The 238,271-nt window shown below is 30.8% G+C and overlaps 1 long non-coding RNA gene across 1 annotated transcript; it reads right to left on the reverse strand.

Annotated features, from left to right (window-relative positions):
• Nucleotides 1-84,805: 84,805 nt before the first annotated feature.
• Nucleotides 84,806-237,941, reverse strand: LOC148272272 (uncharacterized). Its single transcript, XR_015824886.1, has 3 exons — nt 237,854-237,941; nt 225,853-225,893; nt 84,806-84,826 (listed from the first exon to the last, which is right to left on the reverse strand). It is a non-coding gene; the product is annotated as an uncharacterized LOC148272272 (long non-coding RNA).
• Nucleotides 237,942-238,271: the final 330 nt, after the last annotated feature.

Consider the following 238,271-nt stretch of genomic DNA (forward strand, 5'->3'; position numbering starts at 1 on the left):
TTGTAAGAAAGAATATATAAAAGGAGTGTTCAATAAATACAGCATTTTAAGACTGGAACAGGTTTTCTGGGTTGTTGAGCAATGTGTTAATCAATAGCATTTTAATATAATTCCAGTGATAATCATCTGAGCTTATTAAACTACGAAACAACTTCCGTAATCTGGCGGTGAAAATACGAAAAATTTAATTACAAGATATCTGATAAGTACATAATTACCATCCCCTTAGTTTTCTGATATTTTTTTAATAAAATGCCTTGAGGTTTAAAGGTATCTACCTATTGTATAAAAAAAAGAATATAAAAAATATGTGTGTCATTCGGTACCAAAATTAATCAAATCAAGGCAACCTTTTATACAAAATAAAGTTTTGCATCGATGTGACCGTATTTCATACCTAACGACACATTTAAGAAGTGAGTAAATAAACTATTGTAGGTTGTAGGTAAAATATTCGTATGTGATTTGACAAATTAATATAAAAGTCATTATTTGATAATTTTGTAAACCTTATCACATGTTGTGAAATTAGACAGAAAACTTTGTACTTTGTACGGATCGAGGCTTGTGGCGTCATAAGACCCTAATATGGAAACTGTTTCACGAAATGTGGGTTATTAGAAGTTGAGAGGGTGTTGGTGCCAACGAAATGGTAAACTTAGAGAAATAACTGCCCGGGGCTATTCGGAAAACATAACGTAGAAGGAGGTATAAGTATACTGTGGGAAGAAACGGGTGTTGAATATGCAAAAAGGCACGAATTTAAGGCCTTTTTTACTGCCAGGTATACAAAAAGAATTCGAGAAAATCGCAAAATAAGCGCAACACTAACAACTAACGGGCTTCGGAATAACTTTAGATCTCTAGCCAATTTGTCTTCAGATATCGAATATGGAATGTACTGTGTTATCTCGCTGCAAAACTGGCACAAGGCGAAATTATTTTTAATTTTAGTTTTACGTAAACTTGTTAAGATTTACACATTGGGTTTCGTTTCCTGGTAAGATAAAAACGTTTTTTTTTATTTGAAACATGTTTTAGATTGCGATTCTGGTAATTAAAGTAAGACTAAGCAATTCACTTTTATTTTTATAGAAAATGATTGAGTTACAATTAGGACTTCCAGTGTCAACACAAATTTGAAACTCGAGACTGAGACGAGACTCTTGTACCTCTCTGACGATGATATCATGTGTGACTGCGGCGCAACCCAGGATGACAGCCACCTACTGACATGCCCGCTGATGGGAAAAGGCTGCGCTATTGGAGGCTTTACTGTGGCAAAAAAAACAAGGCGATATCTGTCACCGCATATTGGAGTGGCAGGGTTTGATCAAATACTAAGTTTAGCGATCGTGATTTTACTGTAGTCAACTTTTCTGCCTAGAACCAAGTGTATTCAAACATACACCATCATCTACAGTCCAAGCCGGATTTGATTCCAACTAAAATCACACTTTTTCAATTATAATACTCTCAATTGGAATCACGTAAAACCTGCAATATTATACGGTGCAGAGTAATGGTATACATCCGAAAGGCAACAATAACAACAGCTGCATACAACTGAAAAAAAAATGTAGGGCTGGGCAGGTGATGTAACACGCACAGACAGTATATCAGAGGGTCGTTCAAAGTGGCGCCGATAGCTGAAAAGCTGAATAAAAGCAGACTGAGATGGTATGGTGACGTTATGCGTAGAAATGAAGACTATTCAGTAAGTAGTGCATTCAATATCTCAACTAAACCAGGAAGAGGCAGATGTTCCCGTCATGACAGCCCATAACAGAAGGTCCTGGCGCTTTTGTACAAAGAGGACCTATCCTGGATGAAACAGGATAGAGGGCCAGGGAGAAAAACATTCAAGAAAAATGATAAAAATACTCTGCGGTTGGTGTACAAATGCTGTAGGTACTCTAGGTGCAAAAAACGTTTGAGAGATAAAAGTTTAAAAAGTCTTAAAAAATCCGTATGTCATTTTTCAACGTGGGACAGTCTAGTTACAGTTATTACGTTATTATATTTTTAACAGAATAAATGAGAATAATTTGTAGTTTTAATTTTGTACTTAGCGCATTTTTTTACGTTGGAAACTCTTCGTCACGGACTACTTTGTAGAAAATAGCAAAATAAAACTAACACAGTAAACAATAAAGTGTTGCGGGAGAAACGAGCGATTTAACAGCGGGGCAGGACGGATTTATGGACACGCTGTTTTGTATGAAGAGACATTGTTCATCATAAAAGGAGGAACAATAGACAACCTCCGAGCAGCCGTCAATGCGAGCATTAAAGGGACAAATTGGTCAATGTTGCGTAATTATCTGTTTATTGGCGGACATTGTGTGACTGTAGTGCTTGTTGCTAGTATTATTCGTGAAGCTTCCACCACTTTATCCCTTTGATGGTACAAAGAACATTCTACAAAGAGCTTTTATCTGAATTCATACCAAACATTACAATTATAAGCATGACATTGATAAGTACCAACTGCGCTCTTAGGAGAATTCTTCAATTGCAAAAAAAAGAAGATGATTCCACAGTCAAGCCGCAAGGAAAAAAAGGAGGAATTGTAGGTGGGGATAAAGAGAGCGCTTAAAAAAAAAGAATAAAGAGGTAACAGAAGTTTCATTCAATTATGCGCATTCACAATAAACCAATTAGTGTATTGTAATAATAAAAAATAAAATGTTGTTAAGAGATGCTGAAAATTAAAACAATCCAAAAAAAATCAAATTAAAAAAAAATATATATTTACCTTCTCAAACCACTTCAAGTCAACGAGCAGAGCAAAGTTCAGGTGTAGAAATCTGTTGTCTTCGCAGGATCTTGCTGGGTGGAGGGCGGGGGCTATAACAGAAGGGGGGCGGGCTCTTCCAGGCCACGTGCGACGCCCAGGATTTGACTCTTGACCGTCATCCAGGTAGACCCTACCGTCATCAGAACTGAACCTGGCGCTAGTGCCACCGGAGAGAAATCCATTATCATCGTCAGTTCCTGAACTATTCCTAAAGTGAGTGGTTCTAGGAATGTCAGATCTGGTTGAGGTGGGGTGTGTATTGATGATTCGGATTGGAATGTGCGTATTGGAGATTCTGAGATTGTCAGATCTGCTGGAGCTGGTGTTTGTAGAGACGATTCGGATATTTTGGCTGTGCGTATTGGTACCTTTGTTTTGGCTATTGGTCGGTTTGACGTTTTCGTAGATGCTGATTGATTCGGGGCCATACTTGGAGCCTTCAGCGAAGGCAACTCTCGACGGACTCCGCTTAGTTTCTTGTCTGAGTGAAGATCTAGAGCCAGGTCTAGAACTATCAGACTTTAGTCCAGATTGTAGTCTCGGTGTGAAACCCACGTCAGTTAGCGGGAATTGTGCCGGGGAGCTGCGACTGCCGCCAGCTTGAGGTTCATAGTACGAAGATCCAGTTCTGGAGCCATTGTTGGTACCGCCAGCCCCCGCCCTTGTTGCTTCTATCCTTGCCGACAGTTTTCTTGCTTTACACCCGCTTCAACAAACATTTACGTTCGCTGGCAGTTTATTTAAAATAATTTATTGAAAAAATCTTTGGAAGATCGACGATTATACTAATTATCTTACACGAGTTTTACGAGACTTAATTTGTTAGCTGAACACTCTCTTTAATTAAATTTACAAGCAAAAAAGGACAATAAATAAGTTGGGTAAAACGCTAAGCACATTAATTAATTCAAATGTCACATTTCAGGTACAAATAAATGTTTCATTTCCAACACAAAGGTTTACACTGAAGACACTTTTCATCCCATATTTATGTGTCCGCAAAATATTTGGGTCAGAGCGTACTGGGATAATACTTTTCGTTTTTTCTTCACGAACATTTCGATTAATCCGTATGTTTTTCTTGATAGAATAAGACTATATTTTCATTTTCCTGAGGGAGAAAAAAGGGAAATGTCATATGAATAAATGGGTAACAAGACTTTCTAGCGTTATGAGGCCTGTATAAATCACCTTGATTTTTTTTGCGGTTTCCTTTATGATTATTTTAATAAAGTTGCGGAATAATAGACGTGTAAAATGAAATAAGCTTTTGCACACGAGTGCAAACATTTATAACGTAGGCAGGATTTTTTTTTAAGACGGGAAGTAAAAAAGTCGTAGATAATTTTTAGGTAACAATTTACGCAAATTCGAAAGCTGAATCTTCGCGGAAATAACAATATTGCATTATCAAAAGTCTACACGAAGTTACAAAATAACATTATTAATTTAAGCGTCGCAGTTTGTAGACGAAAAGAAATTGATACGTTTGAAGAATGATACAACATTTTTGCGTGCACGAAATTAATAATTTAGCAAAGTTGAAAGCTCTGTTTATTTAATACACATATATCTTTGTAAGTGACTGGTGGCGAAACCTTCTGTGAAGCGATGTAAGAGGATTTATGTTTACATTTATTAAGGAAAGAAAACATCCATTTTACCGCCAAACCGACTCATATTAAATAAATGAAATATACCATAATACAAGATAATCCGCAAATCCATAAGTAATGTTTTAATTCAAGCACGCGTTCTCTGGACTTGTGTTATATATGAGTCGTGAATTTATTACGTACATGTAGTAAATTTTTATTAACGCTTCTTATTTTATAATAAAAGGTAAAGATGCCAAAACTAAACACGATCATATTAAAATTGAAGGTTGAACTTAAAAAAAAAAGTTGGGTTGAATGACAATAATAAGATGTTATTAAAATAAAATTGATTACATATGCATGTTTAACTAAGCACCACTTTGGCCCAGCGCTATCACTACTCTACCACAGTAAAAATATTGAATAAACTACCTTCACTTATAAGGGAAATACAACCAATATAGGGGGGTTTTCAAGAGCCGTGTCGATGTGGCTCTGGGACAAGGTACAACGCCCTTAAAAGTAATATTATTTCATTATTAATTTCTTTTTTACTTTTGATATATATGTTTATTGTACTCGTGGGAGATATGGGCAGTGGTGATAGCGAGGTGGTCCATTGTCGGTATGTGTGTAAAACAACTAATTTAAAAAATGTATTCCACCTAAAAGTCTCGTAAAGAAAAGTTGTAATTAATTTAATCTTAATGACTCCCGAGGGGGTGAAATCCAGTCTTTTGTCTGCGAGCATTTGGACAAACTCAAATATTGTAATGAAACCAACTGGTCCTAGAAGAAGTTTAAAAATGGGAAAAATTGTTTTCAGGCGTTGCCTAGTATGTGAAATAATTCAGTCAAATGAATATCTTCTCAACAATAAAGGTTTCAGCTCTTTGACTTCACTAAAATCAACAAATGGTTGAATTTAAGAAATATGGATGTTCAAACATAGGCAAAATGGTGAATGTTACACAATGTGTGGCTGGTTTAAGTGGCCACTTAAACCAGCCAATGACAAGTCATAAGCCCTGTAAATGCCTAGACTTCCATATTCCCTACTTTATGGTATTCTCCATCCCTGTTGTAATTTGTTAATCGTTAAGAAAAGACTTAGTGGGTAACCAAAATTGTATTTAATAAAATATTATAATGGATAAACGCAGTTCTAAAGTAAAAAAGATTATCAGAAAATGTGAAAGGAATAGTAAAATTACTATGCTATGTGCATAGTATATTGTTACAGACGCAAATTTGTATAAGTGTGGGCCGTCTGAGAACGGATTTAAAACCATCCACACCATAAACTGCATATAAACTACAAGCAAGGCATCAACTGCGAACCAAGTTTAGTACAGAAATGATAACAGACGAGACTTGTACCGAGGATTAAGGCTTTGTAATATTTGTCGGTTGGTTGGAGTTAGCGAGGATGTTGGGGTTAGAGAGATAAACTGGTTTTGTGATTCAACCTTAAATGTACCACGTGATCGGTATTTCGGCTACACTGAAACTCCTGAAGATCGGGTGCCTGAACATTGAAGATTGGGGAAATTGTGTGAAAGTAGGTACAGTATTTTAACAAGTGACCATACGATTGAAATATTTTTAATAATGAAATGTCAATATAAAATAAAATATGTACATAAATAATGATAAATGAAACTGAAATGAAAAATGTTTTTTTTTGCGGTCGAATTAAAACAGCTCCACATGTTGGGCAATGCGTTCACCTGTACGCTGGCAAATACGTATTGGCAAACGACAGTGGAGTGTATATGCGACTGGCATAGCTGTACACGGGATGTTAAATAGGCTGGCGAGCTACAGGAATATTGTCGGTTTTTCAACACAGATTTCAAAGAGTACCGGTTAAGCGAATTGTCGAAGCGCCAACAAGTTCGTCCATCTTGCAGTACGCTACAAACTAGCGTACCAGCAGAAATAAGAATCTGTACAAGTGAAGTGATGTTTCGGAAAAATCTTAAAACCCACTTTTTATCAAAATCATTTGAATAAATTCGTAGTTCGAGATAACAAAATAAATTGTTTTGAAAAGATTAAAATATTATTTTTTGTTTGTACAAATAGAATAACTTTGTAAAGCGCCCCTGAGGTATTTTATTACGAAAATGGCGTTATATAAGATATCTTTAATAATAATAATAATAAAAAAAATAATAATAAAAATAAAAATAATGATAATAATAATAATAATGATAATAAAAAAAATAATAAAAAATAAATAAATAATAATAATGATAATAATAATAATAATAATAATAATAATAATAATAATGATAATCAAATAATAATAATAATAAAAATAATAATAATAATAATATTAATAATAAAAATATTCATAATAATAAGAGTAGAGGGCGCACGCAATTGAGTGCAATTATTCACATATTTTTCATTTGTTTTTGACATGATAGTGGCCTGAGTATGAGCTACGAAGAAACTTTTTTATTTATAGAGTTATACTATTCAGAAAAGTGTAAATAAATTTCAGATATCATTTTTCTTTTTTTCTCGATCTTACATTTCTCGCAATTGAATGAGGAAGTTCAGTATTTTTGTTTATTATTATTTATTTGTTAATAAAATAAAACCTGAACCAATTTTTTTTAAAGTTTTGTATTTCTGAAATAATTCCGCGTGTGACGTCAGAGGTTCTACTCTGTCAGTTCTCCCGATTGGTTCGTTTACGGTAAGCAAACCGGATATCCTTCACAGCTCTTAAAAAAAAATAGGATTTGCTTAGTGTCCTTATTTATTTGCACAATACTGAATGTGTGCAAAGCAAGTTAATTTGGGAAAATACCTTTAGAAATGTGAAAGAAGAATTAATCAAAACTCGCCATGTTTTCAGAACGACGAATTTATTTAATTTTATAAACAATTTAATAAAAGTCTTGCCAAAAGGTTTATTTATACTTAACTGAAAAATATATGACGGCATAAAATGTAGCGATACTTTCACACTAATGGAAATAGCCTCAGTCAATAAATCACACATAAGTGCAGACGTAAAAACTGCTGTAAAACGTACATTTCCAGATATGTTTTATACAATAAAAATACTCAGTTCCTTTGTAAGGATAATGTAAAGAGAATCCTTTCAAAAATAATTCGCTGGTTCAAATTTTTGAAGGAGCTTAGAGAACAAAATAAGAAAATACTTTTAAAAAGTTATGGTGAATACGATATTTCAATTATATATTGCAGATAAAAATATTGTCATCAATATTTCATATATTTACGCTAGTGGTTGTGACGAGTATATCTAGACAGGTACTTCATCACATTTTTTTTGGGTGTGCACCCCGTTTGTCGATGAAATTTTGTTTCTCGATTTTCACAAACAATATGAGTTAATCTCATTTGGCTTTTTGTTACTAAATTATTAAGTTTATAAAGACTAAACTATTATACACCGCCATAAATAGATCTAGACTTGGATTTACTATTTACTTTACTTTGAGTTTTGTTTTATTTTTGTTTAAATATGTAAACATAATAATAAAAAATTGTAACAAATTTATGTTAGCAGATAGGTTCTTCATAACATACTGCTTTCGTTTTAATTCACATTGAAAAAAAAAATTTTTTTTATTTTTAATATTGATAACATGCTAGTTCTGTTTCGATTCAGATTGAAATAATACATTTTAGTACTTTTAACATTCATAAAACATACTGGTTTTGTTGCATTTCATGTTAAGATATTATATTTTTGTACTGTTGATATTCAAAAAAGCAATAAACTTTATATATTGTTCCTACATTGTAATGCCTCATTAGGAAGCAAATATTTATAAACATTTATATCTATTGTTCCTACCGTGTGTTATCTCAGTAAAGATACATGGACAATGTCCGTTAATAAATAAATAAAGAACATATTGTATTATAGATTTACAATTTTGATACATCGTTCCCATATTTTTTGTCTCAATCGGAGTTTATATTTATAGAATATTATAATAAACAAACGCTGATTAGAAAATGTGTTTTATTCAAGGATTCGTGTAGTGCATAGGGCACGTGGGATTGAGGTGATTTGTTTTGTTAAAAGGTTTTAATAGTCTCATGCTTTACTTGGCTCATCTGGTCGGTGGAAGGGAAAGTTCAGGTAGGTGCTTCGCCCCCCAGAACCTCTCCATCGCATAATGCACGGGGTACTGATTTTGTGTACCGACAGCAGCGCGACTCAATCATTATTGTTACACATTTTAAAAAAAAAATGTAGGTACATGCACTAAACTATCAATGACTTAAAAAGGAATTTACGTAGTGTTAACACAAGAAATAAAGAAATCGCCGCTGTCTGAATTATTATTCAAATACGTATATGTGTATATCATCAATGTCATACGTATTATTATATACCTTTTTTGCATTCCATTTTTAAGCATGTATAAATTTTTATTATTTATATTTTTTTATTATGATTGTTATTATTTATATTTTTGTATTATTATTTTGTATATTGTTTTGATTATTTTGTTTATTGTTTTAATATATTGAAGATGAATCCAAAATCTCATGGCAGGCAAAAATACACTCAAATGTATCAAATCATCATAATATCCTTATCAGAACCCATTGGTGCATAGGGCACCACATTGGAGCATAAACTACTGCTAAGTTCAATGATCTGTTACATGAAGGAAAGGTGATCAGTCTAACACTTCACGGGCCAATGCCCAGGGATAATTTAATATTGCAGAGTAAAACAACGTTTAAAACAAATATTTAACTTTTTACCAGCCGGAAATTGAGCCCGGAACCTCAGGCTTGGTAAGCGAACACGCTTATTAATACACATCTACTATAAGCTTTAGAGTAGTTATCGAATAAAGAACACTTATAGATTCTGAATGCCTAGATGTCCACATTCTATTTTATAAGGGTTCTATATTTCTGTTGAAATAAACCTAAAAAAAATGTGGTTGTTTATTAAAATATAAGGATGCATTTCATATATGTTACCTACTTATCAAGATATATACACATTATTATGTATTATAAGGTACAACAAGACGAGTAGTAAATAATAATTTGATTTTCACAAAATACAAAGCATTAAAACATGGTTAGCGGAACCAGTAGCTAGGTTTAGGTTGCGTCCTTACATGAAGGTTAGGGGTTTGAGGTTTGAATAACTAGGGGTCAAACAATAAAAAATCTACCACCCTTACAAGGGATAAAAACACATTGGTATAATCTGTTGCGTCCTAGCGTTTAACAAAACAGTAAATTGCTTTTACAAATAATATTATATGAATCTGGGTGTTGTTCTGAATTTACAATCTTAACTTATTGAAATATTAATTAGTTATCGGATGAAAACTAAAGCGCAAGGCTGATCTTACGAATATATAATTTGAATAATTTATATAGCGTCATTTTTGTAAAAATCACCGCAAGGGCGCTGTAAAATGAATATCCCAACACGTCTTGCAGCTACGGAATGCATAAACGGTTGGGGTTCTGGTTACCAGTTTTGATATTATGATCGACTTCAATATTAAATGGGAGCTAGATTACAGCACCTCTCGCAGCTACAGAGCGCATGGACGGTAAGAAATCTAGCCCCCTTTTACTACTACTACTACCATCTTGCCATTTCTCTGTAGGTGAAGGCAAAGAGAATGAAAAGAGACAGTGATTATCAGGCGATCTTTTCCGAACCTCAGGTTACCGCACAGTGACTCGAGGGAGTTTGGGGAGAATAGATGTAATGCAATTGCACTACTACTACCATCACGCCGTTTTCCCGTAAGGGTAGGCAGAGAGAATGGACCGCCACACACGTCTATCCTGCCATATATTCCTAGCTTCTTCCACATTCATACATCTTGTCATACATGCCCTTCGGTTCTGCCTGCTTTTGACATGACCGGACTTTGATTTATCTGATAATGCCAAGTCTTTCTTGGTCTTCCTCGTCTCACGTTCCCGATGAAAGAATTGAAGGAATATAGATGTTCAAATATAGGCAGAATGGTGAATGTTACACAGTGTGTAAAGTGGCCACTTAAACAAGCCATTGACAGGTCATAAGCCCTGTAGATGCCCGGACTTCTATATTACCTTCTCTTAAATATTCTTCATCTCTGTTGTAATATCTTAATATAAACAGCTCCCTAGGGAGTTGAATCCAGTCCTTGTCTACAAAAATTTGGACAAACTCAAAATATTGTTTATTTTTAAATATTCTAAATAATAATCGTAAATAAGATTCGCCGTATCTTTTACAAAATATTGGTTTCCGTTGTCCTCTTCGCTATACCAGATTAAATCCCCTTATATATGTACCCTGTAAAAACAATTATACCTCGAATTCATTCATTAGACGTACCTGTGGAAATTATAATGGACTCGGTATTGATGTACACATTTTTAACCGCACGTTGCATTTTAACAGAAAATTTCTTCATGGGGTCGATTATTTGGGATAGTTTCTGAATGTGCATCTTGAGTGGTTAATGCTATGTATATGTGCCGCATGTAATGTATATGTATGTTTTATATGTGCGTTCATGTGTGTGCGTGGATGGCTCGGAGTGTATACTATGTATTTTTATTTATTTTAATTTATTACCTCCATGGAAAACGCAAATGTTAACAATTATTATTTTCTCACTTGAAATTCATATTTATTTAATTTTTTTGTCACATTTAATGTTTATTTTTTTGCTTAATTTATGAAAACTTAATTGGTCTTTTTATGTTAAAAATTGTTGTTTTTAATACTTATTATGTATGACTGTATGTTTTCTGAATAAAATAAAAAAAATAAAAAAACAGCTTTTAGAAATGTTTCCAAATTTTTTTCTTTTATAAAAATGGCATATATTTATTTATAAAAAAAATCAAGTGACATATATTTTAATATATTTATATGTATTATAACTGCACAATAGCAGCATACCTAAAGATTTATAGTAACAAATAAAACAAATAAAATAAATAAATGATTTTACTTGAAATGCAAATGTAAAGTTTGAATAAAAAGAAAAAGGAAGATCGTTTATTGGGTACCGGTCTTTTTTCTTCTGATTTTCGGTGGGTACAGAATATGACGTGAAAATAACTTGTTGAGTTTCAGGAGTCGAGAAGTTAATGTGGTTCGTTTATTAAAGTTTTCATCACAAAGGTATCCTGTATAAAGTACATTTACTACGTTTTTTAAAAGTCATTATGTTCTTCAACGTGAATAATTAATTAATAATTCAGGTGACTCATTACTTATTCGCATTTCATAGTAACCTGTGTACAGCAAGCCTCACAAAAAAAAGATAAACACAGTAACAAACTACAACAGGTATGGAAAATCTTTAGAGAATGAAAGATATAAGTCTAGGCATTTACAGGGCTTACGACCTGCCGTTGGCTGGTTTGAATGGCCACTTTACACACTGTGTAACATTCACCATTTTGCATATTTCCTTCTCTTAAGTGTTCTCCATACACACCTGTTGTAGTTTGTTAATCTTAATGACCCCCTTGGGGGTGAAATCCAGTCTTTTGTAGGAATTTGAACAAACTTAAAATATTGTAGTTAAACACATGCTCATTTTCAGAATCAACATTGATTGTGGAAGTTATGTATGAAAACTTTAGGAATTTTTCATTGGGTCCTTTTGTATATTTTTGGAATTAAGAATGCTCGGCCATAGAGGCCAGCGTTTTGCGACGCGGCACAGGCGCGGTGAACGCAAATATATGGTAACAAGAGTAGTGTCCACAGCGACCGCGCGGGCGCGACGAGGCGCCGCACCGCAAAACGCTCGCCACTATGGCCACTCGCAGATACTTACTTAACATTTCCTTTTGAAATATTAGAATGCAGATGGTTGGAAAAAACATCATCGAATAAGATTCAAATTATCAAGTTGTATTCAAAATACACGAAATGAGATCATTTGTTTTAATGAAAAAATAGTTTGTTAACAATACATAGTTTAACTATTAGTTTGCCAGATTAATTTACTTACTGTATTAAAAGAGCATTTTTTTTTTTTTTAACATATTTATTACAGAAATTTACAATGAATTATTTATACAACTAATTAATTAAGGTGTAAAAGTAAACATATTTATTTATTTTTTTGCTGGTGGTTCATCTAAACTGCCTAACTGGGGATAGCTTTCCCGTTCTAAGGCAGTAAATAATGTATTTTATAATAATATTAAAAAGTAATTACAGTTTTATTATTATGTGTGCTTTTTCAGTCTTAAAAGTAAACAATAAATATACAATAAAAACATAAATAATACCAAAATCTCTATATCCTAAGTCCGAAGCCATTATTAGTAAAACAAGAAATCAGCTTACGTCCTTCTACATCGGACAACAATTTCTCTGACTACCGCCGACCAGTATGGATTAAAAATGGAGTCAACACCTTCCTTAGCCTGGCAATCCCACCACATTTAATAAAACGTTTATATTATATAACAATTAAAGTTAAAAGGTAAACAGTCAAATGAAAAATGAACGTAGTTATGCAGAAAGCAGCCAGTTTACAATTTTGAAAAAATGAGATATTGATGTTATCGGGTGCAGTAAGGTCAATTATATGTCCCGCTAAAAACAGCCAGACTGCTTTCATCCAAAAAATTGTTTTAATCACCTTCTGAAAATGGTGTCCATCACAGAAACGGCATTCCTCAATTTCCAGAAAACACCCAAAGCACTAGAAAATCTTAACGAATTTTGAAAATCATTAAAACTGGTCAAATAAATCATTCAATTCTTGTGCGTAATGTAAAAAAAAACTAATACATCCTTTGTCTATCATTTGTTAAAGTCAAAAACATTTCAACTGTTGTGGAGATTTGTTCATTCACTCTTTTCACAAAGGTGCTATTATCTCAGTTTTACTTTTCTATGGCTGGCTGTTTTCTGCGCATAACTACGTTCAAATGATATCGTAGTTTTTATGACATCAATTCCAAAAATGTTAGCTCTCCGTACTTGGATCTTTGAGTCTCGATTTTGAGTGAGGTTTGTTTTTTTTTATTAACCACAATACATTGCATATTTATATTTTACAAATCGATAAATTATTCTGGTCGTTAAAATTTTAAACGTGTATTATACGAGAAAGTACAAAAATGAGAAACAGTTGAATAAGGAAAAAATGGAGTTCCGAGAACGCGAAATATAGGACATCAAAGAAAGAAATGATGAGATACTTTCAAGGACTCACTTCAGACTTATTTAATAACCATCTCAAAAACTCTGATCAGAGTAAACCAGGTTGAGTATCAAAGGAATCGGGAACAAAAACAGCGAAAATGCTGGAATAAAGTATGCGGAATGCAAATAAGTCAGAAGCAGAACTGAATTTAAAAGAAATAATGTGAAGTTACGGTGGTCCAAAACGTAGGTTACCCTTAATTATTCCGCTCGGTAGGTGGAACAAACAAAAGCTCGGAGAGGGGCTGTAGGTGTATAGAAATGAACATAGACTTGTTTTGAATATTCAACGATTTAGCAGGAGTTATTGTGGGAGCGGGGCCATACCAAATTGCATACGAAGGAAATGTAAGGAAAATATGCATTTCACATGAAACAAGGATTGATGTTGTACAAGTTTTCGGTGAAATTAAGACGCGAGAAGATTAATGGGCGCGTTTAAAACACAAAGGGTTACCTCGGGAAATGCGTACCTTAAATTAACGCGCAAAAACATACGACGCAATGGATCAATAATACTTTTAAGGTGTTAAATAAATATAATCACGATTTATTCGTTCGATTGTTGCGAAATCCTGGATTTAATAAATATTAATAACCAACACGTAGAACTAGAAAAATACTAATATTTATTATTGGCACTCTTCTCAAACCAACCATTTTTGTCACTCACCTATACCGCGTATACACAGACTAGGAAATGAATGTACCTCTTATTTCGACATTTTTAACTCAAGTCTCTGTGAATTCCAATCATCACTTTATAAATATTTTATGATGTTCTATAGTAACGATTAACGATTAATTTGCAAAAGATACTTATGCTAATGATCTGGTGTTAACTCCTTTTATGTTCAATACATATTGGCTTTTTTTGTATCTTATGTATGCGGACATATATTACATACATTTATAAGTGTATAAATATATAATACTTTTCTTGTTATTATTATATTTTTTTATACCCATATTTTGATATTGTTTTTATTTTTGTATATCTAACTGAATTCAGTAAATTGTTCTATTAATATTGTAAAAGGCACTTTAAAAAAAAAATGCAACAATGTTTGAGTATGTCCAAATGCTTGCAGACTGGCTGGATTTCCTCCCTAGGGAGTTATTCATATTTAAATCTATTTTAACAGAGAGGGAAAACATTATTGAGAAGGGAATATGGAAGTCTAGGCATTGGCTGGTTTAAGTGGCCACTTTACACACTGTGTATAGATTTTAATAAAAATAAATATTACTAATATTTAAAGAGCTCACTTTGTGGTCAAATATTTTACTAAACGTTGTTGAATATTTGAATATAACAATTTACCGACTTTTCTACGTTTGCCGGTTTCAAGATGTACCCGACTCTCCGTTGTAATTTGTTAATCTTAATAACTTTGTAGGGGGTGAAAATCCAGTCTTTTGTCAACAAAAATTTAGACAAACTCAAAAGATTGTAATTTTGTTTTATTTTTGGTGTTCATTTTTAAATTGAAAAAAAAACGGACACATTTAACAGCTAATATTTTTAAAAATACGTTTTTTGAGAATTTTTATTCTGTATAAAATACCTGTTTTTACACGTTTCTTGAGTGGGCATTTTGATAGGCAAAAAGTTATTATCTGAGTAATTGAAAAAAAAAAAATAGAGTTATAAATTAGGTAGTTATGAAGTACATTATATATAATTTTTCTCCATGTAAGTAGTATTTTAAGGTTTTGTTTGCTTATTTACAGTTTTTTTTTAATAAAAAAAAAATCATACCTAAGAGACACTTCAAAACTAATTATATATTGTATAATATGAAGAAATAGCCGAATATTACAATTAGTAAATTACGAAGTACGTACTTGTATTTTAATTTAATTGTTTTATATAAACGCAAGACAGAAGTAACGTCAAAACGCCTAACAAAGACACATCGTTGCGCAGAAGACGTCTAATTACTTATCCAAGTTAAAATCCACCGCTTTTCTATCGCCTAAGTTGTCGCATCTATTTCTCCAAATGTAAAGGCATTAAAGCCATTTAAGGGAACTTGGCGAACTTTCCGTTGTTCACAGGTTAAGGGAGTCACTCGCGTGAAATTGAGGTAAATTGTAAGTCACTAGAATAAGATTTTGAGATCATTTGTTACCTCTAACCTTATTCCCACGCGAACGAAACGAAAAACTTTATAAACCCCGTTAAATACATTTGTAAAATTGTATTTAGTGAGGGAAATGTAAATAAACAATCGTGCTTTAAGAAATGATTTACATTTTTATTTATTTTATTTTTTAAGGTAATTAAAAAAATACAGTTTGGATAATAGATATTCGTCGATGCAATTCTAGATTCATAATACATATTATTATTTATTATATTATTTTTATTCCATGTCCGCTCCCTAATTGAAGCATATGGTGTCCACAAAGATCCTCCAAGAATCTTTGTCGGCTGCCAGCTTGTGTGCATCCTCCCAAGTCAGGTTCGCGTGCCGTAGTTCTGACGCGAACTGCCGACGAACAGTCAGCAGTGGACGTCCATGACGTCGAAAACCCGATGTCTTGTAAAGTAGACAAGCGTGGTAAAAGCTCTCAGGAGGCATCCGCAGCACATGGCCAAGCCAACCGTATCGCCTCCGCTTGATGACAGTTGTCACCGGAGATAGCTGCGTCCGTTCCCCTATTACTTCATAATACATTCAGAATATATTAAATTATAGAACTACACAGAAAATATAGATTTTCATTTGTTTGTTATTTTTATAGATATTTCTTGTACAAAATAAGTTGCACATTTAACTATTGTAATTTAGATTTATTCCAATAAAACATTGTTTAAACGGCAGTATTACATTGTTCTGGACAGGCACCCGAAGCGTAATACATTGCATTTTGTTTTCCAATGCAATGCCCTATGCACCATTGGGTGCGGAAAGGGAAATTATGATTTTATTGAAAAAAATATTGAATTGAATGCTAGTATTAAAATAACACCGCCATCGTTCCAAAGATTTTTAAAATCATTATAACGATCACTTTTCGGTAATTATGCAACAAAATATTGCGTGAACTTTTTCAAAGAATTTGAGAATTCCACTACACAACTTTGTTCTGGAAACAGTTTTAGCACATATATAACAAGTCTAATGAGCCGTTATCAAGATCTTTTGAGTAAATGTCAATTTATAAGTCCAAGAACGGAATTAATCGCCTGGTATTGGCAGGGGCATTATTTGCCTAAGTAAAAAATACATTGATTAGGGATTTTGAAACAAAATTGAGAGAATTTCTTTTTTCTACCGGACCCATTTTGTATTCATTAGACATTTTCATTAATTATTTTTTAAAACATTCGTAATTTTGTTGAGAGAGAATTAAAATTACTAATTGGGTATAGTCAAACTTGGCAGGGAAGCTTGTTTTGTTTTAAAATCAAATTATTTGAGATGCATTGAATGATTGTATCTTAGATAGATAGGGATTCGTTCGTATGACAAACGTAAATATTTTGATCAATGAATTAATATTCTCGAATCGTTTTATTTTATTCATTTTATTTTCCCTTTTTGCACTCAGAAGTGCATATGGTACTGCATTGGTAGTGGAACTGCAGTCTTTCTAGATTATTTTTTTACACGACAGGTAAGGTGATCACCTTTATTTAGGAAAAAATAAATATTGCAGTGAGGAACCACATTTAAAACATATGTTTTACGTCCAACCCGAAGGGAATGGAACTAGAGACCTTAAGCATGGATTTTTTTTTATTAATTATGTAGGATTTTGGTGGTTGAGGTTTGGAGTTCCTACCCCAGTTAGAGATTGACAGAAGACACGAGGTTGCTGTTTAATGCGTATTTATTACGTGGCGAATAAGATACAGCACTGGGTTGTGTAGCGCGAGCGTAGCGGCGATGATGGGTTGAAGAGACTGCACTTGAACTACATACTGGAATTGAGTGACACGCCCTGAGGTCTCTTTATAGGCGACGTTCCTTTGTAGTTCATTTCTTCATGGTAGAGACGATGTGAATGTACTACAGAACGATGATCCCGATTTCATTAAATATGATATTGGATTCTATAGAAAATGATAAACATTGCGTTCTTCGGTCATCACACTAATTCAGGTGAAACTTTTTAGCACGCGTGTGTCTTCGATTATTGACTATGAACCCCATAAGTTAATTAACTTACTCCTATGGCACTTTTATATGTAGGTACTATTAAAATACTAAAGAAATTATTTTAGAAGAAATCGACAAAAAAAATTAGTACAGTTTATTTTTTAATCGTAAAAAAGCCAAGTTTAATTTATCGATACCTGTGGAATGTTCGTTCCTCCGTTCTAAATTGACATCTAATATAATGCGTTGGCAACTTATTTTTTTAATTTAACAATAATTTTTAAAAAATTCAAAAGAGGTAGGTTTTAACGATTTTGTTTTTTTTCTAAACATAGGAAAAAAATAAAGTCTGAATGAATTATTTATAATCAAAATAACACTAAATTGTGTCAAAAAATGCAATTAATCTCTGTGTATGTAAGCGTAAGGCGGGTCCAAAGGCAATGTAGGACGAGAAAAATTGCGCTCCCCGAAATAACATCACCCAAAGTAACTTTTAAGTGAAAAAGGTCGGCAGGTTATAATGAAAAATGGGGATAAAAACTGTACAGCGCATAACCCAATCAATACAAGTAAGTCTACACGGTATGGAGATGCTATCAGGGAGGATTCGAAGCTTCTAGATTAATCTGGATAGCTCGTTAGAGGCCGGCCTTTTGGTTTGGACGTTTATAAATCGTACAAAGCATGACTCGGCAGATAAAGTCAAGGAGAAAACTCACCCTACGAATAAACAGATTCCGTAGCAGCCCTACGGAAGAAGGACGCTTTAAGATACAATTTGACTCTGACTTTCATTTAAGGGATTTTATTGAAGTTTCAGAAGTTTTTTACTAAAATGTCAAAATACATCCGCGTGAAAAACAATTTACTTAGAAAAAATATCAAGTCTTTTAAAAAATTAATTGATATCAAATAAAAACAATACATATGCAGGTTTTCACAATCTTTGAAACAAGTTTTCCTATATGTTCACTATGACATAGCGCGTTTAGTCTTATTAAACATAAAATGCGACAGTTTTTTTTAGAATCAAGATTTAAAAAATAAAAAACATTTTTGATATCAAAAATTCTTTCAAATGATCTCCGATTAATTAAAAATGTATTCCTTCCTTAACAAGGTCTATAACAAGGCCAAAAAAAATGGTTTTACATTAGTAATTCAACGCAAAACTTAATTATTGGCCAAAATTTAAGCTGGCATAAAAACTGGCAACGAAATACTCTGTACATTTCCTGCTTTAGTGTTCAACAATTAAATTTAAAAGCGAGAATTAAAATAAAGCCATAAACAATTTTTTTTTTCGTTAAACTGAATTTTAATGTTAGTTTGTACTATTGTTACAATTATTAATCAATAATTAATTTCCATAATTAAGATGTCTTTACTCTTAATTGCTTACAAAACAAATCTGTTCATAAGTGAAAGACATATTGCTAGCCAAAAGCAACGGCGAGATAAACCAGAAATGTCTAATTTTGAGATACATCATCATCATCGTCATTATTGATTAATTTGGTGTTTATTTTGTAGAACTCCATATTTAAACTTATAATTAGAAATCAAACACTGATTTGAGTCTACTGAACACTTTATTTTATTTTTACAAATATAAACATATAAAAATAAAACGAATGACATTCATTTGAAAATGCCCTAATAAGGCGAAACAATTGTCACGAAGTTTTTATTTTTATATGTTTATATTTGTAGAAATAAAATAAAGTGTTCAGTAGACTCAAATCAGTGTTTGATTTCTAATTATAAGTTTATCATCGTCATTCCCTTTCCGCACCTAATGGTGCATAGAGCACTGCATTGGTACACCAATGGCAGTGTATGTTGATAATTGTTTTCTTTACGTGAAGATAAGATGATCAGTCTTACTCTCCAGGTACCAGCCCAGGCAATATGAAATATTCTGGTGTGAAAACACCCTTTTAAATAAATATTTGATATCAATCATGTCGGGAATTGAACCTGAGACTTCTTAAATGGTAGCTGGCCATTACACCCCGAGGCCGATACACACAATTAAGATACACTCGCAGATATGTTAATAAATAAAAAAATAGTGTTTTAAAATAATAAAATATTTAAGTTAGATAGATTAGATTTTTAACTTATGTTAAAGTATAGTTTTCATAATCTACTTCAAATAATTCAATTCAGTCAGACCCTTTCCACATCTCAAAATAAGTTCTTCCGAGATATTTCACTGTTGCTTGAGGCTAGCGATATCTGTATTATTATATTTAATTTGACATTTTTAAAGACTAAAAATTTCACAAAAACCGTCTAATATAACAAGGCAAAACGATAAATATATAATCAATATAAAATCTAGACAGGTAATTACTTAAAGTAAACGTCGCAAAAATAAAAAGGGAAACTGTTGGGCGATAGATATATTATTTCTCGATGTAGCAATTTGAAAGATTGACAGATTTTATTAAAGAATAATCCATGACTCGTGTCACACGAGACAAAGGTGGAAGACAATCCCACAAAAGGTACTTCGAACATCACATTTATTCGATTCTCTACAAGATTGATGTAACAATTATACTCCAGAATCAAATAAATCGAAAACAAAACACGAACACATATTTTATTATCACGTGAGATTGAGGTGGAAATATGATATTTCTTTTGTTATGCACAGAAAATGCAGTCGGGTGCTTTAGTAAAAATATTTATATTTCCCCAGTGAGGACGCATTATTTTTATTATTAATCATTGTTCAAAATGTGATTTTTTTAAAAATTAACATAATAAGAACAGGTATTTTTGAAAGTTAAATAGGTACCTAGTAATGTTTACCAAGTTCAAATTTACTAACCACTTCATTATTTTTGTAAAGGAGGCAAAACTACATTTTAACACAAGTAAAAAAAAAAGATCATCATTTTTAACATAATACAACAGATATGAATACCATTTTAGAGAAGGGAATATAGAAGTCTAGGCATTCACATGGCTTATGACCTATCGTTGGCTAGTTTAAGTGGCCTCTTTGTACACTGTGTAACATTCACCATTCTGCTCATATTTTAACATCTATATTCCTTCGATTCTTCCATCTTTTGATGTTTGTGAAGTTAAAGAGCTAAAATCTTTATTGTTGCCATTTTACAAAAGTATTTGCAAACTTACCTCGCTTCCTCTACATTCATACATCTTCTCATGCACGCACGCCGATTATTCCTACTCTTGACATTTCCATCATCAAATATTTTTTTTTTTTTTTTTAATAAAAGAAATATTTGCGTTCTTATGATTTACCCAAATATTTAATTTTGGGGGCCATTTTCAACGAGTTGTAAATAACTCACTATTAGAAAATGGAATCAAGTTGGGGTAGAGTGGGATTCAAACCACAGACCTTTGGTCCGTGAGTCCGAGACACTAGCCACAGGACCACAACCCGATCAGGACCGGATTTGATGGACTTGATCATGCCATGTCTTTCTCGGTCTTCCTCGTTTTCTGCATTCATCAACATTCGCATCGCAGATCCTTTTAGCCGTTCTTTCGCTGTCCATTCGCTCTACATGTCCAAACCAACGCAGCTCCCCTTTCTTGATTCTGTCAATAATGCATATCTCAGACTTACACAGTTCACGGATCTCGACATTTGTGCACCTATCATACATCGTTTTACCACACATTTGCCTGAGGGATCGCATTGCGACAGCATTTGACCTACTTTCATAATTATTTTTCCAATTCCATACTTCGCTCCCATACATTAGAATTGGCTCAAGAACATAATTTACATAAAAATTTAAATTACAAGAATTTTAATAAGAAAAAAACTGACTCTTCCGTAAAATTGCCGCTAAATGTTATTTATTTTTTCTGAGTAATTTTTATAGCGTCATTTTTGTAAAATCACCTCAAGGGCGCTGTACAATAAACATCCAACGCGTCCTGCATCTACAGAGCGATTTGCCGGTTGGGATTTTAGCTCCCCGTTTCTGATATATGATTTTGAATTTTAATTGTACACAAGAGTTAGATTAAACATGTCTTGCAGCTACAAAGCGCATCGTTAGTAACAATATAGCCCCATTTACATTATATATTGCTTGCTAACTTTTTTCATTCCAGCATCGATATGCTTTCATAATATGCAATATATGAATGGAAAAATCAAATAAAGCATGTCAGGAAACACATTCCGAACTCTATGCTAACCCGTTAAGTGAACCTCTGTGAATGCACTATCAAATTCATCTGGTATTTTCTAAAATTCTAACAAGCTTATCTTTAAATACTGTTCACAAAAACGACGAAATCCTTACAAAAAAGTACATTAATTAGAATTCAAGAGAGGCTTTGAAATGCAGAGCTTTACGTAAACCTGAGTACAGATACGTTTAAAAGACAACTGAAGCATATTGCTAACCAGTTTCAGTAAAATTAAATATAATTACATGGAGCCGCGTAACATCTGACTCGTGATAATTGAAGCTCCGTGCGCCTGGCGAAGCAGTATCCGCAACCCACATAGCATGAATGCAATTTTTCAACTAACCACAGGCGCACATGACCGCCGCGCGAACGCGATAATACATTGTGTTAGTGATACGATTCATTACTGGAAAAATAATTGAAAACGGGGATAGAGGAATAAAGGATAATTGTGATATTGTTGCGAAATGTATACAATGTACGTTTTTATATTCAATAGTTATGTAAATAGTAAAATTACCGATTTTTTAACACAGCTAAATTTGATCAGGTTTCATTTCAAGCGGTTTCCGCTCTTTAACGGTCAGATATGAAAAACATGACTTCGTATCGTTCCAACAAAATAAATATTACTGATTATTAAATTGTTAATCATATACGGATAGTGAGGTACATATCTAAGGTGATTAAAAAAAAAAAAAGATTTAAAATCTGACGAAACACGCGAAAATGCCTTTTAAGTCATGCTTCGCGCGCCTGATACATACATTGAAAAAAAATACTTAATAATCCCCGATGAAATAAGTTAAATAATACTCTAGATGCATTGAAATTACATAATGTGTAAAGAAGTTATTAAAATTAGCCAATGAAAGATCATAAGCCATATAAATGCCAAGACTGACTCGTATCTTATAAAAAATGTTCTCCATCTTGATTGTAATCTTAAAAAGTTCCTAGGTGGTGAAACCTGTTCATTTCTATAGACATTTGAAAAAACTAAAAATAATGTTTGATAAACTGGTCCAAAAAAAGTATAAAAATTGAAAAACATTTTAAGGCGCTGCTTAGTATGTGGAACAATTCAGTTCGATAAAGCCGCATCAATTAAGGTTTTAGTTTTTTAGTACTTCACAAGAAAAGTCAGGTTGAAGGAATATGAGTGTTTAGTCATAAACAGAATGACAGCAAATGATAAGTCACAAGCCTTGTAAATGACTAGAAATTTCTACATTTTTGATGTATTATGTTAACGTCTCGAATTTTTCTAAATTTATGTAGATAGCTAACGAGTATATCAAGATAATTAAATATTTTAACAATAACAATTTTTACGAAGGCCTATTTTGTGGCCCCTCGCAACCGTGGCGTAATGGCTAAGACGCGTGTCTTACGCTTTGAGGGATCCGGGTCCGATTTGATGCGCAAAACACGAGCAGTTAGCAGTGGCGAGCCGTGATTTAATTTATAGGTAATCTACAAAAAATAATAATGAATTTGTAAGTACATATTATCGATACAATTATCGATAATATGAATCAAATCAACTCAAACAACAATTATTATTAACCACGCGATTTATGTAATTTTTATTCTGCACTATTTTAATGCAATACATGTACAAAAGATTATGAACAATTACCACAATGACAATCAGCAGTAACTGTCAACTCTGAGCACTGGCTGACTTCTTAAATGAATAATGCCAAAAACTATTCAAACATGTTCTATTTGATACATAATATTTCAACGGTATCCTACCAAAGAAAAACAGTCCATCGGAAATAATTTTCGAAGTACTAGTTTCCAAATAGAGATTCCTCATTAATTATTTTTAATCTACAAGCTTGTTTTAGTACTAAAAAAGCTGACTTGGGTTAAAGATGTAAAATAAAGTGTACTTTTTTGTATGAAACAATAAGTTGAGGTAATCGGCTAGTTTCATCGTTCACTGAGAACGGGCTGGGCGCACTTTATAGATATTTTTTTGCCGGAAGATATAAACGGTGGTGATGATTTATAATCAATAACAGTTCTTTTTTTAATTTTTGCATATAAATATTTACTATAAAACATTATTATCAAAGTTCAAAAATAATGGTAAGCTGTGCATAATCGCTTATTTGGAAGATTCGCCCTTGGCTGTTATAGAATGTACCCGGCGCGGCGTTGCAGATTGCACTTAATTAATTAATATCATGGAAACAGCGATGAACATTATCACACATTTTTTGTTATCTTAAACTAAACCTTAACACATAAGAGAAAAATTATAAAACATAATTTTAAATGAAATATTTTGTCCATCAGGATATTCAAATATAGCAAAATATTGGCTACCCTGTGACAAATAAATATTGGTTTGAGAAAAAAACATGAACCGTATTTTTCGGACCATAAGACGCTCTTTTTTATTCTGAAAATTCAACCTAAAATTAGGGTACGTCTTATAGTCCGATGCGTCTTCTCGTCCAAAATTTTTTTTTTTTCTAAAAAAATTTTTATACACTTTGGGGTGCATTTTATTGTGCGATGTATCTTATCGTCCGCAAAATAGGTAATCTTATTAGATCACTAAGCAAAAGACACATAATTTAAATAAGATGAAAAGAGACAGTGAATATCGGGCGATCATTTCCGAACCTCAGGTTACCGCACAGTGACTGGAGGGAGATTGGGGAGAATAGATGTACTGAAATTGCAGCTTTGTAAAAAACAGCTTTTATTAACGAACGGGAAAATATTTGTTTTCATAACTTCACTTTTAAAAACAGACGAGATTCTGAAAATCACTACTGGTACCATCTGTTGATTTTCGTGAAGTAATGGAGCTGAAACATTTTTCTATTTGTTTTTATCCCTTCCGTTTTCAAACTTGATTTACAAATTGAAATTCGATTGCGGCGACTGACCGATTGATAAAGTCACTAAAATTTCAGCGCTAAGTGAAGTAGACGATGCACTATTTCCGAGCAGGGATTGGCAATCTTTTTTAGAATCGGCCAGAATGTAATAAAATTGGCTTACTTTGCCTGCTCAAAAAGCAAATAAAAAACAGATAAGGCACATATTATTAACACTAGAGAATAATACAGGCATATTTGCAAAAAAAAACATATTTTTTTTAAATTAATGTATTTTTATTGATACAATTTACAATAAGACGAAAGGTGAAGATTGTAATATTTCAATGGAACATAAGACGAATTATAGGCGTTGAATGTTGATTTCGTAGACTGCATTTAGTCCCCAAGGGAATTATTCAGATCCACATATTACAACAGAGATGGGGAACATTAAAGAGAAGGGAATATGGAAGCCAAGGTATTTACAGAGCTTACGACTTGTCATTGGCTGGTTTAAATTGCCACTCTACACACTGTGCAACACTTATCAATTGGCCTATTTACAAACATCTATATTTATTCAATTGTTTTAACTGTTGATTTTTGTGAAGTCAGAGATCAAAGCGGATCATAAGCAATGTTAATGCCTGGGCTGCCATATTACCTTCTCTTAAATGTTGTTTGTGTGAAGAGAACCAGAAACCTGGACGATTGTTTGAGAATTAATAGTTACTATTGGATAAATAATAGAGGGGAATTTAGTGAAAAGTACTTTTTCTTGTGATTTGCTACTTTATGGCGTTTGCCTACTTACCAAACATGAGGTAGCAGGTTCGATTTGAAGTCAAAGTGACATATTTGTTTCAACATGTGGTTGTACTGCAATGTCTCGTGGTCCTTGGACAAGCATATGAAGCCTAATGTTGACCACCAGCCAGAAAATGTGTAAGGAAAAAATGATAAATTTATTGCCACAAATTGTGAGAAAAATTGACTTCATGAATATTACAATGATTGGAGTACCAATACAGTGTCCTGTGTACCTTTGAATATCCTGATTGGGAAGATGGTATTAAAAAAAATTAATAAAAACTTTTAAAAATTCTAACAATGAAGACAATGCAATAAATTTATAAGAAATCGATATTTTATCAATATCAATTCTACCTATAATTAAATATGATAGCAAATGTTATAGTTATCCGTTAATGTTGATATTACAAACGTTATTTATTTTGCAAATTTAGAATTCTAAACACAATCTCTATTCTAAATATATTGCAAGAGAGAAAAAACATTTTCGAGAAAAAAATATGTAAGGCTTTATGTCCTGTCATTGGGTGGTTTAAGTGGCCACATAACAAACTGTGTAGTTAAACAACTGCCACCTTAACCAGCCAATAACAGGTTATAAGTCCTGTAAATGCGTAAACTTATTCCCTTCTCAAAAATGTTTTTCCTCTCGGTTGCAATAGATTAAGAAATTCAGCTTGTCTACAAACATTTAGAAATACTCACAATATTGTTGACAGTCTCCTAAGGTCATGAGGCGGTATTAAAATAGACAGCGGGTCGGAGTTGGCCACGGGCCGTAGATTTAAGATCCCTTTTCTAGTGCAGAGACTCAATCCACGGTGCAGTATTCTGGAGCACAGAGTCGGTGCATATAAATGGATTGCTAATGGACCTTTACCGATTCAATTAGTCATGTCTATTGTGACTTGGGAGTATTTTGCGTTACAAAATGGCGAGTATTGGAGTTGATTTGACACATTTAACAATTTAATTGAAATTATTGACACTTGACAAAGACATTTTGAGCAAGTTATCGGTAAAATAGTGAATTAAATGTATTTTTCCAAATAAATAAAACAAACCTTCGAGAATTATACATTATTTGAAACTGAAAATCAGAAATAAGATGTTGTATTGATTTAATTTATATTAGATTTAATAGCTCAATTTATTTATAAATATTCAAGATAATATGTATTATTATTATTATTAAAAGAAAGGATGAAAGCCGAGTGAACGCGGTTGAAATGCGATCTCTTGTGTGGAAACGAATGTGTGGGAAATCAATGTATGACAGGGTTGGTTACGAATGATGAAATCAGGCAAGAGTAAATCTGAGTCAAGTATAATTGATAAGATTAAGAAAGGGTCTTTGAGATGGTTTGGTCACGTATAACGAATGGACGACGAAAGAATGGTGAAACAAGTATATATGGCGAAAATGAACGGCAACGTGAGACGAGAACGACCAAGGAAGACGTGGCATGATCAGATAAACAAAAATCTTAAGTCTGGTCATGTCAAAAGCAGACAGAACCGAAGGGCATGTATGACAAGATGTATGAATGTGGAAGAGGCTAGGATTGTATGCCAGGATAGACGTGTGTGGCGGTCCATTCTCTCTGCTTACCTCTACGGGGAAATGGCGTGATGGTAATAGTAGTAGTAGTAATTATTATTATTAAATTCAAGGAAGGGGGTCAGAATCTCGGAACTCTGATACGTGACAACCCGATTTAATTATTAATATTCGAGATTTATTTATTTTTCATTTTATTAATTTTTCACGCCCATAAGGCTTTTCCATACATAGAAGGTATATAAAACGTGAGTACATACACATCATAAATTTTAAAAATACAATATTTAGAAATAAAAGATAGAACAGTACTCAGGAAGTATAGTTGGTATGAAAAAAGATAAGTGTATAAGCCAACATGTAAAAAATATGTTCAAACAAATAAATAAACGGCAAAACAAAAAAAATTTAAAAAGTACTATTATTTCAAAATTCAAGGTAGGGAGCTGTAAGCTGATAAATACCCTTATCTTATCTTTCTAATATGCTTATTTTGAATGCATTAACTCTCCTTTCCCGGTGATGTGTGGCTAGTACACATTGCATCTAATACCCTTTGTATCCCTGTAAATACATATAACAATTACTGGGCTAAGATTTTCTGTACTCTTTTGTCATTTATTTACGTATCGGATAAAAAAAAAAAAAATAATAATAAACATTTATTAGCTACAGAAAAATAATTAAATAAGGAATTAGAGATAAATCACGTATACAATTAAAAGCTCACCAATATGTCGCATTGTCGCGGCGATTCAGTAAAAGAGACAAACACTCTATACGTCTAACTCTCTATGCTACTGGTATATTCATGAGCGAGAAAGACAATATCACGCTTGACGCAGGTTAGTCTGTACCACTGCCACCGTAGGCCAGTTGCTCTTGGAGCTCGGCCAAGGGTGTTCCGCTTGCTTACGCTGTGAACGTTGGCAAATAGTTTTTTCATGATTTAAGCAATTTTATTTGAAATATTATCACTTTTGACTTTAAATATAATTGATCCAAGCAACTATCTATAAATGTTTTATTTTTCAGATTTTAAATACCTCATTTTCGTATGTGTACTGACTAAACAGCAAAGGAACGCGCAGATTTTTTTGGCACAGTAAGGGAAGAGTTAACAGGCGGTTGTGACTATTTCTCGAGGCAGACCATTCCACGCTTCCACAGATTTGTGATAGATATATTTATTTACGAGGAAGTTTTTTATACCAGACTCGCAATGTATAAATTCTCAACTTTTGAGAGAATATTTTCTTGAATGTAGCCTAATGATGCAAGAGTTAGTCCGAAGCGCAATTGACACAAATTGCCACAATAGACGCGGTTTAACGCTTTAAAAGATGTTACTTCATGCTTTATTTCAACTTGACCTAAATTTACCGTGCTAAATTTGATAGGGAACTATTCTGTATGCTTATAAGAAAATAAAAAAGAAAATCTAAGCTGAAGGAAAAAAAAGTAAAGAAAGGACTAACAATGACAAAATACCTGTATCAATAGGCGTGTGGTTTTGAAGTTTATACACAACTAAACGATAATTTTGGTTAACGCGTGGGCTTTAGCTTAATTACTTCATATTGTACTAAATGAACAGTTTGATGGAAGTAGGATTTTTTTTATAGTCGCATATGAATGTTTTTGTATGATAAAAAATAATAAATGTAGAACATTTTTTTTGTCTTACCGAAATCCTCATTTTCACTGTGGGCAAGAACCAGAACCACCCATACGCTCTACTCGTTTAGTTGTCAGACACGTGTCTATAACAATGCCAACATTGGAACGTTGATTTTTTAAGTTTTTGCAAAAATGATGGAGTGAAATGCATCCTAAATAATAATAATGATAGCGTAAATAAAACATTGAAACCAAGTAAGGGCCGTTTTTTTAGTTTTGTTCCCCTTTTGTTTCGCTGTTCCGTAAGTTGACTGTTATTTTTTATTTTTATTATTTAGCCATAAAATAGAACAAACATAATAAATGAATGTTCAAATATTAACTAATATCTAATTATTATTAAAACATATACTAATTATAAACATTTCTAAACAATATACGTACACTTAAAAAAAAACTTCTTAAAAGCCAACTCGAATATTATTACTTTTTAAAATCTAACTTATCTGATTAACACATTTTTTTAAAACTTATATTTAAATCAAATAATATTTTTATGTTCTCTTATTTATAATGGTATTTTCTTATAATATAACTATTAACATTTTCCCTCACATGCAAGCATTGCGCATCAATGGTGGAAATAACGTTTTTTTAAACTAATATATATACATATATATATATATATATATATATATATATATATATATATATATATATATATATATATATATATATTTATCACAAGGTTTCATTACCCTGATCTACTCGAAAGACTTCCAATTCGTGTGCCATCTAGACCGACGAGACGTAATTGTCTGTTTTACGCAGACAACGCGTCGAGTAACTGTTTAAAAATTTGCCAGTTGATGAATAAATCCTTAGCATTTGGTGACTAAGTACATTGTATTTCTTAAATAAAAAAAGCTGAAATTAAATTTATATCTTTATATAATCACTTTGTAAAGCGCCCTCGAGGTATTAAATTACGAAAATAACGCCACATAAGTTATCCATAATAATAATAAAAGTAAAGTTTAGTAAAAGTCATTGAAATATTGAGAGGGGCATATCATTTATTTATAATTATTATTGTATTAATCTATTTAATTTCTGATTTTCTAAATTAGTTTTATTTAACACATTTTGAATTATTGTGAATTCAGTATAAACAAGTTTATTGGTGCGCGCATGGGTGTCCATACTTTATTGCACTTAATTAAAAATTGATAATTTTATTTTATTTTGTATTTTAAAATTTAAAAACCTGAAACGAACGCAGTTATTAGTATTCTTATTAAATTTTCATAACCAGCTGAGAGAACCAAGACAATTTTAGTTCTTGACGAAAATAATACTGTATCTTCTTTTGATTTAAACAAAGAGTGTTAAGAACCCAAAGAGTTATTACCGTTGAAAAAATGGGAACGGAAAATGTCTTATTTTTTTAGTTTACAAAATTAAAATTTACCCGCTAAAGAAAATACTATTCATTTTGGAAGCTTTTGAAGTTTAAAGTAGGAGCGAATAAGTAGTTATGAAAAAGTTTTTTTTTCCTGCTTTGCTTAATTTGTTAAGCTCTATGCCATGAAACTAATTTTTAGTCTTATGTGAGCTGGAAGGCATTCGTATTGTGATGAAGATGGAGGCTTAGCAGGTCATTCATTATAACGGAAGATTCTACTTGAATTTTTCTTTTCTCTGTTAAATGAAATGTAAATCTACGAATGTAGCAAGAACTGAAATGAACGCGATGAGTTGTGAATAGAATTAACCATTTTCTGTTGATTTTTAAGGGTTCTAACTCCAAATGAAAAGTTATAAAGCAGATATAAATTAAATAGTGTAATGGACACGTTAATAATATTTTTTAATGTTCACGTGATAAAAAAATGTTTAAAATTTTTAATACGAGTAATAATTTAACTACTTAAAGTAAAAAAGCAAGTAAAGAAAAATATATTTGATAAAAATGTCAATAGAAAACAAGTAGCGATAAAAAACACATATTAAAAGCTCTACATAATTATGATTTTTTAGAGCTTTAAATACGTTTTCTCCCTCAAGTGTCATAAAAAGAGTATGATATAAGGATTCAAAATTCTCGTAATAAAATTGTATACAGTGATTAATAATTTTATAAGTGATAATAATTTTATAACAATTCGATTGGGCTTAACACAGTTAACAAAAGGTACATTAAGATCATACTATAAAAGCCATATTTGTGTAAAAAATAAAACAAAAAAAAATGTTTGTAAACCAAATAAATATAAACATGAAAAAAAAGCCCTGTTTGAATTTGATGATATAAGTGTGTTCATTTGAAAATATATTAGTATTAAAATTATTTTAAGCGTTAAGCGCATTCCTGTTTTATGCGTAAATGAACGTAAGTTGATGTAGAATTTATGAAAGATAAAACAAAAATGATACCAAAAAAAGGATTATAGAATCGTTTGCAAGGATATAAAATGAAAAGGATATTTTCAACATACCTGTAACACGCTTTCGTAAGCACTAAAAGAGTAAAGTAATGCGAGAAGGATATTTCTTTATTTTTACAGGATAGAAAACCTTATCATCTAAAGCCCGTTTCCATTTCCGTGAAACGAAGGATTTCAAAGCAGGAGCAAGGATTTCCTGCCATTGGCTAGTTGCTAAAAAGTGTTGGAGGCTCTTTCAAACAGGAAATACAGACTGAATCATCGCATAGCGATACCGATTCTAGATGCGAAATGCAGATATTTTAAGATAAATGGACCTACCTGATTTAGGCAACAAAATGTTTTTTAAGGGATTTTTATAGAAAATGAAATCGAAACAAACAAATATAATTCCCTGTCGTAATTTTTCAGTGCTGGAAGCGAACAGCGTTTTTCTTTTTTAACTAAAGACATAATTTTTGGGATTTTTTTAAAGGTTATTTTTTATAAGAAGAAAATAAAATCAGCGGAACCTTAAAGTATTTGGATTTGTTTTTTAAATGTAGATTATTTTCGAAAACAATATTATTTATTTATTTATTTACAATTGCACTATTAACAATGCAGTGAATAACCTATGTTTTGAGTATGTCACTGGCTGGATTTCCTTCCTATTTAAATCTAAATTTGTTGCAACAGAAAGGAACGATACTTGAAACATTGCCGATGAAACTAACCGGCATAAGAAGTATAAATATTTATAAATTGTTTTCAGGCGCTGCCTAGTAAATTAAATGGTTCAGTCGGATGAATCTCATCCACATTATAAAAGTTCCATCTCTTTTTCTTCACAAAAGTCAACAATGAAAGCATTCACCCCATTTCCAAAACTGTGTGTAAAGACTTGTGTCTTTCTTCAATTTCGTATATCAATATCAATTTTTTTAAAACCAATTAAGCAAAAATTTAATATTCTTTTACAATCAAACCGCGAAAATAACAAAACAAAGAAACTTTGAAAGCTTTCATTGTACCCCTCACTGCAGTATTGTCAATTTGTGATCAATCAAATACACATGGTCAGCACAATCATCTTTTTCTAATTTCCCAGTATGACAGTGAAGGAATACATTGTTAGTTCCAAATTGAGACCGCGACCGTATGCTCCAGATCCCGCTTCAGAAAAGAAGAAGAACGTAGTAATACAAACAAATCAAACAACGACACAAAAACCCAAATACACATAGGAAACATTAGAATAATTTGTCCTATACAACATGCACTCAAGCAACAAAAGAAAAATAATACGTATCTATACCGAATCACAGAGGAACATCAAATTATCAAGACACCACTGGCAAAATCCTAACACAGATTCTAACATGATCCCTATCGAACTCAGTCAAAAAAACAAAAGTCAACAGATGGAAAAGTTGAGAAAATATGGATGTTTAAACATAGGCAGAATGGTAAATGTTACACAGTGTGTTGAGTGGACACTTAAATCAGCCAACGACAGGTCATAATCCCTGTAAATGCCTAGACTTCCATATTCCCTTCTCAAGAGTGTTTTCCTTCTCTGTTGCAACAAATTTAGAATAAACGTAGTGTATGATTTATACGTGAAAATAAGTGAAATATTTCAATATAAATCGTGGTTATTTGAAACAAATATTTGAAGACTGAATATAACGATAAAATTATGGTTTATAACTCTTTTTTAAGTTAAAAAAATTACTTAAATTACAATGTTTTACAATTTTGTAAAACATTGTAATTTAAGTAATTTTTTTAACTTAAAAAAAGAGCTTAATAAACATAACCTTTTATCGTAATATGAAACAATTGTTGTTTAAATTACTTTTATTAAGATAAATAAATCACTGATTTTAAAATACAGCTTGCCCACCACATACCGCACACCGCATACACGGAAAAGTTGCTAGTTGCCGAACGAGAGAAGCTGCCTGAAAGAGCTCTCTAGTAGCCTTAGCATCTTTGTGCTGAAGGAAGGTTATCCAGAAGTATTGATTTTTGAAGAAATTTGATATTAAAATACAGAGAAATAATATTTTAATCTTTAAATCTTTACAAACCTCATTAGCTTTGACCTCTGTAATATTTTCTATTCCATAGGCGATTAAACCCAGGATCTCGGGTGTAATTCAATACTCATGCACTTGCCAACCGGATACGTCGTAAAACGGATATAAAATATAGTAATGCGACAGTTAAACAAAGGCGATATTTGTTCCCATCAAAACTGACGCAAATCCCGAGTAAGCTGGATACAGAATTCGGATTTGGGACGTCAACTGCGAATCCGAGGCTTTGAATTTTCGTCATTCGAGAATTGAGAAAAGTATATTATATTACATTGTAGCGATCGCAGAACCAACCGCGGGAAAATTCCGTAAAAAAATTCAGTAAAACAATTTTAACAGCTGTATATTTTACAAAACATTTAATTTGAAAGTGAAAATTCTTGATGGAAGTTCATTCTAATTTATTATATAAATAAAAGACGAGTGATACTTTAATCCCAAATTTGGAATATCCAGTGAACGGCTTCATCGCTTTCGCGACATCTTCGAGACTGGTATTTTTATTAAGGAGCGTCCGATTGAGAGATTTTTAAGAGAGAAAGAAAAAGTAAAATAGGATATTATTTTTTATCCAAAATTAAAAAAAAATACACAATTAAAAAATATATTAATATTGTTAGACAGTAAGGTGGGGGATGTCAAAAATAATGAATTTGAAATTAGTTTTTAAATTTCTATAACTGTTTTAACATGTCTACGGTCATCAAACAAAAAAAACATATGAAATTTTTTAAGGAATATAGATATGGGCAGAATGTGTAAAGTGGCTGCTTAAACCAGCCAATGATAGGTCATGATGCCTAGACTTCTACATATATTACCTTCTCTAAAATGTTCTTCATCTCTATTGTTAATATATTAAAATATACTTGATTAAACTGGGCGCACATTTTCTTCAAAAGATAATTTTATTATATCATTTTTAATGAAGCATTTAATATATCGAAAAGAACAGAGAGTGAACTAAAATAATCTTTGAGTAGATATACAGTTTACGCATACTAAAAAGAAACACGGTGTAAATTGTATTTTTTTTATTTCGGTGACGTACGGATGTTTTCTAAAATATTTAGTTGTTATTAAGAGACCGAAAATGCCCAATAAAAAATGATTAATACTACGAAAAAAACTACAATAATACTACGAAAAATGATAAGCAAATAATCCAAATAAAGAAAAGTTATATTGACTACAGATAGCGGTCGATTTTGAGGTCGTTTAATACTTGACTTTTTTTAAAAAGTCGATTGTGGAGCTAAGTTAGTACTTTCATCCTTACGCTAAAGATCTAGGATAGTGTTCCCGCCAACACAAGACCGGATAAGCATTTGTACATGAGCGACACAAGCGCTAACGTTCGACTTCCGCTCGCATTAACGGGTTTGTCGGTGGAAGCGTATATTATATAGCTTTTTCCCGCCTTTCCGGCGTCCATTTGGCGCGGATTTGTTCCTTTTCGGTCCAACATCCGAGGACTGATCGAATGAATTGTCCAGTGGAAAGCGAAATAAAAGCGCATTTGTAGAAATTGGTCCCTATCTCCGTAAGGACGGATAAAGTTAGGTCAGAACTATCTAGGTCATAAAAGTTACTTTAAATGATTTCATTTGATCATTTAACTACGTGATAAATTAATTGGATATATGTAGAGATTTTTTTAAAAGCAACAGATTTTGTAAATACAACTATCAAAATCTGCGGTTTACTGAGAATATGTTATACAGCTCGTTGCTAAACTACATATGTAAAAAAAACTTATTTTCTTTTTTCTTTCTTCTTATTTTCTTTTTTTTTTTTATGTTTTAAACTATTCTTTTATTGTAATATTTAAACCTTATAAATTGTATACATGGACAATGTCCGTTAATAAATAAATAAATAAATAAATAAATAAATAAAAACCTATTTAAGATAAACCTTCAGAAATAACCTAAATTAAAATGCGCTTCAAATACTATTTCAAGAGGTACGCATTTAAAAAATATTTTTATTATATATACGGCCTAAGCCAATTACAACAGTTACATGAAGAAACATAAATACAACAAACTGAACAAAAATAACATGAAACTAAGTAGCAAAGACAAACAAGGGAAAAACAATAATTATATACAATATATTCATAAAAACGAAAGACATGAGACTTCGAGCTAAACCATGCCAATCCAACTTCATCCCACACTGTTTGGTTTCGAAAAGAACTTCAAAAAACCAGAAGATCTATCCCAAAGAATTCCAAGTCGTGTGATGAATTATCTAATCTACACATTCTGGACATTGGGGCATAAAAACAAAAATGGCTCTTAGAAGATTGAATAAATAGCAGATTTTGACTTTTGGTGACATGGTTGGGAACATGAAAAGAAATTGATTGCAACAGAGATGGGACATCACTTATAGCATTAAATATTTGAAAATGCATATAAGGTCCACCTTAGTTCTACGTCTCTCCAACGAACAGATTAAGAGATTACTGTATTTCAAAATAGGAATAATTACCACTTTGTAATCAGAGCAACCGTGCCACTTTTCTGAGAAAACGGTGTTGGACAGACTCGATAAGGTCAATATGAGTCTTGTAGAATGGAGCATATCTGAGTTATTTTGGTATTTTACAATGAATCCATTTGGGATTTTTAAAAAAAATGTAAGTTGCGATATTATAGACCTTGCTTAAAATGTACAAGGTTTATATTTCACAATGAGATTTTGTTTCCTGGCTATTTACATCTAAGAAGTTTTGGAAAAGAAGGGAATTCCGGCTGTGGACCTTAATAGGAATTTCTTTGAATTTACTAATTACCACAAAATAGAAGCTGGACAATTGTTAGACACCGGGATTAAAATATTAGAAAACTATATTTTGAAATGTTTTGAGAAAAATGGGAATGCCTTGACTTCCTTATGGCGGACTCTCGTAGAAGTCTAGTAGAAAACCAAAAAAATTTGAACTTACTTAAAATTAATTTAATTTTATAAATCAGAACTCAAAAAACCCTTTAACTCGATGAATAAACATATAAAAATTTGCTTTTTTTTTCAACTGTGAATGTGGCAGGTAAGGATGCTTTAATGTAACGATTTACGATTACAATTTTCATAAAATATAAACGTGATCTAGATGAATTTCGAGTAAACTTATGTTGCCTGGATCTTTCTGTTTAATTAAATGCTTTTCCTCAATTCGAGTGATTACTTTCCGTAATAAGTTTAAGTGGTATGAAATTAAAATGCTTTTGGATTGCTCCGGGCGATGTTCACGCCGGTCGCCATTTAATGATGGTATAGGGCTTGTACCTGAGCTGTGTACTGAACTCTACACAGATATACGAGGGTAGTAGGTCCTGTCATTTCACGCTTTACTGTTTACGTCATCATTCTAACGTCACCCGCGAGCAATGATCTTTAAATGCAATATTCAGACCAATTACAGTGGTGTACGGTGGTGCTACGGTGCCTTATAGACAGAGTAAATAACCTATATTGTATGTATGTTAAAGTATATTACATATTAAGGCGCTATGATTTTTCCGGATGCAGAATTTTGGTTATATTCCGGTTTTTATGTATTAAGGTTTTCGAACATCGAGGGCAAATGATTTTTATTGTACAAAAGTCTACACTTGTTTATTTATAAATGTGTAAAATCCACATTAAGTTTTGAGTTAAACGTCTATTGGTTTCGAGGTTACTTTTTTTTCATCGGGAGTTAAATTCCTGATGATAAAGTAGTAACCTCGAAACCGGTCGACATACAAATCATAAGTTAAAGTGGTTTTTACGAATGTATAAATAAATAACCTTTAAATGTTATACGAGTACCACAAAGTTTGTATTACCAAATGTTTTTGATATAAAAAAATAATATTCTATATTATAATGCGAAAATACATCTAACGAAAAAGAAAAAAATTATATTAAAGATAACATTTTCAAAATACGTTACGCGTTACACAGAAGAAAAACAGTATTACAACAAGTAAAAAATCATGCAAAAGGATGTTGGTAATACATAATATTTGTGTAAAATTGAATGTAAGTAATACTTCGACGCAATTTTTTTAAAAAGGTTGTTTATCAAAATATTACGACAGAGATGGAGAGCATTTAAGAGAAGGGAATATAGAGGTCTTGGTATAACCAGGGCTTATATCCTGTCAGTGGCATATGATTTCTATCCTTTGTAGATTTTTGTGAAGTTAAGGAACTGAAATCTTTATTGATGTAGGCAACGCCTGAAAACAATTTTTATACCAGTTGATTTGATGTTGTGTGTCAACAATTCTTTCAACCAACTTAATATAGAGGTTGTGTATCTATGTTTTGTGTATGTATGCGCTCTTTTTTATTATAATGGTAAATACCTCGAATAAACATCATTAAAGTCTAAGTTTATGAACGAATGTATGAAACAAAAAATATTAATATGGACCGACCAACTAAAGTTAAATAAAAAAAATACCGCTTTTCATAAATACGTATGTTTTTATAAAATATATCAACAACTAAAATGGTCATCTCACAAAAGCCTAACTATAACGCATTGCTATTTTTATATATCATTAAATTTGGCACAATTTTTAGGAACTAAAGATAATTTAGATTTTTTAGGAGCATCAAATATTTGGCATTTTTTTTACTTAATTTTTTTTTATGGGTTTTCCCCATAATTTGGTATTAAATAATCGCATTTTTTTTATTCAAGACAAAATAAAAAAAAATGAAGACACCTTAACGATTCGTAAAAGCACGTAATATGTTTCGCAAATGGGGCAAAGGTTGTTTCTAAGCTGGGAAAACGCGGGAAACTTGTAACGGAATTAAAAGTTAAATTACCACCCGCCAGGAGGCGCTAATGATAATTTGGCAATTTTAATTTGTAGAACACTGTACTTAAAAACGTAAGGCAAAATTAGCGTTTCGGCGAACCGTAGCAAGACCTAGAATTGCTTGCGAGAAAATAAACAAATTTGGTTTACCGATTTTAGACAATTTTTTTCGAAGAACGAAAAAATACACCACTATGGCTGTTGCCATTTCGGCGCTTATTGGATTATCGGGAACTACTTAAAACATTAAGTGTGTGTTCACAATTTGTTGCATAAGTAATTTATCCAACTAATTCACATTATTAATTTTTTATATAAATTAATAAGCATTTTTACACTTAAAACATTTAAGCGCTTAAATATATATATACATATTTACAGTTACTTTAATCCTACTAGGTCACTTTTTGTGGCTTGTTGGTGAGATTTATATTTATATAATATTACAAGTAAATCTCTAAAAATGTTGGGTTATTTTTTGTGAAAATCACCTCAAGGGCGCTGTACAATAAATAAATAAATATCCCAGCACGTTTTGCAGCCACAGAGCGCGTGGACGGTTAGGATTCTAGTTCCTCGTTTTCAGTTAAGATCAATTTAAATTATAACTGATAAGAGTTTGATAACAGCGTGTCTTGCAGCTACAGAGCGCATGGACGGTAGGAAATCTAGTCCCCATTTACACGTTTTAAAAATTGTCATCAAAGTAAAAGGTTTTAATGAAATAAAAAAAATAATAAAAAGGTGTAAGATTACAACACTTTGTGCACCTAACAAGTGCATGGACGGTTGAAATCTAGACCCCATTTACAAAATTTAGTTATTTTATAGTTAATAACATTTACATATGGAAGCTAGATTACCAATCGTCGTGCATTCAGTGGTGCATAAGGTACGGAGTTCCCCTTTTTGTATTAAGTCGTGGTATTTTATTTTGGATTTTTATAGCTCTAACATTGTGGTTCATTGTTAATGTTGATTTGTTTTTTGTTAATGTTTTTTGAATAGGAAAAACATCGCTGCTATTTAAAATAAGAATATGAGTGAAAAACAAGTGAGATGTCTTGCCGAAACTGGTCAGTTGTGAAAATAAAAAGTGGTTCATAAAACAAAGCTATTTTATTTATGCCTCTAAAAAAAGAAGCGTATCTTAACCATTTATTACATGACAGTACAGCTAGTACAGGCACAATGAAGTATTGAAATTTAAACAACTTTTCAAAACAGTACATCACGCCCACCTTGCCAGGAGTCGAACCCAGGACCTCAAGAATGGTAGGCAAACGCGTCAACCAGTATACAACAAGGCAGACTCATATCTACTCGATTGCCTTATTCAGGATTTTTATCTAAGAGCAGCCATCGAGTCGAAAATACTGCAGGGTTCTGGTTTTATTTTACACACATAACTGTATTCTTTATCTGTCGGGACACGGAGAAAAAATATTTAAATAAAATACAATATTTAAAAAAAATCTTGGGTTTGTAAATTGATAAATTGTGAATGTTTAGTACAAGTTCAGTCGCATTGGTGCCGGTAGGCGGCCCTAGGGACGGACGCCATTTGTCACCGCTTTTGGCGCGCAATTTACCACCATTTTGTTAACACGTCACAATATTTGCCCGCAAAGTGAAGGCGGGAAAATTTTGTACGAAATTAAAATTATCACCGACATTGACCGATGATTAAACATGTTATCGATAGATGTTTTGTGTTGCGTTGTTCAAAAATACAGGTAAATATAAAAACTAATTAAATATATCTGTATTCTTAGAAGACAAACCACGGAGGTCTACTTTTTGCCGTTTTCAGGGTAAAATGCAGAAGTTATCGCGATAAGCCATTTTATACTTGAATTAAACACCAAAGTCCACTTTTGTCGTAAAATTGTTAAAAAATTTTAAGTTCAAATAAAAATTTAAAGTCCACTTTGTTTTAATGCTAATGCCCTTCAGATGTGCTATTTTAATACGTAATAATATTAAACAATGCGATTATGTCCAAATGTATGCAGACAGGCTGGATTTCCTCCCTAGGGAGTTATTCAGATCTAAAAAGAAGAAGTATAAAAATTGGAAAATTGTTTTCAGGCATTGCCTAGTAGGTGAATTGGTTCAGCCGGATGAATCTCAGCCACATAACAAAGGTTTCAGCTTTTTAACTTCACTAAGTGAAGAGTTAAGACAATGTGGATGTTTAAACACAGGCAGAATGATTAATGTTACACAGAGTGTATAGTGGCTACCTAAATCAGTAAATGACAGGTCATAAGCCCTGTAAATGTCTAGACTTCAATATCCCCCCTCAAAAATGTTTTCCCTCTCTTGCAACTAATGTAGATCTGTACTATTATTAATTAAAAATTCAATATTTTACATTGAAAGTTTTTTATGAGTTGAAATTATAACGTTTAGTGTGACTCCTGTGATTTATCATTTTCGGTACAGATATAAACATAAATATGTTTCTACTATTTTTGAAATAACCTTAATTTAAAAAACTCGTAGGTTGTAAATGAACCAAATAAAACATTAAAAATATAATTATGCTCAATTTTAGGCCGGGGAGGAGCTTACAAGACAAAATTACGTCCACTTTTGATTGCCCAAAAACATCGCTGTAATTATAAAAAAAGCCTAGAACTTACCCTTCAAATTGAATTTTTTAAGAACTAGATATCTTTAACTAATGACATGTATTATTTATTTTTCTAATAATAGATGCTTTAGAAAAATAATAGAAATTGTACATCCCTAAAAGAAAAAAAAACACTAATTTACAAAATTCTCGAAACTCTATATTTCTATATAATTTACCTTTACACAGATGTTACACATCTGTGGATTCAAATAATTATTCATATGCTGGGAATAAAAACTTTGATAATCTTCGAAAAATCCTTCAATCTCAGTTTATCTTTAATTATATTTTAATTTGATGTACATATTAAGATGTACCGTTTTTAAAGTGAGTCCTATTTTTTGATTAAATGTGGCGTATATTAATGAAATTCTTGATAAAATTGTATTAAAAATCCTTTAGAATTTTCATGTTAATACCCCGGAATTAGTAAGGGTTTACTTACAAAGACGGTTGTCTCTTTGTACCGAGAGACAAGAATTTAAGTTTCAGCAATTTTTCTTCGCAAGAACAAAAAAATGATCAAACAGCCCTATCTGGAGCGTCCGTTGAATTCTTTCAGGATTCCCTTAAAATCTCGAGCGAATTCCTTCGCAAAGCTTGCCAAATTCCGTAAAAAACTCTTTAGCCATATTTGAATGCGTCCTTGGGCATATAATTATATTCATTGTAATTTCGGGGACTGGCTTTCGCGGGCAACACAATAGTATGAGACTCATTACCAGCGAGGAAGAAAGTACGACGGCTCGAAAAGAAATGTCAAATATTCGCGGTAATTGCGCGGGACTTAAAATGGCGGTTTCACGTTTGGCGGGAATTTTCTCGTGTAAGAACTAAGATGGCGACTGGAAAACAGTTTTCTATTAGGAGTTTTTTGGGGCGCCTTAAAAGCTGACATTAAGAACAAACAGAAGGATCGCGAATCGTTTAAATCGGTATTTAAACGATTTGTCATTATCAAATAATCGTTTTATTTAAATACTCATGAAATTAATTTTATTCAAGTTTGTGACATCTGAACTCAATAAATTTTATCTAGATGTTTAAACATTTTTCATTGTTTAAACTGCAGCAAACCATTGCGGCGTTTGCCGCAAGGCCAGGCAGAGAATATAACGCAATATCACTCTTTCTTTGCATACAGACATTGCTTTCTCTACATTCATACAAATTATAATGCACGCGCGTATCTTTAAGTATTTTTGGATTCGGTAATACCATGTCTTTTTTATTATTCTTTGTCTCATTTATAACATATTTATAAACGAAGATTTTTTCATTATTTTATTCAAATATAAAAGGGATGCTGGGTCTATAGCATCGTTTCGGGGGATGGCGATGACTTTTGTTAAAAAAGAAACATCTATATGGGTAGAGTGTCATCGAAAAGCGTGGTTAAGTCAATTTCATCGATTCTTTCAATTTATTTAGAAAAAAAACGCAAAGGACAGTTGGAAATTTGAGAATTAAGGTAAAAGTTTTACATCGCTATTGAAATGTTTACTAATTAGACATTTTCCATAGTTCATTTATTAAAAAGTTCAGGCGTTTAATATCGTAATATGGAATTAAAAGATAAATAACCAAAAACATAATTATTCAAACTGAGTATTTTATCAAATACGTTGATATTATTCAAAATGTACACGAAATTTGGTAGATACAAAAACTTATCGATTTAATCGCATAATTATAGATCCAATTTGAAATTTCAAACCGATTGATTACCTTTTGATTTGATGATTTAGAATGCAATAACAGTGCATTGTTTTAATTGAAATTTAATTGCGCACGGGATGCGTTTCGATAAAATGATCGTAGTACGGAGCTATTGAAGCAAGAATACAGTGAATAATTACATTACTACAATATACAATGTTTTGACTTAATAATGAGGAAATAAAACACAAGAATATATTTATTTTTAAATACATATTCTTGTTAATTGACGAGTTGAAATATTCATTCATTTCAGCGCATGAAAATACCATAACTTTATTTTTCATAAAACGACACGCCTAAAATCAAAAATTAAACTGTTCTGTTGTAAACAATCCTGAAACAAGCTTTTCGCTGTCTAAAAAGGATAATAATTTTACCCGTTACTTAAAAAATGAACGAAGCACAAAAATAAAAATATGGCAGGGTTTTTGCATTTTTAAAAAAATATTGAAATTAATAGAAAAAACAAATATTTGCATTTTCATGATACAACCAAAAATTAAAATTATTGTGACCATTTTCAAGGAGTTGGAAATAATTCACTATAAGCAAATGGGAATCAAGTTTAATTTATTTTTATTTTATTTTATTAGGTACTCGTAATTCAACAAAGATACATACTAGAAAACATACAATTTTAAGCATTCGTCGATACAATTTTACATGCATATATATCTTCAATTATAGAATTACACAAAAAAGATTTACATATTAAGATGTGACACATATTTTTGAATATTTTTTTATACAGGATACAATGCAATATAAAATAAGTTGTACGTGTGTGCTTATTAAATAAGATTTATTCTTGAGAGGTTATTCGCAAAAGCTGAGAGAGTATCATTAAAAATGACAATTTTATTGTTTCGGCAGTATATATTATATTCCCGACACATGCGGGCCATAGGTGTGTGGTATGTAGCATTATTTGAAAACAAGAGTTTTTAATAAAGATTTAGTTGTGGTAGACTGGGGTTCGAACCTCGAACCTCTGATCAGTAATTCACGACACTAGCCACAGGACCACAACCCAAGTTAAATTTGGCGATAATGTAGTAAAAAATAAAAAAAATATAAGAAGATCAGTATTTGCGGCACGGTACAACTATTTGCAAACTGATTAGTGACGTTAAGTGATATGTGCGTTTGCATGTTCTATCTTTGATCATGCAACGTTAGCTTCCCTCTTTAATTACAGTGATTACGGTGTTAAGCTCGCACAGATTGTTACTATTCTGTACGGTCCACTTGTAAATGGATACCGCATGGAGTAATGGCGGTTATAGTTCAGTGCTACCACAAAGTAGATACTATTGTCCGGCCAACAAGTCTACGCCTGCGCCGTGTCGATCAATCAGGACTCACCGTGGCGGTTACTGATTCGAATAACGCCATAATCTGATAATCAACGCATCCACCGCAAATTGCAACTGTGCAACGAGGTTAAATCAAGTTGTACCGTGTCGTGCCGCAACCGCTATGGAAACTAATTAAAGAGTTGTGCATCAAGCCGTCGGGGTTGTAAATATTTTCGGCAAACACCGAAAAATAGAAATAAGCAAATGAAAAATGTTCCATCCATTTAAAACGTAAAAATACTGTGTAGGAACGTTCTACAACAATTATTACATTAAGGCAAACAAAATGGCGCCGTTTCAAGGATTTGAGGTACATTAATTAAGATTTTTAAAATTAAATTTTTGCTTTCTTATAATTTACAAAAAAATCTAAAAGTCGTAAAGAACAATTGTAAAAAAAATATGGCCTGGAAACGAACATAGTATCATATTTTTAATTGAATCGGCATTCACTTCGTAACACTTCATTATGAATTATTATGAAAATAAAACTTTGTTATCAGTGTTACACAATTTTATTCTTTTACAAGAACACAACTATTCATATGCCACCTTACATAAGAAAAACAACACCTTAGATAAGAAAAAAAACCCTCTGCTCTAAGTTTCACTGATTAATCTGTTTTTTTTTTTTTAGATTCGATGACATTGTGAACAATATTTTGTGTTTATTATATTAGTTTTATATCATCCGTCGATGGGAGAAGTGCTCTCCCGAAACTATAGTTGTGTTCTTGTAAAATAATAAAATTGTGTAACACTGATAACAAAGTTTTATTTTCATAATAATTTATGAACATAGTATCATTTATCTGGAATTTTTAACAGCTTTTGAGACTAAATGAAACATAACTTTATTCATAAATATTTTTTCTTGGTGGTTTTGCAAAATAAAAACAAAATTATAATAAACAATTGATTTTTATGATTCGTTTTATTTATTTATCTATAGCAAAATCTGGGCAGGTTTACAAAAAAACACACGGATTTTCTTCTAACTGTGTGTATACTTTGTAAAAAAACCAATAATTTGTAAATTTTTGCTGCATTTAACGTTTTTTTGAAGATAACCAGTAAAAAATTATTCCGTATTTTTGTTATTATGAGTTACAGAGATGTTAAAGTGAGAAAATATTCCCATAAAAAATTTCGGGTGCTGAATGGTATTGTTTTATGGATGAAAAAGGGAAGACTGTCTTTCAGATTATTTTAATATAAAAATAAAGTTGTGATATAAATATTTTGAAACGAAACAATTTGTTTTTTGTTTTTTTAAGCGCATGTTGTAAAAAAATGCATATAAAACTTAGTCAACAGTAAAAATCTTTCATTTAAATTTAGCTATGTTCAATTCGTAGGTACATTTTGTTAAGGCAACAAATATTCCGTAATCTTTACTCCGCATTACTGAAAAAAAGGTTTGATCAAACTCTTGTCAATTGTATTGTGATACGAAGAAATTTAAAAACAAAATATTTTAGAAATGAATTTGGTACGTTGATGCCCATTCCTCTCTAGTCAACTAATCTAGAAAATAGCCTTGATGATTTTTAAAACAAAATACAATGTTTAAAAAATATTTACTGGATATAATAGACACACCGACAAATGGCGTTTATCTAAAATTCAATAGTCAAAATAATAATTTAAGTTATCAAGCAATAGATTTTCATAATTCAATAACGAAAATATATATAAAGTTGTAAACGAAATGAAATTCAGAAATTTTCCATGTTATTACAATTTTTTTAACTTTTTCATAGAAATTTAAACCTTAGAATAATGTTGCACCAACTGTAGCGTATTTTGATCATTTTCATAACGTTTTTTTATTATTTTTATTTCTTTCGTCAGCTTATATAACGAAGTATATAAACAAATATTAACTTTTACTTTACTAACCTATATATTGAAATCATTTTACAGTAAACATAACATTTCTTTTTAAATTCATTCAAACACTTTTCATTCTTTATACATTCAGGCATCTCTTCATACATTTTCAAACCTTTATATGTAATAGAATTTTGGGATTTAGTTTTTTTTTTATGGCATAAATGACATAAAAGAAGATGATTGGTCTTACGCTTCAAGTTCCAGTTCAGGCACTATAAAAAAATTAAAGAGTAAAAACACATTTCAAAAAAAGTATTTCGTGTCAACCATGTCGGAAATTGAACCCGAGACCTCTGGCATGGGAGACAAACGTGTTGATCATTTGACCACAAGGCGAACGTTATTCACTTTATAAAATATGTACAATATCGTGAGCATTTTATTTAACTGACCATTTTTAATTATGTAGAAGCATGTAAAAAAAGCATTGAATCAGGAGTAAAAAAAATATGTAGATCTATTTAAAAAATAATCAGCAAATTCGAGCAAACATGGAACCAAAATTTAGGAAGCAGTTAAATATAAAAAATAATTTATTCACACGCTTAATTAACTTTTGCCATGATGGAAACAATGAATCCACTAGAAATGAAAATAAAGTTCATAAAATTTTTAATTCGTTTGACGCCATTCTGAATTGCAGTGACCTCCCTCCCTCACGAGTGAGTCCCCCGAGAGTGGGGGTACTTTGCATACATCACCCCCCCCCCCCCGTGTGTTCCCTTGGATTAACGGCTTATGTAGTGATGCGAATCACCACAATTGGCCGCGGACACAAAGTAGCCCTACCGAAACAAGTTGCTTTAATATTTCAATATCACATTTTTATATAATCACCCTTACATAACCAATTTACATGAGCAAATCGGTTTTATTGTCATTTGTTTTTATTAATTATTTATAGAGAAACCTGTGAAGGTGTGTATCATGAAAAAAGCATTATATAAGATTTTAGGAAGGTTTCAAAATGTCTCTCAATTAAGTCTCTGTAGGGTTGTTAATTTCAGTCTGTGCGGTGGGTTTTTGTACATTTTCAGTCCGTTGTTTGCAATGTAATGTATTTATTTTAGACAAATGAAATTGAAACACCAAGTTATACCTTAACAAATCAACAAATGGGTCTTACTTATGAGATTTCCTTATACCGAGGAATAAATATACCCGGTGTAACAATTGATACTCGGTATAATAAAATGGTTACTTCTAAAAATATTTACGACCTATTAAACTATACAAAGTTTATTCCATATTTTTTATTGACCATGCCACAATGTCGGCATGGGTCAATAAAAAATATGGAATAAATTTGTATAGTTTAATAGGTCGTAAATATTTTTAGCAGTAACAAAACGAATCAAACTAGACAAATATCAAGCTTTACTTACGAAATCCAAGTCAATCAAAAACGATAAATGTTTTATTTTATTATTGTGGTATTTAAAATTTGGAATTTCTTCTAAAAGAACAAAGTGTAAACAAAATATATTTTCTGGGAGTCATGGACTTTTGAAACAAAATATTCATTGTAAATAATTAATGAAAGACGATTCATAGTTATTACACCACGCACAAATTGACGTAAGTCATAAAAAAAATACATATCAAAATGAAATGTGCCATTGATAAATGTTTAGAGGCAAATATATTTATTTAATAAATTTCAATCTATATATTTATGTTAAAATACTGCAAAATATAAAAAGGATCATTTTCAAAACAAATGCTAAATAAAAATAATCTAATTTAAATATGAATGAAATAGACATTTGATGATCATTTTTATACTCATAAACGATATTTCACATTAAAATCTCTAAAAAGACAGCATGTCTTCAAAATTGTACTAATTCAAAATAAATGCAATCCATTTTACTACGAAAAATGTGACAGATGACATATTGCAGGCTTATTCTAGCGGTATACAACGTTGGACGCGTATATAAACGTGGAATAGGTTTCTATGGTCGCTATTCTATCTCAATATCGGGTATTACTTTATGCGAGCTTTATAAGTAAGATTTTTGACTATACCATCTTTATTCTATCACTTTGCCAAAGCGTAATTTTATACTAGGATTATAAGTAAGGCCCAATATACACACAAAAATAATTTCAAAAACGAAACATTGTTATAAAATCCAGACAATTTCCAATGACACTTTAACTACCTATAAAGATGTTTGTTTTTAACACAAATCATCGCCATCTCACAAATCGATGCGATAGACCCAGCATCCCTAATATTTTTTGGTAACTTACTAAACATCTAAAGTCTTTTATGATGCAGATTTCTTTTTAATTGGCTGGATTCTTGTTTTGGGGAGTCTGAAACCTTCACCTCCCCTCGTAAAATAGCGATGAATTTCGTATTACGCTGAACATCACTTAACATGTATTCGGGCAATAATTAATTACATTGAGCCATTAGAAACTGTTCAAAAATTAATATTAAAAATAATGCTTTACAAAAATCGCACTTCTCACTCTTTCCAATTGTTCCAAAAAGCTAAACTTTTAGGCATCAGACAAATATATTGTTTTCCACGTTTAAAATATATATTTAAGAACCAAAATTTATTTACAGGTAATTCAAATAGATCAAGTCAAAGAAGGAATCGCGTGTTAGAAATACCACATTGTAAAACGAAGCTCGCACAGACACATGCATATTTTTTAGGACCAAAAATTTTTAATTCTTTTTTTACTGAAAACATCTTATTGATTCAAAACTTTCAAAATTTTCCTTCTTTTAAAAAACACGCACTATCCTCGATACAAACTAAAGATATGAACTCTTTTTTTCTATGATACATTTTTTTTCCTTTAATAATAAGGAATATTTTTATGTTTTTCTTTATTTATTTTTTTCTTTTTTAATTACTATAAAAAAATACCATATAATATTTTACAGAATATTTTATTTTCTCTTTCTTATGTTACAAATATTATAACTGTCTATTTATTATGTAAGCAAAAATTCATTAACATTTTCTTATATACCTACGAACAGGCCATGCCTATGTGGAATTTTTTCGTTTACTATTTTTAATGTTATAATATTAAAATGTAATTCATTGCTGTGTAATAATCCTTTATTTTTAAATACTCTGTTTTACCTCTTATGTATAATGTAAATAAAAACAAAAAAAATAAATAAATAAATAAAAATAAAAATAAAGTATTCAATATTACCATTTGCTTTACCGAAGGCATGTTCAGTACCGTCAATATGTGTTAAATTTTCGTATATCTGCCAAATCTCAATATTGTCCTCATTTCCCTATTCTGAGCTTTCTACGTGACATTACATTGATTATAAGTACTTAGAAAGAGAATACTAAAACAATAATTTAAATGTGGCAAAACAATACCCCTAAAAAATAAATGACTTGTATTTAAACCGATATTGTTTAGCAGTTGAGATTGTCCTATTTTTGTTTTTGCCGTCTGTATATGGTAATGGCGTGGAGTTTTCGTCTCGAGGTTGTGTATGACAGTTATTTCTGTTAGTGTGATGTCGTCATCGTTGATGTAGCCCAGTATTCCATTTCTTTCATCACTAACCGACCAATCCTTACCACCACATGAAATACTTTGGTGTAGCGTGGTACCAATTATTGTTTTTCTTTTTGTCTTTGAATGTTATTCCAAGCCATACGTGTTGTATACTTTTTGTGTAAAATCTAACTCATGAGAACATTGTTTGGACAGTGTCAGCTTGGAATGGAGCTTCAAAATATTGAATTCATTTAAACAAATTAAGTTAACTAAATGATGTCACAAAATAATATTGTAGAGAATATTTACTTGAAAACGCACCGTCAGGGAGGCTGACCTTTCTATTTTCCTATCAATCCGTTAACGCTTAAAGTCATATTGGGTTATCCTTAATCACTGGACTCTCAGTTTTTATGTATCTGGAAAGTATGTTTACTAGAGATGGAAAGATATTGAAAGGAGGACGAGTGCCGGGAATAGGGTTAACGGGGCTTTGAAATCTACTTAGGCAAACAAATGTTTGTCGCGGGAGGCAACACTTGCAGTCATTGGAGTTCTAGTGCCACCCCTGAGGTATGGGAGCGAAGTATGGAATTGGAAAAAAAAATATGAAAGAAGGTTGAATGCTGTCGAAACGCGATCTCTCAGGCGATTGTGTAGTAAAATGATGTATGATAAGTGCACAAATGTCTAGATCCGTTAACTATGTAATGCTAAGACAAGCATTATCGACAGAATTAAGAAAGGGGTGCTGCGTTGGTTTGGACGTGTAGAGCGAATGAACAGCGAAAGAACGGCTAAAAGGATTGACGATGCGAATGTTGATGAATGCAGAAAACGAGGAAGACCGAGAAAGACATGGCACGATCAAGTCCATCAAATACTTGAAGATGGACATGTCAAGAGTAGGAATAATCGGCGTGCGAGCATGAGAAGACGTATGAATGTAGAAGAAGCGAGGTATGTATGCAAAGACAGAGTGATGTGGTGTCTTCGGGGAAACGGCGTAATTGTTTGTTTATTGGTTTGTAGTAAATTAAATGAATATTTAATTTTCTTTAATATTGTTGATTCTCCTTTGTGCTGCTGCAGAAACCCAAATTAATCTTCTGAACACATCCTGTGGTCTTGTCCTTTACCCTCCCTCTAGATGAGTACAGAATGGGAGCTTCTCGTTTCTGTGCGTGGCCCTTTTATAGGTTCTGTCAGATATACAGCTGATCTGGTGGCTTACAAAAATAATTTCAAGGCTTTTAAAAATATGAGTAATCATTTCAGCGAATTGATCACGTCCAATCAATTTAAAACCATTTAGTGATGAGGTCACTTTCCACATTTACTTAATCATAAAAAATGCATACTTCTTGATATTCCTCTTCAAGCACAAAAACGTCAAGGCTACCAGATTACAGAGAGCTTCTATCGAATAGCTTTTCCTGTTCGGCAAGGAGCAATATTTCCTTAAATGTGGGCACTACCAAGGAGAATTAAGTCCTTAATTGTGGTGTGCGATATGCAGAGGGTTTTTCGATGAATTAACTGAGAAAGAAAGATCTTGAAGTAAAATCAAATCAAATAATGGTCCTTCAGAAAAGTGTAAGTGTATGGTTATTTAAATTGATGACAAGCATTACTGGCAAAAACATGCATCTTAATACGTATTAGTTTCATTCCATGATTAAATCATGTTGGAAACTTACTAGTATGTAAATTAAATGTTTGTATTATAATTGTTATGATATATGTTCGGTACATTGTTATGAGGCGTATTCTACCGGGCCCTGTTCAGTGTGTATTGTATATTGTAAACACATGACAACATTACGTAGTTGCATGTGGAATCCATGAATATTATTTCGTGGTTTTAGTACCTGTACAACTACCCACTTGGGACTAGCAATACGGGATCATACGAAAGTGATATTGAGCGGCGTCACATGATATTATTTATATGAAGTATCACGATATGTTAAGGTATTCAAGATCACCTAATTAGATGAAATTCCAGTATCGTGGTACTAAAGATACGCCGCCAGGAAGATACGACTAATAACGGATGTAGCTACAGCGAGAATAGTCTATTTTAGCTACTTCTGCACTATTATGTCTTATGGCATTTTAGTGTGGGGTCGGGCTGCCGATATTTTCGCAGTTTTTGTTTTGCAAAAGAGGTGAGAGGTATTTACAACTTAAATTTTCGCGAATCTTTAAGAAATATTTTTAAAAAAATCAAAAATGACTGTTAATAATCAGCATATTTATGATAATATTATATTTGTGCGTAAAATATATCTCTTTACAAAAAATAGCGACAATCATAATCATGATACAAGAAATAAAGGCACATTGGTGATTCCGAAATTGAAGCTAAGAAAGGTAAGCACATCGTTTGTGGGGCACTGCGCACTGCGTACGCTTCTACAGTAGAATACCCGACAATGTCCTAATTATGACGGACAATAAATTCAAAATTTTCATAAAAAGCGTACTTCAAAAAAAGGCCTATTATGGACTTAATTAGTACATGGAAGAAAGCAGTATATGAAACTGATAGTATTATTTTATTTGTGTTAGTTTATTTTATTATTTTTGGAATGTGTAGATATTTATTGAAAACTGATGTTCTCTTTGTGTTGTTTTGTTTGTTTATTGACTATTATTTCAAATTCGTGAATTAAAGTATCACTCGTCTTTTATTTATATAATAATTTATGTAACGTAAAAAAAAAAACACAAAATCTTGTAGGGCAGAAAGTTTTCTATCCAATGACATAATTTTTACCGGTTTGTTTTACTTTTGATGCTTATTTTTTAAATTGAAAAAACGGACCTAACTTAAGTTAACACTTAATGATTTTTATCAAATTTATTGAACATGGAGTTATGACAAGAATCACTTACAAAATACGTCGATAATATCCAATGCGTTTCAGAAAAATCCTTGGATACGGATTTAAAACGGTGAAATAATGTTTATACGTGTATGTTATTCTGCTGTCACATATATTTACTTCTTATCGATATAAAAGCAAATCTGCCAAGAAAACTATACAGCAAGGCGCATATTAGATGTTCAACGTGAAGGCATGTCGAGATGGGATTCAGCAACTGATCTTTATAAATTACATATGTCGAGTGGTGACATTCCCCATATTCCCGTCTCTCCCGATGGGAAGAATATGGTGCAAGGGCTCTCCCACACAATCTACAAAATAAAAAGTACTCCCAAGATTTCTTCGGCACGTGCGACTTTTTGCGAGCTTTTATTTTATGGCAAAAGAGTGTTGCGATTTCTCAAGTTTAAAATGAACGAAATTTTGATATCAAGGTAGGAAAAAGAATTATAGAGAGGTGTTCAAAACTTATTTAATACAGAGAGAAACATATATTGTTAATGCAGTACAAAGGTTTTTATTTTTAACAGATTGATTTTTCTACCGGAGTGATATGGAGGAGCCGGTAAGAAACACTAAAAATGTGTTACCTCAAAATACGTTTTCGATATTTATTTATTGTGGATAACTTATATAGCGCCATTTTCGTAATAAAATACCTCAAGGGCGCTTTACATGGTGATTCTATTGTTAAGTCAATTCAATTGAAGCTCCAAAATTTGTAATTTAATCAAAATAATTTATTTTGCTGTCACGTGCTACGGATTTATTCAAATGATTTAGAGAACAAGTGGGTTTTAAGTTTTTTCCGAAACATCACTTCACTTTCACAGCCTCGCACCTCTGCTGGGAGAGCATTCCATGCCATAGGGCCTGCGACCGCAAATGCGCGTTCACCAAATTTAGTGCGCTGTTTGCGTAGAGGTATAATAACTTTTCCTCTCGCCGTAGACGTAGCTGATCTAAGCGTGAGACGCCTGTCAGCTAGTTCATCTGGAATGCATAGTTCCCTTAGATATTCCAGAGCCGAGTTGTGCAGTGACTTATACATAAGCCAACAGAGTTTGTATTCGACCCTCTGTGGAAAACGTAGCCAGTGTAGCTCCCGAAGTAGTGGAGTGATATGACTGAACTTAGAGATTCCGAAAATAAGTCTCGCTGCGGCATTCAATACAGATTGTAGGCGAGTCATTTTGTTCATTGGTAGACCTGCATAGATACCATTACAATAATCGACTCTAGACACTACAAACGCATTTATTAATTGACGGGCGGCATCAACCGGCAAATTTTTGCGTATGCATTTAATTTGTCTCAGCTGGTAGAAGCATGAACTTGTCGTTCTACTAATTTGAGCGTCAAGAGATAGGTCAGAATTGAGTAAAACTCCCAGTAGTTTAACGGTGGGTAAAACGGTACTCCCTACATTGGGTAGAGCCGTATCCTGGATCAAATTCTGTCGTCTGGCTGAAGCCACCCACAGTTGTTTTCGATAGACCAGATAAAATTAAATATAATGTGGAAATATAAAGTTCGTGGTTTAAAACATGACAGAAGCTGTAAATATAAGAACATCCGCATTTTTTATACAAAACAGGATTCAATTCTCTAAACATTGTTAGTGAAAAATATTATTGAGAATTTTCAGAGAATATGATTTGATATCTGAACCTCCAGCGCTTTTGATTGTTTTTAATGTAAAATTAGTGGGACATTTTTTAAAATTTATATGTCATATGATGTTGTTAAATGAAAATAAAAATCGTTGAAAAAAAAACTGCATTCTACATCATACGAGCAGAAACTGGTATATTTATAGATATGTTTCTTGAAGTCGATGCATTTTCTTTTGCATTTGTAGAAAACTCTAGAAATAAGAATTCATTTCTGCAAAGAAGTTACAATTCAGATCCAAAATGCGGAATAATCGAATGAAACTCTCCAACGAAAAGTAAAGAAAATTTCAGTGATGAAATAAGAAAAGGAAAATCAAAATAAATCGCGTCCACCGCCAGGATTTTTCACAATCAAAAATACAACCCTTTTGGGAGGAAAGTTAAGAGTTTCTCAGATATGTGTCCTGGTAACTCCGTTATCCTTTTTTATTTTATTTCAACCAAAATGAAATCCTGGACGACGCTTTCACAATTTTGAGGTTAACACCAAGAGGATGTGCTTATCTTACCCGTAAAATACTAGATTTATTGATATCTTTTACAGTAACTATATATCTGTAAAAGGGTTTCATAAAATTGAATGGTCCATACATTCAAGAACTAGTGCGTTGTTATACAAAAAAAATCATAAAAGATCAGGCCATACCGCAAAAGATCTTACCATAAAATCAATTAATGAAAATGTTAACAGAACATTATTTACTTGATGCATATAACATATTAAATAGGTTTTTACGGTCACTGTTATCAATTTGTTTCTTTTTTGGGTGATACCGTGTGTGTTGGATTTGTTGCGACGTTTCGGCTACCATGAAAAAAGTGTGTTTAAGTACTAGTAATTTGTACCGTGTCGCAGTCGGCAGTAGGCACATTTTTATTCGTTTTTCTAGTATGTAGTGCTGGGAACCATGTTGAGTTTAATTTCAGCCCGTCATCTTTGTTTATGTTATTTGGGTGTCTGTGTATTTAAATTGCCTCTTTTATTATTCGTGCATTAATTAAAGGCAAATTTTTCGGTTAAGAAGCGAAAAAATGTTCGGTGTCTATAAAGTGTTGCGCTATTGCAGATTTGTCAGGATGCCCAATTTTACACGCTCTTTTGTGTGTCAATCATTTTCTTTGCTGTGCGCCCTGTTTGTCATATGCACACTTTATCACACCCTTGGCAACTTAATTTATAAACAGCTTCCGTTTTCAAGGGGGTTCTTATCTTTTGGGTTCAATAAATGGTTCTTTATTTTTCCCACAGTCTCAAACGTTGTTCCAATATTATGTTTTTGAACCGAAAATTTTGCATAAACCCAGTAATTACAGTGCACGAATAATATTAAAGGCAATTGAAATACACTGACACCCAAATAACATAAACAAAGACGACGGTCTGAAATTAAACTCAACATGGTTCCTAGCACTACATACTACAAAAATGAATGAAAATGTGCTTACTGATGAATGCGACACGGTGTAAAGTACTAGTACTTAAACACATACTTTTTTCCCTACAAAACACTCAGTTTACCCTGAAGATGGCTCCTGCAATGGTAGCCGAAATGTCGGAACAAATTCAACAGACACGGTATCACCCAAAAAAGAAACAAATCATATAACAGATTGTTGGCACAAAAATATTTATCATTTGAACACAATAAATTATAATAAAAAAATTAGTACAAAAAAACGTATTATTAACTTGAATGTTTGGGTTCTATAAATTAGGTGTGTGTTATATTATTCAAACCATTAGTATTTAGCATCTTCAGACCAAAAATGTCATATTGATTTGTGTTTTTGGGTCGCGTGCCAAAAATGATCAGGAATCTGTTTGGAAAACGATTATGGACATTGTGTAGTTATTACGGCGTCCCATGTCCCGAGGGTTTGGTGAATACTGCAGTATATGGACTACATTACAATACAATAGTCTACGTAATGTTCATATAACAATGGACCCCCGTACAAGATAAGAGACATACGTTAGCGGCCTCCGTGATGTAGTGGTCAAGACGCTTGACTCACACACGGAAGGTTCCGGGTTCGATTCCCGGTGAGAACACAAAAATTAACATGTGATTTTTCTCAAGCCTGGGTGCTCTGTGATGTAATTCACCACTGTAATTAGGCCTCCTGGCCTGTTGTGGTGCAAAAAAAAAAAATGTAAAAAAAAAATGTAAAATGTAAAATGTAACATATAGTTAGAAGGAAAAAAACAATGGAATAGATAAAGCTCGTGGTGCGTTCCTAAGAGCGTACGAAGCCCGATATTATTTTTTAATAGAATTAAGTTATAGCTTTATTTAAATTGTCTGCCTCGCAGTGGCGTGATGAGTGTGTTTTTCACACTCACACTCCTAATCTCGGGTTCAATTCTTGTAAGATTAAAAACAATGTTTTGGCATTAAAAGCGTAAGAATAATCATATATTTTTTGTAAATGCCCCTTGGGCGTATTGTAAAATTAAATAAATAAATAAATAAATAATGACGTTATTGGCTTGACGTTGGCTTTAAATATCAGGATAGCTAAATAATTAAGAAAATGCTTAAATTTATTAAGAAAATGCATAAAATTATACCAATTTTTCTTTGTTTCCCCACTATATATTTTTGTTTAAATATAAAATGCATTGCATAATCTTCTACATACATATTTCAGCCAACGTTTTTACAAGAAACGGTTGGTAAATTTATTGATAATTTTAAGTTGCTAGAATTTCACTCGTCCATGCACTTTGTAGCTGCAAGACGATTAGTAATCTAGCTTCGATAGATAAATGTTATCAACTAACTTATATCTTAATTTAGTAAATGGGGTGTAGAATTTTAACCGTCCATGCGCTCAGTAGCTGCAAGACTTGTTGTAATATAACTTCTATTTTTATAAATTGGTTTTTTATTTCATTTTTTAAAATATAACTAAAATTCCAAGCTTTATTGTCAAAAAAAAAAAAGAAAAAATATAAATAGGGGCTAGATTTCTTATTGTCCATGCGCTCTATAGCTGCAAGACGTGCTGTAATCTAACTTCTATGTATCATAATTGTAATATGATATAATTGGAGACGAGGAACTAGAATCCCAACCAGCTATGCGCTTGTAGCTGTAAGACGTGCTGGGATATTTATTTATTGTACAGCGCTCTTGAGGTGATTTGTAAAAATATGTTGCTCTATAAATTATCCAAAAGGTTGGATTTTCGGTTTACCAATTTTCAAAGGAATAAAACATTGAATCCTTAGTAAAAAAAGAAACATAAGTTTAAAATTATGAGGCGGCCTCCGTGGTGTAGTGGTCAAGACGCTTGACTCACAGACGGAAGGTTCCGGGTTCGATTCCCGATGAGAACACAAAAATTAAATGTGATTTTTCTCAAGCCTGGGTGTTCTGCGATGTAAATCACCACTGTAATTCGGCCTCCTGGCCTGTTGTGGTGTAAAAATAAAATAGAATAAAATAAAATAAAGTTGAATCCATATGAATTTTACAATTAGATTTATTCAAAATTAACAAGAATAATTTTAAACCACATATTTTAATGTAAACGTTAATAATCAATCTTAGTTACTATGATAACAATAGAAAATTTAAATAGTAAAAAAAAATATTTAAAAAAAAAAAGGTTAACTTACTTATATATATATATATATTTTTTATATATAAATATATTAATTATTATTAATTTTATTATATAAGATTTTTTTTTTAACATTTTTTATGTAAGTCTTATCAGAGTATATTTTGTCAAGTCTTAATTAAACATTTAGTAGTTGAAGATCCATATTCGATTCTTCCCTCAGGATGAAAATCGGGAAATTAATGCCTCGAGTTAAACCTAATAATTCTTTTCAACAAATGCTGTAAACTCTAGAGGATTATCGATCTACTCCAACATTTGTAGACTTAATCTTTGGGAAATCCTTTCATCTTTTATCTCTTCCGACATTATTGATGACAGAATCTTATTAAATTATTTTTGCGTTGTGTGACGTCACTGTAACGATGAATTTCAAAAAGCTTGCAAAAAAAGTAAATTGATTTCGAGACCAATCGACTGATTTTACGATTGGCGAGAGTTTTATGATGAGACGATTTTCTTTGAACACGGAATATAAAAAAAAAAAAATGCTTTTCAATCATTTTTCGACGATTTCCTAAATGGCCATGAAAAGTGATAGTTGAAAATATAATTACGATCACGAATCGTAAAATAAAATTTGATTAGAAATATTTAGTAAAAAACCTGTTTTTTTCTATATGAAGACATCAAAATATTTAAATAGCATACAAACAGTTTAAATAGCATATATAATTTTAAATAATAAAGCTATAAGACCAAATTACGAATGATTATTTTTCTATGAGGAATAGGCATTATGTACATTAACATCAATTTTTTTATTTACGATAATTTATTAAGCGCCATTTTTGTGTAAATCACCTCAAGGGCACTGTACAATAAGCATCCCAACACAACTTGCAGCTACTGTGCGCATAGGCGGTTAGGATTCTAGTTCCCTATTCTAATTATTCTAGATTAAATTTCAATAATTATATAAGTGCTAGATAACATCACGTATTGCAGCTACATAGAGCACGGACGTTTAGAAATCTAGCCCCCATTTACAATGCACAAAAAAATGAGTGAAAAGGGTTTTAAATTTATAAATAATCGTTTGCAAATATAATCTAGATTACATGTCCTTCAGCTATAAAAAGCATGGGCGGTTAAAAATCTAGACCCTGTTTACAATAAAAGCTTAATTTAGATATATTATGAAGGCTAGCATCACAAAAAGACTTGCAGCTACAAAACGCATCGGCGAGTGGAATTCCAGCAAGATAAAAATGATTTTTAGTAATTTCTTAATATGGATGATAAAATTGATTAGTTCACTATAAATGTAGCTATTTAAAAATACGCTGTAATTTTAGCTTTCAACTGTTCATAACTAGGATTGGAATTTCATATAAAAATGCTCGTAAAAGCGTTGGTTAAAGTTTTTAAATATTTTAGTGAAAAAAGAACTGTAGGTATTTTAAAATTGAAATTGATCCGATATCCGAACGGCTGGTCTACTCAACCGTTCATGAAATTTTAACCACTTCATAAAAAGGGAATAGTTGAAAACACTACCGATGTTTTAAGTGGTTTAAGTACATCGCATTTTTAAAGTCCATCATTAAAATGGTGCGCTTATTTGACTTCCACAGATAAAATTTAACCAGAAATTGAGAAATAGAAAATGTTTTTTACCACTCAAAATACTGGAAAATTCAAATGCATGTAGAGTATATATCTGAGGGTATTAAAAGCAAACTTAGAAATCTCCATTGAAGGAGTTGCTGAGATATTTGCGGAAAACTTTGAAAAAAGAATTGTGAGAATTCTAATTATACTTCACCAACTCAATGGAGAATGCTATGTTTGCGATGTCAAGTAAAAATATATTAATGAAAAAAATTATGTTGAATAAAATCTGTTTTTTCAAGATTTAGAGACGGTTTTGAATTACGCTATTATTTAGGTAGGTAAGTTTTTATGTTTGGTTTATTTTGGCACCTATAACTAATTTTCCGTTTTTGGTGAAGATTGCTAAGTTTACTTCTACATAATATCCTCATATTGTTAAATTTAATAATATTGACATTATTTTTAAGTGGTTCATTATGACGTGGTTTTTATTGAATATGAGTACTCAAAATACGGAGGATGTAAAAAGAGTATTTATTTAAAATGTGTGTATTGAAGTTGGCCACCATACTTTGCATTATGGATTTTTTAAAAACGTATTGATTTATTTCAATGTACAATGTAGTAAAACTGCCAACCACAATGTTCATGTATTATTATTTATTATTTATTTATAAATTTATTTCAAAAAATAATAAACATACTTAATAACAGGGAATTTATATAAAGCTAATAAATGTAAAATGAAAACGGAGTGTCTTCTGTTTATGATAGTCTCCATCTAACATGACACAGCCTGTTCTAAGATGGAAATTTTCTATCTTTAGAGCGTAAGTAGTCCTATACTAATAAAACAATAACATGAAAAAGAAAAACTAAAACTATGATCAGGTATTAACAAAAACCTGTTTAAAAAAAAAACAGTAAATTAAATTTAAAAAAACAACAAAGTGCTAAATGAAGCCGACAAAAACTTCAGTAAAAAAGGCAACTAAATCACTTATACACATGTTTAAAAATTAAAAATTGGTTATCCCAGCATGTAAAAGATCCACCTCCCTCGGTAGGCGGTTCAACAGACCAATGATCCTCCCCACAGGCATCCATCAATGGTAAATATGTTCTGGATTCAGGAATAACAAATGGTCTGCGTTGCCTAGCTCTTAAGCAGTTGCTAGGTACATTTATTTTTTTTGTTTTTAGGTACATATATTTTTTTGCGTTCCAATATGTTGGGAGTATAAACAAACACGTTCAAAAGTTTAAAGGCCATCATATGCAAGTCAATGCTCCTTTTGGCCGGCAAACTTGTGATATCAAGCAAGTCAAAAGGAACAATGATGGGTACTGCAATGGGTAGTATCCACACTCTCTCATATACAGGTAACTAAACTAAGAGACTTCTTATGTATTCTCTCCACCATTAGTAAATGGCTTCTTTAGTCAGCTACGCACTGAAGTTGAATACAAAAGTTTAATGATGGTAAATTATAACATCTTAAAATAGTAATTATATAAATAAATCAATAAAATTCAAGAAATATTTTTATTGACAGCTTTTTAGATTTAAGTTTGGTGAAAAATTTAGGGGGAATTTTTGGATGTCAGATTCTCTATTAAGGCGCAAAGTTTTTTCAGTTATTGAATTTACAACGTTAGCTAAGGAAGATATTTTAAAAAGATCTCCCTAGCGGATAAGCCGAAATTAAGGTGAATATTTAGAAAACACAAGAATTACAAAATTCGGTTGGCACAATGAAAATTGTTTAGACTTTCGTTAGTAAAACATGAGGAGACTGGCTGAGGCAAGTCTCACCTCTAAGCGAAGTTAGCGTTCAAAATCGAATGAATAATTCAGCTTAAGCCAAGATTAGATTAGCCTCTTATTCCTTATTCTGAACTCCTCACGCCTCCCCGCCCGGCAGGCGATAGTGATACTTATCAACATTTATCTCAGAAATTACATTATAATTTCTGTCTTTCTTAATACAACATTATAACAAACACGATATCGCAAATTAAATACAAAGCATTATTGGAAGATAAATAATTTCGATTTAATAAAATAAAATAAATAAAACAACTTTGTTTTTAACTACTAATTTTTATTTTTCACCGACCGGTTTCAAAGCAAACAAGCTTCTTTGTCAAGGTTTACGTAATTCAATAATTACGTTACGTAAACCTTGACAAAGAAGCTTGTTTGCTTTGAAACCGGTCGGTGAAAAATAAAAATTAGTGTTTAAAAACAAAGTTGTTTTATTTATTTTATTATAATGAATAACCACAAAGTTAGTGCTTCAAATATAAACTTTATATTTTAAATGTCGATTTGATTTATAAAATTTTGTCAAAATTATTGAAACCTTAAAAAAATTAAATACAAACTAGTTTATGACGCTCAAATCACTAGGACGAGTAAGATTTTGTTTAACAACGAATAAAATAACATCGTATTGGGTGTTAACATAAGTAGTCGTGTCCGTTTTATTCCAAATTTAAAAATGAGTACCAAAAGTAAAACAAAATGGTCAAGGTTATACGTCATTCAAAAAAAAAAATGCTCTGCATGATGATGTGTTTTTTTTTACTTTACATATATTATTGTATTCGATTACATGCCTTCAAAACGGAATTTCAAGTTGACAAAAGTGTGCATTTTTAACACCCCTTCTGTTCCCGAAATAAATCTGCCAAAGCTGCTCGCAACATTGACGCAGTGTACCATGAAATGGTATGAATAATGAATTAATTTGTCGTAAAATAAAGAAGGAGTATACATTATTTACAAATTTTTTGATGTTAACATAAGTTGTGTCCGTGGAACAAGTGGGCACAAAAAAAAAATTAATAAATTGGTCAATAATACATTCTCTTTAATTATTTTTCAATTAATGAGCCAATAGTTCAAAGCTTCTTCATTGTACTCTGCGCAAATATTGTGACCATCTTTGGCAGTTTTATTCCATCGATTGAACGCAAACAGAACGAGGTGTCGAAAACGCTCCATTTCATCCACTTGAAATTCCATTTTAAGGGCTTGGAATTTTATAAAATAATATATGTAACGTAAAAGCAAACACAACATCTTGTAGGGCAGATTTTTTTAAAAATGACATATAGCCATTACCATTTTGTCATACTTTTGGTGCTCATTTTTAAATTTGGAAAAAAAATTAAACAACTTATGTTCGACAACTAATACAATTTTGGATAGAATTTCTGATTCCTATGTTAAAACCATAGAATTAAGAATAGTCCAGAAACTGAATACGCACATAAAACAGAAGGCGACTAAACTACTAAATGAGTAGGTTTACGTTTTGACCCATTAGTTTCTTTGTAGACGTCGCTCAGCACGCAACTCCTGATTTGAATTCAACCTTGCCGTGTTGTGTCTTTTTAAAGTGTAGAAATACTGGTAGGATCTTAAAGAAACAGGAAAGTATCACATTTCATGTGTAATTAGCAAACGAATGTTTAAGTAGCAAATGTATTACTTAAAAATTGAATTATTTTTTATCTGTCAGATTGTCGAAGAAACAAAATGGAAATTTCGTTAGTGTTGCTAGGGTAGTAAATTTTTTTACCTTACTTTGCTCATCTAATAAGAGAAATAATGAAAATTGGACCTCGGATTAAAAAACTCGGTGGTGAGCATTTGACCGATTTTATATTTAAAACATAAAATATTATTTAACATGATTTAAAAATATCAGTTTTATGTTAAACAAAATTTGTTTTATATTTTAAGTTTAAAGTTAATTAATTCAATTACTCTTATTAAATTACCCATTTCTTATCTTTTGATTATATTATGATTCTACGCTCTTTTTGGACTATTCATAATTTTACAGTAAAAACTATGCGTTATAAACCAGAAAACGTGTATGAAAAAAACAAGGGATCAAAAATGTATTCCTATGCGCAAAATTTCCTAGTGCGGAATTTTCCAGTGAGAAGCTTTAATGAATAATATTTCAAGTTCGTCCAAATGCCTCTAGACAAAGACTAGACTTCACCCTTTAGGGAGTTATTAAGGTTAACATACTAAAAAATATATGAAATTCTAGGCATTTACAGGTCACTGGATGATTTAAGTAGCCAAAGAAAAATTTCGCTGTTTAAATGCCTAGATTTTCAAATTTTTTCGTCTCAAAATTGTTCTCCATCTCCCTTGTAATGTGTGAAACTATAAGAATAAAGCATTAAAATTATCATAACAAATAATTATCCAGTAATCAAATGGTTCGATATGTCTAGAAAACGTGATTTTTACAACCTCTTAAACACAAAGTTACGTACATCGCTTTCCACATTATTGACTGATTGAAAAACCCCCAATTGTTTTCACTGAGTTCCCATTAATGGAGTAACCGTGTTGTTCCCAGTTCGCCAAAGTGGGCCATAGGAGAGGGAAATTAGCAAAGTTAGGAGCGCAGGCCACGAGAAATTAGCCGAGTGTACTTACGCTTCACGTTATATCAATTTATTTTGTTCTGCGATATTTGGGAAATTTTATCCACCAATTTGACTAATTAAATTAAGTATTTAGTATCAGTAGTTTTTTCAAAGTGATATAGCAGTTGACTTGTGCCTAAAAATTTTAAGAAAATATACAGATAAGAATTTACTTTGAAGAAGTTAAAAATATTGGTTGAGCCGATAATTTGTTTCCATGTATTTTAGCTAGAAGAATCATATGTAAGTAGATACTGGCTAATTTTGGTTTTGTAAAGTTGCCACGCCTGACGGGACATTTTCGGTTTGGCTACACTGCTTTCCCTCCCGCTCTTATCTTCGCTTTTTTGACGAGTTATGTCCACCCGCATTTTGAATTGTTAAAAGCATTTTCGCTTTTCGCCGTTTAAGTAATAACTTCGCCTATAATCGTACAATGCCGCGAAAATTTCATCATCCATCGCCGTTTACCATCATCCACCGCTTCTAGACAAAATTGTGTGCCTGCAGTGTTCCTGGATCACCAATTTCCCTGATAGCGTAAGCTGATCGCCGATAAGGAAAAGGACTCAACAGCAGGTTAGTCAGTGTTAAAACATGTTGATTTTCTCTGGTCTGAGTACATTTCAAATAGATTTTAGGCTGCATCCACTAGCTCAAATTGACAGTTTGGAGAATTCATTTATTGTCCGCTATCATAAATTTATTTTTTAAAACGCAAAGTGAATTCTATTTGCACTGATTCACTATAATATAATTTCAAAAGTAGGTACTGTTTTAAATTTAGACTCTTATAAATACACACAAATAACTGAAATAATATTTTTATTAATTATAAAAACAAATTCTAAAATTCTTACTGATTACCTAAATATTTTCAGACCATTTCCAAAAAGTAGTAAAAAAACTGGTGCTGGAAAAATGGGAATCGAGTTGCAGTAAAGTAGGATTCGAACCCCGGAACTTTGATCCGAGAGTCCACAACACAACCACGGAACCACACAACTCAGTTTAAACACATTTGATTTTATAACTGGTGATGTTGTTTTGTAATTACGTTATCAATTTAATGCGTAATTTAGAAAAATTGAAGCTATTAAATTTGGAAGTGAGATCGTCAGACTTGGTATACTTATTGGCTCTGGGAGAGACTATCGTGGAATGATATTTCCAGGATACGTGGGTATGCCGATACTGTAAATACGTTGTTTTGCCAATCAATATACCTACACATCTTACATAATGGATCATTCCCGCAAAGAAAATTTTTAAGGGCAATTTTATGGTGATTTTTTTTGGAATATTTTTCATTTTTTAATTTAAGTATGAATGTCAGCATGTCCGTATAAGGTTTATAATAAATAGCAAGTTTATACTAAGTTTTCTTTGAATCTTATAAAACATTGGATCTAGTTGAAGGTTTTAATGTTGGAATAAAAACTTTAAAATTCAAAAGCTCGAGTATTCTTCGAAAATCTTTTGGTAGTCGTACAGCTCTGGAATAAAGAAATTCAGTAGTAAAGTAAAGTATTTATTTGATTAAATAATACAATGAGAGTACAAATAAAAGCCGAGAATGCAATTGGATGTCTAACTTTAACTCGAAGAAAAAACATTTAAAATAAATGTTCGTAAAAGTTAAACGATCAATATTTTAACAGAGACGGTGTAACTCATTGAAAACGGAATGTGAAAGTACAAAATAAATCCACATATTTTTAGATAAATCTTAGATAAAGATTATTAAAATAATCTTTATGTTGAGCAATATTTTATATATGGCAAGACGCAAGACAAATGTCTGCTTATATTGTTAAAACCCCCAAACGTTTACATCCAGAATTCAAGCGATCATTTTTAAGAACCCTCTTGAAATTATTTTAAATGCTAAAAGATGTATCTACCATTACAAGGTGAGTAAAAAAAAAAAAGTTTACAATTTTTAAATAAGTGTACCAGCCCAAAAAATCGAATGAAAATTTGGTTAATAAATTAAACCAAATTATCAATCACTTTAAATTAAAGCAATGTAAAAAAATTAATCAAATTGTTCTGTTTTCTATGACGCAATCTTTATTTTTCAAAAGAATCTGATGAACGCAAAATGATTAATGCAAGCACGAAACATTGACAAAAAAGAATAAAAAGAAAACATTTATCAAATTGGACGTGTTTTGTAGATGACAAATTATCACAAACAAAAACGTGTAATGCAATATACTCGTACAATGAACGGTATTATAATATTCATTAAATCAACTTCATTTGATGAAAAAACGGGGCATACATGTTAATCATCTTTACGGTTTATAACTGCAAGACGTGATTTTCCCATTTCATTCAAGAACAAAGCGCATTAAAAAACATTAATTCGAAAATTCTGCAATCATTTTCAAATTGAAATTGACCTGGTCAAATTTATTGTAGCCCATGATAACAACACCACACATAATTATTGTTATTAAAAAAACAGTATTTAGTTTTCCTGGGTACTACCTGTTAGTACTACAACATAATGCGATATTTTACATATAAATTTCAGCAGAAAATTATGCTTTTATTTCGTGTATTCCAATATTGTATGGTGTAGAGAATTAAATGAGTTGAATTGATATTTTTTATGGTAGTCATATCAATTTGTTATGTGCTAATTAAGAAATAGTTAAGAATAGAAATATAATTTGACTCCTGTTTAAACTTGATAGGTCAACTGTAATTTTTTTTAAATCCTAATAAATTTGGTTTGAAATGAATTCGAATATTATTGATGGTAACAGACGTATTATAGAATTATACCGATAGATAAGATTTATTACTGACTATTTGCGAGTAACAGAGCCAGTAGCATCATAAAATGTTTCGTTTAGGTTGAACCGACGTTACTTTCGTCAAAATGGAAAAAGTGAAGAGCATAATCTAACTTTTTTAATGCAACCTACATATTTATTGACGGCGGTTCTTGCAACCGACTAGTCGCAGATGAAAATATGAGTTAAAATAAAAAGTAAAACACTTCAACCACTTATTATTTATTTTGATACCAACCGGTTTCCGTGCAACAACGCGCTTCTTTATAAAGGTATAGTTTTCAAATTAATACAGTTATATTTGGGTGGCCATTGTTATTATTATAACATAGAACTGCATTCATTTGTGAATTATACCTTCATAAAAGACCGTATATTAGACCAGAAACCGGTAGGTAATACGAACAATAATTCAAATATAAATAAGTATTAACTTTAATAAAATAAATAAAACAACTTTGTTTTAAACCACTATTTTTTTTTTGTTTAAACTCACTAAACATAAATAATTATAAAAATGAAAACTTTGCTATAAGTGTTAAGCATTTTATTTCCTTAGAAGAACGTACAACCTAATTTTGCCTGATTGGTCATGTTTCTTTATCTGTTCTCTAGACTCCTATATAAACGCTAACACTTTAGATAAGTGGAATAACCACCCACCAATCCTGGTTTAGGTTCCATCTTAAGTTTTTTGTTTGTTTGTTTTTGTAAAGATTCTAAGCTTCCATGATTTAAAAGAGAACAATAATAATTTTGAGTATACCAACAACAAATTTTCTAAAAAGGTAGGATTTTAAAATAGAATAAGAACAATTCTCAGTTTAAATATAAGTAATCTAATTTTAAGGCAATTGTATCGCCGCATTTTAATTATTGTTATAGCGTTCTCTTTTTGAGTACTAATGATCAAAATAATGTATTGCAGAACGCTCAGAATAGGGGAATGAGGACAATATTAAGATGTGGCAGATATACGAAAATTCAGCATATGTTGACGGTACCGAACATGCTTTCGGTAAAGCAAAGAATTATTTTGAATACTTAAGTGTTAATATTTAAATAAAAAAATAAGTTATTGCCCGAATACATGTTTAGTGATGTTCAGCGTAATAACGAAATTCATCGCTATCCTACGAGAGGAGGTAAAGGTTTCAGACCCAAAACAAGAATCCAGGCATCGCAAAACAATCTGTATCAAAAAGGCTTAAGATGTTTAATGAATTGCCAAAATAAATTAGGGATGCTGGGTCTATCGTATTGCTTCGTGGGCTAGCGATGATTTTTGAAAAACAAACATCCATTTAGGTAGATAGAGTGTCATCGGAAAGCGTTTGAATTTTATAAAAATATTTGGTTTATGAAATTATTTTTGTTTATTAATTGTTTATTCGTTAAGGTATAACTTTGTGTTCAAATTTTATTTGTACAGCTATTTGAAATAAATACATTACATTAGTTTTATATCCCCCGTCGATGGGAGGAGTGCTCTCCCGAAACTATAGTTGTATTATTCTAAGATAATAAAAAGTCTAACACTAACAAAAAAGTTTATAAAAGTGAAACCGGTTGGTTAATAAATATATTTAGTGATTTTATACAAAATTAATACTTATTTATATTTTAACACGGAAAATCACAAAATTAGTGCTTCAAATATGATTTTTTTTATGAAAAATTACTGTTGCAAAAACTAATTGGTTTTACTGTAATTTAAATTATGTGTTGAATAATAACAAAGTTAGAGCTACAAAAAGTAAATTTATAAAATATAAGCATTTTTTTTTCGGCTTGCGTGTGGGTACTATAAATTCACCATATTTTTTCACCAAAACATACGAATTTTTTCAGGTCAGACTATTATTTTATATTCATAGATGAATAAATAAGCCTCAGATATAAATAAAAACACCCTTAACTCACAGAAAACACCACACAAGCCTCGAATTTCGCAATTCAGCTTAAAACTCTAAACCAGGACTCAAGAATTCATGTGAAAATTCAGCACTCACTTTCACACACCGTATAAAATATGAATTTTAACTTTTCCCATTTGGAGTGTAGTCGGAAATCTACTTGGCACCCTTTCGGCCAGTTCCGGACAGACACGTAAATTCGCGAAGCAGGCTGTCATACTATCGGAGCTTTTCATAAAATTGCAACCCCAGAGACATGATAAGGATTATAGAAAAGAGATAAGGCAGAATTTGAGACAAGCAATATGAGTTGTTACTGAGGGAAAAAAACGTGCACTGCATTTGGATTCAATTAAATGTCGATTTTAAATAGAACAAAAATGGAGATAAAATAACATCAAAGATACCTTTACAATACAGCATGAGATCAAAATAATTTAAAGTGTTTATTATCCATTTTTCTGCACAAACGTTTGTAATTTGTATTTAAAAAATACAGTTCTGAGTGTGACATAAAACCAGAATCCGGGACGAATAATTATGACTCGATGGCTGATCTCAGTTAAAAAACCCTAAATAATGAAATTATTGTGTAGTGGTTGACGCGATAGTCTACTATTATTGGGTACAGGGTTGGTTCCCGGCTGGGTGGACGTGCAATATTTATTTTTAAGGTGTTTTTGACTGTTATATTTCATTGTTCCTGAACTGGTTCTTGAAGTGTAACACTGATCACCTTACCTTCACATGACAAACGATCGAAATATGGTGCATTTTGTTTAACAATGCTGTGCCCTTGATGCGGAAGGAGAATGATGATGATGCTGATTAGCAAGTTTGAGTGGCCTTTGTAACCGGCATAACGGTAAATGTTTTATCAAATACATAAAAAATAAACAATAGAGAAAAATAATTTAAAAAAACATATGTGTAACTAACTAGTGACTAGATTCGTTATCATTTTTTGCCGTTAGTAGAGAGCGCTGTACGCTACACGATGGTAAGATCAAGTTAAGAAGACTTGTGTTGTAATAAATTGCTGGTTGTAATAGATATTTGATTTTATTGCTTGATCTGATAAGCGATCAGAGGCGGTATAAACCTGCACTTAAAGCAGATTAGCCATGTTTCGCTATTTATTATGTATCTAACCATCAGCATTTAAATTAATAGGTCCATAAACGACTTGAATATTGCAATAACAGTGTAATTTACCTACTTCGAAGATCCCCTTAATCATGATCGAGCAATAAAATTTGTCACTAATTGCGTGATTTGCATGCAAAATCAGTGAATAGAGAAGAAAAACACACTGTTAAATCAATCAATTAGGTTTCGAAGGTAAAATACTAAAATAGTAGATGAAAATAAAAGAGGAAAGGATATGTAAGAATACGCATTTGCAAATAAATCATTAATTTATTTCGGTTGTCTCTACATATACCATCAAATCTGCATTTTGCGAGATTTTACAGAAGAGCAAAAACAACGTTTGATATATTTTTTTAAAGGCTATCATATACTGTAGAATTGTCAAAAATGCGCCAATTGAAATACAAAAGATACAAGTTTGGCGATTTTACAGAATCTGATAGCTTCTTTAAACATTATCAAGCTTTGTTTTTGCTCTCCTGCAAATTTCGCAAAATGCAGTTTCGATAATATACGTGGGAATCGTCGATTTCCTGGTTCAAGTAACCAAACCTCAATACTTAAGTGCCAATTTTCACACCTTGGATAAGTAAAATACCTAATAACATTATTATTCCATGTCCGCACCCTAGTTGGAGCATATGGTGTCCACGAAGATCCTCCAGGCACCTCTGCCGGCTGCCAGCTCTTGCGCATCCTTCCAAGTCAGGTTTGCGTCTCGTAGTTCTGACATAAGCTGCCGACAAACAGTCAGCAGTGGACGTCGAGAACCTGATGCCTTGTAAAGTAGGTAAGTGTGGTTAAGGAAGGCTCTCAGGAGGCATCCACAGTACATGGCCAAGCCAACCGTATCCTACTAATATACCCATGATATGACTGATTTGTTTCTTGGGTGTAAACAAGTTGATAGGATGAGTTCTATCCAAAAACGGTAGTCGTATTGTTAGAGTAAAATAAAAGATAGTAACACTACAAATATATTTTACATTCCTTTACAATTTATTGATGAAACATTACTCTATTAATTTTAGTCATAAAGTTGAAAAACCCACCATGGAGGCGTTTTCTACTTAGAAGAAAATTACTAAAACTATCAATGACTTTGATTTAAAAACCTGAAATATCACCAAACAAACATTTTTCATAGAGTTTAAAACTGATTTCCGCTATTTTACTAAGTTATTGCACTTAAAAATGAAAGAACACCATAGATACTTTTTAAAAGTACTAAATATAATAAATTAAACTGTGTTTGTCACAAGAAGCAAAATTAGCAGTTCACAACGGAGTCCTGGTCTCGACCCGATGTTGTCACATAAAAATTATACATAAAATAAAATAACTAATCATACTAGATACTAGATACTCTACCCCGATGCTGCAAAAAAATAAAAAAATAAATACAACTTTCGATCAAAGAGGATTAGCCTACTACTCGGTTAAAGTGTGCAATCTACTCCCATTATTCATAAGCACAATTAGTAAGTTCTTACAATATAAAATTGCTATTAAGAAATGGATAGTGGAGGTGGGTTGCACACGTATCGATGAGTGGATCAAGCCAAATAGGTAAAACGTGTGTACTGTTTATGAAATTTGTCCTATTGGTCTTTATAAATTAGCTGTGATTTTTATGATTATTTAAGTTTTTTATTGTTTATCATGTTAATGATAATTAGGTTAATTGGATTTATTACGTTTTTTTTTATTGTTATTATTATGTTAACTTTCTTAAATAGCTAATTTAAGGCATGTTTCACATTTTGTAAAATGTTTCCCTCGGCACCAGTGAGGGAACATTATTCTGTATAAAAAAAATACAAACAATGTAAAAGTATAAATAAATAAAACAAATACAAAACTTATAATATTACTAAAAATGTAAATGTAATATATATTGTGAAAAACATATCTACTTTTGAATATTGGTCACACAGTTGCACATTTTAATATATAATACAACTATAGTTGACTATACAGTGTACATTTATTATGTGCCTACATACAAAACAGCACATAACCTGCTTCGGATTCAAGGCGAAAAATCAAAACATGATTTTTTTTTGGAAATTTCCTTTTTAAAGGAAGTTAAAGATATGTTATTGATATCAATACAATTTAATTTCTGATTACACATATTGCAAGTTCTATTTACGAATGAATTATGAAAAGATTTAGTGGAACATTAAGAAATTTCAAAAAAAGATTGAAAAAATCAAATTGATATAGAATAATTAAATTGAATACAATTGACATTTTCTGTTTCTCATTATGATATTTATGCTATTGTTTTACAATAAATATATCACACAAAACAAAGGAGTCAGAGCGGGATTCTCATAGAAACTTAATATTCAAATCAGTTTTTTTAAAAATGTTTGTTTTGAGCCGGGTTTGTATGACCATAAAAACAATAATAAATTTCTGAGTCTGACGCAAGTCGAAAAAACCGGAACCCATATAATTTTATCACCTAAATTAAAATTGATCGTAGTTTCTGGACGCGTTTATCACGGTAAAACCTTTATCAGAATTTAATACAATCCCTTCTAGTGGGGCGATGTGACCGCGTCATAAAATAATTCCATCATACATAGAGGTTGACACTATTTTAGAGTCTCCACTCACGGATTGAAAATCATTCATCTTGGTCCGTGTTCTGGTCCCTTTAGCTTTTCAGTAAGGGGAGTGAGTAGAGGGTTAAGGTACCATTGAATAAATATGTACACTTGAGGAAATTATACAACGATAATAGGAGAAGCCACATTTGATGAGTGCGTTTAACACTCAGCTGTTATGTCTGAAAGTTCATATTTTTAAAAAGATATTAAAAAATTTAGGTCAGATATACGTAAAAATTTTTAATATTATTTTTCAATGTGATATATAATGTATGCATATTTTTTTCCTGTGTCCGAAAAGGTCAGTGTGAAATACTGATTAAAAAAAAAAAATAACCTGCAATATTTCATTGTTCGTATACTGCCGTTAGACTGATCTGTAGCGTAATACTATTAAATCATCTAACCTTTATATAACAGATGCTGCATTTTATTTATTAATTAATATATACGGCACCCAGTGCGTTTTACCTTACAAAGATACATATTATATTTGAAAGAATATAAACGCTTCAATATAATGTGAAAAACATCAAAATCAAATTAAAAAGTATTATGTTACATAAATACCATTACACAGCAGTTTCGAATAAAGAACATATTTAGATATGAAAAAAAAAATTAAATAATGTGTTAAGACAAAATTTTGAAAGGAAAATAATTTTTATATATTTTTTTCTTTAAGAGGTACAAAATATTAACAAACAGACAAATCATCACTCCTTTTCTCTGTAAGAGTAGGCAGAGAGGATAGAACGCCATATCACTCTATCTATGCATACAGACCTCGCATCCTCTACATTCATACATCTTCTCATGCAAGCTCGACGATTATTCCTACTTTTGACATGTCCATCAGCAAGTTTTTGATGGACTTGATCGTGCCATGTCTTTCTCGGTCTTCCTCGTTTTCTGCATCAATCAACATTCGCATCGCAGATCCTTTTAGCCGTTCTTTCGCTGTCCATTCGCTCTACATGTACAAACCAACGCAGCAACCCTTTCGTGATTCCGTCGATAATGCATATCTCAGCCTTACACAGTTCACGGATCTCGACAAAATATAAGTATATCAAAAACAGTAAAATCATTATACCTCAAAAAAAAAAAAAAAGTTTTGTGTACGAATGCAGTGCCCTCTGCTGCATGATGCGGATACGAACATAATGATTATGACGATATGTAAAATTTAAATTCTCAAAAATATTATCCACGGTAAACTCTGATAAGAGCTGGTTTAAAAGATTTAGGATCACTTCCATCAGGATGTATTTTTTATTCAATTGAAGGGACAGGCGTCACATAAAAATATACGCCACATAGTGAGAAATGATTTATTATTTTCTACCGGACTCCTTGCCTTTTACATCACCAAAATGGTCCATATTTTTATAGCAGTAATGTTTTTTTATTATAGAATAAAAACAAAATAAAAATACACTAATATAACAGCGCAAATAGAAAGAAAACGAAGATAATTATGTATTTTTTTCTTAAAAGAACATACCGTAGGACATACCCTTAAAAAGTCCGTTTTGATTTTAATATGCAATTCAAAGTGCAAAATTATGCTCTTAGTTAGAGTGCAAAAGTCACAAAGGTATTGCGTAAATCGAAATAATTTGTCGTTCGTGAAAAACAGTGATATGACATTTAATAAAATCTCAACAAGCATAAATCATTAAAGGCAGAGGCAGATATTAATATTATTTTAAGTATGACAGTTTTCTTCCTGAAAACTTTTTGTTTGTGTAAAGATACGAGTAATTTGTATAATAAAATATAAATCAATAAACATGTTAAAAAATATTTCCTTCAATAAAATATGTTTTCATCCATAAAATTTAATAATAATATGTAATATTTCCTTCTTGCCACTAACTATTTGTGTTGCATTGTATAGATAAAACAAGCAAATGTCAGTGAACCACATTTTAGCCACCTTGCCACATTAAAAACCATACAGGCTGCGATTATGAACGGATTTCTTCATCGGTATATACTGAGACGGTATAAACTAATATCAATATTTATAAACGAAAGTGTGTATATTTGTATGAAAGTTCAAAATTTCTTCATCGGTAACCGGTAATTCAACATATTAAGATTGTTAACATTTTCTATTTTTCATACAGAAAACTTAATTTTACTTTGTAGATAAAATTAAAGATAAATTTTAACTTTCTATCACAATAAGTACCCAGATATTTTAAAATGTATCCGAGAGAATAAGTAACCAACGGAATTCATAAAAAAGATATGCAGAAATTGTGTTTGATACGCAAAATTTTCAAAACTCAAAAAAATAGATTTTTCTACTTCTCCAAACATTCCAATTGAGATTTCTCAAATTGGCGTTTTTTGTATTAGTGATTTTTGCTGAATGGCAACGATACATATTATCATCATCATACCCCTGTCGACCCTGTCCACACCTGATGGTACAAGGGCAACTGCATTATTACTATTGGACCATTGTTATTTTTAATCTTTATAAATGATATTGGTAAAGTCATAAAATTTTGTAATTTTCTCTTATTTGCTGACGACCTAAAAATTTTTTGTGAAATACTGACTTCTTCTGATTGTATTAAACTTCAGTGTGACATTCAAAATATAATTCAATGGAGCAAACAAAACAAATTGTTCTTCAATGTTTCCAAATGTTTTGTAATGGCATACACAAGAGCATCCAAAACAATATACTATCGTTATCTCATGGACGGAGTAAGACTTGAAAGGGTTTCAACGTCCAGAGATCTCGGGGTGTTGTTTGATGCTCAGTTATCTTTTAATCTTCATATAGTTAATCTATGTAATGACTCCCTTAAAATGCTTGGTTTTGTTCTTAGAAATGCCAAGATCTTTTCTAACACTCAGATTTTGAGGACATTGTATAATTCCTTGGTAAGAAGTCGTTTGGAGTTTAGTTCCATTATTTGGTCGCCACATGAGACTCGATACTCTTTGATGGTGGAGAGAGTGCAGAAAAAATTTCTGCGCTATCTGTACCTTAAAGAGTGTGGATATTATCCTTGGCTCTTCCCAACTGACTTTTTACTGGGAATGCTAGGCTATCAGTCATTATGGAGGAGGAGGGACGTTCATTTGGGTGTTCACTTTTTCCAGGTGATCGGTGGTCGCATACATAACTCAGAAATTCTGATGGATGTAGGTCTGTTCGTACCTGATAACTATCTTCGACAAAGACAGCATCGATTGTTTTACCTACCGCGATGCAGAACCAACCTGCCAATGGTTATGCCGGTTGGTAGGGCAATCTTGCTACTTAATCGCATCGCCTCGGATGTCGACATATTTCACGACAGTGGGCCTTCCCTTAGGAAAGCACTTTCTAACATTTAATTTTTCTTTTTACATTTTGTTATATTATTTTAATAACATAATTATCTACTGTAATTTGTGATTTATTATTGTATTTAGAATGAATTGGGTCTTTTTCTGTAATGTTCTAAATATCTGAATAAATAAATGAAATAAATAAATGAAATAAATTACATTAAGTGCGGCATACATCTATTATCTTTTAAATAAAGGTAAGGTGATTAGCATAACGCGTCAGTTGCCAGACCAAGAACATGAAAAATTTTAGTGTCGAACTTTTTTTTCTAATTTATAACGACCTTATCAAGAATCAAATCTGGGGCCCTTAGCATGGTTGACAAACGCGACAATCACTACACTTAGAGGTGGACATATCTCCACTAGATTGTCTTTTTCTGGATTTATTAAAATACTTGATATACAGAGACAGCTAACATACATATGCGTAAAGGAGGGCATATTGCCTTAAGGCAATTTCTTCCACCCTACTCAAAACGTTCAATTCGAGAAAATCAGTGGTATATGAACATATAACATGTACATACAAAAAATGACTAAATATCTACATTATACTATGAGAAGAAAAGAGTGTTAAGAGGAAAAGAATTAGGGAGGAGAAAGGAACAACTAAAATATTCAGGAAGTGACATTTCATACGTGAATTGAATGTAAATGAAGAAAGGGCGTCTCTGACATTAGTGCGTAAATTATTTCATAATTATGCAGCTACTACGGTGAAAGAGCAGGAAAAAAAAATAGAGCAGTGAAAGGAAAAAAAGCGATATATTTTAACCTAAGAGTAGCCATCGAGTCAGAAGTATTTGTCCAAGATTCTGGTTTTATTTCACACACATGACGGTATTTTTAATTCGCCTGGGCTCAGATAACATACACATTAAGTTCTCTTTAATAAAAGCAAAAACCACCCAGAAAACTCTAACAAGTAATGAACAAGTTACTTAAAAGCTTCTCTGTCGTATATTATAATATGTAGACTTTTCGTGAACCAGAAACATAAAATAACAAAGCAATGACGATGAAAGCTACAATGCTATTAAAAACATTAGTGGTGCTATTGATTGCATACTGCATAACGGACAAGAAATATGTCCAGTCAATAAGAATATAAAATATAAAAAATTGTACAAACCAGTAACGTTTTTCACAAATATAATGAGAAAACATGTTACACAGTAAAGAGAAAAAATAATATGATATTTAAGTTTTAAAATAAATTCTATTTTACAAATAAATTATAAAACACAAATTTATAAAAAAGAAAAAAAATAAGAATTTGAGATGAATAAGTCGCTCAGATACCAACATAATATTAAAATTCCTAAATTCCACACAAGTCGTGGTCAAAATAGATTTGTCTTAAAAGTTGCAAAAATTTATAATAATCTTCCCAATGAACTAAAAATAATATATCAATAAATAAATTTAAAGTAAATCTAAAGAAATTTTTTGAACACGTGTAAAAACTAGATTAAGTTTTAATTAGTATGAATGTACTATTGTTTTATGTTTTTTCTTTATATATCCTATGTTTTTATTGTTTTCTCATGTACTAGTATTTAATATTATATAAACTCTTATAATAAACAATAAACAACTACAACAGTGTAAGTCACTCTCCAAGCACAAGAGTTAGTCTCTTTTTGGGAGAGTTGCAGTGATAACATTTACTAGATGTGTAATAGTAGATATGTATGGGATTTAAAAAAACATGTGCCTTTTATGAAGTTTATTAATAAAAAAATAAGACAAGAAAAATAGACCACGTAAAAAAGTTAAGGGATGAGGAAATAGAGTGGAGAAGAGGGATTCTCATAATATAGTTAACCAATTGAAAAGTTCAATATGATAATAACATGCACATAATTAAAGGTACATAAACTTATAACACACTGACAAATGTTTCATTTTACAGTGCATCAAAAAGTTTTTTTTTTAAGTCACAAAATTTTGTATTCAAAATATCTAAATGGGGAAAAATAAAGTAAAATTTGGACCAGCTACGATCAAAAAACGAGTTTTGAACATATTTTATTTGGGAATGGATTTTTTATGAACGTTAAAGTTTCTGCCGTGTATTAAATATGGCATTAAAAGGCAAACAACGGAATGAACTTCATCTTAACCCCAAAAATATTGTATCTGGAAGTATTTCCTATAAATGACCCACAGGAAATTGGTTTTCCCGCGCAAACCTCAGCGATGGTATTTCCGGGAGACATATTTGAAAAATATGTATTAAAAATGGTTAACGCGTCGACAAACATTTATTTCCGATTTATAATACACGTTTAGTAAATGCGGAAAAATAAATAAATCTTGGATTTTCTCTGTTTCCAAGCGGATGCAAAATACAATTATGTGCGCGAAATAGAACCAGCACCCTAGACGAGTGTTTTCGACTCGATGGCTGCTCTTAGGATAATATTACGCGGAGATAAGTTTGCCTCGGTGTGTAGTGGTTGGTGCGTTCGCCCACCATTCCTGAGAACCTGGGTTTGATCCTGGCATTGTGGACCTGAAATATTGATGTTTTTGATACAATTAGAAGTTGGAAATTTTAATACGTAGGTAAAAAGTAAAATAAAGTAACAAAGCATTAACCTTTTAATACCCTGTCATCGCTCTAATTTTATTGCCTTCTCTTTCACAGTAGTAGCCGCTCGATTGTGGAATAATCTACCCACTAATGTTAGTGACGCCCCTTCTTTATTTAAGTCAAGATTGAAATGTCACCATCTAAATATTTAAATTGTTCCTATATCCTTCTTTTTTCCTTCCCATCCCCTCTCCTCTCTTTATACTATAGTTTTATTTTTTTATATTCGTAATATAATGTTAATTTTTTAAATATATTTTTATTTTGTTAATCTTTGTTTATAATTTTTGTATAAAATTGTAAGATTCAATATGTCCATGTATTTGTAATTTTCTCAAACTGAGTGGTTTGGGTAGGTAGAAAGAAATTGCCTTAAGGCAATATGCCCGCCCTTATATGTATATATGTATATAGTATATATATATATAAGGTGTTAAATAAATAAATTAAGAATATGAAATATTTTTAATACTCAACTTTTGCTACAGATCAAAGAGTTTTATCGTTGGTTAAGTAAACAGATGAAAAGTCTTTCAATAACATTAGGAGATTTGATTTCTTCGCAGAAATTGAGAAAAATTATTCATCAATCAATGCTGTAGCAAAAAGCTACAAATTTAAACGAAACAACATTGAATATAAATCACTTGGGAGCAAAAAGCGACAACAATCCCCGAACTCTGATAAATCAAATAAAACAAAACATAGCCGAGTTTGTATTAGGGATGTTCGATTTGAATCGATGTTTTAAACTGTCGATAAATCACCATGAATATCGATATTTGTTGACATAAATTACATTTTATGTTTCAAGTGTGGACATTGATATTTATAATCGAAAGCTTAAAGGAAACAAGAGTTTTATTGTAACTTTCATCGTATTCTATTATATTAAGAAACAAAACGTTATTTTCAAATAATTATTCAGATACCAAAACAAAAAAGGCTTTTATGTGCCGTGGGATGTTGAGTAGCACTTTGTAGAGTAATTAAATCACCGTCCAGTCGTCAATAAAACAGGGTCGAAGATAGTGAATTACTTTATTTGATTTACTTTCAGAAAACAACAATGACGTCTCCAACTACACTCGTTGGTTTACTGTTACATATAATTAATATTAGTTAAAATTATAATTCGTCAAAAACAATTTTTATTGATTAGATTGATAATGTCGTCCTTGTGGTAAATTTTTAGCGTATATGCCTACTATGCAGTCTCGGGTTTGATTTCCGGCATGGTTGAAATAAAATATTTATTTAGAAAAGTGATTTTGCATTAGAATATATCGTCGTACCAATGCCAAAGCCGCGAATCTGCATTTTTGCCAGCTTTGAGTTAAATATACCACGAAAGTTCATTTTATACGGAGCACACACCACCGAGATTTGACCACTTCTACTATTTCACCGATTTAACTGAATAATGCCATATACGCGAATATTTATTACTAGACATAAGCATTGAATGGGTTTTTATTCGTTTACCTAATTTACTACGCTAAAATTCTATAACACTTTGTTCTCTTTTAAATCCCTTTTTGCTAAAAAAAAAAACAAATTAAACTGTTATTTATGTTTAAAACATTAACTTTGTGGTCTAACATTTAAATTATTTCAATAAATATTAGTACATGAACACTTACCGACTGTTTATGTCTACTGGTTGCGAGAATAATAATATCCCCCTAATAGAAAAACCAAATACATGTTTAATTAAGCCCACATTTAGATTTAAAAACTAACTAATCGTATACCTTTCAGCCTACTAGTCGCTCCCTTTCCTCAATCCCATGGCCAAACATTCTGCAAAATATCGCTGAATATTACTAACCTAATTTTAGTGCATGTTCGGACTTGGTGGTGTTTGCAACCCCTTTAGCTCTGCATGCAATTTATGTATTTATTCGTTAATACTATGTATACTACGGTGATAGGAAAGGTGAAATTTTATTTTAATATTTGCATATTGGTGTAGTGAGTGTCCTTAGAAAGAGACGGATACGTCTCGAAACCGGTAGACATTAAAAGCTTGTTTAATGGTTATTTACTAAATGAATATTAAAACGATTTGAATAATAATTAATGTACTGGTTCAAAAGTTTTAATTGCAATAAAATAAAATATTCAAACAAAAAACATTCAAAACCCCATACGAAAACTCCACAAAAAATACGAATAATACATTTCCAACTTATCTTGCAGTACCAAAATCAACAATATGATATAAATATAGTCAAATGTTAAGTCACCATAATTATTATTTTTTTTGTTTATATTAAACTGTATGAAGCTAGTTTAGTAACAATATAAATAGATTTATGACACCAGTTCTTAACTTCAAACCTCAATATCGCAAAATGAAGTTTTTGCACATTCGCGACTTTGGCATTGACCTGACGATATCATAACACCTGGGCTGGCACCTCAAAAGTAAGACTAAACATCTCTCAATAAAATGATCAATATACGTTGCGGTCGGATTACCAAAGTAGTGCCCTATGCACCATTAGCTGCGGAGAGATAATGATCATGACGATAAAATTAATAATATTATTAATTTACTAAATCACGGACACATGTACTTGGATTAATGATAATATTTTCTGTGTCTAGGTGGATAAAAAATACAGTTCTATGTGTGAAATAGAACCCGAAACTTGAACGATTGTTTTCTAATCGATAGCTGCGCCGCTTTCGGGGGTGGTATTTTGAACGCAAAAGCGCGCGTAGAAAACGCATTTTAACGCGTATTTACGTACTGAAATCTCTTCGCGCGCAATCCCGTTCAGAATACCAGCCCAGATAAAATTTTGAATAAGGAAAACAAGAGATAAGTCCGTCTTGTTGCCACGGGGTTTGCGCATTAGCCTACCATTCTGTAGGTTTTGGGTTCGATTCCTTGCAGGGTAGACATGAAATATGGATTTTTATGGCCTTTTAAAACTGCGAGATTTCATTGCTCCTGAACTGGCCCCTGAAGCGTAGGACTGATCAAGTTCATCATTATTCCCTTTCGACACCTAATGGTGCATAGGGCACTGCATTGTAACACCAATAGCAGCGTATCTTGATAATTTTATTGTTACATGAAGGTAAGATGATCAGTCTTACGCTTCAGGTACCGTTCCAGGGACTTTGAAATATCTGGTGTAAGAACGCCCTTTCAAATAAATATTTCATATTAACCATGTCGGGAATCGAGCCCTAAACATCTTGCAACGTAGGCAAACGCGCTGACCATTACACTAAGAGGGCAACAAACAACTGATCACCTTACCTTTGAATAACAGATGATGAAAATACGCTGCATTTGATTTAGGAAAACAGTACCCTATGAACCACTAGGTGCAAAAAAAGAAAGATAATGGTGTGGTGGATATTTTTTTAAAATTTTAAAATTTTTTATTTTTTTAAAATTTATTTTTATTTTTATTTTTAAATACATATTATGATGTAATGCCTAGTAGGAGAAGACCCGTGCTAAGGAAGACTAACATATATGTTTACTTACACACGTGTGCACCCTGATAAACATTACACACATACGTACACGTACACGTACATACACACATACACATATGTATACGTACACATACCCACATAAATATTGATACATATATATACACACATATACATAAACACGTTTACATACATATACATATATATATTACATTTGTCTTCTTGCTGTGCTGTTCAAACACTTGTCTTACATGCGGGTGTTCCGTCTTCGATGTCGGATGAGGTCACAATATTTGAGACTTTTCTGGCTGTTAATTTTTTCAATTAACGGTAGACCCCATGACTCGTTAAGACGAGCAGTTTTTGTATAGTAAGATTTAAAGTGTATTGACTAAGGAGGAAGGTCGATAGTCTATAATTGAACATCTCTACTTCGTAGTAGGATAGAGCGGGGCACAAAAAGTGTTCGACAAACGGCCGTTATTTACGATTCAATTCTACAACTTTATTCAGGAGTAGGGCTCACTTTGTTCTTGCAAATGGCGACTTTATAGCGACGGTCGCATATCGACATTTCTCTGGTCAAAAGGAAATGAGGGAACCCTGACATTCGGGTCAGGAAGGTCGAACGTATGACAAAGCAGTATTGGGACCTGTTATGACCGACTGGGGGTTAGAAGCTGAATTTTAGTTCGGAAAAACAGAAATGTGTGAGGGTGAATAACTATTAATGCAAAGAAACCAAGGGGGTTATATGATTTTACGACTACATTGGAAAACTTTTCAAATTTATCATTATGAAAATAGTTTTAAATGAGACTATTTTATGAGTTTAGAAAATCAATATTGCAAAGTCAGTCTATGGTTGTATATTTTTGCAAAAGGTTAATTGTTTAAACGTCAGTAAGCTAAGTTTAATAAAAGAATATTTTGATATATTTATTATTTATTTATTAAAAAAAAATTTAAACGTTTAAGTCAATTAGCTATGCATGTCATTAACATATAAATGACTTAGGGAAAACCGTAATTTATACAATTCGAAATAAAAAAAATCGATATAAAATAAACATTAACATATGAAGCACTAAATTTGGTCAATTTTTTTTTTTTTAAGTGAAACTAATGCGGGCCCGGGGGACATAGCTGTCGATAGAACTACCAACCAGCGGCCCCTGTTATAGTTTGAATTAAATTTAAAAATTCTATAATTTACACCGATTTTTACAATATACATTTAAAGAAAACTTAAATTCATATAATTGTTATTATTTTATACTTAAATGATTTTAATTTAAACTCTTTCATTTCCATGATTATATAAAATCATGATTTACAACCCCTGCTTGCACTTGTATACAACGAATAAATTTGTTTAGTCTCCCACCAGTCTGACGATGTCGGTCACGACGAAACCCGGTCACAAGTAAAAATTTATAAATAAAAGTGGAATAAAAGTATATCCGTATTTTTATTATTATAAACTAATAAAGTTAATTTATAATTTTGTCTAATTCAGTATATTTGAAGATTCAAAATTTTTCCTTCTTTTAAAAAATACGCACTATCCTAGATTCAAACTAAAGATATTATTTTGTTGCTCTTTAATAATAAGGAATATATTTCTATTTTTTATTTCCTTTTTTTAATTAAAACAAAATAACCTTATAATCTTTTATAATCTTTTCTCTTTCTTATATAACACAAAATTATACCTGTCTATTTATTATAGGAGCAAAAAATTCATTAACATTTCTTGCATAACCACAAACAGGCCATGACTTTGTGGGATTTTTTGTTTATTATTTTTACTGTTAGTATGTATTTCATTGCTATGTAATTATTCTCTATTTTTAGAATACTCTGTTTTACCTCTTATGTATATTTCGTAAAAAACAAAAAAAAATATAATAATTAATCGAAAATGCCCCGGATGTCGTTACACAAAGCCTGAAAAAAAAAACATTTTGAGCCAATTATAGATTTAACTCGTTAAATCTACATCACTACTCTGGGACAGTCAAGTTGTCAAATTTATTCGAAATAATGCGCATCGTAAACTCGAATAATATTAAAATCTCGACGAATAAAACTATAATGGATTAAATACAAGTATTTCAAAGACAAAGATATCGGCGGAGGCAAGTTCCTCGGGGTTAGTTAAAGGATAAGGATATCCTGGACCCAAAATGTCCTGAACCAAGTTTCCTGTACGCAATTGATTCCTCAGTCCTTGAAAAGGAAATATAGGGCAGGGGAATCGGAAGATTGGTTCAGTAGAGTTATTATCTCGAGAACATTTATATCTTGTTTATGTAGATTGATGATGTTAACAGATACTCGATTCAAATTTAGTAAATAGAAATCGATCCTTTAAAGTCAATTATTATATAGACGACTTCATCGACCGAATCTTATAATATTATAATGCTATTCTGAATCGACTCTATGTTCTCGGGAATAACTATTCCGAAATTGCTGGTATTTTTCACTTAAAGTATAGCTTATATAAATTAACTCTATTCAATCATATCAAAGATGATGAACGGTAATTTACATTTTTTAGATTATAGAGCTTTCTATGTTTACTTTTGTATGGGTATTATTGTGTACCGTATTTACGCGTATACTTATTTTTTAAATTACTTTAATTGTCATTATTATTACTATTTTTTTTGAGACAAAAGAATTTTATTGTATTTAAATACTTGTATTTTGTAACTTTTAAAGAAAAATATATATAAATTATTTTCCTTTTCCAATTTGATTTGTACATATTGTTTAATTATTTTTTTATATGTAAATATGTTTTTTATACGAAAATGCTGTATTATATTTATAGTATTTATGTAAAATAATACTTTTTTATTTAATTTTTAAGTTTTTCACATTATATTGAAATGTTTATATTGTGTTTAATACGTATCTTTTTAAGGTAAAAGGCATATACCGTGTATATTAATAAATACATATATTTGACAAATGTCAGTAAAAGGAGAGACACATCAATTCACAAATTTTGAATCCACATATAATAGCTGTAGACATTAAAAAGGCGGAAAAGGGGTTATTAACTAATATTTACTAAAACATAAAATAAAAGTGATTAACGTAGTATGTAGCGTTTAGTAAAAGAAAAGTCTACCTAGGTAAATGTTACACAGTGTGTAAAGTGGCCACTTAAACCAGCCAATGACAGGTCATAAGCCATGTAAATGCCTAGACTCCCATATTCCCATCTCAAAAATGTTTTCCTGCTGTGTTGCAACAGATCAAAGTTAAATAATTAATGACAAATAAAGTTTAATTCTCATACCACGGATATTTTTCGGAGTATTGTTACTAATTACGGCGTTCTTCGCGTTAATATATTTTAAAATTATACGCACTTACTTAGTTTGCTTCATCGACATTCATACACTTCCTGTCACTCTTATGGCTCCAAATTTTACCTGAAAATAAAAGAAAACAACATTTAAGAAAGGTCAAACAGTTATAAATAATGTATTTATTGAGTTAGCATTTATATTTCAAAACTCCATAATGATCATCTTAATAATTGATATTTGAATAGAATAGAAACAAACGTCTATTTTTTTATTTAAAAAAAAAAAAGTCGACTCAAAATCAAAGTTTGATTAAAATATTGAGATTATAATGAATAAACTGGGAGATAGGTTGCTTTTTTCTTTAATACAAATTTTCGTTGCATAAAGTTATTTTTAAGTTTATACATATAAATTATAAACACATAAAAAAACAAGAATTAATATGGTTTATTTCCCTCTTCTGAAAAAATTACACCCTGACGCCGACGCTACGTTTCTTAGGGTTTTTTACCTTTTTCTTGGGAGAACGAAAAACTTTTTCCATACATTTGATTGTTAAAAAGGCTTCAAAATTCATTCATTTATTGTTTTCATCAAAGTTTACGATGAACTGTGATAGTGCAGTAAAAAAAAAAATAGTAAGGCTGTTTAAACTGAATACTATTTTGCTTCTAGTTTAGTATATGAGAAAAAAATACATTTTGACGGAAAATGTTAAAATATTAATGCATTCTAGAATAATTTCGCTAAACTCTGAAAAATGTACCGTTCTTTACATAGACAGGTAAAAACAACAATGTTTGATTATGTCCAAATGCTTGCAGACTAGCTGGATTTCCTCTTAAGGGAGTTGTTTATATTTACATTTATTTCAAGAGAGAGGGAAAACATTTTTAAGAAGGAAACAGTGTGTAAAGTGGCCACTTAAACCAGCCAATGACAGGTCATAAGCCCTGTAAATGCCTAGATTTCCATATTCCCTACTCAAAAATGTTTTTTTTCTCTATTGAAATAAATTTAAAGGTAAAAACAACCCTATGTATATTTATCTTTTGGGTGGTGTCCAATTCAAACCCGAAAAGCATCAAAAAGATCTCGGCATAATTGATTTAAAATTGGAAGCTCACGTTACATCAATTGCCAAGAAAGACAAGTCAATAATTTACTTTATTGAAAAGGCATTCAAAACTCCAGATATATTTCTTAAAATATACAAGACCTATGTAAGACCTTTATTTGAGTATGGATATTAAAGTATGGAGTCCCTACTTTACTTAAGGCACCGAACTACTGGAAAAAGTCCAAAAATATGCTACAAAAATCCCCAAATTACTCAAAAGGATGCCTTACCACGGCAGTTTAAAAGCACTAGGACTTACATCATTTATTTATTTATTTACATACATAAGTTTAATGTACATTATTTGAGACAATAAGTCCCAACTCAATGGGACCAAAAGTCCTGTGTTGAGATGGGACGAGCGATTATATGACACATACACATGAGTATATCACTACAAATATAGAATTAGAAACATAAAAAATAATTATAAAAAATATTTAAAAAAAAACATATATATGGGACATCAATATGGTAAACAGTAAACTCAAGCATTTGGAAAATCATCAAGGAGTTTCCTACTCAAATCCCTCCCACTAAGGAAAATCCAGTCCTTAACTCCTTTCTTAAAAATATTTTTTATCCTTGAGAGCTTAATACGTTCTTCCAAAATATTGAACACTCTCAGTGCGATAAATGAGAGATGTCTCTGAGCAAAAATCGTACGGGTTTTGGGTATGACATAATTCATGCTCTGGAAAAACCACGTACGGACATTTTGCTGAGACCTCTCCTTATTGTTTGATCAGAAGTGTGAAAGTGCTTCTTTTAGGTACATTTGTCTCATATCCAGCAGCTTCATATATTGGAACAGCTGTTCTGACGGGTATGTTGGAGGGTGCCGAAACATTATTCTCAATAATAATTTCTGTGAAATTATGAGCGGCTTGAAAATGGATGCCGCACAACCCCAGCCAGCTATTGCATAGTTTGCCGTGGATTGAAACAGAGCAGAGTACACACTTCTGAGAGTGTCAATATCCAGAATGTTCAGTGACTGGACCTGAGCCTCCCATTGCAAATTCATATCAATGATAAAACCAAGGTATTTTATGGAATCTACTCGTTGCAGAAGTTGGTATGTTTTATCACAGTAAATTCCTGGATTAGGCGTATTGCTTGGTAGTGAACTATTATTTATGCAAAATGTCAGATATTTAGTTTTATCGTCATTAAGTGTAAGAAGATTATCATCAAGCTATTGTTTGACAATGTTTGTACTAAAGTTTGCTTTCTGAAAGACAGAGTTCCAGTCATTGAAAGAACTACAGAAAATAGGGTACTTGATAGAAACTTATAATATACTCAATAATTACTATGACCGCCCCCTGCATGAGATGTATCAAATAAATCCTAAAACAAATAAAAGGGGTCATAACTGGAAGCTCTATCGTCCCCAATTCCATCTTAATCCTAAGAAAAACTTCCTTTTCAGCTGGGTAGTTTCAGACTGGAATAAATTGCTAAGCCTAGTTGTCCATTCCATTTCAGTCAACCAGTTCAAAAAACAGTTTGGATGCTTTTTTGAAGGAATAAAACCGCAGACAAAAAACAATACACGAAATATAGGCGCATCAGCAAAGGCTGCCTGCCTATAACGAATAATAGTAATAATAATTTATATTTAATTCATAAATTTCGTTGGTCGATTATTCAAACTTATGTAGTTCTTTAACAATTGTAATAGCTGTCTTTCTACATCGATAAGAAAAACTACCCTAATGCTATTTACGTAAAATAAACATCTTTGAATGGATCAAACCATATAACATGGAAACTAACCTAACCAAAGGAGACTATATATTAATTAAAAGATTGTATAAATAGTTTGTTGAATTACGTAAATTCATTATGTATATTGGCCATAACGATCTTAATTATAAGTAATTAGCTATGCTCACCGATTGATCGCCATTTTCACAGAAACGAGGTCTAAAGTACCAAGGTGATATCTCATTACTAATTATTATTTTGACAGACGGTTGTGTAACTCTAAGACGGTGTAGGTTAGATTATTAACAAATTGATGGACATGTATGATTGGCATATAATGGATATAATGTTCCAGGTGGTATGAGGATAGGACAATAGATTGTACATTCCCTGGAATGTGGTATCACGATGTAGCTGTGTAATCAAACATCATAGCAATCAATGCATAGGCGAACGGTACATCGTTCATTATAGATTATAGTATACAGGTAACTCTCCTACAATACGATAGAAAGGTTCCTATAAAATGCCGCGTTATGTAAAACCGTGTTATATGAGATTCAGAGACAGTAGAAGAAGGGTAGTTTGGTTCCAAAAAAAACCAAAACAGAGTTTTATTAAAAATTTAATAAAAAAATATCGTATCTATTTGTTGGACAGTTAACCCTTTTCAAACTTCTTAAATCTATATGAAATTGTTTTTTTTTCTTATCGCTGTCCGATATAACTAAACGCAAACGGTTTTCCAATTGAATGATAATATTATTTTATTTTATCATTTGCAATAAGTATGTGATTTTAGTTTGCTTGCTGCATTTTCGGATGTTTCGCTGTCGTTTTTTACTTCAGCTGACATCATTCTTTGGTGTAACTTATGGCAGCCTTGGCCATATGTATTAGGCACCCTTAATAAACAAAGAATATTTTGTGGGGGGATTTTAAACGGACAATTAGTTGTTTATTTCAACTAGGTTGTGGACCCTTGGTAGTATTGTGGACTTACGGACCAAAGGCCCGAGGTTCAAATCCCACTCTGCCACAACTTGATTTCCATTTTTCCAGCAAAAGTAATTACGACTTTTGGTGAATGGTCTTAAAATTATAGTATTTGAGTAAATAACAAGAAATCATGTATTTCTGAACTGTTTTTGATACCATATCTTGTTCACAATTCCTTTGTTTGAATAGCAAAGATACACTCTTTTTTTCATATTGCCCACCAATTTTTGGAAAAATTCAAACTCTATTTAGCTCATTCTTCAATTACGTATTTCTTCATTCCAGTTTTGATGTATTTTTTAGACCAACGCATTTTTTTAATATTGACAATAAATGATCTATTGGATTTAAATCAGTGCACGCCAATTGATAAGGTAAGGTACATTTTTTTAATCATTCAATAGTATAGCGTGGGGTGTTTTACTGTTGAAACAAAACACTCTTTTGGGACTTGTTGAAGGACTAATTGAAGGATCTAAAAAAATAATTTATTTGGATTGCGGCATACCTGAATAACGTCTGGTACTCATTATTTCGGATAATTGGAGCTTAACTGTAATAAAAACAATACGTGTACTTATATTACAGTAAAATAATCGATCAAAGAATAAGAAAAAATTACGAGACACAAAAACATCAGTGAATTTTAATTTTTATAAAATATAATGGTTATTTTGATTGAATCTCAGAAAAGCATGACAAAAAAAATTGAGGCCTCCATGTGGTAACCCTTAAAATATATCTTTAGATATGCGCTCTTTAGGGCAAATAATTTAATAAGGGTTTGTGTATAGCCAAATTCTCCTTTCAAAAAGACCACAACCGCATATCTCCACATATAGCATGTTTCCCAAGCCGCAGCTGGGATGTCAAAAGCTATTTAACTACCAAATTTATTTCAAGGATAACTTAGAGTTTAGAGCTTTGTAAAAGATAAAAAAAGCGATACGTTGTTTTGTCCCAAGGGCACGATGCATTAAAAATTTATAAAAAAGAATACCATTTTCTTGAAAGCTTTTTAGACTAAGCATATTATAATGAATGGGTATGTTTACTTTTTTTACAAACTTTATGTGTGAACATTTAAAAAATATATTTAAAAATAATACTAGTTAATATTTATGCAACTTTTTACGACATACTCAAAAATATAAGAAACGATGCTGGTAAAAAAAATATAAGATAATTTGATTCTTCAAATAATCATTATCATTTTTGAATTCATTAATATATTGAAAATATTATTAGTAAGAGAAGGTACCCAAAAGTACAAATGTTTTGGCAAAAAGATGATTTATCGTATTTATTATTTATGTAAATTACACATTAAGTATTATTTTGTAGAATTATTGTCATAAGAACTTGCTTTATGCTAGTAAGAATCGCGAATAGATAAAAATATTGTTAAATAAAAAAAGATGCCCATTAGAGGGTGAAAGCGCTTATTGGTCGAAATAAATAAGTGGAAGTGTACCAAGTATTTTATAAATGAATAACTTATATGTAAATATAAGTTATTACATTCTTAAAATGGAATTCCATCAAGAACTGTCAATAAATCATTTAAATGAAAAAAAAAAAGTAGACTTATTTTAATAAAGTTGCTGTGGTTGAATTTAAATAGTTTTTACAGCGTTCAAGCATACTGTGGTATGCTTTTGTAGACAGTTAAACTGAATGCATGTTTATAAGAATCTAAAGAAAAACAGACGAAAACGGAAATCGGAGGTTGTATACAATATATTTTAACGTTTTTATATATTTGTATGAAAAAACAAGCCAGTTTGACATTAAATACTTGACGATAATTGAGATGGTGTAAATTGTCCCCGAAATTGCATTGGAGACACACAAGACAATTTTTTTTTATTTTTTTTATTTTTTATTTTTATTTATTAATTACATTATACATACATTTGTTAAGGACAGAGACACAGTTTATAGCGGCACAATCAGGAACGACCCATGTCTGTGAACTTGCTCCGACTCGCTAGAAAATCCGTTTTGAGTCGGGGTACAATAAAATGACAGTAACTAAAAGTCCTGACTAACAATTATAATACCAGACAATAACAACACAACCACATTATAAAAGCAAATGAAGAATGCAGGACTGGCCAAAATACTATAAAGTTGACATAGGAGATACAATGACTAACCTGACTACTTGATAAATAATACTGGAGACAAATTTAAAATCAACATTAAGAAGCACGTAACACTAACCAAACAAGACAACATGATATGACCTATAGTATGTATTTATAACACGATCGGGTTTTAAAGAATTATAAATAGGTAAATAAAATAAAATAATCGTAATAGTTAAAATAAAAATCAGAGACGAAAAATATCATTAAGATGGTATTAGTCTAATATTAACAAAGCTTATGACATGTCATTGCCTGGTTTAATTGATCACAGCTGACTCTGCTATGTTTAAACAAAAAGAACGTTGACTTTAGTTGTTTTTTAAAAATATTTGGATGTTCTCAAAAGGTAAAAACGATGCGATTTCATAAAAATTTAGATCATATGAAATGAACAAAGCATTATATTAAAAGGTTTAACCCCTTTTCAATTGGACCTCCCTAAAAATATTCAACAATACATTAGTTATGAACTAACTACGTATGAAAATATGCGTACGTATTCCGAAAGAAAGGTTACCTTTGACTTAAAATATTCGCAAAAGCTCTCATGGACAAGTTGAGGTAAGAGTCTTATAAAATATATCTAACAAAAGGAATAAAAGATGAGCGCGTTCCTTATGAAACTATGATTCTACCTTTGGTGAACGACACGTGTTTTAGTACAATAAAATGGACAAGAGACGTGGGTCAGCTAGGATTAAACTTAAATCTTTATGGAAGCAATTTCAGATATGTACCTGCAATATTATTCTCGTAAGACATTTTTGGAGACTTCGGTAAGATTTGGGTACGACTGACTATTCTTTTTATTGGATTTTATGAAAAACCTTCACTTAAATGCGTAAAATACATGATAAAAATCATAAATTACGAATACGTCAAGCCGAATTTTTTTACACTATTCTTAAGCATCCTGCCAGTCCTGAAGATGCTTTCCTAGGTGAAAGCGCTCGTTGATAAAATTAAATAAAGTGAAACTAACTCAAGAAGTTTTATTGATAATTTTATTTTGAAGATGTATGCGGCATCGCAGTAACATAAAAGTGAAGTTAATTAGAAAACTGAGGTTTTTTTGTAGACATCGAATTAAATGCCTTTAAAGTGGTTATATAATGTTTGTCCTCTAGTCAAGCTTGGATTGCTTAATTTATTTCGGTCGATGAAGCGTTGAATACATTGATTAACTTCGGTCAAAGTTAAAGGGAGCTCGAGAGATTACCGCGGTAATCCGGTGCAACGTGCAACCAAATCTTTGTAATTAGACTCGGCTAAAGGTGCATTGTCTCAGCAAACGAGGGCAAGAAATCCCGATAAACAACTTCGTTCCGGCAGCAAGTAGAACCTGCGACCGGAAGAGCAACCCGGACCGGAAGTGGTAATAAATAATGAATGGGTGGTGGTCTTAACCAACTCACCGGAAACAGAGCGTCGACGGGATTTTGTAGGTACGCTATCTCCTGTACATTACCAGTGTAACATTATCTCGGATTAAGAAGTAAAATATGTATGAATGCATTATCTTAATACTAATTGGTGAGATTTAATACACATGTTAACATAAACAAGTCAATGCCGAGAAACTGCACGACACTCGTAAATTTGTGTGCTAATGCTATATCTATATATTACACAATATTTTTTATACACAAAAAATATTTCATATTAATTATTGTACATATGAATATTTCATATAAAAATATTTATTTTTATAATAATTTGATTTTGATGATTTACATTGTTAGTTTTATTTTGATGAATTTCAATTTGTATTTTATTTATTGTTTTTATTAGTTTCATAGACGGGAATTATTTTTTTACAATAATTAAATTTTTATAATTTATATTAATAATTTTATTTAAATGTGTATTTTTATTAATTTTTACATGTGTACAAAAGATGTATTTTATTTTGATGAATTTATTTTCAAAATAATCAAATTTTAATTTTAATAATTTATTTTGTTAAATTTGGTAATTAGTTAAGTTATTTTACAGTGTTTACATGTGCTCGTAATTGATGAAAAATAAGTAGTGCCTTTTTTGTTTGTAAACCAAATAAATAAATAAATTTACTTTGCGAAAAATCACGCCATAAATTTAATCTGCCGGTCGGTTTCAAAACAGGGCTGTTTCTATTTAAATGCTTTAAAATAAACTAACACGGAATATTTATTAACAAATTACAACAAGGATGGAGAATACCTTAAATAAGGGAATTTGGAAGTCTAGGCATTTGGACAATCTCAAATATCGGAATATTTATATTCTCACCAAATAACACGTAGAAGCCTAAAAATACATTATCTCTTAACGTGTGCTCAGTTTTTTTTTCTTCAGGCTTCTATTTCTTAGAATATACATTGAAATGAAACATACAAGTTAATTACAAAAAATAAATATTTAGTTATATTATTTAACATCTAAAATCACAAGTTTTCAGCTATTTTAATTTAATTTAATTAATTTAATTTTAAGCCCTTATCTTCTCAAACTTAAAATTAAAAAGGTTGAGAAATCCTTTGAAAATCTTTACTTCTGTCTTTTATTTCGGTAGACGAAAATCGCAAAAATCTGCCATTGAAGCCCTTTAGTTGTTTAAAAACAATAAAAATTTAATTCGCAGTCCTATTCAAACTCGAGAAAAACACCTCGCGTTTTACGGCGTCATTTGCAGGACTGGTGATAACAATAATGGGTTTTACATTTTAAATTGCTGTTTTGATATTCGACCTCTAAAGAGCGAAATACACCAAGTTCTGAAATGGTTTTATGGCAGGAGGGAGATGTCCTGATAAATACGTTACGGGGAATTCAAGCACGAACATTAGCAGATACGTTCTGGACCAAATCGATAAAAGATATGTCTGATTTACGCAACTTTACCCTTTCAGCCGGGCCATTCATTCAAATATATACGAAATGCAAGATTTATTTACTCACGTACCTACAGAAATAAAAAAGAGAAGAGTTAAAAAAAAATTAAGGTATGTCTTTGTTTTATATGACTGCCTTTTAGTTTGAAGGCAAACGCCGACAAGTTCAAGCGTGCGGGTGGGGCGTTTGGCTTGCCTTGCGGATGCCTGCGAGGGTTTTCTATGGTTTGGGACGGTGCGGTGTCAATATTTTATGCACATATCAAAGAAAGCCATAGATTAAATATATGTACTATATTTATTGCGTTTGAACCAATAAACTCTCAGACTTTTCAGCTAACGCGTGGACTTATCATGACAGCTGACTGCTTGTTTTAGTACAAATTTCTGTCATCCTTTTGAATGATATTTCAGACATGTTTTGAATATGTTTCACTAAAATATAACTAATTTAATTCAATACGCATAAACTGTAAGATTAACACATGTATTATTTGTATAATATCAGTTTGAAAGGCAGTGTTGAATAATTCCGCAAGTACTTTTTCGAGAAAAAAAAATATTTTACAGGAATTTATTTAGAGAATCCTCTAGATACAAAATAATAATTAAAAAGGCTTGGAAAGGCTAAAAAAAAATTGGAATAACATAAGATTATAATATCCCTTAAACACATATCTTCGAATCCTAATAAACATATTGTGTGAGTTCGATTTCGATATAAGTGATGACAAAATCGGCGGATATTTCGTTAAGTACAGATTTATTCTAACAAAAGGTAATACATATAATAAGGTTAAAAAAGGTGCATTTTATAAATTGTTAGTAAAGTTGCTCAAGTACAGTTGATTATCGACGTGATTGTAAACTCCTTAATCAACTTGACCGATCACGATGGATTATTTTTTGGGGGTTACTGCAATATAGCTTATGATAAATTGTGCACAAACAATATTACCACTTTATTAAATAAATTTATTGACTTTACTCACAGTGTTGAAGTATTTTCCACCTTCAGGTTGAAGTGTGGCAGCATTAAAAAAAAACATCGCAATCGATTTATTTTTATCGATTTTTCATTGGATTTTAATCGCTTAAACGATAAACAATCGTGCGGAGAGATTTTTAAGCAGATAATTCGTCACTGCAGTTTGTTTTTGTTCAACAGACCTAAACACAAATCTGCAGAAATAGAGCTAAAAAGTTTTTATTAGGAAATAGGCATAAATAATGACCACAACTTAAGACGAAATTTGTTAAAAAATCCTAAAACAATTTTTTTTAATAAAAAAAAAAAAATCTTTCTTAGAACTCTTGTACACTTAACTCAATTCCGTTAAAAATGGTCGGTTGGAGAAAAATGAACCAAAGCGGCGAATTACCGACAAGTGCGGCTATTGTGATTGAGCAACTGAGGTAGGTAGCTAGCAATCATGCGTGGTCTGCCAATATATAGATAGCTGAATTAATGTTTTCCTAAAAAATGACTACACAATCAAAAAAAATAATTTATCTTTACAATAATTATAAATAAATAAATAATATAAAATACGATTACGCAAAAATTTTGAACATAAATGAGTTTTTTACGATATTATCTTGGAAACACATATTTTAATAAAAAATATCATACTTTTTTGGTTTATAATTATTGGATACCTCTACCAGATGCAGTAGAGTATACAAAAAATAAACATTGTAAAAAAAAAAAAACTTATTTCAAAATAAAAGTTATTAAATAAAAATATTCGTACTAGAAATCTTAGACCCCCTATTTACAGTTAAAACAGTTGTTGACAGCAAATTTAATTTGCGTTTTTAAACAGGCACCAGATTATCAAACGTCTAGCAGCTACAGAGAACAGTTGACATAGCAATATTTACAGCTGGAATAATACAATATTTTGATATAAAAAAAAATTTTCAGAAGAGAGCTAGAATTCCCTGAGTCTTGAATTTCCTTTTCATCCCCCAATTGAAATGTTAGTTTGGTTTAAGTATATTTTGAGTGCCTTTTGAAAAACTAGATAAGAAAACAAAGAATGAATATCTGAAGGGTACATGATAGCAGATAGATAACACATATTTTTGAAGATTTTTATTGTTTTTATTATGTAACCTCCTTTTACGAAAAATTGTTTTTTCGTATAGTTAATATTTATTTATATTGTGTTTTGGCAAGTAAAAAAAATAATTTTTAACTGTCTTTGAGCAGGATTATTTACTTAAGTCATAAATTCAAAGCAACTTTAAATTAAAAGTTTAATATAAAAGGTGTATGTGTATATAACATGATTAATAAAAAAATAAAAGATTTTCTCAAAAGCTGGTGTTTTAAATATTGATTAAAAATAATGCTTTTAAGGTCATACATTAAGCCCCGCCGAGGTTCTAACACAACTCGAAGGGTTAAAAAAACACGCATTAGAGAAATTGCGTTTTATTGTTCGAATTTGCTGAACAATAAAACACAATTCGTTTTCCCTAGCCCCGTGGGTGCAGTATTACTATATCTGATACCTCGGGTATGCCATATAAGGACGGCCCATAAGCCGGTTGGAATTTCATTTGATTTAAAGACTGGAATTCTATTAAACAACCAGGATAGTGTAATTGAATCCAGCTTCCGTTTCGCCCGGATGCGAGAATATTCTCTCATAACAGAGTAAATTAAGATAGAGCGAGTCATATTTGCACTCAGGTTTATTACCAATAAAGAAGCTTGAGAACTAATACACAAAGGACATAATAAGAACGTAGTTATGCAGAAAGCAGCCAGTTCACAATTTTGGAAAAATGAGATATTGATGTTATCGGGTGCAGTAAGGTCGATTCTATGTTCTGCTAAAAACAGCCATACCGTTTTCATATAAAAAAACTGTATTAATCACCTCCGAAAAAAGGTGTCGATCACAAAAACGGCATTTCTCAATTTGCAGAAAACACCCACAAAACGAAAAAATCTCTTTATACTTTAAAAATCTTTTAAACTGGTCAAATACACAATAAAATTCTTATGTATCTTTTTTGGGTGATACCGTGTATGTTGGATTTGATCCGACGTTTCGGCTACCATTGCAGGAGCCATCTTCAGGGAAAACTGAAGATGGCTCCTGCAATGGTAGCCGAAACGTCGGATCAAATCCAACATACACGGTATCACCCAAAAAAGATACATAATATTGATAACAGTGACCGTGAAAACCTTCGCACCTATTTAATAAAATTCTTGTTTAAAATATATAAAAAAAACTTATGTATTCATTATTTATCGTTTGTTAAAGTCAAAAACATTCAAACTATTGTGTAGATTTTATAATTCACTCTTTTCACAAAATGGCTATTTTCTCAGTTTCACTTTTCTATGGCTGGCTGATATCTGTATAACTACGAGTACGTTCGTAACAAGGTGTCATGTAAGATATCCTCAGTCAAAATTATTAAATAGATTTTTAGATTACTGCCATAATTAGAAACAATTAGAAAATAAACAATGAGACGTGATTTTTGAGACGCTTGACTCACACACGGAAGGTTCCGGGTTCGATTCTTGGTGAGAACACAAAAATTAAAATGTGCGTTTTCTCAAGCCTGGGTGTTCTGTGATGTAATTCACCACTGTAATTAGGCCTCCTGGCCTGCTGTAGTGCATAAATAAATAAATTATAAAATCGGGTTGCGGTCCCGTGGCTAGTCACTCACGGATCAGAGGTCCGAGGTTCTAACTCCACTCTACCCCAAATTGATTTCCATTTACTATCGTTGAAAATGGGCACTAAAATTAAAATATTTGGGTAAATCATAAGAACGCTAATATTTCTTTAAAAAAATAATAATAATAAAAAGTAGTAAATTCTCGCTAGTTAAAAGAGAAAATCCAAGAAATATTGTTTTCTTATTCATGGTCCAAGTGTTGTTATGAATGTTTTAATACTTCCTTCCATGTCGATATTTTGAGTTTGTCCAAACTTTGTAGACAAAATACTGGATTTCACCGCCTAAGGAGTCTAGGCATTTACAGTTCTCCATCTCTGTTTTAATTTGTTGATCCCTCCACGTCTTATCTCATCTACTGACGAGCGTCTAAAATAGAGGTTTAGCGGGTTATTCCTATAAAAAATAAATGTATTGTTGTACAAATTAGTTTTTTTTTGTACCTAGTGTCTGAATAAAACAGAAAAAATAAATGTGTTTTTCCAATACAATCATAATTCGGTAAAATACATTTAAAAAAACTTGATTTCGGAGGATTTTAATTCTGCAATAAAATATAACTTTATAACATGTTATTTATGAAATGTTTCCAAGGTAACATATTAAAAAACGATTGTTTAGCTGGTATTTTTTTTTAAACATTAGAAAATGCATTAAAAAAATCGAGGAAAAACCATCGATTTTTGTATTTTAATGTCTTTTCTAATAGTTTTAATAAACCATATTTTATATTTTCATGAAAAATAAAAGTGCTTGGGAAAATATATATTTTTTGAAATGTTATAAAAAATGAGTTAGAAAATAAAGCATTTAAATTTGATTCAATAATTATATAAATAGTAATAAAATTAATGTAATTATTTATATTTTAATGGTAAATTTCACTCATAACAGTTATTCGTTGTAGTTTAAGGGATTTTATATTGTAAAACAGCGTTAATGAATTGAATACGTTGAAAAGTTTCAGTACGGGAGAAGCTGGGTTGTTCTGGGGTAACTGCATACATTTGACTTTTAGACCTTATTTCCTAATATAGAAGAGGTCACAGACATTCCGAAATAGAACAAGTGTGCCAGGATTTTGGAGTGACTAGGTTTAAAATCAATAGAGGCTAATCCTAATAATAAAAATAATTGTATTAGAAGTATATTGAACACGAAATGTTTATTTGAAAAGATGTCACGCTACAATATTTCATAGTCTTTTGACCAAAAGAGTAAGACTGATCATCTTATTATAATTATTGTAGTTGGATAATTTATATAGTGCCATTTTTGTGAAAATTACCTCAAGGGCGATGTACAGTAATCTAGCCCCCACTTACGTTAGGTTTTAATTTTGCAATGAAGTTTTTTGGTTGAATAATATACAATTGATAAAAACTATATAAAAACTACTTTTAAAAAATACTCATTAGATTATAACAAGTCTTGCAGCTACTGGGCTGAGTGCATGGACTGTGGACATTCTTGACCCGTTTACAAAATTTATGTATTTTATGGTTGTTAACATTTACATATTGAAGCAAGATTACCAATCGCCCTGCAGCTACAAAGCGCATGAATGAGTGGAATTTAAGCAACTTAAAATTATATCAATCAATGTACAAAAAATAAACACTGAGCAGAGTAGATATTTGTCAAGTGTTCACGCTAAAAAGCAAACAATAAAAAGCTAAATAAATAAAGCACTGTTTCAACATTATGGTTAATGAAACAAAGAAAGATATCCGAAGGGTAGCTTTTGTAGATTGTAGGTATCGCCGGACATGTGGCTAACAGGCTGCTCGCTATGTCCCGGAAGTGCCGTTATCTTAATGTAACAAAAAAAATATCAAAATTTGCAGCGATTGGTGTACCAATGCCGTGCCTTATGCAGCATTAGGTGCGGAAAGGGGAATAATATTAATAAAAAATTGAGCATCTATTATTTGAATGATTTTTTTCACGTGGGTTGACATAGACTTTTGACAAGAAACTTTTTATGAGGATATATACCAAGAAAAAAGAATTTATCATTCTATATAAAAATACTAGCGGACCCGACAGACGTTGTCCTGCCCGAACGTTGGCAAAAGACTTTTCATTGATAAGTAGGTACCTAGATACTTGTTAGTGATTAAATTCCAAAACTAAAAATTGTTAATATTCAAATATTAAATTCAAGTAGGTACTCGTACCTTGCTACTTGTTTATTAAAATAAATATTTTTTCAAATATGCCATTCTTTTTGCAAACGTCAAACTCCGTTCTTCTCACCAACAGAGGGGTGTACTTATGTAGAATTACGATTTTTAAAAATGTAATGAATTTAATATTATTTTAGTATAACACAAAAAACCAACATCTTTCCATTTTTTTGTAAATGCATTCTCCCCGAATGCAACCCTAGTAGATCGATAAAACATTTATGCTCCTTACAGCTCTTTTACATATTAGATTAAAGATTTTAATATCTACGAACACGCACAGCGCAAAGATCTATGTTTCTCTGAAAACCGCACGTAAATCGGTTAAGCCGTTTAAAAGGAGTTCAGTGACATCACACGTACAGAGGAATAATATATTAAGATAACGTTGTTGATATGTTTCGTCAATATTTCTAAAATACACCACGGAGAACATTTTTGCTAAGTGAATACGGAAATCTAGGCTTTACAGGACAGGGCTTATTGATTGGTTTAAGTGACCATATTACACACTTAGTTCAACAGATCAACAGATATGAGAATTGAAGAAATTCAGTCGTTCAAACACAGGCAAACTCGTAAACATTACACAGTGTATAAAGCAGCCAATCAAACCAGCCAATGATATGTCATAAGCTCTGTAAATGCTTAGACTTTGAAATTCTCTTTCTGCAATAAATTTTTATCTTATTAACTTGCTATGGAGTGAAATCCAGTCTCGTCTCCAAACATTTGGACATAGTCAAAATAAAGTTTGTTTAAACTAGCTATAACTTACATACAACCATCCATAAAAGTGTTTAAAAGAAAGATAATCAGTATCCATTTAAAGGTTTATTTCAATTTTACTGACTGTAAACAACAAATTGCTTTACCACTTTGAATTTATACAGAAGCGTACATAAATCCATGTACTAAAATAACGCTCATAACAATTCTGCAAATAACCGAAAACATAAACAGTAAAGCTCTCCCGGTGTATAAAGCTTAGCAGAGCTTTTGCAGGTCGAAAATATACGACCAAGTTCTGTTTTCCATCTATTTTTGAAAGAAAATTCTACGGAAGAGCTTTCAATATTAGATATTTCAATTTTTAACGCAAATATCAGCATCGAGTGTAAAATCTCGAGTTTTAAATAAGTGTATATTGATTTTGCAATATATAAAGATTTTTTTTGTAGCTACTTTTAAAAATTAGAGAAAAGAGCACTTAATCGACAAAAGGTATAAAATTTGATTGAAAAATGAATTACACTGCCAATATGATTTGTAGGATTCACAATAAAACACAGTTTTATGTTAGTAGACGTTGTTGTTAAACAGGTTATTCTATCAACGAAAATAATTTGTTTTTGAACAATGAAACAAATTCATTTCAATTTACTTATTTCAATATTTTTTATATTTTTTAATATTTTTTTAGATTTAAAAAAATTTATTTCACATCCGATTTATCGACATCTATCAGAAAATCGCTTCCCTTGCATACATTGTAGACCTTTTACCAAGAATTGCAAGTCCTCTTTGTTGTTAGCAAGAAACACGGCATCTAGTTACAAAAAAGGTAAAGTATTACGATTCTTACAATCAAATAATATTACAAATATAAGTATTACAATGGGCACATTGATTACAACTAAAAACATAATTTTGACATTTACAAAAAGAAAAAAATTGATGATAATTAAATAAAAACCTTTCATGGTTTAATGGTGCCGAGGGTAACTTATTGGCACACAAACCTTAGAGCATCTAGATCATTTTTGTTATATGGAGGTAAGAATTAGTCTAACAATTTAGGTGCCCCAGGGACTATGAAATATTCTAGTGTAAAAACACCCTTTTTATAAAATATTTCATATCAACCGTGTCGTGAATCGAACCCGAGACCTCTTGTATGGTAGGCAAACACACTTGTCATTTGACCACGAGGCGGACATTTATGAATATATCACAATAAAAAAAAGTGCATTACATTTCCGTACATCTATGTAGAACATAAGATTTTACGATTCAAATATAATTTTGAAGAAAAAATGAAATGATACTATAAGTTAATAGACCCTTTATCTAAGTTGTATACACTGTTTCTGGAGATTTTTTGCAAATCTGGAAAGAAAGAGAACATTGATTTTCTAACAAACTCAGGTTTTCAAATAGTTCGCGTATAAACAACTCGAGCGTTGTTTACTCGGAATGTGTTGAACTGAAATACGTTTGTTTGTTGACACGAACAGGAGTGCTCACGAATATTGGACGAAGAAAGAAGCAATGGAGAACGGAAACTATATGCTAGGCGACATATGCGTTGTCCATTTGTTTATATACACAACCCTTGGGTACCAAATTCCTCGCTGAGAATTTCATTTACTTTTCTGATCATGGTCTTCCACTTTGCTCTTCTTGAGAGAGAATACCGCCCATTCCTCGACAAAGCACATCATTTTCCAGCAATTTCTTTTCTCTTCAAGCTGCCAGACTTTGGAATAAGCTACCTCGTTTTGTTTAAAATCCACCTTCTAGAAACGCCTAAAACATTACTTTATATCCTTAGATTTATAACCTTCCGTCATTTTTTATGATAAACAATATTTTCGTAATGAACATAGTCGTAGAAAATAAATCAATTTTGTTTTTTTTTAAAATACTTTTTCATTTTAAACTTTCGACATTAAGTACTATATTTACATTTTTCTAACTCATATAAGGCTGTAAATATTCCGTTCCTATCTCCATCCTTCTTCGTTCAAGTTGTCTTTGTCCTACCGTCCTGTGAGCAAGTCACATTGTGAAAAGTGTTACTCTGACAAATCCTTATCATATCCTGCATCTGCATACTTCTGACAAAGTGAAACTAGTGTTACATAAACAAATTACGATTTTTTTAATAAAAACATTAAATTTGTTAAAACTTAACGACAGAAGAAAAATTATAGACCTTTAAAATTAATTCAAATTTGTAAATTCAATATGGGATTGCCCTGAACTATTATCTCTCATCAACTTCAGGGTGCCTGGAAGAATGACTAGACAGGTGCCACCGTTTTGTAGCAACAATTCACGGACAGTGTATACTTGTAATGCCGTATTAAATATACTTCATGAACTCGGCAATAGTTATTTCCACGTATCACAAATTTTTCTACGTATCTGATATATTAAGTGTAGGGTATTGATCCTATAGAACAAACCTTTTGAACTTTTTCAAAGATGGTGAATGGTAATTATATTTATTTATTTATGCATTTCATAACGTTCACAAATTTTTGTTCACTTTGCCCAGCTGTATGAATCAGTACTTATGATTTTCTTGTTGTATTACCGTAGAATGTTTTATTATTTAAACTTTCTACTGAATATGCTGTATAATTTTTAGGTTTCTTTTTTAGGTTAAATATAAATCTTGGGTATAAGAAAATTTATGTTTTTAAAAAAAAAAAAAAAAATCAAGCCAAATATGTAGTATTATAAATGTTTGTTAATAAAATAAAATAAATGAACAACCTAAAATATACATCTCATCAACATCTACACGATACCGATATCCGCTCAATAGTAAAAGTAAAGTACTTCATAAAAGAAACAAACGAAGAATTTAAAGAAGACTAAACGATTTGTACACAATAATTCATGCTGTTATCATTGTACAATGCTTGAAAGGTATTAAGTTGACCAAACATATTTATTATTTATTATATACATATTTATTAAATTTATTATTAAGCAGCCAGTGGGCCACATGGTGACGGTATCTACCTACTGTCTAAAAAGTTTCTCTTCGGACATCTATCTTCTTTTGTTACTCAAGAAGTTGAAACAGTGTTCTCTGTTGTTTTTTGGCATGAACACTTGACAAATTTACTACTATGCTCTATTTTTTGTAGATTTATTAATATCATTTTAACTTTGCTAGAATTCCACTCGTCCATGCGCTCTGTATCTGCACGATGATTGGTTATCTAGTTTTCATAAATCAACTTTAAAATACCTAAATTTTGTAAATGGGGTCTAGAATTCCAATCGTCTATACGCTTAGTAGCTGCAAGACGTGTTGTAATCTAACTCCTTTTTATTATTCATATTATTATTTTTTATATATCATTAATACACTAAATTTATTTGTCAATTTTTAAAATGTGCAAATTGGGGCTAAATTTCTAACTGTCTATGCGCTCTGTAGCTGCAAGACGTCCTGTAATCTAGCTCCTATCTGTTATAATTTTTGATCTTAACTGAAAACGAGGAACTAGAATCCCACCGTCCATGCGCTTTGTAGCTGCAAGACGTACTGGGATATTTATTAATTGTACAGCGCCCTTGAGGTGATTTTTACAAAAGTGGTGCTATATAAATTATCCAACTATATATATATATATATTACGTTTTATTTAGTACAAATTTTTTACCGACTCTTCCTTTGACCAGACTTTTTTCAAGTTTTCTGGAAATGTTACTTTTAGCACTTCCGACAAAGTACTTATTATAAGTACTTATTACTTATTACATTAATAAACCCTGTTATTTGCAATTGTATTTGAATAATATTGTTTCTGCCAGACTAACAGAGATTTTGTAATATTTTTTCCTGTGTCCGAGCAAAAATAAAAATGTAATTTTCCATGTGAAAAATCAGAGTTGTGGACGAGTGCATTCGACTCGATGACTAATATCTAGTAAAAGTCATGAAATAGGAAATCGAGTGGAGATTAGTCCACCTCATAATTCATAAGTAATAGCGTTTACTTACCATGTCAGAGATCTCAGGAGCGGTTTTCGGTTGGACCGAGATGATTTTTAATTTTAAAAGGTTTGTTTTTCGGAAAATATTTCAAAGTCCTACGACTGGATCTGAGGGGCGAGACAAATCATATTGTCTTTATGAATAAAATAACTAAAATACGCTGCAGTTGGAATACAAGTGAAAAGGACTTGGTCACCACTAGATAGGAAAAACAAAGACGATGATATTTATCAAAGTGATAAAAATAGAAATTTTTAATTTAAGAAAAAGGACAGGTAATTGGGATTTACATTATCCACTTCATACAGTTTCTTCTCTGTAGAGATTAATATTTTAAGTTACTAAACAGTTCCATTCTACAGAGGAAGGACTAATAAACCTTGTTAATAAAATTTGAAAAAATAAATGTAAGAGTAAATATATTATGTAGCCTTTTAAACGTATATACCTCCTGTTTTTTGTAATATTATTTATTTATTTTTATATAAACGACATGAAATCCCTTTACATTGAACATTAGTAAAAAATAAAATAAATGTATATATTCAAATACATAATAAAAATAATGAAATTACTTAATTTATGCTGAATCGACTTTTTTCTCTTTTCATTTCGTGTATTTATTTATACACAATACTATCTAATTGCAGGATTGCTTTAAATTAATGTTATTTGTGCACTTGTATTTAATAATTGTAAAATTTGCGTAAAAGCTCTATTGGCGCTAAGAATAAAATACAACGGGTTAGTTTATAAAACATCGAATATTTTCTAAAGCCTGTAGCCTATAATACATAAATTGGAGTTAACCAGAGCTAAATCTAGACAAATCGGACCCGGGACATTACACAAGGCAATGATGAAACGTCAGTTAATAGGCCGTGAACCAGCGAGGTCTATTTGTCTGTCACGTTGGGAAAACTGGAAGACTTTTCCAGAGGAAATGTACCGGAAACATGGCTCCTGCTTTTTCTTTAACCGCAAAAGAGATGAGATGAGAGCAGGATGTAAGAAATATATTCTCATACAGTAAAAATCATTTTTCGTTACAAAAAAACATGATAAATATATAAAAGATCTGAATTCTGTATTAAAATTGATAAAATAAACATATTTTTGGAAGTAAAGCGTAGGTATTAATTTTTTTTTTTACAATTAAGTTCAAGTTTGCTAGTGAAAACTCTCGGGGGAAGGGAAAATGTAATTTATTATGAAAATAAAAGAGTGGTACTAAAATCCACAAGAATATTTTATATTTTTTTAAAATATAACAACTGTGTTAAGGACAAAGGCTTCAAACCACAATTATGGCCAAAGTTGTTTTATTAGTTTCAATGTGTTTTTGACCAGTTACGTGGGTCTTATACACATTCCGGCCGAAATGATTGAACCAGTAAGTAGTTTGAGGTTTTAATACTACTAGCTGGAATACACCCACGTGATGGTTGAAAACATATTTAAAAATAATGAAACCACTCTTTCCATAATTGTGGTTTGAAGCATTTGTCCTGGACTGGATAATTCTAGAAAACTATAACACATAGTTAAAAAAATATAATACCTAACTTAACCATAAAACGTGTAAGGATTTTTAATAAATAAATTCAGTGCTAAGAAAATTGGATACAAAAATGTTTTCTTACATGGGGTAATAATTAGAGCATTTGATGGTACGACGAAATTTTTTGAAAATGCATGAAAAAACCAATAAAAATGAACTATGTCACAAGTTCTTGAGAATCAAGCAAACAATCACAGCGTTATTATGCGTTGTGATAGATTCTGGTTTCCGAGTAGCGATTTTTTTCAACGCTTTCAACTCGAATATTGACGCTAGGGGGAATATTGACGCTGTCTACTTTTTTCAACTCACCAACGACAACTTGTGACGTCACGAGCGGAGTGATATAAAAATGAAAAAATAGATAAAAAATAGCGATGATAATACAATAAATAATAACTTCAAAATATATTTTCTTTTTTTAGTTTGCTAGTACATTAAAAAAACACTGAATTTTATAATTATAAAATAACATCAAAGCATAGCATAGCAATGTTTAGTTTCATGTAATTATTCTTGAATAAATAGATATTTAATAAATTACACGAGGCACAAACTTTATTATTTACCAATTCAATTAGGTAATTAATTAAGATTGGAATTGGTTTTCAATTTCATTAATTGTAGATGACCTGACAAAAGAAAAATTATTTTGCATTAGAAAAGAGAATTATTTATTAAAACCAAAAAAAAAAAATGAGCTGGTGCCATAAATTATATACATTCTAAAAAATAACCAAAATACATTATTTTAACAAAACTTAATAACTTTCAAAGCATTCCGAGGGTTAGATTTTGTGCGTAAAGGGAAAATTATACGACTCTATTAACCCCAAATTACGAGGTTAACCCTTTCGTTACCGGAAGGCAACCGGAAATGGAAAAGCAACTTCCGCTAGTGAACGTACAGTGCGGCCTATAATGTAGATGTGATGAACGATGCTCGGTCAGTAAAGGATAGAACGACGTCGAAGCCAAGTCAACCAGAAATCGGTGCGTCAATTGGTCACACACGAGTGGAAAGATTTGGGGGTTGTGAAAAGTTTTGGAGGTGAATTGTGATAACGTTCACTTTCGTACTGGGGTCGTTGATGTGAAAACTTAGTTTTACATTTCAATATGTTAGCGTTAAAACATGTCAATCAATGAAAAATTTAGTGCTTGTCGAGTCATTAGACAATTTAACGTGTAAAATGATGAAATGTTTAAAGAGAATTTTAGTGAAAAGTGTGATTTTATATGAATGACTTAAAGGGATCGCCGCTTGTTACGAAAAAATGGCCCTAAAATCAGTCAATATTATTTTTTTATAAAATTCAACGTCATTATAACCTTTTTTACACTTAGTGCTGCATAGGCACTGCATTTATAAACTAAATTTAGTGTAGTTTAATCATATGTTACATGAAGGTAAGGTGATCAGTTTTACGCTCAGTTACCAGTCCAGGAGCTATATTATGTCTTAAGATTGATTCCAAAACACTTTATAAACAAATCTTTTATGTTGACCCTCCCAGGAATTCGACCCAGGACCTCAAGCATGACAGGGAAAAACCCCAACCACTACATCAACGCCAGGTATAACAAGAAAAATTTAAAATATTTTTTAAAAAAGTGGTATATAGTAAAAATGGTTAAAGTTAGTGCTGTAGTAATTAAACAATAAATATGATGGTCAAAAATAAGTAAACGTAAGAATTTATTTACATTTAATTTTAAAATGAACGCATTACATTTAATAAAATAAATAAAAGAACTTTGTTTTTAACCACTAATTTTTATTTTTCACCGACCGGTTTTAAAATATAAACTTTGCATTACATTTATTTCTCTTTGACCATTATACTTATGTCCTGCAGACGAATGTCCAGTTACTGTGGCCTGACAATTACTATAGCACCCAACCTATATACAATATTTTAATATTAGTCCAGAGCTTATTTCTTTCACTCTTTGATAAAGCTTTGTTTGTTATACATATGCTAATTCTGAATTGCTTGATATGTTGGAACGATTGCAAATGTTTTTATATGTTATTCCTTTAATCCTCGCAAATTCGACCACATAACTGAATATTGCACGCAACTAATCTGACTCAGTATCGGGCATAGAAGAAACATGCACATTTTATCACTACTCCACAACATTTGAAATAATCCCACTTCGCCTGTCAATTTGAGAAAGTTCTTCCTACCTCTATCACAGCAAAGGCATCTCTTCGCTATAGTAATCAGAGAACCTTTTCAATATCCATTCACCGCTTCAATTATTTTATCTCATCTTGCATAGTAATAGCTGCTCGATTATATAATAATCTACCCACTAATGTCAGAGACTTCTTATTTACATTTAAATCACGTATAAAATGTTACTTCCTAAATATTGGAACTTTTCCTTTCTCCTAACTCTTTCCTTCCTTCTTTACTCCCTTTTTTTTTTTTGATATTATAATGTAGATACCTTGACAATTTTTTTTTTTTTAAATATGTAAACTTATATATTTCAAAGTTTTGTTTTATAATTATAGAATAATAATATACCTACAAAAGTTCATAAACCCCTGATTTTCTCAAATTGAATGTTTGGGTAGATGGTAAAACATTACCTTAAGGCAATATCCCCATCCTTATGCATATTTTTTTTATTTATTAATAACAAATTAAAATACAATATGACAACTAAATACATTTTTTTACATTAATCAAATACATATATTTACATTAACGTTTCCCATTACGTAAAAGAAATAAACAATTCTTATGTACATAATGGGGAGTGAAGTCTTACAATAGATTATTTTATTTTAATCAATAATATTTTTAGAATAACATAAATAAATTACAAAAAATATATTAACGATGTTTTCAATCAGTGTTACATAAAGAAGAATTAAAGATATAATTTTTTACTTCTTTCTTAAATATATTGTATTCCTGACTGTACTTTTTATTATCTTTGTTCATTTCATTAAAGAAAAATATTCCTCTGTAAGTATAATGATGTTGTGCAGTAAATGTTTTTAATTTAGGAATTAAGATATTACCACCTGTTCAAAGTCGCGTACTTACGTTTTGAGACGTAGAAATACTATTATTTATTTTATCTTTATGTATTTGAAGCAAACAATTCTTTTTATATAGCAATTTTATATCTAAAAGCTTAATTTTTTTAAATAATTGAACGGTGGGAAAAGTAGACGGTTTTTTCAAAATGACTTTTATGATTATTTTTTGTTTTTTTCAACTGGTATAATATTTGTTTTAAAAGCACCACCCCATCCGATTATTCCGTACTGTAATATGGATTGGGCGAATGCAAAGTAAAATGATTTTAGTTTTTCGATGGTTAATATATTCCTTAATCTAATAAATACATATATAAGTTTTCTCATTCTATTTACAATATTATTTATTTTTAAAGTGAATATAAAGTGAATATAAAGTGTTTAAATAAATATAATTTACAAATGAATACAGGATAATCGCATGAGATAAATTATATTAAAACGTTAATACGAAACTCTCGAGTACAAAATTATGACGTTATTAATTGGATGAAAATATGGAAAAAATCTCGTAAATGCTGAATCCTGTAACAGTTGGCAGAAAATAATTCTTTCCGTAATTTTCCGCTGGATTGTTGACATAATGACGTCACGGTATATGCTAAGCATTGTGTTTCCCTTTTAATCCCAGAAAATGGATTAAAACCCGCAGCACGGAAACTCGCAAGCATTCTGTGGGAAACACGGTTGAATCGTTTCAAAACACGGGTGAATTTTTTTATTAACAAGGGCGAATCATTAGAAAAAAACATATTTTCATTAATATCCTGTGTCAGGGCAGAACTAACAATTTAGTTCTGTATGTGAAATTGAACCAGAACCCTGGACGAGTGATTTCGACTTATTGACTTGTGGCTCAGGTAAGATCTTGTAAAGTAGAGGATTGCTTAAATTTCTTGACTTCTAACGTTTTTTCTAGGTTTTTATAAAAATCCCCTTTACTTGCTAAATTACCTCCATTATCTATTTTTACCACTACGTATACTATTAAGAGGAAAGCTGGTCTTACTTTTCTCTATACAAACGTAGTCCCGTATTTTTTCCTGGATTATGGCACTAGATCCATGTTTGTTTTACAAACTATAGATATTTACCATTGGCGTGTCTCTGATGTTTGACTTTTTTGATAAATGACTTCTTATCCGAAAATTAATAAAAGCGCCCCTTTTTATCTTTCATCTTCAGATGCACGGTATACGAGTACAAATATGATAAATCATTTTGGAAAACGGAAAACGTACCAACACAGCAAATTTAATTTTTATATACTTTTTTAGATTTTTTTAAAAAAAACATCAAAGTTGGATCAGATTTAGGTGCGAAAAAAGGAAAAACCAAACGTCGATTTTACTTAGGCATAATCAGTCCGACGTGCAGTCGTCTATTTTGCAAAGTATCGGAGAGGAATTTGCGAAAGTGTGGCGTATAAACAACGTTCAAATACCTGTTTTTTAAATTTGTTGGACTCTTTATAATCTTTGTTTTATAAATATTCATTTCTACACCAATTCTTTTTGAAGCCTCATGTAGTTCCATAATCATTTCGATGCATTATAAACATTTGTAAAACATCTAGAATTGTCATTTCTATTTTGTTTTGTATTTACTTATCCTTAATTATTGTTCAAAACAGCAAAATCAAACCATATAGTTTGATCGTTTAACGCATAATATTTAAACACGGAGTTGTATCAAAAATACGTCTTTCAAAAAACAAAAAGATCAATAGCTCAGTAAAAACCTATTCTAAAATTATAAATATAATATGTATACGAGTATATTATGTATTTATATTTTGTAATTGCATTTTATAGCGGATAAACTAATTCGTTTCATGCATTAATGAAAATGGGTCGTTGCTCTGTTAATTTTGCTAACCGTTTTATGGTAAAATCTATTTAGTAATTTTGGAAGTGTAATTATTATTCCAGTTTATTGTTAGAACAGCGTTGGATTAGTTTCAAAGTCAAATTAAATGTGGGCGAGATGAATTGACGCTATTAATTAGAACAAAATTACTTTGGTCAATCGTCAGCGTGCGTAACGGGGAATCCAGTTTACAATATGAAGGGGCACAGGCGTTGAAGTTCATATCCGAAAAAAAACTGCAATTTTATTTAATTATAATTGCTTTATGTTAGTTAGGTACTAAAGTTTTATTTTGTGACCATTTCAAAATTTGTAACCTGCATTCTAATGTTGGTATTTTGAAATTAATATAACTTCATGCAACTTCGATTAATTTTAATATAGAATCACTCCGAAAAAGGCGTCTTACATGTGAACTAATTTTTCTTTTCAAAATTCTAAATAATATGGTTGATTCGCCGTACCTTAAAAAAAATATTGGTTTCCGTTGTCCTCTTCGCTATACTATATTAAATTCCCTTTTTTATACACCAACTTGTAAAAACAATTATACCACGAATTCATTCATTAGACGTACCTGTAGAAATTATAATGGACTCAGTATTGATGTGGACTTTTTTAACGGCACGTTGCATTTGTACAGAAAATTTCTTCATGGAGTTGATAATTTGAGATAGTTGCTGAATGTACATCTTGAGTGGTTTGTGCTATGTATATGTGCCGCATGTAATGTATATGTGTGTGTATGTTTTATATGTGCGTTCATGTGTGTGTGCGTGGATGACTCGGGGTGTGCATTCAGTATTTTGATTTATTACCAATGATAAACTCCATGGAAAACGGAAATGTTAACAATTATTATTTTCTCACTTGAGTTTCTTATTATTTTTTTTTTGTCACATTTAGTGTTTAAATCTTTTGCATGATTTATGAAAATCACTGTTTTTAATACTTTTTATGTATGCCTGTATGTTTTCCGAATAAAATAAAACAAAAAATATATATAAAATATAAAAAAAAAAAAAAATAAAATAAAAATAAAAGAAATATAATATTAAAAAATACCATTAATATCTCTAAAATTGCAAAATACAGTGAGTCTGTTTAAGCCGCGTATCTTTTCTTGTGTATTTCATGTAAAAGCCGGGATCGATAAATAAATAAATTAAATAGAGATATTTCAATTAATTCCGTTAACAATCCCGGACTAGTCTTTCAACGAACTGTGATACAGGTACACGACAAGTTACTGCGAGTCTTCTGTGACTTGAATATTAACGAATCTAAGACAAGGAAGCGTTTGCACATGGCTCGTTCGTGACACTAAGAGAAAAGGTTCACGAAGGCTCATTTTAAGAAAGACGTTGATGGAGCGCACAGGTTTGTATACGAATTAGCGACCATTTGTGACAACTGTCAGCGAAGCTGGCGCGTCGTCTTCCTAAATCGGGACCAGAATTGAAAAGCACGACTCATAATACATTATCGTAACGCCAGTTAGGTTATTCTATTCAAAAATGTAGTTGATATAACAATGTACATAAACCAAACGGAAACGATAATACATACGCGCTTTAAGAGAATACATACAATATAACAGTGGTATATAAATTGGCCATAATTACATATAGTAAGTAAATACATATGTTATTATCTCGCGATAAAAAAGGATGTAGCAACAATTAATATTAAAACATTACGCCGAATGTATTAAATAAATTAACATTACTTTTGTTCAATATACCAAGAAATTGCAAGAAAGACATTTTTCACAATTTTTTTCCATTTTATATCAATAGTCCCTTAGGAAAAAAAAAATTACTAACAATATTCTATTATACGAGTAAACGTTCACAAAAACAAGGAATACTTTTAAAAAAACCACTTAAATGACAAATATAATTCTGTGTAATTAAAGGTAAACGAGTATGCACGTAGAATTGTTTAGATGAATATCTACAAATTGTGTGCATTTTATATTTGTTAATTCACTTGATAAAATGATATAAATTTAAAGACAGTTCGATAATATCCAAGCAGTTTAACGTTAGCTAAGTGTTTTTGTTTTTAAAATTTAAAGCATTAACTTTGAAGGTGTATAGTGCTTTTTGCATGTTGGTTTGATTGGTGTCCTGACGAAGAGACGGGTATGTCTCGAAATCGAAGAAAATTCTGTAAGTGGTTTTATACAAATATTTAATAACATTTAGTGTGTATTTTTTGTCCAGAATTAATTTCTACATAAATAAATATTGGAAACTTTTTAGAGAATTTAGCAATGATTGTAAAATGAAAAAAAAATCACTATACCAAGGTACCAATAATGAAATCTATAAGTGCAAATTGGTTTTCAATTATTAAAAATACTGGAATATTTTAAAATTTATAAAAAAATATTTTGAATAAATAATTAAGTAACTGGAAAATCCGATTCTAATATAACTAATTGATAACAAGAAGCTTTTATTTCTCGAGAGAATATTTATCCATGCAATAAAATGTTTCTAACCTTATTCAGGATTATTTTTTCTTCTTTTCAAGGCAATATCCTTAATTACATCCTGTAGGAATATACCGGTTCCGGAAGGAAATAGAATTATTTCAGCATTCCCAATAAATTGTCTAGGGCTCATAAATAAAACAATAGAATCTCTGCAAGTTTTAACTGCACTCTGTGGTTTGGTTTTAATTTTAGTGTACTATAAACGGTGGCATATAAATTATTTGACTTTAATTGGCCTTTAGAAATTTGATTTGATTTAAGTGCTATGACTAAAAAGCGATGACATTCCAAAATCTATTTACTTTTCTTAATGGATAATGCTTGCCCGCCTTATAAAACTTGCTTATTTTTTTAATTTCCCAATATATTTAAGACTTATATGTAGTTACTGCAATCTGTACATATACTGATCTGTATGTGAAATAAAACCAGAACCCTGAACGAGTATTTTCAAATCGGTGGATACTCTCGGAGAAAAACCCTGCATAATGAAATCGAGTGGTGATAAGCCCAACTCGTAGTGAATTGGTTGGCGCAATCGCTTTCCTTGTTACAGGTCATGAGTTCGACTCCTGGAAGAGTGGACCTGACATACTGATTTAAATGTTTGTTAAAGTTGCAATATTTTATTGTACCTGAACTGAAGCCCGAAGTGAACAACTGATCACCTTACCACCATGTAGCATATACAGAAAAACGTCGTTTGGCGCCGGTTTGGTTTACGCCGATTTACAATTACGACGGTCGGTGCCGGTGTGGGATTCCCCGGTTCGGCCGATCCAGACAACAGTAGGCGCCGCGATTCTAATAGCAGACACACTTTTACACGTTGTTTTATTCTATTACCGTGTACGCGAGCAGCCTTTTGAGTGTGTGAAATTGTTTACGAGTTAGTTTTTAAGAAAAATAGAAAGGAATTATTATATTTTTTTATTTTACTATTATTAAAATTAAAAGATTATTCAAATATTTGTAGTTTATGCGATTATTCTGCAAGAAGGAAAGCTACAATCGAAGCAAATTAAATTAAATGCTTTTTTCAAAAAAGTGTGAGAATTTAATTTAGTACCGACGAACTGGTGAGTTAGTTTTTATTAAGAATAATTCATTATTTATTTTGTAAACGAATTTAAACAATATTTATTAAATATAATTTAAATAATTGATTTTAAATATATTTAGGATATGTATTGTATTAAATAAAGACGTAAGATTGTTCTTAGAATTTCGACACGGAACCTAATCATATATCTTCCATTATATTTGTGTTCATTTTACGCCCATATTTTTTACCCCGGTGTCTTTCGGAACGAAACCACGGCGTAAAACGACATTTACCTATAATTGAATTACGCTACATTTAAACCACCAATGCGGTGCCCGAAGAATTGAGGATAGTCCAGAAACCGCGTACGCGCATCAAACAGAAGGCGACTAAACTACTCATATATGAGTATGTTTACGTTTTGACCTATTAGTTTCTCAGTACGCAACTCCAGATTTGAATTCAACTATGCCGTATTGTGTCCTTTTAAAGTGAACAAATACTACTAGGATCTTAAATAAATAGGATGGGATCACATTTCACGTGTAATTAGCAAATGAATGTGTAAGTAGCATATGCATTACTTAAAAATTGAATTATTTTTCCATCTGTCAGATTGTCAAAGAAAACGAAATGGACATTTCGTTAGTTTTGCCAGGGTAGTAATTTTTTTTTACCCTACTTTGCTCATCTAATGAGAGAACTAATGAAAATTGGACCACGGATTAAACAACGCCATGGTAGACGTTTGACCGACATTATCTTTAAAACATCAAATATTATTTAACATGATATATAAATATCCGTTTTGAGTAAAATAAAATTTGTTTTATATGTTAAATTTAAAGCTCATTTATTCAAATATTCTTATTGAATGACCCTTTACTTATTTGCTCTGTTGTGTGAATCAATGTTTCCACGTGCACAATCAAATTTTAGAGAAATTCACAAATTGTTTTTTTTTTACTTTACATTTGTGTCATGATTTTATTTTTTCCTATGAGGCAACATTACGCGGCGACTTCACCAATGCGCGCGGCGAAAGTGGGGAAATTATTGGACACAGACCGATGTATTCATATATGATTCTACGCTCCTTCTGGACAATTTTTAATTCTACCCCGCGGTGCAGTGGTTATCGCAATATTTTTTTAATCTTCATCTTCAGCGTAATATTGATTATATTAACAATATAAAGCATTTTTAAATAAGCCAATAAAAAATACCACAGCAGCATTATGTAAAAAATGAGTAAATTTGTTTAGTTCCAAATGAAGAAAAACCAAATAAAAAAATATATATATACAGTTTAATTGTTCGAGTTGTCTACGTCTAAAAAAATATCGATAAATTTCTTGCATACGAAGTTTAGTAAAATGCTCTATTTTAAAAATCTATAATATAAGCTACGTAAACCATCGTATCTTGAAAGCACCAAAAATTGGTCGTAACGGAGACGATTATCGAGGGTAAGCAAACAAGACTATCTCGTACAAGACAGGCTGACGAAAAAGGAATTAACAGAGTCCTCTTAGACGCAGCGCTCATCTTGGCCCTGAATCAAAAGGAAAAGAGACATATCGTAAACCTGGTGCCCTGGGGACTACGACATTTAGCATTGTGCCAATACAATAGAGAACAAAGTGAAAACGTAGAGGTACCGTTTAAATCAACAATGATGACAATGAAATAACGTTAGAATTTGATTTTATTTTCGTAACTGTTTGTGCTGAATACCAAAAGAAATACTTCGCTGATCAAGAAAATTTATTATTTTAATAAGTTTTTTATTTTGAAGCTTTGTGTCACCGTGTGACTTATCTAGTAAGTGCATTTATCGTGAATAATACACACAAAATGGAGCTTCTGTTGAGACACTCGTAAATATCGTTAGGACAAAAAGAATACAGTTTGTCACGGTATAGATTAGTGATGAATGATCAGACAAATGCAATCGTAAGCTTCAGATATAAAATTATACACGTAGCACATGCGTCACAATAGAAAATAATGCATTATCAATATTATCGTATAAAAATCCACGCCGGCGGTGCATATGGCACTGCATTCGAAAAGTACATGCAGAATATCGCGATCACGTGTTACAGGAAGGTAAGGGGATCAGTTTTACGCTTAGGTGCCACTCCAGGGACAGTGAAAAATTGAAGTGCAAAAGCACCTTAAAACAAATATTTCATGTTAAGCCTTCTAGGATTCGAATCCACGACCCCGAACATGTAGGCGAAAACTCCAATTCACCACTTTACGAGGCGAATTTTTCTTTACTCGATTTTCTTTTCCAGGATTTTTACCTAATAGAAGCTATGTCGTAGAAAACACTCGTCCGAGGTTCTGGTTATATTTTACACACTAAACTGTGGTCTTTATTGACCTGCACACTGACAGTATATTGGTATAAGTCGTGTCTGTTTTTTTCCAAACTGAAAAATGAGCAAAAATGGTAAAAAATATTAAGGGTTACAGTCATTCGGAAAAAATATCTGCTCTTCGACATATTGTGTTTGCTTTTCCGTTAAATTTATTATTTTATTTAATTAAAAGTCTTCAAAGCGGAATGTCAAGTAGACGATTGTGAGCATTTTTTGACACCTGCTTCTGGTCGCGTTCAATGGAGAGAGTAATCTCCCAAAGCTGGTCGCGGTATTTGAGCAGTGTACGGTGAAGATGTTATAATTTATTGATTAATTTGTTGTAGAAGAATACATTATTGATTACTTTAATGTATATTTTTTTGTTGTGTTCTCCTGTTGGAAAAAACACAACTTATGTTACCACTGAATATATTTATTTATTTATTATGGTTCACAAACAATAAACAATACATACTACTTTGGTACAGTAATAACAATTTGTTATGTTTTAATATTGTTTATCAATTATACGCGAACACAACTGCGGAAAAAAAAGAAAATAAATATATATTTTTTAAATTGACTAGCATTATTAAACTATATGAATGCTATGAAAGCTATTACAATAAAACACACCTACCTATACAGGTTATTACAAATTATTTCACCTATTAACATAGGGGCTTATTTGATTTTATAAATTGCGTTACAGTTATCTTGTAATTATATTATGGATCGTTAAAGATATTAATAACATAATTACTTTTTGCATGTGTTTTTTTTTTAAATATTTTTTTATTTAGGAAACCAACAGTTCTGCATACATATTTATAGTAAACAAACATATATAGTGTGTAAACTCAGAACCCATTATAGATTTCAGATATAATAGATTATATAAATAGATTTAAGTTTATACATACACATGACAATAATATTTTTATGTATATATTTTTTAATAATCAAAGAAATCACTTTTTTATTTATTTTTAAGAACATCAAGTAATTGTAAGTTGGGCGGGATTAGGACAAGGATGCGTGAAGAGAGAATAAGGAGGGAAAGGGAGATGTACATATTTATTATTATAATGTCTACTATGTTACATAAAGCATTTTTAGTGTAAATTTTAAATCTAACAAAGTGATGTTTGGGTCGTCTATGTTTTTAAGTTTTATATTGCATACTGAAAAAGTCCTACGAAAAAAAGCATTTTTAACATACATCATTTTATCTTTGGGTACATGAAATAGGTGGTCCTGTCTACAAATCCTGGCTGGAACATGTGTTGTTATTAAAATCAGTAATTCTGCTCAGTAAACTATTCCTGTCATAATTTTGTGAAGCAGTAGTTGGTCCACACACATTCTACGGTATTGTAGAGAAGTGATTTCATGGTAGGTAGAGGCAGCGAGAGTTGATACATAAGAAATACCGGCTTTGTATTTTAGGTACTTTATACATTTGTTCTGAATATTTTCTATTCATGTATATAATCTACGTACATAGTACGTGATAATGCATGAAAGTGCGACGTATTATTATTGAAGGTTAGAAGATAAGACCGTAGACTACGATCTCAATCGCTGAGTAGGGACATTCAGAGGTACACACTCTAAACGAAAAATGGAGAAAAAAAAACATTAAAACTAATAAAACAATTTTGGAGTCAATTAAACAATTTTTGTTCTGAACACAGTGGAAATATGTATTGTCATTTATTACGTATAAGGATACAATTTAGGGATAAGAATTGAGAATTTTACGTCAATCTTTATTTTCAGACATTTTAATAACAGTAAGTAAGTCAGCTCAAATTCAATCAATCAAACAGCCTCCTTCGATGTTTGACAGAAAAATTTTCCGCGCGTTTGAAAAACAAAATAAAATAAAACCAATTCGGAATATCTCCAGCGCCACCCGCATCATAGGAACTATACAGTGACAGCATATTTTATGGGAAATCAATATGTTTACCGCGGACTTTGGCATTTGAATAAGCCGACATCTTGTTATTTAGAGCTCGCAGTCAATATTATTATGATAGGAACATCTGCGGTGCAAAGGTTTAGGGATCGATGGAAATACAGAGGAACGTGAGAAGATGAAGGCCAATAAAGAATATGTATATTTAGGAATACAGTTCAGCATTCTACCCAAAGAATACCGATTCTATTTCGTATACATTTTCTACTTCAATCTGTCAGAATTAAAACCAGTGACTTCAGCATATCTGAACCTCAAAGGATAATCCGCGGGAGTCACATTGAACGAAATATTTTATCCAACAATGTTTGAGTATGTCCAAATGCTTGCAGACTGGCTGCATTTCCTCCCTAGGGAGTTGTTCATATTTAAATTTATTTTAGAGGAGAGGGAAAACATTTTTGAGAAGGGAATATGGAAGTCTAGGCATTTACAGGGCTTATGACCTGTTATTGGCTCGTTTAAGTGGTCACTTTACACACTGTAACATTCACTATTCTGCCCATGTTTAAACATCCACATTTCCTCAACTCTTCCATCTGTTGCCTTTTGTGAAGTAAAATAGCAGAAACCTTTATCACGTGGGTGAGATTCATCTGGCTGAACCAAATCACTTAAACCAGCCAATGACAGGTCATAAGCCTTGTAAATACCTAGACTTCCAAATTCCCTTTTTAAAAATGTTTTCCCTCTTTGTTAAAATAAATTTAAATACTTGAATTTCATTTTCATTTTATTTATTTTAAAGAAACAAACAGTCGACAGCGATATAATAACATAAAAAAGATACGGTTTAAAGACAGACCAGCGAAGTTTCTAAATAAGAATCATAAATATTAAATTGTGGTACAACAAAAGGGCGTGTTTATGTGTATTTGTATGAGAGTAAGTATAGAGGTATTTATGTGTATTTGTGTGGGAGTAAGTGTTCAGGCGTGTGTAAGTGTGAGCATCATTAAATAGCAAGTGGGATCTTATCGCAGCCAAAAAGAATGAGTCTTAATTTATTTTTAAATAAATTAAGGGGCATGTTACTTATATCAAAAGAAGAAAAAAAAACATTTTATGTCTAGGAAATAAGAATTCGTGACTATGCGATTTCCAAAACATCTTCTTTTTAATACGAACAATGGGCATTTAAATGGGATAGTGAGATAATTTCAACATATAAAAAACTTTAAAATTACAGTAATGATTTTTAAAAATAATAATGGTATAAATTAAAACAGTGAATCTATATATATGATAATTTTTGCATTAAAAAAAAGTGGACTTTGGTGTTTTATTCGAGTATAAAATAGCTTATTGCAATAATTTCTGCATTTTTAAATTCAAACCAGCAAAAAGTGGACTCCCGTGTTTTAACATCTAAGTTACAGATATTTATGAACGAATAATATGTACGTAGACCCAAATAATTTCCAAAACATAAAACGTATATTAAGATATATATTTTTTTTTTCAGATGGATGAAGTTATTTTTATAACACGGTTTTTTTTAATGAGTAAAAAATAAATATTGTTTTTGTAATTGTTAAATGAATAATTACACAAACAGTTGTGAAATAAAAGTTTAAGCTACCTACCGAATACGTATTGAATTTTTGATTGTCTGAAAATGTTTTCAAAACATTATTTTCGTAATTTGACAGTATAGACATACTTGTATAAGTAAAAATTGGAATTAAATTCTTTTGCTTTGTGACCTACAGCGTGTAGAAAATAAATGGTGTCAGAAGAATTAAACAGGAAAAAAACGACATCAAATAATATTTCGGCACCTAATGGTGCATAGGGCACTGCATTAATACACCATTAATTTTTGTTACGTGAAGGTCAGATGATCAGTCTTAGGACTGTGAAATACTGTAGTTCAAAAACCACGATTTAAATCAATATCTCGTGTCAACCATGGTCGCGATAATGAACAATATCTTCGTCAATATATATTGAGACGGTATAAAGTAAAATCGACATTTATACTTAATTTTACTTTGTAGATAAAATTAACGATAAACTTTATCTTCCCATTGTAATACGGGCCCATGTCAGGAGTCGAACTCGAAACCTCTTGTATGGTAGGCAAACGCGCTGACAACATAACCAAGAGGCCGACTTGGTGGTTTTAGTCGAATTGAAATATATTTTTTAATCACTTGAGATGATGTATTTATTTATGTTTGTAACATCACCAATAGAAGAATACACAACGACAAATTAATACATTTTTATTATCATATTTAAAAAAAAACGTGGGTTACAGAAAAAGATAAATAATTTTTCAAAGAAATAAAGAAGGCTAGACATTGAGAGAGCTTATGACTAATTTTTTTGCATATAATTTACAAAGTTCAATAGTCGCAATGTTGGCAAAATGTACCAGGAGAAAATAACATCGAAAAAGTAAAAGTTATGATATCGTTGGCTTTGTTGCAAAGGAAGGCGGAAATTGAGGGAAACATTGAGTATGATTGATTTGGTAACAAATGTAGATATAGCGAAATGAAGGTAAATTCACGATTAGACATAAGTGTTTCTATTATAATATCATCAGGGAAATTTCTGGTACAAAAAAGGTTACATAAAGAGAGGTTTTATTATTGTACTTAAATGAAAAAAAAAAAAATTACAAATTTATTTTTAAAAAATTAAAAAAAAAATGTTTTAATATTACATTCTTTAATATGTTCTCCATCTGTGTTAAAATACATATATTCGGTTATTTTATATTTCAGTAGAAAGGAAAAAGTAGAACACGGTAGTTGAGGAGGAACTTCTTGCTATCGATATGAAGACAAAAGCTCGCCCATAAAAAGGCTTCTATTGTTAGCTTATTATTTATTTATTATGACAACTAACGGCAGTAGCCAATGTATACAAAGTTAAAGTTGAATTCAAAGTTATATTTCTGACTCCCAACGACCAATGTCATGAAAGAGCGAGGTCAACACCTTTCGCCACTTGAAAACACTCCCGTCTTTCCACGATTTAGGCAAAAAGTTATGGACCTTCTTGCCAGCGTAATAGTGTTGTCTCGATGCCAGAACAGTGTTGACCTCTTCATTTAGTATCAGATCCCTATTGGAGTATCTTTTATTATGGTTGTGGTTGACGCTTGGGTATTCTCGTATATACATGTTTTTTTTGTTGATGTTAGATTACTTAGATGTTACACGCTTTATATTAACTGCTGAGGCTCGGTATTACAAGAAGAGCTAAATACCCGTTATGTTATCTTGTTCACGCGAAATCCATGTCACCTTTTTACACTAAACGGTACACTTGGCTCTTTTAAATAGAAAAGCGTCATTGTTCAGGCAAGTTGATGCTCCTTCAGATCCTTGTATGGGAATACGAGTTTGACACCGTTAAGAACCAGTGTGATTGATGGATTGGTACTACCTGCTAACGGGAGCGATGTTGTGATGGGATCATTGAATAACGAACTATGGAAAAAGGTACAAGATAAACTGCGTGAAGGAATTTTTTCCAAAAATATTTTAATCCCAAGTAAAAATAATGAAAAATGAAATCAAGTGCAGATAAGTCTGTTTTATAGTGTAGATGTCGGAGTTCTCCAATATTCGAGGAGGCTTTGGGTTGATTCCAGGCAAAGAGAACGTAAAATATTGGTTTTAAGAGTGGATCTATAGTCCAATACTGCATTGTAAAAAAAACGTGCAATATTGCAATGTCGATTAAAAAATGTTGGCGATAAAAAAAACGCAATTTTATACTAATTAATACTCTCATAGAAAGGAACATTTCGCCTTACAAAATCGATATGAGTGTCTAGATCGATATATAGCGTAAAATACAAAAAAAAAATACGAGATACTGCCCTTCGAGTGATTTTAATAAATATTGATTTTAATACTACAGTATTTTTTAGAGAATAAAGTTTAATGGTTTAGATATTCTGTCCTTATTAGACTGAGCCCAGATGCAAGAAACTTTTGAATTGAAAAAAAACATAATTCATGTTATAAATGTACGTACTCTTACTAATGATTTTAAATGATATTAAAAATACACTAGAAGTTGGCTTCTGACAAAAAAATATTAAAATTTATCTTTATTTAACTGTGCACTGCCCACATGCAAGAAATTGATGGCTTTTAATTGGGATTTGATGAATTTTTGGTTTTTGGGTAATTCCAAGTTAAATATTTTTTATTCAATGTGGTGAATATGTCGAATGCAAGGCTGAGAACGAAGATTGAAGCGAGCTTTGGAGCGTCTTTATAAATGCGAAGCTTTGTGCGTTACGCGTGAAAAGCTCCCAAAACGCCATTGAAGCATATTTGACGCATACTTAATGCATGAAAGGTGTGAATATTCTTAACTTAGCAAATAAGCCAAATTTATTAGAAGAAATTTTAATCATAATAGAATACATAATGAAAGGGATGTTTAAACAGACGAAAAACATTAATATTGTTTTCCATTAATAAGTCAAATTGGTTTAAAACTCTTACACATTTCGGTTTTTTTTCCGAGATATATTTTTATAAAATTAGAGTTTAAATAAATTCTTAGATTGCAGCATACCAAATACTGAAAATTGTTTTTAAAATGTGTATTTTGAACCGTTTTGTAATAAAATATTATTTTACATAGTTTTAATAAAAACACTGTTCCCAATAATTTATATTGATTTTAAAAATGATTGTTGTATTTGTATATTTCATGTAAAATAATAATAAAAAACAATTCAGTATTTAGTATTTAAGTAACAAGGGTTTCTTGTGCTGCAAAAGAATATCTTGAAACCGACACACATTTCAGTTAATTTTGTAATTTTAATGGCTTTGTTCGTTTTATAACGTAATTTTAAAATTATTATTTAACTAATTTTTTTGGAGTTTTAAAATAGGACTGATGTTTAAAAATAAGTCGTGATGATATTTCGTTTATGAAAGATGAAGAATATTATCAACACTATTTTTAATTCCCAGGCAAAATCTATTCACATACGAGTACTCTCGTGTAAAGGAAAGTACTTAGGCATTTAGACATTTAGACATTTATACACAGAGCTCATGACCTGTCATTGACTGGTTTAAGTGGCCACTTTACACACAGTGTAACATATTAAAATTTAAATGCTTCTTCTTATACCAGTAAGTTTAATTAACAATGTTTTGAGCATGTCCAAATGTTTATTATAGACTGGCTGTTTTCCTCCAATTTGAAAAAATGTTTTCAGGCGTTGCCAAGTTGGTGAATTGATTGAGCCGGATGAATCTCACCCACATGATAAATATTTGAGCTTTTCAACTTAACATAACACAACAGATGTAGATGAGGAAATGTGGATGTTTAAACATAGGCAGACTGGTGAATATTACACAGTGTGTAAAGTGGCCACTTAAACCAGCCAATGACAGGTCATAAACCCTGTTAATGCCTGGACTTCCATATTCTCTTCTCAAAAATGTTTTTATCTCTTCTGCGACAAATTTAGTTCTTTAAACTTATTAACCAAAGACATACCTACCATATTTTACCAGATTCTAGATATCATTGAGTTGAATCAAGTGCTGTTTATAACTTACTATGCCAAATTAAGTGACATTACATTAGCTGTCTTTCCACTTGAACGTAAACATTGAAGAATTTAAAAATACATACGGCCAAAAAATACTTTCGGTAAACATATGTTTTTCTCTGCCAGAAATTGAGCTTAGCCATGCATAACCGGAAGGGATGTTAGGCACGGCATTGCACGATTTCCCCCTAAATTACTTCAGTATATGGTGCACGTAAGGGTAGTTAGGAACGAATCACGATATTATCAGCGTTGCATTAACGCCTGACCCTTTTGATTCGAATGTAATAAATCGAGAGGCTCATAATTTTAATTAAAATTATGAATCTAATGGCCTGAACTGCAAATCTGATACTAAGGTCAAATTTTGAGTAGGTTATATTTATTACACCAAATATGTGTTAGTTTAATATCTTCAACATAAAAAAATCACCAGAGATTTTTTAAAACATACGTAATTTTTTTATTTTTTATAATTTAAGTTCATTGGTGAAATATTGGAACATAAGTATTACATCATTAACATACGTACATTTTTATTTTTAAAATACGGTTTTTTTCATAAAGAATTGTTAAGGTGATCTTAACATATTTACACATAAACTTTTACCCGTGGTTTCGCTCGCGTGTTATTACCGAGAAATTAGTTCAAAAATTAGTTTAGTCACTTTCAACTAAAATATTTTTAACAAAAGAATGATATACTCGGATATATTTTTGCGGAGTAAAAAATAGCCAGTATAAATTGCCGGTCCTTCAACTATCGCTGTGCAAAAAAACGACAATCCATTAGTATATGGCGGCGTAGCATCGGTCTTCTATTTTAACATTGATTTATTTTTCTACTATGAATTTCCCGAGGGAGTGATATTTTTTTCGGGATAAAAAGTGACCCATAACAATTTTCAGCTCTTTTGTCGAAATCACGGTTATCGGTTGCTCTGTTGTGACGTGAAGAAACACAAAACAGACAATCATACTTTCGCATTTATAATATAAGTACACATTATTAAACAGTTATGGTGGAAATCACGGTTATCGGTTGCTCTGTTGTGACGTGAAGAAACACAAAACAGACAATCATACTTTCGCATTTATAATATAAGTACACATTATTAAACAGTTATGGTGGGTTTTGATATATTTTTTTTAATAAAAATTCGACGTACCTAAGCAGATAAGTAAAAAATTTATGTAAAAAAAATAAATTAAACATACCATTTTATTCTTCAACCAATATTCTCGATTAAACTAAAACAATCAAATGCTATTGTCAACGTTCCAAAAGTAACGCAAAGTAAACTACTCAACCACAACTTAGTTTTTATTTTCTAACACTGTTAGTAAAGAAGAATAAGTCCGTAAAACAAAATATTTATGTAAATTTAATAATTGAAATATTTTTCAATAAAAAAATATACTTGAAATATTGGCGCGTTTCCAACATATTCCAATAAACAAAACATACAACAAAACTACGAATTTAAATTTGAGAAACATACAAGACGATGACATAAAATCAACCAAAAATGTTGACATACACAAATAATATATGAAACAATAACAACACTACCACATTAAAAAAGCAAAGACAAGTGCAGGACGGTCAAAAATATGATACAATGGACTCAAACACTACTATGACTGACCTACTTGAAAAAATAAACTTGAGCAAATTTAAATCAACCTAAAAAAACACAGGATGGCTGATTTAATAAATAAAATAATTATCAACTGAAACAATATATATACAAGTAGTCATACATGCTCATTCCGTTGTACATAGGAAGTAAGCACTACTGACTTTGTAACAATAACCGATGAACCGGAGATTCAGTCTGTTTGTATAATAAACTCATATAAATGTCTATTTATTTCTTTTTTTGCAAAATTTTTGTGCCTAACAATGTGTGCCTATGTAAGATTTACAAACCTAAAATGCATATCTTTTTTGCAACTTTTCTTCTATACTTCACTCTTTTACTGTAAATGCTTTATTCTCTTTTTTGCAATACATTACTTTTACTGAGTTTAACCATAACAAATAACTATGTTTTATGTCATATCGGTGTACCTACCCAAAACTTGAAGGTGGGGGGGTCGGTAGTGTATCTTTATAATTGCTAGATGAAGTTTATCTTCAACTATACCGTAAGGTGAAGGTATGACGTATTTATCTTCCCATCATAATCGAGGCCCGGGTCGTGTTGCGCTTTGGTTGGTTTTAAACTCCAGACCGTCTTTTTTAATCTCAAATATCCACACTATGCATACCTTGCTAATTCTGCCGGTGTAAATAACCCACTAAATTAAAAATGTACGCTGCAAATAATGAATGTTAATAACAACTCGCCCACCTGTATGTTAGATTTTCGGGAGAATTCGGCTCTGTCTAAATGAGAAAAGTTTCATATAATTTTGAAAAGCGTCCAACAAAACACGTTCGGGTGAATATTTTATGGCCTTTGAATCCCGCGCAGTCACGCATACTCTCCACCATTTTGGGAAACTACGTTGGGAAATTGAGCCCAAATGTTTTGAAATGGTTACACTAAATGAAATATTATTTTAAACTCCAAATTAATGTATTATACACTTGTAATAACATACATACTGGTGGGATTAGAGTTTGATGTTAGTTTACGAGTAACGTTTTGGAAAAAAATCGACAGAGATATCGATTCGTCACCGTCTTTAAATGTGAAATCCTTGTCGATTTCGGCCATACTAAAAAAAAATATTTATTTATTTTCATGTTGAATCAGTATTTATGTAAAATAAAAACTTCAAAAAATAAAATTAATGTTGAATAAAAATGTTTTGTCCGGCCGGTAAAACAACTTTGTGACTTCAAATCGATTGTCGATCACTTTTTAGATTTAGAACATTTAATTTTTGGATTCCCTGAAATGTAAGCAAGCGTAAAAAAGCTGTCAGGAGGCATCCTAAGTATATTGCTCAGCCAGTTGTTTTGCCTCAGTTGGATGAAAGATATTACCGGAGGTTACTATGTCCGTTATTTATTGAAGTTTTTGAAATAAAAATTTTCAAACGAAATGTGTGATTTAAAGTAATCACAAAAAACGTTCTTTGGCGTCATTTTATTGAATTAAACCAGGAAAACAATAATACAATAACCGAACGTGGTACTGTGGTAGTGCTGCTGATTCACGTTTTAGAGGTCCAAGGTCAGAACCCCGCGATACCAAAACTTTATTATATTTTTTTATCATAATACGGCAAGTATAAATAGTCCCAAAATAAGAAACTTTAGCCATAGGGGAAATTGGATGCAATAAATGTTTTCTTGCGCGCGATAAAAGTTAGAGCATTAAATTGTACGACAAAGTTTCTTGAAAATGTACGAAAAAAAATAATTCAACATTTTTATAAAAACTAATTACTTTGAACAACGTCACTAGTTCATATGAATCAACTAATGACAAGAGAGCTGAGAAAGATATCCGGGTTACTTACTGTTGACGGACTGATCGGCAGAACTGACCAAGAATAAGCGGAAGAGAACCTCTGAGGTCACAATAATTTCAGATACACAAAACTTAAACAAATCATAGCGCTGATAAAGGGGTATATATATATTTTTAATGTTTAACTTAGTTAAATAGTCTAATAACAATTTATTTTTTAAAACAACGGAACTTTCTCATTGAGGCATTATGATAAATCGCAAAAATGAAAATATTTTTTTTCGTTATTTTTTTTTTAAATTTTACAAAACGCCCAGGGAGCAGTTACAAAAATTATACAAGTAAGTACAAACATAGTATTAATTTTAAAAATAAACAGAAAACACAATTTATTATATTTTTTTCACACATGTTTAAACCAAAAAAGCATACTGCGATGCAAAATAAAAAGTAAAAACTTTGGGTATTACAAAAGTGAAAAAAATTCATTAAAAAAAAATATAACAATAATAGGAAACAGTGGATACGTACATGAAATAGTAATAAAATATATATATATATATACATAGGGGAATGGTGTACAAAATGACATAGGAGGGTAAAATGACATAGTAATCATATCTCAGACACCAAACTCTTAATCATGTTTGAACCTGCACAAGAATGAGCACTGGTGCGACACATAAATACTAACCAATATTTAGGACGCTTATGGCGACCGCCCGAAGAGGACGTGTTGCGGGTTACTTTGTGAAATAAAATAATATTTTTGGTGCGCGGACACCGAAGGTATTATTATTTTATTTCTATTATTCTACAACACAAACTGAAAGGATATGTTGTGACGTTGTTAATCTTCATGAAAAACTATAGTTTTGTTAAAATTTACTAAGTGCAATGTGTTATTTTTTAAAGTTTTTAAAAACCCAAGTAGTGGGGCAAAACGACATATGTACCGGTAGGGTAAAATGACATACTATGTCATTTTTCCCAACTTAATATTTTTTTCTTTAGAATAATAATAAAGCTTCGCAATTATGTGCGTAAAACATGACATTTGAATACAACTCCAAATATATCAGAGGCTAAAGCTAAAGGTTCCAAAAAACATATCCTGGAAAAGTGTAAACAAGGTATATGTAAAAATTTGATTATTGATTCAGACACTGAAAGACCTTCTACTTACAGACGATGAAGATGACTGCTCATGCATTAATTGTAATGCGTTATATACGAAATCAAATCCAGGTGAAAAATGGTAAAAATGCATAAGGTGTGGAAACTGGGTTCATGCAGAATGTGCTGGTTTAAATAAAAAAAACAAGATTTTTGTTTGTGAAGTGTGCATTAAATATTTTAATTCTTTAATATTCATAAAAAAATCAATTCTGTTTTTAAAAATTGTTGAATAATCATCCCATCCATGTATATATCGTATGTCATTTTGTACATCCGGTGGGCAAAACGGTTTTTTGCAGTATGTTTTTAGTTTCGTATTTTTATTTGATGGATTTGTATTTTTTTCTACAACAGTGCTAAGATGTTAAAAAATAGTGTACATTTTGAACCAAAGAGATTTTTTACTAAACATGTTACCAATTTTTTTTTTTCATTTTACAAAAAAATCTATGTCATTTTGTACACCCTTCCCCAATATATTGAATTACTAAGAGTCTTTCAAGGCATGCACTCAGTTTTCGGCAGGTGAATTAATTCTTAAAGAGCGACAAAATTCAATTCTTTCTTTTTAGAAATAAACCACTAACGCAAAATTTGCAGAAAGGGGGGAGAAAAGATTATGTTTTTACTTTAGTTTTCCGTTTCTCTATATTTTAGCCCATACTCCGGAGAGCAGATAGTAGGTACGCCACTGACACGTCCTTCCGCTTGGTTACGGTTTTACAGCGAAGTTCCGCTCAGGGTAGAGCTAAATCCGCGCAGTGGCGGCACGCGAGTGGCGCTCCGGCCCAGAGTACGACAGGTTTTCTTTAACCATTTTAATGTCTTCTCGCGAACCATGCAACGCGACTGAGTGCTAAGTAACAAGACCGAAAATTTTAAAAGCACCAGCGGAACTTGAAAATAAAAATAAATGTACCATGCGCGAACACACGTACAAGCTATACGAATGTGTTTTTACAGAGTGGAACGGCTGAATCGAATAAGTGAAATGCAAACATTACGGTAATTAAAAAAATGAGAAATGAAACATTTATTTTTTCAACTTAAAAAAAAACAGGAATTAAAGCCGGGGCCACAGCATGGTAGGCAAACTTGCCAATCACCACACTACAAGGCAAACATCCCACTCAATTTCCTTTGTCAAGATTTTTATCTGACAGAAGTAGAGGTTTATTCTTACTTTTTCATTAGTATACCTATAATTTATCATACATTTTTCGAGACGTAAGTCCCAACTTCATGGGACCAAAGTTGAGATGGGATTTACCCGAATTATTTTTTATCATTATGAGGATTTATCAAAATGACTGAATTTTGGGATCATTTTACTATTTGTAAAATACTATGATAGAAAATATTTAGTAAGTTGTGGTATGGAAGGGTTCGAACTTCGGACCTCTAGTTCGTAAGTTCGTGATACTACCACAAGATCATAACAATGTAAAGGTTAAAATTATTAGCACATATAATCAAACGATTATTTTTTTGAAGCAATTATTTTTAAAATAAAACCGATATGACAAAATTAAGCGTTTAATCAAATTATTTTGCATAGTATTTTTTTGTATTTGGACTTTCAAAATTGTAAATTACAACTCGACAGAGATGTATTGTTTATTTACATATATTTACATACTTCGTACATATCTAGCAGAGGCTCAAAGGTAATTGAGAAGCTTATTTAAACAGTCGAGGGAAAATTTCACAGGTGGGACCTACCCTTTAAGAAATAGAAGCCTGATTTTTGAAAATCAAACAGATTAAAACTTAACCAAACTAAATTTAATCAGGTGAGTAACAATTTTTAAATATAGACTGTTCAAGTTTTTAAGTTGACGTTTTGTAATCATTTTGGCGAAATAATTATGTCCAATAAATTTAAACCCAGTCTTTAAATAATTCACTTCCCTCTTTTTTTCAATTAAATAAAGTTTTTTATTTAAAGTAACATTTATCAAAGTAACAATCATTTAAATTTTGGGGGGCATTTGCAACGAGTTTTAAATAACTCACTAAAAGAAAATAGAAACAAATTTATGGTAGAGAAGGATGCGAACCTGGGACCATTGATCTGTGAATCCGCAGTACTAGCCACAGGACTACAATCCGATTCTAGATACGAGTATACATAATGTACTTGTGGATTACCTCCTTTCTGGCCGATGCCAAGTTTACCAGATTACAGAAAGCTCCCTCAGGCAGCTTTTCTCGATCGGCAAAACGAGGAATTTTTCCTTACATGTGGGTACCGACAAAGAGGTTGTAGTCTTCAGATATTGTGTGCGGTGTATGGTGAACAAGTTGTTAAAGTGAACCAACTGACAAAAGGGTAAATAAAATATATGAAATGTCATGACTCTACGAGCTTCTTGCCTATTTTTACTAAACTGTATCGATTTTTCAATTAAGATAGATATTTTGCAAACAAGGAACCAGAAAGAAAAAAAAATTGCAATATACAAATTATTTTTATTATTATATTTTATACACAATAAATATATATCTAATTTATTTATTTTTCTACCTCAGTATGTTAAGTATTAAAATCCCAAAGTAATTATATAGAACGTTTATAAAACAACTGTGTAATATGTATAGATATATTGTTATTATATTATTTCATAATTTTGTAATGGAACACTGTATGTTAATTGTATTAATGTTTATGTTTATAAAAAGGCATTTGTGCCGTGTATACACTAATAAATAAATAAATAAAATAATATATGTATATAGAGTTGCTCGGAATTATTTACCCCGTTCTAAGCTAGTCAAAGAAAAAAAAAAACATTAATCAATATTATGCTCAGTTCTCTCTGTTAGTTTGATTTCACCTAAAGGCCAATAAATTTAAACATCTTTTGACATATGTAATACTTCGCCTGCTTTAATGAAATGAAAAATTATGTCAAGTACAATGTAATAAGTTATCGGTTGAATCAATGTTTAAATTAGTCACTCCCTTGCTACTAAATTATTATAGTGATGAAACTTTTCTATACTTGTTTATATAAATGTGTATATTGCTTATAATTTCTTTATTTTTCTTTATTCTTCCAGATATATTAAATTACACTTTGAACTTTTGAATAATTTCTACTAAACCTCCATAAACACGTTTTTATCAACTTAATTTTGTTGATGTTTGAATAATTGCGACCTATTTTTGTATATAAACTTTATTATGTATTATATAAGTAATTTATTATATAAATAAAACACGAGTGATACTTTAATCCACAAATTTGGAAAATTCAGTGACCGGTTTCATCGCTTTCGCGACATCTTCGAGACTGGTATCTTTATTAAAGAGTTAAATGTATTTATACAAAACAGAGGTAAGGATAGATAATTTAAAGTTATATGTAAGTAAATTAAATAAAGTTATTTTTATCTTAAAGATCATTATCAACAAAATACCTTTGGGTTAACTAATGAGTTGATATAATGCTATTTTAATGAGTTTAAGTTCTGTTTTGTATAAATTTTTAATTTCTGATTTGTATAAATACATTTAACTCTTTAATAAAGATACCAGTCTCGAAGATGTCGCGGAAGCGATGAAACCGGTCACTGGATATTCCAAATTTGTGGATTAAAGTATCACTCGTGTTTTATTTATATAATAAATAACATTGAACTTCCATCAAGAATTTTCACTTACAAACTTAAATGTTTTATTATATAAGTAAATTAAAAAAACATAAAAACAATAAATAAAGGTAAAAAAAATAATAAAACACATCACAAAAAACAAAGTAAAAAACGTAGTACAAGCATATTTAAAAAACCCAGTAAAATACGTAGTAAAAATAAAATACACAGTAAAAGACATAGTAAAAACATATTTAAAACCCAATAAAATCCGTAGTAAAAACAAAATACAAAGTCAAAAAATATATGTGCATAGCAAAAAACATATTGAAAAAAAAACATGTAAGATACCAAAAAAAAAGAAAAAAATAGTAAAATATGTAACAAAAATGAATATGAATTGTAAAAAACGTATTTAAAAAATGTACATAGTAAAAACAGAGAAAAAGTAAAAAGTATTACAGCATAAGCAATGATCTTGATCAGTCTTTAAAATGTCAGTTAGTTCACTTCGCCTGCAATGAACTCAGTTGATAGTTATAAATTTATCTACATAGATACGTAAGCGTATATAATCCACAATGCCTAGAATATGCGAGCAATACAACAAACAATTTACCGAGGCCGACATTTATCATAGGTACCAAAAACATAACTTTAAGTCACATGGAAATTTTAAGAAGATCCCATATTTCCGCAGAATGGTGAATGTTACACAATCTGTAATGTTTAACGTTTCCCAGACTAAGCGTGAAAAAAATCCGCGAGTTTCCGAACGGGGTACCAGGAATACCCCAGCTAAAATGCTATAAATCTAACAAAAAAAGAGTTATGGATTGATTGTGATGGTAGTGTTCATAAAAATGTCTCAAAATATTTCGAGTTTTTTACAAAATTAATACATATTTTCATTATGTACAAAAGGATGCTTTATGGCATCGCGTTCTTCTCACTGCTACACGTTGAATATCACCGATCTAAAGTCTAACAGCCCGTTAGCTGAGGGTTGGAAGGGGAAATACGTGTAAAATCTTACAGACAAAATCCGGATTATTGTGATTATTTCTAGAAATTAACGACCAAATAGTAAAAAATGACCAACATATAAAAGATTTATGCTGTAGAGCGATGAATTGTAATGTTTGCTGTTTGCACGGGGAAATAAAAAACACGTGTAAATTATTATTGAATAAATTGGGTACAAAAACATTTTAATATTTTGATACATTTTCAGCATAATAAGGTTTTACGATTATGCAAAAAATGGAATAAATATGATGAATAACAAAAAAAGTTTTTGAAAAAAACATGCTTCCCGGGGGACCCTAGATTTCCTCTTAGACCCGTAAGGGTTAAGTTAGCTGTGTTATGTGTGTTATGTGTGTGTTTTTATAAGTCAGAAACATTATTTCGATTTAATTTATTCAATAAATCAAGTAAAAAACGAGTCTCCGTATTTAAGTAGATGCCAGAGAATCAAATAAAAATGTCCCAAAAAAACCAAATATTTGAGGATTTACGAAGCTATTACGAATACCAAGTGCCTAGAGATTTGAGAGCACATTACGGTAATTAAGAAGCGTCTCATGGGACGCGAGAGCGGCCTTCTTTAGATGCGAATTCCAAGTCCGGAGATTTTTGTACAATTTTAATTAATTAAAACAGGATTCGCTAAGCTTTGATTGAAAATGGCCCATACTAATGCCGCTGTAAATTTTAAGTACATTTAAACCATTTTAACAGCGGAAAAAAATATTATGGTTTAAAAATAAAATCAGTAGGTTTTTTCGAATGAAAATGGCGCATTCTTTATTGCCTGAAATACTAATAATTGATTTAAAAAAAACAGGGAAAAGAATGTATTTATGAAAAGCTCAGTGTAGTCATAACGTACTATTCATATATCGGGAATTTAAATTATGAAAGATTGTCTTATTGTACAATCAAGACCTGAATATTTAACACAAGAAAAAAGGCGCTTCCATAACACTAGAAATAAAAATAAATTCAAAATTCCATTGGCGAAACAATATTTTTTACAAAGAGGGTCCATATTTATGGCAGCAAAAATTAATAATAAGCTTTCCAAACAAATTAAGGAAATGAATTGTAAAAAAAAATGGCAAAGGCGTTAAAAGTGTTTCTAATAAATAAATGTTTTTAAAGTATAGATGAACATTTAAAAGATGCAATTGAATAAATTAAAATTAAAATTAAAATAATGTTAGCGATCGACACCAAAACTCATATAATGTTTTTACTGTTTGTATTTTCTTAAGTTATTATTTATTCATTATTTTGTTTTTCAATTTCAAAATTTAATTTTTACTATTATTGTATTTTTTATTAGGTTTTGGTCAGACTGTGTAATTACTAGTGGCAATAAGTTTGCCACTTAACCGTGTATACCTTTTTTTTGTATTCATCATATTGTACCATTTTATTTTATTATGGATAGTAAAGATTTTTACTTCTTTTATTATTATACAGGTACTTCATACATATACAGGTACATCACAGAACATAACATATAATTAAAAACATTTATTTAATTTCGTATTTTTTAAAACTATTTTATCACAAACATAAATGCACTTTGAATAAAATGAATATTTGAAGCACTAACTTTGTGTTATTCCATGTAAAATAAAATAACTTAGCTCAAAGTCTCATATGTTAATCGTGTTTATGAATAGATTGAATACCATTATTTTACTGCCCCTGTTTGTCTTTGCGATATAGTTTTATGTTCTTTTTGTTCAGCTTAATATAAATATGTTTATTTATATAACTGTTGTAATTGGCTTAGGCCGTAAATATCATAAATAAATATGTACGTATAAAAAAAAACAATTAAAAATGCTAAGAGGGAAAAAAATGACAAGAGTTTACGTAATAAGTTACGCACTATACTTTATTTCATAAATGAGTATGTATTTGTATAGTTTCAGAATGAGTAAGTGAACAAAAATTTAAGAGCCTTATAATTATTTACATATATTTATATTAATCGAAAAACAAAAAAATTATGGGTGAACAGAATTAATTAAGTTTTCCCGGTAAACTTTTCGCAAACCGTTTTGTTTTATCCGTATTACAAGTTGTTCGCGAAATTCTTTTAAATGAGTTTTTAAAAAACTCGAGAGATGAAAAAATTAGGAAAATAATAAAAAACGCGAAAGGTTTTTAAAAGTTTCTAAGCAATATATTCATTAAGAATGAAAAAGCGAAGATTTAAGTACCAATTTTGTTGTTAGCTTCAACCCTTCCGTAAGGGCAACGAAAATTCTGAAAAGTTTTATACCATTAACATCCCCTTAAGTGGCTGAGGAGAAAGTTTTCCCATAAGCAAGCCATTGTTTTAACAGCTTTATGTTAATCTAAAATACAAACAGACGGTGTCTATGCTTCCCCATGGATAGCTTGATGGCATATTTACAGATAATATTTAACATTTAAACTGGAATGAAAAGGTCATAAGATTTCTGCACCATTATTTAAAAAAAAAGAAAATTAAGTATCACAATCGTAAAAACAGCTATATATATCGTGTTTATTTATGATGGTCAGACATGCATAAAAAATTTTGAACAATTTTGAAACAGAATATAAACAAAACTGATGGTTAGGTATTATTTTTAATTATTAACCTTTTTCATCATATTAGTAAACCAGAATACTAATCTATAATTTAATATAGATAAATATTCTGATCTATAATTGAATCTTATCTATAATTTAATACCTCTCTTTAAAAAAGGTTTGATCGTCAGTAAAAAAAAAATATAATTAAGATATTTCGTTTCTAGTGTTAAAACGATTATTTTATTTGGTTTAGTCATATAGAACAAATAAATGACAAAAGAACGAAAAAACAAATATAACTAGCAAGAGTGAATCGTAACTGGTAATGGTAAAAGTACTTAACCTAAGGGCATGTATGACAAGATTTATGGATGAGAAGAAACTAGGAATGCATGTCGAGATAGACGTGTGTTCTGATCCATACTCTCTGCCTACCCCTAGAGCAAAAATGGCGTGATGATAGTAATCGTAACGGAAACACCATTTTTGTAGGGAGAGCATTTCTCGCATCGACGCCGACGGGTGATACAAAACTTTTTGGTAGGAGCAAATGAGAGTAGTGTTCTCCCGGAACTAAAATTATGTTTTTTGAATAATAAAATAGAAGTTAAAATAAACACTTGTGCAATAATATTTACACACATGTCTACACTCATTCCATTATAACACCCACTCACCCACCCTCTCACACACTTACACTAGCATAGATTGTACGAGTATTTAATGAATTTCTGTGGATATCTGTCATTGGTTTTATTATCTGTGTATTTTATTTTTCATATTTTTTAAACATGTATTACTGTTGATATCCCTAATAAGTAAATAAATAAAAAAAGTTTTTATTTTATAACTAATATATATATTTACACGTATATTCAAGCTGTTTTTTAAACTGCGCTTTCAATTTTTAGTTTTTGCTTTTAAAAAAACAACCAAAAATTTAACTCATTATAATTTTATTTTAAAATAATATATTTTAAGTCCTTTTATAATTTATAAACACAGGCATACTGTAGCAAATATGTATATGGTGTTTTTCAAATACCAACCAAGTTAGCTAAAAAAATATTATGTACTTTTAACCCCACTTCTCACCTTTGACAGCTTATTTTATAGTCGGTCCCCAGGTGTGTCATATTTGTCTGTTTATAACAAATAATACTCAAATGAGTGATGGGAGATACTCAAATAAACTAGATTCGGTTAAAACTCATAGCGCGTTTATAAAAGGTTATTAAGACATGAATGTCGTATCAAAATACGTGTGATTAAGAAAACCAAGAAGTGTACATGGGAAGAAAATTAAGTAATGGTGCGTAAAAGATCGACTTAGTAAGGAAAAGCTCTCGTTTTGTTTGCTTAGTAAATGTGCGTGACGTATAGCTAAAGCAACTAAAGAAAGCTCTCATATTGATGTTAGAGAAAATACGAGTAGCGCGCTGTGACACGTGGTGGGCTTTTCACACGATTTAAGAGTTACAAGAATTTCACTTTTAAAGGTAAGGCTTTTGTGGAAGTTTGTAAAAATAATTATTGAGGAGTTACCAAGGGAGGGTGTTTCACCAAAATTAAACATCTTTTAAACAGCAGATGTATCTTACATATTTGTATAATATATACATATTATTGAGTACATAAAATTTTTTTACAAAAAAAAAATATATTTAAAACGCTTAATCGTACCTTCATCACCTTTTTTTATATATCTTGGGTGTACGTAAAGTAAAATATTTTTATTAGATTTTTTTGAACAGTTTTTTAAGTTATATTTTATTTTATTACTTCGTTGCTACAATTTTTTTTTCATGTCACTAAGTGTAAACGGTACGTAAGAAAAAAAACTGCATTAAAGTTGAACATCTGCATTTTTATGAGTATTTATGAATATTATTATCATCATTCCCCTTTCACATCTTATGGTGCAAAGGGCACTGCATTGGTAAAGAATCGCAGCTTAATTTGATAATTTTTGTTACATGAAGGTAAGATGTCAATATTACGCTTCAAGTGCCAGTCCAGGGAGTACGAAATATTCCAGTGCAGAAATACATTTTTAAATAAAAAGTTCAAGTCAACCATGTCGGGAATCGAACCCCAGACCTCTTTTATTTTTATTTTATTTAATTTTTTTATTTCTGCACCACAACAGGCCAGGAGGCCCAATTACAGTGGTACATTACATCACAGAACACCCAGGCTTGAGAAAAATCATATTTTAATTTTTGTGTTCTCACCGGGAATCGAACCCGGAACCTTCCGTCTGTGAGTCAAGCGTCTTGACCACTACACCACGGAGGCCGCCTTTTATGGTAGGCAAAAGCGCTAACCACTACACCACGAGGCCGGAATTTAATGTATATACAAGAAATAAATAATTAGCTCACTATTCGATAGATGAAACTACCGGCAGGGCTATGTCTTGTCTCTCTGAGAAAACACAAAATTTTTTTTTGTTTACATGTTAGTTTTCATGTTATTTCAAATATATTTTGTATATTTTATTCATAAAATACATTTTTTTATATCAATCTATAGATTGGATTTATTTTATAAACTTGTTAATTGTTTTAAACGATATGATACCTTCCAAGTCATGTAATTAAGAAAAATCATCATTTATCTTATCAACGCCCAAAGGAGCAAAGGGCATCGGATCGACGATTGCAGAGTGTATCTTGATTATTTGAACCATAAGGGCAAACTGTTCATCTTACGCTTTAGATCCAGTCCAGGTATCATGAAATACAAATTACTTAGTAAAAAACACATTTTCTAATGAACACTTGACAACGTTATCGGTTATAGAATTCGGAAATAGAAGCAAACGCGAATACTAAGAGAAATAACGAGAAAAAACAAAAACATAAAAACATCTTACAAATTTGTTTCCCTGGAGTTTTATATGAAGAAGTTAGTTATAATATTAATAACAAAATACAGTTGAAAATGAGTAACACGTAAATTGATGGATGACTAATCATGGCTGTACATTAATGAGCACGAATGCTAACTGCACTTGCGAAATACCACAGTGTTTGAAATCGCAAGACACGTCCATAAGTTCATCTAACGTGACAAATCTACCACAAAATCCACTAAAAATACCACGAAATGGCGCCTGAGAAAGATGGAACGGTCTAGAACGAATTGCAGCAAAAATCTCTGTTAGAATCACAGCGATCTGTTCAGCTAACGTTGAAAATCCCCGAAGATCTGTCTTGGAGTTAAACAAGTAAGTAAAGTTTGGCCTAGAATTCTATAGTTCTGTCGTTACTCGGGGCAGATTGATTAGGGATAAAATGCAACGTCACGAGAACCCATTGAATGGATTCATTGGATAGATTTACGGTGTAATCTACTAAGGATCTATTTTATTCTCGTGTATATATTAAAATAATTTAAAATATCAATTTTTTTCTCAAAAGCAGTCTAACTAATGAATGGATTAGTAAGTAAATCAAAAAATTGAGTAAAATGAATCAGGCATTGATTTAAAGGCTTTTAGTTTAATTGTCAAAATTTAACGATAAATAATATATAAATGCACAGAAATCAGTTTAATTTTAGGTAATTATCCAGTTTAAAATGCATTTTTCATCCTTGTCGAGACGTAATTTTGTGGTATATAACATTTTATTCTCAACACAGATTTTAATATTATAAAATCGAATCTTTTTTGTTTGGAGTATGTACAACAATTATAAACTAATTTATACATAAAATGTTTATTAACTAATACAAAGTATATTCAGATACTTAACCAACCCAGTGATGCATTAGGCACTGCGCTGAATGAAGAAGTTCAGAGCAAGGGAAATGGGATATGAAAAATGGTATTTAATTGTACGCGATGTTTCTCGACGTCACTAGTTCTCCAAAATCACCAATAACAGAGTATTGTGATACATTTCAGGTTACCAGAAATCCAAGCCACCAATCAGGGCCACTTACCGTGGAGAACTTATGACGTCACAGGCGGAATAATTTTAAAATCACAATATTAACAAATTACAACAGGGATGGAGAACATTTAAGAGAAGAGAATAAGGAAGTCTAAGCAATAACAGGGCTTATGACCCGTCATTGGCTGGTTTAAGAGAACATTCAACACACTCTGTAACTTTTACCATTCTGCTCACGTTTGAACATCCTCATTTCTTCTATTCTTACATCCGTTGATTTTAGTGAAGTTAAAGAGCCGAAACCTTTATTGTTGTGAAGAGATTCATCTGATTGAATTATTCTCCAAAATGTTTTCCATCCATGTTGTAATTTGCTAATCTTAATGACTACCTAAGGGGTGAAATCCAGTTTTTTGTCCACAAACATTTGAACAAACTCAAAAAATTGTGATAAAAACACAAAACTTTAAAAATTACAAAAATACATATTTTTTACTTTTAGCTGAGGGTTATTGTTTTTTTCCCCTTATTATTGCGTATATTATACACAAAGCTTTTCAATAAAGTAAGAAGTGCAAAACAATATGACACGTACTGTAAGTATTACAACAAAAATATGAAATTTTGGTTTTACCTAAATTTAATAGGTTCAATTAACTACCCTCGTGGTGTTAAGGGTAAAAAGCTTGTCTCATGCACGGAGGGTTCCGAGTTAAATTCCCGGTAAAATCACAAAAAAAATGTAATCTTCGGCTTTTATTTGGGCCGCCTGGCCTGATGTAGAGAAAAAATAATATTTTAATTAATCGATTTAAAAAAATGATATTTTAATGCCATAAATGATATTAAAATTATCCATGAGTATAATGAGGACGACCTCAGTATAACATTATTAATAATTAAATAAGCGACTCTTGATTTAATTTCTACTATAATAATTACGATCCACACTTCACATCCTTTATCTTTTACACTTCATCTCTCTTGTCTATGACTTCTATTCATAAACAATATTCTACCGATGAAGAATGAATACTTACAAGTAGGATGGAGATATCAGACGACATTCAAGTGTACTTGAATCGAGAAAGTATACTATGTAGGTAAGATACCTTCTCTAGACCATTCTGAAGTATAGTAGATGTTTGTTTTATTAAGTACTTACTAAGCCATATTAAAAGTCATTTTGAGTTCATAAAGAAATTGGCTTTGGTTGAGTAATGTTAAGGAAACCAATAAAATATAATGTAGCAATTTTCATCTATAAAAAAGGGAGCTTAATCAAATAAAAAATGAAATAAAATTGAACAAAGAATTCCTTGCATATGAAACTAAAGATATACAAATATAAGATTATCAACAAGGAAAAAAACCTCACAAAACCGGAGTTTTAAAACTACAAAGATTTTAATGAAAAGTTTGGTGTTTTTTTTATTAATTTGTTAATTAACTTTTATCAAAGTAAGCCAGAGAAAAAATATATTTTTATGTATCGTATTCTCATCGCTATGATTTTTTATAGTTATGTAATTTTAAAATTACTCCGCCCATGACGACACTAGTTATCATAGGTGAGTTGTCCTGACATTTAAAAGTAGAGTCCTATAGATGTATAGATTATACTTGTATAGTAAATGTAGGAAAAAATGGCTCCCCGGAAACCGGAAATCCATCACAAGACATGTTAAAGCTATCATTGATTAGTTGATTAAAAAGTACTCGTGACGTCATTCAAAGTAGTAGACTTTTATTGAAACCGTTTTTATCCAGTAAAATAAATAAATGGGAACAAATTATAAGGAATTTAAGGAAATACTCTGATTGGGATCCATAAAAAGGGAATGCTGTTTATAAACATTCAAAAACAAACTTTCTTTAAAGCGAAAAACAACATCCTTCCATTTTTTTAATGCATTCTCGTCGAATGCAACCCTGGTAGGTCGACGAAAAAAATATTTATGCTTCTAACTTCGATTGAAAATATTAATATCTAAGAACACGCGCTGCTCAAAGATCTACATTTTGCTGAAAACCACACGCAAATCGGTAAAACCGTTTAGAAAGAGTTCAGTGACATCACACGTACAGAAGAATTAAATGAATAAATATTTTTTTTGTCCTATATAGGAGTACTGTTTATTTTTACTAAGTTCTGACCATTTTTAGAGAAACCATGCTTTATTGTGAAATCAAAAAATTCTTATATTTATTTATATAATAAATCGAAGAATGACCTGACGTTAGTTTGTATTTCACCAAGCGTAGATAGAATAATTTTAATAAAATTATTGAAGAATTATGTTTTCCAGAAGTACTTTGAATAAATAATGTTAGTTTATAGAGAATGCGCATCTTGAACATATACCTTTTAATATTTCACCGTTTTTGCTTGTATATGTAATTTTTAATACTATTTAAATGTTATTTGTGTTTTTTTCTTTTTATATACTTTTTTTGGCTTGTATACATAATTTCAATTTTTTCAACGTTTTTGATAAAAAAAATTAACCTGTATTGGGTGTGCGCATATTTTGTTAATTAAAAAAAATGATTTTATTTTGTACTAGTTCAGTATGTATATATACATCCATGTAATTTTTAAACTTTTTCAATTTTCTTTCCCAGATTGCATAATGTAAACATTATTTTGAATTTATTTCCATGCCTAGTATTCTGTTTATTCTGTTATTTTCAAGTATTTTTCATACCCTTTTTAATTTGTAGTATATCATAATTTTAATTTTTCTGCTTTTGTTAAATAATATTATAGTTTAAAATTTAAAAACGTCTCTAAAAAAATTATTATCTGTATGTCCCTAAATGAGTTTTTTTTAAAAAAACTCCTTGGGAATATTGTATATAATTATGTATAATATGTTTTCAATATAATAAAAAAAAAAAAAAAAAAAAAATTATATTTTACTCTCGTTAGTAGGCGGTGACATGCGTAAATTGAGGAGAATAAATTACAAAAGCCTACCCAAATCACAAGTATAAAGTTACCAGTGAAGTAAATAACTATTCAACACAGACATATCAACTGTCAAAATTATGACAGCTAAAACAGCCTTCATTATTGTATTATTTGCCAAAACTCTTAAAGCGAACTATGCCAGAGTGAAGAGCATTAATAAATTGCGATTTTGGGAATTTTCGTATTTTTCTAATTTATTTGTTAATGTCCTAAAAAACAAAACACAATTACTTACGTTTTAAAATATATAAATATTAACTGTTCTTACAGTCGATGTGACGAGTGATATGTGAATGTTGTTTTATCTACTTTAAATAGTGTCATAATATAATATACTTGATATTCCCTCATACACTTTTGCTAATTGGGAATATTTAATGTAATGTGATGAAAATATATAAATAATTTTAATTATTTTTAAAAAGGTAAGATAATAAACAATATGTAAATAATAAATTTCAAGAGGGCGAGAGCGCAAATTTACGTTTATATACAACGCAAAGATGTTTAAGTGTATCACGCTAGGTCCGTTCATATTTTGGATGGAAGCAACGCTTCACTAAAAATTTGACCTTTAAACAATCAGCATAATTAAAAAATATATTTGATAAAATCAGCTATAATTTAACAAATATTTTTAATAACTATAGCAAATACTTTAGAATTAGTTTGATGTTTTAATCGTAGCGATCATAGATGAGTTTGATGTTCATCCATTAATAACTTCTAAAAAATTGCGTCAACCCCACACACAATTTCCCGGCTGCGCAGTTATGCACGAAATGGTGTGAAATACACTGCGCTCAGTCTTAATCTGGAATATGGAATTGCGAAAGTGTTTTAGTTTCTTTAAGACGGTTCCCGAGTAATAAATTAGTAGTAGTAAAAAGTCCGCACATGCGAAAATTGAGGTCTTTAGTATCTTCGGAACCAATTCTAACAAACTATTCCAGGTTTTTTTTCTCCAAATATTATGAGTGTTTTATAACAAATTTTACACTGAAATCGGTCGACAGGGCGGTATTATAATATTTAACTATGAAATACAACTCTCTGAAGCTGAAAATATGGCATAAAATTGCTGTTTACTTTATTTCAAAGTAATCATTATAATTGTAATTTTTGTGTTATAAGTAGCAATATAGTTTTATTTATTCATTTTAATTCATTTATTTAAAATAATACATACATAGCAAACTAAAATTGAAGACGTAAAAAGACAAAAAATACATAAAGAGACTCTTGTCAAAATAGTAGGAGAATCCTGCTCCGGAAAACCCCTTCGGATACATGGAATAGATCAACATCCAGAGCGATGTTGATCAGCATAGAGGTAGCCCTTTCAACAGGCATAATCATCGGCACGTTGGTCCAGTTTATCGAAATATGAAACAATCTATGCTGACGCTGTCTTAAGTAATTATCAGAAACATACAAACCAATGCTCTTCATAATCACCGGATTATCGAACATTCGGCGCAACAATCGATAAAAATACACATTGCTTCTAGTCTCGTAACTGTTGTAGCTAAGCATACCCTGGAGAAACTTGGTCGGGTAGAGCCAAGGATAATACCCGCACTCTCTCATGTAGAGATATCTCAGAAACTTTTTTGGATTTTCTCTATCATAAGATAGTACTTCAGTGCATGTGGCCCACAAATCATCGAGCCAATCTCAAGTTTACTTCGCACCAAGGAATTGTAAAGAGTTTATTCATTTATTTATTATTGTTTATTTATTTAGTACGCGCGTGCTTTCAAAAACCTTCGAAGTACGCAGAACAAATGCTAACATCTTCAATGCATTACCACTGGTTTTCTTTTTGTATTTATTAAATGTCAGGGTGCTCACAAATCTAACGCCCAGATTCTTAACAATCAATGTTCGTTTTTGCATGTATCTAGTACCAAGTGACTGCTTCTCTAACCAAAAACTTCACTGCAAGCTCTTGATGAGTATGTCGTCGGTATTCTGATAAAATCCTCTAAATACATAATTGCCGGCTCGGACCAACTCCTAACTTGTAATTGCATTTTTTAAAAGTTTTCTCAAATTTCGTCATTTAGAGGGTTTTATCTGTAAGCCGACGATGTGTGTGTACATGTAAGGGTGAGTAAGGGTAAGTATATATGTAAAAATAGTGTGTAGTGTATATAAATGGACTTACTGAATAGTGATAATCAATGGTCGCCTTAATTTTAATAAAACGTAAGCCATTAAACAATAACTTTACTAGAGGCAATAAAAACTTCATAATTCAGTAATTGTGTATGGAACTTTAGTGGATTTTTGTTTACAAAATATTTTGTTTTTAAGCTGTTTATGATGATTTTGAAGTGTTTTATTCAAACAAATATAAATTTCTTTATTTATGACCACCAACTGACTTATGCTCTATTTCAAGGAATATATCTACATATTCTTTGAAAAACACGCTATTCGAAAAATGCGTTTTAATATCAAGTTTTTTTTTTATTTTTTTTATTAATAATAAAAGGTACACGTTTTTTTAAAAATTCTATACATATATATTTTAACAGATCTAGTAAATGTTATCACTGTAACTCTCCAAAAAAAGAAACGAACTCTTGTGCTTAGAGAGTGACTTACACTGTTGTAGTTGTTTATTTATAAGAGTTTATATAATTTTAAATACGAGTACATAAGAAAAAAAATAAAGGATAGACAAAGAAAAATCATAAAACAATAATACATTCATACTAATTAAAATTTAATGCAGTTTTTACACGTGTTCAAAAACTTTCATTAGATTTACTTTGAATTTATTTATTGATATATTATTTTTAATAGTTTTTAGTTCATTAAGAAGATTATTATAATTTTTTACACCTTTGAAGACAAAGCTATTTCGACCATGACTTGTGGGAAATTTAGGAATTTTAATATTATGTTGGTATCTGAAAAACTGAGTGTCTATTGTATGAACCTTAAATATTTTATATAGACTTGCCGTATTGAATGTTGAGGGTTTCTTAAGAATTGCTTTAATAATTAATCTTTGTACTATTTTCAGAGGGTCTAATATATTGGCATATGCACCACCCCATCCAACAATACCATATTGTAACAAAGATTGTACAATTGAGTAAAAAGCTATTTTTAAATGATTGATTTTTAAAATATTCCTTAATCTAATAAATATGTATTGACATTTTCTAATTCGTTTAACTAGTTTACTAATATGGTCTTTCCATAATAAGTTTAAGAGATATTTAATTTTATCTGTTGTATCAAGTACTGAACATGTAAGATTTCGGATATCTGTTTTTGGTTTGATTTTATGTTTTCATTTAAACATGTATATGAGCTGTATTACTGTTGATATCCCAAATAGATAATAAAAAAAATATTTTCTGTCAACAGTTTTTTCGTTCAAATAACAGAAATAAATGCTGTTTTATACAGAAAAAATATTTAACTTTATCTCAAATACAGAAAAAAAACTTGTTGTGTTAAAATTAAGACGACGATATCTTGCTTCTTCAGCGATATAAATAATACGAAAAATATAAATAATCACCATCATGGTTTATTTAATAACGCTGACTACAAACCTCTAGATGAGCAAATATAATTACGTCGTCATAAGTAAGTTTTATTAACAATGAAATTTATTTATTTATTACCTATTTACGCCCAGAGAGTTTTCATATATAGGACAAAGGTTTATATCAAATAAATAACACAAGCAAATTTCTCTAATATAGTCCGAAATAAAATCAATAATAAATATTTTATTTTTGCTTAAAACGCATGTTTCATTTATTCTTCCCTTTTGTTTATTACTTCACACTTAAGAATATAATGAACTGTATAAAATGGTGTACACTACTATAAGGTTATAGAAATTAGTGTTAAGAAGAAATTGCATCATAGCAAACAGCTCGCTCGCGTACAAGAAACGTGTTTGCATAAAGAGATAAATAAAAAAAACTCACCTTAATTGATTTTGTTAAAAAATTATAATCTTCCTCGGCTCGCATAAGAAGTAATTTCTTTTCTAACTTTTTTGGCAAAATAATATTCGGGTTGCCAAATAAACACAATGAATTGTCCGACATTTTAAATTAAACTGACTACATGAAAGAAGAGGCGGTAATAATTAATAATCTAATTATAGTGTTTGAAATAACGAAATCGTGATGTTCATTAAAAATTTTAATCAAGAGGCCATGATAAGAAAAAAACGTGAGATATGTCAGGGAACTAAATTGGAGCAGTTTGTAAAATTATCAACAGTAAAAAAATATAATTGATAGAAAAGCTGTTTTAAACAACAAACGATTACGAAAATATTTGTTGAAAATAGTGAACGCAAGCGGATTTTGTATGACGCGTATTGTTTATGTTACGATTGTTTATTTCAAAGATTATAGAATGAAATTAACCAATTATAATGTATTTGGTACTCGGTACCAAACTATTTTTTTGTCAATCAATATCTTATTTATATCTAAATAGAACATGATGGTACCCACATAATATTTACTTTTCACCTGACGTGTACAAATAATACAACTCAATTGAACGTCAGTATATAAATTATAGAGTGAACATGTAAGGGTCAGAGATTTAATAACTGTGAGTAAACAATTAAGTTTTGAAACTCAAATAGCCAGTCAAAATATTAGTGTCACAATAGTAAACTGTTTTCGTTGTTTTGACATTTGACGTCTCAGTCTTATTGGTTAACATAGAAAAAATAAAACTACCCATAAACAGGCAATACTACATAACCATAAACAAACAGTCAATTAAGTAGAAAAACCATGAAGAAACTACAATCATACAATTATTTTATTTTTACCTGTGAAATATAATGGATTGTGTTAATTGCAGTAACCGTATTCACCAAGATGATGGGATCCAATGTTGTGTATGTCAAAAAAAAAATTCAGTTCAACTGTGGCAATATGAAAGAAGATAATTTTCGAAATATTTCTAGTTTAAATCGTAACAAATGGAAGTGCGCTCAATGTAAAGCTGTTGAACCACTAATAAATCACCTAAAACTTTAACAAATTGTGCGACACAGGGTATGCTAGACTATTCAATAGAATCACTGAACGAGTCTCCTATAGTAAATATATTTTTAACAATACACAATATGATTGTTTCAAATAAAGGTGAGCTCATAAATATTTTTTTTTTAAAAACTCTGAATATTTCTGGTTCTTGAAAAATTTGATAATGATTTATATAAAACATACAGTGAGATAAATGACAAGTTGGTCACAAAAGAAAAAAAAAGCAGGAACTTAAGATTAAATTGGCACGTTTTGAAGAAAATAACAACACGCACAAGATGAGGAAGAATTCGAAAACAGAAAAAATAGAGAAAAAAACATCATAATACATAGTCTGGTGGAGAATCATGAGGAAAAGGCTAAAAGAATAAATACTGATATGTTGATGTTGGAAATTTTTTTTCAGAAAATTGATAACTCCATAAACAAATCGTCATTTAGATGTATAAGAATTGGAAATAATGATGAAAAAACCAAAGCCCATTAAAGTTATATTTAATAATAACAAAACAAGCACGCAATCGGCTTATGAAGAAGCGTTCCTTTACAGAAAATCCAAAGAAGCTAGTGATTTTACAGTTATGCAACAAAATCTTTTGAAGCAATTGCGGAGTGAGGTGTTTGATAGAAATACGAGAGAAAAAAATGCGAAGTTTAAATATATCATGGGAACTCCTAAAATTATGCCGAACAAATGGCCAAAAAACTAAAATGCTTTTATGATAATATAATAATATTTATTTAAATTTTAAAATACCGATACTGATCTTATACTTCAAACGGTAACATGGTTGGATAGTATAATAGCTTCAAATGAGTTAGGTTTAACCAACTCTCCAATATATAAATCTGACAGAAACCAAAGTATCAGTATAAAATCAAGGAGAGTTGAATGGTGATATGTATGAATATCACATCTCGTGCAAACCCTTCATTACTGTGTAGTATTAACACGACAAAACAATTTAATCTCAGGTAAAACCGTAATTAGGTAACTTTTGGCCTTATTCATAGCTTTTTAAATGATGCTGTTGACAATCATTATCATTATTTTAAGAAAGCAGCATTCTTATTCTGTCACAATTTTATTTCGTTAGTTCTTTCATTCATCATATATCTATCTCACTCCAATGCGATGAAATTTATTTATTTATTTAAATCTTAAAATAGGGCACACATATCATACATATTGTTATGTGTGTTCTAATAATAACATTGCAAATATATTTAATTTATAAATTGTTTATCACATATGTCTTGACCATTATTTTAAATTTTGATATGTTTTTTTCTTCATAAATATTTTTTTCCATTTCGTAATACTTTTTAATTGCTTTAAATAAAATTGAATTTTGTGACTTTGCCTTTTTCCTAAATGGAAGTCTAATTTTGTTCTTTTCTCTAGTATTGTGATTGTGTTCATGCTGGTTCCGATCAATTTTTTTCCAAAATTCAGTTTTTTTATTAGAGTTTATAATTTTATGAACAAATATCATTGTATTGTAAAATATTCTTTGTTTATTTGTATTTCGCTTTCGTTTCTTCTCATACGATAGGAATGAATTAGCGAAACAATTTTTTTACAGAAATTGGGCATAGAATATTGAACTTTCATATTGACTAGAAAGAAAAAAGAAGACAATATTGAACAAGAAAACTTGATTCATAAAAATAAGAACTATTTTATAAACCAATATTTTTTTTCCGTACTGAACTTTTTTTTCAATTACCATCTGGTTTTAAAGATAGAAATAAAGGAAAAAAAATAACTCCTTAAAATCATACACATAAAGTTAAAATTACACACACATCCATCCGATCTCCATTTTAATTATTTTTTATAATCAAAATTTGCACCATAACTACAGTTCCCCTATTTAAATGTAAACATGCATAGGATATTAATCAATTTGCATGAGCGATTAAAGAAAAAAAGTAAGATAGGAAATATGAAATATGAATTTAGATTTTTATTGAACGAAACAAATAATGCATATTGGTTTGAAAAGTGTTTAAAAAAACATGGAATCGATCCCGGCCACGCATATGAGATAGTTTATACCTATTGCAAACCAATGCACTAGGGAAAAGTTTATAATATAATTTTTGGTGTAAAATAAACACAACAAAATAGAAAACTAAATCACAATAGTTTTTAGGATAATAGTAAATAAATAGTTTCCAAAATAACTTAATTATGTAAACTATATCATTAATGACGATTTCGTGTGATTATTGGATGAAAGAGAATAAAACTAATGAATAAACCTGATTCTTAAACAGAAACTTTGATTAAAATTCAGTCCTCGGAAAAATCATCAGCCTTTAAATAAAGGTCCATTGAATTCGGTCCCAGCGGAACGAGTTACGGATGTGATTCGTTATAGAAGCCGTTAGCTGGCCGTTATAGCGAATTAGCGACAAAGTTCCAAGCATCGTAAAAACGGTAGATTGAAAAAAATACCAAGAGCCGAATGGATACGCAACTAATGAAAGCCTTAACAACGAAACTTTCGTGAGCGAGATATAATAATCTCCGATTCTGTTGCTTTCAAATTATTTTTCGTTTGGAGGCTTTTATTATTTACTAGCTTAAGGATTTTTGTTGATAAATTCTTTTAAAAGCTTTTTTTGCACTTTGACAAAATCACCAGGCTTTTTTATACGAGTGAATCGCCATTTGTATTTATGTTTAGCCCTTATACATAGAGTTTATACATTTATCCACATCGGAAAATAAACAAACTGCATAGCATAATAATGACATGAGGAAGTTTAGTGGTTTTTTTTTTTTTTTTTCATTTGTTACCAGATTATCAAACTCAGCCAAACTTTAAAAAAAAAAACGTATTGCATTATCAGCGCTATGTTTTTTAAAGTTCGAAATTTCTGAAACCACTTCGCGTGTGACTTCTCAAGTTCTCTTCCGCTTCTTCTCGGTCAGTTCTGCCATTGGTCCGTTGACTTACCGTAAACCGGAAACCTTTTACGACTCAATTATCATTGATTGATTTATATGAACTAATGACGTCGTTCAAAGTTGTTCGTTTTTATTAAAATATTTTTTATTATTTTTTCCCTACAAATGTTAAAACAAATGTAAAATTCAATAATCTTTGTCAAACAAATTGAAGCTCTAATTTTTATCGCGCATAAGAAAACATTTTTTTGTATTCCTATCGTTCATTTTTATACACACTTGTACACGTTCCTCATTGTAAAAGTGTGTATAAAGAATAATTGTAGGGATAATAAATAAATCATTTGAATGCAGGTAGGACTTCAATAATAGTGCAAAAAACAAATACATGAAAACACTTAAACCGAATTATTATTTATTCTTTTAATTGGCTATTTAAATGGCTACTTGATTTGGGTCCCTAGAACTGTCTTGAGATGGTCTCCCCACCAAAGCAGTAAACTTGTTAAAATGTAATTATTTTTGCATTTCGTGTTTTGTACAGTGTCACACAGTGTCTCTATGAATATAAGTCATGTACTCGTATATTTGGCATTTCTGCGGATGTTGGGCCACCGGGAGCTGACAGTAGCTTGTTACTTGACCTAATGTCTGCGCAGTAGTTAAATGTTTGACCTGTACTAATAATATAATGTTGTTTTCTTTTTCTTTCTTTTTTTTTCTCTCTTACTTTTATATATGTATATACATCTGTGTGGATTCGAACGTGAATATATAATATTTTATACGTATTTTATTTATATATTTTTTAGACACTATAAGTATGATATATTAAATCATGTAAATTAATGCCTCGACACGGGTTGTGCCCAGTGAGGTAATAATATTGAAAAAAAAAAATATGTAAAAAAAAATAAAAAAATTTGAATATATAAACAAAATCCAAGTTTTACACATGATTTGATAAATGATCAAGATACGCTGAAAGTTTATATACATGTGTTGCGAGTGATAAATACGAGTATGTTAAAATATGTAATAAAGAAATATAACATATTTTAACAATGTAACATAATTTTAACAATTTAATATAATAAAAAAAGTAAGTTATAAAGAAATGAAAAATTACATCCATAATTCTTCTTTATGTAACACTAATTGAAAACATCTTTAATATCTTTTTTGTAATTTATTTATGTTATTCTAAAAATATTATTGATTAACATAAAATAATCTATTGTAAGACGTCACTCCCCATTATGTACACAAGAATTGTTTATTTCTTTTACGTAATGGGAAACGTTAATGTAAATATATATATATTTGATTAATGTAAAAAATTGTATTTAGTTGTAATATTGTATTTTAATTTGTTAAATAAAAATAAATAAAATAATAAAAAAAGATGTTATATTTGATAGTAAGGTTTTGTATTATTATTTGAACTACGTGGTTAGAAAAGAGCTTACACTCTAATGGACTTAGATTCATTAATTTTGTTTAATACACTTACGTTGCAACAAGGACTCCCAAACATTAAACGATAATGTGAGGGTAAAACTCACAACGACAATTTTATAATGTCTTTGAAAGTATTTCTATAAAGTCTCAGGGAAACTAAAGAGTCTCTAAATGCAGAAAATTATCCGTACAAAAATATTCATGTTTAGATTAAAAATGTGAAATTTTAGTTTGTGAAACACACTTACTTTTATAACTTAATAAATATGCAACACAATAAATCAATAAGAAACCAATACCAATTTTTTTTAATAAAACCAATTAATTAAAATGATATAAAATAGAAGATAGCTAATTTTATTTCATTTTTATTTTTTATTTTATTTATTTATTTATTTTATAATTTTTATTTTTTGTTTTTTACAATATCCCACAAAGGCACGGTCTGTTCGTGGGTATACAAGAAAATGTTAATGAATTTTTGCTCCTATAATAAATAATGGACAGTTATAATATTTTTGTGTAATATAAGAAAGAAAAAATAAAATTTTATGCAAAAATTTTTATGGTATTTTTTTTATAGTAATTAAAAAGGGAAATAAAAAATATTTAAAAAAAAACACAAAAATATTCCTTATTATTAAAGAGCAACATAATAAATCATAGAAAAAAAAATCATATCTTTAGTTTGAATCTAGGAAAGTGCATGTTTTTTAAAAAAAGGAAAATTTTGAAAGTTTGGAATAAATTAGATTCATTAAAAAAAGAATTTAAAAATTTTGGGCCGATAAAATATGCATGTCTCTGTGCGAGCCTCGTTTTACAATGTGGTATTTCTAACACACGATTCCTTCTTTGACTTGATCTATTTGAATTACTTGTAATTAAATTTTGGTTCTAAAATATACATTTAAAACATTGAAAAAAACATATTTGTCTTAGATCTAAAAGTTTAGCTTCTTGGAACAATTGGAAAGAGGGATAAGTGCGATTTTTGTAAAGCATTATTTTTAATACAAATTTTTGAACAGTTAAATATTCTTTTACATTCTTATAATATTGATTTATTTATTATTATCGTCCATGATATGAGATATCGTTCACATTTACAGAATGAAACAAACTTTTTGCATATGGCGTTTGTCGTTAACATTTCGGTAGTCAATATTTCAATCTCCAACCGGAAGCATAACGTTTCACAATAAACCGGAAATGCATTTTAACCGCGAGTGAAATGGCTGACAGGAAGGGAAAACTATTAATTGATTTTGATACCAAAAACTGAAACGGTTTTTCAGTTGTGCTGAAAACGGCGGTCAATTTACATTCTATCACACAATTACGAGTGTTAGTTTTGAGTCGATTGAAGTCTATTATTGCAATTTTAAACACAGAATCAATTTACAACTTTATGTATTTTGATTACCCAAATATATTGTATCATTATTATTTTCATTATTAATTTATTTTCGCACCTAATGCTGCAAAGGGCACTGCATTGGTAAACTTATCACAGCGTATTTAAAAAAAATTGTAACATGAAGGTAAGATGATCAGTCTTACGCTTCAGGTACCAGTCCAGGAAATATGAAATATTCTAGTGTGAAAACACCCTTTCAAATAAATATTTTATATCAACCGTGTCGGGAATCGAACCCGAGACCTCTTGCATGCTAGGCAAACGCGCTTACCATTGCACCACGAGGCAACATATTGTATTGTTGTACAATAATTTATTAGAAAAAAAAAATGGACCCAGTTTTAATTTTTTTTATATACAATAATTATTTATTTTTTGGAAATAAAATGGAAACCTGGTTTACAGACCGCAGTTCCGAACAAAAGGCAAGAAAAATGGAACAGTGTTAACATATGGATTTCAGGTAAATAATTTACTCAATTAGTCTGTGTCCAGGCGGATGAAGACTACAGTCATGCTTGTGAAATTGATCGTTTTTGATTATAAACCTCTAGATACCGTGTTATTGCTTAAAATATTTTAAAACATTGCATATCGTTTTTTGTACCGATGTTTTTTACTTCCCATTGCTTTAAATAAAATGGTTCGAAATTTCTTACGAAAAAGTATCTTGTTTTTCATTCGTTTTGTGATTTTTTAAGGCAGTTTAAAATCAATAAATAATTTTGTCTTAATGGGCTACTCTGTAAAAGATCTAAAAATAAAAAGGTAATCGGGTTTGATTTCTAGCATGATGGACGTAAAATATTTGTTTTCAAGGCGGTTTATACATTGCAATATTTCAATGTCCCTGAACTGGCACCTTTGGCGTAAGTACCTTGCTTGTTTTTATGAGTTCGACGATTTTCGTTTGTTAAAAAAATGGATCAAAGAATTTGTATCAAATTTTGTGTAAAAAATTAATTAAAGTATAACAAAATGCGTGAATGTTAACAAAAGCCTATGGCGAGTCTGTTATGAATACAACAAGAGTTTACGAGTTGTAGAAGCGTTTCCAAGATGGCCGTGAAGACGTTGAAGATGACGAACGGCCCGGATGCCCCAGCACATCAACAACCGATGCAAACGTGGAAAAGTTAATGAAATGGTTATGAAGATGATGTTGACATATTGAATGGCTCATGCCATGAAATTTTTACGAATGTTTTGTGTGGCAGCAAAATTTGTTCAAAAAAATTTGAATTTTGAACAAAAACAGCGGCGAATGGAAGTTGCTCAGTCGTAACTAAATAAAACCAACGACGCCGACGACGCAGAATTACTGAAACGTGTTATAACAGGTGACAAAACATGGGTTTACGGATATGACGTCAGAACTAAGGCTCAATCGTTCCAGTGGAGGCATTCTGGATCACCAAGAAGAAAGTCGCCGAGCACGCCGAGCACGCCAAACACGTCTAACCTTAGGGGCTGCCACAGACAAAGTAAACAATGAATATAGCTAAAAATTTCAGCATACTTCAAGGGCATGTATACCAAAATAATAATAAAAAATTACAATCAGACTCTCCAAACCCGTAAAATTTATTTATTATTCGTATCGGATCCCTATTGGAGTATCTTGTATTATGGATGTGGTTGACGCTTGGGTAAATGTCTCTATTTATGTGTGTAACCACTACCGTTCTCAATATATACTGTTGAATAATATTCATCATTATAACTTATCAGAATTATATATAAAAAAGGTTTCATTAAATTTTAATTATTTAGGTTAACCCTTATAACTGAATGTTGATATTACGTTTATAATATTGTAAGCTAAGGGTCAATATTGCCACTCCGCAAGCGAGTAACCACAGGTGCTAGTTAGTAAACGACACCTGCTGACTAAAACTCCAGTTAAGCAAGGTTGGCGACAACTGCTGCCTTAATCCATGAAGGTTACATAATAAAGATGATAAACAGTGCTAACATTTACACCGATATGAGAACATGACCTTATTAATAAGCTAAAATGCACAACCTTTGGCTCTCGAAACATTTGTTTATTTTTACCATTTTTGCCTGTGAAATATTTATTAAACAAATTTGTATTTTACAAACTGACATTAATTTTTAAAAAAAGCACTTTGGCGAGCTTATTACTAAAAGAAATATATTTTTACCAACCGATAAAACAGACTGGTTGAAATTCATACTTTAATTTAAAAGAATTATAAAAACAGTTAATTCGAAAATAACAGATGAGTTTAAGTGAGCAGGTAAAGCTTGCATAATTAAACCTAAAAATACTTATTTTAGCCACAATTTATAATTAGCAATGTCGGATCATAAAATATTGAGTTTAAAAGAAGACAGAAGAAGACTGCAGGAAAGAAAAGAAATAAATTTAAAAAAATAAAGGGATGTATAATAATCTTCCAAGTGTTTTTTTTTTAATGACCAGCGAAGGTATATTTTTTTAAAAGAAGAGGTAGCGCATTCCAAAGTCTGATACGTTGAACAGAGAAGGAGTTGGTGAATGTAGGATGTCAAGGAATAGAAAGTTTCCCCTCCCGAGAAGAGAGAAGTGATATGCCATGATTAGAAAAGTAAATTAAATTCTCGACTAGATATTTTAGTGCACAAGGTTTGTGAAAAACGTTTGAAATAAGAGAGATCGAATGTTTTTGCGCTGATTACGATTTGTTTTTAAAAAAACATACATTAACATTTATTTCGAAAACCTGGTTTCGCACCTCTGGCTCAGTATAAAACGTTGTATGTATTCTATTTCCAGTCTCGATTCTAATGTAAACACATACTTAACAAAAGGTGTAAGTACACAATGGAACGTGCCATATCGCTTCAGGAATCCAGGTAGCGAAATTAGCACAAATTCACGAAATACCCATAGCAGGGGTCGCGGACGTATCACGCGAATAATGATGCATGTTTAAGTAATTTATTTTTGATACGATAATGACAAATTTATCAGGATGTTTTAAATTCGGTGAAATAAAACTCAGCTCAATCAATTTATAAAGCGGTAAAAAAATATTTTTGTGTGGATATGTTTTTATTTATCGAGTCGTCGTTGGCCCAGCAATATCGGTTAAGTGAACTTTCCTTTTTAAAGTATTTTAAATTTATTTTTAAGAGTTGTTATACGACTTTATTTAAACAAAATAAACTTAGATTAAATAAAAAGTAAAATACCGTTATCAAAAGATTCCTTAATAAATAAAAATAAAAATACACTTTAAATAAGGATCTCAAATTACCACCCGTGTAAGAAAAAAAAACACTTGATTTATTGGGTCCACGTGTAGTATTTAGTGAACATGATAGAAATAAAATAAAAAGGAACCAATTCATTAGTTACGTAAACCTTGACAAAGAACCTCGTTTGCTTTGAAACCGGCCTGTGAAAAATAAAAATTAGTGGTTAAAAACAAAGTTGTTTTATTTATTTTATTATAATGAATAACCACAAAGTAAGTGCTTCAAATATAAACTTTATAAAAAATACACTGTTTTATTAATCTCTTGAACAACTTAAAATGCTACTTACAGATATTGCTGGCGCAACGATGAAGTATTTCATTGATATGGAAATATACATGATTTGGTTATAGTGTGTCCCGTGCCGAGGAACTGATTTTTAATTTTTTTATATATATTTTTTTAAATGTTATAAATATACTATAAACACAGAACTAATATTTTTGGCACAGTACATTTCGCTGTTGCCAAAAGACGAATTATTATTGTTACATCTTATACTAACTGGATGACCACAATTTCATTAATATAAAAATCTTTTTGTTTTTCGCTTATAATTGGAATATTTTGTTGTATCCCGCGTACTTTTTGGAGTGTTAAAAATATTAGGAACAAGGTATCTGTGCGACCGTTGGCCATACGCTTTTGTTTTTGGTACCGATTGTAAGTCGTTAGTTGTCGCTCGAGATATACCTTTATTGTTATTTTATTCTTATTTTTGTACCAGTAGCATAGAAATACTTTTTCGTAAATTTGGGAAACATTCATGACGGCCGCCATTTGAAATACGTTTTCTGAATTCGTAATAATTGGTACTTTTCAAGGATAGTTTTAAAGACATGTTTTTAAGCACATCATAAAGCTATACAACACATTTTTTTTAAGAAGTCATTTTATTTTTTATTTATTAAAATTGTCATCTTGGTATTGAAAAAAAGATTCGAGGCACAATGTCATAGTTTTTGAGAAATATGACTTTAAAAAACTGATAATTTCATCGTAGTACCGAGATTTATTCGGCGAGGTAATGAAACCTTTGATGTTACTACATTAACCCGACCGACGTCGATCGATGTCATTGATTCATTGATTATACCTTTCCTCATTAAATCGAACACCTGATTATGAATATTTACAGATGAAACTCAACGCTTTGAATTGCATGTCGTACAAATAATGAATATGTATCGTATCAAGCGCTTAGCATTGGCCCAAATAAGTAAAATTAGTGATGTACTGAATTCATAATTCTTTGAAAACAAGATAATTTTGAATCGAACAATTAATGCAAAGTTAGCCGAAAAACCGTATCATGAATGACGATATTTTTCTGTTGCGAAATAAAAGAGATTCTTTCATATTTTGGAAAAATATTGATTGCTTTTCCTAATGGAGAATTTCGGGCTGCTCTGGTGATGCATGTGTTGTTGTTCAATAACGTATTATGTGGAGTGCGACGAAGGGGAGTATTAAAACTTAATTCATGTATTATTTGCTTAAAATATGTTTTTCCACATGACACATGAATCGTAAGACTTACCTTTATATAACAGATGATCTGCACAGATGATCTGAACATGCTGCATTGGTTTTATTAATACAGTGCCTCATGAACCATAAAAGGCGAACGAGAGTATGGATGGTGATGATGATTAAATAAAGTATGTTTTAAAGAGGAAAAGTTTATTCAAATGACTGGCGAACACAATCGAATGTCTAAAATGAATAAATAATTTATTATATTTCTTGATGAACTTTTAGTCACATAGGGCATATTTCTTGTACTTAAAATCGTTTTCATTTATATAAATTACCACCGTGTCAAATACCATTAAATGGGATTAATTTTCGCGGAGGATTTTCGATTCAATATTTTCGATGTACAAAAAAAGACAAAGAATCAAATTGTATGATTGATTGACCCATCTCAAAGCTTGATTACATTACAACTGCGTAAAAAAATGGCGAATATAATTTCAAAATACATTAGTTGATTAATTTATAATTGGTGAATTGTGAAATTTTATCTTCTTAAATAGGTACCTACTCTGGTAATATTTTCATCGTTTATTAATTGATTTAAATTTGAATGCACAAATTGATGTTTGAATTGACAGACGTCATAAACTTAATTTTGCATGAGAATGAAGGATTATTGATTAGTGAACTAGTTAAGCGTATTCAAAAATGTATAAACATATTTATTAGATTAAGGAATATTAAAAAAAAAAAAAAACAAAAATAGCTTATAACTCTATTATTCAATCTTTGTTACAACATGGTATATTTGGATGGCAATATATTAAACCCTCTTTAAGTAATACAAAGATTCATTGTTTAAATTATTTTAAAGAAACCCTTAACATTCATTACGGAAATTCTATATAAATTATTTAAATTTCAAACAGTAAACACTATTTATAAAATAAATTGCATTATAAAAATTTATAAAGAAGAAAAAATAATAGAACTTGAGATGAACAAGTCACTCAGATACAAAAATAATATTAAAATCCCTAAATTCCACATAAGGCATAGTCAAAATAGCTTTGTATTCAAAGGTGTCAAAAATTACAATAATCTCCCCAATGAACTAAAAACTATTAAAACTAATATATCAATAAATAAATTCAAAGTAAATCTAAAGAAATAAAATATTAGGTGTGACGCGTTTTGCCTAATTGTGACATTCTCCAGTAAATTTCACTCTTAACTAAAGGTTTACAAACCTTGTAGATGCCAAGACGACTAGACATTCATATTTTCTTCTTGATATTTTAATTCCGTTTCATTTGAGATATCTATTTTAAATAAAATAGGTGTTACTCGTTTGGAGTAGTTATCTCGTTCCCGGTAAGGCGGGGTAAATTGGTGCAGCGCGAAATGTGAAAATCACGGGACTAAGTTCGTTATGTGGGGTGGCCGGGTGACTTGAGTCAATATTGGCGAGAGGGGTAACTAGGACGGTCTACCCGAAACCAGTCTAACAAGACCATGAGGTAGATAGTAGATACCTGTAATACCGACTGCGAATGCTCGCCATAAGATTATACGAAGCCGGCTCTGGGGCTAACCGAACTTTATAATTGGGAAGATAAACGTTTTTTAATTGAATTTCTAATTAATAACATCGTCGGTAATCGCGATAGCATTCTGGATATTATTCAGATAGAAAATTACATAAAAACATACTGTAGTCAGGGCATTTGTCTACCGACATAGTTCGATTGTCGATAACATTTAAATGTGTTTTTATACTGAATGGTACTGGTGTGCAAGACTTCATTCTTTAAGGAATGAAACAAAAAAACGACGATGGAAATTTTTTAAGGATTTATTTGTTTTTTTCATTTTTTTTTTCACATTATAAACAATGATTAAAAATGACGTGACCTCACTGGGTGGGTTACTCGTGCCGAGGACAAAAAATTTATTTTATTTATTTAAATGTGAGATTATACAAAGACGACTTAATATACACAGAGAATTAACAAAATGTTCAGACAGTTTTAAACACTACTTTTTTATGTTAATATTACATTTATGTATCTCTTTATTATTGACATTATGATTATGAAATATCTAAATGTTATAGAACTGTAATCCGTTTTTAAAGTGTTTTAAATTTTGATCCGCATATCTTTGTCTAAAAATGTTCAATCATTTGCAAACACATTTATTTTTCATGTCTACAGCCATGAAATACTCAATAAATAAATACCCTGTAGATGCCTCCCGATAGGCTTAACCACACTTTCCTACTTTACTAGGCTTTGGGGCCCCGATTACAATGGGAAGTCAACAGAGTTATCTTCGACTCTATAAGGAAAAATCGGTATTTGTGTACGAAAATGAGTATATTTGCATGAACATTTGAAGTATCTGCGTCGGTAACCTATAATTAAACATGTTTTTAAAAAAATGTACGCATATTTGCTTTTTATACTAAAAACCTTATTTTACTTCGTGGCTAAAATTGAAGATAAATGTTAACTTCCCATTGTAATCGGGGCCCAGGTTCTTTCGGTTCTGGATGTGCACGACTTGCCGATCGTCGCGTTGGTAGTTAACGTCTCAGTAACGTTGAGGTTTACATGAACTTAAACGATAATCCATCACTTAATATCATCATTCTAAGGATTAACTAAAAACAACTAAAGTAAATGTTACATAATCGTTATCTTACCCGCATCAACGGTTCATATGCATTAGCACTCCGATCGCAGCGAGCCAGTGATAATTTGTGAAACGAATGAAGGTAAGATTTATTAGATAAGAAGACATTATTAGATATGTACACACCAGATACTAGATTATACGCCCTGTAAATGCGAAGACTTTCATATTCCCTTCCCTAAAATGATCTCTGTCTCCGTTGTAACGTGTTTATCTTAATAACTTCCTAGGCAGTTAAATCTAGTTCACCTCTGCAAAAATTTGGACAAATTAATATTTTTGACTATACAATAAGTTACCAGAAGGACTAAAAGAAACCGTTAATTGAAAATCGTATTTGAAATCAATTAAATAAAAATATATTCTTGATAAAATTTATTTCTTTATTTTCCCATATACACGGCGCGTAGTGCCTTTTACTTTACAAAAATACATATTGTGTAGAAATAAACACTTCAAATAAAATAAAAATAAAAAAACGAGGAAAAAATGCATAAAAAGTTTACATGTACATATTATATCGCAATGGTTTCATTCAATGAACACGCTTACATATTGTGTAAAATATAAAAAGTCATTATAAGGAATAAAAAAAAAACATTAAAAGGAATATAATATTTTGTGTTTTTATTTAATATTTTTTTAGTGTTATATTTTCTCAATTTTTAAAATTGTTTAATTTTTTATTTATTTTATTATTTTGTTTTGCATTTTATGTTTTATTTTTATGTTATTTTGTAAACTTGCCAAACACAACAGCTAGAGTCTTTTTTGGCAAGTTCAACCTTAAGTGTTCCATTTTTCTACTGAATGTATTGTTTATTTATGCTAAAATAAAGGTTTAAAAAATATATATATATATAAAAATTAAAAAGCACAAAAAATGTTTTTTAATTACTTTTTTTTTTTAATGGACAGGTAGGTATATCTTAAATCATAATTACACTGAAAAAAAATACAAAATTACAAAATCTAAGTTTAAGAGAAAAAAATTTATATTTATTATTATTTTTTGCTTTCAATGACATTATGAACAGAATAAATAAGGCTAAAAAAACATATCTGTTTTATTACATTATTGTAATTCCAGTTATAAACAGGCGAATAATATAATAATAATTGTACTTAAGCTTCGTAAGAAATTCTAGCAGTTTTGATGTGTGAATAACTGTTGATTCGTAACTTACTTCTCTAGAAACACCTTTCTCAGTAATAAAGCGAATATAAGCTAACAGTAAACGTGAGTAGTGATGTATTTTTCTGAATAGTTTAAATACGGGCGAGGTAGTTTTAAAGAACTTTAGAGTTGTCTCAGAGTATAAAATTGTTTCGTCAAAGCGAGCCGCTTTAATTAATAGGTTAGTCAAACACATTAATATTTCCATACATTTACTAAGTGATACTGTTCGTAGTACTATAAACGAAAAACAGTTGGATTTGTCCCAAAGGCCTACCGTAAACTTGCTTTATAAACAAGAACGGGTATTAAACTTGTCAGCAAACAAGCTGAATGGACAGTTAGAACAAATATTTGATTTGACACGTTGATTGTGACATAACATGGCTGTCATGTAAGAATTTAATGTATCAAACGGTTTTATGTCACCTGGCAAAAAACATACAAATATGTCGTACTAATCCTCGCTTCAGGAGCATGTTACAATACGTGAGTGATTTCATAAAGAAACGAGTTACATTAAAAGTCACATGAAAAAGTAATTAAGTACAATCAAATTATTTGAGACTATCTGCAAATTAATGTAGTGGTTTACGACGTTAACCAAAACGATATTTAAACACGTTAAAGCAAAAAAGGATGAAAATGTCTATGTACAGGAGAATAAATCTAGTGTCATAAAAATTTGAAAATTCCTTAAAAAATAAAATTGTCAATTCCTTAAAGATGCTAAATCATAATTAAGCATCTTTCGAGAAATTAATTTTCATCGATATTCTTTTGATATATAATTATTGAAAAAGTTGGCGAATCAAAATAAATTGTGCATATTTTTATAACATCGACTGAATTTTGATTTTGAAAGTTTTTTTTTGCGAAACGAAAAATAAATCTCAATAGTTACCCAGAGCGGAATCTGGCCGGCATTCTTATATAGCCAAAAAATTAAAACGATTTCATATCTACCACACGCCTTACATGTCGAGATTATGTATGAACATTCTTATTTTTTATACTTGCGAAATTTAACATAACAGACATTGATTTATTTAGCTATGCCAATGTAATACTATCATTGTTAATATTTTTTGTAACATAATATAAATTATAAATGTACGTATGAATTATAGATTATTTACTATTGACACATTTGTCAAATAAAACATATAAAACATGTGTTGCGTAATAAACCCAAATAAAAATCTATTTGATCACCGGGTATTAATACGGAATAATTTATTTGACATACAGATACAAAATTATTAAAATTTATGCAGACATTTATCTATATACCTATGTACTCGTATATATGATAATAAAGATTTGTATGATAATTTCAAACACTGCATATTGAGGCTATACTGACAGAATGCATTAACTCAACAGTCTTCATATATTTCAAATATTTTTAAATATAGGTACAAGATGTTGATTTAAAATTTTATGCTCTACCTAAAGTTAAGATACTCTTTCAAAGCTTAAAAAAAAAATGTGGGAGAAATAATGCGTTGAAAGAATAAAAAAGCTTTAAATGTGATTATCTCGGAACTAGTTTTAATGACTTAATGCATTCTGTCAGTAAAGCCTCGATATATTCAGCATGCATTTTTGAGTAGTATACGAGTACGTAATGACATACATATTTAAAAAGACACGTTACAAGCGCATAGTAGATGGCATAAATATTTGCATGAATGTACATCGCAATTTGTTTTTTTTTTTCAAATGATGTATTTTTCAAGTTATTTGAATAATTCGAGGGTTTAAATATAAGGTCATTGTATATTTATAGAATTATTACGTGTGTTAAGATAAACAAACGAGTGTAAAATGTCATATTATAAAGCGAAAAATGTTTTTGATGTTTAAAATGTTGATTATTCTGTTTAATCCCTAAAGGAACACCCCCTCACTACCAGGAGTCAAACTAGAGGATGGGTCATGGGGTCTACCACAATCTTTGAACTCGCGCAAAGAAATTCAGGTTTTTGGAACCCAAAATATTCAATGTCCAAACATTGTACAACCATGACCCGGGTTTCATTTAATCCATTTTGCTAACCCCAAGCAACAGAAAACTTCGAAGAGCATATTCTGAGATAATCGGACATTGAGGTGAGTGAAGGGACTGACTGAATTGAATTGAATTATTTGAAGTAGATTAGTAATACATACAGTTCACATAGGTTAACTGTCTAACTTCGACACTTTATTATTTGGAAACATTAATTAATTCAATTTACTAACATATCGCTATGTGTATCTCAAAATCGGAAAATTTGGGTTAATCTCGCTGTTGCTTCGGGCTAACGATTTGTAAAAAAAGGTCAGCGTGTTTGGGCAGAGAAAAGTTAGAATAATACCTTAAACGTATTATAAAAATAACAGACGAATTACACTTAAATCCATTAATGTATAATTTGGGTATTAAAAAATTGCTTGTCTTTTATTTCTACAATAAATTACAATGAACTTCGACCAAAAATTTTCAATAACAAACTTGAATATTGATAAATAATAGCGTGAGTCATTTTACATGCATAATAAATACACTTGTCAATAAATAGACAGTCATGTTTTATTATAATTTTGCAGTGCATATCTGCCTTAAAACAGGTTTTACATACATTGTTGAACACAATCTTTAACCACAAAAATGCAAGAGATCATAGAAATTGCTATGTTAATAAACCATCATTATTATTATTTAAAATATTTTAGATGGAGTTGGTACAGGAATAACGTGTGTATTTTTTATACGTCAAAATCTACAGTTCTATTCCTTGAAAAAGAAAATGAATTAAAAACAATTGAAGGACTGATTATTAAAATAACTGAATTGGGTTGCGGTCCCGTGGCTAGTGTCTCGGACTCACGGCTCAAAGGTCCGTGGTTCGAATCCCACTCTACCGCAACTTGATTCCTATTTTCTAATGGTGGTAATTTTCTAACTCGTTGAAAATGGCCCTCAAAATGAAATATTTGGGTAAATCATAATAATGGTAATATTTATTTTATTTGAAAAAAAAACACTTTGGTCGAATTTTTATTGTTTCCATTTTTATGACTGAATAATAGCAACAAATTATTTAAATTTAATAAATGTTTTGTTTTTATTTCTAAAATAAACTCACAAAAAATTGGACAAAGGTGTCTTTTGATTCAATTTGAGATATCCAAAACGGGTTATGAGAATCGGACGTTTGCATTAAGGAAAATACATGTCAAAGAAAATCTACTCTTAGGTCAGCATTTGATCCAGGCAGAGGAAAACTTGTCGAAATCCGGCGCTCTCCAAACACTAGATACGGAGATCGTGCTTTTGCCGTTGCCGGCCTCTCTGCCTGAAACCAATTGCCTTCAAACTTACAAATCATCGACAGTCCCAGTCAGTTCAGATTCCAACTAAAATCTCACCTTTTTAGTTGATCATACCCTCAATTTCAAATAAGGAAATATAATATGTCACTTTAGTTTAGTTAGAATTTAAGTTTAAGAATACAATTTTAAAGCGTCCTTAAGGTGGTTTTTACAAAAATGGCGATGTATAAATCAGCCAAATATTATTAAAAGGGCTAAAAGGCTTCTTTTCAAGCAACAGAGAATTATTACGCTGATGCTAGTTCGTTAAACGTATACCGTAAACAACTAAATAAACATAACACAATAAAAACAAAAAAAACATCATCAACAGGCTTAATGTAATATCTTTACTTTTTGCTTCTTTTTGTTAGAACTTTGATAAATTATTTTATGATCTGCTAGCCCCAAAATATCATCTTACCCTCCGTAGAGATAACCAAGCATTTCTATTTTTGCGGTTGACTACCGACTGAGTCAACATTGAATTGCGAATTTAAAGTCAATAACACAAAAATTGCATCACAATTAAATACACGTAAAGAATATTTATCGTTGGTAGATTATATTTGTAAACGTATATATAGACAATGAAAAAACACGTATATAATAGGGATTTTATAGAAATATTGCATTTTTTTCTGATCAACTTATAGAGCTCAGCGTGACGAATAACACGTAGTAAACATTTGAATTTGTTGCCACAGAGAGGCAAAACATTTTTGAGAAGGGAATATGGAATTCTAGACATTTACATGGCTTATGACCTGTAATTGGCTGGTTTGAGTGGATACTTCACAAATTGTGTATTTAGTCAGACGAAAATAATGAGTGCAGGTCCGATTTTATTAAGTTGCATTTTCATCATTTTAATGACGAAATGCGGAATCTGTTGTTTTTCAGTAAAAACAAATCAAGTAAACTGTTAATTTGCACAAAATTTGAAAATTAATATTTATAAAGCAAAGATTATAAGTCCAACAGGGAGAGACATTTTCATTAACAATAATAACATCGAAGTGAATGATGAATACATATATCTAAGACACAAAGTCAAACTTGGTAAAGATAACCAGACAGCGAAATTACCAAGAAGAATAGAACTAAATTGGGCTGCTTTCGTCAAACTAAAATACATTTTTGAAAACAAAGAAGTTCCTATATTATGCCTTAAAAGACAAGTCTATGAATCGTGCATATTGCTGGTGATGACACACGGATTAAAAACCATGTCTGTAACACAGAAAAGTAGCCAGAAATTAAAATGTGCGCAACGATCCATGGAAAGACAGCTGCTCGGTGTATGTCTAAGAGACAGAATAAGAAATGAAGAACTAAGACGCCGAACCAGAGTCGTGGATATCATGGATCGTACAGCAAAATTAAAATGGCAGTGGACAGGACACTTGGCGAGGCGAAATGATTGCAGGTGGACATCCAGAATAATAAAGTGGAGACCATGGGCAAACAAAGTGAGTGTTGGAAGGCCACAGAAAAGATGGGTCGATGGCATTGCCTCCATGGCCGGTAAAACATGGTAAATGAAAGCGGGTGAAATGAAGAAATGGGAGACGTTTGGTAGAAGCCTTTATCCAGCATTGGAGAGAAAAAGGCTGAAAAAGAAGAATACACAAAATTAATTATTATTTATATCATCATCATAAATATTAATTACTAAACTAAATACAGCGCATTTCAAGTATCTGTTACGTGAAGGCAAGGTGATGATGTGATCAGTCATATCAATCAATGTATCATTCCAGGGACAATGAAATATTGCATTTTCAACAACCTTTAAGATAAATATTTCATGTCCACCCTGTCAAGAATCGAACCCAGAACCTCAGAAATAGTAGGCAAAGACGCCAACCACTAAACTACGAGGCGGAATAATTCCCACTCGATTAAGTTTTGCCGGATTTTTTCCTGAGAGTAGCCATTGAGTCGAAAACACTCGTCCAGGATTCGGGATCTATTTCACGGACAGAACTGTATTCTTTATCATCTGGACATAGGAATAATTTTAATACAAAGTGTTCATAAAGCTTTTTAGTGTAGTTTGGCAAATATTTTATTGATTTATCTCCGACCTCGACATTTGTGCACCCACCTATCATACATCGTTTTACAACACATTTTCCTAAGATATCATATTTCGACCGGATTCAACCTACTTTCATAATTGTTTTTCTAATTTCATACACCGCTATATTGTAATCAATTCATTTATTATGCTATTATTACGCGTCTAAGCAACTTAGATAAAATATGTGTGGCCAAATGTCGATGACAGATCATCACCAAGGGAAAACTTTAAAGTAAAGAGAGGTAAATTGACGACAGATATGTCCCAAAGGGATTATGAAAATGACCGATATTGTAAAGTTAACCAATATAACAAAACCGCAGAGATTATAATAGTGTAGTCAACACAAAGAAACCGCACAGAATAGTCAAAATGGTTTTTTACAGTTCTTTGCTTTGTTTGACGATTAAACAAATCTTTATAATTTGTATTTAACGATCATCAAAGTAACACGGCAAGTGGTCTCTTATGGCAGTACTTACCTAGACAAAGTAACAAAAGAAGATGAATAAATAACGCCGTATCACTCATGCCCTCAAAATGAATTTCCTAATATGCATTAAAAAATATTCATATAATGTAAAATAATATGTTTACTAAGGATGAACACTGTAGTTAACATTTAATTGATTTGTAGAAATAATAAAAATGTATTGCGTAACATAAGTTGTGTCTGTTTGTCACATTAAAAAATGACCACCAAAAGTAATACAAAACGGTTAAGGTTATACGTCAGTAGAAAGAAAACTTTCTGCTTTCACTTTAATCATAAATGCGATTTTCTAAAATCTATTGAATGACAGTTAATATTATATTAGTATTACCAAACACCCAGTAAAAATAAATGAAGGGGAAGAAATTATAAGGAATGTAAGGAAATAATCTGATTGAAATCCATTATAAGCTTATATATTTTTTTTAATTAAAAAAAACTTTTTCAAAGGCAAAAAACAGCATGTTTTTTTGGTGTGTGCGTTCTCATCGAATGCAACCCTGGTACATCGACCGATGAAAAAAAAAAATGTTTCTAAGATTCGATTAAATTTTTTTAAAATTACAACGAGCTTGCGCAGCGCAAAGATCTACATTTCGGTGAAAACCGCACGTAAATCGGTTAAACCGTTTAGGAGGAGTTCAGTGACATGACACGTAAAGAAAAAATATATATTTAAATATGAATTAAATCATTTTGTTTGATTTATGAATTTTTACACCACTGTTATTTAGTATAAATATACAAATTTTTACAGACCCTCGCTTCCATTTTTTACTTGTGACGTTACTTTCACTTCCTAAAAATTGTTCAACGAGACATGTAGATTGTTTCAGACGGGCGTTCATTATAAACGATCTCATTTCCGAAAGGTGACGTCATAGTTCATGTATTTAGATAAATACACAGTTTGCCAAACAATTAACTGTTATTTTCCATATCAAAATGCAATTCCAAATAGCACTATGCACCGCAATTTTTACACAATTATTCAAAGCCAAAACTTGGTGACAAAATTTCAAGTTAACACGGATTTATAAAAATACATATTCTTCAGTTAATTTATTGATTCATCCTTTCACTTAAATGCATACCTAGGAATACTTGACAATGTACACGTCTCTTTGTGGCCCGCCGCTTGACTGAGTCCTACTATCTATATAAGCTCCTTAAGAGATTAAGCTGAGTAATCTTCAGCAAAAGGGGATGTTTATATTTACTAACAAGGGTTGACAACCAGTTTGTGGAGCGGCACAACTTTCAAACAGATATATATTTTTTTGCCAAGTTAACCCTACTTACAAGTCACCCCGACGCACGCTGCGGCGTATCTGACCGACTTAACATCGCTTAAGTTAGAAATCTTGATTATTAACCAACACACAAACTATCATGCCGTTTCCCCGTAAAGGTAAGCAGGGAGAATATAACGTTACGATACTACGCATTTACCTACAGACCTTGCTTCCTTTACTTTTATATATTTTCTTTTATTAAATTGTTTTTTTTACTAAACCGTACGGATTATTGCACTCAATTTACAGCAATAAAACGGGCCGTAGGTACTCAGGTCGAGAATTGCAAGCGTAAATTGAAACTTTTCTAACAAAACACATTTCTCTTATCTTATTTTTTAAAATTTATTTTAGGTATTTTTTGTCGGCTTCTCGGTGTAACGGTCAGTGCGTTTGGCTACCATGCAAGATGTCCCGAGTTCGATTCCCGACATGGTTGATATGAAATATTTATTTCAAAGGGTGTTTTTACAGTAGAATATTTCACAATCCTTGGACTGATACCTGAAGCGTAAGACTGACCATCTTACCTTCATGTAACAAAAAAAAATAGACACGCTGCAATTGGTGTACCAATGCAATGCCCTATGCACCATTAGGTGCGGAAAGGAAATAATGATGATTATGATTTTTTATTATGATATTTTTAGTTTGTTCAAATATTTGTAGACAAAAGACTGGATTTTACCCTCTAGGGAGGCACTAAAATCAACAGATGGAATAATTGAAGAAATGTGGATGTTTAAACATAGGCAAAATGGTGAATGTTACAGTGTGCCACTTAAACCAGCTAATGACAGGTCATAAGCCTTGTAAATTCCTGAACTTATATATTTCCTTTTCTAAAATGTTCTCCATCTCTGTTGTAATTTGTTAATAATTTTTTATAATACACATAAACAGTTTGATAAGAAAATACACGGAATTCATATTTATTTTTTAAAATCTTTAGTTATTCTTCAATATCAATATTGTCCCATTCGAAGTTATTACCATCGAATATGATCCCAAAGTAATAGTTAACTAGAGAAGCCCTTTAACTCTATTGCATGGAACAAGAGCGTTCCAAATTCTTGGTTTGGTATTTAGTTTAACGACAAACGTGTAACGAACGGTTTCGGTTTACGCTTGCGATTCTCGACCTAAGTACCTACAGCCCGTTGCATTGCTGTAAACTGAATGTAATAATTCGTAAGGGTTGTAGTTAAACAAATATTTTATTTGGACCTCAACATTTGAAGCCGACAAAAAATTTCTAAAATAAATAAAAAATACCTTTCTCCTACCTACTTTTTTTTAAACATGGTGTGATTTGACCAGCTGAAAGTCAATTTTTTTGGTCCACTGCTAAAAGAGCTTACCTCTCTGAACAAAACCATTTACTGACAAGCCACAAGACCTGTTGATGAATATATTCCTTCAGAGTTTTTTTATTCATAAATTTCATAAAAAGTGCAAGTTTTTGTAAAATTCTAAACAAAACTACTTTTACACATCTAGTAAATTTTATCACTGTAAATCACCAAAAAAAGAGACTAACTCTTGTGCTTGGAGAGTGACTTACACTGTTTTAGTTGTTTATTTATAAGAGTTTATTTAATTTTAATACCATCTTGTTAAAATATAATTTATATTAATCAACCATCTTGTTGAAATATAATTTTCATATGCCTAACTGCATAAAATGCACATTTACAGCTGCATTTGAATTACAAATAATAATTACGCAAAATTGTCACATCGCAAAAGTTTCGTCATATTTTTAATAATCCTATAGGCTAATTGATATTCAAAAACTGTCGTCTAGGTCTGAACTTAATGGGAGTTACGTGTTTCCAGTTCCATTTGATTTCATGAACACGAAGCTGAGTGGCGTAGGGTATTACTAAATTGTGGTCATTGAATAGTAATAATTTAAAATGATGTATTACCTAATCCACACTTATATTATAAATGCGAACGTGTAATTGTTTGGAGCGACCGATTGACGTAATTTTTTTGCAAAGAGATAGCCAGAGAGATGAAAATGGAAATAAGCTACATTTCATCCCGAAAAAAAATATCGCTCCCTCGGGAAAAATATTAGCGTAAAAATAAATTGTTCTTTCACGTCGCAAAGAAGCGACTAATTGACTTGATTTTTTGCATATGGATAGCCGAAAAGCTAATAAGTGTAAAAATATACTTTTCATCCCGAAAAAAACATCTCACTCCCTCGGGAAAAATCTTAATGGAAAAATCCTTTTTTTTAAAGGAAAATAAATATTTGCGTTCTTATGATTTATCCAGATATTTCATTATCAAAAATATTTTCATATTACAAAAAAAAAAAGATCTTTAAACTCGTATTAAATACCGATAAATTAGATGTATTATAAATTTGATACGCGGTTCGATGAAATAATAATAATGAAGTAATCGTTATGTTCGCTGTGATGGCATCATTAGGGTAATAAGTTGCCTGAAGGGACAGATTAGATTGTCAAATAAATTAGATCTCGAATCAAAGGTAAATCGTTACGGTTAGATCAGCCGGCTGAGAGTTAAAACCTAGCCCTGAAGAGGAAAGAGATAATAGTTTTTGTAGTATAAAATTGATTTAATAACTAATTTAATCGAATCCGCTTTTGGTATCGTAGAATTGTTAAGAAATCATGCTTAAAAGGTCTTTTTTCCTATTTTCTATTAGTCGATTTATTGTAAGAACGCTGATATTTCATTCGTTTAATAGATAGGTCATGTGAAGGCATTCACAGTATAAGTATGACACCCACTACACATTTATTTATTTATTAATATACACGGCACGCAGTGCCTTTTACCTTAAAAAGATACATATTTAAAATAATATAAACATTTCAATATAATGTGAAAAACTTAAAAATTAAATTGAAAAGTATTGTTTTACATAAATGCTGTATATAACACAGCAGTTTTGTATAAAGAAAATATTTAGATATAAAAAAAAAATAAAAAAAATGTGAGTGGATAAAATTTGAAAATGAAAAATAATTTTTGAATATTTTTCTTTAAAAAGTACAACATATAAGTATATTAAAAACAATTAATTCTTTTGTCACAATTTATTTTAATTTTTTAAATAGTAATAATAATGACAATTAAAGTAATTTTAAAAATAAGTATGCACGTAAATATGGTACACAATAGTACCCATACAAAAGTAAACATAGAAAGCACTATAATCTAACAAATGTAAATTACCATTTATATTATTGTAATGAAATATGTCAGTTTTTAATATGTCTAATGCTAAGTAAAATCGTATAACTTCTTGATGTCTACAAAGAGTACTAGGCTTGCTATAGCTCTCTTACTTTTCAAAATAATTAAGTAATATTTTGCAAAACAGGCCATAATTATTCGATTATTTTAATGAATTTTGGAAAATAGATTGTTAAAAAGTAAGTATAGACATATTAAATTTTTGTTTTTAAATAATTGTACGTTAAAATCTCTCGTATTTTGCTTAGTAAAACAAGACGTTACAGCACCACTTGAAGAGAGGTTTTTAGCGCAGGTTTTCAAGAGTTAACTCTAATATATCATTTGTTTAACGTGAATCTCGATTTTATTTATGATGATTACACAGGAAATAAATCAAGTGAAACTTTGATTTCCCACATTCAAAAAACTATGATTTAAGATGTAAAGAAGTGTTTAATAACGAAGTTAAAACATAACTTTTGTTGGTTTTGTATAAATGTAGGTCTAATAAACATTTCATATTCAAACTCTTGATTCGTATAAAAACGGGTAATTATCATTTAGCTCCGCAAATACTGTGGGAGGTTTGATTATAACAAATGTGTCTATAATTACTGAATAAATAAATTATAAGGAAAGCAAATACAGCAAGCTACTACATCAATCTTTCTGATTGGATAATAAAGCGGATCTGAAAGAATGCTCGCAATGGCGCAATTAAAATTTGTTTGATTAAATATTTCCAGCGTTCATTAAGAATCAGAGCGGGCGGATCGGTTCGGATGTGAAAAACTTTTGGTGAAACAATGTTTTCGTGCTCATGAAGCTGCCCAGCAAAACACAGGATCGGGAAAGGACGTTGGAAAACTTTTGCATTATGCTTAATCACTAAAGCCATTAAGGGAATGGATATTGTATAGTATAGAACGGAATACGAGATTGTAGAGACAGAAGAGACTGGCTACAGAATTATAAAGGCATAAGATAGCTCTCTAATTGCTTCGAAGATTGGTTCGGAAGCCTCGAAAAGAAATATAGGTAAAATAGGTTTACGGATGCCCTAATATATAGGCATTAATTATATAAAATACGATGAATTTACTTAATCAAAACAATCAAAATAATTTGTTTGAATGTGCAATATCTATAGTCATGATCTAGGCAGACATGGCAAGCGTGTCATCTCAAGTCAGGAGTGATAACACCGCTTGCTTCCTGGATGCTCGCCACATCGACAGTACTGTTTACTGAGATTTTGTTAACTCCTCTGAGGATCCTTGGCAGAGGGGAAAAGAATACGACGCTGGTTCTAAAATTTCCCACCGCAAAGACAGCGTTGGTACGCAAGTTACGGTCAGGTACAATTAGGTTAATCTGAGTAAGGATATCATGGGCATCTATGTAGTTAGATATTTTTTTGTGTGAGAATATTATACCAGGTAAAACCCTTCTGAACTCTAAGCTGAAATTGAGAAAGTGTTCTAGACAATTATAATAGTTAGATATAAAAGTAATTAATCCATTTCTGAATTTTACGTTGAACTGATCCAGTCTGCGTTTTATGAATATTATTATTTGGAGACCATATTAAATAATTAAACTCAAAAAAGCTAAAAACAAATGCTTTATGTAGTGTAATTGAAATTTTGGGGATTACAATGGCTTAGAAATTTTCAAAATAAATCCACGGATTTTGGATGCTCTCTTGGAGACAAAAATGGGTTTTTTAATGGAAGTTGCTAAATTGTTTCCTCGCTTATTATGCACAAGACCTATATTTACTGCAAAATATATGTTCCTTCTAACTACTCTAACCATAGTGTGAGGATCTGGCAAGATAATCGGCTGTGGCCATGATAAGGAACGTCTCCGCATTATTTGCTTTATGAAGAGGAAACTAAAGAAAACTTATTCAGGAGAAGCCGGAGTATTGACAGACATCAACAGGCCTTCCGTTTAACTTAGACAATGTTGGGCATTTCGGGTCCTTCTTTTGTTTATTTCAAACTGAAAGAGAGCTGCGCTTTGTAACAAATTTATAAAAAGAACATTGAGTTCGTATTAATTAATACAATAGATAAAAAAAATGCAAAAGTCCACACGACAATGATTTATTAAAATTGTTGTCAGGGGTCAGTATAATAATAAACAAATAGCAATTAACGGGAATATTAATTATTTAACTAATTCATAATTTGTCAATTAACTTGCTGTGTACTATAGCGCTAGTACATGCATTCTTATCTGCATTTTAATGAGAAGAATCCAAAACAGACATCGGTCAAACAATTATTAGACAAAAATAATAAAGGTGATTAGTAATTTCTTATATATTGTGATTTATTAGAGAATGATAATCAGATAATTAAAAAGGTACGTGTTTTATACAATTTTCGAATAAATTATACAATAGTATAAATATTTCGCATTTTATACATAATTTCTCAGGTTCTTGACATCCTCATCATACAAAAATATCCCAGGTTTAAAAACAGAATAATGTTTTTTTTTAAATATATCAGTTATGGCTTATCACCTTGTTAATTGTTTTAATCTAGGAAAAGACTGAGGCTCTTTATGATTATTTAAATTATATTTAAAAATCTGTTTAATATGGTGATCGGTGACTAATATTATAGTATTTTTTGGAAATATCAAACACAGATAGTTTGTTTTGGTCCAAAATATGTTTTCACAATCACTTACCATAAAAATACTGGTGTGCGAAGCCCAAAATGAGAGTCAAACAATGTGAACTTACCTGAAACAAATAAAAAACAATAATTAAATGATGTACGGAGAATTACGAATATCTATATTATTTCTGTACTTAAAAAAAGACATATTGTTTTTATTTCAAGTTGGTTGCTTATTTGTACCAAGGAGATTTTATTGTATTTTCAGTAATTGTCGACATAAAAACTACATACATCTTTATAATATAAAAGGCAATATTCGTATGTCGGTCATTGATAGACCAAATAACTACTGGACCGATTTACTTCATACAAACGTATTCTCATATTTTATCACTCGATTATGGCGCTAGAGCGGTTATTTATTTATTTATCTATTTTAGATGAACATAAAAGGCCAGAAATGCAGTTGTCTTTGTCGCACAGTATTGTGAAGGCATCTGCAAGACAGTGACAGAAAAACCATTTTCAGAACCCTGTTACGCATATCCTCACAATTAACGTAATCCAAAACACAAAAATTACAATGTATATGAATATATTTAATTTGAAATAAATACAATAATTGATATCAAACTTTTGATTCCAATATTTGTCTATGAACATTTGGACAAACTCAAATATTGTAATGAAACCAACTGGTCCAAGACGAAGTTTAAAAATTGAAAAATTGTTTTCAGGCGTTGCCGAGTATGTGAAATAATTCAGTCAGATGAATCTCTTCACAACAATAAAGGTTTCAGCTCTTTAACTTCACTAAAAGCAACAGATGGAAGAATTGAAGAAATATGGATGTTCAAACATAGGCAAAATGGTGAATGTAACACAGTGTGTAAAGTGGCCACTTAAACCAGCCAATGACACGTCATAAGCCATGTAAATGCCTTGACTTCCATATTCCCTTATTTAAGGTATTCTCCATCCCTGTTGTAATTTGTTAAACTTTTGATTGTATTTATTTAATCTATATACGAGTATATAGTATACTCAAATATAGCAACAGCAAAGCACTGTCGGGTTTAGTTCGCACTATTATAAAAACAGACTGAGCCTTGCCGACTATAATAAACAAATTATTTTATGAGGTTGAGTAACGGATATGGCCAAAGAACTCTTAAACATATTATTCCGAAAATTTTCAATGGAATATGTACTAACACACCTCAAACGAAAGCTTTGATATAATATTAAATATATTTAAAATACCAAATGCAATAATAACTTGTATTGGCATAACTTTTCCTTTCATAGAAATTTTTTAATTTAACTGTTTATTTTTAAAGCCAACTTTTATATAATTTTTAAACAATTTCACATAATTGAAAAAGTACATAGGTATTACACAAAATATCCTTTCGTTTTTTTTTTTTATATTTACATTGATTTCTAATCGGGGTTTAGAGGATGTTCTTTTTTTATTTATTTTTGTATTATTTTTTAATCTCATTAATTTTAGATGAGTGGTTTAAAGACTCACGGATTGAAGGTCCAAGATTCAAATCCCACTCTATTACAGCTCGATTCACATTTTTACAGCCCAAGTTATTAACGACTTTTTTTAAATGGTCCGAAATATATGACAAAGCTGCAGTAGGAATAATTGCCGTGTCTTAAAAATTACTCATGAATCTTTTGTAGGAAAATGGTAAATAGTAGACTAATATAAAACAAAACTCAAAATAAACAATAATGATAGCTCAGGTACTACAAACGGAAGTAGGTACGAGTAAAATACGAACATTAAGATGTTTATATAGATAGTACTGAACGCTTGAATTCAGAAACCGCACATAAAATTAAGAGGAGAGTCATTTTACTACGGACGCTATAGTTGAATTCGAGTACTTTTTACCTAAAGGGATTCTCAATAGCGAATCCATGCGAAAGCTGAGGATGGTTTTACTGGGAAGATTTTAATACTGCATATTTGGAAATAAGAACTTGAAAAAATAGGTTGAAAATGGAAATTGATAGATATTTCGACATATCTACTGACGTATTTAATACGCCCCCGAATTTATTGAAAAATAAATTACGACTCATTCTGGGTGCGATATACTCCCATTTTCTTTTTAATGATACACATGCTTACATCTCATACACATTAACACAAACATACCCTCTTACAGACATATATAAATATATATACGCATGAACACGTTTAAGAATATATTGTAATTTAATATGTTTGATTATTATTTAGAAACTTCACTGATCTGTCTTTCAACCTTACCATGATTATGTAATTGAATTATATTAGACTGTACGTATCTATAAAATAAATAAATATCGTAACTCGGATGTTGTGGACTTTAAACTATATTATGACTCCGGTAATGTTTAAAAAAACAATATTTTTAATGAATTACTAATGATCTCAAAGATAAAAAAGGAGATATTAAAAAGCGACAAAATCGAGAGAGGAATACTAACCATACATAACTACCATGAATACTTACTAGTTTTTTTGACATATTTTATTATAGAGAGTCATTATTCAAGTAAATACACATATTTTAATACAATGCAAGTATTGTTTTACTTAATAAAACGAAATATATTAAACATTGTCGAGTCTTTTTTTTTAAATCAAAAATTTTATTTCAAAAACGGAAAAAATTCTAATGTATGAAGTCTATGTAAAATCTTAAATATATTATACGCAACTATTATGGAAAGCAGGATATCAAAATGACATAAACAGACTACAAAGACAACAAAATAAAATATTAAAGTTAGTATATGACCTTCCCTATTTAACTGCAACTAGAGAACTTTTAAAAAAAACTAAGCAATTAAATATAACTGAACTCTTTCAACTAGAATCATTAAAATTTATCCATAAATTAGCCACTAATGTAATTGTAGACGAAGAACTAAAACTAGTAAAAAATTGTTGTCAACATGGACATAATACGAGAATATCAGACAAATACCATATACAACTTTCTAAAACAAGACAAGGACAATCAAGACTAATGAACCAGGGACTGAAATTATACAATAAACTACCAGACAAAACTAAACAAAAGACTCAGACAAACTTTTCAAAAGATGTAAAAAATATTATTTTGAACAACAGAGTATAAATGAAAAATGTATATATTATTTTATGTAAAATGAATGTAATAATCCGTAAGGGTTTATAAATAAATTTTCAAATAAAAAAAATATTCATTCCGATGAACTATTGATTAATAGTTTGACATGGAGTGCTCAGACATTAGTGTTTATTAAATTCAAATAAGGGAGTACAGATCTATAAATGCATAAAAAATACATATTATAAATATGTTATACTTTTGATGCTTCGAAATGAAAAATAGCATTAAAACTGCAATTAAAACAAAATAAAATAAATTTAAATTATCAAAAGCCGTAAAAAATCAAAAATCAATAAAATTAATAAAAATATATATTATGGTCATAATGCTTTTAAGAAAAATAAAGTACGTAATCAAAAATTCAATTAAAACATGCTAAACAAGACCATAAAATAAATCAAAAGTCAAAATTTAAAACACTGAAAATATTAAAATTCAAAGTATTAATATTGAAAGATGAAAATAAATTAGAAAGAAAAATAAAAATGACACTTTTTAAATTTTTGGTTATACACAAATAATGAATCAATATAGAAATCGTCTGTCTTGTAACAACTTTCGTAATGAATGAAAAAACAATTTTTTATTTCTATTAAGACTAATGTTTTAAAGTCATGTGATAGCAAATGAAATATTTAAGGAATAATGTGAGAAATATTTGCTGTCCATATTTATTAATTCAAAAGCTCAAACGTTTTTACATATACGAGTGACCACGAGTATACCTTTGTGTTAGAATGCGGACTGCCCCCTTAAGAGTTGCATACAAATTTGAAGGTTTATTGACTCTAGACACTGGTAGAAGTGGGAAGAAGACACGGATGAATGGATATAATATGTGGCGGTAATCGGTCAACACCCACGAAAAAAGATATTTATTATCCCTCCGGGCGAAATGGCTGCACTTAACTTCGTGAAGTTGGTGTGAAACTCAGATAGTCATAATAAAGAATAACACACTGAGAGAAGTAACATACGTCCCTACCTACGCCCTTTACTGGGTCAACCTAACGGCTCTTTGTCGAGGCGACGATATTTTTATCGACGCTAGGATGATAAAATTTTAAGTTCCACACATGTTAGAAAAAATACCGCTTTAATTTACCAATGAAAAACTGTACGTTAGCATTTTTTTTTTATAATTAAAATTACGCACAAGAATTTGTTACCCACTAAATCTAAAGACTTTTCGGTGGGACACATTTTTATTTTTTTATGACAGGTTTATATTACATTTCTTTTATTTAAATTTTACAAATTCATTTATAAACAGGCACTATAAAGTATCTAGAAGATATTTCTTCAGTTGATTTTTTTTCATTTGAAGATCTTTCATGTTAATGATGGTTTGTGGGAGATCATTGAACAATCTTGGAACAACGCAATTTAATGTTCGCTCTCCGAAGTAATTTGTAATTCGGGGAACAAACAGGAAGCCCTTAGTTTCAAATCTAGTGTTGTGAGTATAGGAAACTCTTTTTTTATATTCCGGATCAACAAAGTGATCTACAATCAATTTGTAGTCACAAAGTTGTTTTACCGGCAGGACATTACAGAATTGAAAATATACAGCTTCGCCCATGTGTTTCGCCTCACGAATAATGCTATCCGGTACAATCCCCCTCAACAGTCTCACCTGAATATCATAAATTTTACCCAGATGAGACCGGAAGGTGAGACCCCAGACACGCACTCCGTAAGATAGAATGGATTCAATGAGCGAGGTATATATGTATCTTAACGTTTTGAAAGGGAGTTTGCTTTTGATTTCATAAATCACCTTAAGCCAGTACCTTAATATGTCGCAGATTCCATCAATATGAACATTCCAGCTAAATTTAGAATCAATAATTTACTTCTATTTCTTGCTTTAAATTAAATATTTTGCTTCAGCCGGTAGCACAATACTATTTTATATGTTTCACATAGTAAATCCATACTCATATTATAAATGCGAAAGTATGTTGGTTCGTTTGTTTGTGTTTCCTTCGCGTTTAAAGGGAGCGACCGATCGACTTGATTTTTTGCACAGAAAAAGCCTAGATAAGAAGATAAAATAGAAGTAAAACAGACTAACTTTTCATCCGGAAAATTAAAAAAGTTGTCAAAAAAAAACATTTAAAATTAACTCATCAATTGACTTGCTTTCTTTGGTTAGTTTGGTTTGCTTTTTGTTTAGGTTTTATTTATTTATTTTATTTATTTATTATCATTTACCATACATAAAATCATACATTTATTTTATTTTATTTTATTCAGAAAACATACAGTCATACAAAATAAGTATTAAAAACAATCATTTTTTTAAAATAAAAAGACCGATTAAGTTTTCATAAATTACGCAAAAGATATAACCATTAAATGTGACAAATAAAATAAATAAATAAGAATTTCAAGTAAGAAAAGAATAATTGTTGACATTTGCGTTTTCCATGTAGGTAATAAATTAAAATAAATAAAAATACCGAGTGTACACTCCGAGCCATCCACGCACACACATGAACGCACATATAAAACATACATGTATACAAAGTTGCTTTGACTATCTAACTAGGGTTATTTACCCCATTCTAAGCTAGTAAAAAAAATATATATAAAACAGATTTTATTCCGTAAAAATAAATTTTAAAAAAGTAAAAAACGAAGTGAAAAACATAATAAAATAAACGGCAAAAAACATGGTATAAAATATAGTTAAAACATAGTAAAAACATTTTTTTTTAAACCCAGTAAAATGCGTAGTAAAAATAAAATACACGGTAAAAACATATTTCAAACCCAATAAAATCCGTAGTAAAAACAAAATACATGGTTAAAGACATAGTCAAAAAAATGTGAACTAAATAACGATGCTACGTCACCATAGAATAACGGATCATCGTATTTCTCTCGTAGCGATAATTGGAAGACCAAGCTTCTTTAAATCTAGATAAAAATATGACATTCAAACGGGAAAATTCTTATTGATAAACAAATACTATTTTCGATATAAACGACACAAGTAATGAATTACCTAAACAATTTCTCCCTAATATCACGTGAGCGAAGCCGCAGGTAAAAGCTAGTACAGAAACAGATTGCGAATTACAAAATGGAGCAAAAACGTTTGAGATAGGGACTTACAAGTATTTTAAAATAATGTAGAAGTGAACAATAGTGGCAAAAAAATAAATACCGAAATTCGTAAATAATCAAGGAAAGTATATTAAATGCATAGATGAATGCATCATAATAGTACAATAATCGTTATCATCACCTTATTCACAGCGCATTGCAGTGGTACACAAAATGCAGTGTCAAGTGATCGTCATTTACATGATGCTAAGTCGAAAATCTAACGTTTCAGTCCAAGGACAATGAACTATTGCAGTGGAAAACCACCTTTAAAAGCAATATTTTATGCCAACCTTGGCAGGAACTCAACCGCAAGCCTCACGCATGGAAGTCGAATTACTACACTTAATTCGAGTAAAACAGAAAGAAATTAGAGTCAAGAATACCCGTTGAGGATTCAAGATCGATTTCACACACGTAATTGTATTCTTCTTCCGCCTGGATACAAAAAATATTAAAGTTAAGCAGTAAGAAGATTAAGGTAATTAAAATATTTTTTTGCACCACAAAAAACTTATTTACAGGAACTGGATTATTCTACTACGATTTGAATGAGACCTTCATAAATAGTCCGGGTCTCGTCTCGATGTCATTGAATATTTTGTCAAAGCTGAATCGTTTTATTTGTTTTGTTTTTTTATATTTGTATTTTAATTTCTATACTTATAAAGTTTTAGGTTTACCTAAGAAATGAACAATGCCCGTTAATAAACTTTATAAAAAAAATAAGAAAAGAAAGCTAGAGTATTTTGGACACTTTACTCGGGCAGAGAAGTACGAAATAGCCCGAATTATATTGCAAGGAAAAGTTAGAGGAAAACGCAGTGTAGGAAGAAGACATAATATCTCCTGGCTTAAGGAGAGTGGTTTCACTGTAGCTTCAAATCCTTATTTAGAGTGGTTACAGACAAAACAAAAAGTGCTATAATGATATCCAACATTCACCGTGGAGTGGCACTATAAGAAGAAGAAGAATAAATAAATAAAGATTTTAACATCATAATTTGATGAAAGGTACATGTTTACGTAAGAAAATTAATATGTTCTTCATAGTAGACGTTTTAGTATAGTGTTTTACGTTGAATGAAGGCGTGGGTGTTTTAGTGCTAAAGATAAAATCGGATAATTAATCAAAGGAGTTTCCATTAATAATTTTCACACAACAGAGCCTAAGAGCCTACAACAACACGAAATGAGATTCTAAACAAATTATCAACGGAAAATACATTATTAATTACAGTTAATGCACAAAACGTATAAAATATACGGTAAATTAAGCACTGTAAAATAAATACGAGTGCCTACCTATAAAGTAATGGATTAAAGTAAATAAACTTCATGTTTCAATGAAACGTATTCTCAATTATTTAATTAATAAAGTTGTAATAAATCTAAAAATACAACTAAAAAAAAAAATGTGTCGTCACAGGGATGTCTCGAGCCCAAGACAAATCAAATTATTCGTTTGTTGCACACAGTATGTGCGTAAATAAATGACAAAATAAAATAATATAATTATAGAATTGGGTTTATTTAGAGCGCTTTTAATACTTTGATAAATAAGTCTTATAATTGTAATGGTATCTATGCAGGTCTACCAATGAACAAAATGACTCGCCTACAATCTGTATTGAATGCCGCAGCGAGACTTATTTTCGGAATCTCTAAGTTCAGTCATATCACTCCACTACTTCGGGAACTACACTGGCTACGTTTTCCACAGAGGGTCAAATACAAACTCTGTTGGCTTATGTATAAGTCACTGCACAACTCTGCTCCGGAACACCTAAGGAAACTATGCATTCCAGATGAACTAGCTGAGAGGCGTCTCACGCTTAGATCAGCTACGTCTACGGCGAGAGGAAAAGTTATTATACCTCTACGCAAACAGCGCACTAAATTTAGTGAACGCGCATTTGCGGTCGCAGGCCCTATGGCATGGAATGCTCTCCCAGCAGAGGTGCGAGGCTGTGAAAGTGAAGTGATGTTTCGGAAAAAACTTAAAACCCACTTGTTCTCTAAATCATTTGAATAAATCCGTAGCATGTGACAACAAAATAAATTGTTTTAATTCAATTACAAATTTAAAAGCTTCAATTAAATTAATTTAACAATAGAATCACTATGTAAAGCGCCCTTGGGGTATTTTATTACGAAAATGGCGCTATATAGGTTATCCATAATAATAATAATAATAATTGATAAAACACAACCAGAAAATTTTTCTAAAATTAAAATAAATATTAGAAAGTAAATATTTGTTAAATTAAAAAAAAACTCTAAAAAAATATCGATTGAAGTCATTTTAGTATGAAAAATGCAGGTACTGCTTAGTTGGTGAGAGAGGAAATAATTCGAATGAATTTCTCCACACCGTTGGAAGGTTTTTTTAATTATTAAATTGTTTGTTAATGAAAACTGTTTCGGTTTTATATTTTACATGTATGTTTCAGGAATGTTTGTGTTAGTTTTATTATATTTTTAGTTCGTTTTTTGATTTCAGTATAATTAATGTTTTATTTAGGCCCAGTAGGTCATAGGTCAAAAAATATTTTCAGTTTGGTATAAGAATAAAAGGTCCTATTTTAAGCTTTTTTTAAATCACATAAATAATCAGATATATTGATGTTTGAACATACGCAAAATGGTGTAGCGTAAAACACAGTGCGAAGTGATCACATATCTAGCCAATGACAGGTCATAAGCTCAGAGAATGCCTCGTTTTCCATATTTCATTCTCTAAATCTGTTATTCCAAATATGTATAAATGAATTACTTTTTCATCAATGACTTTTAACAATGCAACAAAATTTAAATGTCTGTTGTTGACAAAAGGTCATTTATTCAAAGTTATTCTACCGTTACTGTATTACAGCTAAGTCAACGTGCATTTTACCCCAAAAAAAGTTATTTAGAAAAGGTAAGGGGGAGTTGGACATTTAACCCCAAAGAACCCAATGACGTGACGTTTGTGCTCAAACTCATAGATTTATTTGTTAAAACTGTTTAATGACATTCTCATAACATGTGGTTCTTAAATATTACAGAAATTATCTTCAGTATTATAACATTAAAAAAAATATATATTTGAAAATTTATTTATTAACCCTTACGGATTATTACATTCATTTTACGAAAATAATATAAACAGTTTTTATTCATACTCTGTGGTTCAAAATAATAGATTTTACACCTTTTGAAAAGTTTGTCTGAGTCTTTTGTTTAGTTTTGTATGGTGGTTTATTGTATAATTTCAGTTCCTGGTTTATTAGTCTCGATTGTCCTTGTCTTGTTTAAGAAAGTTGTGTATGATATTTTTCTAATATTCTCGTATTATGTCCATGTTGACTACAATATTTTACAAGATTTATTTCTTCGTCTACAGCTATAAGTGGCTAATTCATGGATAAATATTAATGATTCTAGTTGAAAGAGTTCAGTTTTATTTAATTAGTTAGTTTTTTTTTAAAGTTCTCTAGTTGCAGTTAGATAGGGTCACATACTAACTTTAATAATTTTTTTGTTGTCTTATATTAACTTATATATTTCAATTTATAGCTAATAGAACACAGTCTGTAAAATTGAGATATTTGGGTAAATAATAAGAAGCCAAATATTTATTTTACATAATAAGTAAATTAAATACATGCTGTTCTCAAACATATTAAAATCCCGATCTTAATGTTAATTTTACACCAAAATAGCCAGTTTTACCACAGTACGTTGAGTTAGAAATTTACAAAGCTGCAGGACAGCCTCAATAAATTCTACGTTTTTATATTTTAAAGAAATGAAGGTCCTCTTATAAACCCAAACATTTTAATTTTCAGACGATTTCTAAAAAGTCGTAAATAACTTACGCTGGAAAAATAAGAATCAAGGCGTGGGAGTGCGGGATTTGCACAGAAGACTTTTAATACGAAAGGCCATAATACTGCCACGGCACCACATTCCGGTTCAAATAACGTACATAGTATCTTATTAGTACCCACTAAGTCTTAAGATTTTTCACGGGTTTTAAAATAAGTTCAATAATATTGCAAAACATAATACAGGAATGAGAAGATTTAACATTTAAATTTTATAATTTTCTATTTATTGTTATTACGTTTTTGGAAAAGAAAACCAAATAATTAAATTTTGCAATACGTTTATATAAAAACCTTATTTATCAAATAGCGGTTAGGGTAGGTATGTAGTAGGTAGGAAAAAATTACCTTAAGACAATATACCCGGCCCTCGCTCTTGTGTACAAAAATATATTTGCATATATAAAGCAATTTCGTAGCAACAATTCACGGACAGTGTAAACTTGTAATGCCGTATTAAATAGACTTCATGAACTCGGCAATAGTTATTCCCACGTATCTGATATATTTAGAGTAGGGTATTGTTCCTAGAGAACAAACCATTTGAGCTTTTTCAGAGATGGTGAATGGTTATTTTATTTATTTATTCATGCATTTCATAATATACAGTTTTTTGTTCACTTTGCCCAGCTGTATGAAACAGTACATATGATGTTCTTGTTGTATTACTGTAGAATGTTTTATTATTTTAACTTTCTACTGAATATGCTATATAATTTTTAGGTTATTTTTTAAAATGTAAATCTTGTATAATTTTTTGGTTTAATTTTTTTTTATAAATCTTGGGTATAAGGAAATTTATGTTTTTTTTTTGAAAATTATTAAACCAAATATGTTAGTATTATAAATGTTTGTAAAAGGCCGTGCAGTTTGTAAAAGGATTTGCCGTTTACGTTGATAAAATAAAATAAATAAAAATAAGGGTACCAATATAAATTGAACATATAAAGTGTAAATAAATAAAAATACACTAAGAATGCTATTTGAGAAGTGCTGATGATTTTACCTGTTTACCCACGCAGGGCATTGGTCTAGTGGTGTGGTGGTAGCTAGTCACGCACGGAGTTTGGGTTCGGTTCCAGCAGGGGGTTATTTATGGCTCTATTATGGTAATGATCCACCAATATGATTGAAGGATGGTTACGCGTTAAGTATTGTAATGTTGCATATTGGAACAGTCGGTAAAATGAATACACATATTTGTTTTTATGTTTTAACTCCTAACTTTGTGGAATATTATTATTCAATATGTTAAAATGAAATAACGTTTTTTTTAATGTACCACTTTTTATTTCATAATTAAAAAGATAACTAGTTTCGGCAAAACGCCATGCCTTCTTCAGGGTTAATTACAAACTAAAATAATATATATAAAATTTATTCAGCGAGGGATGAAGGCATGGTATTTTTTGTCGAAACTATGTTGTTATTTACTTTTAAAAAAATAAAGTGGTAAGTGCATAAAAAAAATACAAAGTTATTTTATTTAAATATATTGACACATCTCCGTATTTATAAATATACCTACACTATATTTAAACAAAATTTGTTTGGCTTTAAGTTTATTTACATTTAAGTCAAGATTGAAATGTCACTTTCTAAATATTTAAGTTGTTCCTTTATTCTTTTTCTTTCCTTCCATCCCCTCTCCTCTCTACATAATATAGTACTATTTTTTTAATTTGTACGTTTTAAGTTAATCTTTTTTATAATTTTATATTAAATCTTCATTTAATTTTCTCAAACTGAACGGTTTAGATAAGCAGGAAGAAATTGCCTCAAGGCAATATGTCCGCCCTTATATGTATACATATATATATATATATATATTAATTAATTTGTAACGAAATATGCTTTCTTATTTTAAGTTTAAAATACACGGAGATGGGAAAAAATATATTTAAAAAAATCCTCTTCTACAATTACTTTCGCTAGATTATAAAAAAAAAACAAGTTTCAAATAAAATAAGGGTAAGTTCGTCAAAAGGACACGCTGTTAAATTAAAGGACAGCGGTTGTTACCAAACACCGCAGCCTTTACAGGCTAATGAGGCCCCAAGGAAGAGATCAGGATATAACACGATCCTTATTAAAAATTAACAGAAGACCTGTTTTTATATCATAATTGGGATGCCTTTACAAAGGACACTAATAAAGCGAGGATTACACTAGAAGCCGCTTTTTCCATAGGTATGAAAAAATATTATAACCATGTTTTGACACTGAATAAAATTGGAACATTTAAGTATTAGGGCTCTCCCGAAACTGTAGTAGTGTTTTTGTAAAATAATAAAATTCTGTAACACCGTTAAAAAAGTTTTGTTTCCATAATAATTCTATATAGAACATGTAATGTAGCAAACATGTAATCAATTATTATTTTCATTGTAAAACATTCGTCATATAGCTTAATATTGCGTAAAAAAAGGTTGTTTGAACTGAAATATTTATTTGTTCCTGGATTGGCACCTGAAACGTAAGACCGATCACCTAATTTTTATGATGACGAAGTAATAAAACGATGTTTTTCTCATACTTGGTGATTTTTTTAAAATTCGTTAAAAATTGTCCAAAAACTTGAAATATTTGGGTAAATCATATGATTAGAGAAGATACAAAGTCCAGTTATCATTTAATCGTAAATTGTTAGTCTTGAATATTGAATAAAAAAATAAGTACAATATTTTAGAATAAATTCTAATTTTGACAAAATTAATATTTGCATTTAATCCCTTTTAAACTTATATTAATTCCTGTGGATACGAAAAATATTTTTTCTTCTGTGTGTGTAATGAATTATTATAAAAATTTCCGTATAAGTTATGTTTTTTTATCTTTTTTCCTATAGAAATTATTTAAGTCCAATATATTATAGAGGGTCTTAAACTGATAACCCACTGACAAAATTCAATTAAAAGATATTTTTTAATTTTAAGATGTTAATTTTTATTAATTAATTTAATTTTACTGAAATATGTTTACAACTTGATTTACATATTATTTATAAGGACACGGACGACAAGCAGAGCTGTCAAATTAAAAAACGAACTTTTTTGTGTAATGCCGATTACCAACATGTACAAAATAGAGACGTACTGGGGGATCCAATATTTATTTATTTTAAATTGGACGCTTTTGAATTTCGGTAGGTACGAAGGTAAAAAAATATTAAAATTCGTGTTTATTTAAATGAACGCCCAGGGTGAAATGGTTAATCTACATAGGGGTAAAATAACCATTATTGGTAAGATACTCGTGCAACCTTAGACACGCTACTGGCTAATAGAGCCGCCCATATGAACAAAAACAATTATGTGATTATCAACCACGAAGTTAGCTACAGTTTACAGCAATATAAGCGGCCGTAGGTACGCAGGTCGAGAATTACAAACGCAAACCGAAACACCGTTGAACATTTGTTGTTAAACTTAATACCAAACCAAAAATTCGGAGGACTTTTGTATTATGCAATAGAGTTTAAGAGCTTCTCTAGTGAATTATTACTCTAAGTGTGTAACGGATTTTTTACATAATAAAATAAATTCTCATGTATATTCGAAATTATATAACTTCAAAAATTCTAGTTTAAATCTCTCCAAGAAAAAGAGCTAGTTTCTTTTTTGGAAAGTAACAGCTTTAACATAAAAAAAAGTAGATGTTAAAAAAAACATATATCAATCATGTAATTATATTAATAAGTACAAAAATTACTGTAAAAAAACAAACAAAAGAAAAGCATTTTAACCAGTGGCCTTATTCTGAAACTAATTCGTTCCGTAAATTCATTCGTATCGTATGAGAAGAAACGAGAGCGAAATATGGTTTGGATTACGTTAGAATGAGGTGGATATATGACGAACGAACGAACTTACGAAACTATTCGAATTCTATACATATCTACTTTAACACATCTAGTAATTGTTATCACTGTAACTCTCCAAAAAAAGAGACTAACTCTTATGCTTGGAGAGTGACTTACAGTGTTGCAGTTGTTCTTTTATAAGGCTTTATATAATTTTTAATACGAGTACAGGAGAAAAAATAAATAAGGATATATAAAGAAAAATCATACAACAATAATACATTCATACTAATTAAAATTGAATGTAGTTTTTCCTCGTGTTCTTTAGATTTACTTTAAATTTATTTATTGATATGTAATTTTTAATAGTTTTCAGTTCATTGGGGAGATTATTATAATTTATTAATTTAATTCCTGGCAAATGCAATAACCAGTACATTATGAGACCGACTAATCTCCAGTCAATTTTCTCGTAGTACTCGCTACATTTAAATAATGATTTTGATAAACTTATCATAAATATTACTTTTGTTAAGTTTTATTATATTATTTGAATCGGGTTGTGGTCCCGTGGCTAGAGTTGCGGACTCACGGATCAGAGGTCCGAGGTCCGCAACTAAAGTAGATATGTAATTAAAGTAGATATGTATTCATCATTCATTTTTTTAAATCCTGTATAATGTATTAATTATTTATTTATGCTTTATTAAGTAAGTTCATAACATCTAAAGAACTAATATAAACTTTTAATAATATTACAATTTTTTCATCAAAACTTATCAATAACATATTTTTTCTAATTAATTATAAATATTTCAATTTTTTCTATTTCCTTTATTTTTTCAGGTAACTTATTGTACAGCTTCAATCCCCTGTACAATAAGTTTTGAGATTCTGATTTTCTACTCATTGGTAATCTTATCTTTTTGTACCCCATGTTTCATATGTATGACATTGTTGGTTAAATTTTATTATTGTTTTTATTTTATTCATCCCCTTAATTATTTTATGTATAAAAATTGCCAAATTATATTTAATTTGTTGTTTTACTGTGAGCAAGTCAATTTCTTTGTGCATTATTTCTACATTAGAATATATATTTCTTTTGAGGATAATCCTCATTGCCTTATTTTGAAGAATTTGTATATTTTGAATTTCTCCTTCATTACATAAAAAAAGAATGGAAGAACAGTAATTTATGTGTGGACATATTATTGTTTTATATATAAGAATACTACTTTTTAAATGTATGACATTTCGTAATCTTCCCATCTATGAATTTTTTTTTGGATTTTTTTTTGTTACATATTGAGCGTGTTTTTAAAATTTAAAATAGTGTATGTGTGTGACACACTAAAAAAAAATATTTTTTTAGTAACATTAGACAATCACCAATTAAATGATAGTTACTACAACAGACTAAGGTTATAACAGTAAAGCACTCAAAACCCAGAGCCCGAATCACTCTATTGTTCAACTATGCTTTACATTTTGTTCATCTAATTGACCAATAAAACTTAAACGCCTACGAACAGTTCCCAAGTAATATTACGGCATCAAAACAAAGGGATTAAACCACAAAAGGAGTAGCTGTCGTGTCTCACCTCAAATAATTGAAATATAATCCAAAATTGAATAAGAAATATGTTGAAAATAAACGGAGCGTAGGCGATGATCCGTTGCGTTTTTTTACCCTTTTCTTACTCTGTCCGGTCAATCAATTACAAACTTGAACGCTTAGATTCGTCTTTCAATCTTATAGGTGTCATTAGAGTTAAACCCACACAGTATAATGTTCCTTGTTTCTTATCAAGCGAGGCAACCCCCAGTAATACGAAAAAAAAGATTGATACGATAAAGTTTACCGGCGCAAGAAATGCCAAACTGATTAAGAAGTAATGAGTCAGGTACTCGAAAGAGAATAACCAAAAACACTTTAATCGTTTCCAATTCAGACATTATGAAACGAAACTGAAATAACATTTGAATAGATGTAAAGGAAATGCGTAATTAGGTTTTAATTTCCGGTTGGGGCTTATAAAGATTTGTACTAGTTTTTTATTCAGTTTAAAAATTATGTTAAATATAAAACGTGGACGGTTATGTGAGCCGTAATAATTTTAAAATGATTGACAATAATGACGGTTCGTTGACTCGAATTTAAATCGCTATTTCAGCTTTTTCGCAGTTTCTATATAAATGTTTGAAGCGTGTAGAATGAAAACTAGGTACACGGTTTCTGGAGTTCATTGCCATCGCCATTATAAATTGGTGTATCGCAGAAATTCAAGCGGTACTTTAAATTTGTGAATTCCTCAATCTGTTAGATTTGTAGCCGCAGCTGATGTTAACAAAATAAAAACAGAATTCTAGCTTTATTCTTTATCAGAGCGTAAACGCGCCTGTATTAAACTTTTTCTGCCCTGACGATATAAATTAAAACTGGAGCAAAACAAATAATATATCTCTTATTTCATTTAAATTATTTATTGACAATTCTTGATAGAATTCCATTGTAATGATGTAATAACTTATATTTACATATAAGTTATTAATTAAAAAAAATACTTGGTACACTTCCACTTATTTATTTTGACCAATTGCCCTTTGGGCATCTTCAGACTGGTGAATATTATACAGTGTAAGGATAATTTATATAAAATTAAATATTATCTTAAGTGTATGTACATTTAAAAATAAGTTGAAAAAGATACCATACGCAATATTTCAATGGAACAGAGTGAGACAAATTATTGAAACATGTGTTGGCGGTGTACTTTAAGAGAATATTCTATCATATGAAAAATATTTATTGTTTTATTACAATGTACAGGGTCCAACTAAGGGGGCTAGTAAGGGTGAGTTTTTGAATTCTATCTGCTGATTTATTAAAATTCTATCGCTTTTATTTTTTATCCTATTTTTTTCTAAAATTTCCAAACTATCCAACTTTTGACATTTATGTCCTACATGTAAATTTTTTATGTTTTTTGATTTGTCAAAATTATGTTTTAATTCACTTAAATGTGATGCATAGTTTGAAATATCGTTATTTAGATTTAATTAATTAATCAATCAATTAAACTCATCCTTATTAGCCCCAATAGTTGGACCCTGTACATTGTAATAAAACAATAAATATTTTTAATATAATATAATATTCTCTTAAAGTACACCGCCAACACATGTTTCAATAATTTGTCTCACTCTGTTCCATTGAAATATTGCGTATTGTATCTTTTTCAACATATTTTTAAATGTACCTACACTTAAGATAATATTTAGTTTTATATAAATTATCCTTATACTGTATAATATTCACCAGTCGGAAGATGCCCATTAGAGGGTGAAAGCGCTAATTGGTCAAATAAATAAGTGGAAGCGGACCGAGTATTTTTAAAATTAATAACTTATATGTAAATATAAGTTATTACATCATTAATATATACCTCATATAATGAGAATGCATTTGATGTAACTTATTATTGTCGGTACATATTTTGACGTTTTTGAGTATTTGCAGGCATTTTGAAGTACAGAATAAGTTCAAAACCTTACTCCGCGGGTCGGTTTTACATAAAGATGTCATCCATCTGGTCGCGTAAAATATTAACTCTTTTGTAAACTTCAATATTATTACTATGATAGCAGGTAGTTTCATTTTTTTGTATTATTATTACTTGATCATAACGATAGTGTTCTGTAAAGTAAACACATCGTATTGAAAAAGACTCGACGCGGACGGAAAACGGACGCAGCAAACTCCGGTGACGACTGTCATCAAGCGGAGGCGATACGGTTGGCTTGGCCATGTGCTGTGGATGCCTCCTTAGAGCCTTAACCACGCTTGCCTACTTTACAAGGCAAAAGGTTCTCGGCGTCCTGGACGTCCACTGCTGACTGTTCGTCGGCAGTTCGTGTCAGAACTACGTGACGCGAACCTGACTTGGGAGGAAGCACAGAAGCTGGCAGCCGACAGAGATGCAGAGACGAAAAAAAAAACTCTTTAGAATTGTCATTCTCTGACAATCATCGTACAAATTTTTACGGCTATATTTTTTTCATACAAGGAGTTTTAAAAATAAAAAAAAGGAAATTACGTTATCGTTTTTAAGCTATCAATAACATAATTCTTAAAGAAAAAGTTCAAAAACTACTAAATCAATGTTCAGAGATAAAAGGGTTAAATAATTAAATAATACTTTTTGCCTGGATGTTTAAAAAGTATAGCGGTATGTATTTTATACCGGGCGTTAAATTTGACTTCGTGTCACCCGATACTGTAACGTTAATGAATTGTTAATTTAAAAAAACGTTGTAATAGTTTGAAGGCATGATTAAATAACAAGTTTTGACAGATATTCAAATAACAAATCGACATAATTGAATAATTTCTCAACCCGACAATTTGTAAGTAAATACTAATTGATTTGTACGGGTAACAGCCGTAAGAGGCAACAAGAAAATTTAGTGAAAATGACGCACAATAGAAAGCAATGATACTTTTAATTAATATTTATTTATTAATTTCATTTATTTAAAACTTTAAGAGCAAAGAATTAGTACTTAGGGGGACTTATTGCTAAAACCAATATCTTCCAGCCAACCAAAAAGCAGACAGGTCAAAAGAAGAGATTGTTAATTTTTTTATTTACTACTACCCATTCTAGATTACGCTGATGTTTCCTTGACTGATTTACGCTGTGAGCAACTAGATAAACTTGAACGACTTCAGAATACATGCATAAGGTACATTTTTGGTCTTAGGAAATATGACCACATTTTTGATTATCGTAGGCAACTGAAATGGCTCAAAATTAGACAGCGGAGAGACTATCACTCCCTCTCACTTCTGTTCAATGTACTTTGTAGTCCTAACGCTCCTATATACCTGCGTGAAAAATTTCAACGCTTATCAGTTCATGGTTTACCTTTTCGTTCTAATTCTCAAGGCACTCTCTTAATTTCCATCCACAATTCCTCTTTCTTCTCTAACTCATATAGTGTCCATGCGGCTCGACTGTGGAATCATCTCCCATCCATCATCAAAAAAGTTACTACATTATCTCTGTTTCAATCACGTCTGAAGAAACAACTCCTTTCTCTTCCTTAATCTTTCTTCCTTTCCTCCTTTCCCTTTTTTTCCCTTTTTCCATTGAGTAATAGTTTTGATTTAACGTAATTTATTACGTTTATTTCTATTTTAATATATCTTTAGCTTTTTAATTTTTTTTTCTATTGAATATGTTCTGTAACTTGAATTGTAAAAATAAAACTTTTATTTTATTGGTTGGTTAGAAGAAATTGCCATTTGGCAATAAGCCTGCCAATGTACAAATAACATTATGTACAAAAAATTTAATAAAATAAAAAAATAAAAATTGTACTTAAAAACGATAAATATATATCAAAAGAAACATACATAAGTTTAAAAAACTCTAAAAAAAACCTAAGTAATTAAAAATAACAGCTGTTTTTAAATTGGGAGATAATGCATGCACATATTAACATTAATATTTTTTTTATATAAAAGGACATTATGTTATGCGTATTAAATGATGAGGAAATGTGGGATCAGATGACGAGTTTGGAAGGAAAGAATGATCAGAAAGGTAAATGAAATTCTCAGCAAGATATTTTTGAGGGCAAGGATTGTGAAAAATAGTAAAAAGGAGTGAGGGAAATTTTGATATTGAAAATAAAGCGGATGCATTGATTCTGCAAACGCTCCAGACGATCTATGAATTACGTTTTGGCGTCAATATAGCAAATATTAGCATAGCACAGAGAAGACAATAGAATAGATTGGAACAGATTTTTTTTGGTTGTGGTCGGAAGAACAGAAGTCGGAATTATAATATACTTTGTTAAGCAAAGTTTAGGGTAGTATGAAGTTTGCTCTTTTTATATTTGAGGCCTATATTTCCATATATCACTAATTCCACTAAAGCAAATTTTTGGCAAAGAGGAAGTTTAGCGTTTTTAAAATTATGGGTAGTTCTTCCCGATGAGTTCTGCTGATTGATCAGTTTACTTACCGTAAACCGAAAATCTATCACATTTTTCTTATCATTAGTTGATTCGGAAGAACTAGTGACGTCAAGCAATGTCTTTCATAGTAAAAAATTCAGAATTTTCGCTGCTTATGAAATACTTAAACTTATCGAATCTCCCAATGATTGTCTTCCCTTTCAAGAGGATATTAACTGTTTGAATGAATAGTGCGACATCAATTGTCTTAAACTTAACATTGAAAAATGTAAAAAAAATATCTTTCTCCTGACGAAAAAACCTATAAAATTCAACTACAAACTAAAAAATATTTCTCTTTCAATGGTTTCGTCAATAAAGGATCTTGGTATTACTTTAGATAGTAAAATCTTACATCGTGAATACATTGATAATATTGTAAACAAATCACTGAATCTTGTTGGTTTTAGGTTAAGACTCTTTCTATCTGAGCTATTTATTTATTTATTCATTAACATATATTAGTTTATTGCACATTATTTGAGACAAAAGTTTCAACTCCGAGGGACTAAAAGCCCTGTGTTGAGATGGGACGAGCAATTAGTTGACACAGACACATGAGTATATCGTCACAAATGCAGGATCAATAACACAAAAATAATTCAAAAATAACATATATTTGGCAAATCAATGTGGTTAACAGTAAACTATGCTATGTATCATAATGTGTATAAGTGACTTATTCGTCATTGTTTACTATTGTTTTTATGGACTATATGTTGGATCTTAATAATCTATTGCGCTTTTTATTTTAAACATGTTTTTGTAATTACCTTATAATATTATTTATATACATTGTAAGGCAGTTGTGCTGTATTGTATATTTAAGTCAATAAAAATAAACAAGAGTTAATAACACATAACTACGCATTGTTGTACAAATAAAATCATTTTTACAGGGTTTAGGACCAGATCAGTATTTCAACAGCTTTGTTTTACGAGTTCACCAATGGTGTAATATAGAGTTAAATTTTATTATAAGCAATAACTAAGCCTTTAAGTATCCTAATAATTTGAATACTTGACTCGTAACTGATACAATAATAGATGAAAGGCGTAATGTATTCAGGTTTGGAACATGAGATGTGTAAAACCAAGGAGGTGTATTCCAAAACCTTAAACGTGCTTTGTTAGAGACATTTATGGGTAAATAACGAAAGAGTCACAAATTATATCAAAATTCCTTAATCCAGCAAATGTGAATAAATTAAAACACCGAATCTAAATATTTATTTATCTCACAGTTTTAAAATTTACAGAGGTTCATTGTTTCAGATCCTGACTAGCTAAGAAACTCCTGTGTTTGGGTAGGACCTTCTTTTTGATATGTGTTTTTTTTACCATTAAATCATGCTTAAAAAATCTAATAATAATATCAAAAAATGAAAAAAAACATAAATTAAAATTGATCAGGAGCGGCCAGCATTGGTGAATAGGAGAGGAATCTTGTTTCATCAGGACAACGCCAGGCCGTACACATCTTTGATGACGCACCAGAAGCTCCGGGAGCTTGGATGGGAAGTTCTTATGTATCCACCTTATAGTTTATTAGACCTGGCACCAAATGATTTTTTCATGGACTTTTTCCAGTGCGACGGGTGTTAAATATTTTAGAATAAATTTAATATTTTATGAAGTAACAGATAATGCCAAATTGTAAAGCATTAGTTTCATATTTTGGCATGGGTTAGCTCGAAACCTTATATGTTGATCGTGTTTATGAATATGTTGTGTACCATTATTTCATTGCTCTTGTTTGCCTGTACTACATAATTTCATTATCTTTTATTCAGTTTCTCGTACACATGCTTCTTCATATAACTGTTGTAATTGGCTTAGATCGTATTTATAATATAATAATAATTTTAAAAAAATAATTCCTCATCATGAAAACAAAATGGCATTCGAAACATGGGCACTTTCCTCTACACCAAACAGCATATTCATGATAGAAAAGTTAAAATTAAAATGTTCATATATTATTCCGAATCCTATATTCAAATAGCAAGTAAAAATATTAATCTTCCTTAAAAACGTATGATGTACTATTAAGTATCATTATTAAAGAAGAGAATAAACGTTGTTACACATTCTAAATTCCATTTAGTAAGGAGTGAAGGTATGTTATTGATATCTTGGCAAGTTCATACTTCAATTACTAAATACCTCTTAGTAAACAGTCATAAGCCTATACTTATTATCCAACTTATTAGTGTATAATAAACAACAGATTATTTATTTTAAAAAATAATTTATTTATTGATTAAGATTTACACGTATACATACATATTTATATATAAAGAAGAGAAGAGAATCAAGAAGAAAGAAAAAAAAAGAGTGAAATTTTTTGTTATTATTAGATTTATTTTACATTTGAAATTCACAATTTGTCGCCAAACTAGACAATAGTCGGTTCTAAGGCTGACAAATTGTAAATTTACTAGTTGGCAAGAAAACATAATATATTTATATGCTATAAACTTTTTAAAAAAACAGTATAAGAATATTTATTCTTTCCTACAAAACTAGAAATGTGCCTACTGCTGACTGTGACACGGTACAAATTACTAATACATAAACACATACATTTCTCTATAAAACACACAGTTTTCCCTGAAGATGGCTCCTGCAACGGTAGCCGAAACGTCGGATCAAATCCAACATACACGATATCACCCAAAAAAGATACATAATATTAATACCTATTCAAATGTTTTGAAAAACTTACAAGTTGAAATTTGAAGAGAAAAATATGCAACTCCGTCAAAACATATGTTTTCATAAAATAAAGGTTAGGTATCAGAATGTTCTTTTATATTCTGAATTTCATATTCAAACGGTTAAATAAATTACGGGCAATATTTCAAGACACAATCTTGCACAAAAAGTGACCATATGATAGTTGTAATGTAAAAGTGTAATATATTACAGTTTTTATTTGTGGAATAGAAAGCTTCTCATCCTCCCACGCGTTAAGTTCTCGGAACAACTGGCTTCAAATCTGGTATGTAAATTCAGTAGATATTCCTTTGCGTGTCAAGTGCCTGGTACCTTGACAAACCTTACACTAGATGATTCTCAGATAGGGTGGGATGACTTGACCCAGCTTTTGTATGTGACCTCCTGTATAGAATTTAATTTTTTTAAATTCCAAAACCTACCTAAGAAGCAAATATGTTGTATCGTATGCATTTTAAGGAGGAAAATTCATTTACTAATTCTACAAGACTGCTAAAGATAAGGCATTTGACTTTTTTTATGGCTAAAATTCCAAACGATTTTTTTTTAAAGATAATATATTGTCAGTTAATACATAAAACTCAATAATTACAGGTTTATGGTAAAAATACTTTGTATAATTAAGGTGTATATTATTTAACAATCTCTTGCATAACTGTAGTGATTAAAATGATATAAGCATGAACAGTGGTTTTGGATCGCATAATGGACTTAAGAATTTTTTCACGCAATAGATTGTTAAAAACATTTACTTTAGAGACATGAAGTGACTAACATATATCTGTGCTCACTAATGTGCTTTTATCTGTCAACCGATAATATATTTATTTTTATAATATATACATACGTAGTGTAGTGGTTAAGACACTTGACTCACGCACGGAAGGTTCCGGTTTCGATTCCCGGTGAGGACATAAAAAATCCGTGTAATTTTTCTCAAGCCTGGGCGTTCTGGGGTGTAATTCACCACAGTAATTGGACCTTCTGGCCAGTTGTTGTGTACAAAAAATTAAAATAAAATAACCCATATAAAAATATACATAAAAACCACCGAATTCGGGGTAGGTACTCGGTAATCTGGTTGAGTATCGCAAGCAAGCGAGCTTTTAGTGATTCCAAAATTTTAAATAAATAATTCGTCTTTTTGATAATCAAGCATAACCAGCTATTCTGTGATAATTTTGACTTTGATTCTAAAGCTTGAGTAAAACAAGAAATATTTTTTGGTATGCAAAAATTTGTAAATAAAAAATATAACAATTTATTCATTTATGTTTTTAAATGATTTACTTGAAGCGTATGCATTAAAATATCGTATAAAAGGCGAGTCGATAAATTAAAATAGAAAAGTGTACCGACTAAAGATCAATGCTAAAAAGAATTGCCAACATCACAATTATTGTTTGTATTCAGGTAACTGTTTGGAAAATTAATTGATAAAGTTTATTCAACAACAAGTTTCCTGGAATAACAGAAAGGTATCATACTGTGCATTAAAAAAAAACATTCAATACAAAACATAAGCAATAAAAATCAGATACACGTAATATTATATTAGTAGGATACATTATACATAAAGCAATGGTAAGTTAAAACTATAATCCAATTTAAATTACATACCATACAAAACTGAAAACGGATTTTTGTGAAAAACAAGTGTCCATTAATTTAAATGCTAATGTTTCTTCATAGTTAATTAAATTTTCGTTCGTTTAGTCATTTGGTCTAAGTCATAATGATGTCTTCGCCATATGAATAAATTCTTAGAAAAAAATAAGATTCAGAACGCAGTCGTTACGTTGAGACAAAAAACCACCATTAAATGAATAATTTATTAGGTTATGGTTTACGTTAATTCCATGAAGTTTGCAAGTCATCGTAAAAGTATTCTCACGTATAAAAAAAAATATTCTTAAGTTTTAAGAATTATGATTAATAATCCGGTGTAAAAGATTAAGGCGAACTTAGCATCTAAGAAAGAAACATTGCTTAACTTTTTTTTATAAAATGATTTATCTTAATAGAGCGCATTTTATTATATTTTCTGAGGTTCGATGTTCGTTGCATCGTGATTTGAATATCATTTTTTCAAAGTTATTTCGACTTTTCTGTGACGAGGAATACAGTTTCGTGTGTGAAATATAACCAGAACCCTGGACGAGTGCATTCTACTCCAAAAATTGAAATTGAGTGAAGATAACTTCAACAATGTCTAAATGTTTGCAGACAGGCTGATTTCCTCTGGATTTGCTAATAGAGGAGATAATTTCGCTTACCATGCTTGAGATTCTGGGTTCAATTCCAATCAAGGTGCGCTTGAGGTGGTTCTACAATGCAATATTTTATCATTCATGAACTGGCAATTAACGAGTAAAACTGATCACCTCAAATTATGGTCTAGATAAGCTGCAATTTAAAAACCAATATATTTCAATTTCCAATTTTTCAATTTTATTTATTTATATATATGAACTTTACAAAATGGAATATCTTGAACTATGCATATAGAAATAATTAAAATAATAAGGTAAAATTAGATAAATATAAAAATAACACATAAATATACATAATATCCAGAGAATAATATGTCAAAAAAGTAAGAGAATCTTGTAACGAAAAACTCCCTCAGAGACGTGAAAAATGTCAATATCCAAAGTAATATTGCAAGCATTGTCCTACTGGGAGTGTAATGACTATTATAGTGTTTTTACCAGCAAAACTAAATCTAAAATTGACATATTTGGGTAAGTGGGAATAAACTATATAATTATAATAATAAAAATACGTATGTAGTTTTATTCCACTTTATTTATAAATTTTTACCAGTGACCGGGTTCGTCGAGACCGACATCGTCAGACTGGATGTTGGTGACTACGAAACCCGGTCACTGGTAAAAATTCATAATTAAAGTGGAATAAAACTATAACAGTATTTTTATTTTTATAATTAAAAATGCAGTTCCACCAAGAAATGTCAGTAGAAAACTCAATATACTATATGAGACTAACCTATCAAAAGGACTTAATATTCAATTTAAAATGCCCTAGTGTTGTATGGATTAGTTATAATTAGTTTAGTAATAATTATATCGAGCAATGACATCTCTCAATTAACAAGGAAAACACTTTGAGAATCAGACCGTTTCGACTTTTTATTTTACCGATTTCAATAAAATGTATTATGTACACTAAATATGTGAACTCTTTGTAAAAGAAGAATTATAAATGATTTATTAAATTTATATAAAATAACAAATGGCGTATTGGATGTCCCGGAATTAACTAGTGTTATCAGCTTAAAAGTACCAGTTCGAAATACTCGGCAGCTAACGTTATTTTTTTAATCTCCTGGCAGTCACAATTATTATTACAATTCACCAATACCTAGACTTCACCGGCTAGGTAACAAGTATGGTGAAGTTGATATATTTCGTCTGTCTTTATATAAATATAGGTTAAGTATTCAAAAGATAATAAATTAATTTGTATAAAATTTCTTAATATTGTTCTTTATTTAGTATTTTTTTTTCTCGTGTATCTCTATAATAATGTATAAACTTATATGTTTATGTGTATGTTTCCATATGTAAATTTATAAAATATTTTTCTATGTACCCTACACCTTTGTTGGTACATTTCCTGATTTTTACTTATTATTGTATCTTTTAGCTTTTCTTATGTTATCTTTAATTTTAACTAAATTTACATACTTATGTTTCACTGCTGCACTTGAATGTAATGTAAAAGCCCGTAGGGCGTGTAAATTAATAAATAACTAAATAAATAAATAAAATGAATATTGAAAACAAAACTTGGTTCTCAAAGTCTATTTCTTAAAAATTAAGAAAAACTATTCTCCCGTAAAATATTTCTTCTATTGGTGGCAATTTTTTGGCAATTATGGCTCGATATGAACAAATGTATATGTAATAAATTTATAGATAAATCATGAGATCAAAAGTATTTTTTTGAGAAATAATACTACAGAATTTTTAACGCATAAAATCATACATAAGATAACGAAGACTATCTTGCCTGCAATAATGATATTTGATTGGTACCAGCTTAATTATTTTAAGTGGACATTTTTGAAGCTTTTAACTCTTTAACTTACGCCCTGTCTAGTTTCATTAAGGATATTTAATCAATTCTTACTTAATAAAGCTCCCGCACTTAAAGTACATACTTGCTTAAATCAAATAATAAGGAGTGTCCGTCATCCACTTGACTTAAGCGAACATAATCGTAAAAAAGTCAAATCATTCGAAATTTTTAAGCAAGCGGGAAGGTATATAAATATTTGGAGTGAAGGGAAAGACACAGTAGTGACATTTTCTTGGGTTGATGAATGAAAGAAATAACATTTTGTGTACAAATAAGTTTGGCCTTTAATAAAAATATGTACATTAATTCTTTTTTAAGAATTATTTAATACATTATTTTCGTGAGTATTTTCATTATCATACCTATGGCGCATAGGGCACTACATTAGAGCATCAAGTGAAGCGTATATTTAAAGTAAATAATCGTACAAAATTTTACATTGATTAAGTTAACCCATACACAGCTCATGCCCATGTGATTTTTTTTCCGTTTTATGTTAATTGACATTTTAAAATATGTAAAGTGATAAGTCTTACGCTTCAAGGCCCGTATTATAATGGAAAGATAACAGAGTTATCTTTAATTTTCTATGCAGTATTATCGGACTTCACGAATGAAAAATTGAAAATTTATGTAAAATTATTATTAAAACATGTTTATTGCAGGTTACCGACTGAGATACTTGAAACTTTTATACAAATATAAGCCAGTCTAGAGACAGAAATATGTATATTACAGCGTAAAACTTAAGAAAAAATAGTTCACTTCGACCCGGTCAGGAATCAAACCAAGGATCTCCAGCATGTATTCTGCTTTTCATACAGAAAATATAATTTTACTTTGTAGATAAAATTGAAGATAAATGTTAACTTTCCATTGAAATCGGGGCCCTGGTCCTATTTAATGCACTGAACTGTAGATTTTCTTTATCCCCCTTGACACAGTCAAATACTTATTATTAAATCAGCCGGTTTCGTGTCAAACATCTTTAAATTTTGACAGATACATAAACGTTAAGAACATTTTTTCTTTTGAACAAACCTCAAAAACTGGCACTAACATATGGTTTGGAATAAACTTTTTAATGTTTTTATTGAACTTAAACCGTATTTACGCTTACCTTAGCATTTAGCCACTGTACTACGGAGGTAAACAATATAAACTCACACATATAAATTATTATATAGACTGTGTCGGGTTATAAGTGCCGACAAACGACACAAAATGGCGTGAGAGATTAATGTCGACATGTGAACAATTGGGGAGGGATTTCAAAGCCTCGACATTGAATTCGTAAGCCGTCGCGTCCAAAAGGGCGTAACCAACGTCTTAGGAATGACGCTGTATTAGGCTTTATTGAAACAGATTCGCCGCGCACGCTTTAGGAGTACAGGGTTTTCATTGAAAATATTATTAAAACTAGGTTCTATATTATAACTTACTAAACGTGTTGATTTTATTATCATAAATATTATTAATAGGTAATATTTACGTTTTAACATAATTCAACTGTAATATTATGTAATCTGTGTATTCTTTACGTAAATTTATATTTTATTGAATAATTTTATTTATTTATTTAGGGTAATTTTCAAGCGCCATTTTTGTGAAAATCACCTCAAAAGCGCTGTAAAATAAACATCCCAACACAAAAATGTTAAATTTTAATAATTATTTAGAAGCTAGATTACAACACGTCTTGCAACTACAGCCTTGCGCACGGACGTTTAGAAACCTAGCTCCTATATACACTAAATGTACAAAAAAATGATCGAAGTGTTTATAGTTAATAAATAATCGTTAACAAATAAAATCAAGATTAACGTGTACCTACGTATTATTAAAATAAATGTATACATAAACAAATAAATAGTAAAATGTGATTACCTGGCTTAGCTATGTATTCTTGTTTGTGAAAGGTATTTAAAAAATGTAAAAAAATATTTTTGAAATTAAAAACATTACTGGAGAGAAAGGAATATGAAAGTCTAGGTATTTACAGGGCTTAAGACCAGTCATTGGCTGGTTTAAGAAATGATCGAGATACGCTTCAAACTTCAAACAAAGAAACTAGTACAGAATGTAACTGACAGGATAGCCAAAGTGCTGAAGAAACAAAATATTGCAACAACGTTTGGAACTCTGGGAAAAATAAAAGACCATTTAGTAAACCCAAAAGATAAAAATCCTCTGGAAACTGAAGCCGTGTACAAACTAAGTTGCCAAGGATGTGATAAAGTGTATATTAGACAAACAGGGCGCACAGCAAAGAAGAGAATTGACGAACACAAAAGAGCGTGTAAACTTGGGCATCCAGACAAATCCGCAATAGCGGAACACTTTATAGACAAAGGACATTTTTTCGCCTTTGAACCAAAAATTCTACATAAACCTAGTAATTATAGTGCACGAATAATAAAAGAGGCAATTGAAATACACAGACATCCAAATAAAATAAACAAAGACGACGGTCTTAAATTAAATTCAACATGGTTCCCAGCACTACATATGACAAAAACGAATAGAAATGTGCCTACTGCCGACTGCGACACAGTACAAATTACTAGTACATAAACATAATTATTCTTTCCTACAAAACTAGAAATATGCCTACTGCTGATTGTGACACGGTACAAATTACTAGTACATAAACACATACATTCTCTATAAAACACACAATTTTCCCTGGAGATGGCTCCTGCAATGGTAGCCGAAACGTCGGATCAAATCCAACATACACGGTATCACCCAAAAAAGAAAAAAAATGTTGATAACAGTGCCCGTGAAAACCTTCGCACCTATTTAAAGAAACTAGTGTCGCGGGTTCGACTCTCAGCAGTTGCAAAGTTTTTTTTCTCAATTGGTCTGGGTGTTATGGTGTATAATTCACGACTTCCTTCCACATCCTTTCTTTCCTACCCGCTGGCAAGCCTCTAGAATAGAGACCTGGCGGATTATTCCTTCCAAAATAAGAAATAAACTGCAACTGAAGTACTAGTGCGGTGCTTTATGCACCACCGGTTGCGGATACAGATGATGATGAAGATAAAGGAATGTTTATAATGTAAGATCGGTTGAGAAGTTCCAGTAAAGAAAGAAATTATGAAAAATTAGGTTTCTAAGGCTAGATAGTAAAGTTTCATAATGTAGATATTTATCTACCTTATCTGTCGAGTAATCCATTTATGTAAAATTAGATACGATACTTCTACGTTTAATAGCATGTAATTTATGAATACATTATTTTAATGATATAGAAATCTATGTGAATCCCGTATAAAAACATATTTATCTCATTCTGATTCTTGTGATAACGACTATAAACGTTAGTGCCACAAATTGAATATTTAACATATTACAACAGAGATGAAGATCATTTTAAAGAAGGTTATATAGAAGTCTAGGCATCTACAGGCTTCATGACCTGTCATTGGGTGGTTTAAGTATCCACTTTGCACACTGTGTAGTGAAGTTAAAGAGCTGAAACCTTTATCTAATTAGATGAATCTCACCCGCATAAATAAAGGTTTCAGCTCTTTAACTTCACAAACATCAACAGATGAAAAAGTTGAAGGAATATAGATGTTCAAATATGGGCAATATAGATGTTCAAAGTGGCCACTTAACGAATCGTCGATTTGTCTATTTTAGTTAGGCAAAATTAGTCCGTCGTGCAGTTGTCTTTTTCGCGCAGAATCAAGGAGGCGTTTGCGAGAATGAATCGGAAAAACAGTGCTTAAATACCTATTCATCACATTTCTCAGCCACTGCCCCTCTTCTTAATAAACTCTAGAAAACCATTATTAAGTCGAAATAACTTCAAATTGATTAAAAATAACCAGAAAAATACCTTCTTAGTGCGATATAGGAAATGCAAACTATGAAATTATTTTAATATAATGTAAAATAAACCCGTGTGCAAACACCGAAAAGTCTCTAGATAGTGGGTAAATAGATAAAATTAATAAACACTGTTATGCAGCACCAAATGTAAAAAAAGATGTTACATGTACAAAGCTTATAAACAATATATAAAATATACTATAAAATTTATTTTTTTTAAAAACCTGCCAATGACAGGTCATAAACCCTGTAGATGCCTAGACTTCTATATTACCTTCTCTAAAATGTTCTTCATCTCTGTTGTAATATGTTAATGTTAACAGCTCCCCAGGGAGTTGGATCCAGTCCTTGTCTACAAAAATTAGGACAAACTCAAAATATTGTTGTTAAATTAAATATTCATTATACAAATAGCAGAAATTTACATATTATGACTTTTAAAAACAAAACGAATTTTACGAAATAAATACAACCCCAACTAATGTGATTTTCTAAACACCCTATTAAAACTATAAGTCGAGTACTTTTGCATAAGTCGACGATCATATTGGCTTAAATATTCAGACAATACTCGGAAAGGTCAAATAGACTTGTATTAAGACATAATTTGTAAGTTGCCTTCAATTATTATAAAGGGTAAATTACAAGGCATGAACTAAACCTCGCCAAATTTGAACCAAATTGATTAATTACAGTAGGTACCTAGTAACAATTTGGTCCGTCGTTGGTCACAATTCGATAGTGAATATTTAGACGATTGAAACATAGATGAGGATCTGAATAAATTTATGTACTGGTTAGATAATAACTCATTAACAATAAATACAAATAAGACTAAAAATATGATAATAAAACAAAAAACAAACGCCCCATAAAACTTAACCTAATAATTAAAGATGAGCAAATTAAATAAACAGAAAATGTAAAGTACTTGGGTTTGGAAGTGGATGAAAAATGAGCGTGGACAAAACATATCAAAGCAGTTATAAAAAAACTGGGTCCAATTATTGGAATAATAAGAAGAACAGCAGTCTTTGATATGATATACAATGCTTTTATACTTCCACACTTTGTATATGGATTAATAATATGGTCGCAATGTAGCAAACAAATGCTAGATTCAATACAAAATGCAATGAATAAATCACTTAAAGTAACATTTAATTTTAACAAATATACTAGAACCAGAGATTTATATAGAATAACGAAAATGCTCAATCTAGAAGAATCAATCAACACAGAAAAAAAATATTAAGCTGAAAAAGAATAAAATAAATACGAATATTAAATTTAATTTTAACTACAACATACGTAAAGTAAATACAAGAGCATCAAATAAATTAACTTGCGAACAACCTAAGTCCAACAGAAAAAGAAACAGTTTTTGTATACAGCAATATTTTTTTACAATCCACTTTCTTATGACCTAAAAATATACAAAATATACACGTACTTAAAAAAACACATAAAGAACAGTTCTTACAGTCCGTGTGACGAGTGATATGTGATGTTATTTTATCGACTTTTTATTTGAACTATTGTGTTATTATAAATAATATCACCTCATACCGGCACTTTAGCTGATTGGAAATATTTCGTACAAATAAAATATGTAATGTAATACGTAAAGTTTATAAACCTTGTATTTTGTCATAAATAAATAAATCTAATCTAATATATTTAAACTGTATTAGTTGTAAATCATTTCGTTATTTAAAAAAGTCACGCAACATTTTCTTTTTCTTGAAAGTTTATTGTCTTTAAAAAAAAGTCAAATGCTTTATCATTTCGTTAAATTTTTCATGATACAATATTGTACCATTTCACGCAAATAAAAAATATTGTCAAACATGATAATAAATTATAAGTTCCATCGATAAAAATACAACTTTGCTTGAAACACGATTAAGTGTAAAGTGGTCACTCGCAAGCCGATGATAGGACATAAGCATTGTAAATGCCTAGATTTAGGCAATTTGTTAGACGGCCAACTGTAAAACTGACGTCTCGGGTTCTAGTTTTGTCAGATGCAAAAAATATATTCCAAGAAAGATTTTTTCGCGGGTGATTTCTTTAGGTGTTGTGTTATATTTTTAATAACTTGATTCCGTATCCTTTATATCCCATCTACTGACAATTTTCTAAATGGAAAATTCTCTATTCCATAAAAAAATTATCAAGAAAGTATTACTTAAAATGAACAGACGGTGAAATAATTCAGTCAAATGAATCTTACAGAACACACTATGTGAGAGTGTTGAATGTTACACAGTGTGTAAAGCGGCTACTTAAACCAGCCAATGATAGGTCATAAGCCATATAAATGTCAAGACTTTCTCTGTTCTCAAAACTGTTCTCCATGTCTGTTGTAAAGCGTAATTAACTATTATAATTATTCCATTTTAATTAGGTAGTTTCACGCCGCTGGATTGTTTACTCGTATCAGTTTTGGGTTGATTTTTAGAACAAATGATAACTATTATTGATGGAGAATTATCCCAAAGACGATATGTAGCATTTATTTATTGTTATCACTAAAAAAAAACTGCCAATTAATAGTTATGAAAGGTAAATAGAAAATTTAATCGCTATAACGATAAAAATGCCTTCAAAACCTTAACAATAAGAACCATAAAATATTTAAAAATATTGAAAACATGTTCAACTCACCTTTCATACTTTTATATCTTGATAATGTTTTTTTTATGGCGTGAAATGGCTGAATAACCTTACGCTAACAGTGATGTAAATTAACTAAGTAGACTCATATAAAAGAACAAACATATTAGAAAGGAAACCGCAAAAACTGAAATGAAATAAAATAAGATTTGATTTAAAGAGTTAAGAAGGAAAAATATGATGACATAACATCATATATAAGATACGCTTGTGGAAAAAAATGTTTTGAAATAGACATGATATAATGAAGAGATAATTTGCTTTTTCAATTCTTTAACACTACATCACGATTTTTAATTTGTAGACATGTATTCATATGCGGTGGCCTTGTGTATTATAATTCTTCGTCACGAAATACACTTAAAGACTATCAAAATCAGTAAACACTTGATTTTTTAATTTCATACACTTTGACACTATTTTATCAGTTCACTCTACGACAATACCACATTACGTGTATTGTTCACATAATTTAGCGACGAAATCCTAACTATTGTTCAAAATTGTTATTGTTATAATCCTTAGAATCTGTTTTGACACAAATAGGTTCGCACGACTCGCTTAACATTTTCACACTTCTTTTGAATATGCCATTAAAGCTAAAGAAAAAGACATTAATTATTATTTTAAGAAACGGGCAATAAGTCTAGAATTCGATAAAAAATCTCACGCTATAAAATGCATTAATTTAATGATACGCCACGCAAAAACTTGATTGTAAAATACGTCGATTCAAATTTTACGCTAATCGCGTTGTGCAAAATTTCATTCATAACTCGAGTTGAATGAAACTTTCAATACACACAAACGTTGCATTAATATTGTAATCGCACGCATGCATCGGCTCGGTTTGAATCGTGACACTTATTTAAAATATTCATGATTTTTTATATTACACAATCGATGTATCAGGATGACAGATATTGAAAGAGGTATCTAAGAATGTTAAAAGAATAACAAAAACACGTTGCGCCGACTGGTGGCGCGGACCGGTACTAAAGACAACGCTAAAGGTTCGACATGTTTCGTCTATGTCGGTTTCGGTCGGTAGTATAGGCGCGTCTCTCTCTGACTTCAAGACTGGGTACACTATACACGCATTTGTAATGCAAGAGTACACAAGCACGCGATAGTTATGATAATGCCGGGTGGGTTGGGGCACGCAGCGTTCTTCCGAATATCAGGTGTTGGATTCACCCTTGCTAGTCTCGAATCTACCAGGGGAGCATAAAGGGGAGGAGGTGCAATGATCAAATGTCAGGCGAAAAATATGGCTCTTGAATCACTGCAGCGCAGCGGTGCGTGATGTCACGGATAAGGAAGGAATAGTGGTTGGCACTGACATTATATTGTTTGAACTTCACGGATTCAAATTGACTTTTTGGAGTTTTAAATTAATATAAATTTACATCATCGAAGTTGACAAAATTTAAACATAAATTCACATCGAAACATCAAAAATACTAATAGTTGTTTAATCAAGGTCAGTGTCATAAACTCGGTAAATATCTTGACCTTATGTACCTATATATATTATTTTCAAAAAAATCTTTTGAATCTCTGTTCAGGTATATCCTAAAATTGTTCGGTAAACGAAAATTAAAAAAGAACGGATTATATAATAAAGATTGATTCTCAGACTAAGAAAAAAAACAAATAACTTTCAATTATAACGTACATATAACAATTTAAAGATAAATCAATATTTTAACGAAAAACGGATATCAAGGTTAGTAAAAATTAGAGAGAAAATACCAAGATGACATGAAAACAATTTTTAAGGCAGTGAAATCGCTAAACAAGAAAACTAAAATTGGTAGTTCTAAGCGTGATTATAATGTTTTATTTGTTTTCCTTGACGACAAAACGATAAAGATTCAAGAAACTGATTATGCGGAAGACGACTTGGCAAAAAAAATACGTTTAAAGAATTAAAGTGCTTTGATATAAGGAAAACCGAAATATGCTATTTTTATTGTGGTTCACCTTCACATTGTTATTTCGATAAATTAATTTACAGATTCAAAGGAATCTAAGAATATTGATAAATTCGAAGTGTATTCAATATTTCACGCAGATTCCATTTAATACAGAAGTAATTCAGTTTACCTGTGTTTTGCCGCAGTACGGTACGGTACAACAAAAGTTCAATCTAGCTCAATTAATTTATTTAATCAAATTTAATACATTGTGTTCTATCAAAGGTAGAGGGTGGTTTTGCCTAATAGTTTCTAGGGTGATTAAGCATATTTATACCTTGGAAGGGGAAATCTCTAGAGCAAGTTCGTATGTACATAAACAGCTTTCATCTGCTGACATAATGACTAAGCAGCTTTTATCAAACTATGCATTAAATCATAGGGATATAACAAGTGTAATGAAGAGTGGTTAGACACACCACTCGGAAATTTGTGATATTGTATAATTAATATCTTTGTCTGTTTTTGGAAATAATTTTCAAAGGAGATGCCGATGTACGATAAGTTGAATTCCGTCTAAGTCTTTTCAAATATGAAAATGTGATCAATCCAACATGATAAAAAAAAATTTTTTTTTGTTATTTAACAAATAAAATTTGTACAAAAACATTACACGTTTAAACAAAAAACATTATTTAAAAAAGAGACGAAATACCTCACCAAAAAAGGGGCAAGCTCTCGTGCTTGATGTGGGATTTTATAACTAAAATACAATAAAAAAATATTCTCACAAACTTATTATTCAAATAGAACTCGGTTTTGAGTCTACTTGCTTTATTATTTTTAACTCTCAAAATACTAAGCTGAAATATTTCTGCAAACGGTTAGCAGAAATATTTTGAAGGTTCTGTGAGTCGTGTAACATTTAGCGAAAGATGATATATTTTGAAGTACAGATAATAAAATAAAAAACATAAAGACGTACTGTTCAATAATATATTTTTCATAATGAATTTTTTTTTAAAAGATTTTTTGTTTGAAAAATATGACATCATTATTTTTTTAAATAAGAGAAATTATATATCAAGTATTTTAACCTATGTGGACTCAAAGGTTATGTATTTTTATTTAAGAAGATACATACATGAACAGAAAATATAAAAATAAAAATAATGAAACTCCACCAAACCGGGTAACCAGCTAATATAAAAAAAAATACAATTGTTTTGTCTCAATAAACATGATAACATTTGATTATATTTTGAAAAGAAATAAATAAATATGTACCAACAACATGGTGATTGGTAAAATACATCAATATAAATAGGTTATTTTGTTTAACGTGGCGATGTTTTGAGGTTTTTTTTTTAATACAGTTATAAATTGCTAATATTAAAAAAATATATATTCACTAAAACTTCTGCAAGTACCAAATTCAATAAAACGAAATTCAATTGATACTAAAAATGACTTATCTTTATTTTTCAAAATCAAATTAAAATAAAAAACATATTACATAAAATCATATGAAATATTGACTCTTTTAGATTTTTCGGTGAAAACTCATTTACGGACAAGCATATTGCATTTGTAAATTTTGATGATACCTGATAATTGTACGAGGATGACGTAAAACTTCATAACATTAACTTAACGTTTCCACGCGTCATGCAAAAGAACAAAATAATAGGCATTCAGAATGTTGCCGTGAAATTTTATGAGCTCTAGCGTGACTAACATAAATTCAACATATCCTGTTTATTAATTTTCTCGGCACAGATAACGTAAAAGAAAATTTTAAAAAACCAAAAATTTCCAAAGTGTTTAAAATATGATTTTTTATTTTATTTTAATTTTATTCCCATAAAATGGCTACATAGTGCAGAGCCAATTATACCATATAAACATAAACATAAATATAAACATAAATATAACAATAAACATAAATGTTAACATGAACATAAAACAAAATTTTATATATTTTTTTAAAATTTTTTTTTTATTAACATACACGGCATAATTGCCTTTTACTTTTGCAGCACTTATGGTGGTCTTAGCATATCCCGCCATCGCTCGAACAACGGTAAATGGATCCACCCTGCAGTGACTTGGAGAAGTGCGTTATTAGAGCTTTTCAGGCATTCCCATAGGCTCCAGGCTCTTTGGCGAAGTAGGGCATACAATGGGCATTAATGTTTTTTGTTTAAAAACCAATGTTTTTTTTTATTTCAGAAATATAAGCAGAATGCTCAATATAAAACAGAGTTTAAAGTTACATTTCTTACCTCTTCATTTAACACTCCTCCCTCCATTCCTTTTATTCTATCTTTCCTTTAAAAAACTAGTATAAAATTAATGAATACATTATTTTTATTCCTTGAAATGGGGGTCTGTGGTGACGGGTCACCGTTACTCGCCCCCGGGAACCAGGTTTTAATAGAGCCTGGCAATGCACATTTTGCTAGTTTGATTATTTTAGGTTTTTTTTAAATACACACAAATGGAAACTTTTGAAATAAGACAATATATTGATCGGAAGAAACTGTCATTTGGCAATAAGCCTACAAATGTACAAATTAATTATATACAAAGTAAACATTATTTATGTATATTTATATATGTATATTAATCAAAATATTTTGTTTTTGGAAATGGAAATTATAAAATATGTAAATATGAAATTTTTCATGAAACGTTTTCTTTTTTTTTCTTCGTCAGATTAAGCCATCGAAAAAGTCGAATGTTTTAAATACCTGAGAGTGTATGTAACGGAAGATGGCAGCTTTAAAAAAAGCTGGAAGTGCGGCTACGATTAGCAGGCGTCGTATTCAAATTTAAGAAAGATGTTTGGAAATCAAGTTAACTTGGTAAAAACTAAATGTCGCCTAAACAATGCCTTAATAGAAGCCATTTACAGCTAGGGAAGCGAAAGGTGGGACCTTTCTAGGACCCAAAACAGCAAAATATTGAGAACAAGTGCCACAGAAGAATACTGGGTTTGCAAATATTTGAATTCGTGAGAAATGTAGAAATAAGACAACGGACGCAGCAACCCCCGGAGACGTACAGATTGATAGACATGCTTTTTTTAATTATTACTTATCACGTTGTAAAACATAATATCGATGGTATTAGGTCAAAACGTGTTAACTGAAATTTTGGCGATATTATGTTATGCGTTTATTTTACCTACTACTAATTTTACTAATAATACCAATATATTAATTTGATCAAAGCCTGTTGAGCTTCGTTGTATGAAAAATAACATTTTTCATACATAACTAGAAATCGCCAAAATTTTAGTTAACATCTTTTGACCAAATACCATCGATATTTTAAGCATTACATTGTTTTAATAATATTAAAGGATCATTGCTCCTTAAATTACGCATATTATTAGAATGTAACTGAATTTTAAATATCATTAATCATTCCCATTTAGGGAAATTGGCCTTGTGTAGTGGACCTTCGAATATCTACTTGGAAATATACTATAGGCTCACGTGTGGGCTCAATTACTAATTAATTGTTTTTTTCAATTTAAAAAAAACTAACAAGAATGTATCGTAGTTATACGTGTACCGGACTAAGAAATTATAATAGTCTCATTTGATTTATAGAGAGGAAATTTTTTTTTTTAAATAAACAATTCATCGCTTGGATAAAAAAAATACACGGAATATTTTAATTTAAATACGTAGTTGCAAGAGAGTATTTTTTAATATTTTCCAATATTTGTTAAATGTTTGTAATTAGAGGTGAAAATAATCGAATGAGTTTGCTAATCGAACGATATGTCAAAGTAATTGAATGAATGATATAATCGAATGAATCAATTAAAGAAAACATTCATTTTAGTGATGGGCGTTTCGGTTGTTCTGGCCATTAGGATGGGGAAGGAGGGGAGGGTGGCCACAGATTTTCAGAGTTTTCAAAATTGTTATTCGGAATCGATCAAGTTCCTAACTTTCATTCAATCGTGGCAAAGTTACTAATTCATTCATTCATTTGGTAAAATTACAAATTCATTCGAATGTATTCGATTATTTCCGTTCGAATGAATGAACTATATTCATAATTATTAAACCGTCAATATTCGGCCGTTTTGAATGCGTAGTTGGTAAGACAATTTTTTTTTCCACACGGAAATAATGTATTTATTTTATTTTATTATATGAATTTAAACGAGTTTTTCATGTTTGATGTAATAATACGTTAGTAGATAAATATATATTTTTTTGTAAACTGCGAAGAGACAATTTAACAAAAAAAAACAGTAATGGGATTTAGACACAAAATGGCTAAATGACCCGATAAATGTATTATATCGTTAATAAAGAATTTCTTACTATTTTTTTATTGAACAGCAAAACACATCAATAGAGCTTAATTAATTGCCAAATTATGTAGTATCTGAATAGACGAGTCTAAATATTGGCCTTGGGGTGTAATGGTCAGGGCGTTTGCTTACCATGCAAGAGGTCTCGGGTTCGATTCCCAACATGGTTGATATGAAATATTTATTTGAAAGGGTGTTTTTACACTATAATATTTCATAGTAACTGGACTGGTATCTGAAGCGAAAGACTGATCATCTTGCCTTATGTAACAAAAATGATCAAGATACGTTGCGATTGGTGTATTAATGTAGTGCCCTATGCACCATGAGGTGCGAAAAGGGTATGGTGATGACGACAAATAGACGAGTGAAAAAAATAATAAGTACTACGTATACATAAGATGGATTGAGTTGGGCAGCTTTTGGAAAAATTATCTATACTCTGAAAAACTGGAAAAAATCAACTGAAGAGAAAAGTATGTCAAACATGTGTGCTGCCGGTTGCTACATATGACCTAAAAACGGTTACACTGTCTAAACAAAGCGCCGAGAAACTTGAAACTAGAGTGACACAAAGAGGCATGGAAAGAGCCATGTTAGGGATAAGCTAGAGTGATGGAGTCAGAAATGAAGAGGTGAGAAAAAGGAAGGAAGTTACTAACATTATTCACCGCACTGAGACCCCAAAGGGCAATGGGCAGTCCATGTAGCCAGAAGCTCGGATAGAAATGGGCAAAGGAGAAGAAATTACTAAAACCGATATGTCGGTGTGACCTGGACGCAGTCTACACAGGACAGGGCGACATGGAGGCGAATGGAGGAGGCCTTCCAGGAATGGACAGAAACAAGCTGAGAATGAAGAAGATGTAGATATATTAGTACGAGATTGACATCAGTATTAATATATTTTTAGCTAAAAATCTGTTAAATATGGATGTCCAGGCATTTACAAAGCAGATGATCTGGCATCGGATGGGTTAACCTTTTGATCCATGAACATAGATTGTTAGTGTTATTAGCTTGAAAACAATAACGTTTTTCACTTAATTTTTTTTAAAAGAAAAAGCAGTTTATTTTACATTATTTGAGACATAAGTCCATGGGACTAAAAGCCGTGTGTTAAGGTGGGACGAGCAATTCGTTGACACAGACACATAAGTATATCACCACAAATATAGGATCAGAAACATACAGATTTTTTTTTTAAACATATATATGGCACATCAATATGGTAAACAGTAAACTCAAACATTCGGAAAATCATTAAGACGTTTCCTACTCAATAATAAATGTATAAAAGAACAACTGTGGTGCAAATTTGTACCGCCAGGGAATTGCAGTATAAAATAGCAGTTGTTTTTCAATACGATATATTTACAAAAATAAACGAAAAACCAACATTATAATCTAACAACAAAAATATATTTTTTTAAATGAACTTAAAATGAACTTTATTTTTATCATAATTATTGTTGTATTAAATTTGTAAAGAAGTAGCAATTTAACACAACCAAATGGGAAGTTCTATGTAAAAACTGATCCATAGGAGTATTTAAAAAAAATAATTACTTCGAAATAGCCGAAACTACGCAAAAATGTTAAAATGTGTACCGACAATGATTAGTTACATCAAATTCATTGTCTTATAAGAGATATATGAGTTATTCCTTTCAAATTGTTTTATATTCACTATTCAGCCTATTTCGCAATTAACAGAAATAATCCTTTCAACATTAGGTTGCTAGTTTTCTTTTCACAAAACTTTTAGTTTGTATACGAAAATGTATTACATACTGAAAAAATAGAAAAATGTCATAAGAGAATGTGAAAGTCAAATATTTAATAAATATAGGCAAAATGGTGAATGTTAGATTATGTGTAATGTGATCACATAACCCAATCAATAACAGATATTTAGATTAAATGCCAAGTCTAGGCATTTAAGATTACCGCGTATATTAAAAGTAATTTTTCTCAAGCCAGGGTGTTTTGTGCCAGTTGTGGTGAAAAATATACACAAAAATATTTTTTTTAAATTGTGATCTCATCTCTGAACTCATATTTGTTCAGCAAGAGGCCGCTGCACCACCTGGCTGCTAATAAAGTACTACAAACATTCGAGGATACGCAGAATGATAAATGATAAGTGATCTTTCTAACTAGCCAATGAAAGAGTATATTTCAACCATTAAACACCGGGAATTTCGTATTGAATTATTTATTTCTTTAAAGGTTGTTTATTACACATTATGTGTCACATAAGTTCCATATTTTATTTATTTAACTTTTTGTGCATAATGTTATTTGTACATCTGCGGGCTTATTGCCAAATGGCAATTCCTTCCAATCAACCAATGCAATAAAAGTTTTATTTTTATAATTCAAGTCACAGAACATAATTCAATAGAAAGAAAAAAAAGCTAAAGATAAATAAGAATAGAAATAGACGTATTTGTTTATAAATTACCTTAAATCGAAACTATTACTCAATGGGAAAAAGGAAAAAAGAGGAAACAGGAAAAAGGAATGGAGGAGAGATTAAGGAAGAGAAAGGAGATGTTTCTTGAGACGTGATTTAGACAGAGATAATGTAATAACATCTTTGATGGTGGATGGGAGATGATTCCACAGTCGAGCCGCATGGACACTCTATGCGTTAGAGAAGAAAGAGGAATTGTGGATGGGTATTAAGAGAGTACCTTGAGAATTAGAACGAAGAGGTAAACCATGAACTGATAAGCGTTGAAATTTTTCACGCAAGTATATAGGAGCGTTAGGACTATGAAGTATATTGAACAGAAGTGAGAGGGTATTTACTGCTCTACAGTAAAAAAATACCTAAGTATGAGATTATATTTTAACAGTCCTTTATTCATATTTTCAGCATTCGCTTTCAATGAGTGTCAGTAATAGTTTCTAATAGCAAGTGCCCTGGTTTTATATTTTTGAGCAAGCACGATGGTAAAGGTATATAGTGGGATTTGCACGTTAGTGTAATAGGTGTCCTGACGAAGAAGCGGATACTACTCGAAAAAGTCAGTAAGTTTTACTCACATCTATTTTAACAGTCGTATGAAGAAATCGCTTGCCGTGTTAAGCAATATTACTTAAAATAATGCAAAAAAATGAACGGAGCACTAGCACTATTTTATACAAAAGACGTAATGTACCGGAAAGTCTGAGTTTCAATTCTGAGTAGGTACTTCTGATGTCTACTCATCGTCAGCTCATTTATTCTAATGACTCCAAACAACGGAGCACTAAAAGACTCACCCCTCAATTAAAAGGGCCACCAGGCCACGGAGAAAAAAAAGACCAAAACAACCAATAAAACTTCCCGGTAATAGCTGAAAGCACTCTGCCTCTTTTTACGAAATTGCTGCAATTCGCTCGCCATTTATGATCCAGAAACAGGGATTTCAGAAAAATGTTCTGGACTTTTCTCTAAGCTCGGGCTGGGGTGGAAAATAAAATGGTGGACCTTAGCGCGAGAATAAATAACAATGGAAACATGCTGTTTATTATTGCAATATCACGTGAACTATGACGTCATCAGAACTTACCGGCAAACCTTGATACGTTTCAAGACCTTGGATTAATTAGAGTTTTAAGACGCGTATTCGATGAGCAAAAGGTCATCCACTTGGTCCATTGAATTTAAACAAAGAATTTTTTACTTATGGTAGTTGTATAAGTATGTATTAAAGGATTATTGACCCCATTAAACCTGAATGAATTCCCGTGATATACAAAAAAAATATACTCCGTATGTACTAATTAATTATTGCTTTTTTATATTTTTACCTAATGGTGCAAAGGGCACTGCATTGGTTCACCAATCGCAGCGCGTCTTGATCAGCATCTACTATGGGGAACAGGAAACCAAAATGACAATAACAGATTACAAAGACAGCAAAATAAAATATAAAGTTAGTATATGATCTTTCCTATCTAACAGCAACTAAAGAACTATTTAAACAAACTAAGCAGTTTAATGTAACTAAACTATTTAAACTTGAATAAAAAAAAAATATTCATATATAAGCCACTGACCTAATTGTAGACGAAGAACTAAAATTTGAACTAAAACAAGCAGATACAACTAAACAAAAGACTCAGACAACCTTTACAAAAGATGTTTAAACTATTTTTATTGACAGTAGAATATGAATTTTAAAAGTAAAAATATATTGTTAAATGTATGTAACCCGTAATGTTTTTTTAATAAAATTTAAAATAAGAAAATAAATACAGGGTGTCTGCCGGTAGATTAGACACTGAAAAAAACAGTAAAGATTCAGAGATTAAAGACTTAAGTGAAACATTTTAAAACCTTCTTGAAATGTTTTTTAAATAATAAATGGTGTTCAAATTTGAGTTTTTTTTTTAATTTGTCGGCATTTTTCTTCAGGTGACCATAATGCACGGATGTTTTTTTAGATAATAAATTCCGGTTGGTTAAAATGGATTGCTACACGATTGTACAACGTGTTTTCATTATTCAAACTTATTTTAAATATGGCGTATGTTTTTCAGAAGTTGGAAGAAAATTCCGTTCGAAATACAGTAGAGAAAATACTTCGACAAACTCTGCTATTAAATTTGCCGTTAAAAATTTTGAAGAAAGTTGTTCAAGATCAGAAAAGCAGAAATTATTATCGTAGTGGTCGTGCAAGCGAAAATATTGCAGCTGTTAGCCCAAGTGTTACTGAAGAGCCAAGTACATCAATTCGTTGTCGTTCACAACAATTAAATCTAAAACCAACAACTTTGTTTAATATTCTACACAAAGATTTTCATTTAAAGGCCTCCAACACATATTAAACACAAGAATTTAAGCTAACTGAACACGCATTACGCCGGAAACTCGTTAATTGGGCCATAGAAAAACGAGAAGAAAATTAGATTTTTTCAACGAAATTGTCTTCACCGATAAAAGACATGTTGAAATTGGCGGCTATGTTAACAAACAAAACTGTCGCGCTTGGGGTGAAAAAAATACTAAAAAATTGTTTGAAAACCCAATGAAACCAAAAAATGTAACAGTTTGGTGTGGATTTTGGTCCGGTGTCGAATTGCTTCATATTTTTTCGAAAATGAAAATGGTAATGCAACTGTATAAAGATTACTAATTGAACCACAACTATGCGAAAAATTTATTGAAAATTTTGGTAAAAGATTGAAAGCCTGCCGAGCTAGCAGAGGGGGTCACTTCGACGATATTCTTTTACATTTTCAACAGGAACCAATGTCAATTAATTTAAAATAAAACTCACACCATTCATGTATTTTATTTCAAATTCAAAATGATACCTCAAATTTGAGCATGTTTTATTATCCTTTACGTGTTTTCTCTACAAACAATAAATTCTTAAAAAATGACAAAAATATTTTGAAGTGTGAGTACCTGCAACACATAACTGTAGATACTTATTATGCGCCTAGGGGTCATATTCCGTAGAAAACACTTGTATCTCGCGTATTTTGTATGTAAATACACAAGATAAAAGTGTTTTCTACGGTCGCGAGAGCGGTTCAGAATAGCACCGCAGGTATACGAAGAATAGGTCATAGGTAATGTATATTTATAATAACTCAAGAACGCTAATGATATGTATAATTTGTATTTTTTATATCAATTTAATTAATAGACTCCGATTTTTACTTCCTTGATGATATACATATTTTAGGTAAAAAACCTCAAATGACCATAACGATTAAATAAGTGTTATGTGTTTTTTTAAGACGATTTCATGCCATTAAAACATCATTAAACTAACCAACGGTTTCGTTGTCGTAATCGTTCTCTTGACGTCAGTAAAAGTAAACCGTTTTTAGGAAAGTGGAGAATATATTAAATGTTTTTATTAATCAATATAAGTACATAAATGACAAATGTTTTTTTTTTCTATTACAATCTACTTTTATAATTTTTTTATGTTATAAATTTCCTTAAAAAATACTTGATCTTGTGTTTTGAGAGTGATTTACACTGTGATAATTATTTAGTAATTTGAAGTTATAAATTTTCGAATATACATGAGAAAAAAATATATGAAATAAAAATAAAAACAAAAAATAAAAATACAGTAATACTAATTAAATAGAATGCTGTTTTTACTCGGGTTTAAAAAAATTCTTTAGATTATTTTTGAATTTATTTACTGATATAATATGAGTTTTCATAGTTTTTAGTTTATTGCGCATTGGGGAGATTACTGTAGTTGATTTAAGTGCCAGTCCAGGAAAAAATAAATATAACAATGCAAAACCACCTTTGAAACATTTTTAACTTACAAAGAACGAAATGCAGGATCTCAAGTATGGTAGGCGAATGCGCCAACCACTTCAGAATAATTAGCAGAAGATTTGATAGAGGTAACAATAAATAAATATTAATTTGAAGTAAAATTTCATTCAAGATTGTTTGGAATCAATTATTTAAAGCCCTTTTAAGGTATTATATTACAAAATAGGTGCTATATAAATTATCCACAAAAATAATAATGACACGCGGTAGTAACAGCCCTGTATGGGGAAACTAGTGTAAAAAAAAACGATAATTTACGTTATTTTGAAAATATCAAGTTGTATTTAACGGCTTTAAATAGGTTCACGGTTTTTTATATTTATTTTACTGGGTAGTTTATCGTGCACGGATCGAATAAAATACTTTTCGAACTTTGTAGAGCGAAATTTGTCGAATGTAGATTTTCGGAGTTGAGTTTTATTCATTGGTAATTATTTTTAACTGAGAATAAAATCGTACTATTGAAAACTACCGTATTTTTACGAGCAAAAATGCTATGTAAGTGAGAAAGCATGTTGACGGGTACTATTGCCGTTCTCCTAAAATGAAAAGTATGTACGTATGAATGTTTTCGGTAAAACACGCCGAAAAATACGGACGAACGTTAGTTACATGGCATTTTTTATCCTACTTTGCAGTACAATGCCTCTGGAATTTTGCTGAATTACAAGCACAGTTCTCTAACAAAGATTTAGGAACATTGGTTAAAATAACAAGATTCTATGTAGTAAAATAAACACGAGAGGGACATTGAAATTGCTGCATTAAATTTTCAAGTCGATCCCAAATCTCTATTTTCTACCAGGGGACGATACTAGATAAGAAGGTAGCTTGGTTCTAGTATCTCGGCATTAATAAGTTACCTCTCGTGCGGCTACCTGCTGTTCATTATGTTACCCTGATACTCTCTAGTTATGTCAATTATTTATGCAGGCTACCAGGTGCAATCAATATATCTGACCTAATTGGAGATAATTAACATAACAATAATTATAACCTATTTATTTGTGCAATGCAACATAGGTAACAATTATTGAACATAAAGATTGAATTATCTATAAAGTAAAATCGAATTTTCGGTTAAATTTAATTACTTGAATTTTTTGAAACCTGTTCAAATATATAAAAGTTTATCAACTAAGATGCTTAAAACTGTTGATCAGAGTAAACAGCATGTGTGTTTGAATGATTATATTGTTCGTAATTCGTAATTATAAGAAATACGGCTATGATATTTTAAATTGGTTTCAGTTAGGTTCTTAGAACAATGAAGAATTTCCCTGACAGGAAGATGGCCGAACTAGTTATTTCAAAGTCTTTCATTTGCGGTAATGTTTAACGGCGTTGCTCGCTGCTTCCCTACCGCTCGTGTACAGTATACAGGTGTTGACATTCTACAACCAACCGTAAATGGTTATAATTAATACCTGTGTAAGGAGTTCTGGAATCGCAAAGTAACAGAAAACCGCACTGTCTAGGTTGAGTGACATTTATTGCTACAAAGGCAATCACAAATTACGCAAATACGATACAAATGAAATGAAACTGATATATAACCTCGAAAATGTACAAATTATATGAGTTTGAATAATTTATCGCCATTGTTTCTATATACGTACCCAGTGAAACATAGGGCACTAAATTGGAACTCCAAATGCAGCAACGTACCTCTCGATCATATGTTAAGTGAAGTTATAATGATCAATTTTACGCTTCAGGTGGTAGTCCAGGGACAGTGGATTATAGCAGTATTTAAAAAAGGCATTTAAAACAATCTCACGTTGACCGAGCAAGGAACTAACCCAGGTACTTCAAGCAAGAGAGGCAAATGCGCAAACGATTACCCTTTTTTTAAAAGTCTTTATTCAGAAAACACGCATTTACAAAGTTTTTTTACAAGAATACTTAAACACTTAAAATAACATACATACAGGTACATATAAGAGTCCCAATCGGAACTAGCTCCTTCGGTATATTTGGAAATCTTAATGTAAAATCTATAAAACAACTTTATGTAAAAATTTTGTTACTATACGCACGTAAACATTATTCTCTACCTTTCGTTGCAAATACAAGAGTTACTAGATACTCCACCCTGATGCTGCAAAAAAATAAAAAAATAAATACAACCTTCGGTCAAAGAGGATTGGCCTACTACTCGGATAAAGTGTACAATCTACTTCCATAAGGACAATTAGTAAGTTCTCACAATATAAAATTGCTATTAAAAAATGGATAGTGGAGGTGGGTTGCACACGGATCGATGATTGGATCAAGCCAAATGGGTAAAATGTGGGTACTGGTTATGAAATTTGTTCTATTGGTCTATATAAATTGGTTTTGTTTTTTTATGATTATTTCAGTTTTTTATTGTTTATTATGTTACGAATAATAAGGTTGATTAGATGAATTACGTTTTTTTTATTGTTATTATTGTGTTAACTTTGTTAAATAGCTAATCTTAGGCATGTTTCACATTTTGTAAAATGTTTCCCTCGGCACGGGACACCCCAGTGAGGGAAAATTATTATGTATAAAAAAAGAATACAAACAATGTAAAAGTATAAATAAATAAATATGAATACATAAAAAAATAAGAAAACACAAGACTTGATAAACTCCTTCTCAAGCAATTTGTAATCGGGTGCTCAAATATAAGTTGAATATTTTACTAAAAAGCTATGTAAAATAGAAATGCAAAAGGTGTAAAAAGGTATGTATAAAATTATGAAAATAATACAAGAGTAAAAAATATATACATTAGAGTCCCATGAAATGTCGGGACATGAAAATTATTAATTGTGCCATAATGAAATTATGTATTAAATCAAATTAAAAATTATATAGGTATATATACTTATATATTAAGTAAAACGTCTAAAAAAAAAAAGATAGATTCGTAAACATGCCTTTTATAATTACTATCTAGGATAAATTAGCAAAATAAACCATTTGTATGTGCCCAAATACAACGTACAAAAAAATCACTATCCCAACAATTACGCTTTATAATATTGCACCGAGTTGTGGTCCAGTGGTCAGTGCCTTGGACTCACGGCTCAAATGTCCGTAGTTCGAATTCCACTCTACCCCAACTTGATTTCCATTTTCTAATAGTGAGTTTTTTACAACTCGATGGAAATGGCCCACAAAATTAAATATTTAGGTAAATCATAAGTATGCAAATATTTCTTAATATTAACAAAAAATATATTGCAAATCATTTTATTTAAATCTGGACATTTTTTTAGATCAATAGATCAAGAGGCGGACTAACCTCAACTCGATTTACCTTTTCTGGATATTTACCAGTTTTTTTTAACCTTTAATTGTATTCTTCGCCCAGACGGACACGGCCTAAAAAATTAAAATACTAATTTATTTTGCGTAACTATTTGCTTCTAAACTTCTGTTAGACAGTTAGGATTATTGACCAACAAAAAATCTGTTTACTATTTCTGTAAGTGACGTCTGTGTATTTTCTATTTTTTTGGGGTATTATGGTTTTAAAATAAAAAGTACAATAGAAACAATATTGCACCGAGATTAAAGGTACCTATATTATTTGTTGATTTATGGGTATTGTACAATGCGATCCGATACTCAAAGGAAAAGAAAATAACCCGAAATCTAAACGTCTAGGGAGCTTTATTACCCCCGGGGTACTGTTTGATTTATAACCCATTAGGGGAGGGTATTTCGCACCCCTAGCAGTAAAAAAATGGGGAAGGTTCCAGTTTCACTTCCCTAGATGAGCTAACAAGGGACATTTGCAATAAGATATTTGTCAATAAGTTGGAATGAGGTGATTGACAGCCAATTTGGGCGGTTTATTACGGATCGTAGATAATAAACGGTGTTTACGACCAATTTTGTTGTTGTTTTGTGCAGTCCTTTTGTTTTTTATATCTTTCGGATTATTTAATGAATTATTTTGTTAACCGTAGAAATAAAAGAGAAAACAGTATACTTGCGTTTAACTTACAATAAATTAAACGTACAAAAAACTTCATCAATCAAAATAACATAAAAAATGAACATCGTAGATAAGTTATATTGGCCTGTAGCAAATTATCAAAAATATTCCTACTCAGAAATGACCAAAAACTTTTAAAAATATTTTTATTTGATATCTCACGCGCTTAAAACATACAAGATTTTAAGAATTAGGTGCAGTTTAATTACGTTAAACCTGGATATGATTGCAGGACAAACTAAATAAATGTATAATTTATATTATAGAAAACATATTTTAAAGTATTAGTTTAAGGTGTTGAAAGATTTTAGTTTTTGAATTGGTATAATACATTTAACAGGGGTTTAAAAATGAAACAAATTTGTACAATAAAAATCATTTAAAGAAATATTTTCAAAAGACGTTAAGTAGGTAAATATGTAGATAGTTTTTAAATAAGTTTGAGTATTCACAGAATAATTGCTTACCGGTACTGTGAATTCACGCGGAAGTTTATGTAATTACCTATCATTAAACTTTTCGTTCCAATGGTAAAATAAATCACTCTCAAAAACGTGCATGAAGATATTTCAACTTACCAAACCGCAAAAACTCCGTAGCGTGATTAAAGTATTTTTACCTGTAACAAAAAAAATAAAATATTAGAAAACGTTACAGTACCTACCACCATTAAAAGCCAGTCCTAAGGAAATTTTTTATAAATTATGTTGTATAATACACCCTCAAATGAATATTTTTTTACATTAACAATGCTAGGAATCGACCTGGGACCTAATACATACGAGCCAAACAAGCTAAATTCAATACGGGAAAAAAAACTTATTTCAATTTAAATACACGTTGGTAAAAAGATTTCCACTTCACATATTATGTATATGCAATTATAAAAACAACAATGGCATTTTAATTCTTTTCCTAATCGTTTGTATCATTTTATTAAAACGAGGTTTTTTTTTAGATATATATATTTTTTTATTATTAACATAAACGGCAAATCTGCCTTTTACGGAAAATTATAATACTAACATATTTGGCTTATTATATACATATTTATATATTTTTTTAAATGTAAATTTCCTTTTACCCAAGATTTATAAAAAAAATAAACCTAAAAATTATACCACATATTCAGTAGATAGTTTAAACAATTCAAGAATAAATGTAAAAAACAAAATTAAATAATAAAATATTTTAAAGTAATGTAACAAGAAAATCAAGTACTGTTTCATACAGCTGGGCAAAGTAAACAAAAAACTGTTTTTACAGTTAAAAGTACAAGTGACGCTTTATGGCGTAGGTTAATGAAACCGGCATGCATTTGATTGGGAATTAAATTTGTAAAGAAAAATACTTGACATTGCGTGACATAACAAGACGCATTGTTGATTTATTCGTCGCGTGAGAGGGTTTAGATAGACACGTGACTAGCACATGAATGACACGTGTCTGGCACGTGGCATTTACATAAATCAAGCGAGTATTACTACCTGAAGTGGAGTTGATTTACTGACCTTCAAAACCACGAATATTTATTTGGGTGATTTCAAATTCAATATAAAATTGCTACTATAGTGCGTACTTGTAAATTTAATGTTTCAAAGTTGAGGGAATTTTATTTAGGAGGATATTTATTTTAATCGATAACAGGTCAGAAAAAATGTATTATTTATTTATGAATTTAATCTGATATAAAGTAAAACGCATGAATCTTACGGTAATAAAAAAAAATATCACATCTTCGAGATTTGCACGGGTTAAAAAGCCGCGATAGAATTAAATATAAGCTTTGCTGGACAGTATTAAAATACCTTCATGAAAAGGTTCCAAGATACCTATCGGACCTCTGTATAAGGGATAAATCTCAAAGAAGATGTATTCTTAGGTCAGCATTTAAATCAGGCAGAAGAAAACTTGTAGAAATCTGGCATTCCCCAAACACTACGTTCGGGGATCGTGCTTTTGCCATAGCCGGCATGGCCCATCTGATAAATAAAAAAACACTTATTGTTTTGGATATGTAAAAATAATTCTAGATAAATACTGTGACCTCCGAGAGATTCGATCAAAATAGATAGATTTAAATTTGATGCCACAGAGAGGGAAAACATTGATGAGAAGGGAATATTTCACACTGGCTAAAGACAGGTTAAAAGTTATGTTAATGCCTTCTTAAAGATAAAATATATTATTTAATAAATTAAATACCAGGAGTCATGCAAAATTGATTTTTTACTTTTGAAAATAGACGCACTACTCGTTTATCTGAATTATGTTATTTATATATATTATTAAATAATAAAGTAGACTCGTTTAAAATGCTCTCCAAAATTAATCTTAATATTGCCTTTCGCGTGACAAGAAATAAGTATTTATTCCATCTGCTAGTCTGTAGCACTAACTATGCTCAACATTCTTTCCTCTATCGTTCTTGCTCAAACTATGATGCTTTTTTTTTTCATATAGTATATTGAAATATTTACTTGATTTATTTAAAAATATTATTGTTTAAAAATAAATTAAGACTCATTCTTTCTGACTGCGATACGCTCCCACTTGCTAATTAATGATGCTTACACTTACACACACTTGAACACTTACTCCCACACAAATACACACAAACACACTTCTACACTTACTCTCATACAAATACACACAAACATACCCTTTTGTTGGACAACACCCTGATTTCCTTCCCTTTTTTTTTTTTTTTTTTTTTTTTTTTTTTTTTTTTTTTTTTTTTTTTTTTTTTTTTGCACCACAACAGGCCAGGAGGCCTAATTACAGTAGTGAATTATATCACAGAGCACCCAGGCTTGAGAAAAATCACATTTTTAATTTTTGTGTTCTCACCGGGAATCGAACCCGGAACCTTCCGTGCGTGAGTCAAGCGTCTTGACCACTACACCACGGAGGCCGCCGCCACAACAATTTAATATGCATGATTTTTATTTAGAAACTTCGCTGATCTGTCTTTAAACCGTATTTTTTTAAATGTTATTACATATATCATTGTCAAGTGTTTGTTTCTGTTAAATAAATAAATAAATCAAATAAGTTTATATATACATTTTGCATATATTATTCTATAGAGTACGTTTCTTTCTTAGCATAATTAAAAATGGCATTCAATTAACAGACCATGGGGGATGCAACCTACTTGAATTCCCATTAAAATGAAGTTGTTGAGAGGGTTTGAGGGTGAAAATATGATTATATTATAAGAAACTAAGAAGTGCATCACTTGATGGTCACGTGACATAGGTTGTTTGTTGTTACAGCCCGTGACACTAGAATACGCGGTGTTGTAATTGTGGGATAAAATATGAATATTCATGATGCTTGAATATTTTGCGAGTGATTTTCACGGTGAAATTTTTTATTTAATTACATTTTTTGTTACTGAAAAATATAAAACCAAAAATCTTACTGAAAATTACAGTAAATTATTACTAATACAATAAAAAAAGTTCATCTTAAAAGAATTTAACGAAATGTTCAGAAAACAAGATTTTGTTATTGTGCGATTTCCAAAATATTATAATACTTTTGAACCAAATATGACGATTTAATATCTAAAGAACTTTTATTGTAAAATAATAATTATTTTAATTATATCAGTATATATTTAAATTTGAAAGAAAGGTAATCGGCAAGGAAAAATATCGATAAATGCTTTGTGCAAAAACAAATGCGTGTACTAAACACTATCAATTACATATTTTTATTTATTAATATTTATTTATATTTTTTATTTATTTATTTATTGAAAGAAAACAACAACCATTATAACAAAAAAAATATTTACAAATAAAACAAAATTATTGGCCAATTATAGTTTTCTATACATAACTAAATACAATGTCAAATAAATAAAAAAAGCACACCTTTAAAAAGCCACTCTGCATCATTCCACACGTAAAAAAAATATATATTACAATAATAATGCTGTAATAAAAAAATAGAAGAAAAAGTTTTTTTGTTCACTCGGACTTAAAAATCCTTTCGCCGGCGATTCCATACGGAGTAACCCCAGATCAGCCTTCCCTCCTTTCTTCTTTCACACAAGAGAAAATAATTAAAATATTAAAGTGTACAAAGAAATAAAATATTAGGTAGGTTACAGTTAGATTATATTTTAATGATTATTTCAATTAGGGTTCTGGCATTTTATTTAAAGTGAGAAAATATACATCGATTTCAGTAAAAAACGGGTTTTAATTATATAGAATTCTGGGGAAAGATGTATTCTTATTATTATTCGTGCTTGAAATACCAACATGAAACAATTGTTGCAGCCAAATTGTTCGTTGAGGGTTACGAATTTCAATTTTCTCAAGCAGTTGAGAGCAATCTAAGTTGTTATTGCATATTTCGTAAAGCAAGACGGTATTATTGATGATTCTTCTAGATTGTTTTCAGATAATGCAAGTATGGAGAAGACTAGCGACATCTATTGTTGAAGGGGGATAATTTTTCAAAGGCCTGGAAATATAAAGAAATACCAAGAATTCTGTTACCGATATTGTCCTACGTTGTTATTGACTCCTTTTTTTAGCGTTCTTTTTCCTTCAAAATAACATTCAAACGGTGCTTAAACCGGTCGACCAAAATGGAATAGACCAACAGACTTGGCAATTTATTCCAGTCTGAAACTGCTGAAAATGAAGTTTTTCTTAGGATTGAGGTGGAATTGGGGACGACAGAGCTAACAATTATGACCCTATAAATTTGTGTTGGGATTTAATTGACGCATCTTGTGCAGGGGGCAGTTATAGTATCAATCATTTAATATCTTTTAAGTTTCTATCAAATACCCCATCTTCCGTCGTTCTTCTAACATGTACATTTGTATTCATTTTATTGTCATTTCAATGCACATTCGTTTAAATAACATCTATAAAAAATAATTTGAATCATAATTTCTTGTTCCACACCCTATTGCGCATTGGTTACTGTATTAGAACTTTGATCACGTTAAAAAATTATATTTCGCGTCCATCCTACCAGGAACCGAACATGGGCCCTTAAATATGGCAAGCGAACGCGCCAAACACTAAACAAGTCGGACGTAACCTTCACTTGATTTCCGTTTCTAGGATTTTTACCCGAGAGTTGCCATCGAGTCGAAAACACTCGACCTATCAATTATAAAAGCATTTACAAAATATGTAAACACGTAAATAAACAAATAATACTATAATACAAACAAAATGGAAAATGTAAAATGACTCGCCTACTGTGTGTATTGAATGCCGCAGCGAGACTATTTTTGGAATCTCTAAGCTCAGTCATATCACTCCACTACTTAGGGTATTACACTGGCTACGTTTTCCACAGAGGGTGGAATACAAACTCTGTTGGCTTATGTATAAGTCACTGCACAACTCTGCTCCAGAATATCCAAGGAAACTCTGCATTCCAGATAAACTAGCTGACAGACGTCTTACGCTTAGATCAGCTACATCTACGTCGAGAGGAGAAGTTATTATACCTCTACGCAAACAGCGCACTAAATTAGCAATCGCGCATTTGCGGTCGCAGGCCCTATGGCATAAAATGCTTTCCCAGCAGAGGTGCGAAACTGTGAGAGTGAAGTGATTTTTCGAAAAAGAACTCAAAACTAACTTGTTCTCTAAATTATTTAAATAAATCCTTATCATGTGATGGCCAAGTACATTGTTTTTCTTAAATTACAAATTCAAAAAGTAGATCTTAAATTGATTTCTATATATAACCACTGAAAAGCGCCCTTGACGTATTATATTACGAAAATGGCGCTATTTAAGTTATTCATAATAATAATAAAAAACGAACCATCGCGCCGTTCGACCGTGGGGAGGTAGGCGGAGAGGATAAAGACGGCCTCCGTGGTGTTGTGGTCAAGATGCTTGACTCACACATGGAAGGTTCCGGGTTCGATTCCAAAAATTTTAACACAAAAATAAATTGTGATTTTTCTCAAGCCTGGGTGTTCTGTGATGTATCTCACAACTATAATTGGGCCTCCTGGCCTGCTGTGGTGCAAAAATAAAATAAAATAAATAAAATAGAAAGCTATATTACTATGTCTTTGCATACATACCTCGCTTCTTCTTCATTCATACATATTCTTACGCACGCACGCCGATTATTCCGAAGTTTGACTTATTCTTTACGTGTTCGTTATATTTTAAAAAAATAATTAAAATTGCTTTGTTTTATGGACCACTTTTTTATTGTCACAACCGACAAGTTTTGGCAACTCACGTTGCCCTCTTCAGGGTTATATAATAACTGGGTTACAATAAAAAAGTGGTTCATAAAACAAAGTAATTTTATTTATTCCTTTATATTATATTACAATGAACTACAAAGTTAGAGCTACAAACATCCAAAATATTTGTTATATTTCCTCCTGCCAGCCTTTTTCGGTCATTCTCGTTTTTTCTCTACGTGTCCAAACCGACGTAGCACTTTTATCTTGTAAATAAATAAATCTTAATTGATTTGTACATTTTTCAGTTGAAAAAAATTGAAATAAATTAAAACAAAATACGAAAGATATTATGAAAATGAAAAGGGAAAATCTTCCAATGGAGTTCAGTTCGGCCTGTAATGACTTGGCAAAAGCAATTATAGCAGAAATAAATTATGCCCTTGAAATTTTCGTTTCATCCCTCTTCTCCTGCTATTCTCTTTCCCCTGATGCTGCTTCACTCAGAATCCCTCTGTCCTTTCTCCACTCACCGGCAAACGAACGAGGATGACTCAGAAATCCATTTCCACACAAACGAATGCTTTATCCTTTTTTGTGCCAAGTTGAGTGCTATGCAAAGCCATAACCAGAGTATTTTGAAAAACATTACATGTTTTTCAGGCGAAACAAGATGGACGGACAGTGGTGTAGTAAAAAATCACAAAAGTAGAAGCAAATCAAAGAAAAAAGTAGTTTAAAACAAATATCTAATAAAAGTGTTCGCATCTAGGTAGATGTACAGTACCTACAGTTCATGTAGTGTGTCTTGTGTGAATTTGAACTAGCATCCCGGACGAGTGTTTTTGACAAGATGCCTTCAAGTAAAAATCCTAAGAATATGGAGATAAGTTCGCCTCGTGGTTTGGTGGTTGGCGCGTTCGTCAACCATGTGTAAGATACCGAGTTCAATTTATGGCAAGATCGAACAGAAACATTGCTGATAATAATGGTTTTACTATTTGTTTACATCCGGTCGATGGACAAAACAACAAAACAGATTTTTTGTAAATATTCTGAATTTAAAATATTAAAAAAAAAAATGGATTTAGATTTAATTTACCATACTAAAAAAATCATTTAGTGAAAGAAATAATATTATTTACAAACTAATATTTCTTGTTTTTATGGAGATAGGTTAACTTGTGCTTTTCGATACGTACACCACAAGCCTTTTAACTCTAATTTTTAAAAACCAGTTTTATATCGGAATAGAAACTATATTGTTCAATTTTTATATTGTGTTATGCAACTATTTTAAATAATGAAAATAAATTATTTTTAGGCATTTATACCGACAGTAGGTATAAAATAAGGAAAAACTCAAGAGTCACCTTTTTTTAGATTTCACATAACGAAAAATGGTTAACGCTGAAGATAAAAATAAAATATATACGTCTTTCAAAATCATGGCATTTTTAATAATAAAATACAATTTAGTGCTTTATATAAATTTTGAGAAGCGATAGAACTTCGTAAGACTAAAGCGTCGGAAAACTGAATTCTGGCTACACCCCTCGCTAGATTGCTTCCCGCCCTCAAGTGTAAATAACATTATACCGACGTGATTATGAACGTAATGATGGGGCGACAGCGTGTTTTAATGTTCGGAATTATGACGCCGTGCAATGTGAACTAGAGTGCGTACGTAGCGCGAACAGAAACGGGTTGTAGCCTTTACCTTAATAATCCAATATCAAAGCACATGTAAAAAAAAAAATTGTTTAAAAAAAAAACAAATATGTATATATATGCATTAGCTTATTCGACATTCATGTATCTTTTTAAGCATGCACGCCGATTCATACGACTTTTCACAGAAACATTTTCAAGTATTTTTTAGATTTTGTTATGCCATATACAAGAAACTAATTATAATATTCATATAATGCGGATTTAATCGGTTCAACGAAAAAAAAAAAGTTTTTTAATAAATTATTATGATCGTCTAAAATACTTTTACATTTTCAGTTTAGACTTTTGAAGAGTTTTGGCTGGTTAAATATTATTTTAGTTATAATAATAAAAATACGTAACTATAGAACCCCGCGATATCCTTGCTAATATTAATCTTAATGTACCTCACCGTAACTTGCGAACCAATGCTTTCTTTGCTGTGGGCAATTTTAGAACCAATTTCGGATTCTTTTCCTTTCTGCCAAGGATCTCGCTAAACAGTAATGTCGATCCTTATTCGTATCCAATAGTGCCCTTAGTAAAGCGTGAGTACGTTGACCATTTATTGCATAAAAGTTATTGCACAATTAATCTTTTGCATCTGGTGCAGTCCTCAGATAGGAAAAAAATTAGGTGAAATTCCAATTAATAAAAATCACAGTGTATTACATTACAGTGTTTTTTTTATATTTTTTTAAATTAACGTCTTATTTTTTAATTATTTTAATGTAATGCTTTCATTATTTTGTTTACTGGATTATGTTTGTTACTTGTAACTATGTAGAACAATATTTATTTTTGAATTTTTAAAGTATTTTATGTGAATTTTTGGAATTGTTCTCTTAATATTGTTAAGTATAATATGCAATTCTTTAATTTATTTCAAATGAAACACTTTGAAATTTTTACCACATAAGAGTTTAATATATGAACTAGTGTTAAATATTTAACACAGCTAGTTTCAGGTATTCTGAATAACCCATCATCAGGTGTAAATATACAAATAAACAAACAAATCATCACGCCCTTTCCCTGAAGGGGTAGGCAGAGAGGATAGAACGCCATATTACTCTGTCTTTGGATACAGACCTCGTTTCCTCTACACGCATACATCTTCTCATGCACGCACGCAGATAATTCCTACTCTTGACATGTCCATTTTCAAGTATTTGATGGACTTGATCGTGCCATGTCTTTCTCTGTCTTCCTCGTTTTCTTTATCCATTAACATTCACACCGTAGATTCTTTTAGCCGTTCTTTCGCCGTCCATTCGTTCTACATGTCCAAACCAACGCAGCACCCCTTTTTTCGATTCTATTGATAATGCATATCTCAGCCTTACACAGTTCACGGATCACGACATTTGTACACCTATCATACATCGTTTTACCACACATTACTAAGACTTACACACACAAACTAAGAGTTTATATTTAAACCTGATTATGAGTTATTATTCAGAATACATGAAACTATTTGTGTTTTAATATATTAAACTCTTATGTGGTAAAAATTGTAAAGTGTTTAATTTCAAATAATTCAAAATGTTTATCCACCAAGTAAATGCTGAAACAATAAATAATGTCATTCATTATTTGAATTATTTACTATATTTTTTCCCTGCAATTATTATGGCTTGACACGGGCAGAGCCAAAAAGCCCTGTGACTACGTAAAAAAAAAGATATATGGCAAAGTTAATAAATAATATTTTGAGAGGTAAGTTTAAGAACGAAAACAAAAAAAAATGTTCAAGTAAATCAGAGACGATAAACTGCTGTGTAACTCAAGTATTTACACCGCGATCTCATTTATGATAAAGCAGAAAAGCTTCGGGCAGAAAACAAAGGGATTGTTATTGTTTACAGTTTGTTAATTTGTCGGGGGTGAGAGTAAGGGTGAATTTAAGGCTAAGTAGGCTTTAATTAAAGGCCAGGGAACATCCGAAACAGCTGGAGGAACGGAAAAGTGCGGAAACGTTAGTATATGATAAAGCATGGACAAAGTAGTCATCATTAGGAGTAATAACAAAATACAAATATGAACTAAATATAAAATTTTATTTAATATTCGTACCATATGCTGACTTTTTTATATCTACCGGTATACAAGACACCAATTAAAACAATTTGCAGAAGCCACTATACACATTCACCATAGTTGTTGCACAAATGCATTGCATGTTGGTTTAATTGGTGTCCTGGCGAAAAGACGGGTACGTTTCGAAACCGGTAGACATAGAAAAGTCGGTAAGTGGTTTTATACAAATATTTAATTACATTTAGTAAAATGTTTAACCACAAAGTAAATAATTTAAATATGAATAATATGAACTACATAAATAGCTAACATACATTTTTTTACCAGGGTTATTATATTGTTAATACGTACACGACTTTTTATATTCATGTAACGAATTATCAGAAATAAACTCGATGAAATCAAATATTTTTCTAAAAAAAACATAGTAAAAGAAACTAATGATATAAATACTAATAAGTTTTCGGTAAGGGCAGGTATGAAGGTCATAAAAACGTAAATAAGATGTTTTTTTAAATTAAATATTACAACCAGAATTATCATCTGTTTAAAAAAACGAGAAAACTACCCTATAAAAAAAGGTTTCAACTAAAATATTTCAATTTTTTTTTTAAAAGTATTACCGATAGCACATCTAAAGTATTACCGAAGGCATACTTTTACGTAGAGATAAAAGAAAATGTCACGAAGATGTATGTGATTTAAAATGCTTGTATTTCTTTTCAAAATCAAAAAATTAAAATTTGGCTTCGGCTACTTTCATGTTCAACTTATTAATCCTTAAATTATTACAACAAATTTGAGTTCAATATTTAGTCTTTATTGAGATCCCAGATACCGTTCCCAGGTAAGTTTAGTCTAAATTTGAAATGGCGTAATCTGCTGGTTTAAAAGTAATTATATTTTAGTAACATGAAACTTTTAAGTATATTTTTTAACAGAAATACCTTGAAAAAATATCTGTCTTATCTAATTTTTTAAGTTTTTTCATTTTTTTATTATTTCGCGATTAAGAAAAAAACATTCATTTTAAAATGGCAAAATCGTATGATTTCCTTATTTTGCGTTTGTTTTACCAGACTACAGCCTTAAGAATTTATTGATAAAATGATCAATTCGAATTGTAAAACAATGTTTAGTGTCAAGTATAAAACCTAAATCTCTTATACTAGACACATATGAAGTAAGGACACATATGAAGTAAGGACACATATGAAGTAAGGACACATATGAAGTAAGACACGTAAGAAAAGACATCTACGCTTGTTTTATTGATTACGAAAAAGCATTTGACAGAGTAAAACACTCAGATTTGATAAAAATGCTACTAAGCTGCGGTATAGACGAAAAGGATGTGAGAATAATAAAAAACCTGTATTGGGATCAGAGGGCTATTATTAAATTGGAAAATGGAAATACTTCACAAGGTATTCCCATTCAGCAAAGGGTCCGACAGGGTTGTGTTCTCTTGACTACTTTGTTTAACATGTACTCTGACTTGGTCTTCAAAAAAGATCTGATTGGTACAAATCTCGGTGTGAAGGTAAACGGCGTAGCTATTGATAATATAAGATATGCAGATGACACCGTTCTAATTGCAGATAATATACAAGACCTATTATGGTTTTTAGCCGAGAGAATCATCTAAATGTAAATCTCCCACTCAAAGGTATCAATATTGAGAGAGTGAAACAGTTTAGGTACTTAAGCAGTATCATCACAGAAAATCTAGACCTCTACATTGAGATAAAATGCAGAATAGAAGCAGTCCGAACAGGATTTAACAAAATTAAAATCTTCTTTGTGACGATAAAATAAACCTTAAGCTGAGACAACGAATGGTCAAATGCTGTATATAGTATGTCTTACTGTACGGTGTAGAGGCGTGGACTCTAAAAGTTAATATTATAAACCGCCTTGAAGCATTTGAAATGTGGATCCACTGTAGAATGTTAAGAATATCTTGGACCGATATGATAACCAACGATGAAGTATGACGTAGAGCCAATACTAATATCGAACTATTCACCACTGTTAAGCTCCGTAAGATTTCATATTTCGGCCATGTGTTGAGAGGTGATAAATATGTCATACTTCAGCTTGTCATGAAGGGGAAGATCGAGGAACGTAGAGGGGTCGGAAGAAAACATCTTTCCTGGCTTCGAAACATCCGAGCATGGACCGGGATTAGAACTGCAGAGGAGCTGTTTCGCACTGCTCAGGATAGAGAAGCTTTCTCCCAAGTGATCGTCAATGTCGGGGAGACCCGACATGACACGTGAAGAATAAGATAAATGATTAGAAATTACTTAGAGAAAGTAGATTCTTTAGGCTTTTGTTGAACATTTGACGTTTGGATTTGCATCCGTCTGCCTCTAAGGTATAGACATTTTACATAACTGTATTCGAAGCAAGCTCCTGACCTCAATGATTAACGACCAAGAAAACAATTTTTCAGTCGATTTCATAAGCACTTTACATATAGCACGGATTGATAAGTACAAATTTATATACTATTATTATTATTTTATCAAAATACATACTGAAATTAGTTTTACAATTTAACCCCTTGCTCTCCGTATGATAAGTGACTAAAAATAAAAGTTATTTTAAGAAAAGGAGTCTAGTACTTCGGGAGCAGATACTGCATATATTTAAGGTGCTTTTCTCTGCCGTCTGGAGCGAAGAAACGATTCTTCTTCTCGGAGTAGGCCTTGTGGCATGTCTTTCAAGAGGGATTAAGATTTCTGCTAGGTCGACTCCCAGCTGTCGATCCATCTCTTTGGTGGTCTGCTCGGGGTTCGTCTGCCTTGGGGTTGGCCGGGAAATGCAACGAGAAAAAATGAATCGTTTAAAATGTTAAAAAAAGTTTCTTATAAAAAAAACAAAATGCTTGGGTTTTAAAATAACGAGTTAATATTTTTTAACGTCATTGTATTCAGATGGATGAATAATTCAGAAATGCGTGTGTGAAATAGAACCTTGGACTTGAACCTTGGACTTGAAAGCTTGGACGAGTGTTTTCCACTCGGTAGCTACTGTCAGGTA

Source organism: Micrasema longulum, unplaced genomic scaffold (assembly GCF_059751315.1).
Source record: "Micrasema longulum isolate JH-2025_06_02 unplaced genomic scaffold, ASM5975131v1 h1tg002404l, whole genome shotgun sequence".
NCBI classification, from domain to species: domain Eukaryota; kingdom Metazoa; phylum Arthropoda; class Insecta; order Trichoptera; family Brachycentridae; genus Micrasema; species Micrasema longulum.